Below are 288,358 nucleotides of genomic sequence, written 5' to 3' on the forward strand. Positions count from 1 at the left end.
GTGTGAAATTATGACTACCTCAGCAGACCTCAAAGCCCCCTCTGCTCTTTCTCCCTTTAGGGTCCAAGGCCCCAGCCTTCGACTCCATGCCTTGGCTCTCTCCACCATCAGCCTTCGTCTTGCCTTCCAGTCCTGCACAAAGGGAATGTGTAACTGAATTCGAAATTGAGTGCCCCTCTTTCAAGGACCACGGCTAATGAGACGTTTTGCCTTGAAATCCAGGCTGGATGGAGGAGACCCAGTGGGAAAGGCCTGAGATGATAGCCGCCCCGTACGTCAGGTGTTAGGGTGCTAAGATCCGTGCCTGCTGAAAAGAGAGGAAGGTGGTTTCTAAGCACAATGAAATGAGCTTTCATTGAACCAGCTCTGTTCCGTTGGTCACCTAGGGCTGTCATTGTGAATCCAGGAGTTGTGTGATCTGTATCTATGAGCAGAACAAGGACGACACCAAATAGGCCTCCACTTTTGCATGCGTATATTAGAATCTCTGAAAGGAAAGCCCAAAAGGCCTCACTGAGAATTAGGAAGTGAGGTGACAATTATATTCAGATGGAAAAAAAGCACATTGTAGTGGGTCCGAGGGAGAGAAGCAAGGATGCTGCATTGAGAGAGGGAGAAGTGAGTCAAAGAGACGGGCCCATAGAAACAGGTACACTTGACAGTTTGCATGTCGAGGATCATCCAAGACTCTCTGCATGGGTGCAACGATGAAAGGAATCGTCCAAGGGATTCTCCTTTTAATCAGAGGCCCCGAGGAGAGAGAACCTTGCAGCCGACGGGCCCCCGGCCGCCGCTAGCCACTGTCATGCTAATGAAAGAGACTCAGGGTGTGAATGGAGAGGCTAGCTTGTTTCTTGTGTGCTAATTAATGCATGTGTCAGGTGTGTGTAAGTGTGCGAGTGAGACTCTTTATGCATTTTAATGAAGTGTCTGCTTATGCCCGAGCGTGTATGCATGTCAGTAAGACAGGGATTTTGAAGCATGGAGTGAGACAGATGTGTGACCAAAGAGGGGGTTCAAGAGTGCACAAGACAGTGGACTCATCAACGTGGAATTTGTGCTGATTTCAAGGATATAAAGACTTAATTTAGAATACATTTTTTAAATTGAAGTCCACTAGTTTGGTTCTAAATTATAATTTACAAAATCAAATTATATCATACATAAATGATATAAAGATCCAATATATGTTATTTGAATTCAAAGAAATGATGGCTTTGTAACTCTCCCTTTCACTACCAATCTAATTTATTATATCAAGGAACGCCCTGCATTGACTGCTGTTTATCAGCCATCTTGTATCATTCATGCAGCACATTTTAAGAAAAAAAAATACCTCCATCAGGACACATGAGGGGTGTAATTTCCAGACAGCCCTTTCAGTCTGCCTCTTGTTCCCACGGACACATTCATGGGGGGACTTTTGGAAGGCCTCAGGCACAGCATATGGCCTTAGGCTGCAGTATTGTCTAAGCTGTTTGGGCAAGCTAAAATAATGACATTGTTGCATGTGCCTCTCAGACAAGACATAGGGGAGTGTGTCAGAGTAGAAAGGGAAGTCTGTGACCTTTTAATTTGCTGGTGGCCTCTCCCACAGACGACTGTGTCGGCCATGTACACCCAAGTTTTCGACTCGGCGCGCCATCAATCCCACTGGTACTGACGAGGACAATGTTTCCTGGATTTAGTTTGACTGAACGCCAGGTTTACGATACTTTGTAGTTGATTAAAGTGTTTCTCTCAATCAATAACCTTCATGTGTTCTATTGGAATTACATGTGAGTCAGACCCAACGTAGAGGATAGTTCAAGAGGAGAAAGAAAACAATACATGGTTTTGAAAAGCATGGCATACATTTGTAACCGGCCCTCTTTATACCGATACCCCTTAATGAAACCCTTGGCACTGACTGCAATGGCAGTTAGAGAGCATCCGTAAATAAACAGCATAATGAAGGTCAGGGGACACAGCAGGCAGGTCGTGTCAAGTAAAGCAGGGTGAGATTCCAAAACAATATTATAAGCTTTGAACATCCCATAGAGCATTGTTTGATGTATAATTCAAAAATGGGAGCAGCATGGGACAACTGCAAACCTACCAAGTCTTGACCGTCCACATAAACTTACAAGCCTGCAAGGTAGAGCATATATACGAGTAGCAGCCAAGAGCTGTAAGAAAACTCTGGAGGAGCTGCAGAGAACCACAGCTCTGGTGGGATAATCTGTTGATCACCTCTGCCCTCCACATATGTGTTCCCTATAGAAGAGTGACAAATAGGGAGTCATTGTTGAAAGAAACGCAAAGGTGAAAGAAGGTGCTCTGGGCTATACGTGGTAGAAAATAAACACTGAACATCAGAATCAGAAGTAAAAAAAAAGGTTCATCTGATTTTTTTCAATCCTGTTAGAATAAAATAGGTTTCCAATAAGCACACATTTAATTACAAACGTGTTCACTGTAGAAGTCCTGATATGAAACACGATGCGCTTAATAACACAACTTACCATGAGTCACTATCTCACTTCTAGGCTGGGAGACAACACAAGGTCCTATATTTTGTTCAAAAAGTACTGCCTTGCATATACCGCCCTGCCCCCAACCTTGTCCACCCTGTAAAGTGCCATTATAAAAATGTCAAGGGGTCTCTCTCTCTGTCAAAATCATGTGCCATTATGCAAATCGCTCTGTGAACACACATTCCCAAAGATTTACATAAGCTATATGGGCTATAGCTCAAAGGAGAATACAGAAGTAATTCAAAGAGGGGGGGAGAGGGGGTTATGGAGATTTTGTAAAAAGAGAGAGAAAATAAATTATTTATTATCTATAGTTTGATTTGTTTGTTATATCTTTACTAAGTTAATGGTATTAACAATATTTTTCATGGTATTTTCTATATTTTGAAACCATGAAATGAAACATTTTAATGAAGTATGCACCGATCAGGGTTTTCTAGGCCAATACTGATTTCTGGATGTCTTTGAAGTCTGACCTGCCAATTCTGATTTTCACTGCTTCCATTTTCTCCTTATGTACTGCGACACCTTAAGGTAAATAATGTGTTGAAGTTCTTTTTTTTTTTTTTTTTTTTTTTTTGCAGAGGTAGTGGTTTTAATTCCAACAGAAAATGAAGGAACTAAATACTAATACTACTATCTATGCATCAAAGCATATGTCCCAAGGCTTTATTTGATTTTGTTTTTAATAATAAATAAATAAATAAATAAAGATTTAAGCTTTTCGCTGTGGCATTTATGGTTCAAAAAATGGTGGAAGTTTTTAGTTTTTGATGCATTTAATCAATCGGATAATAAAATCTAATTATTCCATATTTGCTAAAAGCCAGTATTGCGAAAACTGAAGGATGTAGATTTCTGGCTATTTCATTGGTACATCTCTAGTTTTGATCTACAGTTACAAAATAAAAAAATATGTTTTTTTGAACAAATGTTTAAAATGCAAAACTGAAGCGTGATCAAATCTACATCTGCTTCGCTTGCACTGCAATAGAAGCCAGATTTATGCTCAAGTTCCCATAAATTCAAGAGGATTTTCTTTCACTGAAACATTTTATGAAAAGATCACACAAAGACGGGTCCAGTGGCAGCACCCTCTTAAATTGGGTGGAGAGTGATTTTCTCGCCGACTATTAGACAGAGGCGCTCATGTGATTGGATCCATTTTACATTTTCTGACTCTCTTTCTTTCTTTTATCCTGGTATTAAATGTCTGTGTTCGAAATGTAATGTCTGCAAAGGAAATAGAGACAATGAGAGACGGAGGGGGGAAGCACATAAGAGGAAGAAATGTGTCATTCTTTTGGTAGAAAGCATGAAGGTGCCTGAGACGGAGGTGAACCCTGTAATGTACCCATTTGGATGTTGGATCATTAGAGCCATTTACCATGACTTTCAGTGCATCACTTTCTGACAGAGTTCCTCCTATGGAGAAGAAGTGAAAAGGTTCTATGTGTATCCTTCCCCTGACCTGCATGGTAGCGCAATGTGACATTACAGAAAAATCATGAAAAGGACTGCTAACTTCCCCGCTCTGTGACACATTAGGATATCGACAGAGGCGAGCAAAAAGGCACGGGAGAAACAGAAACTGGGGCCTTCTGTTTTGACAGCTATAAACTAGAACATTGTTCCATTGTTTGCTTCCCATAGATGCAGTTTGAGTGGCAGTGAGTGTGGCGTACGCTGACATGTAGAGCTGCTTCACATTTCCTCTAATTGCGCTGCGTTGCCCGCGCCTGGCACACATGTAGAGCATGGTAAGAGGCGCCTCTTTTCAGGTCGGGACAGGAGGTGCTGTGTTTTGGCATATGGAGAAAAAAAAAGCAGAGGCACGAGAGGGTGGGTGGGGGTGGTCGACGAATAACAAGAGGAGTAGGGGGAGAAAGGCGTGAAGGGGAGGTGTTTCTGTAATTTCTGTCCAAGTACTCTGAGGGACGGAGATGGCCTTGATCTGACAACTGTGTTGTAGAATAAGGTCCAGCGTTTAATATTTAAAGCGCAGATGTAGAGTCAGCTTGCTACATAGAGTGGGGAACACATCATATGTTATACATTTCTAATAGGGTCATTCACATGAAATCACCTACAGATGTCAGTAACAACCCAAATAATTTACACATACAAAGAAATCATTAAAACAAAAAAGTTCCTGAATTAACTGATGTGCAATAAAGTGGAATGGCAGTGGAAATAATGAACATCCTTATCTATTAAATATTTAGTAAAGCCTTTTTGGGTAATGGCGTCTTACAAAGGTCTCATGCATGGAGAAAGTAAACGCATGCCTTGCTCAGGTGTGATTTTGACCCATTCCTCAACACAAACTCTCTTCAGATCTTCAACGCTGTTTGATCATGAGTTCTTTCCATTTATGATTAAGTTGGAGTTCACCCGCAGATTCTGAGCATGACTATCATAGTAAATTTCTAATTTCTTGAATATTATATTATGACGTTTGGCAGCTCAATAGACAGCCCCACACCATTAAGGTTCCCATCTCCAAACATCACCGTTGGTAGGGTTGTTGTTTTTTTAAATGATGTGCACGTTCTTCCGGCCAAACCATTTCTTTCCAGCCCTTCACTCACATAATGTTCAAAGGTTCAGCATCAAACTTTAAGCTAGCTTCATTGTGCTTTTTCCTTCAGCAGTGGAGTCTTAGCGCAGTGAGCGCTCACAGATAACATTGTAGTTCAGTGCATTATTTACAGTTTTCATGGAACAACTGTAGCTTATAAATTTCTGTTGCTTTATATAAGTTGTGTGAAGAGGAGCTCACTAAAACATTTAGTTTAGAAATCCACCTGTGACCAACGCAAATCAGTACATTTTTGAACTATAAGGTTGTGAAGGTTCTAAAATATTTTTGCTTTAACCTAAAATGACAAGACTCCTCTGCAATACAGGGTACAGCGGAACCTCTTTACAGGACATCAGATGGGAGTAAACAATCTGACATTAACATACTCTAATAGGAATCTGGAGTTATTTCAAATCAGCTTTTTTTTTTTTTGCCTTTTAATGATTTTCACAATGCTTATTCCCCGCGGCATTCCACTTTACATACAGTTTGCAAACTAATTTGTTTCGGTTTGTATTTATGGGTGAATTGCCTTGATTTTCACTGATGTCTGGTGTAAATTTAATGTCAATAGCTGGGTTAGAAAAAAACACTGATTGAGAGAAACATCGACACGTTCAGTACCTATTTTTGCCGCTGTACATGGCATCCAGATGCATTCTGTCAATCTTCGAAGCAAGTCAGATTTGTGGAAACAACCAAATGCAGAAACAAAGAGGGGAGGGGGGGGGGGGGCAATATAGTGGCAGACACAGCGTCACTTTTGATTCATGGTGCGCTGAGAAGCATTGAGATTGGAGAAAATCCTTGCAAGGGAGGGGGGGGGGGGGGGAAGCCTCTAGCCTTGCTGATGCTATTTTAATTAAATAGTTGCTAGGTTACACATCGCAGAACGACAGAGGTGGGTGGTGTGGCACAGGCGTCTGGGCAAGGGGAACAGTGTGTGTGAGACAGCACATGTCCCTGAACAATGAAAACACATCCCCCTTTCTTTTTTCCGTACCCCAATTTATAATAAGGATTTCAAATGTGAGACATATTGACATGAACAACAGTGAGAGCGATTTTACGCTCCCTAAAACTCTCTCCTCCGCCGTCTCCCCATATCCGTCTGTCTTTTTCATTATTTTCTCACAGATCTGAAGACGGGTTGGTAGTGGTTGGGGTGTGGGGTGGGGGAAGCCCCTTTTCATCTTGGTGACACTGCTTTTCACCTCCGCTGGTGACTGGTGCTCCGGTTGCACGCCGGGATGCCAGACGCCGCAGAATGCCACGGGGCCCTGTGTGCCCTGGCAACTACTTCGCCGTTTTACAGCCTCCTCCCGGAACACACTCGTGAATGTACAGACACGCCTCCTCCAGCTTCTACTCTGAACCTTCATCCGCGGCAGCTCTGACCACACAGAAGCTCAGACAGAGCTGTGATGGATATGGACTGCGAAGAGAGGAGAGAGTTCCTTGATGTCGGAAATAAATCTGACAGGCCCCACCGGATGAGGCCGAGCCTAATCTTCTTCACTGACTTCACGCTGAAGGGTGTGTGCATGTAGAAGAGTTGGTCTTCTTCTTTTTTTTTTTTTTTTTTTTTTTTTTACCCCACATCGTTTCCTTTATTTTCAACACCCCTCTTCATCTCAGCCTTTCTTTTCTGTGGCAGTGCAGATAATGCCATAATTTACAGCCATGCATTGCAGAAGATGAATGATAGTTGCTTTTCTTGCTCAGGATGCATTCACCTTTACCAGATAATAGCCCTTTTGAGGGAATAATGAAAGAAAATGTCTTATTTTTATATTACGTTTTCATTCTAACGCTCCAGAAGTGAAATGTAATTTTCAATCTTTCATTTAAAAACAAAGTTGATGGTGATGAGTGTGCTACTTTTTCTTCAGCTCTTCCGTTTTCATATTCCTGAGTGAAATATTATAAAGGTAAAAAGTTTTCTTTGAACGTTATTCACTCATTTATAGTCTCTGGTGCATATAAGAGCATGCTTAAAGAGGGCAATAGCTCACACACACAAATATACAATGGCTTGCTGAAGAATTAATACCTCGGGAATCTTTACCGCAGTTTGTCACATTACATCTACACACTTTAGTACACATCACATGATTTAGATTTCTCTTGTGACAGATCAACACAAAGAAGCGCATAATTATGAAGTGGAAAGAAGGGAATATATAGTTTTAAAACTATTTTTTTTCTTTAAAACAAAAATTTAAAACCTCTCAGAAGTCGCCTAGTCTGTCCGTATGTTAATCTCAGTTTAAATGCAATCACTCTGTGAAGCCACTGGGGGTTCTTAAGAGAACATTTGTGGACGAACGGCATCAGGAGGACAGAAGAGGACAGAGAACAAGTCTGATTCAAAGCAAAGTAGGGGCTGTCAAACAACATCCCAAGCTTTGAGCGTCTCACTGAGTTAAAGCCATCATGTGAAAATGGAAAGAGCAAACAAATGCATGGCCTTCCACCTAAGCTGACAGGGTGTCCAGGAGAGCATTAAGTACTGAAATTAATGATTGGAATCAAGCTAGAAGATTTCCTTTCTGCAGTTTTCCATAAGCCACGTAAGGAAAAGAGTAAAAATGCGAAAGAAAATGCTCTGGACAAATGAGACCATATTTGAACACCTTGGCCTTGCTAAGATGTCCCTAAAAACATCATGCTCACAGTGAAACATGGTGGCTGCAGGACCATGCATTTTTCAAGCAGGGACCAGAAAGCTGATCAGTTGACTGTAAAATGGATGAAGCTAAATACAGGTACGTCCTGGAATATAAGCTGCTAGAGGCTGCAAAAGACTCTAGGGATGGATGTTCACCTTCTAGCAGGACTACAACCCTAAACACACAGCCAAAGATACAGTATAATAAGATGGTTTAGATGAAAGCAATTCCTTTAGAATGGCTTGGTCGGAAACCTAATAAGCAAGACTTGTAATTTGTATTTTTACAGACACTTTCTGATTCAATCTGAATAAACTTGAGCTATTTTCAAGAGAATGTGCACATACTATAGTAATCTGTAAATCTGCAAAACCGGTACAAACCCTGGATGCTGGACTAACAGGTTCTACATTTCTGTTAAATCCTCAGGCTGAACACATGTATGCATGCCCCTACTTTCTGACTTTTGTGTTTCCTACTCTGCTCTACCTGTGTTATTACATGAAATCCCAGCAAAATATGTTTAAGTTTGTGGTTGTAAGATAAAAAAAAATGTCAAAACATTTAATGGATATGAATATTTTGGTAGGCATTGAATTTGTAGCTTTGAGAATTCCCCCAAAACATCCAAACTTAAGATGTTGAGAGCATCAATATGTCCTTCATGTATAAGTCATAAGGAAATCTTTTTTTTTTTTTTTTTTTTTGTCTTTCCAACAGGAAATGCAGTAGAAGAGAACGGAGTGTCAACACGTTTCTGCAGCACGACGGGCTTGTCTCACAGTGTCCAGGGGTCAGTCTCCCAAGGGAGCACTCCAAAGGACCGCTGCGACCCTCCGGCGCTTCTCCTCTGACATGTGGCAGCGAGAGGTCAAAGAGATTGTCTGAGGCAGCGGCGTATCGATACGTAACCTTCTGACAGACAAACAGGATCCAGTGGCAAATCTTAGGGCAATTGCCTCGTTCGCATTTGTTTTCAGGAGATCTCTTTAAAGAAAATGACATGCCTTGCTTCACAATAACCAAAACCATTTGAAGGCACATTTACTGACAAAAGTCTTTTGTTTCTTCTATCAGAAGAGCAAAAATTTGACCAGAGGAACTCTAAGAATTTATAGCCCAATGTATAAAATAACTTGGACAATTTAAATTAAAAATAAATGTATACATTTTTACAATCTACCGTTGAAAACATGTTAGTTTATATTCAGAGCATTGGTTATAAATTTTCTGTCCTTACTCCAAACAAAGCATAAAGACACGGACATTTATGTTGTCTTAGTCCGAAGCATCCGCTGGCATTAAAGCTTTACCAGGAGGACCTGGGGGTTAAATTTCTACATGAATGCAAGTTGCATTATTTTCCTAATAAAATCAAACGGTGAAAATTGGCCACACTAAAGCCAGAGCACGCAGAATAGAGAAGGAGGGACAAAGCTCAGTTTCCAGTGGTGTGGTTTTTTTTTTGCTTATGAGTGTCTCTACACATGTGAGTAGAACAATATGCAAACATGTTTTTATTTTATCATTCATTTTAGACATAGCTTGAAAAAAAAAGCCATTTAAAGACATTACCATGTACACACTGCAGTACTTTTGTTCTAGCTCAAGTCCCACATTCACTGAAGTGACCCCCCCCCCCAAAAAAAAAAAAAAAACCCTCCTAATGAACGGCCATTCGGCCTGCTGCATGAGGGACAATAACATCACACGGCGTTCAAATATCAAAGATCCTATCTCCACTCATCCTTCCACTGGCTCAATCCCGGGCCTGTTCTCTGGCCACATTATTACGGTCATCATTTTAACATGAAAGGGAAGAAACAAGTGCTGCGACGCTGCCAAGGAGACACCTTGATCCCAGAGCATTTGCATTTGCCACCTTGTTCTGCCTGATGTATGAACGAGTTAGCGCCGGGCTCTGCCATTGGCCGGCGTTGAAAAGAAGGAGCAGGCACTCAGCTAATGTTGCCCCCCCCCCCCCCCACACACACACCTTCTTTCACACCATGTCACACCCAGGCAGTGGCACTAGAGGGCAGTCCACCCTGTTGCTTTTTGTTGTGAAGGAGGCGTCCACTGTTGGACTCACAGTGAGCGAGCATATATATATTTTTTTTAAATAATTAGCAGTTTTTGTCAATTCCTTGCGAATCAATGTGCTGACGATTAAATTTGGACAGGCCCGTTTTTTTTATTTTTTATTTTCCGCCTAGTAAGACTAAAAAGAAAAGCTCATCATTTGTCTGATGCACGTTGTATAAAAGGTGGGTGAGAATGTTGCTTTCTAAAAGATTATGAGGGAAGCCTTTTATTGACAGAGATAGGAGAATGCTCTCACACACACACACACACACACACACACACACACACACACACACACACACACACACACACACACACACACACACACACACAGCTGGACTGTTGTTGTGCCGGCTATCCGGGACACAGTCATACAAGAGGCTGCTAATTAAAGGCACACAGCGCTAAAGAGTGGAAACTCCAAAGCACCAACGTTAATCAGAGATGGAAATAATGTAAGAGCAGCGGTGATTAGTGCAAGGGCAGCCGGCCGTTTCATTTTTTCAGGCACAAGGCGGCAGACCTCCGATTTTAACTAAGTGGATATTTTAATGCAGCTTACAAGGACAGGACCATAATCCTTCTCTTGGCCCTTCTTTCTGCAGCTCTTTGGGGGGGCGGGGGGGGGTTGTTGTTTCAAATTTTATTAAATATTAAATTCAGGGAACTTGTTCTCATAAAAATATTCTTCTGTTAAATACAAAAAATAGACATTCAATACCTGTTTTTTTTTTTATAACACTAGAACACTAGTTATAATTATACGGCTCCTTTATTACACACGGCTTTTTATACGGCTCCTTCCCTGCGCCTCCTTTGGAAATGCTTTATTTTTATTTACATGTTTTTGAAAATACACTTTTTCACCTGATTGCTCCACCTGTGACCGAGCTCTCCCTATATTCCTGCGCAAATGACACAAATCTTCTACATTTTGCCATAAACTGTTCATTATAAAACATGAATCTTCACCAAATAAGATTTCTTTGTTACACAGAGAAAGGGTGAATAATTAAAAAAAAAATTTTTTTGACCTTTTAATGAAAAGTTTACTTGCCATGAAAACTATTTTTCCTATACATATATATTTACTGCTGATGTCTCATAAAGGTGTTGTGGAATTTGAAGGCCGTCCTCCTTATGAAATACAACAATCAAACTGGAATGTTTGTCCCGTTGGGCAAGTTAAAAATTAATTACTTAAAAGAAACATTACCACACATCTGTAAACACACTTCAGCGTCCTGAGTATCTGCTGCGATGGTTAAGTAAAGACTATGATTGGATGTTTTCTATTTAGTGTGATTGCTATGATCTCGCTCCGCCACTCTGTAATTGGCATACTATTAAAAGAAAGAAAAAAAAAAACGCTTTAAAAAAAATCTTTTTCTCTTGCTTTTAATGGAAGGTATCAATGAAGAGGGAAAAAACACCAAAAATAGGTTACAGGAGGTCAAGCAATGTAAAGTGCTCTCCTTTCGGCCATTCACGGGAGGAGGTCAGGTCAATCGCGTAAGTATGGCCGCCGCTTCTCACAATCAACATCGGGATGGGTTCGCCCCTGTGTGCCAGACAGAAAGCCCGCTTTTGTAGCGTCGACCCCTTCAGAAGCTTCTCGGTTCTTCGGGCTGTGTTGTGGCGGTGGAGGGGTGGGGGTCTCTGCTCCGTGCCGCGCTACGAAGAAGGGCCCTCTGTGAAAAGGCCCCACTCAAGAGGAATAAAGGAGCCTCTCCAGTGGTTTGTTTTGGAGGCTGTCTTATTGATCTGTCTACCTATGAATGAATGCATTGGACCCAGTTTTCCCGCTCGCACAGACAATGGCACTCGCCCCTGTATTAACTGCCCTGACGTTATTCCCAGAGAATAGTGCGCATTGAGAGGAGTTTTGGGAGCGTTTGTCGTTTCATCCCTGAATCTACTAACCTTTCCTTGGAGAATGGAGACGGTTAACGAGGAAGAGCAAATCGATGGCCACTGACTGCTTGGATCAATATTATAGACTGAACAAGGACATGGAGCGTTTCATCCATACAAAAGGTGCTTAAACCAAACGACCGCTTCATTTTAATAACTGAACCCTGTCTTGTTTGGGACCTTGAAGTTCGGAACTAAAAAAAAAATGGACTTGTTTAAGCGTGTGCCATGCTTTTTTGGTATCTCAAAAAAAAAAGAAAAAAGGACCATCTTCTACAAATACTTTCCCTGGTCAAGATGCACCTTAAAATAAGTAGTAAACGAGAAGTAATCCAAATATGACATTTGCTGTTCTTTGAAATAGAATATTGGGAGACTTTTCCTACATTTATCCTCCTCCTCTATATAAACGATGATAAACTTGGGTCCTCGTCCATCCTTGCTTGTCTGTTCCAGTGGTTTTAAATCATTCAATTATTGCTTCTATAGATCTGTGCATACTGTGTAGAATAGTAGCCATTTTCCTACTTATGATGTTCAAAATACATCCGTCTCAGTTGAATACCATGTTCTCTTGTCTTTCTCATTTTAGAGAGTGGCTATGAGGAATGGCCCTTTGCGTTTCTATGTTAGACTCTAGCAGCTTGAAGGAAAAGGAAAGTCATTCCAAGACACTCAGATGAGCTAAAATTGCAGGAGATATTTATTGGCACCTATACTAAAGATGTGAAGTCTTACCATAAAGCCATTTTTTTTTTGTTGCAGTAAAGAATCTTTTCCCAGAGAATCTTGCTACCAAGCACACCGAGGAGGACGGTTAAGTGAGGTCAAATTCTTCAACACTCACTGTTGAGAGAGCTGCAGCAAAGAATGGCATTTTGGTCTGCATAACAACCATTACATGCCAGCTACACAAAACCTCCTCTGGAGGTTGTGGATGTGCTCTGATGTGGAAAAAAATAACCTTTTCTCTGTCCTACCATGACAACTAAGTGGAGTTTATATAAACTGGAATTGTGTGCTTTGCTCAGATGGGACTAAGATGCTGTTGCTTTGTTTTGGCAAGCAACACCCCAGACGGGTTTGATGTCAAACCAGGGATGAAAATGTGGGAAAGGAATCGATAGCTGTTGGCGGATCGGTGACCCAGTCGGTTTGTTTCATTCCTAAATGTCTTTCGGAACTGGGAACATCACAAACACCTAAATACTCAAGAGGATTTAAGTATAAGTCTGATGGTCTCTGTGAGAAAATTCAAAATGGTTCTTCATTGGGTCATTCAACAAGATAGTGATAAATAAATAAAATATGGCCATCTCACAACAGAAATGGTCCACCAGACATTCTACTTTGTTCCATCTAGAAAGACTGAGCAAAACAAAAAAACAAAACGGTCAAATATCACTCTATAAGCTTCAACACTGTGAAATGTTATAAAACAGGACTAGTGCTGTCCCTTTGGAGCAGGTTGTACAAAGTATTGAAAGCAGGTGTACCATTAATGGCACCAACAGCGCTTATAAAACAGCTGTTTTAAACATGAAAATGTAATCAAATTAAAAGGTTGGACTTTTCTAGGTTTTCCTGAAATGGAAAATTGTTTTGGTAAAAGCTTGCAATGTTGAATATATGTTTAGGAAAATATATCGTGGAAATACTCTAAAGAGGAAACGTTTTTTTTTTTTTTACTAAGGATTTGATTGGTACACCGCCACACCTTCAGAAGCAATTAAAAATATGATATAGCATAGCTACTATATATTTGTGCACTTATTCTAATCAGAGTTTAAAATGAATTGAAATATCGTGAAATGTTAAAATTTACTTTTGAAAAACCACCTCCTCCGGCTCCTGTCTACCTCGCTGCTAGTGAATGAAGCTGCCGGTGGCTACTGCGCTGCTCTGCTCTCAGTAGGGAAGGAAAACTAGAGACGACAGTCCAGTGTTTCCTACGTAGCGACTTATATTTGGGGACTTTTTACACCCCTTTCTGTCTTTTTGGTGATTTAGCAGATTCACGTGAAAGCAGCAATCTGTCTACTGTTACTGACTCAGGACAACTGCTAGAGCTGTGTGGGGTCTCCTATTCCCTCAGCACTATCTCACAGGCAGCACTGTGTGAGTTTTGTGAAAAGGCAAGTTATTGCACTATTAATCACAATAGAGACACCAGTCTTTGATCAAGCGGAACCTTTTATTTATTTTGACTTATTTTAAGGTTTGCACTTCAAGCCCAATAGGGAAATTCATTTTGGTTTGTTAATTTTTTTGTCAAATAAAAACAAAGTTTTTTTTTTTATGGTTTCCTTGTTGTTTCTATTTTTTTAAGAAAAAAAAAATCAATTAAAATTGTAAATCGTACTTATTGGGGGAAAAAAAAAATCAGAGATTTTATTTTTAGGCCATATTGCCCAGTCCAAGCCTAAGGTAGTATCTGCAGAGGCAAAACAAGACGGTACCAATGCTGTTGCTCAACTGGATTTATAGTGGATGATCTTATTGACAAAATAATTAACAATGCATATTAAATATCCACACATGAATTTCTTTGGTCAATCAGGTACATGGGTTAAAATGGAAAATAACTGATTTCTACCCTCAACAAAGTGACAAAGAATATTTTTAGTTAAAACGGATTTCAGTTCAAAGTCGTATTCAAGCACCTTCTGAAAAACCATCGTCTTTTGTTTATAGTATGGGTGTCTATAAACGTACAAGACTAGAAAGTATGGACAAAGTAAAGAACATAATTTATTTAAGACAAAATCTATAGCAGAAATAAATACATGAAAGAACAATGTGTGTTATTTTAGTTTGGGAACCCAAAAATGAGTAACAAACACTTTCAGTGGTAAAAAAAACTGAAAATATTAGGATCTGTTCCTCTGGACAGTGAACTTTGAAAATATTTTTTCAACTACCCAGACAAGGATATTAAATAAAAGTTAATCTGTCACAGATTTGTCAAACATATTTGAAGAAAAAAAAAATAGCCATTGTGCACTTCAACAACAAAATGAACGGCTTACAATTCAAATTGGAAATGTTTACAGGCCTCAGCAAATACAAAAAAAACCAAAAAAACAAACCCACCCCCCACCCCCCAAACAATAAATCAATGCAAATAAAAAAAGTGATTAGGACAAATACGATCATGATCAGATCGGATTAAACATCTTAGAAAAGGAATGAGTTGGAGAATTGCAGGGATGTGGGTGGAAAGCGGGTTAAATCAACTCAAATCAATGCATTAGAACACAATCTAAAAAACAAATTAGGCAGGATTCATACATTCACTATGTGCATATTCCCCGATCGTTTCAAACAGATACAAACTAAAGCTAAGACTGAAATTCAGGAGCTTAGAAATAATGATATGGCGCTGCTGGAATACGCCGCGACGTAGAAAACTGACAACTGGAGTCCATAAACTTCAACTCAACAACACATTGAGCCCAAAGACGAACCGCTGGAGCAAAGTTAAACTGTAATTTGTAGTCAATATGACACTATGTGCACTACATTCCTAATAACACAAGGCAAGCGTGTTGGTCAGAGTCATCACCACAACGACTGCTTGTGCGCACACGTGCCGGACGCCTGTAGCCTTTGTGTGAACCACAACTGGTAACTCCCAACGTACCAAGTCGGATCTGCAGGGAAACTGAAGGCCGCAGAGTTTGAATGCAGTTTCACACGGTGGCAGAAATAAAACCTACAGCAACTGAGCACAGGGCTGTTGGGTACTAGGACCCTCACTTGGCACCGTTTAAAATGTAAAACAAGTTCTACAAATGCACATTTATATGGTTTAGATAAAAATTAAATAAAAACCGAACTGGGTCGACTTAACAGCAGCTGACTTCTCTTCACCGCAATGCCCTTTGAGAATACGGCTGACGTACAGCAGAGAACACGTGACAGCAGACAGACGGGGACATGAGCGCCTACCCTGACTGAGGCCCACGACGGGCATTTTCACACACCTTCTACCGTGGCTCAAGTAAAACCGTGAAGATAAAAAACTAAACATGACGAAAACATCAGATATCCTTCCATTTCTTTTTATTCAACTTTGTCCTGTATGGCAAGCTCAGTCAGACAACTTTAAACAAATCATCTTCAAACTCTTCTGTGAGTAAAGCTCTTGCTCTCCACCTCTAAAAACCCCGGTAGACTACAGCACTTCCAAGCAGGGACTCAACTGGTCCTATCTATGAAGTTTTAAGACTTTGTAAGACATCATGTTTAAACAAACAAAATACAACAAAAAAAAAAAAAACAGGCCATTTTGTTAATAAATCAAAACCTTTAAACACTTAAGAGGACTGCGAAGAACAACTCTTAACCCTATTCCGTACCCACGTTTTGCCATTTGGTCCCAACCTGCTTCCAGTTCACACCCCCGTACTTAACCATCGAGTATCGGTTCCTCTCTTCAGGTTAGCCATTTGAACTTTTATAAAAGATAAATGGCAAACTAAACACATATATAATTGCATCACACCTTATTTCCCCAGACAGAGAATCAGATCCATGCTTGGGCCAGCTCACTCCTATGAGTTAACACAAAAAACCCCAGGGTGGACACAAACTGAAGCACGGTGGATACAAAACATCCCGCGAGAGAGGACCCCTTTTAATAATATCCAGAAAAGGTCGGGTACAAAGAGACCAAACCTACAAAAACATGACCTGGTGAAGGGGAGAGATGACCGGCACCCAAGCAACCGTGACCACCGTACGGTAGAGATCAGTTACCCAACAAATAGAGGACACACAAAACTGCTGAGAAAAAGAGGATTAGAAGGCTCCAGATATTCTTTGATTTAAATGCAGCTTCTTTACAACCCATTAAATAAAAAAAAAAAAAAAAAAAAAAAAAGGAGTTTGATACATCCTGGTTTACAAATGGCATGTTTGGACGTATCCAGTCATATTCCAGAGAGTCTGGAAATATGCCAGGTAGGCAAAGGTCGGATACTAACACCAAGGTACATGAAGACTTTAAAAAGCTACAGTATTGGTGATAATATTCTGTGGGGTAACCATTTGAAAATGACTAATAACTTTTGTGGGTGTTTATATTATAAATTTGCATTAATGTATAAAACAAAATAGCATTAAAAACAATGACAGGTAACATTTTCATAATCATTTTAAATCAGTATTTTGTAATAGCTTAACAGCAGTAGAAACAACAGTTTTTTAGATTTTAAATAAAAGAGATTATTATTATTTTTTTGTTTTACATTTTCATGTTAACGGTGGAGTTTTTATACTCAAACCAGTCCAGGCCTGATGTACAATAAATAAAAAAGAAGAATGACCTGGCAATCATTAAAATTAGATAATCTAAACAAAATAATGATTTAAAACTGGACTCTAATTGACCTGTAGAAAGTAGTAAAGAAGCTGCATTTATGCCTTTTTTTTAAGATATCATGGATCTGATTACAGACCAACAGCATGTAGCCTGTTGTTGAATAAACTGCATTAATCACCAGTTTCTGATGAAAAAATGCAGAACTACATGAAAGCCTAGATTTTTATTTTTTCCAATAATTATAATCAGCATCTCTCATTACTTTTATCATTTAAAATTCATAAAGATGTCAGTAGCATTTATTGTCAAAATCGCTGTCACTTTAGTGATGACACTGATTTCTTTACCTCTCATTGTTTAATCATGAGCCTTATAGTTATATGTTTGCTGCGCAAATGAATAAAACATCACTTTTATAGAAGTAAAAATCAAATAAAGAGTTCAGAGTCATCTGTGGAGGAAGCACTGGGAGTAAAACCAAGAGCTCTGATGATATGGTCCGTTGTTCTGAGGCGGTCAGAGACATGGAGGAGAAGGAGTAAGAGTTGTGGAGCAGAGCCAGCAGTGGGCCTCTGTAGCCCCCCCCACTAAGTCCTTTTCTGACCATGCCCAAAATACAGTCGCACTGTAGGGGGTTAAATGCCACACCTCATGTTGCTGCTATGCCGCCATGAGATACTGATGGTAGAAGAGGCCAAAAAGGGAGGTGGAGAACAGACAGGCTGCAATCCACCAGGTGAAGAAGGAAAAGAGGCCTCTGAAAAGTAAGGGGCTAAAAACAGTCCGTAAGCCCCCCAGAGCCATCGAAAGTTGGGCCACCGATGCCTGTGCTCCTGTTTCCACCACTGTATCTGGTTTTAGAGGGGCTATTCGTTCTGCCCCGGTAACAGAATCAGAGTTCATCTCATGGAGGCAAGGCAAGTCTTCCTCGGGATAGACCCACCAGGAGTGACCACCTGTAGCAAGCGGGGGGGAAGGAAGGAAAACAATAGCTCGATGTTACAGAAAGCAAAGACTATTCAATAGAAAAATCAAATGCGAAGCGGTGACTCACCTAAAGTTTTTAGCAGCAACGTTGTATGCAGCAGCATCACCAGGGGTGCCACATACTGCAATGCGATCACGCACAAGTAGTAAAAAACACGCGCAATCTAGACAAGGTAGAACGACATTAGTTTAGAATGTTTTCTGCACAAAACCTCTTCCAAGACTAGACTAAATGTTTCCACAAACATTCGTTACCAGGTGAACATAAAACAGTCGTTGGCTTATTGGTCAAAGTAATATTTTTTTTTAAACACAGATGCAATGATCAGAATGTTGTGGCCAATTTCCTATCTCCAGTTTCTGTGAAGCTTTGACTTGACCGTGCGGATTTCAACCAATACTAGAGCAGCGCCGGCCAGACAAATTGTTCTAGCGATCCTGGTGTTAAGCGCCGACACAAAAGGGTTTTAATCACACAGTTGACATCTTTGGATTTAGCCTTTAAATATTGGCTGTTAGCATGGCTAGCATTACAGAAACAACAGCCTCCAGGTGTATAGGTACACTATAGAGAATAGATTCTCATATTGACTTGAAGATTTCCAAAAAGTTGCCAACATTTCCTAATCTAGCACGATCCATTTCAGACAGAGGCTGAGGACTAAAAAAATAAATGAAACAGAGCAACTTTGCTTTGCCTTCCTGTTTTCTGCTGAAAGTCTTGCTCTCTCCTGTTCTTTAGCTGCTTGAAAGAACAACAGACTCCAAACCACACCAAATTCAAAATATTTATTTCTCTAAATGTAATAAATAGCTACTAATCAATCAAAAAAATTTTTTTTATCAATCAACAAGGTGCAAAGTATGGAGTGTGAGTTATAAGGGAACCAGTTGCAGTTTTACAGTTTAAAAGAAGCACAAAATGATGAAAAATGTAGTTACCATCTTCTGCAGGTCAACTGTACTTATCCGTCCCGCTTCCTTCTTCATCTGGTCCACGCCCTTTTGTGCCAGGTTGAGGTAGGCCTGCAGGTGATGTCTCATCATGGCGAGCCGGAGCACACACATCAGTATAATAACCCATAACCGCCACGTATCGTACGCCTGCTCACTCATCCTGGCATTAATGGGAAGGCGGAATAAGGGAGGAGAGATAGAGAAAAAGAAAAAAAAAAAAAGCAGTTTTTTTCTGCTCCACAAACTTAACACATCGGGAAAGCCCCATCTGGGTGGTAAGCAGAGACACTGAGACAGAAAGAAATGACGAGTGGAGGAAAAAGAGCCACAAACAGCTCAGAGGAAAAAGCAAGAGAGGGTGAAATTGAGGTATAAAAAGGTGAAAAGGGGGTAGTGTAACATGAAATTAAACTTAATCAGGTTTGACCTTGATGTGTATAAGAGTCTATGTCAAAGGCGGAAGAAAGTTCGATACGTGACAAACTTCAAACAACAAGTAGAGGATAGCATCTTAGAATTAATGATGAGAGAGATAATAAAGAAAATTTTATGTATTTTTCTTGAGATGTTTGCTCATAGCTTTGATTGAACCCAAAGAAGACAATATATGCATTTCATGTCACTTCAACTATAAACTAAACACGCTTCTCCCAACTAAAAACACATAATCCTGATAAAAGATGTTTATCTGGTTCCCATGAGAATATAGAAATGTACGATATTCAGATGTTGACTTAGAGCTGGCTTAGAAAGGCACAGACTGCCGTGAGACAACACATTGGTGCTACAGAGGTATTACACTGACAGCTCATATGCAAGTTATTGCAATAACATGCAAGTTTTATTTAGCTGAAAACTGACAAAAACACAACATGTGCACAATAGGTTTTGAGTTTGATGTGGCTTATTTTTCACTATTCAAACAGCCACCATTTTCAGCATAACAGCCTATGTTGGTAAAGCTACATAATCTACATGAGCCTCTTTTTAAAAGAAATTAAGACATATTTCCAACTTTTATCATGACCCAGAGTTCAAGAATGCTTTCGAAATTTTCTTTTTTTACTTCTCCCTAAAACATGTATTGATATCAGTCTTAATAAAATATTTGATCAGAATTGCAAACTTTTGGTGTAAGAATAATCATACGTTATAGATTTCACTTTTACTCCTCTGGAAGGTGCACAAGAATTTCACATTTAGCTCCAATATATCAAAAGTGCCAAACACAGCTCATTCTGTATTTATAAGAAAAGAAAAAAATACTAAAGCATTTAGCATTGTAAGGTATGAACATGATACTTTTACTCACAAAGGCACGCTCTCTTTCCCAAGAGTGGGATTCAATATGTAGTCCTTGGTGATAGGCTTCACCCACAGCAGGACCATGATCAGAGGAGAAAGGAAGTTGATATAAAGCAGTGTTCTGTGAAACAATTGAGAAAAGAAGCAAAGACAACTCAGCAAACATTGCTCCAAAATGGTATCATTTTGACTCCGTGTATTGTTGGAAGCTCACCTCAAGTCATACATTCTTAACCCTAATGTGCAGTTAACAAGGACCTACTTTAGAAATGCAACCTTCCCTGAGAGAGAGGTAAAAATAAAGCCAAGGCAAACATTTTGGAAGGCACCGGAGATAATCCCTTCTAGTTACAGGGTTTGAGAAAGTAAGCTTATGGCACTTATGAAGGGAAATTGAAGAGGAAGCCATTTTGGAATGACTACAACACTAAAGTGGATTATGTGAATGCAATGTGCCCTCTGCGCTGCACCTCCTATCATGGCCAGAGACAAAACACCCAGTGAGTCCCCACGGAGAAAAATGACCAAACTGAAGACATTTTCATCTCAGTCAGAGTGATTTCTTGTCTCTCACACACCCAGGACAATAAAATACATTTCTGCTTGACTGTTCAATATATAATGATCCTTGGGCACTGAACTGGTGAGCAGTCTACACAGGATATGATTTAAGGTCCAAGAAAGGGCCATGACTAGCACAAAGAAATTGTACACTAACACTAAGAAAATTCTTTTTGCTTGTTGTTCCTTGACTAATTTACATATGAAAGATAAATTTTCCATTTAAATACAGTAAGAGACTAGCGGATTATTTGTATCCTGTGTTTTTTTTCCTGCTGTGCCAGGCTCATGGAGATCTAAGACTAACCAAAGTGTTGCATGTTTAATTTGCTTCAGATTTGCCTAATTCAAGACAAAACACAGTAAATAAAAGGAAGAAATACTAGAACAGCAAGAGCGCACCGTCTCTAATCTTCTTGCTGTTTGATATCATCCGCCACAGAGTCTATGTGGGTCAATGCGCCACAGAGAACTGTGCCCAGTGTTTGGAGCCTTGTGATATAAAGTGCTACATTTTACAGCAACAGACTTGTACTAGTTCATTACCCCCACTGTGTTTTGCCGTATGGGCTTTGCAGTATAAACAGATGTGTGATTCAGTTAGGGTTCACAAATTAGAGCGGAACCGATCAAAAAAATAAATAAATCTATTTTTTCTTTTTCAATTATAAATTAAAGAAAGACTGATGAAAATTCATTAGGATAAGTAAGATATTAGAATTGTCTATGAATGTTAACTGCAGGTAAAAAAAAAATATTAAGAGTACTGAAAACATGTGTCCTAATGCTGAGAGGAACAAGATCACAACAGAAAACTCACTGTGTAAATTTTGCTGTAGTTAGATTAAGTGCATCTAGGTGCATCTGGGCTAATCGTAGGCCAGGGAAGGTTAGAAATGCTCCAATCAGAGAACAGAGTAGGGCAAGGATCAGCTTGAAGGTGAGTTTAGATATGGGGCCCCTGTGAAAGAGAAAAGACATGAGTGCAAATGAAAGGGAGGCTGCAGTTAAAAGGAGATCTCATCCAAATGCCTTACTTTATCTACTTGTGTACATACATAAACAGTCCATATTTACAACTTACCTCTTTTCACTTTTTGCACATTTTCATTCCTTGTTTACTTTGCGTTTTTTGCACCATTCACCACAGAAATGGTGGTCCTATAAAAGTTTTTTTTTTTTTTTACAGTACCTGGCAACAAAGTGTTTCTGATTCTGATTAATTTCAATACACTGCAACAAAACTGTGAAGAAAACTTGATTATAGAGCAGTTACACACAAGCAGAGCTGCTGAGGGTGTGGGCAGCCTTCTCCACCAGTTAAATACAGCACTGGGCTCAATAATCTGCAGTTAATGTTAACATAGTAAAACAAGCAGGTGAGAAATTAGGTGGATTAACGGTGTGTTTAAAATTCCTTTTACTTCATACGCAGAACATATGAAGACAGGAGAGGTTTCTAAATGTCCTGCATCAGACTGCATGGGGCAATATCACCGGTGTGCCAAGGGACAGAAGTATAGGCATGGAGACGCTGACGTAAAGATAAACCCTGAACACCTGCATACAAATTTATAAAAGTGCAAACACGTGGTTGCTGTCAGCGAGAGGTTATTAATACTCTGAATAAAATACAGCTGTTTGGTTCTATTTTTTGTTGCTAGATTCACTTGGAAAATATATGAACTGGGTTGTTAAAAAGTGCCTACTCTTAATATTAGTCATACGTTGTTTTGGATGTTTCAGTACCATGGACAGAGAATGTGGATATAATAAGTAAAAGAAAAGAGAAATCAAGCAGCTAAAACTTAGCTTTTCAGCACAATTGTTAGGTTTAAGAAATTAAAAGCCTCCAGTATAAATATCAGTTCTCTCCTCATTAACAAACTTAGAGCCAACGTAAATATAATTCTGTGAACTTCCAAGTATGTTCAAAAAGATTCAGAGAAGATAACTATGAATGTAGTGCTATTGGATTAATGCCAGGTTTCAAGAATCGAGTGAAGCCCATGTTTCAATGGGTCTGGGCCGTTTTAGGGGTTAAAAGGTGCATAGCCAGATTATTTGACTTTCCTTTTTTTATTTATATGTCAGTAGCTCACTCTGGTTGCATACGAAGTTTTTATGAAAGATTATCACGTCTTGCTGGCATATTAGTTGTTATTTTGGTATTTTATGCTTTGTTTTTGCTCAATTTACTAGTAAATATAGACTTTCACGTTTATTTACAATGGTTCAAGATCTAGTGGTCTAGTATAATCTAGTATAATCTGATTGAATTTGACTTTAGAAAGTGCCTTGAGATGACATGTTTCATGAATTGGCGCTATATAAATAAAATTGAATTGAAAAATTGAATATTGGGAAAAAAATGCAGAAAATTATTCCAAGAGGGAAAAGACTGGAATGTCGCTTCAGTGAACACGCTGTGAACACGGCAGGTTTAGCAGACGCTAAACCTGCCGATTGCTAGATGTGACCGCAGAGTTGACTGACCTGAGTAAATGTTTTGATATGAGGCTCTTAAAGTTGTTGTAGATCGGTGTATTTAATTAATAACGGTTGTTCTTCGATCACGGCGAGATGCCGCTTTACTGCGAGGCATTTCAGAGAGTCAGGCTCGGTCCAGCATTATTCAATACTGTCTTACTAATTAAGCAAACCAGCGTAATGGCAGTTCTTCGATACTGTTGGTAGATGGCGCTATGTGTGTTTATATCTGCTAATCGCGACCAGTGCTGGGGCTATTTTTATCCACAGACAGGACCATCAAAACACTATCAGGATGGAGGCTTGGTGTATATGACTTTATTTTATCATGATTTATCATGATCAAACGCTTTTTGGTCTTGTTTTTTTTAAGAATATAATGTGGCTATATACCTTTAAAATGAGAGCTGTAATATGTGAGAAGTCAAATAATGGTAAGTTTTTGGTTTTGCTATAAAGCGACACAAATACAAGAAATTCTCCTTTGATGTAACACTTTATTCTTTAGAACACCATTCAATCACAACTGTATGCAAAAAATATTTAAAACTTAATAAATGCACTTACTGTGACTCTAAGCCCTGATGCTCCAGAAACTGTTGAGCACTGTCAGAAAAGTTTGTAAAACCTAAGAGTGAAGGAATGGTAAACATTTATTTATTGTAAAAAGCAATTAAGGGTTATCTACTCATCAAAGTAATTTTTAAAGAGGGATAGTTGAGCACTGACCTGTCTCCAAACCAAACTCCAGGTAGTTTTCAGTGACAATGAGAATCACCATCGCTTTGACAAAAAAAAAGAAAGCAAATGTAATGCAGAGGGAGCGCTCGCCTCCTTCCTCTAGCTTGAAGTAGTGGGTCGTAAGGGAAGAAAGGATTTTACTAGAGGGCAAAAGTTAAGGTAATGCACTGAAATAAAAACTACTAATTTAAATTATTTAACATTTTTACAATTAGAAGTTGAAAATATAACTATATATGCACTTACAGTTTCTTGTAAACGTAGTCACACCACGTAAACTCTTAAATGTTGTCACAAAACAGTGGCGGTTCTAGACCAAATTTATCAGGGGGGCCAAGGTGGAGCCAGTGTTTTTTCATAGGGGCACAGAACAAAAGAATGAAACAATAAAACTGCAATAACAAATGATTTAGTAATATCAAGTGAGCCACTTGCGGATCTGGAGCTGCATGTTTCAGGCCCCTAACCTAGTAGATGGAAACTGTGATCCCAGCTCAATACGGCTGAAACTAAACGTGAAACTCCTTAATTTTTAAATCCTTGTTAGAGTGAAACAGTATTGATAAAAAATAAAATTGGTCAAAGTGACCAATCAGTTATGGTTTCTTCACCAGTGCATATAATCGTAAGAAGTGTATTTAATGTTATATCTTTAGTACAAGGGCCAGGACCATTTCTACAGGGGCACTAGAACCGCCCCTGTCACAAAACCACAAACGTTATTGCATTAGTTTGTGATGGTCTGTGATAGACCAACACAAAGAGGAGTACAATTTGTAAGGCTGCAGAAAAATGCTACAATTATCAGACTTCTTCCGCAAATAAAAACTGAAGAGTGTGATGTGCATTTGTACAACTTTATACCTGACCTTAGGTATGCTGGATTTTATTTAAAGGTACCAGAGGAAAGGGGTCCAACTACAAATGCACACCATGTCATTATAAATCTCAAAATGCTACAATGGCAAACATATTAAAAACAACAGCATAAAAATCTGGTCCTTGGATAATGTATTCAGCAACAGCCCTGTCCAATCTCTTTCTTTCTGGTATTTTGTGCATCTTTTCTTTAGTGATCAACTACAGCAGCAGGGTAGGTAGCTGTGGATTTCCATCCACTTCAGTCTGGGTCTACCATAACCTGTAATTAGCAGCATTAGCCTCCAATGCCTTTACAACTAAACAGAATAGTTTGTTTCTTTGCTTCAGTTGAACATTTTCCTACGATGTCCTGCCACAGCAGAATGGAGTGCTGCCGAACTGTGCACCAGGGAAGCACGTCTCGACAAGGGATCTCAGACCAATAAAACAGTCATTGGGCTTTCTATGTCTTTGAAGCTAATATTTCAAGACATTACCTTAGCATATGTGGTTTGCTACGTCACTGTTGCAAATACAGGAGCTTTCACTTAGTTTTTAAGTAGCTCTCAAACATTACTTTTGTAGGGTCAGCATGTAGTGTCAGGGATGGGCTGAGTGTCTCTTTTATTGCAGCGCTGCTGCCGGAACAATTTGCGCTAATATGAATGGGTCAGTTTATATTGATTTTGATGCAAATAAGTGTCTTTGGATAATTCCTTTGTTTAATATCGATTATGTCAATTTTTTGTGAACACGCCTATCATACGGCGTAGCAAAATAGCAGGAGGAGGATAAGGAGTAAAGGCAGTGATGAGATTGCCTGTTGCAGTTTCATGTGCATATACATAAGCGAGAAGGCTTCAATCTTTCTTACAAAGTAAAGTAAAACATGTTAACCTTTTCTGATAATGGTGTATACTGTTAAAATAAATCGCGGGATTTAGCAGGACATCTAATGGCGCTAGTTCACATGGATTTCCAATTAAAACTGAGGAGAACAGAGAGCATGATGTAAGGATACATGACAAAGGCGAGTACAAGTAGGCACCAGACCACACTGATGTTCATCTCTCCTGAGGGCTGAGCCACGCTGTAGTACAGCTCTGTGATCAAATAAACCGCAGTAGCTGCTACTGTGAAATCCACCAGCCACTGGAACTCAGGGAAGTAGTACAATGCTGAGGGAGGAAAGAACAAATACAAAATAATTAATTATTAATGGAACAGCACATAAAAACATTAAAAGATATTTTTAGGAAGCAGTCAGTCGGAATATCTCCGATCTGGGCATATTTGGAAAAATACCTAACGTGTCCACTTCTGTGATGCATTTTGTCTCCAGCTGCAGGTCTATGTCCTTTGGAACAGTTAGTGGTTTATTGTCTATGTGACCATTGTATTTCCTAGAAAGAGATACAGCAGCAAAGCACCAAGGAATCAGTTCTAACATACAGACACAAAGGACACCATCTTGAAGCTGTGTAACCCCCCCCCCCCCATAAACTGCATTTATGGGGGGTGGGGGGGTGGGGTTAAGGGGTGGAGAAGAAGATGATGATGACGACAACTTGTAGAAACACAAAATTACCAAATAAATAAATTATGATCTGAGTTTTTAAAATTCACAGCTCCTTTACATCGACATGTCCCTACGAATGATGGTTGGTTTTCAGTCTCGATTTTACACCGTGGTCTGCAAAGGGGCTGATTTGAGGGGGTGATGGGGTGCATGGGGCACTTCTTCAATATAATTAGGATATGATTTCCAACAGTTCAAAGGATGCAACATCTGGAAAAGGCATTGGTTAAAAATCTTAACTCTAAATACTAAAAACATATTTTAATTGGTCAGTCTCCATGAAATCTTGGCTGGATGTAAACATTTAATTAGAAGTGTCTTTTAGGAAGACATTTAGAAGCGACGAGCTAGATGCTCAAAATGTGTCGTTGTGGTGGATGGGGTTTAAATCAATGCCGGTGGTACAAGATTTTTTAGTCTAATAAAAACTCTTTATCCAATCCAACTTTATTTATAAAGAATTTGAAACAAACAGGGAAAACACAAATAGAAAATAAAATTCAAAATCAATAAAATATGAAAATACATGGACAAATAACTGACTAAAAACAACATAAGATAAACATAAACCCAAGACCCTACCAAGTCTTAACACCCAGAGAAAAAAGATGTCCAGGGCTGCCTGCCTTATGTGCAGCAGCGGAAGATCAGCTGTCCTAAGAGTACGAGGCAGCATGAAGAGCTGTAGAAGCTCATAGATGTAAAGTGGGGCGAGACTTAAAAGCAAAACATTTTTTTTTGTAAAAATCTGTCCTAAAATGGATGGCCTGCCGGTGAGGTGACTGTAAAACCGGTAAAATGTGCTCATACGAGTGTGTTAGTTAAACAATCTAGGGGGTTATTGTAATACTGCCCATATTTTAGCACAGTTAGTTTGTTCTTGCCATCATGGGAGGCAGAATAACTGTTGCCAAGTCCTTTGAATATAAGCGACTTTGGGCTTGATTTTTTTCTAAAGTCGCTTGTAAATTTTGTGAGTGACGAGTTGCCTTTTTTTGGCCTTGTTTTTGAACATCATTTTGTTTGGGCTTGGCTTATTTTCTCCCAACAGAACCCCTTTTCATGGCTATCACGCCGTGCAACACGAGCTTTGGAGAGCTTGTGATGCTGTTGAGTTACAGGCTAAAATATCCGCCCGCATACAAACACCTCTCCTCAACCGTCTGACTGTGCTGTGTTTTTGAGCCTCAGTGCTGTTTACCCTGCTTCTGTCGCCTCCCTGTGAAGCCCGGGGCTATTGGCAGTGGCCAGCTTTCAGAACTTGTATCCTTGCGTTTAATTGTCTTGCAGAAACAGACATTCTGTCCGCAATTAGGGCCGGGTGTCAATGAAACAGACTGAACACATCTACCTCAACATAGGCTTATGCCAATATATGAATTGACATTTAAAAAAAAAATGGGGAGAGTTGTAATACTTTTGTATGATGCTTTAGATTTGAAGAGCAACTTTTTTTTTTTTTAATGCAAGATTTCAACTTTTCCCCAGACATGTTATTTAAAAATAACAGTCGACATTATACTGGGCCAAAAAAAGACGTTTCAACTTTGAAAGGAAATAAAAAAAATAAACTATTATATTTTCTTATCTTCGAATTCAGCGGGTAACGTCTTATTGTAATCTTGAATGAAGCTATGGCCAAAAAAAAAAACAAAAAAAAAACTTTAGTTGAAAGTTGAACGGTGCTTTGTCTCAAATGCTGGCGGCCTCTCTTATGTTAACAGGGGGAGGGCAGCACGAACAGCTGGAGAATAGAAAACTGTTGTGCATGTGCTGGATTCAGAAATACAATGCCACCGTAAGACTCTAGCGCCAAACATGCCCTGGACAGATTTTGTCTATGAGACACCTGACAGAAAAAAAAGAGGATTAGCTCCACCCCTGACTGAGGGAGTCACTCTGTTAACAAAGAGAATGGAGGTGCACGGAACGAGTTGAAAAGGACACTGGTCCATCTTTTTCTTCAGGGAATTATTGAGCATGTGGTGCTAGAGAGACTTGACCTGCCTCACACAGGGTCAGAGAAAGGACAACAAAAACGTCTCGAGTTCAGATGTACCATGTGGTGTGGTAAGGATTAACTTGAAGATGTACCTTATTTACATTCACACAGTAAGGGGGAAGAACAAAGCAAAAACAGCTAAAATTACATGTTTAAAATGCCAAAATCATTAATAAATTAATCGTCTTCTAGCGCCAAATCATCTTCTGAGCTGCAAAACAATCTTAAGGAAACACTATTTTCCACAATAAAAGTCAGACATCAGACCATTTTAAAGGTATGAACCATTTTAAACTGTCATCTCTCAAAATAGAATAAAATGCAGCAACCCAATGCCCTCCTCGAAAAAAGAGCATCTGCTTTCTTAGCCGCACCAGACAGGACAGACTTTAAGATTAATTGCTCTGAACTGTAATAAAAGGGCCATAAAGAAACAACAGAACAAAAAAAGCCTTCCATCTGACTTCAAACACTCTTTAAATGCAAAAACATTAACATCTTTTTTCTTGATATGCCGCTGGTTTTCATCCAATCTTAAACGTCTGCATCCTAATAAAAGAAACACTTTTTGTTCTTCCTGTGGGGCTTTGCATTTCCAAAACTCCCCAAAAATAATCGTCCTACCTGTCTTTCCTTTTCTGTCCCTTTTGTTTCCCAGCCAAGTTCCTCAACTCATCTTCCGTGGGGTGCTGATACCACCGAAGACTGAAAAGAATAAAAGGAAGGAGATGTTTTATCAAACGTTGAAATACAGTCGTAAAAAGTCAGAAATCTACAAAACAAAGCAGATATTTTTATGGGAGATGTAGAAGAAACAGACAGAAGCTAAATTTAATTCATCTACAGTGGTGTGAAAAGGTGATTCCCCCCTTCCTGATTTCCTTTTTTTCCCTTTTGCATGTTTGTCACACTTAAAGCTATAGTTGGTAATCCTGTTCAGAAACACTTTTTTGTTTGTTTTTTTCACACCACTATATGCGATTACAGAGGCTTAAATAGTTAATTGATATGGTTCTGGAGTCCAGCATTATAAATATTAGTAGTGCAGTATTACTAACCGTGTCACAGAAAGCCTATATAACACATATTAACATGAAAAATGGCTTCCCAAAAGCCTATCTTTAAGCCTATGAATTCTAAACATCTAAAAACACATTTGTGAGGATTTTATACAGTTAGACCAGTTGGCTTTAGTAACTAAGCTTGGATAAACATTGAGTTAGAAATGTCTGTCTGAAGAAAAACTTTAAGTAAGAAAAGTTTACAGCCCCAACAGCGTCACTGATATCTTCTCCTGAAGCAATGAGTGATAGGTGAATATAAAACCAAAGCGTGCAGGGTCGATGCCTGCCGTGTTGTGGAGCAGTGGTCGGTGTACAGAGGCCTTCGCTGGGCATTGTTATGTTTAAACATCACTGCCTTTTTTTCCTGACTTAAGTCAAAGTCCACTTTGTATTATCCTTCAAGTAGAAGTTTCAGTCAGTGAGTTGTGTTCATACATCTTGCAGCATATTTATGCAAGTTTAAATGAGGCCTACTGAATAATGATGGTACAGAAAATACAGTTTCAGTCCTTTTAGCTAATCCATTAGGAGCAGCAGTAAATAACCCTGACATTGCCAACTGATTTAGCACTCAAAGGCCACTTCAATACGATTTAAGAACTTTGGACAACTTTTCACCAGTTCTACGTTAAAATGTAAAATACCTAAAACCCGGACTGATATATTCTACACCAAACAGACAGTCTTTAATGAGTTTATTTGTGAATTTTTAAAGAGAAAAACAAGTGCTTGTTTAGTGTATAGAAACCTAGTGTAGGCTAAAGAAAAAAAGTGTTCTTGTAACTTTCTTGTTTGACCTCTAAGGTAGTCAAAAATACCAAATTAAGAAACGTCATTACCGTTTGTTTGTTTGGTTAAAGATAGATAGCATCTGACCTACTGAGCCCCATGAAAATAACAAGTTGTCAAGCCAACCTGACACACACTGTAGCACCGTCATTACCACCTGACAGCCACGGAGCGTAAAGGAAACTGACAGAAGCGTCCAAGTTTGCCAGTTGGTTATTTGACGGCGTTATCAGGAAAGCTAAAGTGGATAAAACTGTAAAAGCTGCACAAGCACACGTCTCACAGCAACATCTTTGCTCACTGAGGGAGACGCTGGGGTTACAATGTAGCCGGACAAGGAAGAAAGTGGAGCAGAAAAAAAATAAATAAATCGAGGTCTCTTTAGCTGTTAAATGACACTTTGGTGAAAAGTGTAAAGATGAGTAAAGTGTTGGTATTTCTTGTAGCTTAAATAACTGGTCTACAGGATGTAGGGTCATAAGATTAAATTGCTCAAGCCACAATCCGCCCTGCTGCTGACGCCTCAGCGACATGCTGATGAGTTGTTAAGTTATCAACACTAAATATATGCATAATTGAGAAATTTCAGTCTTCGTGTGATATATATCCATAAATATAAAAATGTCAGTAATAACAATAGTTTAGATGACTACTAAGAATTAGTACGCAATTTTAAAATCAGTAGCACAGTGTCCCAAGTAAATAACACAAAATATGCAATACATGTTTCCCAACTTTGACACAAAGGGGAAAATTAGAGGCACGATAGCTGTTTGAGTTGTGGGATTTCGCTGTTGTTCTTGTTAAACATGTTTCAATTTTAAATGTGTAAAGCATTTAACCTAAATTAAGACGAGTTAATCTCCTAAACTGTGCCGGCCTGGGATAAATGATTATATATTACCTGCCACTGCACAGTAGCCATCTTGCGAAGGAATAATGAGGTAAAATTTTCTGAATTACACTGGCCATTACCATGGTAACCACCAGCTGCACACCGAACAAAGCCTGCGAGAAAAATACAGAAAATTAAATTAGTTATTAATTAAAATGGCAACAGCAGACATTAACTGTATTCTAAAAGCTATAACTCTTTCATTGTCATCTTCAGAGTTACTTTTGCCACACTATGGACTTGAAAACAGCAACAAAAAACACCACGATGAATAAAAAAAAAAAAACATTATTTGTTAAGATCATTCATCTGTTTGAAATTTTCACAAAACATTCACACAAAGAATAAAGACAAGTCATTTTTTAAATAAATAAAGTCTTAATGGGATAAAGTGGGAGTGGTCATATCCTCGAGTGATTTCACTTCACACATAAACATGGAGGCATTTTTTGAGATTCAAATCTGTTTTTATGTTGGCAGTTCGCATGAGTATCAGATAGCAGTGTATTCTCTATCTAGACAATACTGAGCACTTGAAATCCTGCACTCTGACATAGTGTCTGGGTTAATTCTACTATGAGAATAGCACATAAGCCTCCTAAGACAAATAAAAGGTTTTGGTTTAATACTCTATTTCCATAGGTGTATTTACAAAACATTTTTTAAAAAGAGACATCGTGCGTTTCAGTTCTTCCCTTTTCATATTGAAATCATTCAGTTGTGGTCTATTTAAAGTAAAACAGCAACGCTTTGGTGTGAAATCCACGTCAATTTATCCCCAGGTTCCTCGGAACAGGTGCGTCTAAAAGCAACTTGTTTTGGTGCTGTCTCTTTAAATCTAAAGGAGGCACCTGAAACCCCGCCCCCCTCCAAGTCTCAGAGCATTCCACTCCACCCCATTCGGCCATTTTTGTAGTATGCTGGGGGACAACATAACGAACAACTTAACATTTGAACTTGCAGCTTTGGCATCTTTGAGCTTGGACAACAAAAATCGCTTCAAGAAGTAAAAATGCCGTATTTGTGAAATTGGTGAGCCAGAAATTCATGACCTTGTTTAGCAGCTCTGCGGCAAATTCTGTGAATTGTTCAACAAATGTAACATTACGCTGAAATACAATATAAAGATATCTAAGAAGCTCCTCGACAGACTAAATAAAAATGTTCTGCATTCCAAAAGACTCCAAGAACATAACAAAATGTATTTTAAAAAAGTGGATTTTACTTGATATGTCTCCTTTAATGTTTTTCCAACCCTGGTCTTCAAAGCCTACTGCCCAGGATGCCTATGGCTACATTCACACAGCAGACAAATGCGACCCAAATCTGATCCGTTTGCCCATATGCAACTCATATACAATTTGTTTATTGCAGTGTGAACAGCCCAATTCCTATCTATTCACAAAAAGGAAAATCCAATTTACACCACTTCCATATGTGGTACTAAATTGGAAACAACTCAAATGGTTTTCAAAGCGTCTCCAAACTAAACTGTCCTGTTGCATTTCATCCGACTTTTACGTCACTGTCCTAGCTGTCACTACACATCTACTACACATGCCCCCATGTTTGAGAAAAACGGAAAACGGTCAGTAAAGTTCACGTCAGGAATAAAACTTCCCAGTCAACTAACCTAATGCGCTAGGTGTTATTAGCTCATTAGCTAAGCATGGGGAACTATTAGCTCCTCACGCACCTCCCGTGAGCCACCAGACCATTGCTGCCAGGATTACCCCATGTTCTGTGGGAAACCCTGGCAAGATGCATAGACAAATTACCGCGCTTATTTTAATTAATCATGTGGTTAAAATTTATCATGAGATTAATTGATTTATTGATTGTTGCGACATGCCTACTTTTGAATCGCAAACAGTTTAGACAGATGACTGGTGGTGGTCGCATTTAATTAGTATTAATGATCACGCAATAAATAATAATAAAAAAATATTTCAGCTAAAAAAAAAACCATAATTGAGCATCAAAACCAGCGGTCTGAACGTAGCCTTGGAAGTTCCCTGCTTTAACAAAACGGATTCAGAGGATTTCAGTTCAGCTACAGCCTGATAATCAGCAAATGGTTGAAATCACGGGTGCTGAAGCAGGGAAACATAACAAACATCTTAGGTAGTGTTTCTTGAGAACCACCGTAGGAAAAATCCTGACTTGTGACAGGAAGACAGAAGAAGAGCCTTCAAACATGGTTTACCACAGCATCGAAGCAGCTGCACATTTTATAATGTATAAGTGCTGTATCTTCTGCAAATGTAACTCTCGCAAATTTTTTTCCATCAAACCATTGTGCGGGACATTTTTCATGATGTCTCTTGGTTCGACAGAGCTTTTATGTCTGTTACCCAAAGATTTAACAACAAAAGGGGCTCAATCTCAACCCAGAAACCTCAGATCAATATTCACTTAGGTTTAAGAGGCCAGAATCATTCCCATCAAGCTGTGCTTTTATCCACTCACTGTAGGCTCAGATCTGTTGGTGGGTTTCTCGTTTGCAGTGGGTAGGAATCCTTTATATCTTTTTCCTGCACACACTTGAGCAAAAAGGGCAATTAATCTGTGATAAAATGTTTTCCTTTTCCAGGGGAGTCCTATGGCTGCAATGTTTGAACTCGAGCCAGTTAAACTACACTTAGAAACCCATTATCTGAAAATCCCTGTTGCCTTGGTGTTTTCTCCACATCATGATTACTTAGTAATTTTAAGCAAACAAATTCCTTTCAACTAATTCGCATTTCTTCAACAGTAATAACCCCATGGCTGGGTTTTAGAAGGAGATATGCGTTTTATCTCTATCTCAGTGGTGACAGTAGCCTTTTCTGATTATATTTTATCTATTGTAATGTTCTAGGTAGACCTTTAGCTGAATATGAATATACAGTAAACAACATGTTAAGTTCTTTGTTTCCAGTGACCTGAAAACCCCAAAACATCATTAGACATTTGCTTCTAACGTAGGATTGAATAACAAAAATAACAGGTACAATGAAAACCGATGCATAGAATAATCCGATAAATAGTTTAGAATAATACCAGTGAAGCAGCACTACAGAGACCAACAGCAATTCATAAAGGATATGAAAGAGTGAGATGTATTAAGTCAACCTATATTTCGGAATGGTCATAAGGAACCCAGTGTCACGCAGCAAGGGGTAAGCTCTAAAAGATGGAGTCAACACATTTCCAAAAGTACTGCAGGAGAGGGTGGGAGCCATTTATGTGCACTTATACTTACTTATACTTGACGCGTGACCAAAACCAACCTGTCTGACTCAAGACATTTCTTCATCAGAGTAATGGACATGCTATATAGGTCAAAAGCACACAGTCTTCCCCAGGCGGGTACTGACCAGTCTCTGTGGGGACCTGCAAGGATCTCTGGCCTGGGGGAAATTGACCCAGCATGTACACTCTTATCTTGCCCAGTCCGCTTGACCCCCTCCACACAACAACCAAATGAAATCTGTAGGGGGGATAACCAGCATCTATAAGTGCTCAAATACATTGGTGCTATTTTACTGATGAAACTAACTTTGTGGCTGCAAAACATGCATTTCAGACTCATTCAGCTCGACTACTCCTGGGTTTATAGATTCTCACCAAATCTCAGGGCACAAATGAAGGAAACTACCAACTGCTGCCACAGAGACTCCAGTCAAATTCTGCAATGCATAGTGTATTTACCCCACATATAATCACATATTTGCAACTTGTGGAACTTTTACAATAGCAAACAAATGTCCTTTCAGGGTATTCAAATTATTTGATTGAATTAACTTTGGAAAGTGCCTGGAGATGACTTGTGTTGGGAAATGGGACTATATAAATAAAATTTAACTGAATTGAATGCTAAGCACAGTGCCTAGTAAACATCTGTAAGTTGTTCAATTTTATTTATAGGTATTTGCATAAAAGGGAGGAAAACAAAGGGAGTGCAAGCCTGAAATATTTATTTATATGGACTTTTGAAAATAACACAAATACACCCAAGAACCAAACAGCTCTTTAGAGATCGACCGATACAAGGTTTTTTAAGGTAGATACCGATACCGATTATTTTGACATCAGAAAAACAGATACCTGATACATGGGACCAATTCTTAAAGCCAATATTGCTTTTTCTTCTTCTATTTACATGATAAAAATGACACAATGATAACAAGTGTTATCATTAACAAGATAACAAGGTGTCAATTTAAATAAAAAAAGGAACCCAGGAGCTGGAATGACACCAGTGTTGTGCATTGGAGAAGAGGAAAAGCATCTAACGCCAGGACTGGACAGCTCCTTTGTTTAGAGGCGTCATATCTTGTGAGGAAAGAAAGTTGGCTCTTTACCTCTGTTTTAAAAGTATGTGTTTAATTTTAAAATAAATGTCACAATTCATTGAATTATTCAAGGACCCCGATTCATAAAATTGAGGCAAAATGATCTGCCTCGAAGCTTCGTTACATTGCTTATTTATTCAGCGCAGTGTTCCGGCCAGGTGGCTAATGCTAATGATAGCCTAGCCTGGCCTTTGCTCTCTAGCTTGAGCTTGTTTTGAAGGTCAACACGGCGGCCAATCATGTAAGGGCCATACCATTATGTGAAAACAGAGAGGGGGGCAGCGATGCATCAAGTGCAGCTGTGAGTAGAGAGTGAGTCTATAATGGCGTACACTGTGCGATGTTTTCAAACGTTGTACTCAGATACAGCTCAAACTGTACGATGAAACTGCAGGATTTAAAAGTTCACAGCTCACCATATCTGTTCTTACACTGTACGGCCTGATGCTCTGATGCGATCAACCGCTCACACTGTACGTCCAAAAACCAGACGTCGGACTCAGCGCCGTAGAGAGATGGTGCTTGTCGGATTCGTCTATCCGGAGGCCAAACGCAAACAGTACAATAATAAAAGCACGGAAGTGTCAATACTCATTGTAAATAAGAGGCTCACTGGAACGAAACGCGCTGCCTTGGCAGTTCTACGAGTTGCTCCTCCGTAGTTTAACTCTATGTCACACGTACCGCCGCCACGCTTCTCTCTCCACTCCAATGTTTGTGCTGAAAAGAAGAAAAATTTGTTTGCACATGCGCAGTGCGCGATGTTGGGGGTAATCGGCTCGTAGACACTTGTAACTCTGCTTCAACAGCAGGACGCGCTCACGATCACCTGACGAGGGCCGACTGAATTTCAAACATGTTTGATTTTCATCCTACCATACAATTCCTGATCGGGAGGTGGTCGTGAGAGGCTAATCGCCCCTCGTTACCCCCTGTATAACGATGCAGCTGAAACACGGCCCGATTTTTCTTCTACACTGCAGAAGAAAAATAGCTTTAAGAGCAGGTCACAGTACAAACTTCCAGAAACATATCAGAAATAAGTACCAGGATATGTAGACAGCACTATAAGTCACCATGTTAACAGTTTATTAGCAAAAAAAAAAAGAGTTGATTTGTGGGAAAGTTAAGCTTTCAAATTCAATTACATTTAATGTAATTAAGGAAGAACTGTTTATACATTTTTAAACAACACTGATGCATTAAAATTTTGGGTCCACGCATTTTCACAATCAACTACTATTAAAGCATTATGCTAAACCTGAATATGAATTTAAGGCAGATATTTCTACAGTGGTAAGTCTTTGCATATGAAACCTTTAAAAGTCAAAGACAGCCAAGAGTAGTCCTGGAAAATGAATCGTATTTGCAATGTAATCACAATTTAAGAAAAACTATTTCCAAATCGCAGAGAACTGCTATTTTTGAATATATGACAATTAATAGATAAGACGCGTCCTTTAGGTATCAGTAATATGTTTAAAGTGGGTTTGCCTCCACATGGAAGGGAAGAGAGTTGCATCAGTAAGATAATAAAATTTTATTATTTGTTTTAGAGTTTCTATAATCATACTTTGTTTTTATCAGAAACTTTCAGGATTTTCACCATAGCATTACATAGCGGTCAAACTGTTTAATGCACAGACTTGTTTCTTGGCTGCACTTTATGTTCAACAAGGATTGATGTCCAACTCAACAAGTTATTCTCATTAATAATAATATTTGATTAATAAAAACAGTTACATTTCTTATTTTAAATAGTCCTTCTTTACAAACATCTTTATCTAGAGGCCATTTTTGTTGCTTGTGGTTAATGCAGAGAAAAGTCATAATTAAATCGCAAATATGGTTGAAATATAGCGTAAATCTGATTTATTGATTTCAGCTCTAGTAAGGAGATGGACGGATGGAATAAAGGATAAACAGAATAAATAATGAATTGATAGGTTGATAGAAAGGATGGATACTACATTTAGACAATGGGATTGGAAGTAAAAGTATGGAAAACTACATATTTTTCAAGTTTCAATAACTTTTCCAAGTTATTGAAACTTGGAAAATACTTAAAATCATTCCATGTGTGATTATAAATAAGGGTTACTGCAGGGTTTCCACTACATGTTTTTGATTGTGGCACACTGACACACCAAAATAAAAGCCGCCACACTTTCATAACCTTGCCTACATGATGAATTCTTGCTGTATTTGTGCGTTCACAAACACATGAAAATCCATCGTGTACCGCTCAGGCTTAAACCGTTTGTGTATTGTGGTTTAAGGCGTTACATACCAGTACAAGGTAAGCAGGAGCAGTTGAGCCCACAGCCAAACCAACAAAAACACGGCAGAGCAGGAGGATACATGCGTAGCTGATGCTATCACATCTGTTTTGTCAGAATCCATATCTTGTTTGATGGTAGGAGAGCAAGAAGGTCGATTAGCTTAACTTGTTGTGGTTTCTCATGATGTGTGCGGCTTACGTTTTAATTCGATACCGTTATTGGCTAAAACCAACCTTTGGTAGGCGGGCACTAAGTGTCGCAAAATTATGTACAATACATTGCCTGAATCCACACTATGTACAGTAGATAGTGGGGATTCAAGCAATGTATACAAATCAATACATTATGCATAAAGTAATCTTCACGTATGTTGCATTTAAATGAGATTTAAACAATAGTGACACCCCCCTGTTTGACCATCATGGTTAAAAAAAGAGACGCTAGAAGCAACCCTGGATTTATTATACATTTGATTAAACATCTTTTTCTACTAATTAAATGCAAAAACACACACAACTCAGTAAGCTTTCTTTTGGATTTGAGATGAAGGGAAAATGTGTAAAAAAAAAACAAAACAAACATACTGTTGATGTTTTTTTCTCCCCAGTGTCTCATTATCACTTGTTGAAATTAATGCCATTAAACAATTTGAAAATGTTTTCAAAAGGAACAGCTGATATCAAAGAACTATCACAAGCACTTTCAAAACATATAAATAATTGTAATATCTATGCTTGTTTTAACGTGTATGTTTCTATACTATCAACTAAACTATCAAATTTAATTAACTGTGACAGGTGTAGAAATACATTCCTCCAAAGTTAGGTGGGTCAAATGATCTTGACAGTCTACCTGGGAGCTTCCTGAGGTCAAACTGTGCAGGTCAGACGAATAAACACACCTTCACCACCCAGCTTTAACCTAAGCGACAGGCTAAATGTTTGCTACCATGTTGATTTTGTCCTTGCTGCTATAATAAATTCCTGATTCTGATCAACACCCAAAGAGACGTCCTTAAATCAACGTAGGTGGACATAAAATCCATCCTAACTGGCAGCTCTTTCCATGTTGGCTAGCTGTAGCTAGCAAGCTATCTAAGAGCTCTGATGACATGCTGCTTTAAGGGGAACACCTGTGCTATCACAATAAAAATGAACTAAAACCGAATTAAAACCAAAATGACACCTAACAATAACAAAGAAACGTCTAAGGCAATGACAGCTGAAACAAACTGAAAAAGCAGCAACAGATACAGACACCTGCTGTGGCTAACAGGCTACGCTGAAAGGACACCATTCCTCAGTCAAACCTGACCGCTACCGTAAACGAAACGGCAAAGCCACCGCAAACATCTCTACATAATGCAAATATTTATTCTTGATAACCCATCAATGACCCACGGAAGATGTGGGGAAGCACTGCGTCCAGGTGCTGGCTGTCACACTCACCATATTGATGCGGCGCTGCTAAAACGGACTCAACCCCAGCAACACACAGCACCCCTGCTCCGAAATCAAGCAGCAAGGAGCACATAAGCCCTTCTTGCGACAGCGGGGGAGGAAAAAAAATGAAGGGGCTCCGGTCAAAACAAAATTAGTGACTCTATCTCCGCAGACAGAGGCTACATCGTCAGAAAAAACTAATGGGTTCAACCTCCGCTCTCGAATATTTTCAACTGCAGTAGAGGTCACACTGAAACTCTGGGTGAGAAGAGGTCCTCGGATTTGCCTGCGTAGAAAAGAGTCACTCGATAGAACAAAAGTATTCACTTCTCATCAACGTAATAAAACATGTAAATATGCCAGCTTTCTATGGGTATGTTTTTACAGATGATTACACATCTGATTTAATATTGGAGATTAATTATGCTATTTAATACCGGCGTAGATGAGATGACTATGAGTGCTCAGAAGGACCGCCCCAACCAGGAAATATTAGCACACGTGACAGATTTGTAGTTGCCGGGTAGACGTCACAAAACAGACTGTACATGCTGCAGTCATGCGGGAAATAATCAAATCTTCAAATGTCTTTGGTTGTTTTAAACTACCAACACACTTAGTGTTATGTTACTGACTGTTACAACTAGTGCAGGGTAGCCCAGACATGTTTACACAGTGACATTTCTTCGGTTTAAAATAAATTTGACTTTTTTCTTTTTGCCTTTGTATGTTTATGTGTATGTTTATGTAAATAACTGTTTCACCACTTAACCCTCAAAATCAGGTCTAATGTTTTTAATGTGGCTTTCTATCCTTTAAAAAATGTAGTGTTTTTAGGGGGAATCAGGCCTCTTTATAAGGTACACCTCACTGGTGCCAGGATAGGTTATAGACTGATCAATTACCATCAGAATAGCCTTAATTTTGGTACATAGCGTTACCGCAGAGTTGTCCGCATATCTATGATGGCAATCTCCTGTTCCAGCACATCCCAAAAGTAAGTATTAATGTGTTCAATGTGAAGACCATTGTAGTGCAGTGTAGTGCAGCAAACTCCTAGGCCTCTGGTAGGGGATCTGAGCTTGACATGAAGAGCCACCCACCCGGCCCCCTTGGGTGATTATATATATATATATATATATATATATATATATATATATATATATATATATATATATATATATATATATATATATTCAATAAATTAGAATATTATCAAAAAGTAGATTTGTTCCAGTAATCCAATTAACTTAGGTAAACACATTATACACAGTGGCTTGCACAACTATTCACACCGCTTGAACTTTACCACATTTTGTCCCCTTACAACCACAAGCACACATATATTTTATTGGAATCTTATGTGGAAGACCAACACAATGTGGTATACAACTGTGAAGTGGAAATAAAATTATACTTGATTTGAAACATTTTTTTTTACAAATAAAAAAACAAAAAGTACGACGTGCAAAAGTATTCTGCCCCCTTTATTGAGTGCAACGAATTGCCTTTAGAAGTTGCCTGATGATTGCTCATCACTGAGTAGAATCCACCTGTGTGTAATCTAACCTCAGTACAAACACAGCTGCTCTCTGATAGCCTCAGAGATTGGTTAAGAGAATATTGGAGAGCAAACACCATCATGAAGTCCAAGGAACACACCAGACAGGCCATGGATAAAGTTGTGGAGAACTCTAAAGCAGACTTAGGCTATAAAAAGATTTCCCAAGCTCTGAACATCTCACGGAGCTCTGTTCTATTCATCTTCTGGAAATGGAAAGAGTACGGCACAACTGTAACCCTACCAAAACCAAGCCATCCACCAAAACTTACCTGCCGAACAAGGAGAGTATTGATCAGAGATGCAGCCAAGACTCTGGACGAACTATATAGATCTACAACTCAGGTGGGGGAATGTGTAGTTTGCCAGAAGCAATGTTGGGGACACAGCCAACATGTGAAAGAAGGTGATTTGGTCAGACGAGACCAAAATGTAACTTTTAGGCCAAAATGCAAATCGCTATGTGTGGTGGAGAACTAACACTGCACATCACCTTGAACACACCATCCCCACTGTCAGATATGGTGGTGGCAGCATCATGCTGAGGAGGTGCTTCTCTTCAGCAAGGACAGGGAAGATGGTCTGAGTTGATGGGAAAATGGATGGAACTAAATACAGGGCAATCTTGGAAGAAAACCTCTTGGAGTCTGCAAAAGACTTGAGACTGAGGCAGAGGTTCAGCTTTCAACAGGACAGCAACCCTAAACACAAAGCCAGGACTGTAGTAGAATGGTTTAAAACATATTCATGTGATAAAATGGCCCAGTCAAAAGTGAGACCTAAACCAAATCAAGAATCTGTGGCAAGATTTCAAAGCTGCTGTTCACAAACACTCTCCATCTAATATGACTGAGCTTGAGCTGTTTTGAAAGAAAAATGGGCAAAAATGTCAGCCATTAGATGTGCAGCTGGTAGAGACATACCCTAAAAGACCTGAAGCTGGAACTGCAGCAAAAGGTGGTTCCACATAGTACTGACTCAGGAGGGCTGAATACTTTTGCACAATGCCATTTTCAGTTTTTTATTTGTAAAAACTTCATAATGGTATACCACTTTGTTTTGGTCTTTCACATTTAATTCCAATAAAATATATTTATGTTTGTAGTTGCAATGTGACAATATGTGAAAAAGTTCAAGGGGTATGAATACTTTTGCAGGCTACTGTAGATTATTCACTCACAGACCGATGTAAAGCCCTTACTCCTAATAATAACAATTATTTATCGTGTACATACAATGCAAACGTGACATTTAACATTAAAATATTACATAAAACTGATAAAATACATATAGATTTTCAATACAGAAATGTGGGCTTTAAACAGCACCTTGTACGTTTTTACCCAAGTGTTAGCTTAATTTGAAATATATTCTGCCATGACATTATCATCAACAACAAATCTTGTAATTAATGCTACTTACAAATGTGTATAAGCTCAAGACGCTCTGTGTTGCTGATGCATCCTTCCTCCAAAAAGCTTTTGAGATCCACAATAACACATAAAGAACATTCTGATGCATGAATACAAACATGGATCTTCTATTGACCCCTGGATATTTTAAGGGCAGTGAGTCAATTGGCAGGTTTAAGTTGTATTGTAATTTATGGGATAGTCTTTATGTCTTGATCATTTTGAGCTATAGGCTTTGGGACTGTTATCTATAACAAGGTTTAACAAAGTTTTGTGAGTAGCTTTTTTAAAACGGTTGGGGTTTTTCCATAATAGAGTTCATAAGTTTTCTGAAAACAATGGCAACATAAAACTGTATTTGTTTATTTTTTACTCAAAGTTATTATACTGAGAGAATCTCTTACTAGCCCATGCTTATGTGCTTCATAGTCACAGGCTGCTCTTCATATAATGGGAATGTGTCTGAATCCCAGACACACTGACCAGTTTTGAATGTGTTTTGCAGTGTCACTACTTACCACTTGTAGGTTTATGTAATAAAAAGATTTTCTGACGTATTCTATACATTTTTTATTTTGTCTTGTACAATCCAGGAGAATATTTCATAAATTGGTGGATTTTGTTGCATTCTTTTCACAGCAGGTTTAGAGTGACATCAAAAGGCAAGCATGAGGACGTTTGCATGCTTTACGTGTCCGTGTTGCACCCATGATCTACATGCAGAGAATAGCATGTTCATTTCTATGTACGTGGGTATATGAGAGCTTTGCTTTATTTGCACATGCGCATATATTGCCTAAGCCCTCCTCTCCCATTGCAGGGATATCTACTCCACCCCCTTGATGCACAGTGCTCCTCTCATGGCACATAGACATACAAACGCATACAGTTCCAGAATATTCTCGCATACAGTATTAGGATTTTATTTTATTTTTTTTTAAATACCTCCTTGCACTTGTACCCTTGCATGATAGTTATTTACTAATGTAGATCTCAATCATAAATCCAGTAAAGTAAACTGATAAAACGATTCACACAGAGGGCAAATATATAAAGAATGAAATACTTCTAATAATGAAAGACAGATGCAATTTTACGAAAGTCTCTCCTGAGTCAATTTTGATAATGACAGTTTTACAAAAAAAAAAAAAAAAATCTGTTCTTTTCCACACATGCCCAAGTGATTTAGCTTTTATTTAAAACTGAAGACAGTCTCAGACTTTCTATTCTCCTCGTCTTCATCCCACTCAGCACTGTGACTGCAGCTGTTTGAACTCTCAGCTCTCTGGAGCCTGTGCTCCTTTTTATTCTTTTCTTAGCCAGGGTTGTCTGTTCTTTTTAGTCAGCCTTGTTATTTTTAGATTAAACATAATAGCCAGGATCTTCGGCGTGCTCTGAAAGTTTCACACTACCCCTATTGTTTAATCCATAGGACATCTCCTCTGTGCTTACGAGCGCTTTTGAGCTTCGGCTTAAAACACAAACCTTCAAATATTAATAAACACAATGGGAATGTTACAGTAGAAATCTCAGCCAAGTCAATCAAATAGACTTATTGTTGAATGTCGCAATTCATTTTTAATGGTGGGGCTTTTTTTGTGCGCGGGGGCATCGCTAAGCATTAAACATCATTTCCTTCTTTTATTAATCAAACAACAGTTTGAAATGTGTGCCACTGATCTCAGTAGCGTACCTCAGTGCAGAAGGGGGGCGATGGAAGAAAAATCTGTGTCATCTCCTCACCAGCAGGACTGAAAATGGTTCAAAATGTAATTCTCTTTGGTGCAGTGCCTCCTTCCTCATTCTCTCTAATCTGCAAGCATGCAAATTACAATGCAAATGCAAATACTGCTGAATAATTTATGTGCAGTCGACATTTCTCCTCCAAAAACCAGCAGCTTCTTGCTTAAGTAGAGTAATGTGGGATTCATAGCACAGATTTGGTTAACCACAGAAATAGACACCATTTGCTTTGGAAGATTTTGTGAAGGATCAACACGAATCGTTGCTATATATCCTAATCATTAAAATCCTATGATGCCGTTCAGGGCTCAATTCAAGTCTGTAAACTTTAATTTACATCCACTATCCCTCTTTAGTGCACATGTACTCACCTGAGAGCAGCAAGAGGAAAAAACATGTTTTTTATTGTATTGTAAAAAAAATTGTTGTTCTTCTTCAAAAAAATATTTACAAAAATATGAAAATAATGTTGTTTCATTTTACACATTTTCTATTTAAGTTAGGAAAGGAAAATAAAACAATTTGAATAAAAGCACACAGTTTCATTCATTTTCTATTTATTTTTTTGCCAACATTCAGTCTTGTCCATGTTCACTGCAAAATCTTTTAAAATAACTGCTACATGTTATACAGCTAAATCTCAACTCAAATGACTGTTGTCATCAGATCCCCATTTTCAGTTATTACTGCACTTTGGCATCCAATATATTAACGGTTCCTTTCATCATGCTGGTACAATACATCAGTATTATTTCTGCAAACCGAACCGACGCACACACAGAATGTGTTTCATCTTAAAGACAGGAAAAACACAGCAATTAAACTGAATATCATACGTACATATATATATATATATATATATATATATATATATATATATATATATATATATATATATATATATATATATATATATATATACACGGCAACTTATAAGCAGTGATGTTCCCTGTATCTAAGTTAATGTATTCAGATTTCTCCCTCAGCAGGCTTTCCATCAGGGATTGTAATTAAGCAAAAGCGTTCATGAGTGGACACGTTCATTTAGCTTGTGTCCGGGTTTAGACGGCTTTAGGAGGATGGAAGAACAAATCCTGGTGGAACAAGGCGACGCATGCGGCTGCCTAAGTGAAAATATTACACAGAATATAAAGTGTGAAAGTTGCCAACAGGCTAACTTTCTTCTGTTGAGCTCACTAAGTAATAAAAAAGAAGCAGTAATACACACATGCGCATAGATGTAGTAGTATCTATTTATATACATATATAATTATGTTTTAAAATATATGTGTGTGCAACAAATTCTTCGTTAATTTATATGCTTAACATCTGTCTGTCTGTATTGAGTTTACTGTTTGTTTCTATGTCTGCCCATTTATTTCTCTCTTATATTCTGTGCTGCTGCATTTGTCTGACATTACAGGGATTTTGGAAGTAAAAAAAAAAATTGGTATTTCAGAGCAAAAGAGAGCTATAGAAGGTGATTGAAAACAGCATAAAACAAAATTCACTATGTGTTAGAAATACTCATAAGTTTATCTGAATAAAATGAACAAGCAGACTTGTAATGAAATTGTGTATCAATTCTCTGGATCTTTGTAAGGTGGCTCCACTTAAGAAAAAAACAACAACAACTAAAAACAGCTATGGCTTTTAAAATATATGTTTCATATTGTATTACACACCTTGTGATTTTGGGGGAGTGCACATTTTTCATGATTTAAACAAACTAAGATTAAGACACCAACATTTGCACTGCATGGCATAGTCAGCATGTTTGCCAGAATGTCCCTATAATGCTGCATTTTCCTTGTTCTTTTATTGTATTTTTATTATCTGCACAAATGCTCTTTTGACTATTGAACCTACAAGGAAAAAAAAACAAAACATCGCGTTGGTACTCACAGCCCACAACAGTAGCAGTGCAAAATAATAATGCAACGTTTCCTCCCATGCTCATATGAAAACCGATTTATAAGAATTAAGGTGCAGTGTGTGTGTGTGTGTGTCTGTCTGTGTGAGTGTGTGTGTGTAAAACAGCAGACACACTGAGAAATTAAGACAGAGCTAGAGGGGGAGAGAGAGAGAGGGAACCTCATTATAATCAGGCAATTATGCTGGCAGAATTAGAGGCGTCCTTATTTTCTCTTGTGGCAGCCTGAGTGTGGATACGGCTTTTTAACTCACTGTAGACTAATCCATGGATACGACTGACTATTTCATGTTAATATGAGGAATCTGTATGTAACAGCAAGATTTGGAAGTAAAAGCTGTTTTTTTATTTTATTATTTTTTTCATTCTTGAGAACTGGCAAGCTAAGAGAAGCTCCTCAGGTTCTGGGTTTTAATTTGCATTGATGAGATGTTTTTTTTTTTTTTTTTCTCTTCTCCCTCTCCTGGTTATGGTTTTGGCACAACAATAGGGAGCTGAGAGAAGAGGGCAGTTGAGCAAGCCCACAACTCAGAACCATCAGGGTCTCCAGAACTGGGGTATATTATTATATTGCATGCTTTTTTTCTGTGTTTGTTGATAAGCTTGTTGAAATTGTTGTTTATGTCTAGGCAAAAAATTTGTTATACATCATGTTTGCTGGTGAAACCCATTTGTGGTATCCTAAAAGCTGTAGTGATTTTTTTTTTATTTCACACATATAAAATCAGAATCTCTAATGTGCAAATATTAAAATGTATGTAATTATCCAGGTAATCTTACAATAAAAGAATATGATTATGCATCTTTTTCTGACTATTCTTGAGCAAATAAATGCACCGGGTCAAGATCGATGAAATTGTCCACTAGTGGCATGCTCCCACTAAATACTTTGACCCTAGGTCAAGGGTGTTTGACCAGAATTTAACTCTTGACCTCTAATAGATGTCTTATCAACTCCCCAACTAATGTGTATTGATTATCACTCCCATGAGACTGAAGGATTTAAAATACATTTTTTTTTCTTAATGACTGATAACATGACTTCCTGTATTTTCTTTATCAAAAATACAGAATTCACGATGACAAAAAAAAAAAAAAAAAAAAATTCTGTTTTTGGAAAACATGTCTTTTTTTGGGCAGATCCAAAAGATAAATATATATACAATTAGGAGGTACAAGACTCAACGCCTCACATCTGCCAACCTTCCCCAATTAACAAAAATATGAAGTTGTGCTTTAAAGTGCCTGGATGTGTGTGTGTGTGTGTGTGTGTGTGTGTGTGTGTGTGTGTGTTTACGTGTGTGTCAGGGTGCAGTGGGTGGAGGGCTTCCGATGAACGGTGGAGTGACGACTTCTCTCAAGTTCTCAGGGAAGTGCTTGTGTCTGGCGATGGAGGAGGCAGCTGATTTGGGATACGGCGTTAGCATAACAAAGGGCCCGAGCCTGTGAACTTGGGGCTCTTTTCGACCCCGGCGCTGTGGGGATGAATAGTCTTTGGGCCTCCCTATGGAGCACCCCCCACGGCTGGCCCGATCGTGGCGAAATTGTTAATCAGGGTAATTTAATATAGTTTTCAATATGCCTCATCTCTCATTGAGAAAGGATTCTGCCTTAATTCTTGTCCTCCTAAAAAAAAAGGGACCCCCTACCCCCCTTCTCTTCTCTGAGCAGACGAGACAGGCAGCTGCAGGTCTTAGAGCCTTCTCAATTGAAATGTTCAAACATCAACAACATGAAGGCCCCTATAGACAGTTTGTATGTGTATGCTGCCCGAGTTCATTGTGAAGGACTATTTGTTCATGTGTTTATCTGGACACATTGAGTCAGAGGACGGACATCTATGTGTGTGGGTAGAGGGGAAGACAGCAACCTCTAATCCGCAAATGTGGCTATGTGTTCATACAGCGTGATGCCACATGCTTACTTTTGTCTCGTGCTCAGGAAATGAGCAAATCAAAAATGGGGGTCTTGACGGATAGTCCCGAGCTCTTCACCTCTCTCACCCGATCTGGAATGAGGTCACTGCAAACAGTGACTCCGTCTCAGGTCAGGTTGACGTCAGTTCACCTGGGGTGCAGAGTCCACCAGCCGGGGTGAGTCATCAAACAACTGGGCCTTGTTTTAGGCAGTGTGAAGACAGCTACCCACCCACCCACTCACACACACGGACACGCGCGCACACACACAAGGCCCAGGTCCTGACTCCACTGTCTGCAACTACATACTGTAATCGAGGATGACTCAGACACTTCACGGCTCTCCGTGGGGAGGCAGAAGATGGAGGGAGGTGGACAAGGAGTCTGCAGGAACACTTGGAGGAGGGGAAAAAAAATATCCTACATTGGTTTCTCAGTGTGGTCATTTTAGATCAAACTGGTATAGAAGCAGAAGAAAAATGCCAATGAAGATATAGGGCACTCTTTTCTCTTCATAGACTGGGAAGTGGATGTGATTTTGCAGGAGATAGCTAGCTGACAATAACAGATACGGTAACAGAAACAATAGCAGGTAATTTCTACATGATCATTTGCCTGGTTTCTCAGTAGCCATGTCTCTACCCGTAACGGTGATTTAATGACAGACTACATATACATGCAAACGCTTGCTAATTACCATAACACTTAGCTACATTCGAGTCAGACACAATGAAGAGTCGCAGGCCTCGTTCGCCCATGGACCCCTAGAAAGAACAATACTGATTGCTTTATAAGGTGCGATTTAATTGCATGATTAGTTAATAATTTAGAGCTATATCTGCAACCTTCCACTGCTTAAAACCAAAATAAACATGTACAAGAATTGATTAGCATAGGCAAAGAATCATAAGGGTCGTCAGACTTATTTTATTGGAGCACAGGCTCAAGGACATATCGTCAGCGCCCCACAATCAAATTTAAGGAAACTGTTGCACCTGTTGAACTGCCAATTGCCTAAAGATCCATTTTCAAGGACTGCAAAAAAGAAGTCAGACTGCGTGAAGTGAAAATAAAAATATCAAGGATTGACGGAAGACTAAAGAATTGTGCACAACACTGTTTGTGCATGCAAGACTGCACGGTGAAGAGAATTATATTGAAAAACACATTGGATAAATTCTGAACATTAGAACAAGAAATGTTACACATTTCCAGACGTGGAAGTCGTACAGTAGCCAGACTGTACACATTAACTCTAAAGGGGAATGTGGTTTGATAAAAACACAATTAGAACAGTCAAACCCTTTATATAACTGCTTGCTAACTCGTTGCATGTACAAACATAATTTTTTCCTCCTGGACTCCTTGCTCTCACCCTAATCCTAATATTTAGTTGCCTCCACAGATTCTCTGGCAGATTCACGTCGGGACTCTGGCAGGGCCAAGCCAAAACTTTGATGTTACTTCCAGTCAGAAGAAACATGTTGGTATAATTAAAAGACAACTTTAAACCTAACCATGCCAGACGTATGAATAATTCAGAACATGTCTGTGCCCTAGTGTGACCTTATGTCTGATAAATCCGCTCCTAAAAATGCTATGGTGTGCCTTATTTTGTTAATTATCACTAAAATCAACTGTGATGTAATGTGATATAAAGCTTCAAGATTTTTTTTAAGCCACAAATTGCTTTAGTTGAATATTAGACTCTAAGTTGCCTAAGACAAATGGCATATCTGTTTAAACACCTTGTGTTGAAAATATTTTTTAAACTTCTTCTGCCTGGCATAATAATTAAATTTTTTTTTAATCTAACTTTTCGCTGCGTGCATACCTGTGGTTAACATTTCCAAGTTTGTATACCATAGTGTTTGCTGTTGTTCTAGCATGACAGGAAACTGAATTAATCAAACATGGAAACAAAGGTGTTATGGGCCCCCAGGGGGACGAGGTCTAACTGGGGTCAGAACTGTGGGGCCTTGTCTAGACTGCTTGCTTTTGTGGTTGCAAGGTTTCAACCTCTCTGTCATCCCCTTTAAAAGGAGAACTTGACCCGTGTCTGCTTGCCGTGGGATTCATATGCTGGGAGGCATGGAGACATGGAGCTGGTGTGTAGCTGGGATTGCTACGGAGGCTTTTACCCATATGTATCTACTTGTGGAAGATCTAGTTTCTTAAAGATCTGTAATACTGCTGGAACCTCAAGTCAAAAAAAAAGTATGCTTGTGCATTTATTTTGCAATGCGGCAGCGCTCATATTGCAAAGAAAATATGTTAACTTTTGAACTGTCAAGTTTCAAGTTTTTTCACAGACTTGAATCTGTCGCTTCAGGTTTCCCCTTCGAGACATAACCTCTACATTTTCCCCACTTCCTCTGTATTAGTGCACTTCTCCAAACAATTTTTAATGTAGGAATCTCTAGTTATAGGGAGTTAAAATCAACCAGTCAGAGTTCAAACACGCACAAAAAAAGGGAAGAAAAAAAATACCATAGGAACACCAAAACACCCATTAGACACCAAATTCAAATCAATTCCTCCCACTCGCTTAGCTCCTGTCTTGGTGTGCGTGGAGGGTGCAGGATGCTGCTACAGGGCATGGTATAATTGAAAGGCTGAAGAAGAATACTGCTTCTTTAAAAACCAACCAGCAGGCAACGGGGGCATGATGGGAAAACAAAGCCGGGGCCCCGGGAGTGGGTAACATGACATCACTAATGGAGGAGCAGAAAGGATCACTGGCTTGGTTTGTTACTCGTGGTCCTGAAGATGCAACAAGATTCAATTCAAGACGTCCAAATCCGAAGTTTATACAACCAACGTGAATGAGCTCGAGGGGTCAGGAATTGTAGAAACTTTGCGGAAGCAACTACCGTTTGAATGAAACGAATTCAGTATTTTCCACTTCCACAAATATACGATCCATTAATAGACGACTGCACGTTTTTCTTCAAGCGCTAACATGCTGTGATGTGTGTGACAGCTACATGTGTGTTGGTAGAGCGTCCAGAACGCACATATCTATATTTTTGACTAAATCGTGTTGGGGTCCGTGATGAAACTCCTTTGTTTCACGTCAACACTGCTTTTCTTTTCTTCTCTTCGTATGGATGAGAGTTTGACAGGGGGCTGCATCTCTGAGGTATAAGTTCGAGCAGCTGTGAATTCAAAGAAAATCAGCAAGCATGTCTGTGTGTTTTTGACCCACATGAGGGATCCCCCACCCCTGCACTTCCAAGGCAGCAGCTTGTTTTATCCAGCCATAAGGGTTGATATTACCTATCAATAAAGCCATCAGTGAGCAGGGGGGGGGGTCCGGGAGGGAAAAAATGGTCATACATTGAACGGGGGTAGAGAGATGTGCTGAAAAACAGAGGGCGGTTGAGGGAGAGAGAAGAAGAAAGTGATGGCTGCTCCTCTGTTTCGGGCTCATGGTCTCACACCTCCTGGGATAGCTGAACACTCTGTCAACATTCTTCACTTCAAAATCAATCACTCTCAACTGGACACAAAGAGAAAGACACACACACACACACACACACACACACACCGCACATGCTGCAGTCATTGCTCTGAGTTCTTGTCCACCTTCAGTGAGGCGTTCTGAGCGTGTTGAGAAGCTGCCTGATAGCAGCCTGTCACAATGTCATGTTGCCATTATTGAGGGACGGGACAGGATGTCAGCAACGTTTCCCGAATGAATGCATAAAGCTCCTCAAAATAAAACTGTTTGCCGAAAGAATTATTGACATAGAGTATTTTTTTTTTGGTTTACTTTGACCTTTAAGACCGTATAGGAATGTTTCAGCATCTTCACCGACTGACTATTAGTCACAAAAAGTTGGGGGAGAGTGATGTTTATACTTTTATAAATGTCATTCTTTATTTTAAAGAACAAATAGATAATTTAGGAACTTAATATTGCAGTTGTTACTGGTTTCCAAGATCAATATGTGTGTTTTTTTTGGGTTTTTTTTTGGGGGGGGGGGGGGGGGGGGGGTTATGCTGTATTGCTAGCTTAAAAGAGTGTACAGCAAGTTTTATTTAGTAAGCATTGTTTAGTTTCCTTTAATCTGATTGTGTTTTTTTTACCCTTAATTAGTCACTTATATATGTACTAATTACAGAATGTTCCTTTTCTGTTTTGCCGTTATTCTTTCTAGCTGATTTTATTTTTTGATGGATTCAAATCTATACTCACGTAGTTTCTTCATATGAACAGTGAAGAATTCTGATTGTGACAACAAGCTTTCCCAAAGTTCACATTTACGGTTTCATTTGTAAAAAAAAAAAAAAAAAAAAAAACCAGAAAAGAAAAGAAAAACAAACACATGCCCAGATAGCCTGGTAGTGTGTGCATGCAGAGGTGATTTAAGGCATCCTGTTAATACGGTAGAAGTAAATAAATGTTGGATTACAGTTTTGGTTGCAGTGATGGGCAGTTCAGCCAGTTGAGTGAAAATGGTTTCACAAAATGCCTCAAAGCTCATGTTTCCATATTTATTATATTGCCTTTCAGGAAGAATGTCACAGGCAACCAACCCTGGTTTTTCAACCTTGACTCTTGTAACTGTAATTTTATTTAGTCCTCTCATATTTTTTTCATTTATTTATTTACTTGCTCCTGTTTTTGATTTTCAAGCTGTTTATTAAAGGGGGATTTGTAAAACATGTAATGTAGTCAAACCTTTGAAGCATGCGTGCCAATTCTGATGCCCTCCTGTTCTGAATAGTGTGTATGTATTGGGATCAAGGGTTTGGAATGCACAGCTGTGTCAGGAAGTGGTACATCTGTTTTGCATTGCTGTCTCATTTTAGTTATTTGCATATTTTCCACATATAAAGATCTATTGAGCACTTGGGAATTAAATTTGAGTTCTTTGTAAATGTCCCTCAAGTGTTCAGAAATGTATTAATGGGGGTAATTAAAAAACTAGGGCAAGTGTTGGCAGCGGTTTCAAGCATCCTCAATGCCAGGGGGATGAAGCTTCTGCATAGAGTAGAGTGAGAAGTAGGATATTTTATTAGTGGGGCATTGCTGTTATATTTGAGTCATAGTTGTGTTAATTTTATGTTGCACATAAAAGCTGTGGCTACAATGTGTCAGAATTTTTTTCCATGTTGAAGAATACATTGATAATCTGACCAAATTATGCTACAGTGTGAAAAGATACAGATTATTTTCCTCTGGCATCTTGTCTTCCTGTGCCACTGAAATAAAAGACGGGTAGGAAAGGCAGATATAATTGTGAGAGCTGTTTTACAAAACACTAAAGCCAAAGGCAGCAACTTGTCCAAATGAACGTACATTTCTAAATATGAAGTTGTTAAGGCGACAAATAACAGTTTAGTATTATGATCTGATGTGGTGTATTAAAGGTCTGATAAGTGTGTTTTGTGGGCTCATAAGGGATTTTGATTTTTGTATAGTCCTATTAAATTCAGCCTTTTACAATATGCTCATAATCAATTAGATATTTATTCACTCAGGGTGCATTAATTGAGCTAAAATAGTTAAAATAAATCCAGTTGATTGTTTTATTCTGGAACTCTAAAATCCTCTAAACTTCATCTGTGGTTTCCTAGATTTTCTGAGAGAATAAGTAGAAACATTGTGCACTTCATTTTTCTTTGTGTAAACTTTGCAGACTCAGACTTCTGTATCTTGTCGTCTGTTGGGATCATGGGGTGGATACAACTACTGAATCTTCCTCCAAACAAAATAAGATAACACAAACTGCTGTTATCGGTAGATAAAAGTGAAATACTATGTGGTCTTGAGGGAAAGAAAAAAATATATTTATAAAGAGGAGGAGGGCAAAGAAGGGTGCAAAAACATTTCTAACACATAATTGAGTTGAGAAGTTCTCCTCACTTTTACCTGCAAACAGCTACCAAGGCCATGTTCATGGACGAAACAGAACATTTTAACAAGGGTGTTCTCTCACGCAATTTCACATTGAACCTTCAGTCTGAATGGAACATGTTTTGTCGGAGGTTAAAATCATGAACTCATATTTCAAATCAGATTGTGTTGGTTCACCTTGATAATATCAGTGTACCTGTTTACCCAGGAAAATAAATCTAAGGAAATGAAATGATACATTCCCCTGCTCTGCTTCAGGAACCCGCAGCAGAAAATAATTAGGACTTTGTCCAGTGTTGGTCTCTTCTTGAGAAAATGATTAGACTGACTTGACTATTTCTGGGAAATGTGTGCATTGTGTGGATAGATAAATGTCACAAAGGGAAATGTTAAGTATTTGCACAATAGTTATTTTACCTACAGAGAATTGAAGGTGTTATTGTCCGTCTGACTCTTTTTTTTTTGTTTTTTTTTATACCTGCTTTATCCTGTTCAGAATTGTGGTGCGCTGGAGTCTATCTTAGCAGTCAAGGTAGGGTTCTTCTTGGGATATAACCAGTCCATGACAGGGGAACACAGTGACAAGTCAATTCACCCCCTTTCATCACTTCATACCCTCTTTTTTGCCAATCCATTTCAGTTTACTTCCATTTTGTCCCTTAAAGGTATATAGCCAGGTTATATACTTATTAAAAAAAATAAAAATTTGGTCATGCTAAAATAAAGTTAAATACACAAGCCTCCATCTTGATAGTCCTTGGTTTGATTATCCTTTTTGAGGCTAAATAGAATTCAGCACCGGTCACAATGAGCAGATATAAACAGACGTGGCGCCATCTACCGACAGTATCGCAAAACTATCATAATACGGGTTTGCATAATTAATAAATCACTTTTAATAATGCTGGATCGAACCAGACCCTCTGCAATATCTCGCAGTAAAGTGGCAGCACGGCGTGATCGAAGACCAATCGTTATTAATTAAATACACCGATCTACAACAACTTTAAGAGCCTCATATCAGAACATTTACTCACGTCAGTCAACTCTGCGGTCACATCTGAGCGATCGCGGCTTTAACGTCTGCTTCAGTGAACACCAACATTCATACTGTATTCCCAGTGACATTCCAGTCTTTTCCATCTTGAAATCATATATTTTTTTTGCATTTTTTTCACAGGATGGCACATTCTTTATTGTTTCGGTGGGAGATGCTTATAGCCGTTAGCCGGTCCTTGTTTTATCCCCTTCAGTAAATGCGCAGTGTCGTATATCCGTTGTTATTAAAAATATACAGGAAAGGCTTTATTTACTAACAAAGCAAAAACAAAGCATGAAACACCAAAATAACAATACGCCAGCAGAATGTGATAATTTTTCATAAAACGTTTGTATGCAATCAATGTGAGCTGCTGACGTATAAATTAAAGAATGTCAAATAACATGGCTATGCACCTTTAAAACAAACCATTTCATATCCATGTAAATGGACAGAACTTATATAGCCCATTTCCAGTCATAAGGACTTCACACTACAGCCACATTCACCCAATCACACTCTCTGATGTGCCCACATTCATGCACCGAAAAGCAGATCGGTAGGCAACTTGGGGTTAAGTGCCTCTCCCAGGGGAACATCAACATATGACAGGGGGAAGTTGGAATCAAACCCACAACCATACGACTGCAAGGCCACAGTCACCTCATGTACTTAAACCGTTTTGTCCAAGTTTACTTTTATTAATTGTCAAATATTTTAACTTTGTAGGTTGGTGTCTGTCTCCAGCAAATCATAGATGAGAGGGGGAGTACAGAACCATTACTGGGAAACAAGGAGACACACAGGACATACTCACTCCTAAAAGCAATTTAGAAACCAATTAACCTAACATGCATATTTTTTAAACAATAAGAGGAAGCGGAAGTACCCTGGTAGAGGGGCAGAAAGGCTTCAGGCCTGAATTCGAACGCAGGACTTTCTTGCTGTGAAGAAATAGAGCAAACAACCGTGCCACAGTGCAACGGATGTTATAAGACAGTTTTATTAGATTTTTTTCAGATGCCATATTGAGTTCAGTTGAATTTGATTGCAGCCATGATCCAGTGTGGGTACAGTGACATGGGTTACGGTCATTTCACCCCTTCATTATTTTGTACCTTTGAAGTTTTGGCCATTTTGCATATTTTGAAAAATAGCTGTGCACTGTTGGATATTTGGTATCAACCATGATTCCTCCATTCCAGGGGAGTGTTTAGTGGCTGCTCGGGCAATTGACAATGTCCAGAGAGTCTCTATAACCTATTGATATCAAGATCCCCAGGACTTTGATTATTCTGTGTTAGGTTCATAGGGGTCCTGCAGTTTTGGTTTATGGTTTCCCACCTTATCTATTATTCTGTTTATTTCAGCTCTTTCACCGTCAGTTTCTACTCCTCATCATTTAGGGTTAGATCCCTGATGTTGCCACAGTTCTGTTAGGTTTTCACCTTTTAGTATTATTATTATTACTGTTATTATTATTGGGGAAGGATGTCCTCCCCCAAGTGGAAGAGTTTATGTATCTTCGGGTCTTGTTCACGAATGAGGGAAATATGTAACCGGAGATCGATGGGCGGATTGGTGCCGCGTCTGCAGTGAAGCAGACACTGTACCGGTCTGTTGTAGTGAAGAGAGAGCTGAGTCAAAAGGCGAAGCTCTCGATTTACCGGTCAATCTAAGTTCCCACCCTCATCTACGGTCATGAGTTATGGGTCGTGACCGAAAGAATGAGATTGCGGATGCAAGCAGCCAAAATGAGTTTTCTCCGCAGGGTGTCTGAGCTCTCCCTTTGAGATAGGATGAAGCTCGGTCATCCGGATGGGACTGAGAGTAGAGCCGCTGCTTCTCCATGTCGAGAGTAGCCAGTTGAGGTGGCCTTCTGCTGCTTCTACTGTTAGGCAAAGATTTAATTACATGTGTAGAAAATGGTTTGTTTACGGGCATAGGTTGGGACGAAAAGGCAATGCCTGCCAAAAGGGAAAATACTGTCATGTACCGGATTCGGACCCAAGATTCAACCACGACAGGTCAGTGACGTTTTCAATGTTTATTAAAAGCAGGGTTGATCAGCGCTGGCTCTAGCGCGTGCCGCTCTCGCTAGCGGGTTGGAGCTTCCTGGAGGCAGAGGGACAGGTTAGAGGCTGCAGTGACGGGTTAGCAATGTGGAGCAGACTGAGAGACTAACCTGATAACGAGAGGAGCCTGGGCGCAGAGAATCAGCCAGAGACAGGGGGGAGAGTTCGGGGACAGGAGCCGTAGAGCGACCCTCCGGCAGTAAGGGACTTTACAGAGGCGTTGTCCAGGGGCAGTCCGGGTCCGGTAACGGGGAGTCCAATAATCCAGCAGAGGTACAGAGGGGAAATCCGAAGAGCAGGTCCAGGTCCGGTCCAGGTCCAAAAACAGGCAGGCAGAAATCCGGTAATCTCAGGCAGGGGTCAGAACAGGGAACAGGCAGGCTCGGAAACGGAGGGCAGAATCGGGTCAGACACAGACAGGCAGAATAAGGAACGCTGGAATGCTCTTACGGGTGGCTTGAGACAATCTGGCACTGGAGGCTAACTTGGACGGAGCTTATATGCAGGTGAAGACAGGTGAAGCCAGTAGAAGTTGATTGCAGAGGGGTGGAGAGTGGACAGGGGTGTGAATTGTGAGCAGAATCAGCTCCAGTGCCAGAATCATTACAAATTCAGCCCCATCCTTCTTTGTCTCCAGTTTTTTAGTATCTCCCTACCATGGACTAGTTAAATGTCCAAGAAATCCCCAGCTTGTTGACTACTGGGATAGACTTCAGTGCCACTACTACTCTGAACACGACAAAGCATTCTCTGATGGGAATGTGCTCTCACAATTTTAAAAATAGGCCAAAAGTAATGATGAATGAATGGTGAAGGGGTGAAGTGTCCACCACTTGTCTTTGAGTGGATTCAGCATCTTCACTTGACTTGAAATGCACTCCTTTGGCTGTGGAAAGAAACTGGAGCATACAAGTACTATAAACTCATGGAGACCATAAAAAGCCAAATGTACTTGGAATAAACACTTCTGAGCTTCTGAATTCTGAATTTCTTCTGAATTTTTTTTCCAGATGTTTCATCAAACCCAACCTTATTTAATTTGTAAAACACCCATCTGTTCGGAAATAAATGCTTTAATGGTAGAAATATGAATATGCTGACACAAATGTATGCTTTCTTTCTTTAACAGTTGGCACATGTGTTTTTGTGTTGTGACACATATTTTCTGTTTTAGGACGTATACACTGTCCATGGCTCACCTGAAGGGTTCTGAAGAACACAAAAATCTGCTGTCAGGGAAAAGAGGCAATCCTGGCCAGATAGAGCATTTGCAAAACTTAACATGAGAGACCTGGGTTGGAACTCAGAGTAGAAACGTTTCACTTTCATAAACTTAGTTTGTTCTGCCTTACGTTTATACGCTCTACCCATGCATGACTGGGTTCCCCCTGGTTACTCGTGTTTCTTCCCACTGTTTAAAGGCATACATCACAGGTTAATTGGGAATTCTATTTCTAGTGTTATTTTTGCGACAGAAAAATGGTGGAAAGTAGCCGGTTATAATGTTTTTAAATGAGACCCCCTAGGTGATCTTTGACAGGAAATAATTATTTTCTTTCTTTAGATTTGCTGTTTTGGTTGGGTTCTATTCTATTCCCTATTACTGTTGCTTTCTCCATCAGGTTTTTTATTCCAATACTTTTCTTTGTACTTCTTTGCTCTTGAATAATCAAGCTCAATTTTGAGATAAAAGCTGGTTGTTCCATATGTTTCCGACAGACCATTTTACTCTCAGACTACAGATTTACAGGTGGTTCTAAAAGTACCAGTTTTCCAAAAGTACCATGGGAGGTAGAGCGTTTAATTATCAGGCTCCTCTTCTGTGGAACAGCTCCCAGTTTTTGTCTGCGGAGAAGACACTCTCTACTTTCATAACCAGGTTTAAAATGTATTTTTTGAAAAATCTAATAATTAGAGTTAGGCTGAGGTTATCTTGAACTCTCCCTCTCTCTGTAGTTATGCTGCCATAGGCTTCGACTGCCGTGGGACATACTGACCACTTTTTATTCACTCTGCTTCTTTGTCCTACTACCTTCCATTTCTGGAATTTTTACAACTATAGCTGCCATTAGCTTTATTGGATATGCTGGATTATGTGTACAGCTTTGTCTGTTTCCTCATTTTTGACAGAGTTACTGCTGCTATTAACATTTTGGAGCCTTCCTTATATGATTTTTTTAACCTTTTGGAATTAAACGATGAACTATATTAGACCGCATTACTGTTATAAGTTAGACTGCAGTGCATTGTAAGTAATTGCATCTGAATTTAACTATATGATTAAGTTGTATTGGAATGAACCGGTTCGATTTAAATTGAATACTAATCGGATTTTAGAAAAGTGTGTTGAGATCACATTTCTTGCAAATTGGAAGCATTTAAATTAACTTGACTCATCTGATGAGAAGTAATTGAATTGAAGTGTGCTGCATTGAACCGGATTGTATCACAGTGACCTGAAATGAAATGAACTGAAGCCCTAAGTGCACTTCCCCACATCACTTGGTTTGGTATGGCAAATTAAATCCCTGCTAACATTTTTTTTTTTTTTTGCCAAAACATACCACACATCTCACAGACCAGTATGACAATTACATGCAGTGGCTCACAAGTGACTCAAAAGTTGTTTTGGTCTCCTAAGGGGTAACATTTCATCATACTTCTCGTTATTATGACGTACAAGAAATATATAATTTTAGTAAACTGGAAACTGGAAAACATGTTTGATCTGATCTATAGGTGTTTTCCAATGTATTTGGTCAGCTTGTACACATCTAAACTTGACATTATATTGTTATAACAAACACTGAAAATTGGAGCTCTCATATCTAATTACTCGTACAATTGCTGTCTGGATTCAGCCTCCCACTGCGTGGCTTCATTCAACGCTTTTGTGGACATGAGAGCCAATGAGACCCCCCCCCCTACAGTTTTACTTTATTTGTACAATTGTGACATTGTAAAAAAAAAAAGTTCTGATGTGAAGGAAACTGAGCTATTTTAACACTCCCCAGACACTTGGTGTTGGTGTTTGCTTTATTTTGATGGTTACCTGCAGATTTGACACTATAGCTCCGAGGCATCCTTTGTCTCCTAACAAAAGCCCCTCGCAGGTAAAACAAACATCACTGGACACCCCTGGAACACACACCATCTCACCTGTCACAGCTATAACAACCCCATCAGCATTTTGCTGCAAACATGAGGGGCAGAAACGTTCACAGAGACAGCCATCAACTTGGATCCATGTCCCATATGCCCGCTGACGTGTGTGAGCACGGTTTTGTGTGTGCCTGTGTGTGTGATTGGTGGGTGGGGGAGGGGGAGGGGGTAGGTGGAGGCCATCTTTCATCTCTAGTTGTGATCAGGTATTCTACATGATATGATATGATGATACAGGTCCTATTAAAGGGATGGGACTGTGTGAAAAAAAAAATGATGACTGGGTAAGTGGAAGACTGGACTGGGAACTGACATATGAGAGGGGGGAGAAATACAAGGAGGGTGGGGCGGGTGAAAGAGTGGGAGAGACAGAAAAAGAATGGGTTTAATGCTGGGGGTAGAGGAGCGGCGATGGATGAGTCTGAAAGACGGCTGTTGGAGGAATGGGAAGAGCTATGCTGGTAAAGGAAATGAAGGCAGGATGAGATACATATGAATGTTAAATCAAGAGGAAACCAGATTTAACATGAAAAAAAACAGAAAAAGAGACAATGGGGAGGCACATAAAGGCGAACAAGTGATAAATGAGTATGTTAAACTCGAGTCAGGAGATCCTTTCAGATGTAACTTTACACTTTATTCTTTCAAAAAAAAAATTAGATAAAAGTCTTGCTCTTACAGTAGCATTAAACTTTGCAGACATCACTACATCAAAATGTTTTAGGTCTTTAAACATCTTTTATATGTTCTCTGAAATACGTTTTCTCATACTCTGCGATTTCTGTCTGGATCAACCACAGCTGTGTCAGGTGTTCGATGTTGATCACGATGCACTGATGCTTTGATCATCCTGCCAGCTTTTATCAGCTTGCATGCTCTTTCCACAGCCGAGAGGGACCCAATTATGTCAGGCATACTGTTCTTTATGCCCAGAATGCCACAGCAATGCACAAAAAGGAGGAAATGACTCACATTGAAAACATTGCCTAAATGAGAGAATTTTTTTTATTTACCTGTCAAGAAATCTACTTGATAAACCCAATAATTTTAACCTGAATCAGGTTTTAACGAAAGAAATGTTTTTTTATCACATTTTAGGAGGCAATTTTATACATAAAATAGACAGATGCATGTTAGAGGATTTTTTTTATTTTCTGTTTTGTCAACACTTAACAAGCATTTGTTACATTCATGTATTTAAAGTGCCATATAAAATAAAGTTTAATTAAACTGTTTAAATAATAGCAGTGTGTATAAAAATAGTGAGCGAAGCTCATAATCTTCATAAAAGTTTTTATTTTCATACAAATGCATTTGAAAAAAAATATCAAATTTGTTATCACTCTATAGAAAGAGAGGAAAATGAATTTTGGGCTATTAAAAATGACAAAGAAAACAAAACAAAAAAAAAAAACAACACAAATTATCTTTGCCCACTCAAATATTCATCATTCCGCTGAAGAACGTTTCAAGGTTTACTGTTCCTATGAAGTTCTGTATTTCTTATTTTCAGTTATAGTTCGAATGTATTTAAGCTGAATATTATCGCTGACATGCAACAAATACGGCCAACACCATAGTGTGGGAAATATCTCCATACTTAATTGCCTAGGCCGCCATCCTTCTCTGTGTACTGTGGCTTGAATTTAGTATTTGGGGTTGACAAAGTGTCCCTGGCCTTTAGACCCAATAATAACTATTTGGCTTTCATCAGTCCACTGAATTTTGTGCCATTTCTCTTTAGATCGACCAATGTGTTCCTCTTTGGTCTATGTCGTTTTTTTCAACAATGGTTTTTCGGGTTAGAAGTTTTCAGCTTTTGTCCTCGAGACCCTCTGTCCTGCATGTTTTAGGTGTTTCCCAGCCTCCACACACCTGACTTCATTGAATTGAGGATGAGGAGGCCTCTGCAGCCCTTGATGGCTGCTGAGGAGGTAATACAGTTATTTGATGTGATTCAGGTGTGCTGGAGTGGAGACACATCTAAAACATGTAGGACAGTGGGTCCTGAGGACCAGCACTGAAAACTACTGTTTTAAGCTTAAGGGAGCTTCTTATTGATAGTTTGGCTTCACATGGCCGTCTTAGTTGTTGTCGTGCTCACGTGTAAATGTAGACCTTCTTTCATCACACTGGAGCTGATCTGTGGCTGAGTCTTTGTCATTTTGGGGATTCCATTCAAATGGCAGGTTTTTTTCCCCCCTCCCTGGTCGTTCTGGGTCTGGTTTCCATTTTACTTGAGCAGCCTATCATTTTCTGCTTTCTTCAACGTTTTCTCCTCCCTAATTATTTTCTTTAACAACCTACCTGACTCAGATTTTCTAAGGGGAATGCTCTGGAACCAGGAGCACAACACTTGCTGATTTTATCCCTATATAAAGGCCGCCCGTTTGATGAATGAGCTCATTGACTGAACCCCACTGCTATCATTTTTAACACGTTAATTTTGAATTCATGATTTAATTACCAAAATTTGGCCACATGCACATCAAGACTATTGGGCCTGTTGGTTTTTTTTTTATATTTCTCTACTACACCTAATGAAAAATAACTTTCCGTTTGGAAATATGACTTCAAGCAAAAACATTGTGTGATCTGCTCGGTGATGTTGGGCTGCTGTTCTTTAAAGCACAAAGCGAGAGTCCAGGGAATCTCAAATCCTCTTCTTGCCAAAAAATTAGCCTCCTCTCTTGTCCATCCGAATAACTCGTCCACCTAAAAGAGATAATCATAGAAAAAATTAGTTGCCTAGATCTCCTTAAATGGTTAATGTATTCAATGTTACTGGAACAATTAGTTTTAAGCTGCTGTGGGGGGAAAAAATAAGGTCATTTATGTTAAAGGAACAGTTGCCCCTGGGTCTTTACTCAAAAAAAATAAAATTAAATAAAATTAAATTTAAAAAAATCCTTTTGCCACAGACTTTACAGTGCTACAGTATAAGGGTCATCACTTGCTGGAGAATTTCACCACACCTGAGATCATGAGCCATGAACGAAAGGAGTGACGTGAGCTTTGAGTTTCCAGTGTACTTGAAGGCAACAAAGGCCTCAGCATTATCCACTGACACCAGTCCCCCTCATATCACACTGCACTTTCTGCTCATTGTTCATGCTGCACTTCTCACATGTATTGTCTTACACAATATCCTTAAAACCTGATAAGAAACCCAGCAAAGGTTTTTTTTGCTGTTGTTGTTTCATAGCTGAGGACACAGGCATGGGAGTGTCTCAGGGTTACAGCTGCTTATTACTTTCTCATTGAGAAAACTGGGAGGCTTTAAGGTCGACAAAACACTTTATCAGATCCTCTGTAAAGGCTAAATCTAAAATGGGTTACCTGCACCTCAAGCTGTTCCTGGTATATTTGACAGTGTTTTGCTCCTGGAGGTTTACAGCATTACATTCTCTTTAATAGATTTCACCATAACTACAGAACTTACAAGGCCTTGCGAAAGCATTCAAACTATCTTGCCACTTTACAACCAAAAAGTGCAATGCGTTTCATTAGACTTTTATGTTAAAGATTAGCAAAAAGTTACTGGGAAGTAAAAGAAAAATAAGTAGATCCATCCATCCATCCATCCATCCATCCATCCATCCATCCATCCATCCATCCATCCATCCATCCATCCATCCATCCATCCATCCATCGTCTAAACCCACTTATCCATGTTGGGCTCGGGGTTTCTGGTGCTCATTTCTAGTGGTAGAAAACGTGGTAAAATAAATAATGTTTTTTTTATTAATATTCTTTATTTTACCAATAAAGGTCTGTGGAAACTGTGGAAAGTATTTTTATTCTGCTGCCTTTCACCCGATAAACCTTAATAAAATCTATTGAAAGCAATCACTTTTCTTCAACTACTTTGTAAAAAGAGTCCAACTCTGTATAATTTAATCCCAGTATAAATATAACTCTTCTGTTAAGGTTTTGTAAAAGGTTTGAGAAACTTAGTGAAGAAACAGCATCATGAACCCGAAAGAACACACCAGAAAAGTCAGGGATAAAGTTATGGAGAGATTTAAAGAATAGTAAGGTTATAAAACAATATCCTGCATATTAAACATCTCAGTGAACACCCTTCAATCCGTTACCTAAAAATGAAAAGAGTACAATTGTAACCTTATCGAATTTATGCTTGTCTATCTAAGCTGACAGCATTGGCAAGGAGCAATTTTTTTCAGAGAAGTAGCCATGAACCATTTCATAAATGGACGCGCTGAAGAGTCCCACAGCTCAGGTTGGAGAATTATTTTAAATGACAAATATTACACCAACCCTTCACAAATATTAATTCCTTGATCTTATAATTGAAATTACTCTATGAACTAAAATAAAAAAAACAACCGCCAACAGCAATAATAATAATAATAATAATAATAATAATAATAATAATAATAATAACCATTATCCTCATCATCATCATCATTATTACAATAAGGATGATGGTGATTGTTTTGAGTCATTTCAGTCGCCTTTTAGATCCAACCACGCTATAGAAACTGATCTTGTTAAAGTGGTAAAGTGCAGTGAGGCACAGGAGTCCCTCAAAGCCCTGTTCTTGGTCCATTGCTAGTTTCTCTTTATCTGTGGTCTCTTGTCTTCTTTTACATTATTTGGATGAAATCTTTTATTGTTATGCTGACACCTTGTATCCTTATGTGCCTTTAACCATTGGTTAAAGGCACATAAGGATATTAGGATTGCTTCTCAATCCTACTAAGACAAATTTGCTGGTCAATGGACCACAAAGATTTCAATACTTGTCCCAAAATGGCTAGTTTTGTTTATCTCCCTGATCTGAAACAGTATTTTTCTAATAATGATATAATAACAATGATAATGATGATCTACTAAAGTTTTTCGGGAAGTAGAGATAGGTCAGCAGTTGGTGAAGAGATGTTTATTCCTGTTTTTGTATTATTTTGCCTATTTCATTCAAATATAACTAAGGAAAAAAAAAGTAATGTAGCACATCACCATGAGCTCACTATCACCTCACAGTTCAGTTTCCAGATACCCAAAGCTGGTGGAGAGTGGAGACCCACTGGGAAAGATTTGTAGCAATACTTGTGAGGAAAGTTATTTTATTATTATTATTATTATTATTATTATTATTATTATTATTATTATTATTATTATTATTTTTACAAAGTATTGAGTCAAACAGTAGCTGAATAAAAGGGTGAGGCACACTATTTAGGTCTTTATTTGCTAAGATATCACACATTACAGTGTGTCATTTCACTTTTACTTCCCTATAATGCACTAAATTGAGTTGGTCTATCACATAAAATCCCAATAAAATATATTAAAGTGTTTCTAATGTAAGAAAATGCTAAAATGTTTGAAAAATAAATGAACAAGTTAAACAAAACAGCCAGTCTCATTCAAGTAAGGGTATTTGAGTAGCTCAGTAGCTAAATGGTCTAAATTTCTTGTTATTGACAACATCAGACAACAATAAAAGAGCACCATACAACGTCCTTTTACTTCAGCAGAGGCATAACCTATGTCTTTTGACTAATTTATCTTGTCAGACACTTGAAATGCTTTGAAATTGATAACTACTTTCAAAGCTGGGATTTCAAACAAGAATGCCCCATAAAATGTGTGTGTGTGTGTGTGTGTGGGGTGGGAGGGGTGGGGGGTGGGACTCAGAAATACAGAAGCATTTTACAGGCTGTTTCCATCAACCAATTTCTCTGCGTTTTTGGCTGGGAGTACTGAACACGGCAGAGCTCGCAGGGGGTCCCCGGGCCACCGACAACTAAATTCAGGCCAACTTATAAAGATAAAGAGAGGTGGATTCAGACATTTCAATAAAAAAAACACCCAGTCTGCTCACAGCATCTGGCCCCAAACTGCCTGTCTGCCTTCACAGTGTGCGATTGCTGATTGCAGGAAAAACTGCATGTACCTTTTCTTTGCAAACCGCTGATCTTTTCTGACTTTGCAGTTGTATATCTTCATTTGTGGTGAACATGAAGAGTAAAAATCTGTTAGTAACCAGGGCAGAAATAAGAGAGAGTCAAAACAGTACCAAAAGTATCTAAAGCAACTGTAAAATTCCATCATATATAGGATATTATTTTGCCAAAATATCAAGAAAGAGGGGTTAAGAAGTGCCAGAAGACCCAGAAGTAAATATAAGTGATTTAGCAGCTTCTAATAATGACCCAAATTACTTTTTGGATAGTTGGGCCATCTTGGCCAATAAACAGCCAGTTTTGTCGGCCATATTTAAATAAAAAGCCATCAGCTTTGCAGAATGGGAAACAAAAAAGTAACATTTTTTAAAAAAATATATATATATATCATTATCAAAATAATAATTATAATGTCTACTTCAGTTTTTTTCCCACAACAGTCAATATACTGTGTTCTTTAGTTGATGATTAAAAATCTTTGTCATTATTTAACCATAATGAAATTCTGGTGAGATCAGTTCAGAATTCACACATAACACACAGACACCAATCAAGACATAATCTTCAACTTGAATGCAATGACAACACTTCCTGAGAAGCTAAAATGTATGCAAACAGTCCTTGGCATCTGATAAGATTTAAATGTTCACGTCAAAAAAGACAGATAGCAGTCACTTTACAGTATGATGTAAATTACTGTGCAATTGCATGAACCCTCCATGATAATTTAAAAAAGGTGCAAATAGCCATTAGGAAAAGATGAGATGTTCAAGTTAATTGATGTTAATATCAAGGAGACAAATAGTAGTCTGTTTATAGGATGATGTGTAATACCATGTCTTACATTTGCTATCAGTATGGGTTGTCTTCCTTAAAGAAACGGTTTATACATTTTGAAATGACATTTTGTAAAATGACTTCTTCCTTTTATATGTAGATTAGGTGATGCTGATGCTGATGCTAATAGCTGGTCAGAAAAGAGTCACGACTAAAGTAGACCTCTAGCATCTTGAAACTACACCCATCTCTAAAAACATGGTGGTTTACGAACCTTTAAAATGTCCTCTTTGCACTGGGTGGTGAGTTAGCGATGATTATTTACGCAGGAAATAACGGTATGAGGCGGTCCACCATCAATTCTTTATTATTTTTCTGTATTAAAGATGCACCCAAAAAAGAACATACTATGCATTTTTTATCAGAGAAACTCTCTAATTGAAAAAAATCTAATAATGAGGCAGTATAAAGATTAGTGAACCAAATTTTCATTTAAAACCGCTGTGATATTCTTGCTTTTTAACACCACTTTAGTTTTAGTTACTCTAACTAGAAATGCTTTACATGTTCTGTTCTCAGTATGCATTTCATGAAGGAAGATCACTGGTGGTGCATCGCCTCTTTTCTCTGTTTCCAATGTAAATAACCAATTTATTTTTTTCCCCACTGTTAGATTGTTTTATAAACTGGAGAAAATGTTAAGACAGCAAAGCTTAGCTTTGGTCTTTGTAAAGAGCTCAACTACCTGCTAACTTTTGCCGCCAGGGCCATCTGACCTGCATAAACACTAGATGAAGACAGCAAGAGACTGCTTTATTGAAGGTAAGATATTAACTGATTTTAACATTTTAACAAAATTATTTCTGTTCAATTCAAATGTATTTATATAGCGCTAATTCACAACACATGTCATCTTAAGGCGCTTTAAAAAGTTAAATTCAATCAAATCATCCAGACAGATTGGTCATAAAGTTTCCTAGCTAAGTAAAACCAGCAGATTGCATCAAGCCCTGAAAAGCTTCAAAGTCTCACTTCAAACATTTGTAACAAATCACATTAACAGGAGTATGACAAGCAACATAAGATTATACATAATACTGGAAATCCAGATAAAGTATGCCATATCTATTTATGTACACAAAAAAAGTGTGAATTAAAGGTTTCAATTTCACAGTATGCTATTTCATTTGCCTTTTGACCTTATATTCAGAGCAAAAGGGCCATCAACAATTGTAGCAGTAGAGATAATACTAGAAAAAACATTCTCAACCCTTGGCACACTGAGCAAAACTTCAGGTTAATAGCAGTGAGCTGAAAATATCAAATCTTTAATTTTGCTTTTCTGTTTTTATTTGCAACAAACAAAATAAGGGTCCCCCAGTAACTTGACTGGGCTAGAAACTTATGTCTCTTGCTGCCCGAGGTCGGACAACAGGTTGGTATAGTTGTATGTCTTAGGTTTTCAATGAAAGGGGAAGTAATGATATAGATGTGCAAAGAATAAGATTTAATTGAATCCCTATAAGAAGATTGGAAGAAGATTTTGCAAGGAATAATATGTGCACACACTGTTTAATGAGATACACAATTATATTTAAGTTATCTACAAAATGTTTTTTTTTTTATTTTGGGACATGTGACAGTCTAACAATTTGGCTTTGACTAGATAGCTGTCCACAAATGCTCAGACATGAACTCCACATCTGTACAAAGCAATGATACACTCAAATATGAACCTCCTCCAAGCCTTGCCTTGATTCACCTTTCTTTTTCCATTTCTGTTCATTCATTTGAACTTGGAGGAGATGTGTTTTTTTTTATTCCATCTGTCGGTACGGATGGAAACAGACAAGCTGAAAAACGCACAACAATGGCTTTAACACTACCAAGAAGGCACTGTTTTGTATGCTTGAAGCACTGCATTATCTCCTAAGTGTCTAGCAACCACAGCATGGTAAATTATGGATAACCCTCTTCCTTCTAAAAAAACCCTGGTTCACTTTAGGGACCAGTCACGGTTTACCTGTGTAAATGCCCTTTCTGCGTCTCCAGAGAAATGGATGGGACAGAAAAATGTGGGTCAGATGAATTCATAAGCACTGGGTTTCTTATGTCTTCTACAATGTGCAGTTTGACAGGAACAATCTGACTCCAACTTTCCTACTGACATTGTAATAAAGTACTGCACGTAACAAAAGATGCAGATACTGCTGGTTCATGGAAGATAACCTCTGTCAATATGAGTAGAAAACCAACAGTGTAGAGCCTTAAAAGAGAAATCTCACCTTGGAGATTACCGACACATCCTTCATGACTTCAGTGTTGGGGGTTGGTCACTCAAGGCTCTTCTTCATCCAACCTAAAAATACAGGACAAGAGTATTGTCAACTATTGTACACGTTTAATAACCTCAGAATGTATAACAAAACCAAGAACCTTCCTTCCACAGCTAAATAAAAATAGTTAGCAGGACTAAATTGAAGTATGGTGTGCCACCGCATGGTCTCTCTGGTCTCTCTCCCCCGTTTATTCTGACATTACACTGAAAGAGTTTCAACTATTGTGAATTATTTACTTGATTCACCATCCAGTCCTTTAACCCTCCAGAAATTAGTTCGGTAGTGAGGGTTAAAAATATACTCCCTCAGGATCTCAGTTTGGTGTGTGAATGCAGGAGGTCGTCTGTGCAGGAGTGCGTCATTTAAAATGTACAGAGAGGAGGCTGCTCATGTCCCATGAAGCAACTTCATCCCTCTGTTGTCTCTCTTTCTTACTCACTCTGCGGTGCAAATAATAACTCACCAGAGCTTCCTTTTGTGGGTTCTTTCTGTGAGAGAAACCATCACATCTTAAATGGGATTGTACTAACACAGCTATGTCTTTGCAGGGAGGGGGAGGGGGGGGGGGGAATGCAAGACTCTGCATGATTGTGTGTCTCACTAAATTCACTTTTTATTTTTATTTTTAACTGCTCTTTACAAACTGCTGGGTCACGTACAGTTTATGTTAAAGTGCGACTTCTTGTGTGCAAACAAGCTTCATTGTTACAATGCTATTTTCTATCTGCTAAGGCTAGTTTGGAGGTCATACAGTAAACACTTATATACTGCCTTGCCAAAAAAAAAGTCACCGCCTGTATTTAACTAAGCAAATAAGTAGGAACCTCCCGTTGGATAATTACTGCATGGGTGCTTATGTTTCAGCTGGCAACAAGTTATTTAACCCCGACTGGTGCAATGAGTTGCTTCTCATTTCTTAAACAACCATGTTGAACGATAGATCCTTTTGTCGTGGAAAATATGTCAGTCTGTTTCAGAAGAGTCAGATCATTGGCATGTATCAAGCAGAGAAAACTGTGGGGGCAGTGCTATGATCTGGGGCTGGTGCACTTGGTCAGGTCTAGGTTCAGTACCAGTATGAGCTCAAACAATGAGGTCAGCTGACTACCTGAATACACTGCATGACCAGGTTATTCCATCTATGGATTTTTTCTTCCCTGATAGCACGGGCATATTCCAAGACGACAGTGCCAGAATTCATCCGGCTCAAATTGTGAAGAAGTTGTTCAGGGAGCATGAGACATAATTTTCACAGATGGTTTGGCCACCACAGAGTCTAGATCTTAACCCCATTGAGAATCTTTGTTATGTGGTGGAGAAGGCTTTGCACAGCGGGCAGACTCTACCATCATCAATGCAAGATCTTGGTGAAAAATGAATGCGACACTGTGTGGAAATAAATCTTGTGACATTGCAGAAGCTTATCGAAACAATACCACAGCGAATGCATGCCGTAATCAAAGCTAAAGGCGGTCCAACAAAATATTAGAGTGTGACCTTTTATTTGACCAGAGAGTGTATTATCACAAGTAGTACTTTGAATTTTTCTACTTGAGTAAAAAAATGTGTAAAATTTTGGCTACCCTAATTTGATGTAGCTAGTTTACATTGGAGAATGAGTTTATTCACTGAAACAATAATAAGCTTCTGTCTCTAAGGGTGAGCTAGTACTAGCTATGTTCAGCATTCACATAAAGAATTGGTCATAAAATCAACATAACGGGCAACATTTTACACATTGTGAAAGGTTATCACTATGTTGCTAAGTATGCTATAAGTATGAATGTTGTTGTCCAATTTCAACTGTTTGTAAATATTGTGAGGCTGTTTATCTTTTTCATCATTATTTTTGTGCTGCACGGTGGCACAGATGTAAGCACTTTTAGTGATGTTGCCTCCCAACAGTAAGGTTGTGGGTTCAAATCCTTGCATAAAGCTGTGCATTGCAGGGTTATCTGTAGGTGCTCCAGCTTCCTTTCAATTTGAAAACATAAGGAAACTATTTTAAAAATAATAAACATGTTTAGATATACACGTGGCAACATACAGAGTTGTTTGTAACATTCCATAGCTATTTGTAACTTATTATTTAGAACTCTGTGTTTAAGATATGAAATGGCCTTTTTAGTCATTTACACTGTGATGTAAGGTGCTTGTCAAATTATTGCTAATTTCTGATATATATGCATTTATTTAATGCAAAAATAAAGCATTTGTCTACATGAAGAAAATAGGTGACTTACGGATTTACTATGATACAACAATTAACAGTCTCACAACACCTTTTATAGTCATTCAGTTTTATGATTCATATTATTTAGTGTCATGTGTTAAACATGTATATTTTGTGGAATATATTAAGAGTTTTTAATATCCACTGGATTGTAGAAAAAAAATGGTCTTTTAGTTTATGTTCAATAAAGCACCTGAAATTTTGCAGATGTTTCGTAATACTTTCATCCCAACAATATTAAACCATTGCTTGTGCGTTTCTTGGCACCAGGTGGCTATCCCAATACGACAACAGACCATACGTTGTCAGGTGTCCTTTGTTTTTTGCTCGAAATGTATCAACCCTAGCTCTAGGTGGGATTGGATGGTTCTCTGTCCTTTGCATCTCTATGTTGCCTTGTTGAGGTTCTACCCTTTCTAATCAACCAATGACTGCTGGAGATTAGCACCAGCCCCCTGCAGCGTTTAGTGGGTACCCAAATATTTGTTTACCAATAATATGTGCAACCATCCCTTTAATTATCTTTGTATTAGACATCAGCCAGTTTACCACATGTTTTGGGTTGAAAGGCTAACACAGCAGTTAGGGTTGTGGTCCATATTTGACACAAGCCTGAATTCTGAAAAGAACCCAGACTAGGCTATTTATTTGTTAACCTAGCAGTCTTAAGAGTGTGATTTGCTAATTACTTTTAACCTCAGTAAATGTTAGGGTATTCTTCTTTGTGTCTTTCACACTATTATATTTAAAATACCATCATTACCAAGATGATGTCTTACAATTATGAAAGCTCTGTGAAAGCAATGAAAGCTCTGACAGCAGACAGGTCAGTAATATAAAAAAATAAGGAAATCTGACATTCATATGTAAACTCAGTGAGAATAAAAGAATATTAATATCACCAAGCTATGTGCCCTACCCAATGCATCTACACACACATACACAGGCAGACCTACATCAACTTTCCTTGGCCATGTTGCCGTGGTCTATCCCTGCATGCAGTGAGGTTGTCATGGATACACTTAGACACATCCGCCATCCCAGAAGCAGGGGGATGCTGAGTGCTTCAGAGGGGCTGGCGCCAAGGCTTTTTCCCCCACCCAGCCCCCATCCCCTTCTTTTTTTTACCCCCTTCCCCCAAAATGAATCCTGGTTCCCTATTCTCCATGAAAACGGGCTCGAGCTTAAAACAGCTCCCATGTCAGCTGGGATGGCTTGAAAAGCATGCAGAGGCTGTCTGCCTTGTGGCCCTCCTTACGCTGAAATCAGATGGGTTGTAAATGTAACAGACACATGATGAAAGACTGAAGCCCCAGCTTTAACCAGAACGAAAACACACCAGCATTGGTAATCATGACGGACATTAATGCTGAGGTGGTTCCCGTCAGTAGCAACTTTCAATAGTTCATCACTTTAGAGGTTTACTATGTATAAAATCCCGGTCTGTACTAATCCATAAGGTGACTCGTGTCCAATGTTGCTAAGGACAGCATGTAATTGCAAACCTGCACATGATATAACGAGTGTTGCCAGAGAATTCAAAGGTAAATATTAATTATAAATTGCTGCACTGTGGTAAATGTTTTTGTTTAAATTATGAAACAAATAATAATTTTTCTCTACAATTGTCTATTTTACTACACATTAATCTATATTTCCAATAAAACATATACCAAAAATGATTGGCTGGGGAAATCAAAGAGTTAATCTTCTATGACATGCCCCCTCCCGTTACTACTCCCTGTTCCCTCGCTTTCATATTCTCCAGCATGGCAGCACTCACTGCCTGAACATATGTTGAAAAAAAATAATCCTCTTTGATTGGAGGGCTAATTTGAAGTGTCAATTATTCTTATGCAAATCAAGGTACAGTTTGTCCTGTCTGAAACGAGTCGAGGGCACAGATGTGCACATACGAATGTGTGCGTGACCAAATATCCCTCCAAAAAAATTGGATACAAAAAAAAAAAAAAACATACCGCCCTCCCCTTCAACTCCTTCGTCTATACCTCTTAGGGAGTAGAGCTGAAATACAAAGAGAGCCTGTATAATGGGACAAGGTTATTTACATGTGCATTGTCCACAATGAATGCAAAATAGATAATAAAATGAGAGGGCAGTATCAAAACGTCAGAAAAAGAAGCATTCGCTATACCCTAAAAGACAAGACCATCGAGAAAATGTTTTTTATGTGCTGTATTTCAAATTGTAAAGTTGCATTTGTTAAACTGGGAAACACCAAGAGCTGTATCATTGGCATTTTGCATGAAGCAATCAGTTTAAATATATTGTTTATTACACACTTCCTGGCAGTTTTCAGTTCTTTTATGTTCTATTCCAGAGGTTTCAGGCATGAAACGAACCCTACTTTATTACCTGACTCAGAAATGCAAGATTAAGTTCGAAAAATAACTCAAGGAATGGAAAAACTGCAGATTAGGAGTGAAGCATTTTATCATGTGATCTTAATGCTTCATTTAGTTCATTTGGCTATACTGTATATTGTTCAATGATAGCCATCCTTCACAGGGGAGAGTCATTATGATTGTGGAACTTGCTTCGGTTTACATTAAAAGGATGATTTGGACTTGTTTTGGTCCCAATTTCGGTAACGTCACCTTTCCAGTGGATTCTTTTTTTTTTTTTTTTTTTTTATTTTACAATTACCAACCATTCAAAAAACACAGGAATATTTTCAAAATGGTTTGACAAATTACTTAAATGTTCACTACTTTCTTGGAAGACTGAAGAGTCGCAGCTAACCAGGCAGGTTGTCGAGTATAAGGCATAATTTCAGGTAGTAACACAGATGCTGTTCAAACCCCCTTTTGGTTTGGAGTAGCCATACATTAGTGGATATCATGTACTAATGTATATGTCAGCAGTTAATATCCACTAATGTATAGGTGTATATTCCACTGATAGAAATATTTTCAGTTTGAGCTGTTTTATATATGTAAATCTGTGGGACCTATCCGACTTAATAGTTAGCCTTCTGCCATTCTGAGGACTTCTTCACTTTTCTACAAATTCACTGTGATATGACTTCTTCCTATCAAAGTCGGGAGGACTATTACTGAAGATAACTTTCCAGAACCTCATTTGAAAAAGTACAAACTTTCCCTTTAGGTCTGATCAAGAAAGTCAAGAGGTTATAAAATGAGAGAAAAAAATTCAAAATGACAGAAGTTAAGAATGGTGTCTAGCAAAAGAGAAGGGCATGTGGAAATGCTTTACAGTAAACGTAGCTTTTTTTGTGTTACTTCCGCACAGTAGAGGGTCAACAATAAAAACATTTCTGATTCTTTTATGACCTATGGAAATAATCAGGCTATACCATCAGGGTAACAAGCAGATCACCCCCTCCAAATTCTCATACAGAAATCAGAGGTCATACATGCTGGGAGAATGAAAGTGTGAGGTGTCAGAGGTGTTACGCCATTATAACATGACGGACTACGGCTCCCAGCATGCAACACAGCTTGAGCTCTGACTCCCAGCATGCCTGCGACTCCACCTACCAGGTGTAAAAGCCGCAGAGACTAGTTCGGCCTCCTCCTCGCAGTGTCTGCTGCCTCGAAGAGACCCCAAAATTTCAGCTGAGTTCCCATGTGCCTGAACATCTGGTGGACCAAGCGACTGACATTTTTTGCTAGACAAAAGCCGCGCATCACCCCTTCACCTTTCAAAGAAAAGCATACAAGACTTTAGCTTAGGGCTTACCAGATGACTCTGCAAGGATTTCTGCGACAATTTCTCCCCTTTCCGTCAATCGAAAAAAGGCGACAACCTGTTTTGTTTTTGCCAAGCAAATCATACGGACCGCTACCGCAACTCCCGCTCCGCACCGACCGGGCCACCAGCCTCCCGCCCCAGCTCGGTTACGTTCTTGCGAGGGCTAGCCATACCGATCTCCCGATTGTGACTGAACTTATGTGATAAGATGTTTATTGTGTTAAACAGAATAATTGCTGTAACAGGGAATTATTGGTTTTGTAACTTCTGACTAGCTTAACTGTGGTCATCTGTGATTATTCTTATATCATTGATCGAATTGTCTTAGAGTTACCGAATTATCCCTTTTGTCTTAACAACACGGATAGGCATGGAGACATTTTCCTTTGCTTGTTGTTAATGATTAGTGATCAATCATTCCAATCGTAGTTATAAATTAAGGGTTTTTAACGATTAATGGTGGCTAGTCTAATTCAGTTTTCAATTGGTTAGACACCAATGTTTTATAGTAAATGGGGTTCATAATTGTTAATTGATAAGCCCAGTTGTTAGTTATAATCCTTAAAGGCTGGTAGCCCTCAATCACAAGCATTTGGAAACATTTTTCGTTGTAGCTTACCTTTGACTAGAATAACACATTATGGATTATAATATCCAATTAAAATGATTAATAATACTCATAATCACATTGGTAAAATTGTATAACAGAGGTACGCCTATTTTAAACTGGAATGACCCAAAGGTATTTAAAAATAATTTTAAAAGAGATTTGATGGTCCTTTTCATCAAGCTCCAGCTGGCATGAACCAATTATGAACCATTCAAATCCACTGGTCCACAAGACTTCCTGGCCAATTAACCAAACACCACATTTTATGGGAAAATATGCACTTCCGATCCACAGCTGCAGTCTGTGGCTTAAATATTGACTTTTCTTTTAACTGGTTTAACGTACAGTTTATTAATTTGTATTCAAGTCCCAGACCATGAGTCTAAGTCAAGTCTGTTGTCTTTAAAGTTAGAGGGGTTGTCTTTAAAATCAAGGATGGACACAAACTAGTTTACAAACAGACACTTCTGCGTGGATGACCCTTACAGCAGATGTGTCAGTTCAAGTAAAAAAAAAAGAAGAAGAAGAAGAAGAAGCCTTTTCAGTCCCAACATGGGATCAAACAACACTCTGTAGAGTCTGGTTGCAACCCAACAATGGCTTGCATTCATTCCCAGCTTCAGCACATACACTTTTACCTCAAAGAGGAAAGAGAGAGAGCGAGGGAGAGTGCAGCTTGGAGGCTGGGCTTGTGCTTACGGAAGAGAGTATTGTGGTATCTTAGATGATAATGATGTTCAACAGATTAGATGGTATCGGCCTATCCTGTGTTCGTTTGTACTCTCGGCTTCTGGAGCTCTTCTGAGATCCACAGTCGACCCTGCAGGCATTCTCATTCTCAAGGAAATCTTGAGACATTGTCAGGGAACGTGAAGAATGCAGCGAAACTGCACTCAAGCGTCAGAAATAGAGCCAGCAAGAGAAACAGGTGTAGTTGTGCGTGTTTTATACATACAAAGATTTAGCAAAACTGGGTATTGTCAGTTGAGCTTAGAATTTACATTCGCAGGACTTTTAATTTACTGGTGAATGAACTCTGGTCCATTATTCTGGAAGAATGTCGGATCTGCGCAGATACCAACGAGCCAACATTAAAAGCTTCCTTTCAGAGAGGATGCTTTGTAGCGTTGCAGTTGATCTGCTGAAGCTCTGCTTCTGAAGCTCTGAAAGGTAGCTCCGGCAGTTTGTGTTTGTTTTGCATTGGCTCAGTGGTTCTGGAAGAAAATTAGCATGCAGTCAGAGATAGGAGGGCTTGTCAAGATCAGGAAGAACTCTCTACCCACCCACTGGGGAGAGTTTTTTCATTTATGAACAAGGTTGACAAGAAAGCTGACTAGTGTAAAGACAAGAAGCAAATAAAATGGTGAAGAACATCCTGAATATTCTTTTTCATATGAGTGCACTGAGAACACCTTCACAGACAGATCTGCTCTTCTTCTGTCTTGAATGTCTGTTCATCTGTCAAGACATTCACCCCCCCCCCCTCATGCCCCCAACACACACACACACCCCCTCCAGCTCCTCTTCACTTCTTCTCAAAAAAACTATATGTCACACACGTCAAAATGCCCAGGCCAGTCCTTTTGAGGGTGTTCCGCTGGACCATGGAGCAAATAAACATCCATGTCAGGCGAAAACGATCTGGGGCCCTACTTTCGCTGAGCCCGGGCTCTCCTGGGAAACACATGGCTCGCACAATGGATAGAGGAGGCCTTTTGTTGAGTCTCTGGGAGCTGCAGGGCTAGCTCTGGATCAAACAGGGGTGGTGTGTATGTGTGTGTGTGTATGTGTGTGTTTGCGCGCGCGCGTGTGTGTGCATTTTCGCAATCCTGTCCACATTAGCACACACATACAGAAACCATAATGACACGTGCACACCTTCGCGCCCTCCAATGCAGAATCACAGGCTTTTCTCATCTCCCCAAATTCACTGTGACTAAGTAAACTCCTTCATCCTTTTGCAATCGTTATAGAGGGCACAAAGATGAATTTGAAACAGCCAGGAGTAAAAAGGAGAATAGACAAAGGGAAGAAAGGTGACACGAATCACAGTTGGACTGATTTAAAATGGTTTAATGTCACTCTAAAGGGGCTTTTTTGCTGTACTGTAAACAGATTTTAGCTCAAAGCTTGTGGCTGTCCCTCCTGGGGTCCGGACGTCTGCATGGGGCACATCTAATGCCGTTTGGTCTGTTTTTGTGCGTGTAGCTTCGAAAAGTCTTAGATATTTCCTACAGTTTTGAGCCTTTTACAGCTCTGTGCGAAAGTGTTCATAACTCCTTTCACACATATATATATATATATATATATATATATATATATATATATATATATTTCTTCATTATTATCACAAATATCATTATTTTATAGATATATTTTTATAGACCAACACAAAGTGGTGAATGAATGTAAAGTGGAGGAAAATAGATTCTCAACTGGAATAAAGCAGCGAGTTTGACTAGGCCACTGTAACACCCAGAGGGGTTTGGATGTAAACCATTCCCTTGTAGTCCTGGTTGGATGTGTAATGCTGTATTACTGCTGGGAAGTGACTGTCTGTCCCAGTCTCAAATTTACAGCCTCTAACGGATGTCCCGCCAGGATTTCCTGGTATCCGCCTCTCCATCAACTCTGACCAGGTTTTCTATTCCTGCTCAAAGTAGCGTCCCCACAGCACTAAGCTGCCGCCACCTTATTTTAAGGTGTGGATGGCGTCTTTAGGTTGATGTGCTGCTTTTCCTCCATGCAGGGCATTTTACACATTGACAAAGAGGTGCAATTCAGATCTTGTCTGACCAGAGTACCTTCCTTCTCATGTCTGAGTTTCCCATTGCATGTCTGACCCATGCTTTTCTGTCCGTAATGGGTTTCTTCTTGCCACTTTTCAATAAATTAAAAAATTTTCGGAGTGCACAACAAATAGTTGTCCAGTCTATTGATTCAAAACACCTGAGCTGTTGATCTCTGCAGCTCCTCCAAAGATACCATGGGCATTTTAACAGATTATCTGATTAATCCTGTTTTGCCCAGCCTGTCAGTTTAGATGGAGAAACATATTTTGGTATGAGCAGAGTTGTGTCATACTGCTTCTTTTTTCAGATGGTAGACTTCCCTGTGAGCTGTTCAAAGATCGATATATTGGTTTAGAACCTGACCATGCTTAAAACCACTCCACAACTTTCTACCTAACCTGTCTGCTGTGTTTCTCTGTCTTCCTAATGCTGTTTGTTCACAGACGTTCTCGAACAGACCACTTCACAGAACAACCGTTTTCATGCTGAGGCTGTAGGCGGTGGGTTGTATTGGATTTTATCTACAGGTATCAGAATAAGGGAGATTGATGGCTTCCATCAATACAGACGTCAAATGCAAGCCCTTACTTCAAAGGTTTATATTTGTAGAAAAATTAAATAAAAAAAGCTCACCAGAATATAATGTATCCTTTTTTTTACTTTATGATTCTGAACTGATTTGTGTTGCTCTATGGTTTATCACAGTTTTAATGTGAAAAAATACAAATTTTACTTTTGAACAACATTGAGTTGAGTAGTGGCTACCTTGCAGCGACCCTAAACACATTTAGTTTGCTTTAAATGTAAATGTTCTGAAAACACAAAATTTCTTTTATGAGTAAACTATTCCTGAATATTGATTTAAATGATGATCATACAGACAATAAAAAAAAAAAAAACTTTTACTGTTAGTTCCTTTACACCAGAATACATTTGAATTCATTTGTATTTCATGCTGCCGCCTTGCTCCTGGCTGTGTGCCTCTAGTGTAGGATCTCTGGGAATTCTCCTCAGTGAAATGAACTCACACCCCCAGACTATTCAATCCCAGCTACTGCATGTTCTCTGGAGCTTCCCCTTTCCCAGTCACCCCTTTTCCTACAGACCACCTTACTTGAATCTCCCTCTCGAGATTTGCATCCTGCTTCTTTCTCCCTAGCTTCACCAAGCACCCCCCCCCCCCCCCCCCCCACCACCCCACCCCACCCCGCCTCTCGCGAAGCCTCTGCTGTGCTTTCAACTGCTTTCAACCCCAATTTCAGGCACAATGAAGTTGTTCTGGCAGACAGTTTGGGCAGCAGAATAAGGGTTGTTTGAGCCTGCTGTGTGGCCTTGTAGTGGGCCCATTCTCCCCCTCGCCAGCTCAGTTACAGAGAGCCTTGTTGGTGGGACTCTGAAGACATCCATCCCCACACTTCCAAACTGACCTCACCGATTCATCCCACAACCAGGCTCACCTCCACCTCCTCTCTCCTTGCTTCCCAGCACAATTATTTGGATGGATACACACAGAACCCAAACACAAAGCTGCTTGTTGTGCCTGCTTCATGAGGAACATAAAAAAAAAACCTTTGCCATAAATTCTGAGGGTGCAGAAGGTGAGTGAAGCTTTTCTCCTTCACATCCCGAATCCGGAATTGTGGTGTCCATCTGCTCTGGTGAGGTCATTGCTAAACCAAAGCCAAGTCGCCCTGATTTACTCAGTTACTCCATGTCTTGTAGGACGTACCAGGACGGATTATGTATTGGGGTCAGCTGTAAAGACAAAGCCCGCAGCCCTCTCTCCTCTGTCGCTTTCAGTAAGCATCAAGCAGCTTCTCTTTCCTCGCACGCCCTGCATCCCCTTCGAAACCCCTCTTTTTCTCCACCAGTTTTTTTCCCCCCTCCTCACTGAATTAACAAAGAAATTCAAACAAACGGGAACTTAATTTTCTTTCTTAGTGTATCCCTTTTGTAGTTTGTATACACATACAGACCTCGCACATGTGAAAGTGGTTTGGAGAGGCCCTGATTGGGGGGAGAGGGGGAACGACCATATGTCCTGGCGTTGTATATCAGTCGACTCACCCCCAGCACTCTGCCAGACCACCATAACTTAGTTTGTCCTCAGCACAAAGTTTGGTCCAAGCTTGGCTGGGCTCATTAGAAACCTATTCTTTGGAACCAATGAAGCTTACCGGACCTCCAACAAAGGGGCTAATCAAACCTGCTGCAGCTCTCGCCCATCTTCTTTCCAGTCTAAAAATCTCTGCCTCCATCACTTCCGCCGCCAAACACAAACACCAAACTGCAAGTAACGTGTTTAACGCCGAAAAGCAGTAACGCTAACAATCGTTTACCCGGCGTTCTCTTCTGTCCAGACAAACTGCGGCACTGAAACAGATACGGATAATTGTGTCTCTGCCTCGTGTTCACACTTGTATTTGTTTTGTATATCTGAGTGGAGCAAAGTAGTGTCATTTTCACACCTGACGGGCGCTTTCCTGTCGGATGTGTGCGCTTTTAAATGCTGTGTTTGGAACAAATGCCTGCCACACAATTTCTTATTTATGAATTTGAGAACATGGGTGAGCTGAAGGATGTGCTGCACTGACAATGGAGCGCCCCAGGGTGCAGAATACTTGAAATGACCTTGAACCTCAGCATTCTCCATTCCCGTGGCTCCAGGGACGCTGAGCATGTCTGTGCATTGGCTTTGAGAAGAGAAACACTGATGTGTTGGATTTTGTTGTTTTGTTTAAACAAATAACTACAATTGTAATATTATGCACTTTCTGTCATGATTATTGTGTCAACATGTCATGGTTTTGTTGAATTTCTTAAAATCATTGTTAATATTGAATAACTGGTGGTGATATAATATCCAGTACAGTTAAAACCAAATACATTTTGTAAAAATAGATATACAATAGTATGTATTTTCTCACTGTCTGACAATATAACACACCAAATGTGTCCTTTGTAAGTCGGTTGGGATTGCCACAATGGTTTATCATTTTTAAATGCCAGATTAATGGAAGCAAGTTGGCTGGACTGTCTTATTGTTTTCATGCTTGCATGTAATTGTTTGACATGAATTAGTTAAATTCAGGTCTTTGGAAAATGGAACCACGGCTGAACAACCCTTGTTAAGTCTTACGATTCTCTTCATTCTTGGCTGATTTATTTTGCTTTGAGTTTGAAGTGACAACAGATAACAGTGTACTTCAGACATTCAACTACACAGTGTGCCTCCTATTAACTCAAAAGTTGTGAGATAACTTATTAGAAGCTCACAATGTCATTGCATACTATTCTATAAAGCAATGAAATCTTATTGTATTAAACTTTTGATTTAGAAAAATGCAATAAAAATATAATTTTTTGACGCTGTATATAAATATCTTTCAACTCAATACTACCACTACTACTTGCAGCATTTTCATTTGATACTGTGATTGGCTAAAACCAACATTTGCAAGGCTGGCACTGGGTGTCGCTTTGCCCAATCAGCTTGGAAAGTTCTGCTGAATGTCCCTCCTTTCCCCGAACGGGTTTGATGGGAGCAGTCCCAGATTGATAATGTGCAGAAGGTAAAGTGCTACGCATTATAAGTCTGGCTTGCCAAGTTATTGGATAATATCACTGAGTAAATTCACTGTGCTGCACACAGCATTCAGACCGCTGTCCCAGAAAGCCGTTAGATTGTTTCTTTTAATGGTCAGAGTACAGCATATTTATGCTCAAGGCTCTTATTGAGAAGGTTTGTGGAAGTTTTGTCTTAATTTATCTGCTGTATTAACGTTTTTAGCGAAATAACTCTCCATTAAACTGCTTCAGGAAAACTACTATTTTGCCCATCTCAGCTACAATGCTGGTAGTCCAGGAAATATGAGATTATGGAGCAAGTTAAACATACAAGCCAGACCATTGTGAACATCATAAACATCTGGTTAAAAGTTTACTTACCTAGCATTAGCTAGGCTGTTGAGGCAGAGGATTGCTTGTGTTATTTCTTTATGTATATTATAAGGACAAAAAAGCAACCTCAAAACTCACTCACGGAGTTTGACGGACAATGCAAAAACTTGGAAGTTTTAATATCAATGTCAAATATTTGATCAGAGTAATCATTAAATCCGGTGATCATAACGGAAAAAATGTGCACAACAAAAATATTTTAACATTTTCAAAACAAGACTTTTGTTTTATATTTCAACTAAGTTATCTCAAACACAACATTATACTGTATTTTAATAATTTCTGAGTGAAGTATGACCATTCACATGAGCTTATGTCTGCCTCTGTGTCCCCAAGCAAGCAGGAGGGTTGTGTTTGCTCACCTTGCATCATCATAAGAAGGAGGCTTTACCTGTAATACATCCCCTACTGTGAACACAGGCCACAGTAAAGCATGGGGATCTATGCATGGCTTAAATACACAAAATGTCCAAATCAGATGTTCCTAAAGCTTGCACATGTTCAGATATAAATGCAACACATGCATATGAAGAAAACCTCATAGTAGGGGGTGCTTTGGATGAGGGGAGAACCAGCAAGGGGTGGTAAAGGCCATGTCACCAGCCTCTGCTTGGACACAAATGTCAGCAGCATGACCACCTGTATGCAGGGACTCAACAGTGATATGGCACCGACAATCAAGGTAGAAGAGATAAAGAGGAAAGAAAGAGCCCTGACCACCTGCAAAGATGAAGTCCGGAGACATTAGGAAAATAAGTGCAGACCTGTTTCAATAAACATCAGCATGAGTGCTACATAATTAAAATGTGATTGAAATAATACATGTGTCTTGTCATGTTTTCTAAGAGGCAAGCAAGCATAATTAGATGTTTAGCGAACTGATGGGTTTTCTACCTGATTCCTCAGGGAACCTTCATGACAAATGCAATTTTGAAGGAAACAGGTGCACTTAATATATAACAGATTGTATTTAATATTTCACTGCATTATTGTATTACTAAGTGGTTTGGTCATTTAAATGTTAACAGTGAAACTAACTCACAAGAAATAACATGCAATTAATCCATCCCCCCATCCATCTATTTATCTGCTCACAGTGCGCCCCCAAAGTTGTGCCGCCCTGGGCAGTGAGCCTTGTTTCCCACATCAAAAGCTGACAGTGCCCATTGCAGAAGTTTTTATTGTGTAACTGCCACTGCTTGTTGTGTTGATATTTTTTTTTTGTTCAGACATAAACAGCAACAGGAGAGCCTCTGAAACCAAATGTGAGACAATGTTTCTCTCAGTAGGCATCGTCTATGCTAGTACACACAAACACACACACACAAACAAACACACACACAAGCACTTAATATTTTTTTTTGTTTCCGCCCAAGCTTCTTCATTTCCTATTGTTTCCCTCATTTCCAGGTTCCGACTGGAATCACAGCCAAGTTCCTCGGCAGAAGGAATTGCAGAAAGTAGTGGTTTGAATCTGTTAAGGCAGAAATACTCCTAGCCTTTTCTCACAATAAAGATTGCTGCTATTATCTGAAGCTATTCCTGCGGATGACAGAAAAATATGGAAGAAAACACGGAGGGGAAGAGGGTGAAGGAATTTCAGCCAGCTCGCGGTATGATATGCTGATAGCACCTGAGTGACAATTTGGTATGCAATTGTCAGTGTCACTCGCAGATACATTGTGATAGCTAAATTCCATCCGGCAGAGCCCACTCCTGATGGGTTCAGTGTGGTATCACTGCATAGTTTTAGGTACATCAGCTGGGGACTAGGTTTTGGGGATTATCTTTCTGTTCCCTTTAACAAAGTTTCAACTATGTATATATAACTCCAAGCCAGGACCCTTTGATTGTGGGGAAGATTTCGCTTAATGAGGAAAGATTTGCTGTGGAAACGCAAATTCAGACCTTTTTCTACACTGAGAAAGCAAATCCTTTGTGGTAAATGGGGATCCACGGTGGGCAAAAGCTTGAGCCGAGGGAGTTCCTTTTGGGCTCTCATTTGGGCCATGAATGACCCCAGCAAAGATGGTGTGCCACGGCGTGCTCTTCACTAACTGATTGCCTTTACTAACAAGAGCATAATGTCTTCCATCGTGAGCCTCCTCTCCCCATGTTTATCAAGCCAAGATGCAGCCTGATCTTTCCTTTTTGTTTAGCCTCGTTCCCCTTCCCTTCTCCTCCCCTTTCTTTTGTTTCTGTGTTCTCTTTTCGGCTTCTTTCTGTCTGGCCCTGGGTAGGAAACGTGATACAAAGGTGGTATGACAGGCAAAACATCCTTGATGCAAGGAAAGCAGGCAACAAAGGGCAAGTGAAAGGGATGAAGTAAATGGGTGGCAGGATAGTAAAGGAAGGGATCGTCTATGTAGGGATGAGAGGAAAAGATTGGGGGGGAAAAAAAACATTAAAGATCGAGGAACTGGAGGGAAGAGGAAGAAGTGGGGGAAAAGGTGGAACTGAAGACTGTCAAAAAAAAGGACCTTTCACTGTTTCCCTATAACACTCGTATCTTCCACTCCTCCGCCTACCATATCTTCTGCACCCACCTGCTCCTACACTCTCCTAAGAACATCTTCCTTTTTCACCCCCCCCTCCCCCTCTTATTTTTTTCTGCCTCCCCACCACCTCCCATTCCCACTTTTACTTGTCACCATGTCTCCGGTTCGTCCCCTAATGAGAGCTGGCAGGACAATGGTTGCGTTGTTGAACGCATTTGAAACCTGGGCAGAAACAGCTGCCGTTTACCCCGGAACTGTGGACCTTCTCATCTTCGTCGCGGCCGGCCTGATTAGCTCTGTCCTGTGAGCGCTGCAATGGCCCATCCAGCTCCCTCTGCCTGTTCAGTCATAACTCTGACTGCTTCCAGTAGCTGGACGTCGGTATCCCTCTGATTTGCATATTCATCCGCAGTAAGCGTATGGATCCCGTTTAGAATGGAAGTTGGATGAAAGATACAGACATTCAGCGAATGCAAGGAGAAACAGAGGAGATGCAATATGAATGTCGAATCATGACAATTTGCTAAATCTGATCTATTTTCAAGAGTGACCTTCATAATATAGAACAAGGCTGACTTATTTATTGAAAATTCCCGCTTGGGTTTAAAATGCTGCAGGCAGTGGAAATCTGACTAACTGTAAGACATAACACAAAGCTTTCTTGCAATAATGATCTCAAATAATAATAAAAAAAGAAAAGATAGTTGCCTTATCGAGCTTTGGGTTGTGGCCGAGACATACTGAATCGGTGGACTGAAAAGCCCTTTCACTCAACACCATCTTTCCGCGCCGCCATCTGTAACAGACATGCGTTACCAGCGCTATATGCAAAGCGGCGGTATGAATATGCGTAATTAGGTGGGACTGGTGTAATTTTTCTGGGTTATGGGATGTGACATTTGTAGGGCAGGCACATGCATCAGTGTAAGCACGACTGGCAGAATGCAAATCCCTTTCTCTGCAAAATCCCGATTCACACGTTGGGAGAACAAAGTAAGACGTTTACCATCCAACATTTTACACACGCACCGGGAAACTACAGGGCCTTGCAAAACTACTCAAGAACTGGATTCTTTTTTTTTTTAGTCTTGTTACATTGAATTCCAAAAGATTTTATTTGGATTTTTGATGATAGACTAACATAAAGCAGTGCATATCTGTGGGGTGGAATGTTTTTCACCATTTTTCATGTGTCATACCTGAAAAGGCTGATGAGCATATGTATCCCGAGCCCTTTTCTCTGACAAGCTCAAATGAAATTCATTACAATCCCTTACCATAAGAAGTGAACAGCTAGTAAAGCGAGTTTGTCTGTAATTTCATCTCAGTAGCAATACATGTGTTCTGTGAAGATCCTCAGAGGTTTGGTAAAGAGCGATAACAAACAAATACCATTATGGAGACTAGGAAGGTCAGTTGTGGAAAAGTTTAAAGCAGGGTCCCCAGAATAACACATGGTGGAGGCAGAATCATGCTGTGGGCATGATTTTCTTCGGATGGCCAGAATTGAAAGATAAATGGATGGATGTAAGCATAGGGCAATCGTCTAAGACAATTTATTACAGCCTCTAAAAGACTGAGACTCAGGACAACGCCCCTAAATACATGGCCCCAGGCCAATCTTAAAGGAGCATAGTGTAAGTTCCAGGATTGTTGAAGATGTTTCCCCCCCTCTGGCGACAAGTTGAAATGACGTGCATGGGAGGAGAGAAAAAGCTGAGGCGGCACAGGCCTTTTGTTTAGAGGCATAATGTGTTCTGAGGTAAGAAATCTATACGTATTGAAGTTAGCCCGTGTTCTCTTGCTAATGCATCGATTACGGCGGAGATTCAACAAAGTAGCCTGGTGAACAAGAGCATGCAACGCGTCGCACCCACGCGCACGCCCGGCGGATTCGGCCTGAAACACTCTCATAAACTGTTTAATGGAGCCCATAGAGTCAACTGCAGTAAATAGAGGAAAACTCATTTTACACGTTGAGCAACTGCAAGGGCATGTGTGGGAAAGAACATCAATAATATTTAACATAAAAACTTGCACTATGCACCTTTAAATGTACTTTTTGACCTAAATTCAAAATGCTATTTCTGATGAAACACTGACAATATCATCTGGAATACACTATTCTCATTGTGAAAGGTGGTGGCAGCATCATAGTGTCTTATACGTCAACCCAGGATAGGTAAGCTGGTCAGACTGGATGGGAAGATAGCTGGAACTAAACAAGTTAGCTGTGGCTCGGTGGGTCGAGTGGGTCAAGACTGTGTCAATGCCAGATTCCTCCTGTCACATGTACATCGACATGTGCCCCTGGGCAAGGCCCTTAACCCCAAATTGCCAACCGATCTGAGTGTATGTGTGTGAATGTGAGTGCATTAATGAGTGAGACTGGGTGAATGTGGCTGCAGTGTAGGGTGCTTGGAGTGGTCAGCATGAGCAGAAAGGAACCATACAAATTCAGTCCATTTGCCATTTAATCCACAACAAAGTCCCGTTAGAGGCCGCAAAAGACTTGAGACCGGGGTACAGATTGATCTTCCAGCAGGACAACTACTCTAAACTCACAGCCAAGGGGATATTATGATGGCTTAGATCAAAGTATATTCGTGTGCTAGAATGGACGGTTCAAAGTTCAGGTGCATGTTCTTACACTGAAGCATAGACCGACACGGTTAAATTCCTAGATACTAAGGATCCAACAACTGAATGCAACAGCATATGTACATTTGAAGACCAGCTGAAGCACCTGAGATTTCCTGGAGCACATTTTCTTAAAAGGCTACACAGCATCAAAAATAATAAAATCAACACTTAATGGGTAAACCTGTTCAAATGTGATGGACATGAACATACATTAAAAGCACAAAATACATGAGCATTATTAATAATAACAGAAAATAAGGATTCAACCAAATATAGCTTTAGAGGGAATGATGCAGAGCGGCTTGGGCCAGGCAGCAGCCTCCACCACCAGCTCGTATGAAGAAACACACATCAGTGCATTCAATTTGTTTGTTTTAAATAAGCTTGGGTCATTTTGTCAGCTTGCACAAAATACTGTTTGTCCAACATCCCCAATCTTGAGTACGTTGTTGGAAATGCCGGACAGCGTGAATCATCTGTTGGAATAAATTGTGTGTTTTGTTTCTTTCACGATATTCAGATGAGATGTACCACCACAAGGCATGCAATAGAATAATAAATAAAAAAAAAAAAAACGGGGTTAGCTACGTAGCTATAGCCACGCCGCCAAATGCATCTATTAGTGACTGAATCATTTTCTTTGCGAGCATAATCAAAACACACATAGGTGCATGTGCATGCCCTTCCAACACTGCCGTGGTCCCTTCATCTTTTCCTCCATTCATCCTTTCATAAACTTAGAGACATACACATGCACACACACACACACACACACACACACACACACACACACACACACACACACACACACACACACACACACGAACACACACACTGAGACACGTAACTAACTGTCTAAATCCAACACTGTGCCACACGTACCGAGGGGGTAGGACACATCCCTCATAGCACCCAGGAAATTAACTTGACATTTGATGGAAACAGAAAATAAATATATTTAGGTGGGGGGAAGGAGAGAGAGAGAAAAAAAAAAACGTATACCACGGCAGACACAGCCGAAACCCATCCCCTCATTCAACCATCTCGACGCCAACGACCCACCCCCCACCCCCCCCACCCCCCCCACATCCCACACCCCCCCACCACCATCACCACAGGGAAGCATTCGAGGGGGATTTCAGCAATCTCCAATGCAGACATCACTGGGTGCCCGCAAACAAAAAAAAAAGAAAAAGAAAAAATGAGCTTCATCTTCTGCCTGCCCTTGTCAGAATATATGCTGTCTGTCCCTCTTTGTTTGCATCCTTTATGGAGACTCCATTTTCATATCCTCTCCCCCTTGTTTGTGCATTTTCTATTCGGAAGGACCTTGGGAAGGAGTGGAGGGTTTGTTAGTGTTGGACGGGTTTAAATTGTCACTTCGCATCAGTTTGAATGTGATTACAACAATTCACGATGAATGTTTTGGCTGTTGCCACTCCATCTGTTTTCTTGAATCTCCTCAAGTCTTCTGAAAAAAATATACGTCTCATTTTAATGTACCAACAGGTTCCGAAGAAGTGTTTCCCGTTTGCCAACGCATCGTGACAATAATTAGAGCCGAATAAGCGTGGGGCTGTTCTAAAACAGCGCCATTGACAGGTCTGCTCAGGTGATGCTGGAGCTCGCACAAAGATTAACAGTCTCATCGAATGCCTCTTAGTAGTCTCAGCAAGCAGCCTTGAACACCCTGACTGAATTCAGGCCACAATTAATACATCATTATGCTCTCCTGCTGTTTAGACCTGCACTAACACACGCGCACACACACACACACACTGAACGAGCAGGAAGCCAGACCAGCGAGTGTCTGTCTAAATATCCCCTGCATTAGACATGCAGGAATGCTAACATTATTATGCACAATTGTGAGCGTCTGTCTGTGTGCGCCTTCCCCCCTTTTCTCCTCTAGCATATTGTGTCTGCAGGTTCTTCTGTGTGTGTGTGTGTGTGTGTGTGTGTGTGTGTGTGTGTGTGTGTGTGTGTGTGTGTGTGTGTGTGTGAGAGAGAGAGAGAGAGAGAGAGAGAGAGAGAGAGAGAGAGGTAGCACCGAAAGAGGTTGGTAGGCGGCGTTTATTTAAATGTGATTTATTTCTTTTTCATATGCAGTTTTCTACAAATTGTAGATTTTTGCAGACCGTGAGACTCCCTGGTTGTTATATTGGTTGCCGACAAGCACATTAACATCGGCTGGTTGTCTTAATGCTGGAATCAACTCTCTGTAAAGAATGTATACTATGCTTTTTTTCTTCTTCTAGGTAATTGGATATTTTATTTTGACAGAGGCGATGAAACACGGCGTGGACATAGATTTGTAAGGAAAAACTGATAATATACTTTTTAGCCCAAACATATATTCTTTAAATCGGCAAACTACCTGGTAATATTCAGCCTAAAACACAATTCATGTACATCAGCCAATCTGAAATAATGTAGTAATCCTTCGAGGGCTTTAAATTTTGATAGCATGAGCTAGAATAAATATGAAGGACTATGAAACAAGCATATTATTCTTTTTTAGAGCGAGAGGAACATGGCCTATGCTGTCATTACCTAAGCGTTGTGGTTACCTCATGAAAATGTCATGCGTGATAAAGTTTTTTTTTTTTTTTTCCACTAAGAAGGCGAAGAGGTGAGGTGCGGCTGTCATTAGCGCATGTCACTAATATCAGCTCTGCGTTCCTCTGGGGCGGCGCCATCAAAATATTGCATCATCCCAGCGCATATGCACACACTCCTCTCTTAACGGAGAGCTGTTTGCAGGCATTGCCTGTCACATTTGCATTTACTGCATTTTAGAGTCCTCTTTGAATGCTGTGCAGTTCATTGCATCATAATAAATAGAGTATGATTCTTAGCAAAAAAATAAATAAAGAAAATAGATTTGCAGAGATCCATGCTCCTCAGGCATTGTGGGTAAACAGGACTAACCAAGATTCGTGTGCAGCCGTTTGCCTCCGGAGGAGATTCAGAATTATATTCAAGTTCAACATGCGTATATTTAAAGTTATGTATATTTTAAAGAAAGCTTCTCCGAGCATGTGCCGTGTACGAGGGCCTTTGCTTTCCCCTTAGCTCGTACAAACTCCTCTCCTACCACACACACCGCTATTTTTCGCCCCCGGCAATTTGCATGTATTTGCATGATTTCCAGCATGTGCATATCCTTTGTTCTGACTGTAGGATGACACAAGGAGAACCCTCCCTCTAGATCTCTGTTACCCACCCAAGCCACAGCTTCTTGGATATTAGATGGGGGGAAAAAAAAAATTCTAATTAAGTACAATTTTCACAAAAATTGATTTATGACATTATGGTTCAAAGAAATAACAGGAAAGAGGTTAGTTAGGGGTGCTACTGTGGACCAAGAAAAACTCATTTTTTTACTACTGCTATGAGGCACGAGTGTCTGCAATGGAAACATGGAAAATCATTGCTTCCACGCATGAAACATGGAATAACCTCACAAACAAAAAACAGGAAAATTGAAGATTGAAACATCACTCAAAAGACCCTTTCACATTTATCGCAATATTTTTGTAAATAGTTCACTTTTTGCTCCTTTAGGTGCTCAGTTTGAAAATTGTTTTACATGTTAAAGTTGTTTGTTCTTGTATCATCTGATAAAACAGAAGCCTTTTAATTTACTCTATTTCTACTTGAAAAAAAATATGCATCTTTTTGTTCTCTGGTGCTGCTTTATCACCGTATATCAGACACCACGCGTGCATCTAGCATGCATTTTAGCTGGCCTTAATCTCGCAAACACGAGCCGATAACTTCATTAATTGCTGTCGGGCAGCACTACTGCCAAAGGAGCCGGACTACGAGTGTTGGAGGGTTTATATTTAGAATGTGGGGGCCTCGTTATAAAGATTTGCTCCCAACGGTACCCCTACAGGAGGCAGCCTTAGCACCAATATGCATGTCTGATAGATGATTACAACTGTAGCGGCGGTAAAGTGAAGAAGTGTATTACGAGCAAGCTATACTTTGAGGTAAACATCCTGTGTTTTTCATGGTTTTATTACTCGACATATGGGACCAGAGAACAATTTACAGTGCAAATATTGTTGTATTCCTTGAGTTGTGAAATTTATTACGTAATATGCTGCATATGCATATGTATACATAATATAAGTAGACACATAAAAAGGATTTAAACAGTTTGAGAGAGGAATAAATCTTTGAGCCGTGTTCAAGCTTTTTCTCCAAAGATGGTTGGATGACCCGGTTTCCTGGTCCAGCCCATGACACAGTTAATGTGTAAGATGTTCTTGTCAAACAAAAAGCCTATCCATAACTAAATAATGCAAATAAGTCATATGACACTAAAAAAGTCATATATTTATCTCCTCTGCGGGTTGGGTTTTTCATGCAATGGTTTTGTAGCTTTAAGACAATTTATTATGTACACTGCTTGCTTTATGTGCATCTTATTGATCCATCTTATTGATTGTAAAATAAAACTGCTATGTTAATAAAGAAATCAATAAAGTTTTTGATATGTGAAGACTGTCCTCCATAAGACACTGTGAACTCATCTGTGATGGTGACAGACAGCATTGGAGGGCCTCAGGTCAACAGGACTATCCTGTCTCATTCTCATCCTCTGTTGAGCACCTGATGTTGCTTGTGAATTAGATACTGGGAATTTTATTATTTTTTTTTTTTTTCAAAATGAGCACTTTTTAATCTCTGCTGCTCACAACACACTCATTATGTTTACAAGTATGCTACAAGTTCCACAGATTCTTCATCTGAACAGCTGATCTCAGATGCTAATATCCATCTGTACACGCTTTAGCTACTAGTGGTGTTGCTTGTACAATCGCTTATATTGCATAGTTTTCTCACATCATTTTGTAAACTGGCTGTTGACTATCCTCTAATTAACTTTAACTGAATATGCTGTATTATCAACCAATAATTGCACAATACACACACACACATATATATTTTTTTTTCTTTTCCTTTCTGATAAGTCTTCTGATTTACAGCTTAACTTTAAATTAGCTTCTTTATTCATTGTACTTAATCTAGAGTGTAGCTTTGGTGTTTTTGGTCTATGTGTTTTTGCGCACTGTCATACCTGAATCCCCCCCCCCCCCTCTTTTGTGGAATAATAAAACCATTATTAAAACAATCTGGGTGATGTGACTGTTAGGCAAAACACAGTTTTTGCACCACTCACTCACTGTGACAAGTTCCATCAAATGCTGATTGCAAAAACCATCAAACGTGTGGATGGCTCATATCCCTGCTCTGGTTTTGCCTTCATCGTTAACAGATTACTCAGGTCAACAGCAACCCCAGGTCAATATGAGCTTTAAAATCAGTCACGCCCAACATACTTGTCCTGAATGTTCTGCAGAATTTTCTCTAAACTGACTAGGTGGCTGCAGACTTCTATTTCTATTGAGTAGCTTTCCCTTCTTTCTAATTGGACCTTTTTCAAAGTTCACCAAAAGTGTGGGAGTATTGGGAGTAATTAAAGGCAGTTAAACTTCAGTACACTAAGGCCCAGGGGGGCTGACATACCACCTCACCTCATCAGCCTCTTACGTTTTCTCTTTTCAGTCCTTTTACATTTTTTTAAACTGATGTAAACTTCTGATTATGAAGATTGTGAACATTGGGGATTTCTCTGTATACATATATACATTCATATATATATATATATATATATATATATATATATATATATATATATATATATATATATATATGTGTGTGTGTGTGTGTGTGTGTGTGTGTGTGTATCTTTCTGCCTGTCGAGTTTTTTTTCAAACACCTCCCTGCACCTGAGTATCTGAAGAGGTCCCTGAGATGTATAAACAGAGGTCCAATTTAAAATAGGAAAAGCTGTATAATATGAAATATTGATGCCAGCTAATATAAAGTTATCAACGTTTCCCTTTGAAATACTTCTCTGCTCATTATAATGTTTGTCTGTCTTCTACTCGTACAATGCCTACCTATAATCTTGGTTGAATGTCTAACTGATTGTTAGGTTGTTGTACATGCAATGTGAGCGCTGCCCAGGAGGAAAGGAACAGCTACTGCATGGATATTAGGAGCTAAAGGAGAGGACTGAAATCACTTCCTGGTTAAAGTTGCTGTCTGTGTAAATTTGTAACGATGACATCTGAACAGTAACAGTTTTTACAGCATGCCCTTTGGCCCTAAAATCATGTTTTTGCTAGCACTAAGGTTAGTGCTAGCAAAAAGGTCCACATGGGCAGAAACTCACAGATCCAATCATGTTGCTGGTCACTTTGCTTCACTTTGGTCATTTTCTACTTGACTTTTTTGGGTATCTTATGACCAGGGGATGTTAAAAGTAATGTTTTGTGGCCTTCCCATGTAGCCTGGTGTATGTAAATGCAGTCACATGACTTAAATTATTAATAGTATAAACCCACGATCATTTATAATTATTTTTGGTTCGATGTAGAGCCACAATATAGTCATAATTAAGCAGCGAATAGGCTTAAATTGTAGGCAACCTGACTTTCACTCAGTATACCTGGATAACTCAGAATTAGCACATCCTTGTCATAACCTGGAGTCATCTGTTTCAAATGGGGATCAGAAACTAAATACAAATAGGGTATAATTATAATAAAATGTTTTCTTTAAATAATATACCATATAATTCATATATGGTGTCATTAAACCTTTTGTATAACTATTTAGCTTCATAATTCCAAAAAAGTACTTAAATACACTGAACACTAAGTTAATTCACAATGGTTCAGTACACGCATGTGAAGCTGCAGCAACAAAGCAGGAAATGATGGAAAATGTTTGTATGAAATGGCAAATGTGCCAACTGACCTGAAGCTACTGAAACAATCAGCACCCCAAATGAACATCAACACATTTTTTTAAACCTTTGTACATTTGCTAATCTTTCAGACACTGTTTTATTAATCCCTTGTTGCATCCCGTAAAGCTTGTTCCTGCTGAAATAGCAAACAATTAGTGAGAGAAGAAAAAGTAAATGTCTCTGTGTGCAAGCAAATTCAGGTCCCAAGGTGGCCGCTAACGGTAAGCACATAAAAGTCAGGGACACACATACACACCCACACAACTTTTGCCCATCAAACAAATTTTACCTTACACAGGTCCAGTAGAAAGCAAAATCCGGGAGCTCCTATGACGACATCTTTTCCCAGCTTCTTGCAGCTGGCTGTTGCTGCCTTTCACCATCGCTGCAGCGACGAAACACACACACAGGGAAACTTGCTAAGTATGTTTACCTTCAGTTGTTGAACAGCTCCTCCACTGTAAATATAATTATACAACTCAGAAATTAACACTTTTTTAAATTTTCTTCCTAAACTATCATCAAATCATGATAAATGTCATGTAGCCCTTTGTAGCTAACTCTGTTGCATTTCTAGTGCACCATGAGTGACTTCCATTTTACCCCCTATCCCGGGGGTCTGCAACCTGCTCTTCCTAAGCCACCTGTGGCTCTTTATGCCCTCTAAAGTGGCTCTTATTAACTTTGTCCACTGAGTGCTGAGCATTTTTTAGTATGAAAGTAGCATAAAGGCAATTTTTTTCTGCAATCTGCATACAGTATCTCTATGACACTAACAAGTACAAGCAATCGTTTTTTCTACTCTTTCACTTGTCATTAGTCAATCAACCATTGAGTCACAAACTATGTTTATTTTTAATCTTTTTCCTCAAGCATGGAATGTTTTATTCAACCAAATTTAACCATTCCCTATTTGCTAAAGTCTGTTATATTTGTTTCATTTCAGATCCTAAATAAAGGAATAACATGGTGTAACCACAAAACAAATATGGTTTGTCATGATTGTAAAAAAATAAAAAATAAGTTGATCAGCTGGATCAGATAGATCACTTGTCAAAGTTTTCAAAGGGTATGTTTTGCCTTTCCACATCAGTTTTATTTTGTGAGTAAATCTCTTTGTAAAGGTTGTTGGCCACTTCCCTGAGCTCACAGAACAACACACGTGACACCCTGGCAATGACCTTTAATGCATCCAAGAACAAATGGAGATTAATGTTTAGCAGATTAAAAGAAATTAGCATTTTATCGTTCATATTTCACTGATTGATTTACTGGTGATTTTATAGTTAGGGTATAATTTTTTTAAAACAGTTGTGTTTAAACCTTTATTTGGCTTTGACTTGACTCGAGACATGACTGTTGACATTCACCCGTGCCATGGCTGGTTGAAGACAGTGCAGTCAAACCCTGGTCACATGCCAATACCAACAAAGACAGATAATCTGTACTCTAACCATGACGTTTGAGATCACTTTGCTTTGCCTTGCCTCACAACACAAAGAGGTCATTTCTATCCTTATGTCTCGTATTTGCAAAAAATACACAGTTATGAAGCATATGCAGGTTGTATCCCTGTCCCTGGTGATCGTGTGAATCCTCTGATATGTCAGTATCAAACTGACAGATGCCACATTTTATTAGAGCTCTCAGCCAACATCCATCCTGACAAACCCATGCAAGCACAAACACATTCATGTGTTTGTGCTTGCATGTAGGTCGGTAGTCGATAACAAAACGACACAGGAGTCATTCAAATTAAGTGATTTATCTTTATGGTTTTATTTCACCACAAACAGGGTTCAAAAATGCATCATCAGCCAAACAGGTTATTCACTGGCCGTTGTTTTACACATCTTAGAGCATCCTTATGGTGCCAAATCAGTGTGCATACGAGTATTTTAAGCCCTACGGCACAGTTTAGGACACCATGCAGCACTCCTCCCCCTTTACCTTCACTTTGTTCCCTTGGCGGCTTGTGTGGCTTGTCTCATCCCATCTCCCTCCAGCACCCACCTCTTCCTACCGCCATGCTGAGGATATGTGTGGAAGGTGGTAGAGTGGGGGGATGGATAGTGGTGATGAGACGAAATATGGAGATAGTGTGGGGAGGGGGGGGGTGGGGTTGGTGGTGGTGCCATGGTTATTGTTTCCCCAGAATTATAAAGTGCCAATGCACATGATGCTGCATGCAATCAAAAATTCATAAAAAAAAAAAAGAGCTGCGTTGATTTAAAGCATTGCACATGTCTCTACTGGAGCGATGCACTTGTGTTTTTTTTTTTTTGTGTATCTCTGAACGTGTCGCTCCTTTATACCTGTATAACAAAAGGATGTAGGCATGGAACAAAAGTGCCTCCTTTCTTTATAGATGAGGTCTGTCTTCTCCACATACCCCAGGTAGCTTTCGGTGTTTCATTATCCAGAGCGGAGGCCCTGTTTTGCCACCCGGCTCACCCCATGCGGCCTGTCTCATTTCCTCTCGGTAATAATCCATTAGTCGACGGCGGGCTAAAACTCACAGCCGTTTAATTATCCTCACTTCTTTGGTAGCACGCCGGGCCGTACCACTCATCACGGGGAACGGGGAGGCGATAGACTACGCTGCATAACACAAGGGCAGCAACAGGATAACCGTACTAGGATGAGCAGAGTTTCACATGCCTGCTCCGATGGTTGTAGGATATAAGTAAAGGAAACACACACTCACTGACACGCTTCTATATCCAGAAGTGCACATGTTAACAAATTCAACGGAAGCTGTCAGTTGCAGCCATGCAGGAATATCGAAATTAATTTACTTCTCTAAATTGGTGAACCTCACGTGTACTCAATATTTTTTGTGAAATATAATGCTACTGTTGTGTCTTTATCGCTCCGAACAATATGGGCTTCGGTCCTGTGTGTCTGTGTGTGTTCGCCAGTTCCTGTGTTCGTGGGCCCAACCTCGCTAAGAACATTTATGATAAAACAACAGATGGAAGAGGTCAGGTGCAGTTTGTGTTTTTGATGTTTTTTTTTAAGGCCGAGTCAAGCAGACAAAGAATGATACGAGGAAACACAAATGATTTGCATCAATGACTTATAAAGTCAACGGCTCCATCGGTCGTCCTCTCTGCTTTTGTAGTGTCATGCTTAGTTTGCTTTAACTGCTTAGTAATGTCCCCATCTACACATCTGGCACTAAGGTTGCAAAAATCACCCTGAAACAGCCCTGCAAATACAAATTGCACCTTAGAAGCTGTTTTCTTATTCATTTTACAGTTTAAAAAACGGAAAAGTAAAGACTATTTAAAATGAGAAGTTAATGAGGTTATTCCGTATATGTTTTTTCTATTATAATTGATCTTTGTATTTTTGTAACATTTTTTTAATTTAAGTTTTAATTTGTAGTGGATATTTAACGTTTTATTTTGATGTAAGTATATGTCAGAAATCCACTGAATCGACCTATTAAAATATGCCTTTTTGTAATCTTTGTTTTAAAAAAAACTGTATCTGAACCTCCTTAAATATTTGAAGCTATTACCATTTGAGCGCAGGACCAGGAGCGGCCGACATTCAGAAGAGCTTGATATGAGGGACAAAAAAATAGAAAATTTTAATGTAAATAAATGTTGCAACTCATCAAAGCATGTCCTTTCCTTTCTGAAACACACTTATAAAAACTATTGTCTAGCCAAGCTACAGCTTGGCCAGCTTCTTTTTTTTGGGGGGGGGGGGCATTGCCCTCTCTTGGTTCCACTTTTGTGGCACCACTGTAAATTACCGTTGGATCTGGTAAAGAATTGCTTGTTTGGATATTTTATCCCAAAATATTAATTAATACCAGCTTAGGCTTGACATCAATAACGTCGGCATCATTGTCCAATTAGCGGTAAGCGTCAGGAAGCTAAACAAAGCTTGGTTTGGTGAAACGTGACAATAATCAAAGGGATTAATAGATGCAAATGAGATTCTCAGCATGCAAAGCTCCGGCATCCATAACTAAAAGAAAATTGCCTTTGGGATCTCTATTCTGCCCAAATACGGCAAAAAAAAAAAAAAAAAATGGAAAAGAAAAAATGCAATCGCTAATGTGTATGCGTGTGCGTGTGTGCCAGCGGACATTTTAGGTCTACCCTCCCCACACTCTCACTACTGCCAAACGCCTTAAGATGGTGGCACCTTGAGGCAGAGAGAGACACTCGTACAGAAAGCCAATCTCCTTCTTCCTTTTACCCTTTCCTCCACCTCAGGTCCTCACAACAACACAGGACTGACTCTGCCTCCCCTCCCCTTCTCTAACCCTTGGTACCCCCCTAATAAATATTTAATTCGCCCCTCTCTAATAAGGATATTAGGCGAGTATACCCCAGCTCCTGCCATATATGCATGAGTCCTCTCTCATCAAATTTACATAAAAGGGCCAGATGCTAATGCGAGCATAGCAACGGCTCTCCTCGCTATTTTAAATATGCACTGCTCTTGGCACCCTGGTCCAAGCGGCCATATAATTTAATTGCAACGCGGCCTATATTTTTCAAACGATTCGCCTTACTCTGATTGTACACAGGCCTCGGTGCCACGCGCTTTACGAAGAGCAGAAATATTCGGCTGTTCTAATTGTGGCTTTATGCTCTCTTGATGTTTCCGAGGCCCCTCCTCCCATGCATAATTGACAGCTTTATGGATAACAAGAAAAAGAAGATTTCTCAGACAATGAATAGAAAAGCATCCTGAATTTATGGCCAAACCCCTCCCCCCCCCAAAAAAAAACATAGTTGACTAAATAACGTTGCACTGTTTGGCCTAATGATGATGGTGAAAATTTTCATTTAGTGGAATCCACCCTGATAATCCTTGAGTATAGATTTACCTACAACCCTCCACGTAATAGAAAGCAGCACCTAAAAGCAGTGTAATTTAGTCAAACGAACGGCATACAAGAAGCGAGTGCCGGGTTGTTGCAATTAATAGCGGATGAATAATGCAGTGACACAAAATACATTATTTACACCCTTTCATCTTCAAGGAGGAGGCACATTTTGCATGCGGCGTACTCGTTCGCTTCTAGTGCTGTGGCGCCGGCACTTGCATAATCGAAAGCCAAGCAGAAGCACAGATATCCTGGAACACAGGCTGCTGACAGCCAGCTTTGTAGTTCTGGAGCAAAAAATAGCATTTGTGCACGCAGCCTTGTTATGCACAGCTGTTGTCACAATGCCACCGTTTAATCATGCAGGTTTAAAGCTAGAAGTATACTGTACAAGTAAGCTGCTCTGATCATTTAATACAGCAAACATTACCTCACATATACATTCACAGTCGCATGACTGTTGTTGATCTTTTATGTAAAATCGTAGTTAAATATCTTGATCCTGCAACTATTTATATATTGATGTAAATGTACCTGCTTGTGGATTTCTGGAGTATTTTAGGAAATCTGTGATATAGATATATAAAAAAAATCAAATCAGATAAAAAATACTGTGTTGTTGAATACTTTTAAGTAATTTTAGATTTAGGAATAGGGAGTGCCAAATTAGGATCCACCACCAAATTAAACATAATGATGATCTGTAAGGCTACAAATTTCAGATATATTTACAAAGAATTATTAGTTTTTCTCCTTCATTTTCCATATAGTGTAAATACACAACTAGAGATGTTTTAAGGTATTTCACCATTCAAGCCGATCAAAGAACAGCAGAAATATATAATCAAATTAAACCAGTACAATCCAGCCGTACAGAGAGATTCATATTCAGCTCCATACAATTTAATATAAATGATAACATGACTTTATAAGCATCTGCAACAGAACACAATACGAGCACTGGAGTCTCGGTGGTATACGACTTTGATCGTGCAACTCTTTTGTTTTACATGGAATTGCCATTAAACCAGTTTTGCAAGAGTGCTGCAATTACTCCACGGAGTCAAAAACCTTCCTAAAATATGAATCGGTAACTGGTTAGCACTGTTTGATGGTTTTACATATAGAACGCGTGCATACCAACACAGTCAGGTACAGAGGAAAACCATACAGTGCAGCAGAACCCAGCGTGTACGCTGCTCCCCACAAGACGCTCAAGTGGCCATGCCTGATGTCATTAAAAGGGGGCCAAGCAGTGACATTCCTCTCTGGATTATTGGCAGGTTATGCCTGACTGTCCGGCTATAGAGCACGGATTAATCCGTACCCTGTCAATTGGCAATGACACCTTCAAGGTGCCCATGCTCGTCTCAACAACATACCCCTTTGATTTGTGGGGAATTAAAAATGGGAAGTTTAAGTGAATCGGCTAACAAGTGCACAAGCTTTATTACTTTACACGAACGACAGCATGTATGCCAGGCTGAGCCACTGTGAAGTGGGGGTGGGCGATATTCCCGGTTTCCATACGCATACACAAACACACACCCAAACACTTGCAGAAAACCAGGAACCTGTCCTGCATCGGCAGGGACCGATCCTGCCATGCGCAAGGTGATCTCACCTACCGTTGCCGTGGCGACACCAACCAGAGGGAAAAGCCTTACAGTGTGTGCGCGCATGTGTCCGTGTGTGCATGCTTGCCAGTGTGTGTGTGTGTAAGAGGGAGACTGTGAATGCGCGTCTGTGATTGTGACAGAAGCTCGAGCTGAAAGAGGAGAGGATAGAAATAGGAGGAGGGCCTGCAGGAATTCACATCGTGCCCGGCTTGTTTAAGGTTTATGCCTCGTACATTTATGACCCTTTATCAGGGGAAATACTGAGCAGGCACTTTCAATTACCAAAGGCCGGCACGGATTTGTTGGCGCGGTAACAAGTCGGTGTTTTATCAGATGCACGGTGTGCAAATGGGTGCTTGTCCAATTATCGCAAGTTAGTTTATGGTGAGACAATGATAACGTGAAAGCAAAGCGGGTTTAACGCACGCAAACTCAGATGGAGAAGCGCTCAAGGATGGCTTTTCGCAGACAAGAAAGCTGCACGTTCGACTGTGGGAAAAAGACAGGCAAAATAAACTCCCTCCACTACCAGCTGGTTGTGCTGAATTCTATTAGTGGTGAAGAGCTAAGTCAGACTATAGGGGTCATCTGCTTATCAATGGGTGGTGGTGGCCTAGGTCTTGCATCGCAGCCATGAATGCACTGAATTCATTACCCCTAGTACACAGATGGTGTCTGGCTGCTCTGTCTCAAGTTCAAGTTCACGTCCTGGAGACGCGCGCACACACACACACAAACACAGAGCGGGGCACAGCCCAACCCAGACGAGCAGACGTAGTTGACTGAGACGCAGCCATTGTTCCCTCTCATCATCGTGATTGCAGAAGCCTCACTAGCTATCCAGGAGGCCCGGGTCAGTTAATCACATGGACAAACACACGGAGGAAGGGTGCACGCATGCAGAGGCATAACATATGTAGATGCACATGGAGCCTTTTGCCCTGACAGGATCTCCATCGGAATAACAAGAAGAATACTATGTCAAAGTGGACACAGCAGTTTTAACCGTGGCTGGAGACAAGCCCTCAGTGGAGCAATATTCCTGCAGCAAAACAATATAACAATACAAAAGAACCCTACAATAAAAAGAGATACTAAACAAATGATGATGATGAATAACACCAGGACTGAATTTAGGGGGGTGGGAGTCAAAAAGCATGATTTTTTTTTTTTGTTAAACAGAGCAGCATTCTATTAATGTCCTTCTCCAAACCAATATAAAATTCATCTCAAATTGACACATTAATCCCACCAGGCCTACATTTGGCGATATGACGCAGTCACAGAAATACCTCAAAAACAAAGGAGGTGTGGAGAATGCGCTTATAGCTTGATCTTGTTCACATGCTTGGGGTTAAATGTTCTGGCAAATAGCTACACATTTCAAAATTCTGACTGCTGACATGACATATAACAGCATCCAGTAATTTATAAAGAAAGAAAAAGAGAAAGAAAGAGAAGGATCCACCACAGACCTCAGGGGCCAAGGCTTCTGCACTGGTAAATTTTTGTTAAAGTCCGGCCCTGACTAGCACTGGTACAACCCTGTCTGGCACAAACATTTTGCAGATATATACGATGACCCTGCAATAACATCTGCCGAAAATACACACACGACCCAGAATACGCCCGAACGAACAGACTATGTCCACTAATCAGACATTATGCCAAGCTTGCATGGCTCTAAGGGTATTGTTTCTCGGCTAATCAGGTGATACTAATATGTACAAGCAGTAAAGAGGAGCACTTGCCGTGCAGACGCAGGAGAAGGACTCTCATTATGTGTTACACAAATATACGGAATTATGATGCATTCATTCATTTACAAATCACACACACACAAAAAAAAAACACCTCCTAGTTATTGCATACAATGAAAAAAAGCTCCATTCAGTCATATTTCTGGTGGCAGGATGTATAACAGAAAGGCCCCCTACCACTGTTTAAAAGATGATTGCAAGTCTGCAGATAATACCTTTTGCTCGGGGCAACACACTTGGTGTGTGTCAGAACTGAAATGTTAAAGCATACAATTGATAAACACTATGCAAAAGTGTGAGACTTCCAGGTCCCCCCGTGCACCTCAGGGTGGCGTGCATGGGTTTTTATGTAAGCAGGACTGGAATTAAGAGATTGTAGGCCTCAGGCTAGAGCCAGCTGTGGTGCCCTACCCACAGAGGTTCCATTTAACTCCTGTCCATTTAAATTAAATCCATAGTTTGTCCACATCAGCTTCAAGGTTTATGTGCCTCGTAGACATATACATAGAATATTTTAAAAGTGAACTTTGCTTTTGTCCTTTCTAAAATGTTTCCTATAAACAGGATTAAACAGGACATTACTTTTAGGAATATCGTAATTTGTACAAGAAGACAGCACCAAAGTGTTACGGTAATGATGCCAGGGCCGCATCGCACTCACTGAAATGCACCGAAAACAAAGAGGGAGCTTCGATTGAACCCTGCTGTCTGGGGTTGAAGGTTTGGTCTGAGGTGGGACAATGACATCATTGTTTTCAAATAGCACAATACTGCTAAAATAAAGCACACTAACCAGATAAGAGGTTAAACAACGGAAAACAAACGTGCTTGTCAAAGAGCCGTTATATTGCCCCCCCCCCCCCCCCCCCCCCCCCCCCCCCTTCCAGAAATCTTGAGACCCCAAGGCTACTGCCTGTGTGAGCCCTTTCTAGAGGCTGTGCCGGTGTACAGCTGCCAGGGACCAATGGGGTTCCTCCGCTTGGCTGAAACAGTGCAATCATTATCTACTAGGGCAGACGCAGCATTGGTTTTGCTTAGACTCAAAATGGAAATAATGTTTACGCCGGTAAGCACACATGCATATGTTACGGAAGAGAGTATTGAATAATGATTAGATGGTAGCAGAGTTATAGAATTCCCCCCTCCCTTTCTTCCTTGACATTTACTGTGCTCCCCTCAACAGCCCTAAAAAAAAACAGTGTTCTCTTTCATAAAGAAAGAAAACAACTTCAGTCGACTTAACCAAGGACAATAAGGCTTGTTTCATTCACCGCTGCCCTGCCTAAATCGCGCTCTCAGATTTCTTTCTGGCAAACGACCCAGTGTTGTATGCCTGCTTTGGCATGGCTCAGAACAAGAGACACCAGTTCTGTCTGATGGTGTGAGAAAGTCTCCGTGCAAAAGATTTTTTTTTTTTTTTTTTTAGTGTGTGTGTGTGTCAGCAAAGCCCTTGGTGAATTCAGCCACTCTGCCTCTGCTTAACACAGCACGCAGGAGGGATGCTTTGTTGGAATATTACAGATTTGTTAACATGCTTCTCTTGCCACATAAAAGCTGAACATTTATTTTTTAATGGAAAAGAAAAGTATGAAAAAAAATACACAAAGTCAGAGCTCACATAAATGATCTATAAGGCTATTTAGCTACTGAGGAAGCATGTTTGAAACACGTGGTCTTAGGCGTGGGCTGGTACAAGATTTTTACAGTGTGAAGAACCCTGGTTAAAAACACCAAAAACGTAAAACGACAACATATAACATGATCTACTGTTTTTATTTCAGACAGCAAGACACGGTCTCCCACAGCTCCTATGGTAACACAGAACATGGACTATCGTAGGTACAGTAATGTTTCTAAGTTTGTAAGATTTGTCAAGAAATATTTCCACCGAGCTGGTTGCGTCTTAGATATAAGCGGGGGCAGTGGCCTTTTTTTTAACTAGCTGACCAGCAGTGCACAGCACTGAGGCGGCAGAGCTGTGTTAGTCTGTGCTCAGGGCTGAATTTAAGAGCACTTGGGCGTCTGGGCCAGAGCCAATCCTTGGTGTGCTGCTCGTACATTTTTTTTTTTTAGTATGTTGGATGGTTTTAGGCCTCATGCACATCCATCTACCCAGGCACAGAGTGATCTAATTCAGTAACTACAATACACAAAAAAACAACAACAAAAAACAACAAAAACAAAGGAGGGGTGAAACATGCATGTAAGATTGCTGTTATTACATCTGCCATGCTTGGGTTTGGTTAAAGGTGGCGCTATAATACCATTTGCTAATGGCAAGAGACAAAATATTAACAGTTTTAAAACCATACACTTGTCACACCTTGATAACAGCCCTTTCCTACATGGCCTCTCAGATGAGTCTCTAGATGTAACCTTTAAACCAAGCACACTCTGAAGATCCCCAATCTAAAAGTCCTGGTCTTTGTTGTAGCAAGCAATGCTACCTTTGTTAGGTAAGGCTAAAGCAGTTTAAATAACTTAATAACAAATGGGAGTACCATCTGGTCCACCCCTGCTTTACCTGTGACATCTAGTGCTCTTCTGCCCAGGCGTTTATTAACTTCATTTACTCGTTCTTAATTAGGAACTAGCTTATGTTGAATTCCAGACACAAACGGTGGCGTAAATTCCCGTGTGCTCAAATGCCCTACATATAACAATGTCTTCTTTGATTCTCAAGTGGGGGCCATGCAGCGTTGCACCACGTCTCATTTACATTCATAAACCCGCATAGTTTTTTTTTTTTTTTTTTTTTAAACTAATGACCCAGAATCCTCATTATCAGCTCAACTGGCGAGACGGGAACGCGGACAAGACCGTTACTGCTCCCATGTTTGGGAGCGCCGCGTCGGCTTGGGGCTGGGAAACCTCGCCTCTTTCTTTGGGGATGCAGATGAGTCTGGTGCACTTGACGTCCTTTCATGACCCCATACACCCCACCCCACCCCGCTCCGCACACCCAGCCCCTCTAGGCCCTCACGGCGCTGTCTGTCATAGTGGGCCCGGGCACGGCATTGCCACTTGCCCCACCGAGCGTGGGAATGGGATCGTCCAGTCGTTCACATCTCCTGCGCTGCAGTTAACGGAATCAATTAAGCAGACCTGACCCAGCACCTCCCCAACCCCCCCACCTCCCCACACACACACCCCAGCCTCTCCCCTCACCCCCCATCACACCCCCGTCCTTTCCCACCTCCCTCCTTTCCCTAACCCTGTCCCCACCGCCTTCTCTCCTTCTCTCCGAAATTTTTTTTGGCAGCTCTGTATACATCCTAATCATCACCACTGCTTGGTATGCCGGCAATGTTTGCAGGCCGGACCCCAGCACGCTGAAACGAGGGCGCACGTGGATTTCTACAGTAGCCCCCAGAATGTGACACTTCCAAGCACCCAGTGGGCCTGTGCAGAAAACTCATGCATATTAAATAACATAAATCATGCAATATTATAAAAATCAAGAAGACTATAAATATTAACATGCAATTTGTGACCTGTGAGGAAACGGGGTGCGTGTGTGTGTGTGAGTGTGTGTGTGTGTGTGTGTGTGTGTGTGTGTGTAAATTCTAACTGTCAAAGCTGAACACTCCTGGTGCAATCAGACCAAATACACATATATTCACAGTCTGGGAGAGAATACCAACACAAATAACAGAACAGCAACAAAATACAGCCAGTTCCCTGTTGACATGAGTGATATTTGCAATCTCTGGTCCACGAGGAAATCAAAGCGTGCGTCCGTCCAAAAGGTCCTCGACGAGTCTGGAAGTAGTTTTTACTTTCGGTTATCTAGCTTTATGACGAGCAGAACACTCATACAGCTAGATAACCAAAGATAACAACCCACTCCACTGTCTTCTACAGTAATCCACAATCCACGTTTCACCTTCTGGGCTCCAAAGTTTTTGATTCTTAAAACTTAAATATTCTTGGCAAAATACAGTCATCTTACATCCCTTATATTCCCTTTTACTGTAGCTGCAGATGGCCAACCAGAACTGTTTAACACTCAGAGTTAAAGGTGACAATTCTTCAGAGGGAAAAAAAAAGGATTATATATTCCCAATGTTAATGTCATATGCACTTGACATTAACCAGTATTAGTGGGTTGAAGTAGGCCTTGGAAATCGGCAGTAAGGTGCAGTCATCCTTGGACACGGGGCCCTAATTTGCAATGCAAATTGCCTCAATCCCACAAAGGCTCTTTCGCCTCTATCAAGTCGTTGTGGCAGCAGCAATAGAAGATCCTGCGAGGCCGGGCGGAGAAGAAAAATCCAGGGTTCCTGTGGAAAGCGCAGTAAGCGACAGGGAATTAGGACGCAAATGGTTCGGATTGGGAAGATTTTGTTTGATTCTTTTTTCTTTTTTTTTTTCTCTGTCCAAACGGTGTCAAGTTGTCCATTCGCATCCTGCGTGTTCAGGGGACGAAAACATGCGACTAGGGTCCATTCCGCTGGCTGGATCGGCAGAACGTGGTGTGTGATGGAATAGGGGGACAATTCTCCTCTAGTGAAAGAAATCGGGGGGGGCAAAGGGCTGGCCAAAATATGGAGCAACCAGGATGAGGTCAAAGGCCTTCGCGGACCGGGAGAATGGAGTTGCGGTGATGTCACGAAAAATTCGCAAATGCGCCCTCCTTTCAGATGCACGATCTCCTCATCCATTTACACAGATCGCGTTGCACGGAGCGAATCCACCGCGCATGCAGCGAGCAGCTCCGCCGCTCCTCCTCTCTCTCTCACATACACACACACACAGGGATGGGAAACGGATAGCAAAGGGAACGCATGTGTTTGTCTTTTTTTCTTTCTTTTTTTTTTTTTTACATATATAAATAACACATCGGGAGCGATTCAGAAGCTTTTTCGTGGAAGATGAGAGCAAGAAAAAAAAAAAAAGCATGAAGCCCGAAATAAGTCAGCGACGAGAGCATCGCGGAGCTGCTTCCTCTGCACGGACCAGGTTCAACATCCCCAGTAGCATGATCTCCGTCTGCTTATTGCTGCTCTCCTGCTCACACGAGCCGCAGCTGTAGGAGTTAGATCGCTCTCGCTTGGCTCGATTTGTGCGTCGAAAATCCTTTAGAGCTTGTAGGGTTTTATTTATTTTTTCCGCGACCGTCGCATCCGATGGATAAGGTAGACCATGGTATGTATTCTGGCTCGCCTCGCACCAAATGAAGCGCCCCCCTCTCTTTCCACCCCCCCCCCCCCCAACCCACTGCCTCCTTGCACTGTCGGATGTTAACCCCCCCCACCCTCACTTTTCCTTAGAGAAAATATAAGTAGTTGACAGCTCAAATATAAGATCCCTGTAAGCGAGTTAGCCATCAATAATACAGCGGGACGCGCGACGGATCATGCGCAGGTGGAGCATAGCTGCACGTTACGCTGCGCTTCTAAGGTGCTGGCTTGTATACAACTTCTGATTCTTTTCGGACGACGAAACGGAAACACCCCCACCACCACCACTACCACACGCACACAAGAGGGGGGGAAAGGTCTCACTCGGGCAGTGATTGAGTCGGTGTGCCTGCACCTGGACGAGAGGAAAGCTAATAGGAGAAGAAGGGGGGAAAGTTCTGATTTATCTAGCCTCCACACTGGCTCTAATTTTAGACCTGATCCCCGGGTTTTTATTCCGATATGTCCCTGCCCCTGCGTTTCAATTAAAGGATTGCTGCGCACACCTTTTCAATCACAACCATTACTTTAACCGATTCTTATACATTGTTTCTGGCATTTGGTGAAAGACACTCTCGACAAATCATTGGCCTTCCTAATTTTACTGTATCCAGCTCAAACAATTTTAAACCAAATGGATGGCAACGCGAGGGGCCAGCTTCGAATCAACCTGAACAACTTTTCAATGATCACCTGATTAGGATGCATTAGGCTCTATGCAGGGCCTCCCCACTCAGAGGCCGTGATTTAATTACAGCACAGTCGATTTTACGCACTACCTGCTGATCCCTCCATCACTGCCCCGTGCACTGCACCGAAAAAGAGAAACCCCCATAATAAAGGCAACCTATCGTATGAATCATTTATATCAGAGCAGTTGAAGAAAGTGCAATAGCAAACGCATGGATACTGTAGTTATGGTGGGAGGGCGTTGTTTTTAAGAGAGCGCATGGCAATTTTGGTGACGTTACATGCATGCAGTGTGGTGCGTGGCTTTTATTGTTTCAGCACAGCACTCAAGCTCTTTTCACAAACAAAAATCTTGCACGATTGTTGTCGCATCTAAATCGGTCCCCTATTTTAGTTCAACATATTGAGTATGCCTCTCAAATAGTATTTACTTTACTAAAGAAATAGAACAGGCAGTGTCTTTGATCTTGGATGGTACACATAATAGCCTGACTTTGTTTTAAATCCAACACAATAATAATAATAATCTTAGTTTAATTTTACTCTTCAAGATAACTGATATCCTAACTTGACTTTATCTGACACATTGAAGAGCACATTCATGCGACAATTACAGCCTATAGCACGTCTTTGGAATCATAAAGCAAGTGTTTCTCGTCTGATCTATTAACTCCAAATTATGTGAGGGAACCATAGCGATCTAAAACATCGGAATTAACATAACACGAATGTCTTCACTGCATTAGGCTGTAACAAAAACAACACGGTGCACCTCTGCGTCCATCTTTGTGCGTTTGAACTTTTTTTGCGCACCGAACAGCGCATCCCTCAAACCAGCCACTAAAAGTTGCACTTACTTCCTCACGGTGCCAGATGACTGCGAGGGGACCAGAAAGTGTCCAAGGCGGCAGAAGCAGAAAGAACAACGAGGTCCGTGTGTGTCATGATATGGTGTGTAGGTAAATGTTCCTCTTGGGGGAAAAAAATAAATAAAACAAAATAAAAAATAAAAAAAAATCCCAGACATATAATTTGCTGGGCTGTTGAGAAGTTGGTCTGTTTGTTGATTGTTTAAGGAGGGTGAGACTTTAAAATTGCCGCTGCCTCTCTGTAACCCGCACGACGGCCGCTCTGTGCCAAAAGCATGAACACATCCAAAGCACATGACAGAGGCAGACGGGCAGGGAAAAAAGAGGGGAGGGATGAAGAGAGGGAGAGACACAACTTTCCCATAAAGCAGCAAATAGAAAAGTGCATGCAGAGTTGAGCTCTCTGAGAGTGTGCAAGTTTTTTTTTTGTCCCCCCACCCCACCCCCCACCCCCCTGTTGATGATGAAGTTCGGATGAGGAGGGAGGAGGGGGGCGGTTGGTGGTGGCGATGATGATGATGATGATGATGGGGAGAAGGAGGGGTGGGTGTAAAGTCCAGCCTTCTGTGTGAGTGGTGGACGTGGTCTGAAATCCCAAACAAGTTCCCTCGGTTCTTTTGTTGCAAGCACGAACTGAGGAAGCATTGTTCGGACCCCCCCCCCCCCCCCCCCCCCCCCCCTCATCGGCCAGGTTGCGAAGTGAGCCTCGCAGTCGGGGTGGTAATAAATTTGCTACGGGCGCTCCTCTAACGCGTTTTGACACACGGAACGCATTTAATGCGGGTTCTGCAGTTATAAAAAGGCAATTCCCAAAACTTAGTCTGTGACTAAAGTCAAAAGTAGAAAAAAAAGGAGAAAGAACTAACTCAACAGTCACAAAAGTCACATTACAGCAAGAATCCTAATAGAAAGGATGATAGCCAGAGAGCGGCGAATTTGGACGCACACGCTCATGCAAACAGCTAGAAGAAAAAAAAGTGGAAATTTCAGAGGCAATTTTCGCTCAAGAAAGGTTCAAATGAGGTCGGTAGAATAGTCTTCCCCTCTGTCAGTGCTTTTCTTCATACAACATCATCTTCACTTTTTTATGTTTGCTTTAATACAACGTATACTTTTTTATGCAAACATAAGATTATTTTATCTGCACGTTTTAATCCTGCAAAAACACTGGTGTGAACAATAATAACAATTAAATACAGAACAAAGAGCAAACATTCTCTCATTTTTTTCACCCTCCCCCCCCCCCTTTTTTTTTTTTTTTTTTTTGCCTAATTGCAGGCGTATCCATTAAGCGTCCGCCGCCCGGATTCACGTTTTAGTTAAACAGCGAGGGCACGTTCGGTGACGTAGACGAGCATATCAGCTGCGTGCAGCCATATTTAAATACATCAAGGCAATTAGCCCATCAAAATATGCAAATCCCCCTCCTTACTACATTGCTAGTCCAGCCCGGCCGCAGTCGGAGGATAATTTGTACACCCACTACAGGCTGCGCCCCTGTGTGTGTTTTTGATGATTGCCGTTTTGAAAGAGCGGCCACTGCGTTTGTTTTATTCCAACAAGAAGCCGTATAACACAAGCGGGACCCTGAGAAGAAGACATGAAGAAGAAGAGGCGAAGAAGTGGAACCGGGAGGCTGCTGCGTGGAGAGAGAAAAAAAAACGCCCATGCGTAATGAGACTATCCGCGCCGACTATACTATCTAAATTCCTCGACGCCGTTGGCTCTGGTGTGCGGTATTGTTTTTCATATTGATGCATATTCAGTGCGTAGATTTGCATACTATACATATGACTGAGCTCTTTTGCATGAATTTGAATATTCAATATTGCATTATTGTGGTGGTTTTATTTTAGCCTTCTTATTATTGTTTATTGTTTAAAACGGTGGTAGGAATGGTGGCATGTGGTCTCCCAATCTGAAAAAAAACCCCCGTCTCAGTGCAAATTGGCGATGCATATGCAGCATGCATGAACAAAGAGCTCCCTGGTGGCTGGATAAACAATAGAAGGGGTGCAGAGACAGCGGCTGCTTTTTTCCCCCAGACAGACCACGAGAACATCACTGTATGCGCAAAAAGAAAAGAAAAAAACAAAACTAAAACAAAACTAATAACCCACAAAAGTCCCGTGGTCAAACTGTTAAAAAAAAAAAAAAAAAAAAAACAGCAGTGACGCAGCGTTGACATTTACGATCCAATTGCTCGGGCTGTCTAAAGCGTTCTCCATGCACGCGCGCACGGACGCCAGGCACGAGCGCGCAAATGCAAGCACGGCTTACCAGTGCAGAAAAGCACCCGAAATTATTATTGTGTTTGAAATTAGCATTTAGCACTTTTATTCTTTCTCTTCCTTCTTTAGTTTGCTTTTCCCTTTATCCGAACTCTATGCCGTTTTGCACGTTTCCAGTTTTGTCTAAATTTACGAAACGCTCCAACTTACCTCCAGGGGACAAAAATCCGACGCTCCCGCTGCTCTGACTTATCTGCTTTTGCCGACAACATAGATCAACTCGATGTAGGCCCCTTGATGTTTTACTGGATGGAGTGCAAACTTTCCCTCTTGCAGCCAAAGGCAGATGCAGTCCCGCATAGGCTACTCCCCTTCGTCACTGAACCTTGCTCCTCAACTGCTCGCAGGTTCAGCACCAGTGGCCAGACGGACTGGCTCATGTAAACACATTCAGAGCCACGGGAATCCGTATAACTCCACCTGTGCGCGTAAAAAAAACAAGTCTTGTTTCCCGTTCTTAAACATTATTGTAGAAGGTGACTCTAAGGTCGCTTGATGCGGATTTGAAAAGACCAAATGTGCTGTTTAAAAAAAACACACACAAGTAACCTCAACCTCGGGATGAGACTCAAGGCGTTGTGTTTTTCTTTTTGCAAAAGTTATCCAGAATTGCATAAATAGGTCGAAGAGAAAAGTGCGAGAAGACCAAGGATGGGGGCAAATAGGCAATTCGGTAAACTGAACAAAAGCAAACATGTCAAATTAGTTGTTGAGCACTGGCTTTAAATTTAAATGGTTGCAGGTAAAATGAAAAATAAATAAAAATGAAAATCCTTGACCGTTTTATGCGGCAGGTCATTATTATCCATCTAAATCACAAAGATAAGCACTAATTAAGGTTAAAGAGAATAAATGCGGGTATTTTCCTCTGTTATTGTCCTGAGCTTCTTAACTCCCGCAGTGGGAGTTGTCAGTCCGACATAAAGAGCTTCTCGTTTGGTTCCCTGTATAGCAGGAGAAACTAAATTCAAGCCCCCGCGTGGGTAACGACCTGTCTGCAAAGAAAGGATCAGACCTATTTCTCCTGCGAAGTTAAATATATTCCAAAAAGATGAGAGGGCGTAGTTGAAAAAAATAAATAAAATAAAACCCCCACAGACGAACAAAAATTATGCGCCTTTTTAACAGATACTAAAAAGTATGAGACAAAGAGAGGAGGTGCAATAAATTCACGTCTATCTGCGAGTCCCTCTTGATGAAGCAACGATAACTGGTGCGCACATTTAACGTTTGATCACATATTTTTGTTTTATTTAAGACAATATAGCCGCCTTCCGTGCGCAGTTTCTCGCTGGGGACACTGTGTGGCTCAGAGTTTTGTTTTTCGTTAAAAGTGGTAAAATGAAGCGGTCTAAGGCAGTCAGCCACTCTATAATTTAGCAGAATATCTGAACTGGCGGTGTGGAGCAATTTTACATAAAAAAACCTTCTTTACCCCCCCCCCCCCCCCCCCCCTCATTTCAGACTGACACACACACACACACACACACACACACACACACACACACACACACACACACACACACACATACACACATGCACATATACATACATACTACATACATATAGTCTCGTTGTCTACACACACACACACACACACACATATATATATATATATATATATATATATATATATATATATATATATATATATATATATATATATATATATATATATATATATATATATAATATACAGTTTGAAAATTCACATTCTCACTGTTATTCTTATTTGTATTATAGACAATTGGAGAGTATAGGCTTATAACTGTTCGTCAAATGTCTCTCATTATGTGAAATTATTGCAGTTTGCTCTGACCTTCTCCTCCAAGAAGCATCTCTTGCTTTCCCGCCTGTCGCTTATGAAGCTCCATGAGATTTTTTAAAGAGTTCTCGTGAACACACAGTGTGTCTCTGGAGGACGAAGATGACGACCGTGAAGATGAAGTGGCCTAGCAGTCGACAAAACGACTAAATGGTGACATCTAGTGGTAAATTCGAAGAATGCGCACAGTGGGGGAGAAAAACAGTGCTCAGCAGCATCCGCGACACTTGTAACTTGAATAACCCTGAATGTTGAATGGGGGAAAAATAATGAAATAAAAAATTATGAAATGCGTGCATGGGTCGTCTTAGTTCCAGTTAGTTGATATGATATTATTTACATTTAAAATGTTCGACCTCGGCTTTACGAATGCGACAAACTGCAGCAAGTGGGTGGAAAGGCTGAGCAAATTTTATCTGATCAACTGGATCGGCGGACTTCGATAGATTTATTTTGTTCTTTTCAACTCTTGGGCTATCATTACTCTATATTCATGTTGTCATTTTTTTCTGTGTTTTTGTTGTTGATTGACCCTTTCTCCAGGAATGACGCAATTTTTATTAATCTGAAAGTATCCGTTAACAGAGAAATTGCATATTCTACAATTTAATAAAACAATAATAATACCCTTTGATGGATGTTGCAGATCGTATGGTACTCTTTATTTTTCTGCTCTAAAGTCAATAGTCCAATAAAAATGCTTCGGATTATTAGGGTTTTAGCGACTTTGATTTTTGCGCACGTTTAGGTTTTTTAAAGAGGGAATGAATGCCGTATTTGTGTTGCTTACATCAGTTTAAAAAAAATATACACAGGCCACCTGCTTAATTTTGGTTTTTGCTTGGACCACATGAATTATTTTGGTCGAAATGAAATCGTCGCAAAGAAGTTCAACTTAGATGCGACTCAAAGTTGAATCACAGAGAAAGAAAACGAAAATGATTCACAAGCGATCAAGAGAGGAATGGGATCTATATGGTTCTGTATCACTATTTGCGCCTTAAAATAAATCTCAGAATCACAAGAGAATATGAACTCTGCGAATTATTCAGCACCCAATGAGACCCCTTTCGACGTGATTTAAATAAACTGCACTTTACCGGGGTGGATGGGGAAGTTCCTCGGACGGCAACACGGAATGAAATAAACAGAAATTGACGCGTTCCGTTCATTGTGTTTGACCTTTCTTCGCCATTAATGACGAACGTTTTGCACAAATGTTCAAGCGTGGCTGAGTCCAGATCGCATCGAACGCACCTTGTGTTTCTTTTTTTTTTGTCTTCATTTATTCGGTGTCCTTCTCCTTGATTAACTGTTTCGTCATAGACGTATTTGAAACGTCATCACATCAATGTTGCAGTTCTCCTGATTATCACGAATGCGCCATCCGGTGAGGTCAACGTTGCATGTTTTTCAGAAGAGGCCTCATTATTTCTTAAGTTACCACATTTGTAAAAAAAAAAAAAAAAAAAGGAAAATCGAATTAAATTTATTTCTCCCTAGATGTAATTGTTTTCTTTTTCTATTTTTTTTATTCCAGCGGTTGAGGGTAGAATGAGCTACAACACGTTGCGACTGTCACCGGAAAATGCTTTATGAGATATAAACAGCTAAATTGTGTAGGGAGGGAACTTTGTGTACCTGCATTCCCTTTATTTATGAGAAATCACGAGAAGACACAGAAAAGTGTAACATTTCCTTGTAGATGAACGGGATTAACGTAACAGTTTCTGAACCCAGCAGACAGGATCAAGCACATCATGTTTTTATTACCTATATTAAAGCAATGCTAGATGCAAAAAGAGCAACTCCGGCTCTCCTGATTAGGCCCAATATATACTAGCTCACCAATGCGCCATCACGATGACGTCAAAACATCCGGTTTTTCAGAACAATGCTGCATGACTTTTGCATCTACTTTTTTTTTTTTTTTTTTTTTTTTGCGAAAGACAAAAAAATAAAAGTAAATAAATAAAAAAGAATGAATAGTCTTTTTTTTAAAACATTTTTTCTACCTTTCCCCTTTTTTCCCCCCTGACTACAATGAGGATCAGATGGGCTACAAGAGCAATTCCTCTGTGTTACTGTGCAGTGGGAAAATAATTACCAAGATAGAGACACAGAGTTCTATAAAAATCAACACTTTTAGCTCTTTGGGATTTCAATGTTGAAAACAAAGGTTCATCCAGAACATGTCAAATTGACGAATTTTAGAAAACGGAGAGAAAAGGGGACATGGGGGCTCAAATGCACCTTGCTTTGTTTTGTTTGCTCCTTTTTATTTTGTCTGTAACGTCATCACAGCTTAATAACGTCATCGTTGTTAAGCAGGTCTCCTGATTAGGCCTATTGTATTGTAATCTCAGAAATACGCCATACAGTGATGTAAAATTGCAGTTGTCATTGATAAGAACCCGAGTCGGCCAGCTCTTTATTTTCTGCTTTATTTTTTCATGTGTTAATGATTTGCATCTGGAAAAACAAAATGGGCCAAATGGTAATTATAAATATTCATTGAGGATCCAGTGAGTCAGCCATTCTTTGAGTAGGCCTAAACACGCTGTGTTCGTCTTTCTCTTTGTACCATTTCTTATAACTGCTGGAGGACACGTGGATTTTCGTTGATTTGCAAGAAACATTTTGAATGTGATTTTTTTTTCTGAATCAACATATCACCACTGTAATTGTGAGTGAGAAAAAAAAAGTCAATGTGTTTAGATTTGAAGGTGCCCATTAAATTGTTAGAATCTATGTGTAAATGTAAAAACGCAGCCTCTATTTCAGTTGTGAATGTTAAGCAGCAGACTGTGTTATACAGAAAAATGCAAAGAGGACTGTCAGGTCGATATGTGTGTATTTTTCCCCCCTAATGGAACAAATGACTGTTTAGATAAGCATGTATAGAAAGAAGTCCAACACAATAAAATCAGACAGAGTCACATCAGGATAACTAAGAAAGCCAATAACTTTACTGAAATCTCTGCAAAATACAAATAGCCTTTCCCCCAGCAGAGGAGACTTGGGACTCCATCCCCGCATGTCCCCCCCCCCCCTCCCACCCCACTACATACAGCTGAAACAAGTCCCTTGAGTTACAGACATGTGATTTAATTTAAAACCACCGTAGTCTCAAGTGGCGACAAAGGCCAGCTTATGCCGCTGAAAGCCGCTCCCTTGAAAAACAGAAACATTACTTCCAAACTTTCTCCCATTATTTTCAGGTTTATACAAGCTACATCAACACTAAAGACTGACTCTGAAGTTGTTTTTTTAACCATATTACACCTTAAAAAAAAATGTTTTTTTTTTCTTTCTTCAGATTTTTGAGCACAACGTAAATAAACCACAAACACAGTGGAGCAACAAAGAGTCCCGCGTGAATGCCAGGACATTTAGCAATTGTATGTTATTACACATGGCTGTACAGGTGTATGGTCTCCCATTTTGCACTGCATGTTACTTTATCAAAGAAAAAAAGAAAAAAACAACAACAATCAGCTGAGGTACTGCTTGGGTCAATTTTGAGGTACCAATATTTACACCAGACGGGTTTAAATAAAAAGGTAGCACTACAATTTTTTTTTTTCTGTGTCTTTGGTTAAAATGATCGAAACTAGAGCAGGGAGTAGTCACAGGCCTGGATGGATTTCTAGATTCGGAGCATTTTTGCTAATACGGAACCTTTTTCAATGCATCGCACAGGAAAAGAGTGACCAAACAGTGCAACTGAAGCTACACCCGATTGAAATGTGAAAAAAACAATTGTACATTTGAGCAAATTCTTTTATTATCTTGTTTCAATGCTTGCAAAGAAAAAAAAAAAGAAACCATGAATGGATGTGAAAATAAAAGTTGATTTTACAACACAAAAATGCCACTGGCTTTGGTTTCTCCACACTTTATGCTGCCTGAAACATCATATTTATTTATTTTCCAAACTGTATATATATTTTTTTTGTTTCGTTTTTTTTTTGTATTGAAGTTTTAAAAAATAAAAGAAGGAACACCATTACAGAGGCTCTGCCCCCATTTGACTACACAGACTGTATACAGTAACAACATTGTGAACCTGCATGAAATATGCACACAGAAATAGTATAACACTTAAGTGACAGCAGATACGGGAGTGGGAGGCAGAGAGAGAGAGAGAGAGAGAGAGAGATATGTGGCTAGTTTCATTGTTTAAAAAAAAGAAGAAAAAATATAATAAATCCTAAAACAACTATTTATCTAAAATTAACAAATTGTGCTTCTCCCATTAGTTTTCTTCCTTTCGGATCTAGAGCTGAACAGTCAGTGGCGTCATGTGGAAATGTGTTTCAAAGACTGGAACATGAGGAGAGACCGTGAGATGCAGAATCAAATTGGCTCTGCAAATGATGGAGGCGATCAGTGGGGGTTCGTCAAGATGCATTTGCAAAATTGCATTAAGTCAATATGATTGGAAAGAAAACTATACAGTTCAGCTGAGCTTGTCAAACATCAAGAACACACACTTAAGATTGGAGAAGTCCTGAGATTTTAATATAATGTCAAAAAAATGGTTTTATGAGATTAACTGGATTCAATTTGATTATTTTTAAATCACGACGATTGATTTAATTCATACAAATGCTTCCAGATTTCGGTCATAGTTCCTCATGAGTGAGATGAGCGGTATACATCAAGATATTGTTTTACTTTTTTCCCCCCTGTGCCATCTCCAAATTCAGTCTTATGACATTTTCCACAAGCACACCTTTTTTTGTGACGATTTTTTTTTTTTTTCTTTTCGGCATTCAGGCCCCGTCTCCCAACACCCCCACCCCCCCCTCCGTGTTGCACAAATCCAGCTGGTTTTTAAAGTTAGACTAAATACAACCCTCTTAATCAGCACTGTTCAGAGTTCAAATGAAACAAAAAACCAGACAACATGTGCAACTGCACATGGAAACTCCACTAAGAAAGCAACAAAAAAAAGAGAAAAATCATTATTATATATATTCATATATTAGAAAGCTATACACAAGCATGTTAATTTCACAGATTTTTTTTTTTTAAAGATTCTTAATATTAGCATTATTATATATAATAATTAGAAATACACGTTTAAAAACAAACCTCTACAAAGATAAAACAGTTCAGCAAAGCATTGGATCTCAATCTGTTTTTCATGGCTTGGGGCGCTAAAGCCCAGTCAACCCCCCCCCCCCCCCCCCCAATCCTTTCTCTTTCTGTGGGTGAACTATCTAGCTTTCATTAGCAAAGCTATCAAAAACACATTCTGGCTTATAGAAACTACAAAAAGCCACAAAATGCTTTGCATTGTATTCCTTTCATATGAAAATAGAAGCAAGTGTATCGTACAATTGTTGCTTTTTTTGTTATTTTTTTGTCTTTTTTTTTTTTTTTTTGCTCATCAATACTGATAGTTAATACTAGAACCCGAGTTTCCTTGATTACACCAATGCAGCTCTCAGATCGAGGGGGTGGTCCTCGCTCCGTTCCTCCAAGTGGAACGCCCAAAAAAAAGAAAAGAAATTGACATACAGCATTGGGTTTCTGTATGTTTACCTGTACAATCCTTCAAATGTTGCATAATAGCTTTTTCATTTATTGAGTTAATAAATCTTGAAATGTCTGGCAACTTTTAAACCCCCCTATCCGCAACACCCAACCCCCCTTCCGCCACCCCCCCCTCCCACCCCCGCCGTCGACCCGCTATTTACATAAATACGTTGAACCTGCAACATGACATCATCTAATGTTAACACACATTTTTTTTGCAAGGGAGGACTGCAGAGAAGGTATACAAGCAATGAAAGTGATACTGTACACACGTACTTTCTGCCCAACTCAAGTGCAAGGTGTTTTTTTTTCTCCCCCCCCCTCCCCTGGACACACTCCCTCTCATGTTGATGTGTTTTTTTTTTTAAATTCATTGTTTTCTTTCTAGCTAATGACACAATCGCTGAGGCAAATGGTAAGTACGTTTCTATGAGACGGAGTACCTGACTACTTCTTTTTATTTGCTGCTATGCATATATGTACACATAAATACGTGTAGAGATATATGCGTGTGATTCTTTTTATCCACACACATTACAATTTCTGCATAGTTCCCCAGCAAAAAAATCCCCCATCCAAACCAACACCCCCTCATCCCCCCCCCCCCCTTCCACCCCCAAAACCCCATTAGAACACCCCTCTGGTTTATATAATGTCAATATGTAAAGCACACACACGCACACACAAAACTCAACAAAAAGAAGAAAAATAATAATAATTAAAAAGAAAAATAAATTGCAAAACAAAATTTTTTTTTGAAAAGGGTTGTCCCTTTTCCTTCCCTCATCATTAAAGAGATTCAAGGAGAGAGGCTGTGGGGTTGGGTGGTGCGTGACAAGGAGATAGGAGCTGACTTTTGGGGCATCGAAATGCTGTATCGTCAGGGGCTCCGGGCAACTTGGGGCACAGCCGGGGGTCGACAGAGCTATCATGTGGCCCAGCCCTCTGACAGGCGCACCCGTTTGATGGAGGGGCTCTCTCGCTCGTCCAGGGCAGGCCGCGCCAGTCCTAGGGGCGAGTGGAACTCGTTCCTGTGCTCGTCGCGGTCGCTGCCCTCGTGGGAGCTGCTACAACTGCTCAGGCTATCGACGGGGGAGCGTCCCGAGTCCTGGCGGGACGGAGGGTTCTGGCTGGGTAGCACCCCGCCGCCGTAGCCCCCTGGTGTGCTGCTGGTGCGATCTCTAGGAGGAGAAACAGGTTCGGACTTGATGTGCAGGCTTTGAGCAGAGGGCAGCGACAGATTTGAACCCTGACATAAGTGAGAGCTAGAGCAATTTCTGTTGGAAGGAAAAAAAAGGAAAGGCAAAGGGGTTAAAGAGTTACAGAGCAAGAGACAAGGTGATCGTAAAAGTCAAGTCTGCAAACACAAGCATGCAAACCCACACGCACGCACGTGAAAACAGTGAGGGGTCGTTTACTATTCGAACTAACACGTGAAGACGTGGAACAGTGAAGGAGTCTGAGCGCGACATCTCAAACAAAAACCTCGGTTAATAACAATTTGTGCGTTATCATGCATTTGGCCCAACAACAAACACCTCAGAGTAGGTTTCCTGCACTCACCCGAGCTGGCTGAGGGCTGAATGCTGCATGTTCTGAAGATGCTGCTGTTGCCAGCCGCTCATGGAGCCGAGGTGCAGGGAGCTGCCGCTGTTGAAGCCAGACAACGAGGACAGGTCCGCACTGTTCAGGGAATACTCTGCACACAAACATGCGAAGGGGAAAGAAAGAGAAGGATAAAGACTACAGAAGTTAAAAGTTGGACATAGTGAGGAGCTTTGGTACCCTGCGTGAAGCCTGCTGCCTGAAGGATAGTGGTACCATAGCACCCTCTGCTGTTAGAGGATTGTGCAACAACTGAACGTTTGGAAACATTTAAAGATTGGAAATAATCAGATAAATATATTTAATGTGTTAATTCAATTCAAAAAGTTTAATTTTTTATATATAGATTAATTACACATATTGGCAAATTTCAATATTGCTGTAGAAACTTCACTGTTGCGATGACCTGTCTAACAGAGAATTTATGCAGGCATATTCATTTTGATGATTATCACTTACAGGTAATGAAACCTTGTTTCTCAGAAAATCTGATTAGTACATATAACCAATAACATTAACCAGCAACTGTCACGGTCCCTGTGTTAATGCACCCTTCAGCAGAGATGTCTGAAGGAACCTACTAAGAAGAAGGACTGGGCGGTTTTCGATAGCTCAAAGTGCTCTTTTTTAGGATTTCTTTTGTTTCATTTAATTTTGATAATTAGGGTCCACATTCTTAAAAAAAGTGTGTAGAGGCACAGATTCCAAAATGTTTTTAGGTCAATGGTGAATTTTTCCACAACCAATAATTGGCTTGAGGAGCCATGTCATTTATTGGTGCTGGTCCAGTGTGTTTAATGAAGTCCAACGTCAATGCAGCAATCATCCAACAAAGTTTAAAGCATTCTATGCTTTGTTCTGCTGAGAACCTTAACGGAGATGAAGATTTTGCTTTCCAGTAGAAATTTGCACCTGCCTAGACTGCCAAAAGTACCAGCACTGTTCTAAACGCCCATTCACGGTGTATTTTTGTGCTTAAGTAATTTAAGTCATATTAGATGACAACATAAATTAAGATTATCAAATAACGTTAACAGAGAAGCAAAGAAAAGAGACAGAACACGCTGTGGTACGTACCGGTACCATAAGAGGTAGAGATGGCAGATGGGTAGCCGCCCATGCCTTGTCCTGGTAGAGTGGGAGTTGCCACTGAAACCACAGGAGTAGCCAGCGACTGAGCAGACTGGGAGTTGTTTATTCTCTGGTTCTGTGACAGGAAGGGAAAAGAGGCAAGACACAAGAGAAGCTTGAGAATATGAACCCAACTTCTGGGCGAAACAAAGACAAAAGAAGTACATTTTATCATGTGTCATTTCTTTTTTTTCCCCCCCTTTCTTTCTTCCTCTCAGCCAGCAGATGCAGAGAGATCGGATGTGTTGCCAACTTCAGAGGAAATTAATCACTAGACAAGAGGCTCGGTTGAACTCTGCCAACCCCATCATTTACCACCCTTTTTTTTATTTTACAAGGGCCTGCTGTCGCTATAGTAACACCATAAGTTTCCATAGCAACCAATGGTACCAAACGCAAGGGAAAGCCTAGCATGGAGGGAGAAGGAGAAAACAATGGAGGTTTGACGAAAAAAGAAAGTGTACACTGCTTTTTGTCCCCCTTTGTATTGCTATCTAGAGGACTGAAATACGTGTGCAGGTTTGTTTTTAGCTGTCTGCGCGCTAGTAAAACAAACACACGAAGAAGAAAGGGAGGAAGAGATCTTAGAAGGCTTGTGGCAGAAAAGAGGCCAGGTTGCTTTCCCTCAGACACGCCACATGGTGGCACTATGCACCCTCACAAAACGTCGTAAGCAAAGTCAGGGGGGGAAAAAGTTACCCAAGTTGCTCTTCTGAAACAAACATATCCGACACAATAAAAGGCTCAGCTTTCGCCTTTCACCTATTGAAGGCACGATGTGCTCACTAGTACTACAGAGGGGGTTCATGAGTATAAAAAAGGTTCTGACTACTTGGACGTCTTGACTTCTACATTTGAGTGGCAGTCTGACTTACCAACAGCAGGTCAACATCCTCAGACTGACGGCATTGAAAGGGGAGGGCAATACATTCAAATTAGTGCACATGATTGAGCACATTGAGGGAGATCTTAGGGATGTAGATAACTGAGGGCTAATCCAATGAAACCAAAACTAACTGGAATAGAAAACAAGGCAAAACAAACCAAAAAAAACCATGGAGCCTGTTCTGACTAAAACTAAAAACAGGTTGTAAAGAGATGAGGCAGAAATGCCGGATCATACAGTGTAAGTGCCGGTGTGGAGACACGCAGCAGGATCTATGGAGTATATCTGACAGAATATCAGCCTTGGGCCAAGAGAACGTTCTGAAGAAATGTATCGTTTTGAACAGGATTTCTGCACATTTCAGGAACTAAAGTCCTTTTCAGACCTTTTTAAAGATCACTGTGACTGCAATTTAAGTACAAAACAATTGGTTTGATTATTTTGTTTGATTTCTAAATCATTTTTTTCAACAGAGAACTTAAAAACTTAAGCTAGTAAAAAATAAATTTGACAAAACAAATAAATAAAATAAACGAATGTCACCAATAAATTTGAGCTAAACAGTCTTCCTCTCAGCATTTCCGACACAGGGGTCGCCACAGCAAGTAATCTGTCACCATCTAACCCTAACTCCTGCATCTTCATGTCCTTGTTGTTCACTCCATCCATAAATCTCCTCTCTGGTCTTCCTTTAGACCTCCTCCTGCCTGGCAGCTCCAGCCTCACCATCCTTCCATCCATGTCCTCACCATCCCTGCTCTGCACAGGTCCAAACCACCTCAGTCTGGCGTCAACGCCAAAACATCTAACATGAGCTGTCCCTCTGATCCGATCCATCCTCGTCAATCCCAGCGAACCTGAACATCTTCATCTCTGCTACCTCCAAATCCGCCTCCCGTCTCTTCCTCAATGCCACTGTCTCTAAACCCGGCAACATCACTGATCTCACCACCTTTCCTTTTGTTTTCTCGCTGATACTCTCTCAGAGAAACATACATGGAAACATAGACCTTCTAAACATTTGTAAAGGTCATTTTAATTATAGTTTAGAGGGTCTATCTAGGGCCATTAAAGCTCTTAAAAGTGGTTTGAGACTTTTTAAAGGACTTTTTTAGTCCTCTGCAAAAACCCTGTTAAAATGAACCCCCTAATAAGCATAAATCAATCAACCCAAGTCTGATACAAAGAGATAAAAGCAGCGGCGAGAGAAAGAAAAAAGGAAATAAACAATAACAGACCCAGATACAGGTCATATCACACACAATGGGGAAAGCAGATGAGGGGAGGGGGAAGAAAAAAAAGGATGTCAAATGAAGGATGCAGAGATTACTCACAATGGAGGGCATGTTGTTCTTGGCCCCGGGGGGGATGAGCACGCGTAGGTCAGGTTTGCGGTTGTTCATGCCCAGGTTCATGGGTGGAGGGGACTTCGCCTGCATGTTCTTGTTCATTCCACCTGAGGAAACTAGCAGGCCCGGAGAGTTGCGGTGGTTCCCGTAGCCATTGCCTGAGAGGGAACAAAAAAAAAGTATGTTGGGAAGACATTAAAGATACTCGTTTTCTTAGCTGATGTGTTAATAAACCTGCTTGAGATTTTTAATATAATTCCCAACCCATGCTGTCTGTAACTGAGCCTAATAAGGGAATACAGGACTTCTCCCTGTGCTCCCTTTTCAGAGTTCCAGTCTGCTTCCCACTTCCTCGTTGTCTGTACGCTCACAGTATATGCGGACTCATGGAAGAGCACGCCGACAGAGCGGGTAGAGTCAGACTGTCATTTGTTAAAGGAAGCCATATGATAAACGCACCCATAACCTCAGTCACTGTCAACAAAGGCCACAACAAATTCATCTTCTAAAATCATCTAATCATGGGCCACAAGACCACAGAATAATGAAGTCAATGTAAAGATCAAAATAAAGCAGAACCAAGACATCGTTTCCCAACAAAACCTTACTTTGGTGCTGCTTAAGACCCACTTTCTCCTACACAAGAGTACATGGTGGGGTGAAAGCCTACCAACATCATTAAAAAAAATCAGAGAGTGGAGAACACTGCCAGGCAACAAAGTCTTTGTTTCTAACTCCGTCCCGTGGGCTGTTTTTCCCCTTACTTCCCCGTTCGATCTTCCGAAGGGGTAGAACACGAGGCGCTGTGTGGACATTCCCACTTGAAAGACAAGCAGGAATTATACGTTAGACATAAATGAATTTCCTAATCATATGCTCCGGGGGAAAAATGAGTCGCAGATGTCTTCCTGGGCAATTTCCCTCGCTGATCTTTGTTTAATTTGAGAGCGAGTTTTTTTTCTCTCTCTCTCTCTCTCTTTTTTTTTTTTTTTTTTTTTTTTTTTGTACGTTGTTTGGAAATGAAAAGTCTCAAAAGCTTAATTTGAACAATTTGAAGAGTAAACGACCGCTGGCGTTGGGTGAAAATGAGGCCGGCAAGAAAACAAGAAAAACAGCATGTCGCTCTCGGTGCGAGTGTCGTTGATGAAAAGGAGGATTTATAAGCGCGTTTAAGCTCCTGTTCACATGGACTTTGTGTGTCATTTTGTGTATGTTTTATAATGATTTTCTGTATGCAGTTCAGCTTGAGTGTGAATTCACAAAAGCACAGTTTTTTTTTCTTTCTTTCTAGCTCATTGATAGCAGATGCAGTGTCTTGCAAAAGTATTCACACCCCGTTGAATTTCTGCATGGTTGAATTAATTTTCTGGTGATTTAACACAAAGTGGTGCAACATAGGATACATGGTTTTTACATCTTTTTTTACCACAGGTTCTCAATTTGATTCAGGTCAAAGCGAACCTCTGCACCGACCTCAGGTTCTCTTTAAGAGTCGCCCTGTATCTCGCGCCCTCCAACTTCCAATAACTTTCACCGGCCCTGTTGAAGCTCTGTCTCCTATTCGCAGAAAAAAACGTTCCCACAACATGATGCTGCCGCTGTCATTTTACTCAGCAGGGATGGCGCGCCAAAGGGGGGGGATGTGCGATGGTAGTTTTCCACCACACATTATTTTTGCACGTAAGCCAGAAAGCACTATTTTTGGCCTTTTCTGAAGAGAGCGCCTTCTTTCACGCGTTGTATGCCATGCACGACCCGTGGAAAGCTACAAATGAGACTTCTTATAACTCTGCTTTCCGCTCTTGCATAAAGGCCAGATTTGTGGACTGCATGAAAAACAGTCACCGTGTTGACAGAGTCGCCCACCTGACGTGTGGATCTCTGCAGCTCCTCGAGAGTTAACCGTGGGTCCTTTGGGGTCCTTCATGAGTAATGCTTCATGTGGCCTGTCACTGAAGGTGGAAGGCCATGTTTTGGCAGGTTTGCAGTAGTGCCATGCTAATTTCAGCTTCAGATTTGGGACACTGGGAAAGCTTGACATTGTTTTATTGTCTACACTTGCTTTAAACCACTCCAGCCCCTCGTCTCTGACCTTTCTGCTGTGTGCCTTGGTTTTCATGATGCTGCTTGTTCACAGAATAGTCGGCCTTCACAGAACAGCTGGATTGGCACCAAGATAAAACCACACACACAGGTAGACTTTACTTCACAGGTGACTACAGAAGTCATTTGGTTGCGGGGCATTTTGTTTAGGGCAATAAAAAAAAAGGGGCCAAAAAGGCATGCCACAATTGTAAGATTATAAAATACATTGACATTTGTGGCTGAAATGTGACAATAAGAGGTTCAAGGGGAATGAATACTTTTGTTTCTGCACGGCGCTGTGAGCACGACGTCGGCCAGCGTGGCATATGGGCGCCTCCGAGCCTAGCGTAGGACTGCACATGTGTTTTTGTGTCGGACCCCTCTTAGTTCCAGTGTCTTCCTCACACTTGTAAAGAAGCAGCTGCCTCTTCACCACTGCCGCTTTCTCATTCTCATGGCGGGCCCTTTATGAGACTGAGTGGGTGCATGTGGAGATGTATGAATGAGACTTCCATCCCACGCAAAACACACTGCGTCGCACATACACATACTTTGGTAAATAACCCAGCAGGAAGTATATTAGTGTTTCTCTACAGATGAGTAAAATAGACACCGGACTATAGAGAGACGCTAATACACACTTTGGTCAAGAAGACACGGATTTCATCACGGAGCCGGTTAATCAGACATCTGTGTGTTCCCGCCCTGTAGAGATGGCGGCAGTCCAGTCAATTATACGCTGGATGACTGTAATCATGAGTGGCAGAGGCCAGTCCTTAAGCACTTCAAAAGTAAAATCACCGACCAATTACACTAATGAAGCGAGAACTGTGACTCAAATCTCTCTATTCTGCAGCTGATTTGAGAGTGGCTGCATTCAACAGAGACTCAATCCCTACATCAGCTCAATACGTGATACCCAGAGTTCATTTCTATCCTCCTCCTCTCGTGCTACTTTGCAAAGCAGAGCTGCAGCACAGGCTGGCGTCACCTATTTAGAGGAAGTACCAAAATTAAATACAGCTTATCGAGTAGCCCTTTTTTTTATTATTTGGCTGCCAAGTTGAAGACCTGGACTGAAAACAACATCTGATCTGAAATTCAGATAAATAGCTTCTCGCTATTTCTGAAGCGTGCATGAGTGGGGGGGTCAACAACGTTAAATTAGTTGTTTGACAAGACCCCTCCAGTGTCTTCATTCACCCTTTTCTTTCCCTCACTCTCACACACAAACAGACACAGACACACACACACACACACACACAAAGAGAGGTGTGGTTAAACTCGTGTACATTTAACTGTTACTGAACAAATTTCTGATGTCCTGTTGTGGTCTAACAGGCACACTCCATTCTATTCCCCATGCTCACACACTCTTCCGTTGCGGTTTAGCCAAGTGCGCATTCAACCCCGAATTCTCCAACTGAACCAAGGTGTCACATTCGAGCTCGCAACTTGCACAGTTGGTGCAAGGTGCTGCTCAGACCCGAGGCAGACATCGTTTAAGCGGTTGAAGGCCGCTTTTTGCCAGTTACCATGTGAGGCGTGCTATTTGTCCAGCGATACCCGGCCAAGGTACTCAGCGTGTAACTGATTTAAGCGTGTGATTTGTGTATGATAAGGCTGAGAGGCGAGAGGAGAGAGTCTTGTTAGAGGCCACTGATCGATAGGTGGATGATGGACAATTTGTTTCACCTACAGCAATGGTTAGGCTCTCACAAGCTGGGGCCCTTACACCAGAGCTCTGCTCACCTGGTCTGTTTCTCTTCTGCTCAGTCTCTTTCACCACCTCTTACTCTCAGCCAGCCGGCTAAGGGAATGACAGATTGAAGATATACTGCATAAATAAGCAAACATGCACATGTGCACACACACCGCCTGGAATATTTCCATAGAAAAGACATGATGACTAAGCCTTTCAATGACATGCCCCATTTACACTAGACTAGAATTACCTGGGGACCTTTAGCGATTTTGAATATACCCCCACATCTGGGTTTCATGTACCGTATTTGCACAAGATGAGAAAAGGGGTGTTTTGGTTAACATTGCAAGTCAATTCTCTAATGAAAGAGCCCCAGATATGATTGAAACAAAGTGTTTTACAGCTAGCCCTGCAAAGAGATAGAACGTGCGTACCTGAAAGGCACACATCCACTGTCACACCCGAATTTCCCCATTGCGGGACAAAAAAGGAATTCTTATTCTAAAAAGATGAACTTACAACACCCCCGTTTATTAGACATGCACAGCACTAAAGATGCACATACAGGTGAGACAGCTAATTGTACAATTAGCTTAATAAATTTAAGAAAAGATCTTTGTGGTGAGATGGTGCTTGAAACACTTTTGCTGCTGTGTAAAAGTATTTACACCCTCTTGACAGTTTTAGCAAATTTTTTTCAACCAAATACTTTGGTGTATTTCTCTGGGAATTTGAGCTATAGAACAACACAGCTGCAATTATTTTAGGATATATCTCTACCAGCTTTGCAAAGCTAGACACTAATGTTTTTTTTTTTTCATTTCTTCTTGGTAAAATAGCTCAAACTCCCTCAGATTGGATAGAGAACATCTGTGAACACATGCTTTCCTGCTGTATTCTCAAATTGATTTAGGTCTGGACTTCAACTGTGCCATCTACCACCTGCTTTCATCTGAAACCCCTGAGCTGTGGATCTCTGTAGCTCTTCCTTATTAAAGATGGGCCTGTTGGCTGCTTCTTTAAATATTGCTCTTATTGCCATCTTGTCAGTTTAAGTGAAAAGCCATATCTTGGTAGTTTCGCAGCAGAGGCACACTCTTTCTATTTTCAAATTATCATATCATCAGAGCTCTATGAGATATTCAACGATTGGGATATTGTTTTATAACACTGCTTTAAACATTTTCACAACTTTATTCCTGGCCCTGCTGCTTTGTTCCTTTATCTTCACAGAACTGTTTTTTTTTTTAGTGATATTTTCTAGAAAAGTTGCATTTATGCTGAGATTAAATTATACAGGAAGTAACTCCGAAGAGCTACTGATTGTACAATTTTCTGTAGAGGTATCCAAGTAAAGGGGACTGGATAATAAAGGACACGCAGTTTGGATTTCGATTTGAAACAATAACTTGTATAATTTTCCTTCCCGTTATCAATCACACACTACGTGGTCTACAAAATAAAATCCCAATAAAATCCATTAAGGTTTCCGGTTGTATGGTGACAAAATGAGACGAAGTTCAAGCGGCATGAACACTTTAGCAAGGCACTGTAACTCTGATGAAGTTCGGAGGAGCATCATTAAAATGGCTGACCAAGTTCGTAGAACACTTCCATCTGTGTTCCCCCACTGTTTTTCATTTGCACACATGCTTCCACCATCAGGGGATATTTATCACCGGGGTCTCCCCCCCCCCTCCAACCCCACCAACACACTCTTTCTACCCCCTTCACCCCCACTCAAATGAGATTTAAGAGAGCACTGAATGGAATCTTTCAGCTTCCACATGACCCTCTCTCTCCACGTTGTGTTTTTCACGGCTGCTGAGCGACACAGAGCCCTTCACAGAGTTCCTCTGTCCCCCCCCCTTCCCCCCAGAGAAAGCGACACAAAGGCCGCGTTTGAGGCACGCACTGCGGAACGCCGTCAATGGAACGCACGTCGCAACAAACGGCCCTGTTGTTGCGCGCGCACATGTTTGTTGTGTGCGACGAGGGACCAGACAGAGAAACCAGGCGCTGACCTCTCGTGTCGGGGCCTTGAGAGGGTGTGGGTGTTAAAGGAGGCTGCCCAGCTGTGCCCGACCAACGCCCCCAATTCTCATTTTTTTTTTTTACACTCGCCACTGTATGCCGTAAAATATACCCATTAAAACGGGAGTCCTGGACATGTCCTCGGGGGCACACTGGTGGACAAACAAAAGCTAACTCATAAGATTTCTTCAGCGTGTTTCTCCACTGGCGCGCTATCAGTAAATAAATCAGAATTTTTATACAAATAACAAACTGGCCTCTTATGAACATGTAAACCGGAACCAGACCTTCAGAGCCCAGCTACTGAATACAGTGCAATTTTTTTTTTTTTTCTTAACTTCGGTCCCCCCCCGACTTGTTTTACCGTTTTATAGCCCAAAGTAGGCAGGATGTGTCACAGCCGAAGCGCTGAGCAAACATTCCCATATGAACTCCACGACCACTAACTTCAACACATCATGGACCAAATCTCCACTTGGGTTTGGGTTAGTGTTAGTCATGCATTTTATGGCCCCAAGTGGGTGAGTGGGTGACATAGATGTGTGTTTGTGTGTCTGCGAGCAGACATGTGTGAGAAAAGGAGGCCATTCTTACCAGCACTGGTGCCTGCGCCAGTGGTGAGGTCAGCGCCCATGAGGCCACCTGTAAGATGAAATAACGAGCAAAGCAGAGGAGAGAAAACCATTAGAGGATAGACACCTACACAGCATCCATTCCGCCTCCCTGTCTCTCCCACTTTAATCACAACGTGTGTCGGTGCGACGCGAGAAGCAAGGCCTCCTCCCACTCAAACCCTTAGCATGCTGAGCAACTGGACGACCGAGCGGATGCACGAAGGTGCTGTCCAAGAAAAATGACACATTATTATTTTTAAAACATGCGAGGTGGAAGAGTGGGAGGGTTGAAAACGTTTTTTTTTTTTTTTTTTTTTTTTTTTTTTGCTCTGGATGTGGTGAGCGCCAAAGCTCATATTTAGTTTGTGCTCAGCGTTTCGGGCATCCAGTCCTAATAACAGGGTTGAGGGTGTGGGCCACAGTCTTTTGGACTAGAGGGACAGAAAAAAAAAAAAAAGGACTTTGGACAACAATAACAAACCAACAGGCTCAGCAGCTTATAAGCAGCGCCGGAGTCTCACAGTAAATAACTGTGGGCTGGGATTTAATATTGTTTTACATCATTTTGCTTTTACCTTTGACAAAACAGGGAAGCAGGGGATATGTGATTATATGTGGGAGGAGAAAAAAAAAAAAAAAAACTCCGGTTTCATTCTCCGCCTTTAGGTGGAACATTGTGGGTAGCTGTCATGAATTAAATTACATGTTTTGATGTGTCTGGATCCATTAGCATGACAGACAGGTTCACACGCACGCTCCAAAAGACAGACAGATGGGATAACCGCATGCACGGTCGGGTGGGGGTGGGGTGGAGGTGGGGGTGGTGGGGTGCATGGGTGCACGTGGGGGCACTACCTGCGTTACCTGCACTGGGGGGTCTGTGTGTCACGCCTGGCGACATGCTGTTTCTCTGTAGACCATGGTGCGCTAGTGGCAACAGATTGTGGTTGCCTAGGGACCCACCGGGATGGCTGTAGATTAAATTGTTCTGGTTGCTTGTGGGGATAGACACGGGCATGTCGTAGTTCGATGGGGGCACAGCCTGCTGGGAAAATGATGAGAAATATATGCAAAAAAAAAAAAAAAAAAGAGACAAAGATTAGGCTAAAGATAACCATTCAGGTGAGTAAATGAAAGATTAGGGCTTTTAGTTAAGAGTGGACAAAAAGGAGACAAAATGATGACTCAAAAACACTCCTGGTGCGCAGAATAAAGACAGAATTGCTAAAAAAGTAGGGAAGAAAAAAAGAAAGACGTATAATTTCAAAAAGGATGAATGGACACTTAAATAAACATGTGCACTGGACAGGTGCAGAAAATGTCAAAAAGCCAAACAACACAGAGGAAGAGAAAGCAGAAGGAGGACTGGAAGAAAGTGTCAAAAAGGAAGAAAAAAACTGTATGATAACCTAAATATATGTCCTCTACACAAAAAAAAATTAACAAATAAGCCCAAACATAGCTAACTGCATTTAGGAAAAATGTAAAAGCTGCAATTATTCCAACTGCTGCCATAATTATAGAATGTATTGATAATTACACTTAAAACAACATTAGGATTTTTTTTCTCCCAGTAGCGGACTGCTAAACAGACAAGCTGGTCAAAGATTATAACTGCAGTTATAACAGTGTTCTCTTAACAACAGTGATTGGTGGCGCTTGTTTCGTTACCTCAGCATCACGGTAAGTGTTTTTTGTGACCTCAAAAATCTCCAAATGACCAGATTTGTTTTTCTTGTGTGCAAGGGAAAAAAACTAGCCCTCTTTCAGACAGCTGACCAGTAACACGTGGGGGAGGGGCAGGGATACATTTATTCTGGAGAAATCTTGTCTCACATCTCTCTAAAAGGACTATAATCCATAGGAATGGCATGATTAACTTTTTTTTTTTAACTGTTGAATACGGTAAGAATCCAATTCATGCCTGGTCTGAGAATATTTCTGGATTATTACATGAACGATAAAAATAACCGGCACTTGGAAAATTATTTGGATGAAAAAGGATAAAAAGCCCCAAATAAAATTGTAATAGGTTTGTTTTTACATTCTAAATCATATTTCCTGAAGAAGTTGCTTCTAGATGAAATAAGGGAGTTATTTATGCCCCTGTGACGGGGAGCCGACGCCAGGTGTTTTAAATGCTCGATGCAGGCCAGTCAGCAGTTTCATCAGGAGCATGAGTCGAGCTAATCCCACAGCCCAGGGGCATCCAGTTTGTCATATTTATTGTGTCATTTGGCAGAGGGGCTTAACCTTGGGAGTGCCCTGGAAGTGGTTGATCCTGTATGTTAGCTTTAGGAAGTAGAAAATAGGGCTCTAAATTACTGCCATGTGTCTTCGAGGCGTGGAGGGAGTGCATCGGGTAAGAGCATCAGGCTGCTGTACATGGAAACGGGCTAGGTTCCTTAGAGCCTCAGCTTCTATGATATTTTTCCTCCTACATTGCTAAGGACAATATTATTTCAACAGACAAAAATGGTCGCCTTTACCATTTTTCATTTTGGGCCTGGGCATGCTTCACTGTAAGTGCCGGGCAAGTTACCTCCACCCAATCTGCAATTCTTCCATTTTAGATTCCTCACTGGACTTCATCTCAAGATGAACTTGCAAAGCCTTCTTTGTAGTGGAAGCTGTCTACGCACCCCCCCCCCCCCCCCTCCTATTACTGGGAGCAAAGGGCCCCGTTTGTGAGCTGTCTTCTAGCTGGTGCCATCCTTCCTGTTTTCACTCATCTTCCTCTCTTGCCTTTCCCCACAGTCCCCACCACCCCCTCGCCTACAGTCCCCTGCAATCCAGAGGCCCGGTGCTTGGCAGCCGCCCTGACCACACGCTGAACTGCCACTTGTGTACAGAGTCCACCCCACGACTCACCAACCCCTGCCTCATTTCTAACCACATCGCCTCCTGCTCCACGTGAGCTAGATACTACTGTTCTCTTCTTTGCTAATACACTGTTGAATTATATCTCTCTATGCACGCGCCAGAGAGCTAACCGTTCCAATATGGCACGTTCCGAGCGAGGAGCGGGGTCAGTTTAAATGGAAAAGAAGTATTTTGTGGTTTGTCTCAGCTTATTTTTCAAAATTAACATCATAAATCTTGCAGACGCTGCCTTGACATGCCTCCACTAAGAAACCTTCAATAATTTCAGCCTTATGAGGAGCATCTGCTGCAGTTTCACTGGCATGGCGCCGTGCAAAGACCCCCCCCCCCCCCCCCCCCCCCACGGATGTGCCAGGTGACTGAGCGCCGTGTTTTGGTGCAGGCGGCAAAAGGACAAACACATGCACACCACACCTCCCCCCTGGGAGAGACAGGCAGCAGCGGCAGCATGGGTGGAATGAATTCAAGGTGGAAAAGTGAGATTAACATTTTTTCTTGTGGTTACACTTCTGCCAGATTAGAGGGCTGTTCCTCAAGCAAGCAAGTTTGAATAACTATAATTTCTTCATCGTAAATAAACACTGTAATCGCACTCTGGACTTACTCTCACTCTCTTTGTGCAATTAGTCCAGTTAAAAACAACTGTGGTTAGGCGGGTTAGCTCAACAGTTGCTATTGCGAAGCAGCTGAAAAAAGGGAGGTGGTGGTGGGGGGGGGGGTTCCCTTGGTACTTACAGGGATTTTATGAGTTTTTATCATGTGATCAAACTCCTCATTAATCTGTTTGTATTTCTCCTCAGTGCGTGGGGTGAGGATGAGAGCAGACTCGAGCTCCGGGCTCTCGCCACCCTTGTTCTCCTTCTTGTTCAAAGCCTGGCCAGGTCCCACAACCCAGTGAAAAAGGAGGTGGGGGGAAACACGGAGACACGAAGGTGCGGAGAGATGGCGAGGACATGGACACGGAGGGACAGAACGAGGCATGGAGGGGAAAAATAAAAAGGGGGTAGGGGGAAAGAGAGGAAAAGAAAGGTGAGAGGAAAGCTCAGGGTTCAATGACAAGTACTTACACACAGTCTCTGTCTGCTGATCATCAGATCAATGTCCTCGTTTATTTTCCTGTACTTGTCCTCGGACTCGGGGCTGTGGCCCACCGAGTCATCTGCGTCTGGGTCTGGGCTGTCACAGCCGTTTAGGCCCTTCTTTCTCAACGTCTGAAAACAGAGCAGTTGCACAACATAGTTGAAGGGGTTTTTTGGGTGGATAACCATGAAATCCCTTGTAACTGTATTTTTTTTTCTCCTTCAAAATAATAGGTTTTAAAAGCACACGTTCTGTTCTTAAGAACTGTTCCATGACATGTGTATTTTTGATCTCCCATTCTGGAATGTTCTCCTCTAACCTGTTAACATGGTGTGATGGAGTGTGGAGGTGTTTTATGAACACGGTGACATTCAGTTCAGCGTTCAGAATGGCACAGATGGCTCAATAACAACCAACATCAAGATGTCACAAATGATCATAGACTTGAAGAAGTAAAAAAAAACAAAATAAAACAAGACTTTTTTTTTTGGGGGGGGGGGGGAAACATGATAGAGACCAGGTGTGGGGCTGTGGTATTCAGCGCATCGCAAAAGTATTCACACCCTGTGAACCTGTTCAAGTGTTAAGCAACAGACCAACAACAGTGCATAGTTATTAAGTGTAAAGAGAAGCATGCCTAATTCAAAACATTTTCAAAGTATAAATTTGTGTGACGCGCATTGGTAATTGAACTTTGTAGAGCTCTTGCATTGCGATTACAGTTGCAACTATTTTATGGTGCATCTCTTACAGTTTTGCGCCTCTAGACGAACATTTTTGCCCTTCTTTACAACATAGCTCACCTCAGTCAGGCCTTCTCATCCATTGTCCACAATTACCCTGTTCTTACCACTATCCATCACCCCTGACAGGATCCTCTTATCAGCTTCCCGCTCACTCCTGAAAACAAGCATCCCCTCAGCATCGTGCTGCCACCACCATGTTTCACTATGGGGATGTTGTTCCTAGGACTGTCTCTCAGCAGTAGCCTTATCTTTGCAACTTTTTCCACACAGGCCAGATTCGTTGACAACTATAATACTTGCACACTCTTGAGTTTAAATTACACACCTCAGTTTACCAATTAACATATGATTCAATTAGTGGATTTCATTTAGAAGTATCAGAGTAAAAGGACCTGAATACAAATCTGAGCCACACTCTTCAGGGGTGGTTGATGTAAACAAAATAAAAAAAAAATCACACTTAAGGACTTCGTTGTGTCGGTCTGTTACGTAAATAGAAATGTCGTTGTAACGTGACAAAAACGCGAAGAGTTCAATTCTGCAAGGCACTTTGCAGGAAGGCAGTTTCTTGTTTTGGCCACCTGATGGCCACCTGCCCCCATTAGAGTGGGCAGCAGAAACAGCAGAAAACCTCTCGCTGGCTCACCACTCCCACTAACTGGAGGAGAGACTAAGACAAAGAAAGCTTCAGGGGGGGTGGAGAGCCACATCTGTCCTTTTTTTTTTCCCCTTTTTAAATAAATTGTTGACGTCCTTAACAACAGGGATGAGTTTCACAGAACATTACTTTGCGTGAGAGCGTGAGCGCACGCCTGCCTTGCGACGATAGGTGCTGTGTTCATTTGCCTCGCAAAGTGGGGAGACAAAGACAGAGCGGGAGAGCAGAAAAGTACAGTAGCTGACAGTTACAGATCTCATGAAAGACACCCCCCCTCCTCCCACTCTTCTCTTCTCCATACGACCCCCCCCCCCCCATTCCCTCTCTCCTCCTGGCTTTAATAAAGGGAGATTAGTCTACAGGAGGAATATCACGGGCCTGCTCCTGTCTGTGCAGTCGTTGCTTCACACCGAGCTCTCCTACTTTCATCTGAAGCTCCATATCAGACAGACGTAATTAAATTTACTTTAGCACACCCTGTATTTGATGCTGATCATGTGTGTGAGTATGTGTGTGTGTGAGTGTGTGTGTGTGTGTGTGTCTGAGCAGGCATGTGGGAGGGGAAAGAATGAAATAAGTCTGTGTTTGCGTGTGCATGTGTAGGTGTGTGAGAGTGGGTGTTCGAGTCAAGCAAAAGGGAAAAAAAAAAAAAGAAAAAGAAAGAAGGAGCGACCGAGCAGGAGAAAGGAAGGAAGATGGATGCTAAGATAAGTTAATCTCTGTGAACTTCTCCCTCTCATTTGTTTGTCTCCGCCAGTTCTCACTCACAGAAGCGATACGAGCGCGAGCAACTCCATCACAAGCAGCTGCAGAAATGACAGGAGCGATCTGCCTGCTTAGAAAACAAATAACAATCCAGTTATCTCTTATGTCAGCACAACAAAGGCCTGTTTAGAGTGTGGTTTTAGTGAACTTAGAGGGCCGCTTTTGTGTGCGCGCGTGAGATAACTGTTTGATTCTCGAAGCGTCTCGTGGCTGAGGCAGCTACTGTAAGTGTGTCAACATTCGCTGGCTCTCCGTTTTTTTTTTTCTTTTTTTCCTTTTCTTCTCCGAATCCTCCCTCGGCCCCAGGAGTGGAAATCTGGAATTCTGAATTTAAAAGCGTCTCATATCTTTTGACAGTCTTCAGGAAATCGCACCAAACAAATCAGCTGAGGCGATGCAGGAGACCTGCAGTGAATCAGGCACTCTTGCTCTATTAGAGCAGGCTATGCAGGAAGAACAAAGGGGTGACACAGGTTCAGCACGCTGCAGTTTCGTTTTTCAGGAAAAAGGCGTCAGATGTAAAAAAAAAAAAGTTTTCGATTTCTTCTGCCGCGCTTCATCCGTGATCTTGGCGATGCATCACATCACTCTGACAAGAGCTGAACCGCTGGCCTTTCCTCGGTTCACATGAGAGCGCTCGCAAGTACCAGCAACTTTCTTTCTTCCCACCAGCACATTATTTCCACCTACTGCCACCAGCGCGGAGAGCACCAGGGATTCAATACCATTCTTGGAAGAACAGCAGCGCAGCAACGCAGGAGGACAAGAGCAAAGGCTGGGCCAAAGGTGTCACCCATATGGGGTAACTGAGCTGCTCGTCCTGCAGGGGGTTGGGCAATGGTCGCGCTGGGCGTTGATGGGGTGCAGGCGGCCAGCACAGGAGTGTTATATGACTATGAAGCATGTGGCCCAGGCTTAGCTCCCCAGCAGGACTCAACGTATTTAGGGTAGAGTTCAAGGATGCTATGTCACCTATCCCAGTTATGCCCACCTGTTCAGTGACATCACGCCACACCACAACCAATAGGACTGGCTGTGGCCCTAAATGGACCCTCACTCTTGTGCCCTACTTTTGCCATCCTATGCTTTTTTTAACCATGTTTTATAACTTGTTGCTCTGCTTAATATTTGAAGGAGACCTAAAATCCTTGCCAAAGGGTTGTCATGAAGTGGACAAGGCAACACAATGTAAAGAAATAACGTATTAGGGGAAGGTGTATGGTGAGATCGCTAAAATAGAGCAGAATGTTAGATTCTATACCACGAGTAAATGGTTTCATGGTATCTGAGTATTTCCCTAGAAATTTAACAGAAATGTAAAAACATTACGTGTTTTCTAATATTCAAAACAGAAATTCGGCGACAGTATCTACTGCTGCTACAACAATACAACAAATGGATCCTTACAGTTGTAATAGTTTAACATGCACCATTCAGTCGGATCGTTTCTCTTCAATTGTCTTTGACTGGTGATGGGCTGATAATGACCAATCTGATTTTCCCGTCCTGTTTGTTAAATGCATAAAAACTAGGAACTAACAACGAGTGGCAAAAACTTAAATTAGCTGTTTAGTGAGCCAAAGATAGGAAGCGAACCAATGAGAGGGGGCAACATGTCGGACAAGCTGCAGCTTTGCCTGCTGCTAATACTGGCCAGCGTCTTGCTAAAGAGCAATTTGGTGTGAACAGCAAGGTGAAAGCTGAAACTCTGAGTCTGCATATATTCTGTGTGGGACCAAAGTGAACAAAGCCGGCTGAAGAGGGGTGTATTTCTTCTTCTTTGTGCTTTTCCCCTCATGGTTAGGGGTAATTTCTGGCAAGTGAACAGCTGTTGTAACTCCATGATGGGGTCCAGGTGTTTGGTCCACTTTCAATAGTGAAGTGAAAGTGAACCAAACTAATGAAAAGTGTGACATTTTTGGCAGGTCCCCTGGACAATCCTGGTGTAAAAGTGCCCTTCAATTGATCAGCGGTCCTTTTATAGTTTCCACTCCATTACAGTTTTCTTCTTCTTCAAACCAGTTTTTTTCCTCCCTTTTAAGAAATGGCAAAGTGTGGTAGCCTTCTCTTAGCCAAGTGAAAGTCCACAGCAGGGTACCGGCAGCAGCGCATTAATCTAACTCCATAGAGGCTGAGAGTAATATAGACACCGGTCACTGTGGTGCTTTCTCTGGCAACTCATTCAGACTTAAACCACAGGAATGGTATAAGAAAATGTGACTTTTTAAAACAATTGGTGGACCTTGACACTTGTAACCAGCCCATGTAGCCCATGCTTATTCCAAATATATGCTGGGATGACAGAGAAAAAAAAAATAATTAGTGCTTTTAAAAGTCTGGTTACTAAATATGTATTAGTTGTAAATAATTTTAACATTTTATAACTCTTTACTGAAAAACAACTTTTGAAATCTTGGTATGGAACAGAACTGGTAACCAGCCAACCCCGAGTAAAATAAGAGGAAAGGTAAAATAAAAAAAAAAAAACAACAAAGAGTAACTTTGCTATGATTAAGCGGTGCCTGCGACTTGTGTCCCAAAAAATAAACCCTAAATTCCTTACTATTATGTTACAATTGTGAAAATGTTCTGAATACAGTCGTACTACCAACTTTTCCTCTTAACCACCCTCTTTTTACACCTTATCTGTTATGTTCCTAAAAGGACAGAGAAATAAGACCAAATTTGACAAATGTGTGAAATGAGGAATAGGTGAGTAAGAAGTGAGTAGGAGAGGATAATGACTTCAGAAGAAAAACAAAAACCACAAATTACTTCTAAGAATACGCTGCAAACTCACTTTGCTTCGCCTTACATGGACAAAGTCCGGTAAACGTCCAGGATAGGGGGCTGGAAATGAGGATGATATGGTAAAAAAAAAGGCAAAAAAGCAGTTTTTTCCTGCTTCGCTCGGTGTCTTTCTCCGTGGCCCCTTTGGGGGCTTGCTCCTAATTAAACTCCTTCTTCATGACGCTCCCTTATGACTCCACTCACAAGGCCTGTGTGAAGCAGGCACAGCATAGACAAGGTGTCCTACATACTTGAGACGCAGCGTCTCAGTGGCATCCCGAAGCTTCAGCTAGAGGAACCACCGGACGGTACTGAGACGACTCAGTGGGCCGACCGGAGCCGGAAAGAATCAGAAGCACGCCTGTTCGACAACTGAACATATTCACAATGTCATATGCTTGGAGTTCTGTTTTATGTTTTAATAACAGGAAAAAGTAGCTAAATTTAATAGTTTGGGTTGTGGGTGCCAACTTAATGTCGCTCTCGAGAAAAAACAGCGGAGGGTATTTGGGTGTGAATTCTGAGTGGCCCCAGGGGGTCTGCTAGGGACAGATGACGCCTGCCCAGAGCTCCCGCCATACCAGGATCCGTCTGCTCGGCAGTCTGCCACCCTGCTCACCCTCTCTGTTCCTCTATCCGTCTTTCTGCCCCCGTGTCTCAGTCTCAGTCTGCTCCTCAGTCTGTCTTGGTCTTGCTGTCGCTGTCCTGCTCCTCACATTTTCTGCACTTCAGCCATGTCTCGAATGGAATCTGAGTCAAAACCCTGATGGCTTGATGGGTTCATCTTTATTTCTGATAGACTCTGGCTAGCTGGTGGGTTGTGTTTGGAAAGAGCTTCAGTACTGACCATTTCCCCTCTGCAGTTATCTTGGCAGTGGCTGAAGGCTCTGACACATTCAATATTGTGTTTATGGCTATTGGTGGCAGCCGGGCCAGTGAATGTTTTTCAATGTCCTCAACCCATTGACTGACAGCGCCAGTGCAAAAACATGCTACAAAAACAACCCATTTATAAGAGCCCTTTTTACATAAATGGTCGAATCCTTCCTGAAGACACTTTTGAGACCAAGACAGGAGATAAAAGCTGATTTCCCATATGATGGAGTTGAAGTTTAAATCTTAAAGTATTATACTCTGGCAAATTTTCACAGAATAGACAGAGAAGGATGGCTTTGCCTTCCTTCTAAAAAAAAAACTTGGAATTGTCCATAAAAATGGACAAAAATGTCCATGTAAAGACATCTACCGATGTCTGAATGTATCTCAAATTTAGTTTTGGCGATATGAGCTCACCCAGAATGAGGCCAAATTTGGATGGTATCTAAAAATTAAAAAAGTAAAAAATTTTAATATATTTTTGGGGCATAAATAAAGGCTGAACTGGATGACCTTAAATAGCCATATAAAAGATCCCCACTGACATCCACTGTCTCTAGGATCACTTCTGTAAAATCATATTTGTTGAGCTGTTAAACCAAGTATTGGGGGAAAAGAGAGTAATTAATTCTTTAAGAAATATGTGAAGACATAGGTGGTATTTCAATAAACTTTTAAACTGTATGAGGAATTTTCTACTGTAAGATAATGTGACCACATTGTTACCCCATAATTCCACATTCTCCACTCCTGTATGTCTACTACATCCGCGGTTACTCCGTCTATCTCTGCTCCGAAGTTCCTTGGAGCACGAGGAGAGCATGTGCGATCATCGTCATTACAAGCAGAGTGCACATCTAATTGGAGAGGATCACCAAGTTTCAAATTAAACGTTGAAATGACAAATCTGCTTCCTTATTTGGTATAGAAAGAGTGGTTTGTATCTGATATTCAAATGAAGCCACTTTAAGCATTCGTCATGCTGTATTAAGTAAGTCTTCATCAGTGCAGATGGAGCGTCTGCAAAGAGCTGCATAGTATTCAGTAATGCTAGTTTTGAATCACTTCAAAAACATTTAAATAACATTAGCTGCAGCATAAGTACTGTTTATATGGCGCCTCATAGTTGCTTTGCTAAAGCGGCAGAGTTTTTCAACATGTCTAAAGAATGCGTAGAAGCCTAGATTAGCAGGAGATCGAATTCAATTTGCTACAATATCAGATGTATTGGAGGGCAATGCTGGAGTTTTATTTATACTTACCTGCAGTGGAGTGGCTTCGTGCACCACTGAAATGCAAGCCAGATATAGAACAGTGTGTATGTATGTGTGTGTGTGTGTGTGTGTGTGTGTGTGTGTGTGTGTGTGTGTATGTGTGTGTGTGTGTGTGTAAGAAAATGTAATGTAAAGCTTCAAAAGGAATTTATACTCCCCTCCCTGTACAACAACAGCAAAGAAAAACCCATAGGAAATATACAGCAAATTTCAGCTGAATTATATTACAAACCCAGGTTTAAACCGTGATTAAAATCAAGGAAAAAAAGTTTTGAAAGACCACAAGTAGCATGCTTTATTTAACCAACTGACAAACTTCATTGAGTCAGAGCACGCTGGTAAGGTGTAATGTGGTTTAATGTTTGTAAGGGTGAAGCAAGTTAAAGAAACACTGTCTCTTCCCATTACAAATAAGATGGAGGTAAGTCTGAAGTGGAAAAGTTGTGGATTAAGAGCTACCAGCACCGGTGCACCATAAGCACAATCAGGGTGGCCTTACCGTCAGCGGGGGAAGAAGTAATAATATGTTCGGGATGTGCTTTTATTCCCTATATTTCGATTTCATTTGGGCCTGTTTGTTCTTATACGTGTTTGCTCTCATTTTTTTTTTTTTTTGTCTCTCTCTCTTGCTGTCTCGCACTCTCTGTCTCTCTGGCTCACTCTTTCGGTTCTGCGCTTTTCAAAGCAAAGGGAACATCAGAAGAATCGGGCTGGCTTAGTTTATTAGAAGCAGATGGCAGACCAAAGGCAAGAGGGCCACAGTTTCATGAAGCGTAGTTTGAACATGCCAGGACCATGTCGAGGGGCATGCCCATGGATGAGGGCGGTGCGGTGTGTGTATCTGTGTGAGCGATTTGGGGTTAGATAGCTGATTTAGTAGGTTACCAGACTGAGAAGAGGGACCCCTAATCACAGTGTGTCCCTGCATGTTTTTTTTTTTTTTCCACTCATCTGTGCATCTAGTATTCACTGGTTTAGATCACCATTGCTTCGATTACTTTCAAGAGATTCATGGCCTTTGAACCACCAAAGGCCATGGTGTGGCCTTCTGTATTTTAGTCCAAAATCCAACATTGTTTTCTGAGTTTTATTGTGCTTGAGCAAAGTTTAGGTATTCTTTATTAATTAAGATGACAACTTGTGTTGTTTCTGACTCTTAGACTATTAGAGAATAAAAAAGGTTAAAAAAAATAAAAGATAGAGAAGAGGAAGGTTAGAAAGAGCGTAACGGGGCTTTGAGTAACAAAGGCTTATCCACATTCCTCAGACTATGTTGCTGTTTTTGGGGCCTGCGTTAAACCGCTACCAAGAAGAGCGCACTTACAGACACACACAGTTTTAGCTAGCCAGTACACAGCAGAATACCAGATGGTGCAGTGTTTCCCATATGGAAGAGACGCACACTTAGCACATGTCAGAATCCAACACTGTTTGCTGCAGCAGCATCCCGGCCCCAGGAACAAAGTGGTCATTCAGACTTGTCACTACACTGTATAATTAGCCAGATAGACATAATGACACACAATGCCAGCTCAGTGGAACTGCATAAAGAGGGCACTTATGTGCTCACCCTTAGCCTGGCCATCTTTCATCCGCGTCTACACGCCGATTGCAAAATACTTCTCTGTTCAAATCAGAACAGATCCATATAAGCTTCTGTTGAGGAGCAGCAAATCAATTAGCCGAGGAGAAACTGTGTGCGTTTTCCTCCCAGGTGTAGATTTACCGGCTTTGTACGCATGGTAATGAGATATGACCAGTTTATGTAGGGGACGCTACTCTAAATGTGATACAATCATATCAATACAGCTTTAAATTACAGCCTCAAAAGTAATATGTAGAGTAGTGTGGCCGAATAACTCCAGCTGTCTTTGGATGAAGATCTCAAGTCCCCTTCTACCCGCTCTTTCTTCCTACTTTGTGGCCACCCCCCACCCCCCCGAACACCACTAATCTTCACTTAGTGTCTTTTGTCTCTCCGTCTCTTATCGCGTGGCACCATAGCAGGAAAAGGGAGCTGGAGGGGGGCCTCGAGTAACAATGACCAGCCCGCTGACCTCTATACCGTGACCTTGAGTTTCCACACTCAAAAGGGGAGGGAAGAGGGGAAGGGGTGGGAGGGTACTCCAGGCAGGGCAGGGAATGCCATCTTTAAAAATAGTTCTTCATTATTCTAAAAAATCTTTCCACAAATAGTTTCAAAGCACAGGGCATCATTTCATCTTAATGACTGGCGTGAATTGTTTTGGGCTGTGCAGTGGAAAAGCCTTGCCTTTTTGGCAGCGTGGCCTCAGAAGTGGCCTGCCTTTTGCGCTGCTGCCTCACCACAGGGACCGCATATTGGCACATTTCAAACAGTCTATTTTTAAAACCTCCCATTTGTTGTTGTGCGAGTACCTCAGACTTCCGCTTTGGTATTGACCCTAAAAAACACCTCTTACAAAGATCCAAGTGGTATAATTTTTTTTTTTTTTTTTTTTTTGTCTGAGGTTCTGCTTTTCTGGTCAGCGGGCATCTGATGTGGAAAAAAAAAAGTGCTGAGTCTGTAGATGACATATATTATCTACCATCTTGTTTAACTTCTCTTAAGTCAGAAAAGGCATCCAGTCTATAAAACAGGAACTCAGTAAATGTCTGACGCCTACGCCTCTGCCTTTGTCACTTTTATCTTAACAAAAGGCTTAAACCTACTGGCAAAGATGATACAACATTCTACAAATGTACTTTCCTCTGTAATAAGAAGACTTTTGAAAACCACTCAGGGACACTCTGGTTGCTGAATTATGGGACATAGAGAGAAAGAGAGAGAGAGAGCAACATAAGAGATAAATAATAGACTTCTTTATTCAAGGGATCAAATGTTTCAAAGCACCGCAAGGTCTCACACCGACGGCCTTCTGGATGCGGTCGCCGAGGGGCAAATCTTCTCAGTCGATGTTCAAAAAGAAGACGAGGGAGTGAGAGTGAGAAAGACACTGAGGCGGCGGGCTGGATGAATACCCTGACACTTTGCTAACTCACTCCTTCAGTTCCTAAAACAACCCCGACCGACCCAGCCTAAAACAAAAGGAGGGGGAAATTAAAGAGAGAGGGAGAGAAAGAAAGCGATCCCAGTCCTATTCTTCTATCCCTTCCTGGCAAAACACAGCCAGCTATATTTAGCCTCACCACACTCTATTTTTAGACCTCCACCACTTTTTTTTTTTTGAGACGTTTATTGGAAGGAGAACACATCAAACGAAGTAGTGCTGTTTTGGGGCTGGTAAGTTTTGTGGTGACATCGATTCGTGTTGTCAGTTACATGACTGTGAAGCAAACATTTAGGGGAACAAACAAATCTGTATGTGAAGCATTGAGTTTAAAAGTTGAAATGGGCTGGAGAAGAGAGCTGTTTGTATAAAATTAAATACGCAATTTTGTTCTTTATAGTAAAATATCAACATTTAGTTTGTGGTTAATTTTAGCTTTAGGGATGACTTTGGGAAATGTCAGTACCTTACAGAGCCTTGAAAAGGCCTTTCTATGCTTTGAACATTTTCACATTGTGTCAGGTTACAGCCACAGACTTTTCTGATTGCATAAATTTAAAGCAAGGTCTGGTTGTAAAACAACATCCTAGGCACTGTTCAATTCTTCATTTGAAAAACTGTAACCTGTAAACCCTTCAAGACACGCCCATCCACCTAAAATTACTGGGAAGCCGACAAGATTGATATTTGGAAAAGCAGCCAAGAGGCCCATGGTAATTGGAGGAGCTGCAGAGATCCATTGCTCAGGTGGGATAATAAGTTAACAGTATTACTATTATTAGAACATTCCACAAATGTGGCATTTATGGTAGAAGAACACCGTTATTGAAAGAAAGCCATAATGAGTCCTGTTTGCAATTTGCTTCAATCAGTCTAGTGGACACAGCAAACATGCTGAAAAGGTGCCCTGGTCTAATGAGACTAAAATGTTACTTTTAGTCTCATTAGACCATTCAAATTGCCTTTGAATGTTCTAGTTAAACTGTTTTACTGTTTTTAATGTTCTTTTTTGTTTCTACATTCTATCCCTTCTTGCTTTTATTCCTATATTTTAATCATGTAAAGCACTTTGCATTGTCTCGGTACTGAATTGTGCTATATAAATAAATTTGCCTTGCCTTGTCTTGCCTTGCCTTGCCTAAAATGTTGCTTTTAGACCTACATGCAACATGTGGAGGAAAACAAATCCTGCACAACATCCTGAACGCATCAAACAAATTGTGACGCATGGAGGTGGCAGCATCATGGCACGGGGATGCTTTTTGTCAGCAGGAATAGGCAGTGGAGTTATATAAAGGTCCATACTGGAACACAACCTGTCAGAGGCTGCAAAATATTTGAGGCCTGGAGGTTCACCTTCCAGAATGTCAGGGACTTCATACATACATCAGCTTTGATCTAATGGGATGGTTTAGCTCAAAGCATATTTACATGCTAGAACGGCCAAGTCAACATGCTCCAATTGAGAATCTGCAGCAGGACTGGATGTCTACTGATGCTCTCCATACATTGTGGTTGACTTTGATGTTTTTTAAAAGTAGAGATTTACCCCATAAATCTTGCATGTATCTACAGAGACAGGGCGTCCAAACAAACTGTTGACTCAGGGCAGTACAAATTCTCAACACACTACAAATTTCTATTTGTGAAAAAAAAAAGTTTGAGATGCGCCATTTCCTTCTTTACAAGCTAGTTAGAAGTTCAATTTCAATGCATTTGACCTTATCCAGTAGTCAGTGACAATCTAGCCCCTCCCTTCTTCTAGCCGGTGTGCTATACCATGTGCAAAATCTGTCATCCGAATCTTTGTTTTAACAAACTGCAATACTCTTAGCTTGCCAATGCCACAAGGTTAATTTACTTAGTCCGTCAAAGCGGCTTCAGCTCTTAATCCTCGTCTCACCGGCAAAAATAAGCCTTGTTGTCGATTGCTAGTAAACACTGAGGCACTGTGGATGCCATTACAACCCCGCCCCTCACCTCCACCCCGTGTTGCGCCACATGTACCCTATTCTGCAAACCGCAGAACGGCTGCACGCAAAATTACAGTGGACAACTGAAAAGCACAGAAGATATGATACGACCCCCTCTATTTCTCTTGGATGCTGACACATTTAAAAGTAATGGAGGATAAATTACATTCAAGTCCAAGTAATTATACAGTCTCTGAGAGCCATGAGAAGAAGCCATTCAGTGAAGCCGATCAACACAGAAAACTCCCCAAGGCTAATGTTCTCCACGCTGTTTAGAAACTAAATAAGCACACAGAATAGCATACATACTGGAAAATATTTTTACAAGAGCGCGGCAGAACATGAGCACACTGGCAGCTCAGATGAGGAGATCACATGTCGTGTTGACTTGAAGGAATTTTATGAGAAAATAGAGCAAAAGGGGACAGAATTGACAGAAAATACATTTTTGAGGTTACCAAACTTATCCAAATAAGACTTTGTGCTATTCTGAAAGCGTAAAAAAAAAAAACACCGAAGAAAAAAAAAAAAAAAACACCGCCTGTTGCAATGTGAACTGAGCTGGTGTAGATGCGCTGTCTCCTAGAAATACCTGGCTTGATGGGCTTTCTCTTTATGTTTCTTCATTTGCACTCCCCCACAGCACCGCCCCCTCCCTCACACTCTTCCCCCTTCTCCGGTGGACTGTCACTGGGATGAAATCACACCTGTGCTTCTCACACGTCTTGGTACACGGGTGAAACATACGCAGGGTGAAACATGGTGAGGGAGCTTTGCTGAATCTCATTAGCCAAGCAGGTAGTCATTAACAGAATGACCTTTGGAAATAATTACCAGCCTTTCTCCCTCCGTCCCTCCCTCCCTCCCTCCCTCTCTTCCAGCACTCATCTATCCCTCTGTCCCTTTCCGTCTCCATCCCTCACTCAGTAGTTCCTTCTGAGAGAAAATGCAGGCAGAAAGAAAAAAAAAGCCCGCTGAGGTTAGGGAGCGGGAGTCCGTGCTGCTGCGGTTTAAGATTACAGGGTGATCTGAACTTTCAGATTAGGTTAATCTGCTGGAAATGGGATAGGCCATTGGCCCTCCTCTGGCAAGCAGGCAGGTCACCGAAGTTCCAAGCTTCATGTGCTGCTCCATGTGAGCCTTCTGCCACGGACACACACAAGAGTGTTTGGTTCTGTCGGAGGTCATCGTGGCTCTCGAAGCAGTTGTCAAGGTACCCACGTAGCACACACTATCTCCAAAAGCACTAGGAGGACAATAGCTCAAACTGTACGACCAAAAACAACCGACACAAGCATTGCCTCCATTGATGTTCCACAACAGGAACTAACCCTTTGGATTCATCACAAACCTGCGTTCTTTGTTTCAGCAGTAGGAAGAACAAGCACATTGTGGTGCAGGGATTTTGGCAAAGCCCATGAGTGTTGTTGGATTTGGGGGCCTTTCAATCACAGCGTGAACCAGCCAGCTCTGCTTAGGTTTGGGCTACAGCTGTAATCATCACGAGAGGAAAAAGAAAGGACTCTTTCATGTGCTACGGCAATTACCAAACCCCCCCCCCCCTCCCCCCCTCTCTCGCACCAGAAAAATAAATCACCAATAACGATGGGAACAATGATTGTTCTTAAGCGTGAATAGAATAAGACAAAAAAAGAGAGAGAAATGGCTCTTTTCTCTCATCTTTTTCAAACACAGCTCTAATGCTTATCACATGTCCAGGAAGCCGGTTCTGGCGAACAGTGAGTATGGGAAATCTATCTGTGTGAATATCTGTTTTATCTGGAGCCAGGCTCACAGTGAGCCATGGTCCTGCCAGCAGGACACACTTGAACCCTCCGTGGATATCCAGAGATGATGGATCAGCGTCTGTGTTTGCTTTCACCAAGCTGCGATAGTCAAGATGAGCTCAGATGTCTCTTTGAACACTTATCATTAATTAAGAGGACCTCCCCTCTTGTTTAGGCAAGGCCTGATAACACTGTACATTGGGATATTTATTACAGTCACTAGAGGAGTATCAGTGAGTTAGGATATCATTGTAGTACAAGAAATATAATCAAATAGAGATAATTAAAATATATATGTTCTCTGTTTGTGTCAAATTGAAGTAAAACATTTGAAACTTTTTTTTTTATTAAATGTGACTTTATTATTAAATTTGTGCTCAGAGGGGGGCCGGTTATGGCAGTGATGGTCTTGCCAAATTTTTAGGACATTAACAATTGCCATTTTGTTTTTGTACATTAAAACTGCTTTTTTTTAACAAATTGTAATCAGTGCATAATAACAGTTTTGCTATTTTATGTATTTTCACAAGTAATAAAGAAAAGGTATAAAACAAATAAATAATTTAGAATATAATAATCCAGTTTATGTCTGACTAATCTCAGTAGTAAAAAAAAAAAAAAAAAATAAAAATATATATATATATATATATATATATATATATATATATATATATATATATATATATATATATTACTATAAATTAGATATTGCATTCCATTGAGGCTTCTTCATCAGATTAAACTATTACCTTTAAACTGGTACTAAACATACACATTTCCTTATTGTTTTTTATTGGTCCAATGTAGCATTGTAATATTAAATGTTGTGTTTTCATCCACTGTAAATGGAAAATTATCATAATTACCTGAAATAAACACCTGAAAACATCTGTCTATGTGTAATTAATCTATGTGTTTCATTTAGTGAATTGAACTACTGAAATAAATAAACTTTTCAATAATATTCTAACTTGTTGAATAAGACACCGCGCTATTTTCTATTTCTTTCAGGAAAATTGAAAATACCTAGATTGAAATTAAGAGATGTACTTTAAAAAAAAATCAGAAACCTTCTCTTTGTTATGTTGCATTAGGCATTTTTTGCTATTGCTTAATGTGTACATCCAATTTACAGGAATGTTTCTAGTTTTGTACGTTGATACCGTTTGGTTATTTTGACCTGTGAAGAGTCTGACGAAAGAAGCAGGCAAGCACAGGTCACACATGCCTAAGTTTACTGACTGATCTGACACTTTGTTTCAGTAAACGTTTGAATTTAACAATCACAAACACCACAAAATATCCTGCTGATGTGTATAAAACTGAATCCCTCTTTTTGAAAAATTAACAGATAAAAAAAATCAGAAATGAAATGTGTCTTAGTCTAAACTAAATGTGGTGAGAGAATATGCATTAGGTTTTAAAGATGTAGCAATGGTTACTGGCATTTTTTTGTGTTCTGTGCAATTTTCTCAGTAAACCTGGTAATCGTTCTTCATTTTAATGCTGATTTGGAAGCTGTGGCTCACCAACTTGTCTTACGGTGGTTACGCAGCGCACAACACAGGGGGCAGCCAGCTACATTTCAACTGGACATGCAAAGAAGCAACAGAAAACCTGTTTTTGGTGCAGCTAACAGATGATACGCTTGTGCCACTCCCAGCGAGATTATGACCCTTTAATGTCGCCCATTTTAAAACTCAGGTCAGTTAGTTTTTTTTTTGCTTTCATAAATTGCTGTAGAAGTGTTGTCCAAGTGAAAATGTTTTCAAAATGAGACATCGGGACAGTTGGTCGTCTTTTTGTCTTCCTGTCTATTCAGACCATTTTTTTCTAATGTACAGAAAATCCATGCAATGACTCTTAGAATAAAGTAATAAAAACAAACTTAGAGAAGATGCATGGTCAATAGAAAACTGAACTCAGAAGACAGAAAAAGAATGAGAGGAGGCAGAGATCAGCCCTCAAGCCTCTTGTAAACATGCTGTTGCTAGAGAGGCAGTGCAACGTTCTTAGTGCCACTCTCTCAACAACGCTAATTATCAACCAAAGACATGCTAATTACATAGAGCTTTATTGCTAATGTAGCAGGTCTCTATGCCAGCCGCCCACACTGTGAGCTCCGCTCCCCTACCTCTGCCTCTCCTCCCACTACAACTTCAGGCGCCGCAGTAACACCGGCAGAATGATGCATACAGGACAAGAGCTTGAACAATTTCACGTAACAAACTGCACATATTGCATGTCATCCATAAGATCATTATTTTCTTCTGCGGTGGGGGGGAACGTTAGTTAATCCACATCCCCAAATCCAGCCCTCGGTTTTGTTCTGGAACTCCTCCTCCTCATTCATCGGACTCAACAGGAAGTCCGCTTTGCTCTTTCCTCCCTGCAAACTCAACAAGCCTCCCACGTTCCCGCATCTGTGACGTCGCTAAGCAGCATAGCACACGGCTTCCAGGGAAAAATCCTGACCCCTGCTCACCACCCCCCCCCCCACCCCCACCCCCTTCTAACCATGATAATCGTTCTAGTCTCTGCCCTGTGGCCAATCCCTTTAGCACACCGCAGCTCAGGCTGGAGGCCTCTTCAGATCGATTCCTCCCGCAGCGAGTTGCTCAAAAAGCGCACAGTCCTCTGGGGATCAAATTGTAGGTAGTGCTCCGTGGCGCTCTCCTCCGCTAGGCTCTTTAGCATCTTTCCCCTGACACGGCTGTTTACACGTTAGCCATCCCGCGCTCCCTAATGGAGACACAGTTGAGGAAAGAGCTACAAAGAACTCTCGTCACAGGCACTTGCTGAAACATGTGACAGCTCTCTCCATGGGTTCAGCAGGGGCAGCTTTAAAGACTGACTACACTGGCAGAGAAGAGCTGGGTGCATTAACAACACCACTGCTCAAATGGAGTCCAGCTTTTTAAATGTATATCCTAAATTGATTAGTGTGATTTATAGAATGCATAAAGCCCTAAGCAGATTAAAATTTCAAAAGAGCTTGCTAGTATGAATCATTGGTTGGTCATAAAGCAGGTCCTGCAAAAGCAAATGAATTGTCGTGCTTTTCTGTACAGTCTGCGATAATGCATCATTTCCATTCCCTTTGTTTTCAGCATTGAGGTTAGTCATATGTTGAGTGCTTAATGCAGGAACTGCATCAACACTCTTCACATTTGACTCCACCAAATGGAGATGGCTGTGAAACTATGCACTACTGAAATCAGTAAACCATATTTAAGGTTTCACACAATGCTTACTTATACTGGTTTTAGTGTCTAAACACAACTAAGCCTTAATAAACAAAGACTGGTAATGGATAAGACAAAAATCTTCATCCCAGTTATTTTGTATGAGTATGTAAAGTGATTTGTTGTTGCACCTGGAAGGACCATCTGAAACAGCAAATGACTAACCCGTCTAATTCATACCAACTGGGCGGCAAGCCCAGCAACAACCATATGAAAAATGAAAAAAATAAATAAAAACATGCTGTTTGATCACGTATCGGTCTGGACTGAGCCACAGGGCCATGGGCGATATCTGTTCATTACAGTTCTCTGATAGCTGTGTTCCCTTTGGTGCGTTCCGTGTTTTTTAAGTGTTTGTTTTCCAACACCAGATTTAAATAAAAAGTATAGATGTGATGTGCATGAATTATGAAGGTAACACCATGTTGCTGTGCATTATTAATAACAACACAACTATATAGTGTCCAACTTTCCTCCACCACAATGATAGTCAAAGGGATAAATCAGGATTTTTGAAATGAGGTTCTGATAAAAGGTTTTAAGCAGTTAATATTGTACGTGCAGTAGATAACTCTCTCAGTGTTTCCCATTCAGTATGAATGCAGATCAGTTGACCACAGAGGCAGAAACTAACGACTAGACCAAGACCAAAGCAGACCATCTTAAACCAACTCCAATGCTAAAAAAATATCACAACTGTTTATGCAAACCCTTTTTTTATAAACTTGTTACATTTGCATCAGGTGGTTATTTTACACAGAAGCTGGTTTACAAAGGAAAGGGAGGTAAGGGGGCAGTGAACTGCCAACGATCTTACTGTTCAAAACATGTACTTAGAGTGGTTTAAGTGATCTCTCTTTGATAGTTGTTTTTTAATCCATCTTTACTTTCAAATAAAAGTATTCTTCTGACCGGGGAAGCTTTAGGTGTTTAGTCATATGTGGCATAACAGCTCAAAACTCCATCTCTCATGTAAATGGGACTTTTAGCTCAGTGGCAATTGTTGAAATTAGTAATTCTGCTCACCATTACATATTATATTACATAATATTACATTAAAGGTGCACACAAAAACAAGAAAATGATGTAATATTTTAGCGGCACTAGTTTTCCACCGCTTATTTGTTGTTTTGAGACCGTACATGTCCACTTTGGTCTTGGCTCCACTTTTACGAGCCATTAGCTTTGGCCTCGGCAACTAACTAATCTGGGTTTATACTAAATGAAGATTTCAAGAGAGTAATCAACAACACATAAGACGTTAACTGCTAATAAGCCTTTAACATAACCCCATTAATAATGCTGAACCATCCCTTTAACCTGTGAATCTTTTAAACAATACTCCCAGAAGGCTGCAATAATGAAGGTTATAAAACTTGGCTTGTGGTGGCACTGGCAAAGGAAGACCTGATAACGTTAAATAATTAAATGGTTTCCATTTAATTTAGTAGTAAAATAAACCACTGGTTTCACACTTTCAATTTTCTATCAGCCATCATACAATAATTTTAACAAAAGTCAAAATTTAGTTCAGATAAAAATATAAAAAAATAAAGAAAATAAAAATGAAGGCCACACCTGTAGTTTATTTTACCTTTGGGGAAATTGAGAACACACACAGGACATTCAGAACAACAAAACAAAAACAGTTTAATCCTAATGAACATTCAAAAATGAAAATAAAACAATTTTAAACCTACTGGAATGTAAATGTTCATATATACAATTTTATGTAGGTGCCGTATCGCTTCAAAGACTGCTTTTCACAGGAGCATTTGACATTTTGGTGTGTATGGAAAGAAATGATTTACTTTAAATAATTTTGTAAGGGCAAATTTGCAGGGAGGGCGGGTGAAGCAGAGAGAGAGAGAGAGAGAGATAAACTATGTCTGAACGCACTCGTGTCTGTTGCCCGGCAGGTGTGCCGGAGCTTCCAACGTTCACCTGTTGTTGCATAACAGGTGATGGTTGGAAGCTTAAAGCTGCAGGAGGCTGAGAGCGTCACTTCCTGCCTCATCTACCTGCATCTGGTGGCCGGGCTGGCAGCGCTGCTTAATGTCGCCTTGAGCCACTTCGGCGACATGTGTCCAAAGCAAGTCAGATCAACATCCTCCTCTCAGAGGCACATCAATGCTGACAAGACACCAAGGGCAGGGCGCAGTGATTATACACCACAGGGGACATGCTGAGAAGACCAGATCGATAACGGGCAACCTCTTGTTTGCAGGGTAGTTTAAGCAGTACGAGGAGGCCACTTAAAGAAAAATCTTTCCTTGAAATTAATGATAAATTGTGGAGCTTAAAATGCTTTTTGTGAAAAAAAAAAAAAAAAAAAAAAAAGATTGATATTGCTCCCAAGCCCCTTAGGGAAGACCGACAAGCTCTGGGAGCAATTATTTCTTGCACTCTTTAAGGTGTGAAGTCTAAAAGAGGGAAGTAAGGGTTGCTGAACGAGTCACAAGCGCAGTTACCATCTGTCTGCTTGTGCGTTTGCGTGAGCTTGCATGTCAGGGTATGTGTTTGTGCGTGTGTGTTTGTGTGCGTATGTGTGTGTGTGTGTTTTCTTGCCACATACCTCCACAATATCAGAGTTGGTTCTGCTCTCGTGGGGCTCGTTGTACTCAGTGTATTTAAGGAGGACCTTGTCCATGTCTGTGCTGGCATACTGGAACAGCTTGTTAGTGCTGTTGAAGATTATCAGGGCAATCTCGCAGTCGCACAGCACGCTCAGCTCGTATGCCTTCTTCATCAGGCCAAACTTTCGCTTTGTAAATGTCACCTGGGTGGGAGAGAGGAGGGAAAACCAAATTAGCAAAATTAAAGGAATGTTGATCCAAGCTGAGAAGATGAAAAGATTTAAAGTTATGTTTGTGGAAAGAATGAAATAGTCTTGCAGTGGAAATATTACAATCAGATGCATTCAGTTGATTTTTCTAGGCGTAGACATTGTAGTAGGAAGAAAATCAGAGATTATGTACCAATCCTGCTGTAAAATAAAAATCAGACAGGATTTGCCGTTATAACGTTTCTCCTCCAAAACATAGTTGGTCTAAGGGAAATGTCATTAAAGTCAAAGTGAAGTCTGCTGATGGTTCAACATACCCTGACTGTAACAGTCCATCCACCATACCAGGAAAAAAAAAAAAAAAAAAAAAAAAAAGGAGGAACTGAAAATACTCAGTCTCAGTCAGATAACGGTAAAGAGGATCAGTTATTGCTTGTACATCAAAGATCACAGAGGTTTACTGTGGAACATATGTCAAGTTAAAGTTTCCCTCGCATACAAGTTGAGTGGTTTTGGCAGAGAGGGGGAAAAAAAAAAAGCAAAGTTAGAACTATTTTTAATCAATGTGTTTGGCTGTTGATGTACCCAGTGAACCAGGTTTCCTAAGTGCCTTGCAAAAGTATTAATTCCATTTTTTTTTTCACATTTCAGTATATTCAATATTTATTCTGTTGTGACAGACCACAAGAAGGAGTAAGAAAAATGAAACATTAATACATTTCTTTCACTAATTTACTAAAACCAGTGTGAAAGATGTGGGGACCACATATATTTAGCCTCCTGAAGTCAATACTTGAAGAATGAGGTTCTGGTGCAATAGCTGCAATGATTTGGGGGTAGGTTTTGACTAGCTTTTCAAATGTACAAACTAAATTTCAATTCCCATTCTTCTCTGGGCTTGGATGAAAGGCGGCCTAAGCCATTCCAACATAAGAAGATGTTGGGATCTGAAGCAGTTACGGTGGTGGATTCACTGAAAGGTGAATCTTCGCCCCAGTCTAAAATCTTTTGCAGCCTCTAATAGGTTTTCTTTCACATTTAGCTCCACCTACCTCGCTATCATCTACAACAAGCTTCTCTGTCCCTGCTGAAGAAATGGATATAATAAAGAGACTAACAATGTGAGCATAAAGACCTTTTCAAGCCCTTTAAAGAAGAGGTCTGTGTTTGTGGTGAATCGTTTTGAAGTTTATCCGTAATGCGCCACCGTTTACAGTTTGCCTTCGTAACTGTAAACGGATACAGTCTTGAAAAGATATTGATAATTTTGAATTTCCTGAAATCATATCTCCCAAGGAGCACAAGGGAAACTCAATATCGAAATCTTCCTCTCCCTCCATCCAGTCTGTCTTTCCACTAAGTCTAGGTAAAACACTGACATTTCCTGGACCCCCCCTTTGCCTCTAAAGTTCTCCCTGAGATGCCAAAGCATCATGCTGAGCTGGCTGTCAGGCAACAGGCTGGGAGCGGAGGCACGGACAGCGTTCCAACTTCTGAAAAACTTGTGTGCGCAGCGTCGGGTCACGTACCTCAGAACACTCGTCTGATTCAGTGACGACACGAGGAGAAAATGCTCCCCTGGGCTCTAAATACCATGCTGACATTTACACAGTCATAGGGAAATGTGAAAAAAAAAAAAAAAGAAAAAACACAAACCTTATTCTCATGGCTTCAGATTAAATCACACCTCTAGACAATGTGATTAATTGTCATATCCAACGCACCCTGACCTGTATCATCCACAACTGAAACATGAGCACCCTCAAAGGGGGCCTGGGAGCCTGGCGAGCGACTGAGCAGCAGTACAAACTGCACATGAGCCAGTCAATAAGACGAAAAGTCGTGCAGAACATAAGGTCACAGCAGACTGTCGGGGAACAGAGTCGGTAGAGCGTTGTCCTCCACTGACGGTTTAATGCAAGGGGCAGATGCTATCGTAGCTCCGTTATCAACAGTTCAGTCAGTCACTTACTCAGCTGGCGCCAGGAAGGTTTCAAAAGCTGTCATGTGGCACAATCTGAAAGACCAGAAGCACCTAGTCGCAAAAGGGAACTCCACATGCTTCCTGACACTTCTCATGTCGTTTCTGACAATTTAGCCATCAGCATAACTCTGGAAACATGGGTTTCTTAAGTAATCAACTGTACAGTATTTTTTTTTGTTGTTGTAAACCTTTCCCTTAGTTGCTGCTGATTACCTGAATCTCCCCACTGTGGGACAATAAACTATATTTCTGTTATTCTTATTATTCTATCCTCCTCTAATTTAAGTCCTCATTTTAATTATGTGACAGCTGAGATTCAACTTTAGTCATTAGTTAGTCATTGAATAAATTTTAAACTTTAAAAAGTTGTAACTTTAAAAAGTTTAAATAAATAATAAAAAAACTGATTTCATACAGCCTGATGTAGCTAACTTAATACAGGGGGAGGGTTTATTCACCGAAGGTTGCTATTGAGGCTGAAGCTGTCGCTTATTTTGCTGATCTATTAATCTATCGATTAACCTATTAATCTAAAAAGAAATACTTTTAAGAATCAAGAATCTTCATTGTCACTATGTGTTTTTTTTTTGTTGTTGTTTTTTTGGGACAGACACCAGCTCAGGATGTACACAGATAGCATACAACATGCAGACACTACAGCAATATTTCCACGCTTGTATATAATATAAGCGTGTAAATATTTATATCTTGCACTGGCTAAAAACATTTCCTGAGAAATTAGAGTGAGCAAATAGTAATTGAAGCAACCTTAATAAACAAGCGTTTTGAAATTAAAAAAACAAACATTTGTTGCACATTTTAAAAGCATTGTAAATGGCAAAAACATTTGACAAAACAGTAGACAGTACAATTATGGCTGCAACTAACAATTATTTTATGAAATTATTGTAATGTAAAATTACGTCACTCGTGGAGTTCTGGATAGACCACAATTACAGGCAAAAAAATTATATCATTTTAAACGCAAAATGTATATATTTTTATAGTTTTGGCTTAATTATTGCTCTGAGTGGGTTCAGAAAATAGCTAGAGTCTGTATACTTCAGTTAATTATTATTCAATTACTAAATTGGTTGACGATTATTTCAATAACTGATAAATTAGGATCAATCCAAGTAATTGTTTCAGCCCTTGTTGCAATATAACTATCTCAAAATTTTGTCATTTACCTTACTTTGAAATCACTCTATCATGTTGCAGTTTAAGATGAGTTAATTTTTTTCTATCCTTCTGTGCAAGAAAAAGTTATTTATTTTGTTCAAGTATCAAACGTAATTTAGTCGATCAAGTGCAGTTTAAAATGTCTCATAAACCTACAGCACTCATTAAGCTTCACTGTAAAAAAAATATGATCGGCTTTTCTTTTGCTTGTAGGTAGGGAGCACCTGGATGGTCTCGTCTCTAGTTGTCCAAAACCTTTGATCTTATCTAGAAATCATCTTTGAACCAGAAGCTCCATTGTCTTTTCACCAGTTAAAAGAAGGGAACAATCAAATAAAAGTTGTCTAAATTCTCAAATCTTGAATGCATAACTGCGTGCATACTTTTCCCTCATATCATAATTCACACATACACTGACTTTAACAGCGCTGCGGGAAGAGAATGAGTGTGATAATGAAAAGCCTCAACTGACCAAACAATAACAGCCACATAGATATCACACCACGCCCACATATCTCAACCTGACACGTACAACCTGCTACCTCCAACACACGTACATAACATAAAAAAAAAAAAAAAAAAAAAAAACATCCGCGCACATCCATAAACACACACGGTGCGTGGCGGCCTGATCGCAAACGCGCACGTTTTAAAAATACAGACAGTTGGCTTGTACGTGGATGCTACCTAGACGACAAACGGTTGGTTAAATACTTCACGTGGGATGTGCTAATTTGTGCTGCATCTCATCCACAGAGTTTTTAGTTATTTTTTAATGTTATGATCTTCGCTGTCGTGGCTTGGGGACACGTTGGGAAACTTGTGGCCTCATGCGACCCTTTGTCTTCCCGGCGCCATGTGTGAAATCTTTCATTTGCAAACTCAAAAAAACACATCGGTTGCCCCAAGCAGCAGCTGTGAACCGATGCTCTGACTGGTTTTTACCCCAAGCTGGCGAGGTAGGTGCACTTGATATTTGTTAATACAGTATTTGATACATTTTAATTGACAGCATTATCAATAAACCAAGATGACAGGTATTAGTAAATGGGATTTTATTTTCTGCTTGGGAATTGGGTGTAAAAGCTATGCAACTACAAGTCATCGGGCTAAAATCAAAGAGCTTGTGAGCTGCCGGCCCAGCAGAAGATAGAGGAGCTGAAAAAAGTCACTGGGCTATCCCTACGCTCTGTTTAGGATCTGTTTCAGAGTGGCTCAAAGGACAGGGCTCTGAACCTCGTCAGTGACTCCTCACGCCCTCTTCATTAACTTTTTGAACTGCTGCTATCAGGCAAGCGGCACCGGAGCATCAGAAACAGAACCCCCAGACTGATGAACAGCTTTCTCCCCTCAAGCTAAACTGCCATTAATGATATGCACTTTATATCCTGGTACTTATTTCACGTTTTTGGATTTATCCTGGTATTTTAATAGATGCTTATTGTGTTATAATAACAAGGATAATATAAATAACTTGTTTCCACGAGTCCGCCGAATTATCCCACTTGTGTTCCCTGCTGCTTTACAATAACAACAAACTAATTTAAAGAGATCAAATTCAAATGGAATGCTTTTTTTTGTATTGGGATAATTAGTATCAATCTTCCTCGCTTTGAGGGTATGGAGGGTTTGAAGAAAACACGCACAAATATAAAGAATAAAAACAAAATCCTCGACCCGTATGTCAATGTCGGCTCAAACCTTTGTTTTTGTTTTTTTTGCTCATTAATCCCAGCAGATATGGCGCTTTGTTAATATCAGGGAGTCTGACATGGCAGCGCTTTGGGTGGTGGGAAAATGGACTAGGGTAAGTGTGAGTGTAAACCCAACTGTTTCTTTTCACAGTATACTGGCAACTGAAGCGTGAAGCTTGTCGTCACACACACCAAACATGAAAGCAAACATAAAGCAAATTCAGTTTTCAGAGCTCCCTTTCACCCCCAATAAGCAACAGATTTGAGCGAATGGGGCATAAAGAAAGATTTTTAATGCAAGATTTTAAAATGTATTTACCAGATGTTGAGTACTATGGAGAAAATATCGTACGCTCAATGTCAAATACTGATTATTGAGTGTATTCTTGCGTGTATCTAATCCCGTCGTGATCCAAATCTGATCTGTATTTTACAGTGGACAATTTTGAGCACAAGCCCAAAGCAGCACACAACTTATTTGTTCACCCATATCCTCCTCCTCAGCTCCTTCCCAGGGGAGAGTCCGACATATGCAGTTTAACACAAGGGCCCACACCAAATTCATTCACACACACTCGCCTTGGCAATCATTACCTTGACCTGCTGCCGCCTCTCTTCTATACGACTGTTTTGCAGTTATTTCTCTTTACGGGTATGATTATTAGCAAGGAAAGAAATGGACCAACTAATCTGATATTATTTTGTGATGAAATATGCTCCGTTTTTTTACCTAACCGACTTGTCAATTTTTCTTTTCCAGGCATGCATAAAAAAAAAGTATATAAGCAGAACAGTGGTACACGGAGAAAAGGAGGGATAGAGTCTGATTCTGCACCGCAAAAGGGCGAGAGAAAGACGGGAGGGACAAGGAGAGAGAGAGAGAGAGAGAGAAAAAGTGGGGGTGGATGCACAGGAAGCACATTTGTATGCATTTCCTCTCATAACAGGAAGAGGCCAGTGGCTTCCCCTTCACAATGGCTTCGCTTCTGCTTCCCACCTCCTGCCTTCTTCCCTGGGGGAGGAGGAGGTGAAGGAGGAGGAGGAGTGGATAGACAGGCACCCAAAAACTGCTGGTTAATAAACCAAACAGGGCAATATGAAGAGCAACCCCCCCCCCTCCCATTCACACACACACGCACACACACACACACAAGGATGTCAGTCACCTATGAAGAATTTGTCTCAAGACAAACACTTATCCTATTGTCACAGTACAGCAGGAAGACAGGGGCTTACGCAAAAGGAATAAGAGGAGTCGGAGACCTTGGCCTGAACTCTGCATCACAGCCAAAGAAGCTGTTAAGAGAGGCATTATGACAAAGGAGGCTTTGTCCCACCTCTAATATATTCTATGCTCCTTCTTCTCTTCAAAACCACTCTTATCATCTTCTTGTACGCTTCCTTTGTATCGTATGAACCCGGGGCTGTAGTCTCCAAATAGTTTTTGATTCAGTATCTGAAATGGAAAACAAGAGCCCACCTTAATGGCTACCTGTTAACCAGAGAAAATGAGAGGAAAAAAAAAATCATTTAGCCAGTTTTTGTTAGAGGTCCTAAATGGCACATTAGTTCAAATTGTTTCAACAAGTAATTAGGTTTCAGTGAAGCTGTGAATTGGCTATGCCCCACTGAATGTTCCTGTTTATGCAGAAAAACTGCAGCTGGAGAAGAATGACAACAACAAAAAAAAAAAAGTGGATGTTGCATCTCAGGGCCCAAGTTGGCGGTCAGAACGACAGAAATAACTTATTTGTCTGAGGTAGATATCAACTTTTGAGAGCACCAATAAAAGCTGACACTTCTCCGTAGCATGATTCATTTGCTTTGTGTATTTCACACATAACATTCTAATAGCTTAATTGCTCCGGCAAAGTTCTGGTTTCATTATCTAAACAAAAAACAAACGAGAAACCTATTGTGCAGACAACAGATGTGGCAATCTTTTCAGTATTGAAATACGTTGGAGGTGCCTTAATGTATTTGGTGAAGGTACGATCTAACGCGACTGATGGGGGATGGACAGCGGTAGTCGTACCATGAAAACCGCCTTGGGCAAGACCCCCCTTAAGGTAAGACAACAGGAGATTTAAAAAAAAAACAGTTTTTTAAAAAAGTACTAATTTGTTTGTTTTTCTCAAATAAATGTGACAAATCCAAACTATCCAATGTTCTTGTAATGTTCTTTTACAATGTTCTTGAAATATGACTGAGGTTTTCTATGATTGTCTCAGTTGAAGGGTGCATTAATCATAAGAAGCACCTTTTTGATGATTTGGAAAGTACAACTAAGGGTTTCTAAATCTTAAATCGATATGACCATCCTAGGCCTTTCAGATTATGAAATAGCGATGAGCAAATGCAGTCGTGATTTAATATAGCACCAAATATGAATCTCATATTAGATATGGTATACGGCCATCTTTTCTTACAGCGCTTACACTGTGTAGAACTCGGGAGGGGTTCCCAACTCCCTGCTAACTGCAGGCAGGCACTGCCGAGGGGGAGATCCATACCGACCAGATCAAAACATCCCTCTAATGACATATAGTGTAATGAAAGTGCAAGCAGGAAACAGATGAAAATAATTTGCAGGCATAAAATAAAATGGAGACGGGGCGATCTTGGTGGGCCCGTCTCAGGTGAGATCTGCCGTGGCGAAAGGCTGACAGCGAAGGAGTGCCATTGGCTGTGGTAGGAGAGGGAGACGACAGTAGATGGGAAACAGGGAATTAGAGGAGGAGGAGTTCAGGGGTGATGAGCTACCCTGTGGGCCTCATTATTTTCCTGCTGTTAATTTTTATCACACGTTTTCTCACCCCGGCGCTGTTGATTGGGTGGGAAGAATGCACTGCCGGCTGAAATAAAAAGACCCTTTCTTTTGGCTTCGCTGCCGCAGTTCACATGGCGAGGAGCAGGAAAGGGGAAAGCAGAGGCAGAAGGGACATAAAAACATGCTTTTTTTTTCTTTTTCTTTTTTTTTTTTCACCCTCAGTAAAGTTGTTTGCATGACTGTAGACGACTCATTTTGTGGGAGCCGGGAGATCCAGTTGTTTCGCTTCCTGTCGCATATGACCTGATCATGTTTAACCTTTGGCCCCTGGGTCCCTTCCCTTTTGGAAACCACATGTCCCACACGAGGACAAACACACACACACACACAGACACACACATTCAAACAAACAAGTCATCCTAAATTAAGCCCACTGAGTGTACAGACTGGAGAGGTAACACTAATTAGAGCCAATTGGAGTGAATTAGTTGATCCCCATGACGAGGTTGACAGAGGAAGATGTGTTTTAAATGTTTGCATGACTGAAAGCGCGTGTTTGTGACTTCAGGGTACACAAAGACCGTTAATGTACCATGTAAAATATGTATGTGATAGTAGAATCAGCTACGTCTGTGCGTATGCGCGCCCACACCTGTACTTGCATCTCCCACCGTAAGAGCGTGGGTCTGCCTGTGTGTGTGCCGACCAAGAGAGTCTGCTCTCTGTGTGCCGCCCATGAGTTTATGACACAGGGGGCTCTTTCATGTGCCCGAGGCTGGGAGAGGGTATGAGTGGTCGGGCGGCTCGGAGCCAGGGTTCACACACTGCTGCCCACTGTCCAGAGCTCAGGGCAGCCAGTCAACGCCAGGGAGGCCTAGCCCTTCTGCCACCGCTCTGGGGAAGTGTTTCAGGGCCCGGGGGTGGCAGTCCAAAGTGGCCGCCCAGAGAGAGCAAGGCGCCGCGCCCAGTGTGATCCTGCCACCGCGAGCAGCGCAGGAGGGGAGGGAAAGGGGAGGCAGCACCGCTCCGTAGGTGGCAAGGTAGCGCTGACAGCTCCACAGAGTGGTGCCACTCCAAAGACGGCGGCGTTGTGGCGCGTGTGTGAGAACCCAGGGAAGACAGCAGTAAATTTTAAAACAAGGCGTGAAGCAGCCTTTTTATGCTTCTTGAAAACTGCATGTATTTTGCCTCTCATAACCGTAGTTGCGTTTTAGTTGTTTGTTTGTTTTTTTTATTTTTAATTAAAATAATTTACGATGTGCTAAAGTCAACGGAGATACCTTCAGGATTTTCTGAGTGAGGTTCTGTTAAAAGGTCACGAGGAGTTGATATTTTACTCGGAGGGAATAACTCTCCTCGTGTAGCATAAATCCAGATGAGTTGGTACAGGAGGCTAAAGGTAATGACAAGGCCAAGACTGGCCCAGAATAAAGTGGACTTCTACTCTCCTAAAACAACTCCGATCTAAAAAAATGTCACAGACAAAATGGTATCCTTTGTGGTGAGACGTATCGGTCATATCAAAATGCACCACTCAGCTGAGGAGATTGTTAATTAATTACACAGGAAATGGAGGTTCGAGGCAGCACAACACTGAACTTCCTGTTTGAAACACATTCTGTAATGTAAAGTGTTTCTGATCAGAGTAACTAAAAAAAAAAGTAAGGCCTACTTAAAACTTGACTAAACAATGTTCACTCAAATATAAAATATATGCATACTACCATCGCTTTTTAACTTGCTTTGGTTTTGAGTCCTCATATGAATATAAACATCTTCGTAAATAATGGCCTAATTTAAATTTGACAGCAATTTAAAGCCTCTTAAAATATTGCTTGCTTTCACAGCTATGATGTTTTTTGTGATCAGAGTTGTTTTAAGATGGTAAAAGACTGCCTTGGTCTTGGCCCCTCCAGAACTAGCCGTTAGCTTCAGCTCCTGAGACCACATAATCTGGATTCATACAAAATGAAGACATTAAGAGAATTACCTACAGAATGTAAAAATAATAATGGCTTGTGACCATTTAAACAGAAGCTCAGTTCTGAACTACCCCTTTAAGTAGATGGTAAATATTTTAGGGATACAAAAAGTGAAATATGTTATGAATGTGAGGTAGAGAGCAGCACTAGACCCAGTCCTCCGGTGTTTATTTGGCTTAGGCATGGGACATTTCCTCAAAAAGGAAGTGAAAATATGCAAAGGCAAAGCTTCTGTTTTTTTTTTTCTTAAAAGAAGAAAATTTAAGTTTCTGTGTCTGTCTTAGTCTTGTGATATCCTCCTCCTACAAACAACATGACATCATTCGTTTAGGCTTCATGTTCAATGAGAGCGGTGCTTTCCACATAACTCGGTGAAGTCATGGAGCAGTTGTTGTTACCATAAAGCAGCAGCTTCTAATGATTATTATTGCTTTAAAGATCAAAACAAGAAAAAAAATACGGCGATTTATTGATTTTCCTTTCCGTGAACCCTTTTCTCTTTGCTCTGTTTCCTTCTCCTTCCTCCTCTCCCTGTAAATAAAGCCAAGATATCTGAGGCATCGATTCCCCTCAGGTGTCCTTCCTGTCTCCCTCTTTGCCTCCTTATCCTTAGGAGTCAGAGAGCTCGGTGCAGCTTGCAGGCACAGGCTAAGGCGGAGGTGAGGGAGAGGGCCTGAGATAACACCGAGGGAGAGTGGGTGCTGCAACACGATAGTTATAGTCCTCGTGTAACATTCCTGTGACCTCCTCCTTGCTCTTGCTTTGTCTCTCGGTCCGCCTGCCTGTCTCTTTCAGTAACAAAAAACTCTGCTATAAGAGCAAATTGCTTTCGCATATCTTTTTTTTTCGTCAAATTTTTTCTTTAACTGTAATTCTTTTGTTACCTCCTAAAGGGACAGTTTGGATTTTCTGAAGCAAGATTTTGTGAAGTTGATATGAGTAATGCAATAGACTCATATATCGTGATGAGTTTTTAGGGAACTGAATCATGGTGTGTTTGATTTGTCGGTGGAGGAAGAACTCTGGATCTGGTATTGATATAAAACCCAAATGAACGTCATTTTGACAAACCAATGGGAATTGTTAATTCTTGGGATGACAGCTACAAGTAAAAGCTGATGACAAAATATTTCTCTTCATGTTATGCCTCCAAATATAGTTCCCAATCAAATGTTGAAAATTCTTCTGTGTGTCACAGGTTTTATATGGTACAAACTGTCACCAGTGTTTATAAAATGTTAATAGCAACCACCTTAACCTTGATTTACCTGCACGTCGGTTGTATTGGACACTTAACCTAAGAAATCTAACTTTGTTCTTGTTGGTTGTTCCAACAGTTCGACCTCCAAATACAAACAAAACACACCGTCTATGGTCGGAGCGGTGGGAAGACCAACAGTTAGTCAGCCCCGGTTTTAGCTGATTTTAGCTATTTTAAACACCTCAAAATGTGAATGTTTGTATCCATAAGATGCAGCTCTGAATTAATGAATATTGCTGTCTACAGGAGACCACTCTTTTTTATTGCTGTTTTCCAAGCAACATCTATGTTACTAGGCTAAAGGTACCCTGTTTGAAGCTGCAGGCTTTATCAGTCTACCTCATAAACTGATTGTGAGTCATTCCAGATCATTTCCAAACAACTCCTAGATCAGGAAAATCCAAACACTGGCAGACTCAGAGCAGAAATCCAACTTGAAGCCGATCAGGTGTACTGACACAGCCAGTTGAACAAACCTATAACCTAACCGTGGTTACAAGGACACTACTTGGCTGACAAAACAGTGACAATCTTAACACAGTTCTCTTATGAAAGTGTAGATGGTTAATACCCACTAATATTGTGTTATACACCACAGATATAGGTATGTTTTTGTTAGATATGTTTTAAATTGCCACAGGACTAATTGCCTAACCTCACTTAGAAAATACAAACAATCCCCTCATGTATTCTCTAAAGTCCTTAAATTATGTCAACAAGATCACTGCTTGAGGAAATCTGGCCTGAAACAACAGGGGAGCATGCCTCTAAGGATGTCTCAAAACGCAACAGAACTATGGCTGTGTGGATGTGTTTGACCTGTGATCCAAAGGCCACCTTAGCAGCGTATGGATCCAATTGGGGCTGCCAGGAAGCTGACAAAGTGTCAGTGGTCAGCCATGCCACAGGAAGTGATCGATTGTGGGCCTCAAGGGCACGAAGAGAGCTCTGTTTCTGTCTATTTCCTGCCACAGACTATAGCGTCTGCTTGTAACTCTCTGTCCACTATTAGCTCTATTTTATGTATCTTTCTCAAGTGATGCCAGCTGTCGTAGAACGTGTTTTCTGTTGTAACTATGTGCTTCTTTGGAGTTGCTGTCAAGCTGAAACTGTCTGATTTCAAAAGCAGCCGGTCTACTCAAGACAGCAATAGTGTTCCAGCATTTGTTTTTCCATTGTGGCACCTAAACTATCCCAACTCTGTTTGGTTTTAGTTCAGCGCGGCTCTCTTGTGCTTCCGCCCTCTTCCTGGTAATATTCCACTAGCAGGGAGCGAAAATGTGTGGCGTGACAGGCTGGGTGTGTAAAAGGAGATTTCAGCTGTGTGATGGGGCAGAAATGCAATAATTAAATTTAAATTTACTAATGAGAGGCCTCCATTAGAAATATGTATGCCAACCCTTCCACCAAAAAAACAAACAAAAAAACAATGCTTTGCACACACTTCATTACCGCACACAGAAATGTGTGCGGTAATGAATTCAATTCAATGTAAAGTATTCAATTCAATGTAAAGTATTTTTTTTTGTTTTTTTGCTACATGTAGCTTTTGCTTGCAGGCCAAAAAGTTTATTTTTTTGTCATTCTCAACAAAGAACCTTCTTCCAAATGCTTGCTTAAGCGCTAACATTACTTTCTACAGTGTCTTTATTTTAAATGCCACATGTTTGGCATTTGTGCAATACAATTTCTTTTTGCAAAATTTCCTTGACCCCCTGTTGTGCTCCTTGGTCTTCGTGACGGTGCGTGCTCTCTAATGTTCTCCCAAAAAAACAACAAACACTTTTCAAATTATTTTTGAAGAAACAAACCGTTAGAATCGCAATTTTCCTACACCTCCTTGATTACAAGTCACTTTGTAGTTGTTTATGATTGTTTTACATATTAAATCCTAATGAAATACACTGAAGTTTGTGGTTGCAATGTAAAGAAAGGTAAAAGTTTAACATACAAGAATACTTTTGCAAGGCACAATAACAGCTAGTTTTCCTGCATGCGCCTTTCCTTTCCCCAGTTCACATAATGCCCAGACTCCCAGAAGACCTTCATTGTTGAGGGCTATTGGGGGTGTAGGGTGTTTCTCCTTCCTCCCTCCCTCCTCCAGCCTTTTTTCTCCCCCATTCTCCTACTCATCCATCCTCCCATCCCCTTGGGACTTACCTGTCTGTTGCGTTCATCCATAATCCGCGTGATCTGAATCTTTTTCCTCCCCATCGTCCCCGTCTCTTCCTTTTTCTTCTCTTTCTGAATAACTCAAAGCTTTCTTCCCTCTCTGTCTCTCTCTCTCTCTGTCTCTCCTCTTTTCTTCTTTTCACTCCTCTTTCTCTTCACTCTTGTACTCCTGCTATCTGTTATCTGTCTTATTTCTTCTTTCTATTTGTTCCAATCACCTCAAAGATTCCAGCATCTGTACCTGCAAGACAGAAAGGGAGGGGTAGGCAGAGAATGAGCATTAAATAAAATGAAATATGGCAAAATAGTGAGAGGGGGAAAAATATATAAAAGTAGCATCACGGCAGCCACAAGGGAGGGTGAAGAAAGACAAAGAATCTGTCAACAATGTTGTGAGAAAAGCGGTGTTTTTCACTGTCGATATCATGCAAATCAGTTTTTACATTTTTTTATTATTTTTTTTTTACCAAGGCACCCACTATGAGAGAAGACAGCGCTGTCAGGATCTTGCCTCGTTCTTTGACAGTGTTTTGGATGTGTCGCTAACTTAAATGCTCTAATCAACAACACTGTTACAGTACCTCCGCTCCAAGAAACACATTTTGTTTCTTTCCCTTGAAACGGCACTGTATATTGACAGTGGAACTTGCCAGCCACATACTTTCACTGCTCTTATCTGCAGCCCAAATCCAAAAAGGCAGATATGAGCTGCGGGGTGAGACGCAGATTTAAAAAACGGAGCCCGGGTCTTGCCACGTTCTGGCAAAACAATGTCACAAGGAGAATAATAATAATAATAATAAAAAAAGGTTTCTGTGAAAGTTGTACCAGGATAAAGGGAACTCCGACTTGCACTTAATCCAGCTGGAGAAACTGCAAGTCAGTGACACCGCCTGATTAATAGTAAAAATACTGTATATATTGTGCGAACAGCTGAAGGTGTAGAAACCCTCTCTCAGGTGGAGCCCTGCAGCTTTGTGTGCAGGACTGCACCCGCGAGGAACAGAGAAGTGCGCTCCAAAAACTTTGAGCGGCTGTCCATGTGCACATGTGTGTGCATGTCTGTGCGTATGAGCACGTGTGTGTGTGTGTGTGTGTGTGTGTGTGTGTGTGTGTGTGTGTGTGTGCACTCTTGTATGAGGCTGGCTAAGCCCGAGCTCCAGTGCATCTCTCTGGAGTGCAAAAGTAGGCCAACCCAATCTATCTCGGGGAGGAGCAGAAGAACTGTTGTTGTGTTTTCTTTTGACAGTAGAGGTGATAACGTCCCTCGTTATGCAAATGAGCATCCCATTATTTAAGCTCAGTGCAATGCAGGGGAGCTGTCAGCGCCGTCACATAAAAAAAAAAAAAAAAAAAAATCTTCCATCTACCCTGCCTTTTTTCTCTACTTTCCCCTTCTTCTCTCTTCTCTCCTTTCTGAACCACATTTCCAGCACCTGGCAGCACAAGCATCAGACATTGATGTGGAAGACGACACCACTTCACCAAAAGACATGTCAGTCTCAGTCTCTCTCTCTATCACTCACTGTCTCTCTTTTCTCAAACACCCTTGCTCTTTTTCCTCACTCTCCCCTTTTGCATACATCCAAACATATATTCCAAATCCATGTATTTAACCCGAATCCATGTGTTTATTGAGTAACATGCCTAAGGAAGGACAGGGAAGATCCAAACCCCTCAGAAGTAATGCAGGACACTGCTATGCACTTGACCTTTTTGTGCTTGAGAGTAGGACATTGATAATGAAAGCCTGTAATGGAGACATCCAGGGATACTTTGGCTCTTAGTGACAGTCTGGGGCCTGTGGCAACAGCACATGACTTTGGTTTGTTCCAGAAAAGGCATGGTGTGAAGGGACACTCCAATGATGTTTAGCTTAGCTTGGGCTAATGAAATTAGGGGGAGTTAGGGCTGGACCCGGTACGAACGTTAAGGCATACAAACATTTTAAAACGTTTCAAAAACACTAACATTTACCGTTAAATTCTTTAATCAGATGCCAGAGAAAGTATTAGAGTGACCAGAGTTTTGTGGTCTGTAAACCAGAGGTGCCCCTCCTGCACATGTTGCTGTGCATATAACCTTGGGTATGCCAAAGTTTTTAAAAGCTTAAATCACAACAACTTTCCATTTAACTGTCCTAATCGTCCATTTAATTAGGTGGTAGGGGATACTGAAGTGACTGGAGAGTTCTTCAGCTATATGGAGCACAGAGAAATGCAGCACTGCCTCTCCCTCAGCTCTTGCTGCACACTACTTTTTGTGTCTCTGCTCTGTCTTTTCTAACCCCCAGTTAGTCGAGGCAGATGACCACACTGAGCCTGTTTCTGCTGGAGGTTTTCTCCCTGTTAAAAGGAAGTTTTCCTCTCCACTGTCGCTTCATGCATGCTCAGTATGAGGGATTGCTGTACAGCCATTGACAATGACTGACGACTGTCCACTGTGGCTCTGTGCTCTTTCATGAGGAGTGAATGCTGCTTGTCAAGACTGCTGGGTTTCCTTAGGTGATATGATTAAATGTGTTATGAATTGGAGCTATATTAATAAAATTTAATTGAACTACAGGCTCACTAAAAGAAGGCTACTTCATTTTTATTTCACTTACAGGAAACAGAGATTCAACTGTTCGAAAAAAAAAATGTCATGAAAAATAAGCAATGTCACTAAAGGAGTGCTACCTATCCCTTCCATCAAGGTAACGCTGCTTAAAAACTATAGCTGGCGAGCTATGAGCAGCATGTTTTTTAGGCAGTCAACTGTAGGCTGGATACTGAAGCCAACTAATTATTCTGCTATTATCAAAAGATTGGCAAATCAGTTGGTCAGAAATTGGAATAGGTCAATTTTCCCTTGATCACCTCTGATTGACGATTGGCAGGTTAAATACCTGATGTTTTCCACCTTTTATTAAGCATAATGACAAAAAAACATATCCCATTTTCAGTCTATGAGCACATCAACCAAAAGCACTACTGTACTGTTCTGCACTTTTTCTTGTTTCATAAAAATCATAGAATGGTTAGGGACATAAGCTTTGATGCATAATTGAGGATAATGACTAAATCTCTTTCACAACCTCTATCAAGGAAAATGCACCACTCTTTCCCACTGTTATGTGTTATAGTTGTTAAACAAAAATCTGGTCAAAATTGGAATTGGTGAGTCAGACATAAAAGGAAATCAACAATTGCTGATGACCAGGAAAATACAAATTTCCACTACTATTAACTTGTTAAACTTGTATAATCTCTAAACAGCATTAAAATAAAAGGGAGCAACAGTTTGTCTAACACTTAAAAACTACTACTATAAATTTTCTGGGTATTCACTTAATATTTATGCTTCCTTTTATAGCCAAACCCAAAATCATGTATACCCCTGGCAGATTTAGATGTACAATTATTTTCTTTCAACCAGGAAACTAGTTTCGATACCAAATGAGACAGGCATCCATCAAAATTCAATAAACAAATCTTTAAATTTGTTTCTTAGATTCACATTTTATTTAAAACTGCGAGTCAAAAAATATATATACTTTTTAATAATCATGGTGGCAAGCAAACTCTTCTTATTTTTGCAGGGCAGCTATTTGCATTTCCCCTGGTATTTCTACCTTTTATCTGTGCTCCTGAGTTTCAAGTCGTTGAGATTGGAAGGCGTCCTTGCTATCACCTGAATCTTTAACCCTCTCCACACGTTATCTGTCAGATTCCAGTCAGGACTCTGGCTGCGCATCACTAAAATGTTCATTTTACTGTCAGTCAAACTAAACATGTTTGTAAAACAAAAAGATTTATTTTCTTTATTTCGCAGGGATATAAATAATTGTTATAGATAACAATATTACCAGTGTAATGATCAATGCTATATTATTTTATTAGTAGTAGTAACAGTAATTACTGCTTTTCTGTTTTAAAGAAGTTAGATCATGTTAGCCATTTTTGTTTCAAATCTTTATTTAAATACTGTGTCACCGTGAAACTGCAGTATTTTCACTCAGTGTTATCAGACAGTAAGGATCTCATGCCAGCCCAAGAGTTGTGGTGGTATGCAAAACCTTTTCTTAAGAGACATCCTCACCATCATTTTTTTTCTATATTTCACAAATCTGTCAACCAAAAACTGCCATTGCATGAAAACTGAATACAATGTGAAACAATGGAGTTTAAAGAATAAAGAAACGATAGACGCACAAAAAAACTAACAAAAAAAAACAAAACAAAAAAAAAACTTTTAGAGATTTGGAATACACCCACCCGTGAAAGTACTGAAATGCTTGGTTTGGCAGCCAGCACGACGATCAGACTGCACCATTATAATAATAAATGTAAGATCCTAAACAACGCTGTGGCAGCTCTAAAGAGGCTATCCAAAACATTTTAGCATTGCTCTGCATAAACACACCCATCCATAGACAGGAAAACAAAGAGCTGCCCTCTGGTACTCAACAAAAAAGGATGTTGTCAGACAAACTAGGATTACAAGCTAACACTAAGGCGCTTGGCACAAGACAGCCAGACAAGGATATCAATCAAGCCGGCGTACCTCAATCACAGGCTGACAGCATCATCCCCTCCCAAGTCTTTGTACTCAACATTACCCAGCCTGGGCATCACTCCAAACAAGGGAGGCATTACCTCTGTGATCCCTGCCTCCTGGCCTCCACCTCCTCCCTCTTGTTCCTCGTGCAACTCGCTAAGCAGAGCTGAACCTCTCAATGTCAACACCCGCTGGGGCAACACCTTAGGCCTTACGTAACGTTAACACTAAGATTAAGCCTGTGTCCTGAACATTTAATCCCTGATTCTGGCTCTTAGCACCAGCCAGCACTCCCCCGAGGTGAGGTTCTGCTGCCACTTAGCCCCGTATTGATGCCTCCTCGCCTCAGCCAGCTTCCCCTATGCCTTTTCATCTGTGCTTCGTCTACCTCCTCCTACGCAACAGGGCAACTTGCCTCCCCCCACCCCCATCTCTCTTGCCACCAAACCCCCCACTTTTCCTCACACCCGCCCCCGTCCCATATGAGAGCCAGACAGCTTCTGGTTAAGAAGTGAGTGCCCACCTCCTCATCGGGCTCCTTTCCCTTTTTCTTCCCTTGTGTTGGATGGAGCATCATTTAACTTAACAGATTACCACTGACTCACTAAATCCAAATTAGCCTCATGACGCCAAAATATATATTAAAAAATAAATAAATATATATATATATATATATATATATATACATATATACACAAACAAAAGGTGCTTATTGAACTTACTCAAGATCAAGAGGTATAGTAATCTAGTCCAGTCGGATTTTTTTTTTGCTGACCCCTGACACTGGTACCTGAACAAAAGCGGGCAAATACGGTGAGAGAAAAATATCTAAAATATAAAGCAAAAAGCTTTAACATTTTAAACCAATTTACTAATCCCAAGGTAGAGAAAATGGGAAATTGAAGGATCCACAAAAGGGACTTAATGTATTCTGTAGAGTTTAGCCTCTTTCCCATCACACTTAAAGCCAGAATTTAGATGCCTTCTTGCCATTTCCGTAGCCTTCTGTCATGAACACACAAAGACGAGCTTCTCTTTGGGCTGCCACTGGCTAGTCCTAAATAACGAATCAAAACGCTGATATCTCTCACATGTGAGCAAAAATCGAGCCGGCATGGCAAAACCAAAGAGGAGTGGAACTCAGCAGGGTAAATCAAAGGTGTTACACATGGGAGCTTTTTTTTTCTACCACCGCCGAAGAAACTTCTCTTGACAAAGTCAAGTGATATGTTCTTTCTCTGCGCACTTCACCGAAATCCCTCCAAAGTGTGTTAGCACCAAGAAAGAACTTGCATGACGCATCAATCAGCTCCGGCTCCAGTGTATTTTCGCCTTAAATCCCCTGGCTAGCTACATCGCTACATCACCTTTTGCAGCCACAAAGCACGTCTACTGTTAAATAGCTCAGCCGGCACGGGACGATGACTACCTTCGCATGGTGTATCAAAGGTGTTAACAGCAACAACATCTTGGTCCATCCAGAAAACACACAAAGGCGGTGAAATGGTGTTTAAATCCCCGGTTTGTGTGTTTGTGAAAAAGACGTTTGTTTTGCTAAGCAAGGTAGCCTCATATCCGCAGCAGACAGTCTGCTGCCGCTGTCATAATCATGACAGCAGACGGTCTGTGCGACCAGTTGGTCAATGGATTTAGAGCAAAAATACAACCAAATCTAGGCAGATCGTTGCATTTCACTCATAATTTCTTACAGTTAACACACATTGTTTTGATCACATTAAATGAAGAACAGATAAATAGACTGCAGGCGAGGGCAGTTTCTTCCGTACCAGTTTTGCTAGAAAATAGAACAATACCAATGAGAATGAGAGATGTCCAACACACATTTTATGTGACACTCTATACCGACCCTGCTGAGATCCACTTCCCTCCCCCTTTTAGGTAAAGGGCAAGAGTTGCTGGCTTGATGTCTAAAAACTTACTTGTGTGCAAGATATCAGCGACTTTATTAGTGATTTATGAACGGCCAGAGGGAGCTTACAGACAGGTTCGGAGGCTTCAGACTAATGGTTTTCCTGTATTAACACAGGCCAAGAGTGGGGAGATTGGAGAGAGGCCGGTGTAGGCAGTTACTGAGGTCGGATAGCGCAGCGGGCATCAATCAGACAGAAGGACAACAGTTGCTCCTCCGCTTGTTTAACATCTTTGTGATGGAGATGATGAGGTGAAAATGAAGAGCAAGAGGAGAGGCGAAGGGAAAGCAGAATAATGGAGTGAAGAAAGGGAAATGAAGAAAAAAAAAAGCATAAAGAGGGATCTTTCGAACAGGCACCCTGCATCTCCAGGGGGAGTGGAAAGAGCTGCGCCCACGACCCTCCCATCTGTTAAGCAGACGGATGGAAAGACAGAGAGAGAGAGAGAGAGAGAGAGAGCAGAGATTCAGCACATAGATCTAATGAGCATTTTCTCTCCGTGTCTCAGAAGTGTAGCTGGGAGGACAATGAGAACATACACACTCAGAGCACCACAAGGCTTGATTCTAGGTCGCCTCTTTCCCAAGTGTTTAGTCACTAAAAACTAATATACAGCACAGGGCGCTTTTTCACTATCTAATAGACGTGTGTGGACTGGCTGTTAATGTGGCTCTGTCACACAGGGCGTGCGTTGAGGACGTCTCCCTTAAATCCGGTGGACAGCTAAAAAGAAAAGAGGAACTTTTACTTTGAGTCATGCGGAAGACTAATTCATCATTTTGAAAGACAGCTGTTTTGTTTGTGAATGAGGAGAGTGGGCATGGCAAGAAATGTTGAAGAGCCCTAATTCCAAGAAAGGAAAAAAAAAACGCACTAAAGAGATAATTTCTGCATTTAGAGAATCATGAGGCAAAATGTTAAGAACGAAACCAGCGCACCATGCTTGAAAATGCACTTCCAATTTGTGCTTACGCTGCTGTTTGTAGACCCTAATTCTAAATGTTAGAGAAAATTGGGGAAGGTCATTTATCACCATAGAACTGGAGATGTTTTTCCAAGAAGCTCCACCTCGATACCAGGTACATCTGCAACACATTTGCTTATGTAGTGCATTTGTATGGAACTGGTTCATACAGACTGGAGGAAAAATGAAGCTCTGGGCTCTACGATGTTGCAATATGTTTGACTGTGTGGTTAGCAGATTACTGCCATAGTTTCAGTCGACTTATACCTCTCCAAATAATTTGTCAGATCAGTACAAATAATATAGTCATGCCTTCTAAATTGTCTTTTTTATTTATAAGGAGAAATAAATAATAAATGTTTTAATGGCAATAAAACACATACTACTGTGTGTGAACTCAATTATATACTGATACTGGCACCCCTGGTAAAGATGTTTACAACAACTGTAAAATAAACTCAAGATGACACTTTGGGCAGCTGTTCTCTAACATGGACAATTGTAGGTTTTTGTTTTACTTCCCTAATTATCTCGCTTAGTGAGCATAAGGGCAAAATAAATGTAGGTCTTTATATTCTTTTGATGCGGTATAAGTGGTGCTGAAATCTTCAACTATTCTCATGACGGAAGATATGAGCAACTTTAAGCATATCATTTGATTCTTGAAGCCATTTCCAGAATTGAAAAGGTTAACATACATCTCCCTGCTTGAGGGATGTAATCTCCTGTCTTTCGTTTTTTGAATAGTGGCAAGTGTGTCACGTCATATGCATACCCCGGGAAAAACATGAAGCCATTTAATTAAAAATTTCTTAGAAGGTATAATCAACTTAAACGAAAGATTAATTACGACACATATATAAAGAATGCACATACATACATACACACATACATACACACACACACATACATACATACATACATACATACATACATACATACATACATACATACACGTTTTATATATATATATATATATATATATATATATATATATATATATATATATATATATATATATATATATATATATATATATATATATGTTTAAGTATGTTTATGTGTGTGTGTGTGTTTGCAAGAATTTTGGATAACATATCCTATCCCTTTTAGAATAAGCAGTTATCTTAAAGAAAAGATCGAAAAGAAATAGAGTTTATTTTCACTTTTACAAATCAACCTGGCTTTCAGTAGATGCACTCACTGTGCTCTATTTTCATAAAAAGCATTTTGTTTGTTGCATTTCAAACATTCTTGTTTGACGTGTTTTGCTCAAGAACCCTTTTTATTTGTGGCATACACATTTGGAAGTTTGTACTTTCTGCTTTTGTTGCAGATATGTGCTTGCTTTCTGTCGTTTTTTTTCGTCTTTTTTTTTTTTACATGTGGATGTGTCTGCAAGTGCATTTACGTGTTTATGCTTTTGATTTGTTACACAGCGCTGCTTTATCACTGGTAAGGGCGGATGGACATATACTGTAACAGGATAAATGAGAGGAAGGGAAGAATCAGGCATAGGAGCGAGTCAATAGTCAGGCCGGATGGAACAGAAAAAAAAAACGTGTGCTAGGTCTCATTGTGACTCTAATGTCATTACAGGCAGTGACTCCTCTATGTGGCACGCCATACTCCCCATCTGTCAGAGCGAGATAGGCAGGGTGACGAATGGCTATCACTGTTACTTCTCTCAACTTGCTCCACCCCCATCCCACTTCAGTGTCTGTATCATTTTTGGAATGAGAAGTGAGGAGGGAGGGGGGCGGGGGGGAAGTGACCTGAACCTGGGCGGTAGCCCACACGTAGGTGGGCACCTATGAATCTGAATCTCAGCAGATATTAAGGCTAATTTAACATGTTAGCAGCAAAAGAGATTAGCTACATGTACATCTGGGGATTAGCGTGTTTGTGGTGGATCATCTTATAATGTGTTCATTCTCTTCCTTTTTTCACCAGTGTGTTTCGAGCTCTGCTTGAATTTCAGATGCTGTGTGCATCTGTGTGTGTGTGTGTGTGTGTGTGTGTGTTTTGGAGGATATGTCTTCACCTGTCTTTCTCTATTAGATCACGGTTTAGTTGGATCATTAGTGAGACAGAGAAGGTTTCACATATATTCTATTTTCAATCTCCATGTGACACAGAACTGAGACACCTGTCTATTGATAAGGAGAAAAGTGAGCCAATAGCCTGTGGTTGGCACACGTTTCAAACATTCTGTCAAGCCCCCATAAACGAGAATGACACTATGGAAGGAAATTTACTGTTATAGGCAGCAGCTCAAGTAACGCTATCTAAGCGCTCAAGTACTTGTTATCGGCTGTTTGTCTTGTTTCTTGAAATCAGCTTTGAATTTAGGTGATTTTTATGCTAATATGATTTTATCAGCATTGTTTCCCTACTAGTCCTACAGTCTAATCACTCTTTTCCATGATCTTGGAGGACAGAAGGACAGGAAACACACACGCATACAGCTCTGTGGAAGGAGGTTCTAAAGGTGTTTCCTTCCTTGAATTAGTCTGATCGCAAAGCAGGGAGTAGAAATTCATCAGCAACTCTCATATTATGTCCAGAATAAAAAGGAAATAAACAAAAGCAATTCACTTCCAAAATGTAATATGCTTTAATCTAAACGTCTTCATGCTTAAAAGTTTTCTGGTAAGGCTGGTAAGGAAATACAACCATTATTTCTTTTTTATTCATTTATATATTTATTTACAAATAATCTAACTTTTGAATACTCAAGAATTGGAGATAAATTGACATTAGGCAGGGCAAACATAAGAAGCAGCCTCCATGTTCCTCGGCTGAAATATGATAACACCCATCTCAAACTGTTGATATGTTTGAATTTTCTTTGAGCAAAAGAGAAAATAAATCTGAAACCTCCATTTTCAGGATATGGCAAAAAAAAAAAAAAAAAAATAATAATAATAGAAAATAATAGAAAATTTAAATTCAAATTCAGGATATTGAAAGATAAAATCTAATTCACAATAAAAATCAAACTAGGACAAATAACGATGAATCAATCTCATGATCCCTGTGGTAACACAGTAAAACAGTTTAGTGTGCAAAATTCTTTAGCAACATACTAGTTTTGTAATGCATTTTAAATTATGCAGCGTAAGTCTGATTTCTATTAATTGTAACTGTATCTAGAATACAAAACAATTCTACAAAGATTTAAGTCTCGGGCTTACGCACTTTTGCATACTTTTAAATACTTTATATTACTAATATATAATTTTTTAATAGAAAGCGTTGGTACGGTCGCACAATGGAGACTAATTTTAGATGTTCGGATATTTTGCAATTCTCTAGGGCACATGTTGGTTGAAATCATGCACCTTTGTAGGAAGTGATATAAACACAGTTTAGTGCAGAGGTGTCTTTTTCGTTTGGCCAGCTGCATGTTTCACTCGGCACCAGGAAACGTAGGCCTTGGGCCGTCACAGCAGCAACACAGACAGGTAGCTATCCGTCAGAGCCAGTACAGAGACAGGTGAAAGCCATCTTTCCATAACCCGGCGCTGACTTCCCCAAGGACAAAATGACTTGACATAATGTGGGCCCCCCCCCCCCCCCCACACACACACACCCCTCCCCATTCAAATGGAGGCCAAGAGCTTTAAAGCTGCAGCTTCCGGACCAAAGGCAAACCAGGCAGGAGGCCGCGCATGAAAGCAAGGAGAAGCCAAACAAATGGGGATATGGAGAAAGAGTAGCCACAGCGGTCCTGAAGTCATCCTCTCTGAACAGTCAGCAGTGGCTCACAAGCAGCAGTGATAAACAAATAAGTGTAGATGACCGCAACTGCGTAAATAACCTTTTGCCAAACAGGAACAAAATGGAAGCAGAAAAAAAAGAAGAAGAGCCGAAAAAGAAGAACCAAATGTAAGCCACAATCTGGAAAGGCCCAGGAAGGCAGGAATGAATCACCCTTTGGTACATTCAGTCTTTCCGTGGCAAGAGCTCTAGAAGGGACAGCTCGACAACATGTAGGTATAGAGCGGAGATAAAAAAGACATACATATATATATATATATATATATATATATATATATATATATATATATATATATAAATTATAACTTTATCTTAAATTAGTTGGTTGAAGCTATTAATATGAGAAGTATGGAAGGGGTTTTGAGTATGGAAGTGGTGCTGATTGTGGTGATACTCACATCTGATCTTTAAACACAAATAACTCCATCAGGTTTCACTTTATCAACACTACCGCAATTTCTGTCGCTTCCTCCTCTCTGGCGCTCCCTTATTTTTACATCACTCGGCAGTCAGTAAAAACCACTGTCTCAGTTCAAATACTGGCCTGAGCGCCAAACACCCAGGTGTAACCTGTCTGCCGAAGGAACAGGAAGAGAAAATGTACACCATCAGCCTTTATCCTAGAGACATGGATGCACTATTCAAAGGTTTTCCACTCACATAGAACAACAAAATAAACTCCAACTAAATGGAAAACCATACGAATGCAGTGGAATTACAGCTAACTCTTGACTAATTTTACCCAGCCCCCACAAGAACAGCCGAGAGTCATGTCTCTAAGAACACAAAGCACTGACATATTCACCCAATTATGTACTCTGCAGAGTATGACAATGTCTCAGGATGTTAGCAATGCTCTACAATGATGTGTGTGTGTGTGTGTAGGGGGGGGGGGGGGGGGGGTGTACGTGCATGTTTGTGTAATCACAACTGTATAGCTGTATCCAGAAAGCAGATTCTTGAAGTAAAGTTTAAATTTTCCATTGTACTGAAGCATTAGGTTAAAGGTATTGTTTCTTAAAGACCTCACTCAAGAAAGACGTGGTGACGACAGCTCTTACTGACGACAACATGATATTCAAGCCACTATCCAGACATCGGTAAACTTAAGTAGATGTATAAGGAGATCCTGTGCATCTCGTGACATGAAAACTTCAGAATATTCCTCTTCAAAGTGAACTCTGTTTTAAATTGCTACCCTGTCGACTTAGTCTGGTAAACTAAGTGTATGTTACTATTGTGAGCTGCAGACATGAAGGTAAAAGCTTTAAGCTTCACACCTGTATCTATGTTTAAGATTCCTATTTTGAAATAAAAAAGGAAGATGTTCTTGAGTTGCCCTGCTGTGTTCATGGAGTTGAGTAATACACATATTCCGGATACAAGCGGCTGAAATGAGTTTTCTCCGTAGTGTGTCTGGGCTCTCCCTTAGAGATAGGGTGAGGAGCTCAGTCATCCGGGGAGGACTCAGAGTAGAGCCGCTGCTCCTCCACGTCGAGAGGAGCCAGTTGAGGTGGCTCGGGCATCTGGTCAGGATGCCTCCTGGACGCCTCCCTGGAGAGGTGTTCCGGGCACGTCCCACCGGGAGGAGACCCAGGGGAAGACCCAGGACACGCTGGAGGGACTATGTCTCCCGGCTGGCCTGGGAACGCCTTGGGATTCCTCCTGAGGAGCTGGCCCAAGTGGCTGGGGAGAGGGACGTCTGGGCCTCCCTACTGAAGCTGCTACCCCCGCGACCCGACCCCGGATAAGCGGAAGACAACGGACGGACGGACGGACGGACGGACGGACATATTCAAGAGACTGGCTGACAGCACTCCCTTACAAAACATAAGCTTGCCTCCTGAATGATTTATAAGGTTTATAAGCAGAGTGGGAATACCACGACTGACTAACCATTAGCCGCTAACGAAAAGGCTAAAGGGCTAATTCACAGTATTTTAATGGGTCTAGACTGCATTTGATCCTCTGTACTTAAAATCTAGAAGCTTGAGACTGTTTAACAAAACTGGTCAAAATAATGAAGCTCTTATTAGATTTAGATTATTCAACACTGATTAAATATTATTTAAACACAATTTCTGAATTCTGAATATAGAGTTTATATATATATATATATATATATATATATATATATATATATATATATATATATATATATATATATATATATATATATATAAATATAAACTCTGTCACTCTACCATTCTACTTGCTACCCCCTGACTGCCAAACCGCTTCTTTTCAATAATTTTTTCAAAAGCTGCCTTTCAAACAGCTGATTACCACCAATTGTGCTGAACACCATCCACATGTAATTGGACAACAGTTTAGCTACCATATGATGTAATTGATGGCTGCTTACTTGAGGCTCAGTACCCCACCTCTTCACCCGTCAACCATATCACCACTAGACATCAGAGTTGGGACAATCTACTGATGATTTCATCACACACCCACCCTTTGCTCTTTTTTTTTTTTCCTTGCCACAGTATTCTAATCACCCTAATTAAAAGCTTTGTTCATTTAGAAATCTCTGATGACAATTTGTTTCACTCTACCCTACAGCAGTGGTAGCAGTGAGGAGAGGAGAATTAAATTTGATCTTGTGACAGCAATTATTAAATGTTCCCTCCTGGCCTCAATTAGGGCCCGCAGGCTAATGCTAACATGGCTCACCCTCATGCAACCACTTGCAGCCTTGTGCACTTTTCTTTCACCACCTTCATTCAGTTTGCATGTATGAGGGAGTCTGTCTGCTTAGTGGTTTTTGGAAGCGTGGCATATCTTATGCGTTTTTTACCTGATGTGCATGCGTGCTAAGGAGGAGGACAGATTTTCCCTTTTCCTGAATTCACTTGCTATATGTCAGTTTGAGTAGATTGTCAGATATATGAGGCAGTTGTGGAATATACTATTTTGCCTTGACAGTTTTCATCAGAAAGTTTGGTTTCTACCCTGAATCTATGATGCAAATTGATTATGTCTGGCGTTATGACCATCTTCAGGTAGCACTGGAATCTAGTGGTACCTCTTCCTGCCTCCGGGACGCCAACAAAGCCTCGCATGGAGCCGATCAGTTGCAGCCTTGCCGAGCTGAAAAGAGTGCTGCCACTCGGCTTTGAGCCTATGCACAAGTGTGTGAGTAATTTGCAGAGAACTAGAAGGTTGCACACTTCAACAAGGATGTCCTTCATAGATTCGACCTTCTGATTTTCCTTTTTTTTCCCCTCTCCTCCTCTGGTCCCTGTGCTCCACTCGGAAACCAAGTAACCTAGATCGCAGAGTAGGCAGAGAGGGGATTGTGAAAGAGAGACGGAGACAGAGGGAGACTAAAAGAACCAGTTGAAGGAGGAGGGTTTGGGGGTTTTGTCATCCGCAAAACGATTGAGCTGATTATTTGTGAGCATTGTTATCATTAAAAGGAGATCAGTCCGCTGATATTGTTTGTTTAAGAAAGGCTGGTTTAATGCTTCAAGGCAATGTCCCCTCACCACACACACACACACACACACACACACAAAAAAAAATCTTGAGATGCAAGTTGCGAGGATTGCATCTAAAAATGATGTTACTCTTGTTGGGTATTTAAGATATATTTGGCTTCAAATGACAATGAAGCAATACAATAATGGCATTAAGAAACCTTTGCTGTTGATCAGTGTCAAACTGAGATTGCTAAAAGAAGGCACAGAGTTTTCAGACCGTTACAGTTCCCAGAGGAGAGCTGGCGGCGGAGTGCATGATGCGAAAGGTTGTGCATGGCGTGCGGAGGGCGTGCGGCGGCATACGGTACCTACAGATCAGCCTCTGTTTAGGGGAGTGGCCCCCACTAAAGCTCGAGCCAGGCCAGACCGAGTCCAAGCCTATCATTACTCATTGGTTGGGTGCCGCGCTCCTTTTTGGAGTGGTTACGGAGGCAGGGCATTGGGGGGTGGGGGGCGACTGGTGAACTGGTGAGGGTCTGGCAGCTCCACTGTACTCCACTCCCAGCGCCATCACAACCCGACCTCATCAAAGTGAGCGCTCGTAATTTGTCACAGAAAGCAGCCAATTAACATATGTTATGGGAGGGAGGGAGGACAAGAAGAAGGGAGGAGAAGGAGGAGAGGGTGAGTGAAAAAAGATAGCGTGTGATTAAAGAGTCTGCACAGCTGCACAACATCAAGATGGTTTAAAAGAGACCTCAGACCCAGTAATCTGATAAAGCGTGCTGTTGCCCCCCCCCCCCCTCCCCCCCTCAACCCCCAACCCCTTAGAAAATCGAGAGTTGGGGAAGGACAAAGGGGAGAATTGAAATAATAGAGACAAACACATATTAAATTACTGCTGTGAATCTACAGGCTCTGGCAGAGTGCCTTTACTCTGAAGATGTGGCTACAGCCAAGACTGCTGTATCACCCCCCCCCCTCCATGCCAAAGCTACTACTGTTTGACCACACTCTATTTTTAGCCCAACACTTACAATTTCTACAGGAATACACCAACAACCCCTACTTTCTTGTTGCTCTAAACTATAGTTTCATCTCACAATGTAAACGTGCGGTCGCACCACTGCATTTTAACTCCCTTTCTCGTGAAACAAAAGGTTTTCTTTTCTTTTTTCGCATTTCTTTTTTTTTTTTTTTTGCTGTCGCAAAGTCACAGACGAGCTCCTTACATTTGTGACTTGTTTGTTTGCTTTCAAATCTTGTTCCCCCATAGTTGGTTTCCAACACGCATGTGTGTGCGCGCGCACGCCTCTGCCGGCGTGCAATCTTTTACGTGTCTGTTGCTGTTGTTGTTGTAGGAACATCTTGTGAAGTGAGCTGTGTGATATTTTGCCTTGTTGTTGGATACGGTGGCAGGCTGAATGCCTTAACATCGCGCACCAATGCCATTCTGTGTTCTGTCGTCTCTCAGCCACCTCTGCCTTCTCTCTCTCTCTCTCTCTCTCTCTCTCTCTCTCTCTGTCTCTACAGCGACTGATCACACGGACTGACAAGCGAGTTTTCGGATTTTTCGTATGCCGCGCCATCCTTCGCTACGTGGTGGATCCGGCTTCTTGGGTGAAGACAACGTTGAGTGGCAGGCAGGGAACCTATAACAAATTTTCCGAGATTTCAGTATCGCTTTCAGAAATGCATGTTGTAGGGAAATCCCCTTTGCCAGAAGACAACAAAATATTAGACTTTATTATTTTTATCATAAAAAAAGCAAAACCTCCCTCTTTGGCAGATGAGCACTGTGTATAAATCATAACTGCTTTTTCCCCTCCTCTTCCTTTCTCTGGCACTTTTATCCTTGCCATCAAGCATCCATCATCATTTATTTATTTTTTTTCCTATTTGGGATAGGAAGGCCGAAAGTGGGGGAGCAGAGGAGTAAACTTCTGAGGGATGGAGTACTGGTGCGCGGAGGGGGCAGCGGCAAGTTACTGCAACGTTGAATTTTTCTTTTCTCATCTGCTTCGCAATCTAGTGGCTCAGTGAAGGACCTGGGTGCCTGGATTCCACCACCGCACCACACCACCCCCAACCCTCCACTCAAATCCCTCTGCTGCAAGCACAGCTGCACCGTTCACATAACCTCGCCTGCCCCCCTCCTGCCCCCCCAATGATAGCGGAGCACGTCCCATCCACTAAGCGACACAGTTTTATTTGGGTTTTTTTTCCCAGTTCATGTACGTAGGAGCAACAGACATAAGCAGAGGCTGGTAGGCACACAACATATCCCCCTTCCCTCATTTTGGTTCTTTCCCCCCCGTCATTTCTTTCTCATATCATTCAATTCCTTCCCCTTCTCCTCACCCTAAGAAAAATTCCCCGGCCTTTTGACCCCTAGTAGGCCTGAGAACATCCATGAGCACTCACACACAGGGATACTTAAACACACACCCCCTTAACTGGGTCCTTTAAATACAAACTGCCCATTTTTCTCTTCAGCAAGTGACCTGCATCACAGCTGTGTGTGGGAATTTGGAAGGGAGGGTGTATTAGTAGGAGTCAGGGGTGTTGCTAGACAGGGCCACAAAATCAAACATAAACAAAGTCTAAACTGAAATGTGATATATATATATATATATATATATATATATATATATATATATATGTATATATGTCACCACCAAGTCTTGATGATCTTGATTTTACTTAAAAATAACCTTTTTAGCTATTTTTTTAATAATTTTTTTGATCTACATTGTAAGCCATGATCTTTCTTTTTGTAAAGCCATATTCCTAATGAGAAAGGAAAACTACTTTTTGGCTTGCTTAAGTCCGTACTAGCCATGCATTTGTACGCAATGTTTCTAGCACTTATTTTCTTAAATGCACAACAACGGCAATTAATTTAGCATTTTACTGATAATTTCCTTTGAAGGAGTCAGGCTTTCGTGTAATCTTTCAACGTGGATCTTTAGGCACTTCGTTGCAGGGGCTGTGCTCCTCAGTTGGAATTTGATCAGGACTATTACTGGGGCACAGAAGATTCAGGAAACGTGGCCCAGTTAAAACGAGTAAGTCGAGGCCGACGGCAGGAGTGTGTGAATGATCACGTACAGTAGGTGCATATCTGCACATGTCACAGCTCACAGCAGGTGCCTTTCATGTACAGTCCTGGTTTACACAATTCACGTATTTCCCCCTTATGTGTGCCTGCATAGGTGTGTGGGAAAAGGAGAGCAGGGAGGTGAGCAGCAGCGGGCTTCTGTTGCACCTACTGTGCATTATCCCAAATAAACAACTCATTACACGTGTACTTAACCGAGGGGGGAACCGACGAGCTGTGCAAGCTAATCCCCATTATCGGTCCCAGCGTTTCTCTTCCGAAGAGGCTACAGGGAAGAGGAGCCCCACAAGGCAGGCCGCTCAGCTCAAGAGGAAGCAAGAAGAAGATGGAAGAAAGAAAAGCACCTGAGTTAACTTCCCACAAGTACCTCCTCTCCCCACCTCTCTTCCTTCTCCCTCTGCTTTTCACATTTCTACTCTTTCTTGTTTTTCGACCACCTCTCAGAATTGGGTCATCGACAGTTTGTGGAGCAGCATTTTGAAGAACATGGAAAAGGGACAAGAAGAAAAAAAAAAACATGTCCTTGCTATGAGAACAATCTAAGGTTTCTTTAATAAGTAGCCTGGTTATCAAATTAAGCTGTCAAAAGCACATTAACAAGAGGAGGCACAATTCCCCGCACAGAGAAAATGGGGGGGAAAAAAGCACTCCTCATTTGCTGTGTAAAGAGACAGTCCACCAAGGGCAGCATAGTGCTTTGCAAAGACTCGCTCTCTCTTTCTGGCCCACTCGTAACATGATTATCGAGCCCCTATTATGAGGGCCAAGATGCAGAGTGTCAGTCATTTAGTTGGAGAATAATATCTTGGGCTAGGATGCAGAAGGGATGACACTCGTTCCTTTTTATTTTTAAAAGAGCTGCAGATGAAAGAGCATCTGAGGGTGATAATGTGGCTTCAACAATTAGATGGTATGGTCGAGGAGTGCTGCCCTTTGAAGAATAACAGGATTAACCAAGAAGACTGCCATTTGCCCACATAATAACGACAGAAAAATCAGTTTGACTGGGGATAATCCATTTGAAAAATAAATGTTGGATAGTAAAAGTATAAGGAGGCTCTGGGGTTTTACCGCAGTCCTACTCCAATGGCATTAAAATTTCATTAAATAGACAGTTTGGATTTATGACGTTTACCTGTTCCCCCACATTTAGGTGAGTTTAGCAATTAAAAAAAACTGAAAGGGTTAAAATTTGCTGGGTATGATGGTATATAAGAGGATCATAACCGTCTGCACTTTTACATAAGAACGTTAAGTTTCTTCACTGTTTTCTAAGCTTAAACACATCCAACTTACTATGTTAAAGGTTTTTTTCATTTAGTTTTTTTTTAACTGGAGGCCACTGGTTATATCAATCCATTCTGGCTGTGTTTCATACCAGTGAGACACCTGAAAAAACACCCATGTGGAAGTGTAGATTGTTAATATCTGCTAGCATAAAGTCGTATTCCGAAGCTTTAGACATTTTTATATTGCAAAAAAAAAAAAAAATCTGTTAAAACAGGGTCCCATCAGGCTAACTGTTAGCCTTCTACTCCTCCGAGGTTTTTCTTCTCTTTTCTACAAGCTCACAAATATGGCCTGTTTCTACGGCAGCTAATACTGATAACTTCAAAGAGCTTCACTTCCAGCGTACAATCTATCCCTTTGACTGATACCTAAGCTAACAGAAATCAGCGAAAAGACAGTAAATCGTCATTTGAGATTACATGCATTAGACTAAAACAAAAATAATTTCAAAAGTCTATGGCTTTCTCATATCTGTAATCTACATGGTTTCAGCGATCTTTTTTAGTCTTATAATGTGCCCAGTATCTCCGCAGATGGCTTTTGCACGCAGTCTTCAGTCAGTATGTAATGTGACAGAGTCAGTTAGGGCTTCTCATGCCTAACTCACAGCCCCTCAGTGTTTTTTAGTATTTTCTCACACCCCCAGTCGGCATGCCATCCTGTTTGCTTGGCCCCTTAGGGGGGGGCGGGTGGAGGGGGCTGCTCGGAGTGGGCCCATGCAGTAGATGGATGTGACGTGGAGGAACTGGGTCTTGGCTGGAAGGGAAGGCCGGAGCCGCGACAGGTATCCCCCCGCACTTCCTTGGCTATTTATAAAACCGTGAGTCCAGCTCCCGGCCAAAAATAAAGACAAGGGCCATTTTTATCAGCAACGATGACGGAGGGGGACAAATAAAGACTCCCTCAATGGTTTCCGAACACAAACACAAACACGCAGGAAACTGAAACATGCCCGTGAACGTAAACCCGACCGTACGTTGAAAAAGTCCTCTGAAGACACCGAAGCCGTCCACGTTATCCACTTGAGCAAACGTACGCACATAAAGACCCTCATACACACAAAAGAGACAAAAGTCAATATCAAGGCCGAGCTATTTCTGTAGGGAGCACTGTTTAGGAAGTGTGGGCCAGGTGCCAGCATTCTCCTCAGGATCGTCTGGCCTGTCACTGCAAATAGCGCTCTTACGCGAACTCGCCCCTTTCCTTGTCCCTCACCCAGTCCTCACCCTTTTCCAGCCAATCCCCGGCTCCATTGTCACTACTCTGTGTGTATCTCTCTCTCCCAAACAAACAAGGTTATTTGTTTTTCCACCGGGTCCAACCGCATTGCCAGGTGAAAGCATCTGCTGGCAGGATAAAGAAGGTGGCTGGTGTAAGACCACTAACACCCCCCCCCCCCCCCCCCCACACCCTACCTACCCTGCTTTGGCCCGGGAAACCTTGAAGCAAAGCACTCGGACTGGAGTTTCAAACAAAGTGCCCCCCTCATTCATTATACATGCAACTGCACTGAAAATCTCCTTCTCCAACGCCATCTCCTCTCCTCTCTCTTTCAGTTCCTCTCCCTCCGTCTCCCTCACTCTCTTCTCGCCTCGTCCCTCTTCGTTTTCTATCTTTTTTTTTTTTTTTTATTCAAGACAGAGCATCCATAAAGTATGAATAAAATTAATGACATCACTAGCTGCACTTTGGAAGAGCCACTGTTAGGAAAAAGCCATACATCAAGGGGCAGAGGGAGTCAGGCAAAAAAAAAAAAAAAAGAAAAAAAAAAAAAGTTTTTAGAAAAAAGAAGGAAAAAGAAACAGGAGTGGGCGGTAGGCGTCGTTTCGCTCTCTCCCTCCCTCTGGGCACTTTCATATTGCTGTATGCTATTGTGCTTATTAAGTTTGAATTCTAATACGCTTTTGTTGAAAAGTTTAAATACCATTCATCTTTTAATCATTTTTTTTTATTTCATCTTTTTCGCTTCTTTTCCTGTGATTCTTTGCCTCTCTTTCTCTGCCAGCTTCGTGACGCGTGTGGTCTCGATGGGTCTGTGCTGCACATCATTACATAGGCTGGCCTTTGGTTTGGGAATGTCACAGATGACAGTGGAAAGGAACAGTTTGTGGACTTTGGCCGTCTGGTTAAGCTGCGTGCGCTGAGCTGTAGTTGAATTTTGTTTTTGTTTTTTTCCGTTTTTTTTTTTTTTGTCTCCCCACCCTCCTGAACGATGCTAAGAGGTTTATAGCAGCAGGAGTTATCTTGGAGCAGAATGGTAAATTTCCTGATACGATTGCCTGGATATCTAAAAAGGAAACAAACATATTTAATATTCTTCCTAGGAGCACAAAGAAACATACGTGCAAACCTGCGCCGATAGCCCCTACAAATTTCCGTGTCGCATTGTTTTATGACAAAAAAACGCAGATTCACACCAAAGAATGACTTAGTAAATTTCCTGTGAATTCAGTGCGAACACAAGAGCCGCTAAAAATACTCTGTATTGCGACTCGAAGCTCGCGAGCAGCATGGGGAGCGGTGGCGGCAGAAGCAGCAGCAGAAGTAGCAGCGGTAGCAGTGCCGTGGATCGTGGCAGCCGACCGAGCGGGGGCTTCAGATGGATGTGAGCCTGTGTGAGGCCACGACACAGAGCTACCTCTGTGCGTCTCGCTGGACTCTCGCAGAATGACTCGGCTATGTTGCAGTTGTGACAAAGATAAATTACAGTCGTTGGAAGACGTCGCTACGTTTTTTTTTTTTTTCCACTCTCCTTACTTTCTCTCTCTCTCTCTCTCTTTCTCTCTGTCTTTCCATCTCTTTTAATTTTGTTGGTACTGGAGCTGTTCCAAACGTGCCCCACACCAAAAGGGGTAAAAATATCTTAGGTGTACAATTTTGGCCCTTTACTATTTACAGGTCAGGCACGGTTCTTTGATATACAGCATTCTTTCTCTCTCTTCTCTCCCACAGCAAGTAACCCACCCTGGAAATCATCTCAAATGATTCTCACAAAATCTGGGTTGGTCAAAGAAAAAATACTGAGGCGTACCGATGAAGTCTTTAATACTGCCTACTTGATTTGAACCAATTAGACAATTTAAGATTGGAATCAGCCTGTTTATCACTTAAGAAAGAGGGGTTTAAAATTGCAAACTTTCTCCATGATACACATTTTACAGACTAAAGTCCTTTCAAATAGTTTAGGCATTTTTTTCCCCAAGGCCTAGCACAGCTCTGCCCCTCCCAAATCTGCTGCTGTGCACTGACAGTCAGCTGGCTGAAAGAAGACTGTTACACTTTTCCCTCTCTTACAAAAAACATTAATTTGTTGGTCTGGAAATATTTTTGGGTATAAAAAATTTCAGACAGCCATTGTATGGGAACTGGTCCAACCCATCACTGTTAATAAGATATTACTAAAAATAAATAGAAATCGCTGTTGCTCTTCTCACTTTTACACAAAATGAGTAAGCCTGATTAGTTTTTTTAAACACGTTTTTTGTTTAAACGAAGGCATTTTTAGACATGTTTTCACAGCACAAGGATCTCATATCGGTCCATACCTAAACGGCTCCGATCAGAAGGACAGATAATGAAAATGTTGTAGTTTTCCATCACATCAGCCAACCGCATTTACTTGGATGCAATATGTTTTAGCTTAACAAAAATGAGATAAAGGTTAGGCACTTGTGCCTAATAGGTCAATTTTGATAACAGAGTCTTTACTTCATTATTTGCTGGACTCAGAGCTACTACAGCTATAAAATAAAATCCAGCAGCGCAATTTTTTTTCTCTCTTTAACACTTTATAATCCTTTTAGAAAACTCAGAATCGGCAAGTCAGACCTCCAAGACAACCATACCGCCATCGCACAGAAAAAGCCTTTCGTCGAAGTTGTTCCCAACAGTAAGCTGTAGGATTTATGTGCTCAAAAACCATACGAACTAATTTCTACATACTTTTGCTCGTATTTACATTTTACTTTATCAACTCTGGGCTGATATCGATGCTTGCAGTTCCACGCGTTTAAACAAAGAAAACCCACCTCTGCTCTACTCTAAATATTTCTCCTTAACTTATCATTCACTCCCTCGGACTTTTCTCCTCCCAAGATTCTCACTGTCCAAATATTTCAGGGAGCTTGCCTCAAGTATGGCGAGGTGTCTCGGGCGTCTCGTTAGGTGGGCTGCAGCTGACGATATGATTGTGTGGTCAGCACTGCCGAGCGCAGACCACCCAGCAGGCAGCTGCTGTAATAATGACCAGCAGTGCAGGCAGGAAACAGGAAACAGGATGAAGAAGGCAGGACATCCTGTTCATCTAGCATCGGGGTGCTAAGGATGACATCATGAAAGCATCACTCTTTCACGAAGTGCACCTGAGCTGAGGCCGAGGTATTTTTTTTGGGGGGGATTTTTTTTTTGTCGCTCAGCTCCTAACTATCTTCAAACGCCTCTGTTTGCGTCTGTTTTCATCAGCATCAGTCTTCTCAGTCTGCCTTATCAGCCCCTCGCATTGACACTGTTTTCCAGACTGCTCCATCATCCCAGACATCAAATCCTTTTCTTTTCAACGTTAGAAGCAAAGGAGAGAAAGAAAAAACAACAACAACAACAACAACACGCATTTTGATTTGAATATACACCAACAACAACCTCACAAAACTAAGACAAAAAAAAAAAAAAAAGCACAAAGATTCTGACGCACAAACACACGGAGACAAGGCGCAAAGTCGGGCATGGGCTTGCGCAGACACACATAAACAGACTGACAGACACACACACACACAAACACACAAAACACAGAACAGTAAACACAAAGCACAGCACAGCCTGGAGTCTGCTTTATGCAGAAATATTCTAAAGTGTGTTTTACAATACAATTAAACATCAAAGGCTGATATATTCCTCTGTGATCTTTAACACCCCAGCGAACACACCCCATACGCCCCCCCCCCCCCTACCCCATCCATCCACTTTACAACATACAGAGAAAGTTGCTGAACGTCACTGCTAATTACTAGATAGAGACAGAGGAAGAATGCTTAGCATTATTATGCAAAAACCAGGACATATTCAAATGTATGCATTCAACACATGCAAAGACTGAGCTGTTTATTTTAGATTACTGACACTTCTTTAGGTTCTTCTTTACAATGTGCAGCGTAATTTTAAACTCCTATGAAGATGGGGTGACTGGGCTCATGTAAGGCAAGGATTCATTTAGAGAAAGACTCCTGACCTGCTCCGCAGTTGGGACGACGGTAGGAAAGTTTGTGGAAAACGTACAAATAAACACAGGCTGAGGTCGAGCCCTGCACTTTTCTGCGCAATTATGAAACAAAAAAAACGAGACACACTTCAGTTATTATGAGACATGAATTTTCACCTGCTAACAAACAGCTAAAGGGGGAAATTGTCTTTAAATTTTCATTATAGGGAGACCGAGAAAAAGAGAGACAGAGAGAGAGAAATAGAGAGAGAGAGTACACAGAGACGATTCTCAGTTGTTTTAAGATATTTTTCTCATGAGCTAGAGTAAATATAATTCTCCACAATTGACTCTCATATTACCTTTTCATTTGAGCCAAAGGGCATGAAGTCCAATTACAGTTCCTCAATATCTCCCTCCAGATCTTGCCAGCCAGCAATCTGCAAATGAATGTTTAACTCTGCAAACTGTGCAAACTCCTTCCAAAATATTTGAAACCATTAGTAAGAAAAAAAAAACCTTTAAAGCATAGCAAAAAAAAAAGGGGGGGGGGGGGGCTATTAAACTATTTGCTTTAGCATTAATACATTTGATGTTTTCGTTAAAGAATGTTTTCATAGATCTGGTTTTCCACGATGCGGGGATCTTGAACTGAACCTTTTGTGCCATATTGAATGTCTCTGCTCAGAGCGGCATAAATAGGGCTACTTCTTCAGCAGATGGCAAACATTTCACAGCATTTAGAAAATTAACTTTCTCTTTATGTTTCACATTTACGGGCAACAAAGTAACCAAATCAACTGAAGACCTGTCTGTTCGCTGCAGACCCAGCCTAAGTTCTTTCAAAACACATGGCAAAACCTTACAAAAACCCTGAGCGTGGAATACAAAGTGTCCTTTCCCCTCACTTAACTAAAGCTCCGCTGAGCCCCTGGTGTACAGGAAAGTGCCCTGACAATCGGCTCAATGCCCCGGCCAATCAGAGGGACACGTGACCTTCTAATCCCTCTCTGTGAGAAGGGTAAGAGTGTGTTGTCACTGTTGGTTTTGTGAATCGGCGTCCAAAATCCCATATGATTTGTCAAGAGGTGGAAGGACTTAAGCAAAACAGGAGAAGCAACTGCGAGGGGGGCCAGATAGTGTGGGCGTCAGTGCATGCTTGGATGCAAAATAGGGTGAGCTTGCTAGTGTGTGTGTGTGTGTGTGTGTGTGTGTAAGGGAAGGACAGAGAGGGAACCTGGTTTCGTCTTTGCACTTGTGTGTGCTTGTTCGCAGCAGATGTATGTGTGTGTTAAGGGTCTCTGAGATTACAGAGCTTGGATGACAGGAGTCCTCTGTGTGTAATCGTAGGTCCACATGCGAGTGCTCACCTTCCCCTGAGCGGATTAACCTAACGCTAAATCCCAAGAGAGCAACAGGCCAGAGAGGCCACACAGAACAGCTTCATTGACAATGGTCAGGGGAGGGAAGGCCACGTGTAAGACCTCTGAGACTTAAGTGCATAAATGTTTAATAAATTAACAAATTCACCAAGAAAGATTGCAAAGTTTGATGGGACTACATGGAAAGCAGCAAATTCTGCTGATCCTTAAAAAAAAACAAAAAAAAACATACCTCTTAAATTCAGGAGATTTTACCTCTTCTGTTTTTGAATTAACGGCTAGACGCATACGACTGAAGGTATGCAGCGCGCATTAGAGAGGACAAACAAGCCACACCGACATGCTGTGAGACTCGGCAACTTAGAATATTCCTTTTATTCACCGGAGACGTTATACATTTGCCTGCCTGAGTAAAAATTTTCCAACCTTCTGCAAAATTATGATTTACAAAAAAAGACTGTAGCAATCTTTTTTTTAACTTTTAGGATTAAATAAATTCTCTTGAGTAAAAAAAAAAAAAAATGTCAGGTATAATAATTCCCACAGTGTTTCGCCGCAAAGTTAAAATACAAGAAAATTCACTTCGATAATAATATCACAATCTAAGGTTGAACCTTAACATGTGATTTTTCTGTCTCGTGCCTGTACATGTCTAAAATGACACAAGCCATCCAGGGGGTTTTAGTTCAACTCCGGGGGCTACGACCTGTGAAAGTTGCCACAAGTTAATTATGTTGTCCTTATTAATCTTCGCACCGCAACAGGTTCAGTTGTGCCACAGGAGACTCGACCGAGCTCACCTTATAAATATATCAGACTCCTTGTAGCGGCTACAGTAAGTCAGTCTCAAACACAAAGTCACAGAGAAGAAATTGTCAGCTCAGACAGAACACCACCAACACTCTACAAAAGGACTGATTAAAAAAAAAACTGTTCTCTGTGGCTCTGCATAAATTATCACCCAAGTTAGTCTATCAAACTGTCTTCTGTTATATTAGGAAAGGCTTTTTACCTCTAATAAAAAATATTTGAGGAACTTTTAGCATGCATTTTACACTTTTAATGCATGATACGGGTTTGTGATGACCTTATAGTTGGTATGCATGCATGTATTTAAAAAAAAATTCAATTCAAAGCCTATGAATAATATGCACAAAGAAAAGTGGTGTTGTTTTCTTTTATGGAATTTCATTTTCCCAGAAGAAAGAAAAAATAAATAACCATGCATGCCAATATTTTTACCCCCCTTGGTTATAAAGTTTATGTAGGATTTTCTACAGCTTATGCGCAAGAGTGCATGCAATTGCGTATAACATGTTTAGGAGGGCACTTCAGTTTCTGCGGCGTTGTGCATGTGGACACCAGAAGGCTGCACAAGGTCACCACAACAGTACCACCAACAAAGACACGGGCCTCATTTTGACTCGTTCTAATAGACCATAACCAGCTATTTGATGTCACCGTGTAATGATAGCACAGAGTTGACACCAGCGGGGGTCACAACAAATCGATACGCGCCGCTAACGCACTTTGTTGACGAGCGGCGCGCGTCAAAACAGAGCCGCTAAGTTTCCCCTTAGAAATAAAAGAGCCTCCGCGTAAATCACGCTGCGCGTCTTCTGTGAGTTGGTGCCAAAAAAGTGTTAACGCGGCGGGTACTTACTTTGGTTTTGGACTGAAATCTTCTCCGGGCTGAAGAGACAAGAAACAACAAGCGGGTCCGCCGGTTGTTTGGCCCGGCTGTTTGACAGGAAGAGTGAAGCCGCTGCCTGATGGGGAGGGGGACGGAGTTCGCTCAGACGCACTTAAAATCCAGGAGCGCAACTTAGCAGAAGACGGCGCCGGGTACGAAAAAAAGTAACGTACAGTACGTGGTAGGAGTCTGAAATATCAGACCAAACTACTCTCTCTCTCTCTCTCGCTCTTTCTCTCGCTCTCTCTCTCTCTATCGCTCTCTCTCTCTCTCTTACTCTGTGTGTGCGTCTCCCCCACCCTCTCTGGTCGGACAGTGTCTTCTCTGGAGGCGTTGAGACGCTTCGCCTGTTCCCTCCAAGAGATGCCGGTAAGCGTTGCGGGACTCGGTGCTGGAGGTGGAGGGTGGCGCCGGTGACGTGCAGGATATCTGGGAGCCTGACACTGATGTTCAGAGCGCTGTTTCAGTGTCTTCCCCACAAATCCCCTCACCGAATGTTTCCCCGAAACCTTTCTACTCGCCCCCCTGTTCGAGGAGCGATAATCATTTTTTCCTCTCTCTTTTTTTTTTTTTTTTTTGACTCCTGAAAGGGGGCGGTCTCACATTTCCCAACTCTTCTTTAATGAAGGAGGCATGGGATCTTAATACGTTGTTATCACGCCAGTCTCGGTAGAGTGGACCCAGAATTAACCGCTCCGAGAGGACCGCTAGAGGAAGATGATGGGCTGATGTCTAGTTTAACTAATGGACCAACGGGGAGCACGTGTGCAGCATAATGGGGGGGAAGACAACAATAAAAAACTCGCCGAAGTTGTGATGTCAATTGGGGAGAAATAACCCCCCCCCCCCCAAAAAAAAATAAAAAAATAAACAAATAAAAATAAAAAACACACACACATCAAATAAGCCATAAGCTGTCAAAAGAGGTATGAGAAAAAAGTTTCAGATATTGTCATTCACATCAATTTATGATAATATCCCGCTATAAAAAGTGCATTTTGTAGGATAATAGTCGTGAAAATATTTAAAATTTAGTTTAATTTATTCATATTAAAATAATTATCTATATATGCTGGAAGCACTTAGTATAGATTTTTTTCAAATCTTTTTATTATTACTTTATTTACCTGCAGAAGTTGGTTTAGTCCAACTCTCATTCATTGTGCACTATAAAAATAAGTTTTGGAGGGTGTTCAATTTGACCTTTGAAAATGACCTCAACTTTAATCAAGCATTTTTGTGAGCGTTCAGTAATGGTCAGCTGGACACAACGTTTGTTATTTTCTTTCTTTTCCATCAAATCTAAAACATTTTTGACCAGAATGAAATGTTGGTTCAATCAAATGCTATTCTCATTTGTCTCATGCGACAGAGAACATTAAAGGTATAGTGGGTGATTTTTCCAGAAATGTAGGTAAGAAACACCCTTGTCATTTTTTTAATAACTGAGCAGGCATGAGACCACCCTAACTGCTCTTCTGCTCCTCAGGGGGATCGCGTGAAAGAATCTCCTAAATACACTCTGCTCTTATTTCTTTCTTTGGAGGTCTTCCTCTTCTTCTCATACACATGTACGACAGTTTGCTTCTTGCGACTCTCAGCCATTTTCAAAGTATAAGAGTGCAGAAGAGCCACAATGAACGGCTGACACCGAAGCTCACTGGATAAATAAACACTAGAAGTGTGCAGCAAGCAAGAGGAAACTAGCAAGGAACAAGTATGCACTTTGACGTTACGTGAATGCGTCACAATGATTGACATGTGGGACAACCAATAGATAAGATAATCCCCCGGGAACTAGAATTGTCTACTGTACCTTTAAGGTCAGTTTGCATGATTTCTCTGAATACATCAACTTAGCAAAAGTTAAGAACGATTTGTAGTTGAGAACACGGTATCCAGAAGTTTGTATCCAGCTTTAACTAGTTTAGCCACAATGCTAATTCAGACGTCAAACTAGCAGCCAAATCAACTCTGATGTTGCCTATAAATAAATGCCATCTGTTGGTTTTTAGTGAGTAGATTTACATTTTTCCTTTTCAGAATAGATTTTTAAACATTACTATTTCAGGAGCATTTAATGCTTTAACTAGTTTAGCGACAGTTTTAATGCTAGAGTTAAACTTGCCGTACTTGCTTTCTAACTTGCTAACAAGCTGAATGTTTTAAACCAGAGGCAGTTGATTCTAATAAAAAGTAAATTTTAGCTGCAGGTTTTCAAGGAAAAGGTTTTCATCTAATTTTGTTAGAATTGTTTATTTTTTTAGTTAAAATATTTGAATAAATCATTTTTTTATTTTACTTTGACAACTTCATCTAATGTCTTTAACAGTTAAACTATCTTATTTTGAACTCAAAAAATGCAGATTAAAATCTACCCAAAGACAATGTTAACCAATTTATTGGTTAAAATCTAACAGTCTGAAGTATCAGTGCAGAAAAAAAACAACATATTTCACAGAAACGTCGGGTGAATGTGAAGCCTTTGCACTAGCTTCACATCACTATTTTTCATTGAAAAAAAAATAATAATTTAACATATGTCCTGTTTAATACAGGCTCTGTATAGTCAGATCCACTGGTATATCTTAAGTAAAATCATTCTCTTTGGATGCTTAAGCATCTACAAATGCTGCCTACATTCTCAGACTCTCTTTCCATCTTTCCCACCCTTAGTTATCTCATGCAGATAAGCCCTGACACAAGACAGTAAGCACTGGAGCAAATACCAACTCTTTATCCATCCAGCTAAATGATTTCCAAAACATCCACTCTATTAGTGTGAATTAGAACAGTAAATTTGCCACTTGAGATAAGACAGACAGTGCAGTGGCTCTGTGCAGAGATATGTATCACAGAAATGACTTGGTAAATTCTTAGTTTTATTATAATAGCTTTATTATTCTCACATGGTGGTTCTAGCATGAATGCTGCCCAAGGCAACCCTCTCCTTTGGGCACACAAGAGTGAAATGAGAGGAGAGTTTGACTTTATTTCTCAGTAAGAATCTCAATTGTCATTTGTTTTCACAAATATGCTACACAAACTCAAACTGCGCTTTAACTAATTTTTATACTGCAAAAACCCTCTTTCTATTCAGCAAACAAACATTGAGTTTAGAGTTGATCAGTCTAGATACTTCAGATTGGTGGTTCTCAACCCTAGCCCTCAGGGCCTATCTTGCTGCCACACACTTTAAAGAATGGCGGATTGACTGGCTTCTGCAGCACTTGATGGCTGGTGAGGAGGTAATGCAATCATTTGAGTCACATATGCTGGAGCATAGACATGTAAGACATGTAGGACAGTAGGCCCTGGGGACAAGGGTTGGGAACCACTGTTTTAGATGTTGAACTACAGCTGAGACAATGAAGTCCAGGCTAAGTTCAGTCTTGAAGAGTAGATCAGATAGTATCATTGTTAGCCAACTGTGGTGTTTAGCCATATTATATTACAGTGCTTACAGTACGCACAAAAATGGGCGTTGCCCACATCTTATCCGCTGGAAATTACATTAAGCTATAGATTTTCATTTTTTTTTTTTTTCTTTACTAGTGCTTATGCCGCCCCTCACACAATGCCACCCTGTGCAATGAGCCAAATTGCTGAAATTAAAATTAGCCTCTGCTCCAGTTTTGTGAAGCTCCGATTCATGGATCGGTGCATACTGTTTCGTTCAAAGTATTGATGTTATACTCAAAGACAAAGTGTGGTCTTACTTAAATTTAGAACTGTATTTGGCTGTATAAGTTTACACTCTGAAATCTAAAAACAACAATGGAGTTCTCCCTCATGAGCATAATGTACATATTGTAAGTCACTACTCTTTGCCTTTCTGCGAAGTGTAAACTGCAATCTTGCCAACTTGTTAGGCAGGTTAGGAAATGGGGGGAACAAGGGTTGATGAATAAATCAAGCTGGCTAATCTGTTTGACGGGCGGACATTACAGCATGTAACCGAAGCCACTGGTGTCTGATGACTGTGCATGCCACCTTCACATCACTTGATCCTTTAATCTTTAAAAGCGTTTCCTCTGGACCCCGGTCCTCTATGATAATCAATACGGTGTAGTCTGTTAGACACCCTGGGTTCATAATGTGAACATGGCAGATATCAATAGCACTACATATGAGCATGTGAAACAATGAGTACACAGTTTTCACAACATCTTATGCATAGACTCGGTATGGCATGCATTGATGTGTATGGGTGTTTTCTGGGTGTTATACCACATTCAGCCTTCCTTCGTCTTCTGTCTTACGTCCCCTCGCTATCTACACTGTCTGCCAGCAGCTCATTGGAAAGGTTCTTTCGGTATTGCAATGCTTGAGGTTGTCATTCAGCGGCACCTGGGAAGAGAAACAAAGTACAGAGACGTGAGGAGAGGAAGTATGAACCCGCTTGTGAATCTGTCTGCATATACTTATATATAGTGAGTACAAATCTTTTTCTCTTTTGCAATATCTAGGTGTGTGTGTGTGTGTGTGCGTGTGTGTGTGTGTGTGTGTGTGTGTGTGTGTTAAATGACCACATGCAGACAACAGAATAAATTGGAAGCTGTGGATTGAATACATTTGAATGGTGAAAAATCATTAAACAATGTGAGCGTTGGCTCATGCTTATTCATATAAGGGCCCCTGACTGTAAAACTATAATAAAGGCATACCTCTAACTTCATTAAGTGTTCTTACACTGTTCAGCGAAAGCAGGGAAGACCTATTGCATATTTTGAACTCAAGAGCACAGTGTGAAGATCCATGACTAAATTAAGATTTTATTGTACTATGTAGCTAAGGAGGTTTCACATGAAGCTATGGAACTGAGATAACTATAAATCCAGATTAGCTGGAAGTTAAAGGCCTATCCAAGAAGGCCCACAACCAAACGGTGATTTTAGCGTCCTAAAGCAACCCGAATGTCAAAGATATCATTGGGGTTCGTCCAAACACTTATTTTCTGAAAATATTTATTTTCAGATATACGGATATATACATTATCACATTTGAATTGGGCGGTTATGTACAGAGAAGCCGATGATTATTTACATTAGAATTGGAGGTTGGAGGCAGTCCGCCAGTATTGATTTCCTGTGTGAAACACATACTAAGAAGGACACATTCCAAGCTTTTCTGGTTAGAGTAACAGTCTGATTAAAAAGTCAAGCAGTGCAAAGTCAAGATAAAATAGAAGTCCAAGCAATATAGATTTTTTTATACTAACGTACCTTTTATTCAGGTAGTACTCTGAGAGGAGTAGTTTACATGTTCGTTTGCCAGTAAGTGTTTCCCAGAGGAAGCTCATTGGCAGCACACAGCCTCCTACCTCCATTTCCCATGTCGATAATCATTGGCTTGAATGTAAATAACCGCCCGATGCAAACATGACAACAGTTTACCGGTTCATAAAAACTACTTTTGCATGGAGCTCTTTGACTTTTTTTAAGTCTGGAGCTGTTTGCAGGTGTTGGACGTTCACTCCAATCCTGGCCCCTCTTAGACTAGCCGTTAGCTTCCACCTCCAGGTCAAGCTAATCAGGATTTATACAAAATTAAGACAATGAGAGACATATCTACTATAGGTAACGCATGAACTGTTTGTACCATCGAAATAAAACATCACTTTAACAATTCTGAACTATCCCTCTGAATTTTGTATATGTCAAGTTATTTTCAATTGATCGAAATGAGCCAAACAAATTTCTTCAGTCTCTTTTCGCCTGAAACTTTCTTGGCCCAGTTCATCCTCCCCTCCCACTCCTATAAGGGCTGAGCTTAACATACAGAGGAGGGTGTTTGAGCGTGTGTTCAAGTGTGGGTTTGACAGTCGCATCAAAGCCCAGTGGGGGAAAATAAAATTTGTTTTACAGTTTGCCAACACAATTATGCAATTACAATATGTCACAGCGTGTACACGCACTCCTCAGGCCGTCGGATAAATGTAGTTTACTGTGAGGTTTGGCATGAAAAGAAAACAGGGGAAGCTGCAACTGGATGTTAAGTCAAACACATAAGTGCGGTTTGCTGATATTGATCTTGCTCGGATTGTTTCTTAAGCCTCTCCTGGCAGTCACTTTACAGCATGTGTCACACACAGATGCTCTGACACACACACACACGCACACACTCAAACGCATGCAGAATGGTTCATCTGAAAATGTGTGTTTTTGGTAACAGGGAGACAGGGAGCGAAAGAGAGAAGGAGAGAGGGAAAAGGAATGCCTCTCTTCAAGCAAAATATAAACACAAACACATTTTCAGGGCAAACAGGACCAGCCCGGGCTCGGTGCAATCTGTTGTCGATCACGCTCACGTGAAAATACAATCTGCCTGTCACAGTCGATGATGTTGTCAAGCACTCTGCCTCACCGCTCCTGAGAATTAGCCGGCGATTACAGAGGCACTGGGAGACGAGCGGAGTATTTGTTGTATGTCGGATATGTCTGAGGATGCTCCCAGCTTCGCTTGGTATTTACAGGTTTCCGTCGCTGCTTCCTGCGTTCGTTTCCCTAATGAATTTCGGAGACGTTTGGTGTTTTGACAGTAGATTGATGCTACATGACGTGACGACCAAAGCCTTCACGGTGCGGACAAAAAGACCCGTAGGCCATTTTAACTCGCAGGCTCAGCTGGGAAGCTATAGATTTCCCTTTTGCACATGGGTTTGTATATTGTTGTTTGCTTCCTTTCTTTCTGTTAAGAGTTCTGGGTGTCTGGGGCGGCATGAGGAGTGTCAATATTTTTAGAGTCAAGCAGCATACTAGGCTTAATATTCAGTATAAAAAACTTATTCAGAAAAATGTATTTTTGTTTCTAAAATATATTCTTGAGTAGATGAAAATGTGAACTGTTTAGTATTATGTTTTCAGTTTAATTGTAAATATCTCTAAATATTCTACCAAGATGAAAACACATTTACCTGAATCGTCTTCAATCCATCCTGTTGAATTTAGCATATTCAGGACTCGCTCGACCCAAACATCTGGAGAGACATCCCTATTTTTGAAGTCACGTCACACTTTGCAGAAGAGAGAGAATCCCCTTTCTCTGCCTTTTTAAATTTTATTAGCCACCCAAAGCCTTGTATTTAATACGATTTCTATCTCCTTGCTAATAAGATTGATAATAAAACTCATAGGGCAATATCACCAGTAATTATGCTGCTAGAATTTCTACCACTGTACATTATAATTAGAGGAGTAAGGGTGATAAAATCTATTCTAATTAATTCAAATTGTGCAAGCGCACCTTGCCATAATTAAATATATGAAACAACAACATTTGTAATCATGTGGTCTTTGTAATTTCTATTAATTAAAGAGATATTTGTTCTGTTGATGTGGCATTTCCATCTAAGTTAACTATGAATGTAATGTTCTTTATCATTTTTTTATTTAAAAAAAGGCAACAATTTTATAAAGCATTTATTGATTTAGGATTGCATTGACTTAGGGTTGTATATTTTCCTACCACGAGGTAACGTTCCTAACCAAAGCTATATTATGAAAGTAATTAATCTTGAACAATCACACTTAGATTACTCCAGGATAAATTACACTACGTGATTTTTATCTATTTTTATACAAAACTCAAGACATGGACTGGTTTAAAGATTTTCCAGCATGAAAAATGTACCTTGGAAAAAAATAAATAAAAACCTGGGTAAAATTAACATCATTTTACAGCATCACAAACAAAGAAATGCATAACATGGTTTAACTGCTTTTATTTAGTGTCTTCTGAAACAATAAAACATATTGATCTTTACACATATCAATCTTGTTTAAAAAAAATATATTGTTTTGATAGCACAAATGCCCCATTAATTTAGTTGCAGTTTTGAAGTGATTATTGCATAGAGTATTACACCATTTTGCTATTCTGCTCTTTATGGAGTAATTTGAGGGGGTGGAGCAAGCTGATATTAGGCGGTAATTTACTTGTGCTATCTGTTTCAGTAGCCAGCTTGCAGTCAGTTGGATTACAGAAATTGCTTGTATATTAGCAAGTTTGATTTTAAAACAATGATAAACTATCTTAATAAGGATGATAGGTTGAGCTCAGGTATACACCATGGCTGTCCATGTATTAGATATTTCCAAAAAGCTGAGTTTTTTTCTGTTATGAGGAATAGAAAAATGTAGCTGTAGCCTTCTTTCAGCCAGCTGACCACCAGTGCACAACAAATGATGGAGACATTACTTTAATGTCGATAAAGTCTCGAAAGAACAGGTCACTCTGGCAATTTCCCTGGCTTCTCATTAGAAGGACTTTGAATCATATGAACGGTATGACAGAAAAATCTAATGGTCTCAAAATAGTAACTACGTTAAAATGAGCCAATCCTATGCAATTAAACAAGATGCAAGTCCAATATATTGGATAATATACTGTTACCTTTAATACCACCCATTCAGAGGGTTTTGAGTGTTTGTCACTTAGATTGTGCGAAAATAAATCCCTGACGATGAGTGTTGTCTACTCAGGAAGTATGTCTATATAAACCGTAGATAGCCAAGTATTTGGCTATCTACGGTTACAGTACCTCCATGTGATGACAGCTTATGTGTAGAGTTCAACTACAAACTTGAACACAAAAACAACAAAGTCAGGAGGACTCCAAAACTGCAATGGCCACAAGGTAGGCTCTCCCCGAGCTGTGACACGTGGGGTTTGCATGTGTTGTATTTAACAAACACTGTTCTGTCTGTACACCTTTTCTGCATTATGGATGAATCACAAGCTCAGCAACAAGCTCTGCTTTTGTTGTGCCCTGGGCTCCAGTTACAACAGAAGAACAGCTCTTTGGTCCTGTGACCATGCAGACAGAGTCAGACGAAGCTCTGGTGGGTAAACTGTCGGTCTGACCTGTTGCTTCCTCGCCTTTTTTCCCCCTCCACTATCATATGAGTGCAAGTTTTTACACTCACACCCTAATACAACGTCTTTACATAACTGAAAGATTAGACAACTCAACTCATTTTCTTTTTATTTCTATAAAATAAACCCTTAACATCTGGATATTTTGAGGGACACATAATATGCTTGGGATTCATATCTGATTAATCACCTGCAGAGTGACTAGATACTGGTTTTGTTTCTAATCAAAGCACTCTGATATTCATATATAGCGTTAATGTGCCTACTGTATGACAGGTGCGATCCGTGTACCATCTGCTATAGAGTAAACACACATTCACGCTGCAGTTAACTGTGCAGCCTGTAGGGGAGGTCTGCACCCTTCTCAACACAGAATGAAATAGTCCAGGTTATGTGTTAACCTGGAGGTATTGCTCATGCACATTCAAATAATTATCTTAAACCAAAATAGCTTCTTTTTTTTTTTTTTTTTTTTTGAACAACGTCATTTCGTGGCATCTTCTAATGTTCAAACAAGGTCATTTTAAACAGAGATTAAATGCCATTATTATGCACACAACATCCTAATTATTTTCATTTTAATTTACTTGCCATTTTTTCTTTCTAATCCCTGACACTGGTGTTTCTCTAACCCCTCTTTCTGTCCCTAATTCTTCTAGATGAGTAGCCGGTCTAACTGTCAAGCTTTCGGTCTGCATATATCAAGGCCTAAATGCTCTTTTTTGTCTCCTCTAGATTGCTTTGAGAGGGTTAAAAAAAAAACCTCACTTTCAGTTAATTGTTTTTCCTCCGCTTTGAATGGTTGGGAAATAATTCCGTATGAGTTGCTCCAGAGCAGGCACAGTGTTTCATTGTTCTTGCTGTCCTTTCTCTAATTGTGCTTAGAAAGGGGAGATGCCAGAAATTCTTTTTTTTTATCTCAGTTTAAGGAGTGCCCACCAGTATTTCCTGAAGTGGTGTAAAACCTGTATAAGACAAAGTGAAGAAATGCTACAGAGTTCATATTTTTGCAGGTAAATGATGACTTAAGATGCTTGCTTTTTTCCCTGAAAAGTTTCAGAGTTGGATTTTCATACACACTTGCCGCTGACAATTTTCATTGTACATGACTTTTATTCATATTTTGCTTTGTGACGTCCACAAAGCGACTTCTCACTCATTGACAAATGACTGTGAGACTTTGGGTTGCATTGCATATGTTCACCAAGCTGTGAGAATTTAGGGTTTGTCCATTTTATGGGTTCACCCTCTGTGGATTGGATTTGCTCCTGCACCCACTGCATAGAGTTCGGGACAGGAGGAGTTTCTGAGTGCTTACTATTCACTCTGTTAAGGCGAGCAGTGAAAATAAAACCCCTACATGAATGCTCAGATCCAGGGTTCCCCAGCTGAACCTTTGCATTGTAAATACTCATATAAAGACACTGTTTGTTGAAAGGATTTAAACGAACCTTTGCAGTCTATGTCTCCGTTTTACTGGTAATAACAGAGCCTGCCCAAAACTCTAATGGGCCCCCAGGTATCATGTCTCCACGAACCACCAACCCTAACCCTAATATCGCTCTTCAGTTAGGCAAACTTGATTGTTTATGTATTGTGAATTTAACTTCCACTTTGTTTAGTAGTCTGCTAGCTAGTCAACAGTTATAATGATTATGTCACCAAATTTGTTTTGCTCGAACCAAACATTTTTAATATTTTTTTTATGAGATAAATATTAGTAAATATACTATGGTAGCAAGGTTAATTGATTTGCTCATTTTGTCTCACATCATTGTCTGGAGAACACACTTTCAACACACACTCAGTAGAGCCAGAACATAGGGGCCAAGTTTAATTGGTTGTGTTCGCATTGACATAAAAAAAGTTAAAGAGGACTTTTTTCATTTTATGTTATGAGGAGACAGAATCTTACATTGTTGTAGGCATAATTTACAAGTTACTCATTTAAAGAAACAAGGAGAGAGGTTGTAGAAATACTTGAAATCCTGCATAGAATACCATTTTTTAATAACAATGGACAATGAACCAATAGTCTTCCATGTAAGTAACAACAAAATAACCATGCATTGTAAATGTGATAGTGGGTTAAAGGTTTATAAAATGGTTGTCATTTTGAGGGTGGGGGAGGATTTCTGTTGTTTGAAAATGGTAAAAATGTGTCTAGCATAGCAAGCCTCTTTGGTGAGAATGGTAAATGGACTAAAGCTTTCTTTTAGCAGCTTTCTTGTCACACTGTCCATTGAAAGCGCTTTACAATAGAGCCACATTCATACACCGATACGCAGATTGGTAAGAAAACTTGGGGTTAAACGGCTTGCCCAGGCACATCGGCATGCAGTGGAAGCCATAACTGAACCCAATCTTCTGATTGCAAGACAACTACTCCACCCACTGAGCCACAGTCGCCACAGAACATTAATGTTTCTACAAACTGGTGCAGGTAACGTCCACAACTCCTCAAATACATGTTAAAAACATTTGATGCATCTCTTTGAGAAATTTTCGGACCAATTGGTCTGGCAAACAGGAAAATAAACATGAAAACAATGTGACATATTTACGTATTCATTTTTTTTAAGATCCATGGTCTATCTTCCTTCTTTTAAATGATTTCTTAGCCTTCACAAAAAGGTTTCCAGTTTTCACTCTTGCAAATTCCTACACTCACCATGACTTAGCAGATGTTCTTCCCACAGCTGTTGACCTCTGCCAATTCTACGGACAATTAAAGATCACTCACCGTGGATATGCAATTTCTCCCACACTCCTAACAAGCAGCCGATAACATCTCGCTGCGAAGGAAAGGGAGCGCAGAGGAATAAATGTGTCTAAATGAGGAATCCCCAGCTCATACGTGCGATCGTGTGGCCTATAGCGGCCACGGGCTTCGGCTTGTGCTACATGGTGGAGCTTGGCAGACGAGCGGCAGCGTCTAAAGCTCTTTGTGCCTTCAGGATCACCCTCGACTCATTCTTATTCATACATGATCAGAGGGGAAGCAGGCAATTGAGATTAGCCGTAGATCAAAAGAGCCGCCTAGCTCCAGCGCTTGTGTTTTGTAGATTCAGGCGGCCCCGACACACAAGCATTGTGGCGGAGCGTCATACTGTTTTCTAGCCTGAGCACCACTCAGAGGGGCTAGGAGGAAAAGGAGTCATCATACAGGAGGCCGTACCGCTGCTGGAAATCTCCCAGAGTTGAATAACAAAAAGAGGAGTAAATAAAAAGGAATAATGAGAGCAAAATTACTCACTGTTTCCGTAAGCCATTAAAGCACCACAATACTTGTGCTTTTCACGGCATTGCTATCAAAACTGCTCTCATATGTGAAATGGGTCATGGTTCAGTTATAATATGTTTAAAATTGAATGGATGAATTAAAGGAAATACACTTTTTCCAATGACACAGATATTATAACCCCGGGGCATCTGGATTACTTTTACCCATAAGATAAGGAACCAAAACAGCAAATGAAATAATTGCCTCAGTTCACTACATCAACCTTCCAGTTCTTTTGGAATCAGATGAACAAATATAAGTAGAAAATACATACACCATCACATTGCTTTAGGAATTGAATCAAATTACATTCGGTGACCAGACCAACTCTAAATAAAATAAAATTTGATATTCACATTCCAGCACTCACACGCCAGCAATAAAGAATATTGACACCACCCACCAGTTCTTATGTTCCCAAATAAAAACTAAAAACAACAATTAAAGCAGTAGCAAAGCTCGAAGGCAAACTGACAGGATGAGGTGACTTTCAAAGGCAGAAAGGCAACTGTGTGAGAGCATTCACCACCCTACAGAGAAAGAAAACAACACGTTTCCTCAACGCTGCTGACCATCAAAGCCAGGGAATTCCGAGCCAGAAAAGCTAATATGTGAGGGCTAAGCTGTTCCCGTAAACTGGGTCAAAGTTTCTAAGGTCCAAAATTGATGGGAGTTAGCGGTTCTCCGAAAGGAAAGCAAATAAGACAGTGATATGCTGTGAGTCCTCCATGTTTAGTTTCAGGCTGACTCTGTTTTTGTTGAGTTGACAAAATTGGTTTCTTATGGTAAAAATGTGATAAACTACCCAAAGAGAATTAATCCATTTTAAAGCTATCAGAACTTTAGGTCAATGTGGTTTTTTTCTCTCACAGAAAATCATATTCACAATATACTTTTTGTAAAGTACTTTGTGTGGCTGTATTGAGAGCTAACTGAATCTAGCTGTACTTTTGTTTTTGCTGTTAGTTTGGTTGGTTACAATCTACTTTTGGTTCATAATAAAATGGCAGAAAAATATTGAAACTAATTTTAAAACTGTTTCCCCTGAGTTGATCACATATCAAAATCATAGCTTAAGCTGGTAAATATGACATGAGCTGGTATAACGTGCATGGCCTAAAATCCTTGAGGGGACAGATTTTTCCACTGACAGAATGACATTCAGACAAGGGGGAGGGGGACATAGGTGTTCTATGAAAACTCACCCGTGCCTTTTCTCTGCTTCCCCAGGAAGTTACACCCTGCAGAACCAGCTGAGGCCCAGTTCAATTAAATGTTTAAAAAAAGGAGAAAAAAGTAAAAAAAAAACATGTCAAAAATATATATTACAAAAAAGAGAGGCAGATTAGTGTAAAATCAATGTCCTGCATGAATTAAAGCCAGACCAGCTGGCTTTGAAAAGAAACCCCTATTTGGGTTGTGTGTTTGCCCTCGATCTCTGCCTGGACTGAAATCAGGTCTGCTTCTTTCCGACCAACCAGTGCCACTTTCCCAGCTCAGAGCACCTGCCCCTGTCAGTCTCGCATAAATTTAGCTTCCGAGGGATCAGTGTCTCTTGTCGGCGCTGGCAAATGTGCCCTCCCAAGAATGCTGCAACCTTCACACTGGCAAAAAAAAGACTACCTCTGTCCCTTCACATATGTAAAACTCATGCCTGCCTGGGCAACTTTGTAAACAAAGCTCCTAAATTTGGAGAGAAGTACGCATACTTCATCTAACTCACAGTAAATGACTTTATTCTGTGAGCAAGCATTTTCAAAAGAGTTTCTGTACTATAATGAACAAAAAAACTCATTAGAATCTGAGTAAATTTTAATTTAAGTGTTTTATTTGTGTCAAATATGATGATCTGGGATGTTCCAGCTCCAGAGCATGATACAATTAAATACATTTGGATGTGACAAATAATCCTAACCCTTTTATAACCGGAGTCAGTGTACTCTACTTAAATCATAAATAAATCAGCCACTGGAAGAAATTACCGAGCACTGATAGCATCTTGACAAATATCAAAATACCAGGTGCAGTGGTATACACCTATAATTTGGTAATTATAAGCTCATTTATCTGAGTATATCCATGACTAAAATCCGCCTACACTCTTGCTTTTTCTAAGAACCATAATGCTCATAAAATGTTGTTTTGTCATTACTGCCAGATAAAAATCGTCTTTCCTTCCAAAGAAAAACTTTGGTTTCCCTAAGCTGCTGGCATCATGACTTTAAGCCATTTTTCCCTCTTAATGACACATTCAGTACAGTGCAAGAATCAGCAAGCTTAAATCATAACATCTTCTGAGCATATTTGTGTGCTAGCTGACATTTTTGTGGGGGTGGCACAGGGGTAATTGTAATTTTATCAAATAATTTCCAGTCACGCTCATATATCTCTTGCCAAAATCTCATGTATATAATGGCACAGTACAACTAAATGAGTGTTTCCTATATCCCTTTTAAATAGGCTGACTGACTTAAGTGGGGATTGATAATATTAAGGAAAGATGAGCAGAATATAGATTAGTATTTTCCCAGAACATGTCCAAAAGTGTTGATCTAGAATCAGAGTGAACAAAGGAGGGGCATCAGTGGCCACTGGATGATTGGTATTTACAGTTCTGACAGTAAAATATTGTTTGTATTGATCCACTTGTATTGCTTACATGTTTCTGGGCAAAGATAATAAACTAATCTGTTTTTTAGGCCAATTTCTATTACCACTACTACCTTTACTCCAGCAGCATTCACTAGCCAATTAATGTTTGCCCCTTCTGGTATTTATGTGACCTCATGCTGGACAGGAATTGAATAATTTTTGGGGGTAGGAATGGGGTGGAGAGTAGATCGATAGTAACTGTGTTTGATTACGTTATGCTTAAAAGAGGGAGGGATTTTGTGTGTTGATCACACAAAGTAACATAAATCTGTATGTAGTGGCTGTGCGTTTCTGTCTTTCTGTCTGTCTGTCTGTCTGGTTAATATGGATGATGTTTAGAGATTTGATTTATGTGGTGGCTTTTGCTTTTTCCGGATACCACAGAAAACTATGGAAACTTCAGCTTTTAACCTTAAATTTTTTTAATTAAATCATACCAGTTTATTTTCAAAGATTATGATGTTCACCAGAAAATTGCTACTGAAGAGGATGTCATGGACAGCTACAAACTATGGACAATTACTAGTTACTGAGTAATACGGATGGTTACATTGCGTTATTGCAGGGCACGAACAGCCATGTGCATTTTAAGTCCCAACCAGAGCCTAAACTAGGCTCAAAAGCATATATCACCAAGCTTAGACATTTGAGACCACAACAGTTGATTGAAGCGCTGTAAATGCCTAACTTTACAATGTACAACAAACAGCGAAGCAATACATCAGTAGAAAACGACACAATCACTTTGATGAATCAAACAATTATGTGTGTTTCTATTATGCAAAAATCAATTTTTGCACATTTATGCACTTCCATTTGGGTCTCTAGTGATCCTAGAAACAAATCAAGCACTACAAAAAAACCAAAAAAAAAAAACAATCCAACCATTTTTGGCAATTAATAAATGTTGCTGGTGAGTGGAAACAAGCCGTTTCAAAAACGTGTTGATTTTGATGGGCACCACCCCCTCACCTAGTCACCAAAGCTCCGCCCACAGAGCTCTTCACCTGGCAGGATTTGCCAAAAAGACTTCGACAGTAGTAAAGTTCTTGTGTGTTTTCTATTGGTGTTCATCATGGACGTGATTTGTCATTTAGCGCAAGCTAATGCTAACAATAGGCTTTCCATTTCTAAACTTGACATTCAAAAACGACTTGCAGCATCTTTACTGGTTGTGCCTGATGTGTTGCTCCACTTCTCCCTCTGGGTCTGACTCAGGGTCAAAGATGTACGGTTGTACCTTTGCAGCCATTTTCACGTGTATAAAGTGCAAGTGTAAACATTAAGTTGGGGAGTGCGGCCAGCTACACCTTATTTGCATAAAAGTGACAGAGAATACCTCCCCTACACCGTTTTTAAAAATAATGCCACACACAAGGGAATATTTTTTTTTTTAGAAAGGTTTTCATGCACACCAACCCGCAGAAATACAATACTGAGCGCTTTCAACTAAAACTGATGTCAGCCAATCAGAATTCTTCAAAATAACCACAACTTCCTGTTAGGAATGAATCATGGCGCCGGGAGGTTTGATCTTGTGGACAGATAACGAAGTTGAGCTTATTTTAAACACCATATTAGAATATAGAGTTAGTAAAACTCAACACAATGTCAATGGACAATGGAATCATTTTTAACTCCACCGTATGGCCAAGTGTATAAACGAGTGTTGCACGTGTGACGCAGTGCAGCAATATCCGTCGCAGACCGTGATGCGCCGGACATTAATATCCATCTTTTAATGTACACACGCAGGCTCTAAGCCAGAGCGTGTATAAATCTCTACTTTGGCCGGAGTGTTTATGGTCATTCGTTTTAAGGGATATAAAACAGTGTTTATGCGTTGCTGAAAGGCATAAAACCACAAAAATGTCTCGTTTTCTCCAGATATCCTGCTAGGTGTGGACTAGGCCTTAAAATAGGCAGAACTAAGGGGAAATCACATTATCTGAAATTGATTTGGGCAAAAAAAAATCTGATGAACACATTTTGCATAGCCATTAAACCTACCCTGGCTTATTTGAAAAGAAGCATATTAAGTCACCTTTAAGTTCACCTTCTGAAGATCAAGTCAGGGATTCTCAAGGTAGTACATCAGTAACTTTCAAAAGCCAGTTTCACTAAATAGTTTAAGAGGGAGCCTAAGTGTCTATTCATTATGATTTAGTGAAAGTACTGAACCTGCAAGTGAGGCAGTCACCCCGTATCCACCGGCCTTTGTAAGATCAACCCAACGTTAGTCCTGGGTGTTATATTATGGTGTCATTACATATTACATAGTTTGGCTAGCTGGACGGGAGATTTGAGGCAAAAATACAGTTTCTTGTCATTAACACACAAACGATGTGCCACACTGAAGCATGTCAAGACAGAACAAAACCGGTGGACTTTAACAAAGGGTAGTTTTTACATGAGTGAAGTTGCTTGAATGTAGAGGAAAACTGAATGGGTATCATTGATATATTTACCTTTTGAAAAGTGAGATATATTAAGTGTAGTGCATTGTGTTGACCACGCTGAATTCTCTTTTAGTTTTATGTTGCAATATTGATTTTTGAATGTTTGCAGGGATGGAGAAGACCATATAACAAATCTGTTAGTGAAAGAGGGTATGGACTCAGGGATGTCTGTCATGCCAACATGCAGATATCTAATCTAATCAATATTTGTTTCCAGACCAACCAACTAACAACCAGCTTATGCACATATGTGCGTATTTGTACTTGTGTCTGTCACTGAGGGTAAGGTTACCTGCTATTGCTCACAACACTGCAGGCTATGCCAGCTGCAAAACGCAAAACGTTCCGTGAGCTGAATAGGTGACAAGCACTCAACCACAAACATGGCATGGCGTGTCTTCTAAAGAGCAACTTGCTCTCCATCCCTTTCCTTTTACCCCCATTGCTTCACTATCACATCGTCAACAGAAAATTAAAACAATTATTGTAATGAACCCAGTGACAGGTTTACGTAATTATGGGAGGATTTAGGGGTGTTAGTTTAACGACTTACAGTAGCCTGGGAGAACCCTACGGACTGCCTCGAAGCTATCCAGTTTATGTGTAATTATCTAAACCTGGATGCATAGTTAGGTTTGTTTAGGATAAATCAAAAGTCTGTAGCACAACTGAAGGTTTTTCTTAAATATTATGGGGTGTTTTAGGGTGTCAACACTGGACTAAATTCCCTTAAGACTAAAGTCTGATCTTAATGAAGTAAAATGGGGTAAATGGGGTCCTCGTCAAGAGCAGAGTTGGTTTAAATTTGATGTGTGCTTAAATTCCAATCTGCATACATATGTAGGTATCGCTTAGAGGTTACTCATCAGTTTATATTGCAATATTGGAAAGTAGCAAGTCCAGCTTTTCTTAAAATCCAGTAATGAAACTAACATCCATGCGTGGTATATTTCTGTGCGGGTGAGCAGATGAAACTTCACTGCCCATACCGGCAACAGGGTTAAGAACCATGAAAAACAAACACGCATAAAAAGACAGCGTATGGACCCAACTTTAGACACAGGGGTAAGGATGATTTGGTGCAGTTCCAGGTTGGATGTAGAAGTCAAAATAATGTCATGATGATAGCTCTGGTTCTCTGCATACTGCATTTTTTTCTGCCACCTTTGCAGCATCCTTTTGGCACCCACCTGTACACTGGCTGACCCAGTTACAGAACAATAACACACCCTGTTGACAGATAACTGTAAACAAATCTATACTAGCTACTTATGATTTGAGGCTGACATAGATCATCGTAGCGTAGCATCTCTTCTTATTAAATACAATGTGAGATGAATAATACTCTTCTGTTCTAGTCATTAAATGTCCAGTCTTAAACACCCACTATGATTATCTTTTGGATGATTACAAGTTGATTGTACAATGATTACAATTTAAGCAATTCTCTGATCCCTGTTGGGCTGTAATTGTAAAAGCAGCTTTTTATCATGTGTTTTTTCTGCTCACTTCAGTGTCACAACTTCTATGTGCATCATAGTTAAATTAGCTCTAGATGTATTTGTGTAATCTATGATTGTGTCTCTGCTTAAAAGTTGCGGACAAATTATTATGACTAGATACTTTAAATTACTACCATTCGCTGCAATAATAGCTGCTTAATCTCAGTCAGACTGGATGGAGAGGAACCGTGAGCATCTCACCAAATATTTATTCGACTGAGCTATTCTAATCTGCGAATAGGCTTTGATCTTAGCCATTTCATTATAGCTTGGGCTGTGTGTTTATAGCTTTGATTTGCTGCAATATGAGGGTCAACTCCATTCTCAAGTCTTTTGTGACCTGTGAGTATTCTTCCAGGATTGCCCTGCATTCGTCTCCATCCATTTTACAGTTAACTTTGACTAGTTTTCACAGATTTTCTGATAAAATGGCACATCCAGAGCATGATGCTACCGCCACCAAGTTTCACTACGTGGGTGGTGGGTTCAAGGAGTGGATGCAATGTTAATTTTCTAGCATTTTGGCATTTGATATTTTGCATGTTGGTCAAACAGTTCAGTTTTGGCCTCATCTGATCTCTCATCTTGTTTGCTTTGTCCCGTACATAGGTAGCAATACGCATGTGGCATTTTGCAAATGGGCTTTCTGCTTGATTTCTTTTAATAATGGCTTCTTTCTTGCAACTTTTTAAAAAGGCTAGATATTAGGGAGCGCTTGTTTTTATAGTCGTTCTGTCAACAGACTTGCCATCCACAGCTGCTCCAGAGTCACCTTGGGCTTCTTGGCTACTTCTTTGAAGAGAGGAAAGGCCACATATTGGTAAATTTACAGTTGTGCCATACTCTTTTCATTTTCTGAAGATTGATCAGTGACCCTTGAGAAATTCTAAGCACACAATGTTGCATTAAAATCTAATCCTGCTTTAACTCTTAACTTTTTCCCTTATCTCTCTCAACATTATTTTGCTTTGGCTCTCATAGGTTCAGTTAGGATCCTTGGTAAAGAGAGTTCTGATGGAAACTTTGTTTTTACCATAAAAAGGGGATAAATGGTCTTGACAAAATATTGCATTGGAAAACCTACTAACGCAACACAAAAACTAGCAAAATGGTTACTTTAAAGGTTACTGTACCGATAAAATACATGAAACAGAAAAAAAAATCAAAATGCTTAAAAGATGTTTGTTAGAAACGTAACCAAGTAGTTTTTTAAATATATGGAAAATCCTCAAAGCTTAAATAAAAGTGCTTGGTTGTTTTATGGAATCAGTTTGAAATTATATATTTTTTTATATTAGAAACAGTTTTTGCATTGTGTCCAAATAGTACAATGCATAGTTTAGCAGACTTGAGTATGTCTGCCCACCTCTCTGCTCCACACAAGGTTGCTCTGTGTGTGTTCAACTACGGAGAATGATGAGAGGCCATGGCACACAATCACCACTAAGCACATACCTCTCTGCCCCACAGCCCAGACCCAGACCTATGGGCTGTATGTTTATCAGACGTCTCGAGGTGAGATTGCTGATTTAGGTCCACCGCTCACAAGGCTACAAACTGAGTTTTCATCACAAGTCAAGTGATGAAAAGGGAGTTAGCCTCAAATCAGAACTGAGATTCCGATGTTTATGGATAAATAGGGAATGTGGCCCCATCATAATAAGGACCTCGGAGAATTAAGAAGGTTTGACCTAAACGGTCCTGCGGTGCTTCATCTTGATGAGCTTGGTTGGTTTTCTGTGACAGGAATGGATGAGGCAGAGCAGAAGGAGGTTTTGAAAGACACTGAAACAAGAACACAGAGAGCAGGAGCGAGCTTGAGACTAGGAGAGCGAGCTATACACCTCCATCCAGAAACAATATTTTTACTGAAACCTTACCCTTTCCATCTGGTTCTTTTGAAGGGTGGATTATGACTAGTGGCACGGCCGGCGTTTTAGCCTACACTGTTCCTTCTGTAAGACCAGAAGGACATTTTTCCAAAAGGACAATTGCAAGGTAATAAATTTGAGTCCTGTCACTACTGCAGAGAATTCCAAATATTTATATTATACAAGCCATGCAAGAGTGAAATATGTAAAAAAGAAATATGTTAAGGACATATGTGTACTTATATTTTGTAAAATGAATAAAATTAAGCTATATTATCTAATATTATCTATAAAAAACATCCTTTGTACCTGGGTTTCTTGCATGTCCGTCTTCTTTGGAGCTGGACAAAGACATAAACAAAGTATTTTCATTTGGCAAAAGGAGCAAATTGAAGCAATTTCCCTACCTCTTTCTTCTCTGTATTTGCCTAAACTTCTACATGAATCTCCTTCACTTTGTCTTCACTTGTTTTTCAGTGGATTGAGTGCAGATTTCGGTATAATAGTATTTTCCCCTCATTTTACCATGGTAAATCTACATTGTATGTGTTGTAAAAGGAGTTACTGAAACAATAAAACCTGTGGTGCTTTCTTTGTGTAATATAATTACAGGCAACAAAGGATATCCTCGCATCTCTTCATTCATGTCCATACAGAAATGTTCTCAGTATGTCGCCAAAGGCATCGTCTTTAATGTGGGCAGTCCAATTGAAATGTCAGTCCCATATCTGCAAATAAGGGGAAACGTCAAAGGCATTAAAAAGCATAAAAGCTGAGGGGGGAGGACATGACTTCTTGATTAACCACATTTCAAAGGCTTTAGCAAGCAGTTTGGACTAAACTCAAAGTATCACAAATGAGCACTTGATTAATATTCACGCTTTAAGTACTATTAATCACTGACATAGTGCAACCACATCATTCAATTAAATCACAGTACTGTCATTTTCCTTCTCATATTGGCCTTTAAATGTTTTCACTCTGTAAATCTCTGTAGCTGGTGTTGTGACATAAAAACCAAAAAACAGAGTGATGAGCTGCTTTGGGTGTTTGAAACCAGCTTAAATCTATTACATTCTGCATCCATTCAATAATAACCATATTAACACAGTTTATTGTTGAGGCTTGTTCTGAAAACGTGCCAAGCAAAAAAGATGTGTCTATTGGTACATTTCTCAAAGTAAGGATATATTTAGTCAGAAGTATTAAACTTCTTTAGAATAGTGCAATACACTATACCATTGTACCATTGCCACATACAGTATTCAGCTACAATAATTATACTTAACTGATACATCAACATAATTACTTACATAAGTAGGAAAAGGATAACCTGACCCTAGCCAAATGAATTTCGCTCCGCCTAGCTTCACTCATCCATCTGGAACTGATCCATAGGAATGGCGTTTCAGAAGGCTGGGCCTTATCAAAACTTCTTGCATATGATTGGATAAGCCACTTGTTTGTCATCTTTATCGACGTGCTATTTCAACCACTCACACCGAAGCCAACCCGTGACGCTGATGAGAGCGATGCAGGAAAAAACAAAACTTGCCAAATCCGGTCGGGAGAAGGGCAAAAACATCGTTTCCACCAACAAAAGCCTTCAGAGCCGTTCTCTGATGTTCTTTTAATGAAACAATATTTAGATAGATTGGACAACACGGAAGAAATAGCAGCATCAATGTTAACGCTTGCTTCCTCGATGCGAGCCACCATTGTTGTCTGAATCAAAACAGTCTCACGGTCGCTTCTCCACTACGTCACATCTATGAAACTCCAGCCCTGCGTCCTGATTGGCTGGACAATAAAACTGGTTGAAGAAATCACTCTCTATGGAAGAGGTCCCAGATGGATGTGAGTGAAGCTAGGCGGAGCGAAATCCATCTGGCTCGTCAGGTTAGGAAATTGATGCATATAGTAAAAAACAAATATCTGCTATCTCTAGCAGATCATTCAGTGATAAACAGAGTACACTGCAACGATTAACAGGTCACAGGGTCACAGTGCATCACAGTTCCGAGTATTAATATGTTTAAGAATCAGAGTTTGTTTTGAGGAATTGTTATTCGTAATTAAAACCTAATTAAGAACAACAATTGATATGAGCTCTAACAACCACTTCACACTGCAAAGGAGTAGGGGAAATAAACTATTATTTCGATAAATTAATATTCTAAACATAATTTGCTGAATTATTGAATTGCTGAATGTCAAATACCCATCCCAGGAAGTGATGGAATACTAAATTTGTGACTTAAAGTGGATATGGACTTACAACTGTGCCACTGGATGACAGGGGTGATGATTTCAAATCAAACTAGTGGTTCCGCTAAAAACAGAAAACTTTAGCTGCAGCATTACTTAGCATGACATCTCCTCGGACTAGGCGCACGCGGGTAATATGTTGGGCTGCAGTTTCAATGCTATCTTTTTAATGGCATTGAAAGGAAAACCATTTTGTGGACGTGATCAGAGACAGTGTCTGTTCTTAGTGAATCTATGATTATTTCTGCAGCAGCTCGGAAAGCCTGCTAGTCTTATTCTTGGTCAGGTGAAATCACCGGTCACACAGACAGAAGACCAAACTTATTTTGGATCCAAGGTTTTTCTGAGGATGCAGTGTTTTACTCGGCCAGCACGATCAAGACTTTCATGAGCATTTCCTCCTATGTAGCCTGTGAGGAGTGCTGTGGGAAAAGAGGAAGAACTCTGCTGTTTTCATGCTTTTGTACCTCTATGATGTCACACGGATTCCTGTGTGACCTCTTCATGTGAGCTGTGCATAAGAAAGTGTTAATACTGTGCATTCTGGGATTGATAGTTTTTCTTTTTGGCCAGTCTCTTTTGTTCTCTGTTGCACTTTAGTAATTTTTGTATCCTTCCATGGCTGGACCCAACATTGTTGTTCAACAAAATGGTGAAAATCACAAAGAAAGCTTTGCAATCCAAATCTCTTGAAAGGTAATAGACCTAAAGTCCAGAATTGGAAGTATACCAGTGATAGAAATGCAAGTTAAAGGTAGGGTTGGCAATTTTTCTGGAAGTGTAAGTCAGAAACACCCAACTTGCATTTTGAATAACTGCACATGCGCAAGACTATCTTACCTGCTCTTCCCCTACTCAGGGGGACCGTGTGAAAAAATTCTTTAAACTTGTAAGACAGTTTGGTTCTTGTGACTCACAGCCATGTTCAAAGTACACGGTGAGAGCAGCGGAACTACACTGAATGGCTAACATCGAAACTAACTGGATACATAAACAATAGCAGTGTGCATTCACAGCCAGCAAGCAGAAACTAGAAAGGAATGTGTATGCACATTGGAGCGTGTCAAAATGGCTGACATGTGGGACAACCAATAGATAAGGTGATATCCCCAGAACTTGATGGACAGAGGGCCATGGGCTGGACCAATCCTCTGACCAATCCCTACCATTCGGTCCAAATGGTAGGGATTGGTCAAAGATTTTACAGGCCTGTAGCTCTCACAGATGTCTATTTTAATTTTTTTTTTCTGAATACATTATGTATTGACTACTCTTTGCAAGGAGGGACCATTTCACCCAGTATAACAAAAAGTGTTTCTGAACAGGATTACCAACTATAGTTCTAAACAACAAAATTACATAAAACTTTGTTTTTTGGGGAAAAAGATGTCTTTTCCAGTTTTGGAAAAGACATGTTTGTGGCAAGCCCTCTATTTACTTATTATTTGGGGATGATTAAACTTTTGGCAGAGGCTTTGTATGCGTCACCATATTTCATGAAATAATATACATTTGTTTGTTATATTTATATTTCCCTATAGGATCTATGCAAGAACATTGAATAATTTCATGTTTCTGGAGCCTTTATTCCCTGCTTTATAACACTTTAAAAGCTTGTCTTAAACTTGCTTTATCTAAGCATCATCTTCAGTGTCTAAGGACTAACAGTCGTTTTTATGTGCCTAAGATATTTCTTTTTTTCCCTGCAAATTATATGCACAGATTGTTTTCAAAGGGTTTTAAGCATGAATGGGAAAATTTTTATTGATCCAAGAATGCTACGTATTGACATGCAGATTAAAATGATGCAAAATCTATTTATTTTAACATTTGTTTAAAGAACTGACCCATGGGAGCAGCTAAGTCAAACGTCTTACAGATAAACTACCTAACATTTGTAAATTAAACTTCAAAAGTCACTTATCCTGGACAAGAAGGCTTATTGTCTCTTTTTCAGTCCAAATTTAGGTAAAAGAAGTAATAACTTCAAAGTTTTAATATGATATTTATTGTAGTTGTCATTGGAATTTTAATACAAACAATGCAAAATAAGATTTGGTCAGAATTTTCAGTTCCTTCCTCTGAAATATTTTTTTTAAATTTAATATCATGTGTGAATTGATTTCAAGACGATACTGTCAGTATTAAACTAATCTAGCTGCGATAGCTCAATCCTTAATGAAAACACTTTTTGGCTCATGTCAAATGTATGGCATGAGAGAGCACAGTTAAACAGCCACAGACTGCCTCTCCTAGACCAATGGCTGAGGGAGTACAGTGCTTTGGTGCCCAGGGAAAACAAAGTCTCCGGCCAGAGGTTTAGGGTGTTGCCCAGCTCCCCTGTCTACTGCACTTACTCTGACAGAACACAACTCACATCCAGACCACAGAGATAGAAAATGTCTCACTGCGTAATGGGAAAAAAGTGATATGTCAGTTGTTTCACTGTGGCCAGTATTCCAGGGTTGCCACGCAAGCTCTACGGCTAAAGTCATTACCTCGCTAGGAACAAAATTTCAAGAAACCCAGTTTTGAAATTTTCTTTTATATGAAATTAAGAAAGGCAAAACAAAAAGTTGAAATACTTTTAGAATGATTTGTGTTGTTGTTATTTTAGGACTGTATACCATAAAGACTTCCCATTTATTTATATGATTATTTGTTTTAATCTGTTTGTTGGTTAACTTATGATACTTATTGACTACTTGAAGATATAACAAACTAAAAAGATGCGTTTGCAAGTACACTTTAACTTCCATATGTATTGAGCAGTATATTGCAACACACATATAATTAGATCAGGGGTAATCAACTGGCTCTTCTGTGGCTCTTCATAACCTTGGTAAAAATTTATAAAGGATCAGAGCTAATGTTTAGATATGATAAAATGCAGGTTTTAGCTGTGTTTTCACAGAAAAATCGTATTTAATTTCCCCAAGAGAAAGACACTAAAGATACCAGTGATATTTTTTAGATCTATTTTACTTTTCATTGGGATGGAAACTATGTGGCTTTTTTAATGTCATGTTTCCAGAAATATCAATATCCCATAGAAGAAAATTTACCATCCAACCTTTTTTTTGAAACGTGTTTGTCTTTCTTAATTTTGAAACGTAAAACAAGAACTAAAGTGGGAGGCTCTTGAAAACAATAACCAATTTACTGTGGTAGATAAGTATACATTTATTTATTTTTTAAAGGTCAAGTAACATTTTTGGCTCTAAACATGTTCTACTTAGATGGCCTGATTTCAAAAACGGCTCTTTGGTTGGTAATGGTTGCAGACCCCTGAGTTAGATAGACGAGCATGAAAGAAATGCAAGTGCAAGCAGCTTGTGAAAAGATACAGCTTTGGGGATCAAATCTACATGAATTGGTTTTCACCTCACATACGATTTGATCTTTTTAACAATGTGATACTCTATACTTTTTTTTTACTAAACATGATCCAACCAATTATTTGATTCAGTGTTTTGTCCCCTCATGTTGACATATACAGTACACTTGGTTATGAAGCAGACCACATACACGAGTAAACTATCAATTAGCACTAATATCCTTATGCGAAAGGAACATACTGTAAATGTGGAGGTCCGCCACTGTCCCTGAATTATCTGCCTCAGATTCAAAATTTCAAAAGCAGTAGGGACAGTATTTCAACATTTTTACAAACCATCCTGTCTAACTGCTCCACTAGTTTAAAGACAGCAACAGACACCATGACCTTTATTTGTAAAGATATCCAGCCTTTCAGTGTTACTGAGAATTGGGCTTCATCTACGTCCTGGGATCCAGTTATAAAGGTTTCAGCACAGCTTAGCAACCACACCACCATTACAGTTAACTTTATAAGTCAAACCAGTCTTGATTTAAAGCTTTGTTGAATATTTAGGAAGTTAGAAAAAAAGTAGGTACAAATGAAAACTATTTTTTAAAGGTAATTGTTGTATTGTCTGTGAGATAGAATATACATAGATTTTTTGCTCACTAATGAGTTACTAAGTGCTGATCACATCTGCAGCCTGTCAGGTTTTTCAGTTTCCCTAAGCCTTATTGTTTTTTTGTCATTTGTAAGTCAGTTTTATTTTAAGTGCATGTGTCTGTCAGACAACAGCTGTTTATTAAAGATTGTGGTGTTATTAATTAGATATACTCAGCTGTTTGGTACCGTTTCATTATTTTTCTTTTCTTTTGAAATAACATTGAATCTTACAGCATTTGCATGGAACCATATTGTGTCATAGTTGCTTTGTACCAAAAATGTATCTAAAATGAATAAATGATTGGCGGTGTGTTGAGACACGCGTTGTATCAGCCACAAACCAGAGATGCACAACTTCCCACTGTGCAGTACATAGAGAAACTTTTCAGTATACTAACATTTCTGTACTCTCTAATTTATCAACAAACATTTATCATATGCCATAATCACCAAAATTAACTGAAATAAACACTTTTAACAACTCATTCTGTAGGAGTCTATGATTTTCAGGTTTTACTGAAATAAATAGTTTTTGATGACAATCTAATCTATTGAGATGCCACTCTATGTCACACATTGGTGGCTCTGATTCACATTTCCTACTTCAGTGTAAATTTCCTTAAATTAGCAACTTTATTAAATGTTGTTCCCTCTACATTTTGAGTCAACTTTTCACTTTGTGGCGACAAACATTGCTGGAACTGCCTGCAAGCTGCTCCATTTGAAAGTTCAAACTTCTTGGTGAGCCCACGCAAGCAAAGGTGTAGACATAGACAGGTAATGCACAAACTCATGTGAACCACACGGCACTGCTCACAGTGTGCACAATTAAACGTGAAGGTACAATCTTTGTGCAAGTTCGGAGAAAGAAACGGTCAGAGCGAGACTTGTCATCCACCTGTCAGGGCCAGTGATAATTTCAAAGTGTTCCCTCTGTGGCCTCTTCCACACGCCCTCCGCGTTGAACACTGTTGAATAATCATTTAAATGTCTCCTAATCAGCCCCTTTGCCATTTTCAATTATACCTTTCTAACCTTACATTTGTGTAATTTTCTAATCTAGATGAGGCGTGGGGCTGTCAAATGTGCCAGAGATTGCAGCAAAGTACCAGCAAAGACGGATAAATGAATCCAGACAGATAGAGGGGCATGCATGCTCTATATAGCCTTGCATTGCTGATAAAATAACATGGCTTCCGGTTCGTTTAAGTATGAGCAGTAAAAAAAAATCTACTGTATATGAATGATTAATAATTTTGCCGTGATATTTAACATTGTGTTGAAAGAGACAGGCTAACTTGCTGTTCTAATCTTCCATGTTATTTGTGCTGCAGCAGCTCTAATTCACTTCAGTATTGATTTTCACAAGTCCAGAACTCTCTGCCTTTGTGTCGAGCCACCAAGGGGGTAAAAGCATTTTCAAAGGGCAGCTTTTGGTTAAGCCATGTTTCTGGTAGTGCTGCTCTGAGCAGATGGATGTGGAGTGCAAGTATAACCTGAGTCGTCACCCATTACAGTGTTTTAGGTTAAAGTGCCCAACTGCCCACCACTCTCCTAACTGAAAAAAAGCACCTAAAAGGATAGTGAATGATGCAAGGCACCCCCTGCTCCTTTTTTCATTTTCCTCTTTTTTGTTCTCATTTATTTATTTATTTGTTTTATTTCTGGTGCAGAAAAGTAACAGGTTCATGCGTTCAAACTTTATGCCCATATTTTCTTTGGTTCTCACATTGTTGCTTAGTTTCATTTGCATGGCATTTTGTGGTAGCTAGATGTTGCAGTAAATGTAACTCATCAGTGAAATGAATGAAACGAGGAACAGTTTTTTTGAGTATTTCCATTCATCTTGGCTTACATCTGTTATTTTTTCGGAAACATTTTCTCAATCATAAACAAACTTTGTTTTTTATTTATTTTTGACATTGCAGACAAATCAGAATTTTGATTCAATTTAGTTTATTTCTACCGAAAACAAGATTTAAAAAAAAAAAATCAGATTATTTACAGAAAAATGTACTCAATTTAGTTCAATCATATAAACAGATTAAAAGTCTACTGCTTGCGTTCCTATTTGATCCTAGTCATGAAACAATTCAGTAACTATTCACTAGTTTAATGTAAATATCTTTATTGTTCCACAGTGGGAAAATTTGGAAGTGTTTATAAACTTGACTGCATTGTTTAAGACACTATCATAAAACACAGTGAAAGTGCTTTTTATGGAATAAATATTAATTGACAAATATCCCTAAAGTTTGGATCAATATAAAAATAATTAAAAAAAAATAGTATTTAAGGTAATTAAAACAGGAAAATAACCCAACAGTTTAAAAATGTTTTTTCAACCATTTTTCACTTTAATTTCTAGAAATTAACTAAATACTGTTGTGTATTTTATTTAACATTTTTGTAGTTTCCCTAATTAAAAGCTACCTGTATAAAATGCATGCAAATATTAATGCAAGAAAAAAAATCAAGGAATGAAGGACTATGTCTTCTAATTCAGGTAATCTTGACAGTACAGAAATATTACAAATAACGTCAAAACAAAACTCTATGCACTCCAATTTCTGTCATGCTTACATCACATGCAGGAAGTGAGAAAAATGTATGTAAATGTGTAAGTGTATGGTGCTGTATCTAGAATTTTTCAACTGATAAATGCTCAAAAAAGAAATGTTTTAAAAGGAAAATGATAAGATTAAATCAATCCCTATAGGTTATTTCTGTTTAAGGTTGCATCTTTTTACTTGGCAAGCCACTTTTTGCCATTCCTCCTCATAAAGTAACATGATCCCAAAACCAAACCCAGAATAAACAGAAAATCTACCCCTAGTAAAATTGTCTTTTTATTTGACTCTGTATCTGTGTATTATTTTAAAAGCGGTTACATCTTTTTCATTTTTTCCCTTATCTGAAGTCCATTTCATCGGAAGTTTGATTAAATTCCAAGGAAGAGGGTTGGTTTCAGCTCAGCAACACAGATGTGACAATTTAATAAGACAAAATACTGAATGCAGCAGTTCTTTTGAAGCCATCTGCTCAGAGTTCTTTAAACAAGTGCTTGATATAATATGTGCCCTCCTTATTTTTTTCTTATCTCTTGAAATTGTCATATTTTGGAGGGAGAATTGTTGCAAATGCAAACAGGAGAGGTAAGGATTTGTTTGTATTTTCCAACTTTTTTAACGTCTTTGCTCATTAGTCCCATTCACAAATGTAAAAACATCAAACATCATGTTTTGGTTAAAACATATCTTCCTTACTCTACCTCTATACATAATCTATACATACAAACATGGGTTTCGAAGAATAATGCTTCCTTTCGTCAGCTCCCCGTATTACACAACTTTCCGCTAGCGGACTTGTATGGCTTTTCCAACTGGACCTCTGACATACACTTAAACAAATAGAAATTCAACACCTCAACATCAGATTCCTCACCACAGTAGAAGGAAACAGTGCATAAGACAGGGAAAGTCACTGAGCGTGCGACATATGGACTCTGTAACAAGCAAATACATTAACTTTTAGCTTGGAATCTATTTTGAATCACTATGAATTTAAATTCCTTGATTTTAAAAGTGTGAAGACACGCCCTTAGATAGACAACAAAAAGTATCATATCACACTCCTGCATAATATTTTTTAGAGCGAATGAAAAATTTGCTAACCCACATGAAGCCATGTTTAGAAACATCAGTATTTTGATTCAGGGTTTTAACCTTTGGTCCTTTCCAACCCTTCTTTTTAAATATGCTTATGTGCCTCTTGCAACATTCTACTTTGTTCTGGGCTGTGCCTTCATCATTACAACAAATTATTTAGTTTTACAGACAATCTGTTGCCGCCTTAGATTTCACAAAGATGGAATCACAATTGACTCTATGATAGGTTGGTGTAGGGTAGTCATATCTTACCAGTTCACAATAAATGTTGAAGGGTTTTTAAGAGGTCCATATTAGATTATAAATAATATTAGATTATCAATCACAGTGCCTAGTTAAAGTATTCACCCTGCTTGTTTTTTACCTATTGGTTTACATTTCAATCTGTAATAAAAAAAAAAAAAAAAAGTAAACTTACTTTATGTGATAGTTCTGCACAGAATATGTTTTGTTTGTGAAGTGAAATGAGAAAGATATATACTAAAAAAAGTCTTTAAAAATACGTTATCTAAAAGGTCCCAGGGGCTGCAACACCAGAGGCATCACACCATGAAGACCAAGCAGCTCTCCAAACAGGTCAGGAACAAAGTTGTTGAGAAGAAAAAGTTAGGGTGGAGTTATAAAATAATATCCAAGTCTTTGATGTTCTCCCGAAGCTCCATCAAATCCATAATCTTCAAATGCAAAGCACATGGTACCACAATACACCTGCAAGGAGAGTGCTGCCCACCAACAAACACAGACCGGGCAAAGAGAGTATTAACCAAAGGTAACCCTGAAGGAGTGGCATGGTTACACAGCAGAGACAGGAGGATCTACCCATAGGACTACAACAAGCTGTGTACCCCATAAAGCTGGGTTGTATGGAAGAGTGGAGAGAACAAAAAAAAAGCCATTGTGTCAGAAATAAAGAGGGCACATTTTAAGTTTGTCAAAATGCATGTGGGTGACTCCCCAAATGTATGGAGGATGGTGCTCTCGTTAGTGTTGTGTTATTCATGACAAACGTTCAAATGAACGAATCATTTGTTAGTAATACTCAGAGCAAGCTGGTCAGGAGTGGAACTTCCATGATCGGTGACAGATGGAAATGGCTCCAAGCTAATGGCTGAAGTTAGCTTGGAGTAACTCAGGATTGGCCATGCCAACCTAGTGGACACAGATAAATGCTGAGGAGTGACTCGCCAAGTAATATTGTACTGAAAATGGAGCTGATTCACTCACTAATTCACTCACTCTCGTACTGCAGAAATAAGTATGTGACTTTCTGTTGCTAGAGCATCAAAAAAGGTAAGAAAAGAGCCTAAAAAGTATGGCTGCTCTTTACCTGTTTTATCTGTAAACTGCCATTTGTCAGATGAAACAAAACAAAAAAAAATAAATAGCTTTCCACCAAGGAAAACGATATGTCTGATGCAAACCTAACACCCTTCATCCCATCTACACCATACTCACAGTAATACCCCCACAGCATGATGGTGTTTTTCAAAATCAGGGACTGGGGAACTGGTCTGAGGCGAGAGAAAAATGGATGGTGCCAAATATCGGGATATCCTGGACCAGAATCTCTATCACTGGGGCGGAGAGTCACCTTCTAGCAGCACAATGACCTGAAGCATACCGCTAAAGCAACGCTTGGGTGGTTCAAGTAGAAACATGTAGGTGTGTTTTGGCATACGCTTGTCAAAGTCAGGACCTCAATCAAATTAAGAATCTGGGGTTGGACGTCATAAGCCCAAAACCATACAACATGAAGGATCTGAAGCAGTTTTGCCTTGTGGAATGGGCAAACTTCCCAGTGGCAAGAAGTGGCAAGCTAGCTCATGGAGACTTTTTCAACGCCACTTGCAGATGGAGTTGCTGTAAGATGTGGCTCCAAGTGATAATAATAATAATAATAATAATAATACCAGTTATTATTATTATTATTATTATTATTAGTAGTAGTAGTAGTAGTAGTAGTAGTAATAGTAATAGCAGTAGTAGCATAGAACAAAATATTCAAGAGAAAATAACAAAATTAAAAATTAAAAAAGGGAGCAGGACGAAGCACTGGGTTATCCCACCGTACCCCTAACTTTGCCTATCTATGTCTCCTTAATCAAAATAGTAACAGAACCACAAACTGTATATACATAAAATATGTATAGTACTCAGAGTTAATAACCGTCAATGGCTTTGTCCAGGAAAGAAACAGCTTAAGAGTCAGTCAGACGTTTTGTTTTCATCTTTCATCTCTTCCTCTCTTTATTTCTGTTTTTCTGAGCAGTTCATAAATAAGAGCCAGACCTGGTACAGAGCTCATTTACCCTATACTATATGCAAACTACATGCAGAAAGACCCCAGGCCAGGTTTTGAACCCAGAACTTGCTTGCTGCAAGGCAACAGTACTTACAACTGCACCACAGTGCAGCAAAAAAAAAATCAAAGCATTACGCAAAATTTAACTGCATGCTACCTATTTGATTATGTGTGTGAGTGTGTGTGTCAAAATCTTAAGCAAGATTTTTCAAGACTCTTCATTGAGTATCAAAACTAAACTGAGCCCTCCTCTTAAACACGAAGAGAGGAAGCCGACAAAAATCAAACAATATAATCTTTATGACTGAAGACAGCTGTACTAAATCCTTAATTGAAAGTGGGATTCAGATGTACCATGAATGATCAGCTTTACAAGTTTACAGGCAGGCAGAAATGGGAGGTAATCCACTGGGGCTGAATTATATGCACAAGCATAGCAGGACACTTTTATGCTTTTCCAGTAATTTAAAATGACACTAAAACAGCAAAACTAATGTTTAACACTGACATGTGGAGGCTGAATATTGTTCCTTACATAAATTTTCCATTGCCGAGTAGTCATAGTGACTCATCAAGCAACTCAGTCTCCTGCTGGTAAACACAAAACCTGTCAAATGGGGAGTTTCATTTTTTATTTTATTTTTTTCAAATCCATATGTTCTTAAGGGTTAAATGCATTTCTATTCACTGCCAACGTAATGTTTAGTATTTCATTCAGGCAGAGCAGAATTTGTGAATTTCTGTGCAAAACCGGCGTGCAAAACCTCTAATGCGTTTCAATTATGGATTTTCACTTTTCTTTTTTTTTGATATGAGCTATGCATGAATTCAATATAGTACATACACCAAACCAACTATTTTGGACTGATTAAGTGCCAAGTTTTTCCGGAGCTGCAATTACAGCCAGAGGTGGCTCGGTAAAAACAGTTTCTTTTTTGTGTTTGCTCTTTTTTGTTTTCGACCAAGTTAACATTTCTGTCATTTCACACATATAGTGAAAATAGGAGTAGAAAAAGAACATTTAAAATGATTATGCAGCTGAGGATTACTTGTTTTGTGTTTATATTTACGTATACGACAAGCAAGTAGACGTGATATTGTACCTTATAGAAGATTGCAGATCCCATTTGGGACAATTGAAATAGAGGCGTTAAAACTTAACTAAGTCTAATCTATCCACAAGAATCACCACTGAAGTATGATTATAGCTGGAGATGTACAGAGAAATTGTCCGGTTGAGTGGAATTGGCCAACTATCACATTGTACATGCTGCTATAACACACTATCAATAACACTCTTCGGTATAGAAGTTATTACTGAATGAAGAAGACTCAAAGTTAGTTTTTATGAGTACCATTTAGTTTTTTCATGCATGATGTCAAAGAGCATTGATATGAGCAAATGTTTTACATGAAACAGTATTTTCTGAGACATCTTGGGCCGTGTCAACACATTTGTTTGTTTATTTAGGCTATAAATGGTAAATTAACTGAATTGATACAGCTCGTATATACTGCCCAAATTGCTTTACACTAGAGCCACATTCACCCATTCACACACTCATAAATAAGCACACATTTGTACTTGATACACTGTTTAATCAGGCAGCTTGGAGTTAAGTGCCTTGCCCAGTGGCGAATCCACATGTAACAGGATGAAATTGGAATTGAACCAACAAGATGACTACTCTCAAGGCAGCGAGATTTAGGTTACATCCACACGGAGCCGAAAACTGTATCCAAACAGAAAGGTTTGAGCATAAAGATAAAACTGTATGAAGCTAGAGGAACCATTATGAGTGATGTAATGCCACGCCAGTGAGTGGAGAAAACAACAAACACAGGAGACAAAAGCATGTGTTTGTGTGGGGACAGACAACAAAGGCGGTCTTCACAAATGCGGTGGAGGAACAAAATGTGTTAATGTAAAATCCACAATAAATGTAATTTTGTCTGAACCACAACCGCAACTCATAAGTCTACCATTGTTGTTGTTTGTGTTAGCATTTGTGTGATAAGGGAGAGGCGGGGTCTGCGTTGGCTCGCATGTGCAAACACTGCAGTTTGTATCCAGTTATGCTGCTAGGTAACCTTGCCTGCAAGCTTAATTCTAGCAGTGAATTACAATTTTCAACACACGAGAATCCATCATGTATCGCTCCGGCTTAAACCGTTTGTTTTGGAACCAAAAACGGTTTGGGCCAATCACACTGGTGTTTTTAGGTTTAAGGTGGGACATACTGCTCCGGTGAAAGCAAGAGAAGCTGAGCACACAGCCAAACCAACATAAACATGGCAGTGCAGGAGGATGCACGCGTAGCTGCTGCCATCATATCTGTTTGGTAAGAATCCACAATTTCTTCTTTGCCTGTAGAAGAGCAAGAAGTGCCTTGGCTATCTTACTGTTTTGTGGTTTCTCATGATGTCTGCTGCTTATGTTTAAATTTGATACCGTGACTGGCTAAAACCAACCTTTGGTAGGTGGGCCCCAGGTATCGCTTCACCCAATCAGCTCAGAGAGTTCTGCTGAAATTCCCTCCTTTTCTCAAATAGATTAAAGTGGAGCAGTCCCAGATTGATAATGTGCAGAACTAGAAGGTAATGCTACACATTTTCAATCTGGGTGGCCAGTTTAGCTGATAGGGGTATCAAGACAGAACCGCCTCGTGGGGCGGCTTCAGGCTTATTCATTCTGAGAGCAGGTTTAAAATCTAGTCGGTTTCGCAGCCGCTTCATCTGTATGTGACCCTCAAAAAGTTGGTCAGATACAACCACACCCAATTTTGTCTAGATGGGACCTTAAAGGAGACAACAAGAAGTTTAAACATAGAACAGAAAAGTTGCTCTGCTTTTGCCATTTCAGCTTTCAGCCTGTTTATTATGAAAGATTTTGGATTTGGAAATGTTGGCCGCCTTTCGGAACTTTCAGAGTTAAGAGTCTACGTTTTCCAGGAATGCAACACAAAGCCAGTGGTTTTAGAATGCTAACTGCACTGTGCACATCACTAATACTGTGTAAGTGGCTAAAGATTAGTGAGCTATCTTATTTATTCATTACTGTGTTCCTTAGGAGAAATTGAAATCAGCAGGTCAAAGTTAGCAAAGTTGATCACTTTGAGACTTTGTTGAAATGTGAAGCGCATCATAAATAAAATGTATTATTACTATTATTATTAAGGTATAATAAAGAAAATGGAAATCTGCCACACATTTCTGATCAGTGAATCTGGAAAAAATATATTTTTACCACTAAGAATTTTTTTTAAACTTAGACAACTTTATTTGTCATCTTGTATGTACAGAGTGCATACGGAACAAAATTTTGTTGCATACAGCTTGTAAATTACAGTATAAAGTGCAGCAGCGAAATGTAAAACAATGCAGGAGAAAGAAACAGTGTGCAATCACAGTGTACAGGAGAATATTTAAACCATTTGTATGTGCAGAAATTATGTTGCAAAAAGGCATTTGTGCCAAAATGCATTTAGAAACTAAAAGATTGGCAGCATTTGTAATGCTAGATAGAGATGCAGTAATGCAAATGTGCAAAAGTGGAGCAGAGTCCAGTTTATTGTTCAGCAGTTCAACAGTCTGATGGCATCAGGGAAAAAGCTGTTGCAGAACCTGGTGGACCTGCAAGCGGATGCTGCAGAACCTCTTCCCAGAGGGCAACAGGGAGAACAGTCCATGGTGGGGGTGTGAGGGGTCTCTTATGATGTTATGAGCTCGGGACACACAGCGCTGGGATGAAATGTTCTTAATGGAGGGGAGAGGAGCCCCGATTATCCCTTCTGCTGTCCTCACCACTCTCTTCACGTTCTTCCAGTCGGAGGCACTGCAGCCTCCACACCAAACAGAGAGACAGAATGTTCTCAGAATGCTCTCTGAATGCTCTCTATGGTGCTTCTGTAAAAGCACCATAGAGAGCATTCTGGAAGCACCATAGAGAGCTTTTGTAATGTATCCTTTTACAAAAGGGGGACATCTTCCAAAAGCCTTCCAGATGTGTACCTTCATACAATTTAAATCTGAAAGTACATAGTGAGTGGTTTGACATTCATAAACTTCCATTCATTTTCAAACCTTTATATGGCCTAAGCTAGAACTAAGGCCTAACCTTAGTCCTAAACCTAACCCTAGCCCAGAAAAACAGTGAGGACCTTTACTTGGACCTACATCAAAGTCCTCACCTTACAAGTAAAATGAGCAAAGAATGTTCTGCTGCAAGAACAAGAACACACACACACACACACACACACACACACACACACACACACACAAAGCTTCAGCAAATAGGGAAAACAAAGACAGGGTTAAACTCATGTGCCTCTAATTGCTTGAGTAAAACTCGGTTGTTGAGCTTAAAGTGGTGGTTTGGAATGCCACTGGTGCTGATAAGGCTTTGTGTTGTATTATTTTTTTAGGGGAGTGGTACAACCCAACTAAGAGACTTTATTGATTCAAATTAATTAATCCACTTACAGAGGAAGGGGATTCTGCAGCTCTAGCGTGACTTAAATAGTCCACACAAATTAAACTGCATATTTGTTGCCTTTAATGATATTCTGCAAGTAATTGAATCGCAGGATTTTTTTTTCTCCAAAATATGTTACATTAGCATGCAAAAACCTTGTGTTTTAGCAGTGGATAACCCAAATAAATTTGATATTAATTAATTTTTGATACGGTACAAGCCTGTTTAGTGCAATTGCAATTACCATTTCTGCGTTGAAGTAATAGCAACTGGATTTTGAGGAGCAAAAGAAGATAAAGGTAATACATATTTATGTGTGAGATCTTAGCGAACAGTACACAGGGAAAAAAAACAAAATGGGGTTCAAGTACATTGATCCTACATCAAACGTACTGAACATTTTGTTGCAGGTCAAGATTAGACGCCTTTTAGATTGGCAGGGAATTTGTTGACTGTAGTAGATCCATAGCACAGCTGTTTCTTTTTTCCCTTTCTTAACACTTTCTGAAAGCCATACCACGATATTCCTGGCTAATCCCAGCAGGAAAAGCGTACTGCGTTTGTAGAGATGCTTTTAAATGCGCGTCATTAAGAATGCCACTACTCATGTCAAAACTAAATATGCTAGACAAGTAGACATGTTTGAAAGGTTAGTATGACATCATAAAACATTTCTAGTTTTCTAAGTAAAGATTGGGGTCTATTTGATGAAGCTTGCTTAACAAAATTTTAGAATTTTATTTTTGTCAGAAAAGAGGTTAATAGAGGGTTCTTTTATATGTCAGTTAGTGTGTACATGCGTTGAACACTTCTAACTACTGAAGGGTGCACATGCTTATACCTAATCCCAGCAGCTGTTTTTGTTCTCTCACAGAAGCGCTTACATTTTGACATCCTCAAAAAGTTGGCAAGAATATACAGTCTTTATTATGAAATGCTTGCATGTTAATTTCTAATCTCACTTCTTTATTACCAGAATAAAAAGTGATTCAATTGCTGTTGAACAACAACAAGATAGGAACAGAACTGCGTCATCAAACTGCCAATCCCAAATAGAGAGTTGCATTCCCTTTGGCTGAAATAACCTCAGTGAGACACTTCTTGTAACCATCTACAGTGCCAGTCTCTGACATTGTTCTCAGGAATGTTTGTCCCACTCCAAATGTTTAGCTGATGTTTGATGGGTTTCTAGCTGCCTTTTTAAAGTCACTGTACAAAATCGAAATTACATCAGGATGAGGGCTTTGACTTGGCCCAAGACTTCCATTTTCCTAATTCGCAGCCAGTCCTTGGTGGGTGTACTGATATGTTTTGAATCACTGTCATTTTGCAGGGTACAGTCCTGCTTTTTTTAACAGATTGTCTAAAGTTTTCTTCATTCACTCAAAACTATGACACTTCCATCTTTATGCTTCACAGGAATACTGTCTTGGTAATTATGCCAACCATGTCCTCTGTTCTAGAGATCACATAATTCAGCGTTAACTCATCTGTCTAAAGATCATTATTCCAGAAGTCTTTGTCTATCTTCTCTATGTCAAACTTAAGTCTGGCCTTTGTGTTTTACTTAGAGAGCAAATGTTTCCCTTTTGCACATCTCCCATGAACACTAAACTTGTGCAGTCTGTTTCTGATTGTACAGGGATGCATTTTCATGTCAACAGCAGCAAGAGCCTGCTGTCGGTCTCTTGATGACATTTTAAGGTTTTTCAAGACTATATTTAGCATCTTACTGTCTTCTCCCTGGGTCAGCTTACTTGGCTGGCCAGACCTGGGCATGTTGGCAGTTGTTGTAAATGCCCTCCACTTGTTGATTTTTTTTTTTATAAACAGTGGACTCACTGGCTTGAAATTCTTTTAGGACTTTTTTAAATTTGTTACCTTACCCATAAGCTGTGACAGTCTTCCTCAGACAGTTATATCAATCTTACCATGGTGTTCACTCATGGTTCAGTTTCGGTTATTTTAATATCCAAGAGCACCCTAACCTACATTTCTGAAGTTCAAAGAGGGCAAAGATCCCCAAAATGCTAAATAAGGATTTGGAAGATAGATGTCACTGGCCTTGATTCTCATCTATTCTTCAATTTCATTTGATCAAGGAAAGATGTTTTTTTTTTGACATCTTTTAACCTTCTTCATGTTATCAAAAAGGTCCTGTTTAACTGTTTTGTTTTGTTTTTATTCTCTGGGTCTGGCAGTAATTGGGCCTAAATGTGGATACTGAAAGTGAAATAACATGCATTGTTATACACAGTTATTTCAGGATTCAGTGAAGGGAAACGTGTTTTCAAAAATGGTTAGACAGATTTGTTTTAATCAATGAGGAGGAAAAACTGTATATTTAATTTACTCAGTGCAATTATTTTACATAGGAAACCAATATTAAAGCCGACACACAGAAGTATTTTCCTAAACATGTATTCATGGGTGTGGATGTGGTGGCAGACCAGATGGTCTGAAGAAGGTAGACAACAGGAACTGACCAGGTGATGATGGCAGAAACAGGCAGGTGACCAGATGATGTTGGCAGAGAGATCAGTCTAAGTCATGACCAGAAAACAAATCTGAAGAGTTCTCAAAAAGGGCAAAGCAAGCACTTATCCTCACAGCAGAGCTATGAAACTGGCAGTGCACACAAGCACTAGATGAAGAACTCGTGAGGGCTTGGCAAGCACAGGAACACATAATGAGCAGGCTGAACTCACAAAATCTGGGAGTCAACACGCAGGCAGAGACGAGAAGCATATATATATATATCTATATATATATATATATATATAGATATATATATATATATATATATATATATATATATGTATGTATATAGGTGGAGTCCCAGGCGGAATGACTTGTTGATAATTAGTCAGTGGCAGGTGCAGCTGATTATGGTGAGAGAGTAGTGACTGGGAGGTGGCTGACAGGAGTGTGGAGCATGAAGAAAAGTCCATCAGCCCATAACACAAACAGGCCCAAAACATGACACTCTGGATGTCTTTATCTAATATTGCCTGTGCAAATTCTCAGTTATCTGGTTCTTCGCAACATCAAAAAGGCTTAAATCAGCGGCAACTGGACTTAAGCCTGTTTGCCGTTTATCTGGTACTCCATTTTCCACTCCAAAACATTAATCTTGGATTACACAGATTTCCATGATATTTTAAAAAAAACCTGTAAAATAGTAATGACATCATAGCAGAAGCAGCAAGATAACCTCCCCAGTCAAAGCTTAACTACCCTTTCCACCTTTTTCACCTTTTAAGGGGAAGCCTAATGAAAGAAAACTTCTTTTCAGCTCCCTGGAGAGTGAAAGAAGATGTTTTAGATTGAAAACTTCCTGGTGATGTCTTGCTTGGCTTGTGAAACGTTATAATTACTGTTGGGGGTCTCCTCCTGCTCTGTTTGCAGGGGGGCTGAGCAGCGTTTGCCTGCGCTCCAGGGTTCTCCCTCAGTTCAGCACACTTGGGCCCATCTAATTAGAGTCTCTGCCACATCTCCTCACTGCTGTCTCCACGCACAGCTGGGGACAACCCCCAAATCAAGCTGCAGTGCACAAACACTCACCAACCCATATTCTGTGAGCAACAACAGGCAAGCGCTGTCTCTGCAATCTGAACATTAGCTCCTCCAATCTCCTTCTCATCCATCCCCTACCATTTTCTGTTCTTTAACACCACCTCCGTTCTCTCTTCACCATCCTTCTTCTTCGCTCCGCTTTGTTCTCCCTGTTCTCCTCACCAAGCTGAGGCACAACAGCTACAAAGAGCCCCACATAGGAAGATGAGAGGGAGCAGAGTGAAGAGGGTTCAGATGTTGCACAGGGCTTGTGTGTTCGCATGTACGCTTGTGTTTCCGTGTTTGTGAAACTCTGAAAAGTGTAAGGCGGCAGGAGATCGCCAGGGTAGTGAGAGTCGGTAGTACACCCGGAGGCGCATGGAAAGAACAGAGAGAACACTTGCCCCCCCATCAAGAGCAGTTGTTCAAACTCCCGAGGCAAGGTGATGCAGGAATGGGGGAAGCAACAAAGGGCAGAGAAGGTGACAGGAAAAGCTGCACTCCCTTGCTTTTCTGTTTCACCTGTTTCACCCTCACAGTCTCTTCAAACTCTCCCCCAACAATTTCTTTATACCCAATGGGGTCATGAAGACTGGTGGTGAAGATTTTTTTCTTTCTTTGCACATCCTTGTCTCAGATAAAGTTTAGAAAAGAGCAGCTCTCTCATCTCTACTGAGATACTTGCAGATGTAAAATGTTAAAGAATCTCTCTGAAAATATTTCACATATCACACACATATATATATATATATATATATATATATATATATATATATATATATATATATATATATATATATATATATGGGAAAATGGGGACCTTGTTATTTTCTCCATATGATCTTGCACCTGGAAAATTGAGGGAAGTGACCATATTTACCCAGTATTCTCTCAGTTATGCTCTGGTTTTCCCTCCATTCCACTGTTGCACATGTGAGGACACACACCTGCAGTCAGCCTCTAACCACACGCCACGCTTCAGTAATCTGCTGACTCCCTCTGATTTACAGCTATATGTCTGGTGAGTAGCCAAAGACCTTTGACAGCCTAGTAACTTTACACTGAACACCATTTATTAAACCTACTCGCCTACACTGTGCAGCAGTTCCAAATGGAGAGAGGCTAACAGCTTGTGTTATGACTTGCTTTTCTAGCTGAAATGCTGTTTTTTGGTAAAGTGTGAATTAGGGACAGGAATGCTGCAAAATACCACACTTAAATACATATGGTATAGAATATCTATGTATACACATTTATACACATCGTCCTGAATTCATTTTCCATACCCACTTCATCCTGTTCAGCACTCCAAGGTGTAGAATATGTCAAGGAGTAGAAGGCTTAGTACCAGCGATGATTCGCTCAATTGGTCAGAGACCCAAAGTGGCAGTTTTCCATTGGATATCTCAGATTGGTGATCAAATGGCCAGAATGAAAACAAAATTAAAATAAAATAATAGATTTTTTTTTCATTCATTCATTAAATCCATAAAGACTTAAGAAGGATATTCAGTCTACAAACATGTATTTTGATGTACTTTTTCCTGTGTAATACAAATTCATTAAAGGGACAGTGTGTAACTAATTTGGCTTTTAATTAGCAAAAATCAAGTATTGATTTTATAAATTCAGATTCTGGCAGGGTCTAATAACATCATATCAAAAATGAAAGTGTTCTTATAACTTAGAAGTAGTAGTTTATTCTAACCACAGGGTATTTCTGATTTTAGTAGCCAAAAGGGGACAAACTTGTCAGCCATACACATTTTCCCTATCTGTCTTCTATATGAGGACGTGCTGTCGGTGGAGGAGGAGTAGAAAACAAGCTTTTTGGGTAAGAGTGTATGCATGTGGGGGCACTAGGGTGGGAATGTGTGAATGTGACTCTGTACCTGGTTTTCTGTTTGTCTTTATGTCAGGTTGGGTTTGGACTGCACCCTCTCATGTGACATCTCAGGAGCCCAACCCCCCTAAACCTTACATATACATGTGCACTCTTGCAAACACCTACAGGAGCTTGGATTCAGGTGCTTACAGACTCACTTTTATACAGAAAACCCCTTTATTAGCTTAGCTGTCACATCTCGTATTAAATAATACCGTGTATTTTTGCTTGATATTATCATGGTGTTGGTTGTTAGTACCTGTAATACTTTATCAGTTTGTTTTGCTTTTCTTTGCAGGTGCAGAAGCAGACTCAGAACATTATCTTGTTCTCTCCTTTTCCATACCACTACTTTTTCACCTTTTCTCCCTTTTAGCATTTTGTCTAATCTTTTTCTCTTCATTTTCTCTCTTCTAGCTTTCTGTGTTTGTGTCCATTGAACATGAAATAGTCCCAAAATAAAATCTAATAAAACTTTATGCACATATAAATCAAGTGGCGCATTATAGCGAAAGCAGTAATGCTCCATTTGTGAAAGTAAATCTGTTGGACACTCTAGAATAATTAAAATAAACACTGCAATCTAAATCACCCCTCTAAAAAGATCTAAATGTCAGTTCCGCTTCTTTTTTCTCTGGGCTTCATGGAGGCATTGGAGGTTATGAGGTGGGACCACCAGCACTGGCAGAGAAATTCCGAAGGCCCCCTTCACCTTAACCACAGTACAGATTCATCTCGAACTCTTCCACCTCCACTCCAGTCCTGAAGGTATTTTCTGCCTTCATACTGGGGACCTTGTGGTGACACATTGCATGATTGCTGAGAATTAACATTTCCTTACAACCCTGTTCTATCTGACGATTTTTAATAACCTTTGATTTCAATTTAACTGAGTTCTCCATTATAGTAGATCTTTATAGTAGATCTTTATCAGATAATGCTGCATCGAACTTTAAAGAGTCTGTACCGCTTTTAATTTCCTCAATATCACAGAAATACCCGGCAGAGGACAGCAATTTTATTTCTTCCCCTTGAAAAATTGACACTTTTGTTGATGGTGTTACTTCATCATTGCATTTTGCATTAGACAGTGTAGCCCCCTTTAAAAGGAAGGTGGTTCCCTGGTTTAACTTAGAGCTGCGTTCTTTGAAGCACATTTTAGGAAATTTGAGAGAAAATGGCACTCTACACATCAACAGGAATCCTACCTCTGTAAATATTTACAAATAAGTTACCCATTTTAAGAATTTCAGTCATGCTTCGGAGCTCATCATAGCAATGAAACAGCTCTGGTGAAGAGCACTAATAATAAAAGATTACAGTTTATTCATGCTAATAATAAATATTCTTCAAACTCTAGGGTAACTTGTGGAGTACCACTGGGCTCAGTCCTTGAGCCAATTTTCTTTACTATATATATATGCTTCCAATTGGTAAATTTATCAGACAGCATGGGATTAATCTCCACTGTTATGCTGATGACACTCATCTGTACTTATCAATAGATCCTGACAAATCCAATCAGTTACTACGACTACATGCATGTCTTGTAGAAAATGCAGAAGTTGTCATTTATGCATCAGAGTCCTTAAAAATAACACCCTTGGTGTTATTTTTGACCAGGATATGTCATTTAAATCCCATATTAAACAGATTTCCTGGATTTCCTTTTTTTCATCTCCAGAGTATTCTCAAAATTAGATATATTCTGTCCAGGGGTGATGCTGAAAAAATAGTCCATGCAATTGTTACTTCAAGGCTGGATTATTGTAATTATTTACTATCATGACGTTCACAAAATGCAGTTTAAAGCCTTCAGCTGATTCATAATGCTGCAGCAAAAGTTATGATGAAAATTAACAAGAAAGATCATATTTCTCCCAATTTTTGATTTCCTTCATTGACTTCCTGTTAAATCAAGAATATAGTTTAATATTCTCCTCCTCATATATCAAACACTCAATAATCTAGCTCTATCACATATCAAGGATCCAATAACCCCATATGTTCCAAACAGAGAATTTTACTCTGAGACTGCAGGTCTACTGGTGGTTCCTAGAGTCTAAAGTAGAAGTAGTAAAAGTAGAATGGGAGGCAGATCCCTTAGTTATCAGGCCTGTGGGGCAGACACCCTGTCTACTTTTGAGACTATGCTTAAAATGTTCCTTTTTGACAAAGGAGTGTCTTAGGTTATCCTGAGCTATCTCTGTAGCTATGCTGCTATAGGCTTAGGCTGCTGGAGGACATCAGGGTCTATTTTTAAGTTCTTCTACTTCTACCTTCTTCTTTGCATTGTTTGATGTTATTTCAACTTTTAACTTTTTGGTCTGTCTGTCTTTTTTTCTCTTCATTGTAAGTACACATGGTCTGGCATTGTGTTAGTTGTGGGAGTGCAGATCATGCCTTGAGATGACGTGTTGTGAATTGGCGCGATATAAATACAACTGAATTGAACTGAATTAAATAGTGAGAGTCCGCATATGCAGCAAGAGGAAACTAGCAAGAAATATACACGCACATTGGCGTTATTCACATCCCTCTGCTCCTGGGTCAGTGACTTCCTCACCAACAGACTCCAGGTGGTGAGGATAGGGAGACCCACATCTGCTCCACTGATCCTCAACGCAGGAATGCCGCAGGGCCCTCTTCACCCTTTTCACTCAGGACTGTTCTGCTGTCCACCCCACAAACACAGTGGTGAAGTTTGCAGATGACACTACTGTGGTGGGACTCATTACCAACAATGATGAGTCCCACTACAGGGATGAGGTCAGCAATCTCACACAGTGGTGCACCAGGAACAGCCTGATCCTGAACACCAGTAAGACCAAGGAGGTAATAATAGACTACAGGAGGTCCTGGAGGACTGAACATGATCCTCTCTACATACAAGGGGAGGTAGTGGAGGGTGGGCATTCACATCTCCTCCAGCCTCTCCTGGACTGCAAACACATGCCATCTGGTGAAGAAGGCCCAACAACAGCTCTTCTTCCTCAGGAATCTGAAAAGGTCTGGACTTCCCAGTAAACTGCTAAAGAACTACTATAGAGCTGCCATAAAGAGTGTGTTATGTATCAACATAACTGTATGGTATGGAAGCTGCACAGTCCAGGAGAGAAAGGACCTAGCACAGGTGGTATGAACAGTGCAGGTGATTGTGGGATGCCGTCTGCAGGATCTAGACTCAATTTATGCAGAACGAGTCCAAAGAAGGGCCAGACGCATCTCCACTGTTCCCACCCACCCAGGCAATGTAACCCTTGTTCATTGCATGTTTGTTTGTCAGTTTTTTGCGTTCATCATGTGTAATGTGAACTGTCATTTTAAACGGAGTAGCCAAAGAGAAATTTCGCTGCGGTAACACAGGGTGACAAATAAAATATTGTGATTCCGATTCTTAGGTGACCACATCACAATGATTGGCTTGTGGGACAACCACTAGATACTATGATTAATCCCCCCCGGAACTTGAAGCCAAAAGAAGACTGTCCACTATACCTTTAATAGTAAAAATAGTTTTTTTTAGTTTTATGTAACCCTAAGTATTTTTAGTACCTGCTTTAATGTGGTTCCAAGCACAGTAAGTCAGCCGGAAGACACTGTCAGAAGACTGTCGGTCACTGGTTCGCAAGGGGGTGGAATCACTGTTCGTGTGACTATAGTCTGTTTTACACCTAGCCCAACTGTAATTCGCCCACCTGGTTCCACTCGGCCAGGCTCTACTCGATTTTACTTGTTTTGGTTTTAACCAGATCTGTTAAAGCCAGAGGGTGTGTGAACATCTCCTGGGAGCGGCTTTTCCCCCACCTTCAGGCTTTATTGTTGGGTGCTCTGCTGCTATTAGGCATTACTGTGTAACATTAACATTTAAGAAAAAATATGTGACACACGGTAAAAAATATAAATAAAATTAATCATTCAAAATACAAACATAAATAAATTCAATATTTGTATTATTGTGTATGGTAAATGGCCTGCACTTGCATATAACTTATCAAGTCCAGAGGACCCCAAAGTGCATTGCACTACATTCAGTCATTCACCCATTTACTTACACACTCACATAATAACAGTGGTGAGGTATGAAAGATCTGCAAATGGAGCTGGTGTATATGCAAGAATGTCTTGAAAACTTTTTAGGGATAAAATAATCCACTGGGATAAATATCTGGATAACAGATTAGCCTGAACTAATAAATACGGCATAGCTTCCTTCTGTCTGCAGAAGTCTGGGGTGTGACAGAAGCGGAGAGGGGAGACTGTCTGATCTTCTCCTAAGTTTGTCTTATGTAATTCACATTTAGGGCTGGCCAGAACGACAATCTGGCCAGATCTAATCTAGATTATTAAATACAACACGTCCATCTGTGTATAAAAAAAGCTGAAGTCTCCTTTCTCTTTTCTTTTGTTTCCTTCAGGGATGTTTTATAGTTTGTAAATGGTACAATTATATATTGCTTTTACCCAATCCGTTCACTGTGGTCCTTAATGTTAATGTTGTCGCTCTTCAGTTTATTTTTTCTATTTCCTTGGAGAAAACCTTCATGTTTCTCCTCGCCCTTGGTCAATCAGTGAACAATAGTCTGTTCACATCACATCTCAGCCCTACTTTGCTCTGACCAGCCCTGTTCTTGAGCAGGGCTGAAAAAGGCCAGCTGGAGCCAGAAAAATTGTATTTGAAATGCTTGCTAAGCGATTGGAGGTGAGTAGAACTGGGCTAAAAGGTGATGGTGTAAAAGGGGCTTAAAGCAACTTCAAAACAAGAATTAGAAGTTAAAAAACACACAAGCACACAGACACAGTCACAGCAGCTACTAAGTATATAATTAGATACTGAATGAACATGAAAGCCCCCAAATTAATTCTGTGGTCCAATGCACAGGTGCATAATTTTTTTTGCTTCGCAGCTGATGAAAAACTTTAGGCCTACATGTTAAACTCTCCACGTAGCCTAGTTATGTCGACCACACCCATACTCACTCAGCTGTAATGGACAAACACCCACGCAAAACTGAATCAAGCAACCCAATCGATGTGTCACAATGGAAAAGGGCCATCAGTGTCCCAGCTCAGTTCTTTCTGTCTCTCTCTCTCTCTCTCTCTCTCTCAACTTCCCTGCTTTCATTCAGCCACATCTGCTTCACAGCTCCTCTGATTGCTCATCTGGTTTGCTTGACATTTGTCCATCCCTGGTTCTGTATCTAAGCTCACTGGTTGTTATTGCTCATTGCTGGATTGTTCTACTATGCCACTGACTTCATGAGACCCGTTGCTCTATTACCTTGTCCGTTCCATGCCCTTTTCTTTACCTGTGCTTCATGACCTGATTCTCTCTCCGCAAGACCTATTTGTATGTTTTCTTTATTCCATTGTTAAAGTACTTAATTTTGCCAGCATGTGAGCTAAAACCCTGAGGTAAAAGTACTGAGTTAATTTGCGAACACAGAAAGCTGTCACTAATAAACCATTGTACACTCCAAAAGAATAAACAGAAACTTGAAATGACATGACTCAGCTATGCATAAACATATCTGAGCTTTTAAAGGAACCACTTGAGAATAATTTTACTTATGTTGGTATCGTCATATATTTGTTAATTACAAATTTTCTTTTTACAGTTTACAGAAATATACATTTTATTGAAGTCAGTGGAATAATTTGACTTGCACTGCATGTGTGCAGATGATTGGGTGTAGTTTTTAGGGTGTCAACAAGCAAGCATTAATGAAGACTTGTTACTTTTTCACACTCATATTTGACCTATTTAATTGTCTACAGCTTGTTACCTCATGTTTTCAATGAAGGACAAACCGATTCTCTGTTTTATGCACATGTATGGCAATTTAAGATGTCAGCCACACACTTCAACATATTAACAATGGATTACACAGACTACTCTATAAAAGGTTGCACCACTAACTGGGGAAAGAGAAAACCTCATGAATTAACAGGTGTTTTAACCATTATACTCATTGGTTTGTGGTCCATTTAAGCTGCAAGAGAACAAGATGTTCAACAGATAACAGCAATGCTGATATGAGTGAAACAAAGGTGGTCTAATTATTCTTTTGGACTTTTAACCTCTGACATGCTGGAATTGATAATGTTGGCAGTCTTTTGGGAATCTCAGAGTTAAGATAAGAATGTCTTCTTCAAGGAATACACAAAGGGTCCACTATTTTATTAATATTAAGAAAAAATGTAATGTCACCTGTCCTGGTTTTTAAACAATTGTGAGACATTTCTTCTCTTAGGCACATGGCCAAAAGTCACCTCTTTCCTACTTACCTCAGAATGGAAGGTGAAAAAAAAATTTAAACTCACTTACCCCATATTTTTATAACATTGCCTTTAAGATGAAAGTGTAATCAGCCATAACTGGTAGTAGCAGGTAAAAGCTTTATTAACCTCATTAACCTGCATAGAAATATAAATATCTGACATCCCTTAGTCACTGACAAGTCATATTCACACCAGGAAAGTCCCCTGCCTGTTTGGTCCATACTAAAAGGGTATTTTATTTAATTATTTATTTTTTTTATGGTGAGGTTTGCTTTCACTTTGTACTTTACTTTTGTAAACAAAGCCCTGCTTGTGTCGATCATTGTTTCCATTGGACAGAAATGGAACTGTAAAACTTAGCAGCCTCATTTAGTCAAATCCACTTACTACAGTTCTTTAACACAACAAGCTATGAAATCTTTTAGACTTTGAACTCAATACTATGAGTTTTAGAAAATAAAACATACGGCCATCCATTGTGTTGATATTTGAGAAATTTGTCAGATTTGTATATGTTGACTGAACTTCAGTCTGTAAGTCAGAAGTTGAAAAACGTAGATGATAAAAGGTCGGAAAATAAAACAAAGTTATTCATTTTAACTATTTGGGGATTTGTAAGATTTGATTGAACTTGGATTTGTAAGCCATCAATTGGAAAAAAAGGAGAGGGTAAAAAAGTGGGAGAATGATATTGGAGCTAACAAAAAAAATATTTGCAGTGACTTTAGAGTTAAACTGTCTTCTTGAAAACCAACTTAACATGGAAGAATTGGAAGAATAACTTATGCATTGCATTTAAGTCCTATATCAAATTCCGTCAAATTCCGTCCAAAATATGTACATTTTGCAGCAAATTTCAAAGGACTACTTCCACCGGTGAAAGAAGACTATTTTGCAAACAACGGCATGTACAGTAGGCAGAGCAATACAACCCTTGATTGTACCTGTAAAGAAGAACGGTGTCATGGAGCAATATGTACATTCATATAAGTTTTTAGTAATATGTAAAGCAATAGAAAAAATAAAATGAGGTTATAATAAAGCAAATAGTCTTATTCAGTTTAGCTTACCCCTTAGGCTATAAGGTGTTCATTGTGTTCATTCAAATGAATGGCTGTTTTTTTGTAAATGGCATTCTGTAGCACCAGTCTGAAGGTAAATGTCTGAACAGTTTTATCCCATAGAATATCAATGTATGTTTTGCTGTCTTTATCGTTTAAAAATCCCTTGTTTTCAATAGCATTGAAAAAAGTTGAAAATATAAATGTGTGCAACTGCATACAGATTTTTCTAATGACCAGCTCATAGTTAAAAGATTATGAACAATACGATAATACATTTTTTAAACAAGTATGTTCTGAAGAATTAATATGTGTTAATAATATGAAACCAGAATGCTTTGAACCTGAAAAAACTGAAACACATGCCATATAGATTATATAATCAATACTATTACTTTGGTTAATTTGAGCTATTTAGAACTAAATTTTGTGGTATCACATTATGACACTAAGGAAAACAAATGTCATGACATGTTTTTCTCAATCCTTCTGAAATTTAAAATAACTATCTTAAAATTAGCAGCAGCTCAATATTCTTTGTCCAAAAACGTGATGCCAATCACCTAAAATTTCAAGTGAAAAGGGAATAAACAGTATATGCACGAGGTATAAATCACACAATTCTGAATGTGCTCTTGAGTATTTAATATATAGACATTTGAGAATTTTGCTATGCTCTCTCTCTCTCTCTCTCTCTCTGTTTTGGCAAGACAGATCAAGAGAGTGTCAGACAAAGCAAGACCTACATGGCCTCCTGTCTCAAAGAAAGCAAGAGAAATAACTGCGAAAGCAGGAGGATGTGGGAGGCAAGCGGGTGGGTGAGGGGTTAAAAGGAGCCCATCTAAACTAATTTTGAAAATCTGAACTTCTTTTCTTAAGTCAGCATTTCAAATCAGAGCGTGTCCTCTCTCATTTAATGCATCATTTTGCAAAGTGATAAATTTGTGAATTAGACATACATCCTTTTTGCTTTTAAGATACTGGGGCCTCATAAGTGAGCAAGCAGCTAAGTGTGGAGGATTTAAGAGCGTTTTGCCGTGTCAAACATTAAAACCCACAGGGAGAGCATCAGCACAATTAGACTACGGTGAAGGCAAGAGAGCGAGAGAAAAAAAGTCACAGACAAAATCGGGATCTTAAGAGCAACGGCGTTATTCGTCTGTACAGTAACGTGGTTATCTGTCGCGGGTGATCCTTTTAAACGCTTCGTTTGCAGGGATAAAAGCAGAGCTGAGGAAATAAACTTAGTTCTGCTTCCAATCTGCAAATCCTTGGTGGTCATGGAAGATGATCCCAATTTGCTTCTGAGCAGCACTGTCAGATCTCACAATAATAAATAATTTAAGACTTTAAGCAGCAATTATGCTTGATAAATGTGGAAAGCCTGTAGACCACTGCTTGCTAAAGCTAAACAATGCTAAGGTTCCTGCAAAAATAAACCAGTCACTGCAAATGTCATAAGCAAAACATCATGCAGAAAGATTGATTATAATTCTGATTTATTAACGGATGCCATCCCTCATTCAAAAGCAGTTGTCTTTAGCGTTAGATACAGTCTAAAGATATATTTATTTGTAATAAATATAACTTCAGCAACATGAAAATCATTTATAAGATTGGTTACAACTTTAGTAAGGTATTTTAATTACTGTTTATAAAGCTCATAATTCACTTAACATCGATTGTTGAAATATGACTTTGAACAGAAATTTTTTTTCTGCTTTGTTTCTGCTTCAGAAAACAGCTGAGCAGTCTGGAAATGGATTTACATAGAATTAATCATCAAATAATAAAATGTATGGTGATGTTTGTGGCACTTTTTAAACTGGTATTCCCATCCAAATATTATGAAAAAAAAAAAAAAAACACTTTGCTTTACTGTGCATAATTCTGTTTAGAGTAGTTTGTTTAAATACATTTTGGCCCTTATCGAATGATGACTAATTACTAATTCCTGTACTACCAACAGTAAGCGTAACCCTAACCTCTGTCTTTCTTTACAGTTTACAATATACACATTTTTTTATATATTGGGTAAAGATGGGTAAACAGCTTTTTTGCTGTAACCTAATCTTGCTCTCTTTTGCAGTTCTCTAAAAGTGAGCTTTGGAAGTTTTCATTTTACTCCCTTACCATCCACCTCAATACGTATGGTGGTTAGATAAACATGGAATCTTTTCAGCCTTGGTTTCCCAGGTTTAGCTGTTTTAAATTTTGTAGATATTATTTTGACTGTAGGTATGAAGACGTTTAGGTGAGAATGTATATATCCCAAAAGCTATATCCTGATGTATGGAAATTAACACATAGTACACATTTAGCAGACATAATTCCCATGATCTCTTGTCTTCTATACTTTTGTAGAATCCATTTCTAGATTTTTCCATCAGTCAGTTCAAGTCATGCAACAACACTGTGGAGAGGGTGTCTTCTGAATCTCCATGAGAAAGGGTTATTTTGCAATTTTTTTTTTTTTGGGGGGGGGGGATTGCTACATGCATGCTCACTGTGAGAGCTTGCTACGAAGTCAACAGCACAATGGAAGCCACTGTCCACTGATGCTGCATGCTCATCCAGGATGAGTGAATGCTGCAGGTCAATGACTTAATGCAATTTTCTAGGTTTCCTTTGAAACAACAACTTTTTAAGCAGTCTGTCTGTATGGTTTTATTAAATTGACTTTGTCCAGAGAATTGGTTTTACAAAAAATAAACTGAATTGAATCTGGGCTAATCTATAATTGCAATCTATATTTCTTAAAAATCTGGACTCGATTATATTAAATTAATCATATATACTTTAATTCAAAGCATGTTGTCATTAATACCTTTGTAAGGTAGTGAGGTCAAGGGTCAGCAAGGTGAACCGAAGAAACAGCCTCAGTCAACAGTTCCAGCTTCTGAAGACTTTTATTTACCACAGGATTCTGAACACTTCTCCCTCTCTGAGCTTCCAAGAGCTCTGTTTTATAATCAAGTGGGAACACACCTGCACTTAAGTGGACCAAACCGCAATTAAACAGGGAAAAGGAAAACACATGAAAACAAAAATACAATTATTAATCTGATTTACAAACTCCTATATAATAAAATGGTCTACAAAATAGAAAGACAAAGCAATACTCCTAAATAAACCCTCTAATTGGTAGCATCCAGCAAGACAATCTGTGACATCACTCAGACATTTAAGCAGAAAGTACTGGGCCGGCCCCTCCCATACTCCTGCCCTGCTGCAGATCTACAAGGAACAAACAATGGTAAGTAAAAAGGAAAACAAATATGAATATACTTTGAAACCACATAAACACGTTCAACCAATAATCCAGTAGTAGCTTTAACCTAAACATAGATGGAAACTGCAACCTAATGCTAACACAAACAAACCCGGGATAGTAAGTGGAGCAGAGCTGCAAACTAATATTTAAATTTAAGCAATATGGCCAGCTACAGAAAGGAAATGAATCAGAAATAAGAATAAGGGACAAATGGTGAACACAAACTGAACCACTTTGTCACAACCTTAACTTATCAAAATAGCAAAACTTTCAACTTTTAATGGTAACGTTGGCAGTCAATAAAATAAATCCAGCTCAAGTACTTCAATTCATTTTAAAACATAGAAACTCTAGTAAACTCTAATAACTCTTGTGGTGTATGGTTCTCGGACTACTGGAATCTAGTTCAGGAATGCTTCCTTATCTTTCCCAGTTTGTAGAGGCTTTTAGAAATTAGTTTCTGTCAAATTCTTTTTGTACGCTAATGAAACACAAACACACACACATTTCACAAGAAAACCTTGGGTTTTCTGATCAGCTTGTAAAAGATAACCACATGATAACACTAACATTTATTTTAAAGAAATTGTTACATGTGCTGAAACTGTGGCACCTGTGATTTTGTAAAACAAAAATGAAACATTCCCCCTCACAGAAAAAATGTTGTTATCAAATATATGACTTTTTTTTTTGTTTTTGTGTAAAAGCATTTACATGTATTTACCAGGAGTCTCAATGTGGAAATGGCTGTATATTAAGGAATGTCCTTGTCATAGGATTCATACATCCATTTTAATAGAACAAAACTGATTAAAAATAATCTGAGCAGAAAATTCTGTGATCTGGTTTGCTCTTTCAGGAGTTGTCAGCCTTTTTTTAAATAGACTATTGCTTAGTTTCTACCAGCAGTATGCCAAATCTCATCCAAAGCAAAGCAGCTACTGAGATGAGGCTGCTGCTGCTGTTGAACAACAATTACATTATTTAGCCAAGAAGAAAAGGAAATTACTTGCTTAAAACGTTTCTTTCTTTTACCACTTCATTTGATCAGAATAATGTTTCTTTGAATGCATGATTTGTAAACCTTCTCCCAGATCATCATTAATGGCCTTATTTTTCGAAATAGAATACTTTTTATTACAGAGTAGTGATATTTAGTTCCAGAACATGTTGAAAAAAGCAGACTATTTATTTTTTATTTTTAGATGGGTGAAATCTGCTCAGGGAAACAATGCCAAAAAGCTCCATACACAGACATAGCTATACTCACAAAGACAAAGAAGCTGACTTGTTGGTGTGTTGGCACAAGTAATTATTTGCCTAGAAGAGTTGCTGTGTCCATTCGGGTTAAATGGTTCTGTGGCCACTGGAATCCAGTTTGTGAATACCTGCATTCAACCAGTGGTGCGGAAGGCAAGGCTATGAGGCCATGGACAAGCAGGAGCCGCTGGTCACCACAGATTAAAAATGGTGGCCTCACGCTGTTTGCTCCTCAGCCGCCGCCTCTCCTATATGACCACCGCTGTGTTTTCTCATGTGGGGATCCAAAACAGAAGCAAATAGGAAGTGATGTGTGCCATCTTGCAGGAACTAAGATGCATGTTTACCTTATTTTATTAATTTTTTTCAGCTTATACATGTTTGCCAAACTCCTGACAAACTCAATTTAAATGATACGTGTTACTATTTTTTAATCAATATGCAAGGCATATTTTGATACAGGAACGGGAACTGTATCTTCACCGTAAGCTCAACGGCATCGCACCTATCTGATATTGTTTTCCCCCCCCCCTTGGATTTAAAAGTGTCTATTTTATTTGGTGACGTAAATACATAAAAAAAACATTCTAAATTAAAATACATGATTAAGGTAACCAATTTTAAATGTTTGCCATCCTTGTCATAAATACCCCAAGAGAATCCATTCACTAATTCCAGCCCTGCAAGTTTTTCATTTTTAAATCTATTTTATAGAGGTGTTGTGTTTCTATTTTTTCTGCCTTGCTTGTACACATGATGGAGCTGAGCATTTTTTTGGACATCGGAGCTGAGCATTCTTTTGGACAACTTTGTTTATGTTTTCTTTTTTTATACAGCATTTGTGTTCAAGGACTACATGAGTGGCCATGTTTAATTTTTTTTATGCCAGAGATCTACTGCTAGCACTGCCTCTCACCGAGTGACCAGATCCCCGCAAAATGATATGAGGGTGGTGCAGGACGTGTGCTGACATGAGGCGTCGCAACCGGAGGAGAAGTTTTAGACCACTTTATCCCATCCATCACCATGGAAAATGTGAGATCCCTTCACAACAAAGTGGAGGAATAGGTGCCACTTGCCCAGTGTCAGAGAGGCTAAGGAGAGAGCAGTTTAATTATCCTTACTGAGACGTGGCTAACCGCGCTAACTGGACACAGTTTTTAGTTACTCCAGGGTGATAGAACAAAGGACAGCCTTTGAGCCAAGAGGAAGGTGTCTGGCTGTGTTGGTGAAGGATAGATGGTGCAACTCTGGGCATTTAACTATCAAAGAGACACAGTAAGGAAATTGAGATGCAAGCTGTCCCTATTTTTAGCTGTATATGGACATGTTAATTACTGCTGGAGTTTACACATATCGCAATAACAGTGTATGTCCCCTCCTCCGCCGATGCTACAACCACCTGTGATGTAGTCCACCCTATGACCAACAGACTCCAAACACAGCACCCCGGACCCTTTTTCCAATCTCCAGGCTTTTTAATGCATGTACCCCTGTCCTCCACATTCCATACCTTCCCCAGTATGTTGCCTGCTGCACTAATAGGCCGTGGGCCAGAATCTGTAGGACGCTTCCTTAAGAAGTTTCGTATGAACTGTCAGGGGGCAACTTTCTTCCACCAGGATAAGTTGCTACACATAGCAGTGATCTCAAAACACCAATGTTCCCACGTTTTCGCTTGCACATTAATAAGTTATAGCCGATAAAAAATCTAAACTGTGGCGCTCCGGTCCAAGAGGTCACGTGATTCGATTTTTGCTGCTCAGCCAATCAGATCGCTGTATTGTCAGCTGTGCGCGTTCATCAGTTCATCATGGCTGCGCTCGTAAGATGTTTGTATGCATTTGTTTCCAGATGAAGAAAGCCCAATAATAGCATTTTCTGGCGCCAGCTGGCAGAGATCTTGATGGCAAGAAAAAAATAAATAGCCCAGACCATCTGTCCATCCATCCATCCATCCATCCATTTTCTAACAGGCTTATCCCCGCTGGGTTTGCGAGGTGCTGGTGCCGAGCTCCAGCTGTCAATGGGTGAGACGCGTTGTATAAACTCGTTGTGCCAAACGAGTTATCCCCTTCGGAATTTGTAGAATTTTGTATTGTATTTTTGAAATCAATAAAAGTTTTAACCTCCAGCTTTGTGAAGTCTAAATATTTTAAACATCACATTCTAGTAAAATGAAATTTATTTTTTTTAAACTCCTAATACGTTGTTCTATTTTTAAAAGAGACATATCTCGTTTTCTTAATACGGTTAATATCTCGATAAGGTTCTTGGTTGAATTAAAATCTTATTAAATCTGATAATTTTGGCTGTGCCTTTATTCAGTGTTCATTTGATCACACGTGAAATCCGCTTTATATAATCTATTCATGCGGGTTTAGCTACCAAAAAAGAAAAAAAGAGAACCAGCAGACAGCTGTGATGGACTTAGGAAGGTGGATTTTGGTTTCAGCAGACAGACATTCGACAATCTAATAACATAAAGCTAATATTTTCGTGACACATCTGGAAATGACCGTTTTCTTTCTCATAACGTATTATACTGGATGGATGGATGAACGATAATGTAACGACACCATTGCTATATTTCGTTAAGAAAAGTAAAACATCCTCATTTCCACGCCTAATAGGTTGGAAATGAGGCGGAGTTGACTAGATTCATTCTTCCAGCTGAATGCGCTCTTGGCGCAGGGAATACAAATTCTGGCGGGGATAAGTCGTTTGGCACAACGACACCTGTGCTATCCTAGCGCAGCAGGTCTTGGTGATATCACAGTAAATTGGGCAAAAGTCTGGACTATTTCTGCCCTGCGATGGACTGGTGACCTGTCCAGTTTATACAACGCCTCTCGCCCATTGACAGCTGGAGATAGGGACCGGCACCTCGCGAACGCAGGGATAAGCGTGTTAGAAAATGAATGGATGGATGGATGGATGAATGGATGGATGGATGGATGAATGGATGGATGGTCTGGGCTATTTATTTTTTTCTTGCCATCAAGATCTCTGCCAGGTGGCGCCACAAAATGCTATTATTGGGCTTTCTTCGTCTGGAAACAGACACAACAGAAACAACCATCTTACGGGCGCAGCCATGATGACGTGGTAAACTCGCTCAGCTGACAATACAGCGATCGGATTGGCTGAGCAGCAAAAATCGAATCACGTGACTTATTGGACTGGAGCGCCACAGTTTAGATTTTTTATCGGCTATAACTTCTTAATGTGCAAGTGAAAACGTGGGAACATTGGTGTTTTGAGATCACTGCTATGTGTAGCAACTTATCCCGGTGCAAGAAAGTTGCCCCCTGACAGTTCATACGAAAAGTCACCGTACAGATTCTGGCCCACGGCCTATAAAGACAATAAGACACTGGACTTGGGTTATTGTATGTTAACACCAAGGGGGCATACTGCTCATCGACTCTCGCTCCCTGGGCGGGTATGGATCACAACCTTGTTCATATCCAGCCCGTGTGTAAACCCCTTGTACACAGAGAACCAGCTGTGAGAGGTGCAGTAAATACATTGTCTGAGGAGAAGAAACTTGGAGGGGCTGTTTTAGCTCCACTGTATGGCAAGAGCTCTGTGCTCCTCATGAAAAAGACATCAGCCCTGTTTCGACCGGAGGTCTTCGGTTTTAAACACCTGGGATTTTTTTATTTATCTGAGTAGAAGGAAGCCCTGGTAATATGTGTGCTCTATGTTTCCACTGCTCTGAAAGGCCGAAGAACATTTATTTTAATCAACCTAATGACATATGGGGAAGTTGTGAACAAGACTGCACTACACCTCCAGTCGAGTGGGTGGTGGTAATGAGAATCCTTAAGCCTTAAATAAGAATCTCTTGACTTCTGTCACCAAGCAACCATGACAGCGTGAAACATAGAGCTGTGAAGCCATAAAAGTAGAGAACCATGTTTTGGTCTGTTTTGTTTTTTTTGTTTATTTAATCATTGAGGAACTCCAGCTGTTGTACTGTTGTCACTAACATGTGCTAAAGATGAGCAAATATTTCATTTCCAGATTTCTGTCCTGCTCTCCAACCAGACATTATAGTGAACTCTACTTTATACTATGAACTCTACTTTATACTCAGCCAAACTGATTCTCTCAGTGACAATATAAAAAACGGGAAATAAACACGAACATGATATCTGAGATGAACTGTCAGATATCATCTGAGTGAATTATATCTGTTTACTTCCACTCACTGGTGAAAGCCAGTGGGAGTTTGAAAACAATCTGGTGGGAATCAAATGTTCTCTCCTAGTATATTGAGGGTCGACCGTCTGGTCAGCTGACAACTGGCAAGGCAAGATTGCTAATAGCAGAGCCTTTTGCTATTAAATGATATCTTATTAAACCAAGCAGATATTTCAGTTTTACACAGTCATGTTCTACATTAAAACTGAAATTACTTGGGTAAAATTAGGTGGAAACACCTAAAGGGCTTTCAAAATGGTGGGTACGGCTGTACTGGGAGTGAGATCTCCGTCGCGTTATCGTGGTCATAGCTGTGCTATCAGCAAGGTGCGGTACAAAAGGTGGAAGTGGTGCTGCCGCAGCGAGCTCCCCACCACACTGCAGTCTATGGGGCTATTTATTCCACTGTGTTGAATTGCGCCACAAGTTTAAAGCCTTTGGTCAGCTTGGCCTTGCCTGTCCAACATCCTGCAACACAAACACTTCCACTGGCTATAAAACCATAATAATGGATTTGAAAAAGAGTGTTGTGTCGAGAACAGAGGGGTGGATAGAGGGGGACAGGGGTGAGGGGTGGCCACATTTGACTGGTTTTCCAAATATTGTTGTAGCCAATCAGAGTGAAGTAAACTTGGTAGAGCTGAATATCATTACCGCAACCGACCCTTTTACTGAGGAAGGGACATTTGGCCTGACAAAACAACAAACTGACATTACTTTTTTAATTAAATTATTTGGAGAATTTACATATGTAGCAATGCCATTTTGACCCAGTGCAGGTGATGAGAGACAGAATGACTCTGGCAAAAATAACATCACTGTTGGACAATGTTTCCCATCCCATCCATGAAGCTGTTGCAGAGCTGGAAAGCTCCTTCAGTCACAGACAGCACCTAAACGCTCAAAGGAGTGTTATCCCTCGCTGCTGCTGTTAGACTTTATAACCATCACTGCTCCCAACAATGTGTTTGCATCCCTGCTGTTTTTGCATAGTTTTTTTCATGGTTATTTCATTTTGAATTATAATAATGACTAAATTCCAAAGGCAAACTATACAATTGTATTCATTACTGTAAAACAGCAACTCGTTCATCCCTAATACATTAAAGTTAGTTGTTAAAGCCAAAGAAAGACAAACAATGTAAAAAAAAAAAAATCTCATAAAACAGTAATACGGAATTTGCTGTATGCATGACCCTTTAATGTCTTTCTTGGGAGCTTGTCTACACATTCATATCCTTCACAAATGATTGTTATTAAATTGGCACCAGTATACCTAGTATATAACATCAAAAGTATTTTTGCCAAAATAATTAGACTTTTATCAAAATAAAACCATACATATTCATGTGTGTCTACCTCCTTACTATGAATAAAAAAAAATCACAGTGTCCATGAGTCGCTGGTTTTCTATAACTGTGGACACAAATGTAGAAATTTCAACAAGAAGGACTTGGTATAGAATTGAAATGGCTTGGTGATGCTTGGTGTCATTCTCACCCCATGAAACTTTGACATAATCTTTGAAACTTAAGACCATATATTGTATTCTCTGATACTACTCTACTTCCAAGAGAGAGTTATTAGAGTTACTCTGAGATGGAATGATTTATTTTTTTGTCGCTGCTGTTGTGGTGTTCTCTCTTTGTGGCTGAAATAAGCTTATTACATTTTTTTTTACTTTGGAAGTGCATGGTCCATTTTTCAGATGCATACAATTTCCAGTTTTCTCTGTTAGAAGGGCTGGTAATGCTGAATGACAGATACTGCAGGACAGGGCCAGAGCCCACTCTGTCACCAAGGAGATGACGTTATGGGTAAGCAGCTGTCAGACCGCTGGATAGCCACCATTGTGGACAAAAAAAAAAAAGAAAAAAAAAGAAAAGTGCTCACCATAACCAGACGGTGCTAGCATTTCCACCAATTAAGAGTTGGGAGCTGGGTGGCTGTCGTAGGAGGACAGCGGTGAACGGAGCAACAGAACCCATCAGTGTCAGACATGGGGCTATGACCACTGTTGAACACCAGAGTGTGGAAAAAAGTAGAGTATGGAGAGGAATAACAACAGGTAAAGAGAAAATGAAAAAAAAAAAAACTTTAACATCCAATGCCAATGGTAAACTAGGAAACTTTATCACCTTGTCTTAGGAAATAAGGGGTAGAAAAGAGAACATTTCAAATAAACTTTTTCTTGCCAGTTTGATGGAATTTATATATAGTATTGTCTTTTTTAATGCAGTATAATCTATTTGATCAACTTGATGTAGCAATTATGGAGAAATTAATTTACACTGTATAATTACAACATTCTTTAGAAAAATCCTTCCAAACATCATGACTTCTGACAAAATACTATACTGATACTTTCTTGCAAGTAGGCTTGTCAGGATACAACAATTCTAAATGCTGAAGCTAAGAAAGATTCTTGGAAAATACTCAATACCATTTTTGGTATTAACAAAAGCTTTTTTTTTGAAGGAGTAGGTTTCTTTGTAAAAATGTTGGTAAAACATAAATTAGCATAATAGATATTTTTTATTATCTTAATTGTTGCAAAACCAATAGGTAGTAGGCAGCAGTAGGCAAGACTGTGATCCATTTAAACAAAAAAATTATTAACAAAAATCTTGCTTTCCTGTATAGTAATAAAGTATACAAAATAACACTTGTAAATGTTAAATTTTGGGATGAAACATTGCATAGTAGGAATGAAACATTTGATGTTTCATTCCTACTACTTAAGAAGAATTGGTGTCTTCTCTTAACCTAACCATGCTGCCACTTGTCTCTCACTTGTGTCTCTGCTGTGTCAATGTAGAGTATAATTTTCTTAACCTAATATCTGTATTAAAACATGTAAACTGTATTTATCAACAGGATCTGTAGAGTTATATCTGTTTTACTGTTTGTTTTTTTTATATTTGTACTGTTGCACGGTAATCTTCTTATTGTTGTTGATTTTTTTTTTTAGGTAGATCATTTTAGGATCTGTCCAGGGATAACAGATGACAAATTGCCTTTTGGCTAATTCTGGTGCATTTGCAGCAATGTTATTTAATGTACATTGTCCCTGTCAAATAAATTAATAAATTAAAATTAATTTCTCATTTAAATATTTCATACAGGCTAGTTGGACAAAGCCATAATGGGGCTATTAGCAAGTTGCTAATATTTAAATTGATAAAATTTTTTTTTTTTTTGTCCAGCACATTTGATACGTTGTGATCCTTGAAATGGAAGAAGTGCGGACTTTTTTGATTTTATTGCGCATACATATCAAAGTATTGGTCTTTAAGAGGCTTTGCCTGCTTTGTAATGTCACTCATGTTTGTAGCCACCACGTTGTAGCAAAGGTAGCGCAATGGCTTACTCTTATAGCTACTTTTTCTGTTTGTGAGCTTCATTGGAATAATACCCACAAAATGCTTTTGCCTTTGCCTTTTTGACCAACAAAGGTCCCTTAGGCCTATCTATATCCATCCAAAAAGTCTGTTTTACATCATTAAAAATGATTAATTCTGAAAACTCAGGCCAAAGTGGAGATTTCTAAAAACTCAGTTTTTGAGCTGCCGTGTATAGCTACATGACAAAACTGAGTTTCAGGGTTCGGCGCATCACAGTGTATGACAAGTAATGCTGTGCTGAATTCACATGTGCGACCACTGTTATAGACTTGGCCATGCAGTAGAGGTGCTGATGTTTATGTTGGAGTTGTGATTGACAATATGTAACTAATCAGTGTTAAACCTGACAAATTCACTGCCATTGTTTATTTCCAACTGACGTTATCCCGACAACCACATGGCGTTTCTGGTCTTTGCCTCTGTATCAAGACTTCAAAGTAAAAGCATACATTGAGCATTATAAACATTACAATTGGTTTAGACACGTTTGCTTGTTTGTTTTTACAAGCCCAGCTTTTCCAATACGTTAAAATGAAGGCCAAAGAGCGTTTGGATGTCAACATTTCTCCCCAACTTCCTCCCAACATTGAAGTGCAATGCTGTACAGTGTTACCATTGGTTTGAATGACTCTGACTGGCTGACATAGGTTTTAGCTTTGCTGTACACTGCCCCCTATTCATTTGGCATGTTTAAAACAACGTTCAGTGGTGTATTTGTGCAGATTTGTGTGGATGAAAAGTTGTCTGAAAACGACCCCGTGTGTAAAGTAAGATTTTAAAAAAAAAGATGTGGGGGAGATATTTCTTTTAATAAAGACCCGACTAGGTGTGTACAAGGCCATGGGCACTGCTGCCATGAGTAAAACTGCCATGTTGCAGTTTCACTCAAAAAAAAAAAAGAAAGAATATCAGCTATGATTGTTCAGGTAAGATAGTTAATGGAAGGGACTGGACTCAAATTGTGTGCTGGCTTTGGAAGAGGAAAGTGTCTACGTTTACATTAATTTACACACATACTATGAGTCTCTTTAAAATGCATATTTTGTATGGTTATATTGAAATATGATTAAGGATGAAGTTTTGAGATCTACTATTCATTTCAGGCTCAATTAGACATTCCAAAAAAGGTTAAAAAAATAAAACAACTGGACTTCTATTCTGAAGCTAAATATGTTTTGCTTCCCATCCAGGAAGATTTCTCAATTCAAAATGGCAATCCTACATTATTTGGATTGATCATGACCTGGATGACTGAGAAGCTTCACCAGCTAAATTAGACATATTTCTCTTGGAAACTTTTGTGAAAGTTTAGACTTGAGGCCATCTACTAGCTAGGTGACAGACAGACAGAAAGACAAGACAAGACACTTAAACCTCAAGAGAAGTGTTGACTCATGAAATGTGCTTCAATGGAAAGTAATGGTGTGCCCTTCTGTAAATGTATACCCTATTGTTTGACAATTAAGCACAGTGTATGGACCTGTAATTAAACCTCCACAATAGCCGGTTTTCAGAAAAGAGCTTGAAATAGCACTGGAGGGATCCGGTCTGAGCTTTCCAACTACAGTGGTACCAACAGCCTAACAGGCTGTAAAATGGCAAAGAGCAGAGAATAGATTCAGAGAGACTGCAATCATTTTACTGCTTGTGGATTGGCGGGGGCCACTACCATTGTCCGGTAACATTGTGATTTGTACTGTGGTGTGTGGTTTATGAATCCAGCATGCCCTGCTATGAAGCCTATTGTTCCAGGCATATCTGTCATAAAGAATAATTTAAAAGCAAGAAGTGAAAAAGAGGGAAACTAAATAAGATAAAAGCAGTCTAAAAATGAGACAAAAAAATACCCAAGCAAAATGAGACTCTATATCTACAGTCTTATTCTATCACAATTTCACAACCTGATATATAACCGTAGTGGTACACTAATTTCCTAAGCGAGCCACTTGGTTAGGTGACTAACTATCCAGGAAATAGAAGGAATAATATCATTATATGATATACAATACGATGAAATCCCAGAGGTAAGCAGGCTGCCCGAGCAGCTGGCTGAGGAGGATGGTACTATGCACACATATCCATGTGCAGGTAAGTATGTGTGAAGATTCTGCGAGAAAAAAAAGGGGGAAAAAAAGCATAAGAGAGGTGTACAATGGTCGTACGTGTTCTTGGGAGCATCATCGTTGACTTTGGCTCTGTAGCAAGCTCCCGGGCAGGGCTTTACCTGGGACCTAATCAGTCAGTGAGCTTCACCACCTCCTGGGACCTCCCAGCTGGAGGGCTGTTATCACGGATAAGTGTGTGTGTGTGTGTGTATTTGAGTTGGACAGAATTGGAGAGAGGAAGAGAAAAGGAACGAAAGAAAGACCGAAGGAGAGAGAGTCCAAAGGGACCCAGAGAATGACTCTGCCGAACAGAATGACCCTCTGGAAGGCAGATGAACCTGCTTTCTCAGTTTCAGTGCCCAGGGCTCTCTCTGACTGGGCATTGTCAAGGTGATCTCCTGTCCCATAGTACACACCTATACAGGTACACACATAATGCATAGAAAAGTTGTTGTCCATGAATGTTTGACTATCATAGAAATAAATATGACATTTATTTTGAGACATCTATATATTTTTAAATGCTGCAGACCTCCTAACAGAGGTCTGTGATTAAATCCAGCAAAATTGTAGTTTGCTTTATTTTCATTGGCAAATCACCTTTCATTGCATACATTAACCAGCATTCGTTGCGTTCCTATTGCTTCTGATAAACTATACAGCACATGCAACTCTTGCTTGAGTGGCCTTTGCAGAGCCAGGCATAAGTCCTTTGGAATAAAAAAGAGGCTGGACTTTTGCCATGTTGAACTTCAACAGCCTACTGGGTTTCTGTCTGCGGGGGTGAGCATGGGTTCAGCGAGAAACCAGCCACAAGAACTGTCTGCCAGTCCACAAATCTCTGAATGACCAACATCCACCAGGGGAATCACTTTACACTGAGAAAGAGGTGATGAGGTGGAGAAAAGGGAGACTATAACAAAAAAAGAATGGTGAGCAGCAGAGAAAAAAGAGTAGGTTGCCATGACAAGGAAAGCACAGGAATAAAACACAAACAAAGTCTGGTGGCACCAGGGTGGTGAGCTGTGAGAGCAGTGACAGTTTTCCTGGCAAACTTGGCACACTTTGCTGAACAGGTCTGCTGGACAGAAAAAGTACTCTGCTTTTCTCGTCTACTTTTTCTGGGATGAGTATGTACTTTAGGCGGTCAGACGGATGAGATGCAAACTGTTTGGATTCGGTGTCTCCTATTTATTGTGCATACCCTGTTTATTATTAATAAAAATAATCCATCCATGATGGATGAATGGATGGATGACAACATGAGTTCCATAATAATAAAATCTATATTTGCCCCACTGCTATGTAAACCCCATTATTAAAGATGTAGATTATTAAAATACCTCAGCCTCTGAAGAGTTATAAAATTTGAAGGATGCTGAGTACTTAAACGGCTTCTTCAATAATTTGTCCTGAAATCTCAACTCTTCTCTTCTGATGTCACTCAAACAAATGTGAACAACTGAACACTAAAAGGGGTTTCCAGACTATCCTGATAGTCCACCTTTTATATCATTGCTAAATAGGCTGAGTACAAATCTTTGTGGGATTCCTTTTACTCAGACAAGTCCAAACGTTTTTGTCATGCTTGCTTATGCAGCCAAATATTTTGAGTTAAGGAGATGATTTAAACTCTTCTGGTTGTCTTAGGCCATTGACAAGTTTTAGAAACAAATTTACAACAATGAGAAGGAAAAGGTTGCAATAGGCTGCTGGTGTACAAATATAAAATGTTTAAGCCATTTTAAAAGATGCCTACTACTCTGGTACCAGCTAAAGCTAGAGCTTATGATAAATGAATCAAGAAATAAAGAAATACATACAACAAATCATGATGGATTTTTTTATTACTCATTTCTGTAATCAGAAAAGCACTTGAAAGGCAAACCTACACATTTTATTCAGGACAAAAAAAGGTTTAGTCCATATCGACATCATGTTTGGGATACTGGAAATGTGAGATGCTTGGACACAACAGACACTCTCTTGTAAATAAAAACTGGCTTCTCTTTGATGGACAAAGATTAAATTTTACAGCCTTTCACTATTCTTCTCCCCATTCCTATAAAGATGATGAGACCTAAAGATTAATAGAAATTATACTTTCTCTCTGAGATTCTAATTTGGAGTCTCTTCTCTGTAACAGTATAACAATCACTGTCTCACCGGCAGACATTTATTTGGATTTCAATAGCATAAATACACTGGGAAAAAATAATTATGTCAGTCCTTTGAAGGCAACACATGTCTGACTTTGAGAAGAACAGTGCATTATGTATATTAATTTTATTAGGCTGGATGCTCATTTATAGCATTGTTGTGTGTTTGCACATATGTACATTAGATTAGCACTGTAGATCCCATGCTTCAATCAAATCTCGTCCTCTAACTCACAGATGGGCCTGCTGAATAATGCTGGGAAGGCAGTGACTGCTCAGGAGGACCAGACAGGCTGTGGAGGTCCTGGCAAAGGAAAGCTGGCTGTTTGTAATGTGGGGGAAACAAAGATGATATAAGATTTATTGAACCAACACAGCAGAGCAAATGAAGAACAAATGAACAGAGCTCAGCGAAGGATAAAATAACACAGTGGAGAGAAGGCATCCTCAAACAGCAGTATAAGCAATCCTTTATCGATCTGAAGCAGTAAGCCTGCCAGCTACTGCTACCTTCCTCTTTCCAGGAAGACTCGGCACATACAGGATTGACCTTAAGGCATCATGCTCTACTTTGTTTGTGTGTGTGTGTATAAAGACAAGTATGTGTGAATAGACAGTATATCATGTAACATATATATATATATATATATATATATATATTTATATATATATATATATATATATATATAGATAGATAGATAGATAGATAGATAGATAGATAGATAGATAGATAGATAGATAGATAGATAGATAGATAGATAGAAAGCTGGAAAAATCATCCTTGTTTAAATTGTGCTTTATGTTTTATATCAACATGATAAATGTCGGCATGACTCTTGATTTTCCAAAATGTGCCGTATTAATGAAATTACCAGTTTACATAATCTTTCATATGAGGTTGTTTTTTAAGTGCAAGAAGACACTCAAAAGCTACTTTTAAGTGCAATGAATAGCCATCACTGGGCAGGCATGCACATGTGTTAATTTGCACTCAGTGCAACCCTGATTGCATGTGAATTAAGTGGAGGAGGTTTGAAATGTCACAGTGCACACTATGACTCAGTTAACCACCTGGAATGTATGACACTATGTCTCCTCGGGTGAAGACAGGACACCCCTAGCACTGGGAACTGGGTTAGGGCTGATATATTCATGCTCCAGATTATGCTTCACACAAACACAAACACAGACTCATATGCACCATCACAATTGGACATAATCACAGAGGAACATCACTGGAAACCGGAAGCTTGATGGAGCAGGTAAGCTTCCATGTTGATATGATATGTTATGTCAAGGTGTGCACACGATAATCTGTTACAAAGAGGCGAGGTGGAAAAAACTGTGTGCAAGACATGGAGATTTGAAGTTTGTGAAAAAAAGTATGATTTATAATTTCACAATGCAATTTTCTAAATTGCCGTGAACAATTTTAATTATGCAAAGTTTTTATTTCTATTAAATATAACATTTACTAGGACAGTCACTATTGTTTTTCAAACAATTGTTTTAGAACATAGAGAGTCAAAAACATGTTTGAGCATATTAAGCACATTTTCTATTGTCTCACTTTTTATGTTAATTAATGTAAATAAAGGAAATGGCAAGAGTAAGATGTACTGACATATTCTATCCTAAAAAAGAAAAAAAGTTTATTAAAGGCAGGCCTCTCAGTACAGAAGGAACCACAAAGGCTAACTCGTTTGTTTTAATGCTGTACAAGCCTGCTTGTGATAATTACATAAAGGTACAAATTGTTGTCATTATGGATTTGTTATAACAACGTTGTTTGACAAAGACAGAAGTTTGACTTATAAATTGAAACCCAATTTTTGTGTGTATTTATAGACTATATAATGTGGAAAATCTTGTCCAAACTTCCAATACAATTACTACAAAAAAGGAAGTATAAGGTAATGACTGTACTTCAAGGGGGATGTGTTAACCGGGGCCCTTTCTGTTCAGAATAAACTTGGAAAAATTCAAGTTCGTTATATTAATATTTTTATTTTATATTGTAAGTATAAGGGTAATCATATGTGTATTAATGTATGAAAATGTCATGTGTAAGTATATTAAGCTATTAACTACAAAAGCCCACAACAAACTAATGCAAGAATAACAGTCAGTGAAACACAGGTTTCTGTTGGCAAGGCAGCACCATACAGGGAGTTGTGTAAATCTAGCAATGGTTGTGTATAGCATTCTTAAAGTAACCTGCGTCTGTGCATTTCTTTCATATTGTTGATATTCATGGCCTGAAAGTCTCACTGTATGATAACTTTGGGCAAACACGGCACTGTTTTACAGCAGTATTTAATCCTAAAATGGAAGATTATATCACTTTTATTTCAAACAGAAAAGTAAAAATTATTCCAAGTAGAAATTTTTCACAACCAAATCTGTTCTTTGAAGAACAAGTTTATATCTTCGAATCAAGTAGTCTTCTTTCAGCAAGCTCACTGGCAGTGCAACAACAAGTTGAGGAAGGGGGGCATTTCATTAGTCTACATGCTCCTTACGGCCATTCACACTGACATCTTATCTGGCTTTCATTGAAATCACTTTAACGTGCAACAATGGTATGATGGAAAATTGTGGTTTGAAATTGTGACCTGGTATGCCTTTCTACAGGTGACTACATTGCATATCAGGAGTCTTTTCTGCTTAATAGTTAAAAACCTTGCTATATACACAGTTTTCAACGACTTAAGATTTAAATGGGTTTTATTTGTGCCCCAATGCATATATAATAGCCAGTAAAGGGCATTAATCCTTTTGACAAGGATCAGTTGTGTTTAAAAAGTGGTACTAAAAGGTGAGTTAAGATTTTATATATTTTAGGCAATACATGTTTTATATTAACATAGGAAGGAATTATTCAGTCTTGCACTGCCCTTTATTCAGCATGAAATGAAGGAAAATTAACTTAAACAAAAATATATGAAATATTATCCAAATAATTTTTTTTTTATTTTCCCAACAGTAGTAATGGGCCTATGCACCAGTTTTGTGTTCACATTTTATTTTTAAAGTGCATTTTCCAGAATGCAAATGCTGTTAATAGCCTGCTATCTTCTAGCTATCTTCTTACAAACAAGTGCGGTTTATTTTTCCATCTTTGTTTTAGTGAGGGCTATTTCCTGCTTAAAATCAGTGAGAATCATTTTTGTAGTTGGCCTTTTAAATTTTTTTGAGACTCAAATACTGAGTAGTTTTGCCTGACCATGACTCCAGTGTACAATTAGGCCTCAGGTTTTTAGAAGCCCATTTTTCTACACAAAATTGTCAGATATGTGACAAAAAAACAGTTAAGCACATTTTACACTTGTTTTTGTTTATCACAAAAGTGTACCTGATTTATATATATATATATATATATATATATATATATATATATATAAAACTATTTTGCAGTGTTGATAATATACATTGATTCTTATTTTTAATCATAATTAGACCATCTTGGTATGAGTGCTGCTAAAATCATCCCATCATCTACGCACGTCAGTCCGCACTTTCACTACTGCCTTCACCTATAATAAGAAAGTGGGTTTACAACAAAGTTTGAATAACACCATCGACTGTACCGCCACATGCTTACATTATGCAGAAAGACTTTTTAAACATCTTGTTGTTTCACCTCGCCAGCCGCTCAGCATGTTCAACACTGTAAACAGATGTTATTGTTGTACAGGAATAAAGTTTTCGGCTTCCCAAACGCCACGGTGGAACAGAAAGAATCAGACTCAGCACTGTTCTAACGTCTGCTTTACACCCACCACACACACATACCACACGCATGCACAGGCGCAGGCACACACACGATGAACTGAGAACACAGCCGCGGCGCAGCGACACAAACAAACACACTAAAAATACAAACTACGCATATCCAAACACTCGCACTCCTTAATGAGCTAGCACTTTTAAGAAAAGACTTCGCCACAACTCTGTACCACACACTGATACCTTGAGGAGAACTTGCGATCGGAAGAGACGAACAGAAGAAAAGAGGCACTCTGGGATATGAAAGGGGGGAGAGAGAAAGAGGAGGTGAGAGGAGAAATCAAAAAACGCCTGGAGAGAGGGAGGAGAGCAGGAAGAGGAAAGTGTTGCACCTCGCTCCACATATCTCTAAGGAAGATGATAGAGGGGATAGGAAGAAGGGGGGAAAAGTTGGGGGAGTTGGAGCAGAGGGTGTCTGGGTTGGCACTGTTGGTGGAGGAGGGGTGGTGTGCTGTCGCTCTTGGCAAACAAACGGGTGAGTAAATAGACTCATGGGCACAAAAGCGGTGAAGGTAGGGGAGGTATGGGGGGCTAAGGGGGTAGGGGGTGGGGGTTACCCAGATGCTGCGGAGACAGGGGGAACTCAGCTGTTAGGGTTCCATGTAGAAACTCGGGCCCTACATGGTGATGAGAATGTAGCTGTCTTGTTTACACGCACATCTCGTACCCTGCCCCCCACCTTCAATCCTTGCTTCACTCTTCCATCAGTGGCACTTCCCCCCGCTGTCTTCAAACATCCATAACAACCGTCTTTTCCATCCTCCTACCCTCGCTCACCCACTCCCAGCTTCCCGAGCCCCGCAGGCCCCTAACCTAGCTCGCATCCCCCTTTTCCTTAAACCCTCCCCCCTCTCCTCCAGCCTTCTTCACCACCCTCAAACCCCATTCCATGTCTATCTGTCTCTCTCTATCTCTCTCTCTCTCTCACTTTCACTCCCATCCGCCGATCATATCCCTTGGGTATATGCGGTGCTGCTTGGCTGATGAGGGGGAGGATATTGCTGCCAGTGCTTTGATCCTATGAAAGCTGATATCCAGAACAGCGCTACAGATTCCGCCACTGGGCACCCTGGCATTTGAACGACATGGCTCTGTGTAAAGGCTCAGCGAGGAGGCCATTTCCCTACAGCCTGCCAGCTGGGAACGTAAAGTCTAGACAGGTGGAGCTGACTGGGATGGAGCTCATCACATGTAGAAGGTTGCACTGAGAACACTACCACAACCTGGGAAACACGGGTAATTGGCATCCGATTGGATGCTCATACCGTGTAAGACTGCAACTTTTTGCCAGCAATAACCTTTGCTGTTAGTTATAACTAAGTCAAGAAATAGATTCAAACATCAAGCTTGATCAAACGATGCTTAAAAAGTTGTTTACTCTGAATGATTAAACGAAATTTCCACTTAAGAGTGGTGGCCCAGTGGTAGGGAGCTGGGCGTTTGCGTCTGAGAGAGGCCGCAAAGGTCGCCAGTTTGAAACTCAGTCTGTCGCTCTGGGTCCCTGACCTGCACCTCTCAGCGTGGCAGCACACTGCTCCCTAAGGGATGGGTTAAACTCGGAGACAAATATCCCCTCTGTGGGACTATAAAGGGAACTATTACTTGATGTTAACATATAGTTTGTTTGCCCGCAGGAAATACAATTTCTCTGTTACAAAAAGGGAAAAAAAAATCGAAATTCTTGTAATCAAGGGAAAAATCAGCCAGCTGACCAGTAGTGTGTGTCAGTTTGTGGGGGAGGGATGGTACAACGTTTCCTAACCTGGGAATACCTTGATATTGGAGACCAGCCTATACATACTACTGTAGCAACGTAACCAAGAAATGTTCAGCCTCCTGGACTACAGGAAACCCCTCCATAACACTCTGTGTCTTTCACTCAGCTCAATCACACATCGGTTTCTTTATCAATTCACTTCTCGGTTTTGTTTTCCAAGGTACAAAAAACACCTGAATGGATAGAATGTGTTCGAATAAATATCATATCCAGACAGTCAATACAATTTTAAATATCGTTGCTGAGAGAGAAAAAAAAAAAAGCAGCATGGTGGCACATTTTAGTGCAGGACTTGGACAGTTTATAGTTTATTTACTAAAACTCACATGTGGGAAACACTGCTCTAAAATAAACTTTAGCGCAATGACACACAATAATTATATATTAAAGGAGTCTAATGGAAAAAATGCATCTTTCGACAGACTTCTATAAGTATCTAGCTGGTTACATCAAAGCAATTGTGAAGAAAATAAACAATTAGCAATGGCCTGGGAATTAGTTCATAAATAATGTATTCCTCTTTTCTCTTAGAAAATAAGTTCTGCAATGAGTAACCTTATATAGATCTAAAAGTTTCATGCTGTGAATTGACACAGAACATATTAGCCTTTCCCCCAAAGGCCATCACAAAGAGAGAATAAAAGAATGCCAATGACACTTGTGCAGAAAAAGAGCCACTGGAAAGTTCGGTTTCAAGTGATGCATCCGTATACTAAGTTGTGTTACAATTACGAAGAGGAAAAATGGATAATTAAAAGAAAATCAAGGAAATTTAAGGAATTACTGTTTGCTCTTCCTGTTTCTCTCTTTCTTCTACTGTTATAAAACTTTCTGTTTATTGATATAAAAAAAAGAAAATATAGGTTTTTGTGGTGTAAAGAGAGAGATGGTAAAAAAAAAAAGATAAAAAAAAAGAAAGAAGTTTCCCGGCTGTCCATCAGTAAGTTATCAGAGTGTTATCTGTGCCAGACGCCCACCATCCTCTGCGGCGATACTGAGACAGCGTCCAGGACCTCAGGATGCCGCGGGAAACTCAGCAGGACACCGGGAGAGGTGTGACAACGTCACTGGATGCAGCAGGCATAGAAAGCTGAGCACACATGTGCACTGGCGCACACAAATACTTAAACACACTGCGCATACGCACATCCACGCACAGAAAAGACACACTCTAATGGCAGACACAAAGACGAGCATTGACACCATCTGATATTGTTTTAAGCTATGCGCCCACACAAAACAGATACTTGAAATACAGTAAGAAAGAAATCTGTGAACTCCTTTACATATGGCCAGGAATTGAAGTTTCTTGAAAAATGTTTGCGAACAAGAGCCTAGCAAAGCTTAAATGTATACATTGCGAAAGTCATATAGCTCTGTGTTTTAACACTAAGGTGATCATTTTGGCATAGCTCCCAGAACAGTATATTTTAACCTGATTACATAGAGGAAATGTGAACAAGTAGAATTTCACAGCATAAGGTAGTATATTAAAACACTGCACATTTGATGTAGTTTTTTTTTTTCTTCAACAGGCAGAGAGCTGGACGGAAAAAGGACAGGGAGAAAGATGGGATGAGGAGAGACTTGTTTCAGCTACCCACGGGCAGTATTACGCCACAAGAAGATGATCAAGAAGCAAACAGAAAGAGCCGGTCCAAAACCCGCTTGGAAAAAAAAAAAAAAATCACATACAGCATGTTGTTCAATATTTGGACGACTTGCTGACTGTCTGCTCAAATATTGCCCCGTGGCTGTTGGGCGTGAGTGAGGAACAGTGTGGCAGTAAGACTGACAGTGAGATCTCTGTCCGGAGCCAACACTCTGTTTATCCGTCTGTCTGTCTGTCTGTCTGTTTATCTGACTGTCAAATTATCCCTCTCAGCAAACACCTCACCATGAGCTGAATGTAAATATCGTCGTCAATGTTGGTCATATGAGCCACCTTCTTGGGCCGCTCCCGGAATACCCGAGCCAAACCACTTTTAAAGGAGGCATGCTTGGCTGTAGCAAGTGTTGGGAGAGTTTGGCGTTTTCTTAGTGATATGTTGAGTGAATTAAAATTTTTGGACTGCGATACAGTGCAGGTACATTGTTTGGAAGCGTCAGGCCGATTCAGCACAATTTCAACCATTCCTATTCCATTTTGTACCTGTAAATGAAAACTTAAGTTGTCATGAAAATGCTCAAATCTCTCATGTAGTTCAATACAATAGCCAACTATTATGTGATTTTGGTTCTGGTCATTATTCTCTCAGCACTTTGAAAATGTCTTGTTACTTAAATGTGCCTTACAAATAAACTTGCCTTGCATTGCTTATTTGAGCCCATGGACCCTAGTAAAATATGACAGTAAAATCAAAATATTTCTGTTACCTCCTTCTGGTAAATATTGTTTATTGGAGTCCTGTAATCACATTTCCTGACGATGGGTAGAATATAAAAAAGCTTTAAATTGTTTGTTTTATAACAAACAATTTAAAGCTTTTTTAAATTGTTTGTTTAAATTGTCTGTAATAAAACAGGGAAGGAATGAAAACAAAAGCACTTCTAACTTGAATTCATGGCATACAAACAACAGAAAATGGCAACATTTTAAAATCTCATGTTGGTGACATTTATGGCTTTTTCTTGTGGGGCACTATTGTAATTACTAAATTGAGGGAGAGCAACACAGTAGGGTATTTGTTAAACTCTACATTAGAGACTATTGTCCACTCAACAGTGCAATCAACTGCCGGCCTTTTCTGTCCTTAAATGTGTTAAAAGGCCAAATGTGTCATATATTCAGCATAGGCCTCCATAATTTTAATTATGCAGACTTGATGTATAAGTAAATAAAGTGCCAAATGGCTCACATAAACTGGCTTGCATCATTCTTAATGTGTTTTCCTCATACCATATCAGCCCATTTGGATCATCCAAATATTTCCACTCATGTCAATACATGGATGCTTTAGATGTAAGGACATTTTTAGTCATTTATTAAATTCTGGCCTTGTTGCAAAGTATACCAATAAAATTGGTTTCATTGGCTTCTAAGAAAAATTAATTGCTGACATTTTTCTTGTTCATGCCTTTTGCTACACACTCTCTATATTCTATTTGAGGACAGTAGTCCTACATGGTGAAAACTGATGGTTTATTTAAATATTATTATTTCTTTTTGTAGTCGGAGACAAAAATAAATTTGTCATCCCATCAAATATTACCGTAAACCTAACTAAATCTGTTATAACGTAGAGATGTTCACAGTTCCTTTGTTCCAAGTTACGTTTCAAGTCTTTGAGAGGAAAGTCCAAGTCAAGCCTCAAGTCTCTATCAACTAAAATGAACATTTTCTCATCAAATCCATGACATCTAGCTAACCTCTAACCCTGCATCGTTGTAAGGTAGGATTGCAAACCTGCTCTGTGTGTCCTTATAGGCCTTAATTATCACATTAATATTTAATAAGTATGTTTCAGTCTTTTAATATTTGTTAACAGTAATTCTTTAATCATTCACCATTTAAATTTGATCCAAAAATTAGCTTGAGGATGATTTCTATTATTTTGAAAATTTATCAAATGTAATATTTACCCCGGCAGAAAAATAAATAGGCTTAATGCTCTAGGAAAAATAAGAGAAAGAGATTAAAACCTTTTCAATTAAACATTTTGAATGAATGGAAGAGTTTTTGTTTTATTTTTGTAATGACTAAGTTAACAACTTTTTATCTCTGTCTTCATATTCTCCACTCCTACATTATATATAGCATTAAAATGTTTGGATGGGATTCTTCTTCTCACTCCAGGCTGCAGAATTCCTAATAACATTAGGAAACCATTTTCTAAATCCACTTTCAAAATCTTTGTTCTCAATTCTGAATAGTAAAGATGTTCAAATTTAAGGCCTAAACTACAACATAATGAATGAGACCAAAGTGTAGAAAATTCTGAATAACTGGAGCAAGTGCTTTTCTTACATATATTTTTAGCCAGAAGTATCCCTGTAGTGTTGCTGGTAGGTGAATGGAGAGAGAATTTGGAAGGTAAATTTATTAGGTTTAAAAATTATTCAAAGTGATTTAATACAGTGTTTATTTCTAGAGACAATCATGTGGTCATCATTATCAAGCTATAGCTAACGTGAACAGATTGTTGTGAGCCATTGACAGCCCATAATCCACAAACATCGCTGGCTAATAATCAAGTGCATCATATTACAGTAAAACATCACCTCTAAGAGCGGCAAGCTACAGCTCACATACCGGTTTCCTTTCAGTTTTCATTACATGACAAATAAACTGGTACTGAGACTGACTTAAATCTAACACCAGGAGTAAAGGTCAAGTCTCAAGTCGAGTCTAAAGTCCTTTATTTTTGCGACTTTATTGCAACTCAATTAGAAGCCTTAAACTTAAAGCACCATCTGTTTTTAACAGATGCAACATATAATGGAAACTAAACACAGGAATTAAAAAAAGTTGATGTTTTCATTATTGTTTTGGCTTGATCTTGAGATTACTGCAATACACATAAAACGTAGCAGACTATAAGTTATTTTTTGCATAAAGGATTATCTAATTCTGATTTTTGTCAGCTATATTTTTATTGCTATCATTTTTAGACAAGGGATGAAAATTACAGACAGTGAAGCCCAAAGACAAAAACAGTGGCCTTTGTTTCGGCTTGACATGGGTTCAACAATGGCCTCAAGTTGCAAAGCCAAAAGACTCTGTGTAGCACCAGTTTGACATAATCCCAATACCATGATTGGTCAATTAAATACTGAAACAAGGTCCTCACAAACACATATGAACAGGCATATACATATTTGTGTATTTGCTTCATGTCAGTCCCCCTAGACATGGTGTATAACATTATAAAAACAGTTCACAGGTTTGTCCTGTGAGTGACAGAAGCTTTTATTAGAATCAGATCATCCTGGCTGAGAATATCCTCTGTTGAAAATCTGATTCCATGCAGATTATACTGCAAATACACACCTTGACAAACAGTCGCACATCAGAGCACTGATTCATGAACACCTTCATCGTTGTCAAAGTGATCTCTAAGTCAAGAATCCTTACCCAGTGCCATTCTCTTTTCAGCTTTAGACATAGGTGTCCTTCATTTACAGCATGCTGCAATCGATGTTCAATGGCTTTAAAAGGAAAACCATATGTTTTCACACATAGTTTCTGTTCAGGGAATGGATTTGACAACATGTGTTTAGTGGATCTATGTTTCCTGCCTAAAGTATTTAGTTACAGTCACTTGTAGAAGTATTTACACCTCTTGGACCTTCTCATTTTAGTTACATTAGAACCACAACCTTTAATGTATTTTATTACTTTAAATGTGATAAACAAACACAAATTAGTGAATGACAGTGATGTGGCAGGAATATATTAAAAAAAAACATTAAAAAAACATAAAATGTATGAGTATTCAAACCCCCCTGTACACCAGTACTCCTCAGTGAAATCCAGTGCAAACAATTGCTGTCAAAAATCACTTAATCAATAAAAATTGTGTAGCTTTTTAAACAATATATTGTTTCAAAAATTCCCCCTGCTTCTGAACATCTCAGAGAGTGCTGGATAGTGGACCAATACTGGCAGCAAGGAGACTATTTATTAGAGAAGCAGCAAAGACCCAAGGTAACTTTACTAGTCTATGTGGCACAAAACTAACAATGCAGCATCATGAAGGGCTTTCCTCAGTAGGGACTTGAAAACTGGCCTGGTAAACCAGATTAATAATATAGAGCACTTTCTGGTTGCACTTTTTCAATCTGGGCCTGCTCCCATTGAATCCATTCAGTCCTGGTCGGCGAGGAGTCTCTTCCCCTTCACCGCCCGCTACGCCGAGACCTTCTGCCCTGCCGTGGTGGAGAAGAGCCACAACGCCGGGGACCGGTACCGGGAAGAGGGGTGGCTAACCATGAGCCCAAACCCGTGGATCGCCGCTCTTCCACAAAATCTGCTGGCCACATGTTCTTCTCCACCTGCCAAAGGAAGTATTCGTAAAGGGTGATGACTTTCACGCCTGTTGCCTGGTCTTTTTAGTGGTTCATTCATTCTGTCATTATTTGCGGAGAACGACCAAAGCGGCAACTGGACAAAGGCAGGTCCATGTTGAAATAATGTTATTTAATTTCAACCAAGGAGTGAGCTGTTCAACAGTGTGCTTCTCGATTAAAGCATGTCAAAATGAAACTACAAGAACGTCGTCATCTTCCAAAATTATTGTTATTGCAGTTTTTGCCATTGTAGTTTTTATTCTGCTAGCTGGGAAACGGGGCTGCCTCCATGCAAATGAGAAGTCGTTTGAGAAAAGTCCTGTTGTGGATTCTGACGAAGCAGATGTGATAGCAGCAGCTACGCTTGCGTCCTCCTGCACTGCCATGTTTATTTTAGTTGGCTGTGAGCTCAGCAGCTCTTGCTTTCATTATGTGTATGACCTGCCTTAAACCATAATACTGCAACGTCATTGGCCCGACCTCTTTTGGTTTGGTCTCGATCGGTTGAGGCGGGAGCAGAAGAAGATGAATTCTTGTGTGTTTGTCAACGCATAATCCTGCAAGAATTCAGCTTGCAGGCAAGGTTACTTAAAAGTTGGTCCTAGTCAATGTAAAAATGGCTGGAGCTATTTACAGGGCAGTCCTGCAAGACTACCTGTTTGCAAACTACAAAATAATTGAGACTGGGGGAGAGGTTCACCTTCCACTAGGACAACTCCAAACATACAGCTGGAGCTACAATAATGGTTGATGATAATGGATTTGATCAAAGCACATGCATATGCTGGAATGGCACAGTGAAAGTCCAGATTTGAATCCAATTGAGAATATGTGGCATGATTATAAAATTGCTGTTCACAAACTAATCTGACCTAGTTTAGGATATGTTGCACAGGATAAAAGTGCAGCAATTCCAGTCTATAGATGTGGGAAAACTTATAGAGGCCTAAACCAAAAGATTTGCATGTATAATTACAGTGAAAGTTTGTTCTACAAAGACTTAACTTTTTATTTGTGAAAGTCTTTGAAAACCATGTTTTCTTTTTCCATAATCCTCACAATTTTGTACTAATTTGTGTTGGTCTCTCACAATAAATCTCAACTGAAGGTTTATGGCTGAAACATGCAAGGATGGAGACATTTTTGTATAGGTGTGAATGCATTTTCAGGGCACTTTTTGCTTTTTTATATTGCAAAAAAAAAAAAAAGGCTTTCATTAAATATATAGTTATTTGTCATCTATCAGATTTACTAGACTACTTACTATGTAGACTCTGTATTTGTTTTAAATAATAAGTTTAACCTTTTATATATCGAAGCAGAGATTTCTGCTGTTTTTTGTTTCAGTCATTATAAAAATAACAACAGATTCCCATGGCTGCTTTAATAAGGTGTATAAACAAAACTGTAGAAATTTTAAACATTCTCCATGTAGCAAGAAGGCAATACTGTGCATAATTCACTCCTTGTCATTTAAGTAATTGATTATCTTCCTTTGTTCTTGGATTGAGCACAGTTTAAATTACGCGGGACAATACAGTTTTTCAGAGGGTGCCAATACCCAACTGAGATGATGATTGAGATATCACTATTGGAAATCTCTTGGAGCTATTGCTGAACAGTAACTACAGCAATTATGATTTCAGCAGTACAAAGCATGCTTTTGTACGTAAAAAAAAAAAAACAACATGGTCCTATAATACACTTGTCATATCGACAAAAGACAAAAGTCAGCATTAATACAGTAGGGGAAGTAGATTTCCATTCAAAATGAGGAAGATGACACATTTACTACATAGCTGTGTTATCAACTCACAGGACCGACTGAAAGAGAACACATTTTTGCCGTCTGCTATCAGTTCAGGACTGACAGCAAGACAGTCACAGAAGGTGAACAGAGGAAAAAGGAAGACTAGCATGAGCCAAAGAGACAGACCTTTGACTCAGACTTGAGGCCCCATGCCACCCAGACTGTATGCCAGTGTGCTGAAAACTGGCAGAGAGAGAGGGACCAGTGTGTGACCACTTCACAGGAATGTGCAGGATGTTTGGATACAGTGCTGTACTTAACAAACACCACTGGAGCCTCAATCCTTCACTGCTACCATGTCTACAGTATTGGTTCAGACAAAATATATGGATGTGTATGTATGTGTGTTCACTGTGCTCCTAGTATAGACATCAACAGACTCTATTTACTAATGAGCCCAACAGCAGGGCTTGTCTGTCAGTATCTGTACATGATCATGTTTGACTATGCGTCTGAATGTGTAAATATAAAAAAAAATTAGATTTCGTAATGCAAATGTATGTCTGCATATGTTTATTTATGTGTGTTTGTGTGTGTGTGTGTGTGTGTGTGTGTGTGTGCACACGCGCGCGTGTGTGTGTGTAGATGATTGAAGAGGAGAAAGATGGCGTGTGGAAAACTGGTTCTGCTCAGAGCTGCTGTAGTCTCGACCTGTGCGGCTGCCAAAGAAAACTGTGGTCGGAAGAGTCTGCTAATAGAGCATGAGCCATGTCACCTGAAACTAGAATCATCTAAAACCCAGAAACCACAGCAGGCAGGCATCTCTGCGGTGTTCTATTGAAGGGCCGCCAGAGGCCCTGGGTGTGTGCCACCCTCCCACCAAAGTTCTCCTATTAGTTAGACCTCTTCCGTTCGCGTGCCTAGCTGCACCACGGGACATCTAGTCATGTTAGATGCACTATTAACACCTTTTCCAGTGTCTGAGCTCACCTCACTGCAATTTCCTTGGGACCAGACCTGCCGATATCCTTGTGAGGTATGCATGTCGACAATCATAATGGCCTATAGAACTTCCATGAACACTAACTCTTTTGTTAGAAGATGTAGTTAAAGTGTAGAAAACAATAACCACCCTATTATTGGGGACACCTGGATAGGTGTTTGCAATAAAAAACAAAAGCAAATCAGTCAATGAGATTTAATGGATTTGAACATTTCACAATGATGTAATGATCTAATGAGACATTCATGGACAACCCTCTTTCAGATTTACAGATATTGGTCGGAAACAAAGAAAGTATCCAAGTAGGAGCAGTTGTGTGGATGGAAATGCCTGATATTAGAAGTCAGCGGAAATAGGGGGAGACCTCGTTGAGATGGTAAACAAAACAGAAAATCAAATAAGCACTTATTTGTTTTGCATACCCCTAAAAGCAGGTTATGCGGTGAACACACACTGCTGTTAGCTAAAAAGAGGAAGATGAGGCTAAAATTCACATAGGCTCACCAAAGTTCGACAATAAGACATTTGAAAGATGTGGCCTAGTCTGATATCCTCTTCAACTGCAATATTCAGATAGTTGGATCAGAATTTGCCATACAGGACATTAAACACTCACTAAACAGCCATACAGGTGGTGGTGCTGGTATAATGATGTGGAGATCTTTTATTACCACACTTTGGATGAATTGCTGACTATAGCAAACACTTTATGAACACTGGACGATTATTGTTCAATGTCACATAACTCAATTCAGCTAAAACATTTTTTTTTTAACATAGCAATGAGTTTCTAGACTGCAATGGCCTCCAGAGTCACCAACCACATATCAATTCACCAGAGCTCTGGTTAGTCATGTGCTGGAATAACAGATTTACATTATAGCTGTGCAGCTGGCAGAAGATGCAATCATCATGGTAACAGTAAGCTTTACCTAATAAAGTGGCCAGTGAGTGCAACTGTATTTCAGCTTTACACCACAGAGTAACTAAAACTTCAGGTACTTCTTCTCTGTTACATTCCAAGTTGATCTGTTGAGGAATGCCCGAGTCGCCTCGGTTTTGACAATAGAAATTGCCACTTTCTTTACCTTCTATCAACGCAGAGAAATCACACCTTTCGTGGCAAACCTTTCTCAGAGGCAGAAATGCACACATCTCATCTTAGCACAGGTGCAATAAAATGTATCCCCGCTGCAACAGTAGCAATTTGGTGACAGGCTGTGGGTGGCGGGGAAGACGAATCGTGTCAATGGCAACCATTAAAAAGGACCACACACTCTCCAGTCACTGGCAAGACATGATGGATGATTATCTCAAGGTGTGACAGGTGCTGCAATGGTGGGGGAGCGCTCGCTATATCCTTCCCGTTCTGGCCCCCTCCCCTGTCTTTCCCCACCTCTCTCAGTGTATCTTGGTCAATGCTTTAACACCTCACTAACATGACTCTATTGACACACTCCAGATAGCGTCTGGTGCCTAATGAGAGTCTGAGTGCCTCTCCTTCTTGCTCTCTCTCTCTCTCTGTTTCTTTTTTCCTCTGTGCTCCTCATCTCCCTGTTATCCTCTTTTCACTGTCAGAGTCATACAGTCAATTCTTTCTCACACACAAAGCCATTAGAGCTTGCTTAGGTTACACACTCCAAAACATGCATACGTATGCAATTCAAAACACGCGATCCATAAATAGAAAAATAATAATATACATAAATTACCCTTTGTTATCAGTTATGCTTTTTTTTACGTGTTCGCACCAGAGTCTGTTGAGCCAAGAACTTCTTTTTTCCAGTTCTCTTTCAAAGCAGGAAGTTTTTATAGTCTTTAACGTCTGACCTCAGACAAAAATAAATCAGTGTGTTCTCCATCTTCCTTAGTCACAGAGAGTCAGGGGCTTTCCCAAATAGAAAATATTAATATTTAGGAAGGAAAAGAAAATAAGTGCCCCTTCCCCCACCCTCAATTTTCTTTTTTTTTTCTTTTTTGTAACGGACAATACTTGGTCATTTCTTGTCTGGCTATTTCTGACTGCTGCATAGTTAGAATTTGGCAATGAGGATTATTATTACCGCTACGCACTCAGGCACACATGTACACAAATCAAGCATAAAAAATGACCACTGACAGGTGCAACGAATAACACTGATTATCTCTTCATCAAGGCCCCAAAGTGAGTGGGATATGACAGAAGGCAACGTTGTCCCCACAGTTGATGGATTAGAAGCAGGAAAAACAGGCAACCATAAATATCTCAGTAGGTTTGACAAGGGTCCAAATTGAGGTGGCAAAAAACCTTCCACTCTCTAAAACTGCAGCTTTTGTGGGGTGTACCATCCCTGCAGTGGTCTGTGTCTATCAAAAGCAGTCCGAGGAAGGAACAGTGGTGAAACAGCGACTGAGTCATGGGCGGCTGATGTTCACTGAATAAGTGAATACTGGCCAGTGTAGTTCTATCCAACAAGAAGAATCAAGAATCAAGAACCTTTGTCTTCATTATGTAACCACAATGAAATTTTGGTGAAACACCAGCTCTGAATACATACATAACACACAGATCAAATCAAGAAACAATGTTCAGGTTCAAAGCACCAACACCTCTGAGAAGCCAAAAGTGTGCAAATGGTATATTTCATCTCATAACATTTAAATGTTCAAGTCAAAAAAGAGAGATAGCGGTCACTTTGCAGAACAATGTTAGTTACTGTGTAATGGGGCATTCCACAAATGACGTCACATTTGCCCAGAGACAGCCGGTTTCCCGGAAGGTCGGACAGCAGAGTAGAAATTACAAAGGCAACAACTGCAATACCAGTTATTTTGGAAGATGACGACATCCCATGAGCTTCATTTCACCATACTTTAATCGAGAAACCCAGTTTAGAACAGCTTAAATGTTGATTGAAATGCAGAGGCCTTGAAATAAGAGCAAAGAAAACAGCATTAGTAGAAATGTATGAGGCTGTCCTCTCTCACAACGGATCAAAGATGAGGAAACAACCCGCTGAATACGCATAGAATTACAGCTAATTCTCAAAAAAAAAAAAAAAATACATATTACAGGCCTATGTTTTAAATTAATATAGGGCTTACTGCAAAAAATAAACTTAAAAACGATTTATTTTCTAAAGTTGCAAAGTCAATCATCAAAGTCAACCACACACACACACACACACACACACACACACACACACACACACACACACACACACACACACACACGCGATCACTAATCCTGGGGGGTGGGAGGGGGGTTGAAATTTACTAATCGCTCTGGTAGCGTGGCGCAATAATCAGAAAAAGGCATTCTGTCGGAAAAAAACCCAAGTCCAAAAAAGCGACTTCATGTTCATAAACAAACCCAAGAAACCACAATTGCTGACTCAATAAAATTGCAAGTGACTTTAGAGAAAAATAAGCCCAAAGTTGCTTATAATAAGTGGACTATGCAACACAGGATCTCACATGAACACCCCTCATGGATTGTATGATGTTTTAATTCCGCTGAGAAAAAGCCTAATAAACATGACCTACCAACACAGATGCTGTAGTCGCTGCTATCACGTCTGGGCATCCAAGTGTTGGCTCCTTACCACCAAGGAAATATAGAGAGCACATAGGTGTCATTGGTCATATTCCACAGTAAACCCCTCTCGCTTAGAAGCTTGTATTCAACACTGACATTTCTCAGCAATCATTTGGGGTTTTGGAAAATCAATTGAAAAATCTTCCTTCATATGGTCTTGATCACCATATTGCGAGTCACTCCAGCAGATACCAACGCAGCAGTTTACAAGTAAACTATTCAAGCTTTACCGCTCTGTTTGTATGACCACTAGATGGCCGCAACACATGCGAGCTGCACTGTTCTAAATTTAGTAATTTGACATCATTTGAGGAATGACAAAACATCCCTTTAGAAGTTAAAAAGTGTGCAAATCGACATTAGCAAAAAATGACTTTGATGTTCAAGTCTCGTTCTAACAGCTGGCTATTAGCACTCCAGTGTATAATAGAGCTCATTGAGTGCAGCTCTCATACCACAAACCACTGGAAGTAAAAATGCTGAATAAATTATTCCAGGTTCTGATAGAAAGGTGTTAGTAAACCATTTGTCAAATCAAAGATGACATAAGCATCTACACTAGCTCCTTAATGGCAGACTAGAGTAGATGCCTATGCCATATTTGATGGCTGTGGATTCTACAAGCAGAACAATGGGCCCTGCCCAGAACGATGCAAATGGTCAAGAAATTCAATTGGGCATTTTAACTATACTCGGTATATCTGCAAAACAGCTTCAGGGGTCTGGTGAAATCGTTGCCCTTGGCAGGGCTGTTGTACAGGTGGACATAATGTGATGCCTGTTATGTATATATTTGAAGTTTTTGTGATGAAATAATATCATATAGAGAAAGACAAGCTTATTATGTCAGTCAGTCTTTGTGATGGTAATAGTGACCAATGCCAGGAACTACTACATTTAAATTGTATCAATTCAAATTTGCAATGGACCTTGGATAACTATGATACGATTTGTTGAACTTTCTCAGACAGTGGATTTTTATGACGTGATATAAAATCAAACTACCATGTCTAGAAATTAGATGCAATATTAAATATCCAATTTTCCAATTTCCATTCCCTAATTCAAACTGCTTTAATGTTTCTTATCCGCTCAGCCCTCGCTGTCGATTGGAAGGCAGCCATCCCCTCCGAAGCTGCCAACAGTGGGCTCACAGTCTTTGGCCATGTGGCAGCGTGCCTCGCCCGATTTCTCTGCCAGTGTTCTAGACACGTTCTCTTCACTTAGTGAAAGGACTGTAAATCTTGTCATACGTGTAAAACTATCCAACATATAATATCACACCTTTAGCTTGAACAGCGGAGGTCTGTCAGGGAAATTTAAACTGGTCATATTTTGCCAGGCCAAAGCTAGCGTCTTGCCTCCATCTCCTGTTTTTGAAATTGATGAAAAGACAAGACAAAATAAGTCTTTGGAATTTTAAACTCACTAATAAAACTTTTCTTAGTTTAGATGGACAGTCAAGGTTTTGAGATGTTGCTGAAAGTTCATGGCTTATTTTTCATGTGCAAATTGAAACAAGGAAGATGAATAGGATATGTTGCAGTTTTTGTTGCTGTTTCTCTTATTTTTTCCTTTTTACCAAGCGGCACATTTGTAATAGTTAGGTATGCTGTTAAAATGATGCTTCCAATTTTTATAGGAAAAAACGCAGCCAATCACAGTGCAGCCTTTTACACGGCCATGGATCAACAAGACATTAATCAACAAGGGGAAAGTGAGTAATTCTAAGGTAACTAGTGCACCCTGTACGTATAATCTTTTAAATTAATTTAACTGAAACCTGATTCTGTCTCTATCTTAAATTATTTACAGTAAATCAGGGTAAAGGCGTTAGGAAAATATGTGAGTTCTATTAAACATATTACATGTAATATGCACATGCAAACAATTATTTACATGCATCTATCTCTTACACTATCTGAAATGTCTAAATATACTCCTGTATGAAAACTGTTGTTTTTTTTTTTTTACAAGGGCATACAATTCAAAATAAGCAATAACTAAACCAGCTATGCATTTTTCTGCAGCTGTTGTCAGTCTCAAGCTTAAAGTTGGACAGAAATAAACAAATGTTTGCAACCTCCAACTCAACGGCAAAAGCTGAAGTAATTGCAACGCCCTAAGAGAAGGAAAACAGAATCTAATAAATAAATAAAAAGCAGAAATATGAGAACAGCCAATTAACATGAAGAGAATACCAAAAATAACACAAATAAATACAATACGTTCATTAGTCAATGTTGAATAATGGCTTTTAAGAAAAAGAAAGTGTTAATCCCCAGACAATAAGATCCTTCTGATACCTTCATTAAAGACTTCTTCCCTGCTACGCATGCTAATGAGATGTCTTAGTCATATTATTATTTGGGAAGAGAATATTTCAAAATCTGAATCTCATGTTTTACAGCAGGAAATGTTTTACAGCACAGACATGGATCAACGGCTGAAGTACAATTGGTAAATGACCCCTTGTTATGAACAGGTTTAAGTCCATTTTTTTAGGTTAGAGAAAATATATCTTTCTTTAACTTGATATAAACCATTTTTGACATAGCAAGAAAATAAAAATTATTTAGTGAAACAGAAACTCTTTCATTGCTACTTTCTGGTTGGATGTGAGCCATAAGGACAGACTGTGAAATAGGCAGCCCCCCCACCTCCCGTCTACCCACTACACATCCGACCCTGCCCTCTAGGCTGATGGTATCTCCTGCACTGTATCAATTTCACTGTTACTGCCCAAATTTCCAGGCTCTGTGAAATGGCCCAAATAGCGTTACAAATGGTGAGAGATAAAAGGGTTAAACTAATTGCAGTTAGATAGTAATAAAAGTGATTCTTTTTATTCTTTGTCTACTATGTGAAGGCGTCTGCACTGTATCCCCGGCAATGCTCAGGCTGATTAAACTTTTCTCTTGTCTGTTTCATTATTAAATAAACTGCATAGCCATGTAAGTCCCAGTGCTGTTTCCTATCTCAGAACGCAGAGCGTTTGACACACAAAATTTCAATTATCACACTTACAGCATGGACTTCAAATCAAAAGATACAATCCTATAACCATCTTTCTTGCTCTCTATTCAATAAATACTGGCGTTTTCTTGTTTTTGATTGAATTCCACTATCAAGACTTTGCCCTATCCAGACAAAAAAGTGACTTGCCAAAGTATTCACACCCCTTGAACTTTTGTACACGTTAAAGAGTTGCAACCACGTGCATTTTATTGGAACTGTGTGTGATAGACCAAAACAAAGCAGTGCATAAATATAAAGTTGAAGGAAATCGATGACTAAAACATTTTTTAGAGCCATGTTTCACTTTAATAAAAATGCAAGCCTTGTTGGTTTGTTTCTACCATTTTTTTTACATCTAGGCACGGAGATTTTAGCCCATTTTGTTTGCAAAATAGTTCATGCCGCACATTTTTTGCTAGACTTTGACTGGACCATTCTAACTCAAGCTTTTCACAGCACCAAACATGTTTTCTTCCAACATTGTTCCACATTTAGACATAGAAGTGCCCCATCAATTCCGACTGAAGCAGGTTTCACAGTGGGGATGACGCTGGGGAAGGGATATGGGCAATGTTAGTGTTTTCCATGTGGGCCAAAATGTTCAATTTTGGTACCATCTGAACACATTATTTCATGTGTTTTCTATAAAAACAAATTGTGGCAAAATTTAAACAGGACTTCTACAATAATTATGGCTCTCTTCTTTGAAATCTCCCCTAAAAACATTTCACAACTATTAGCTGTCCTGTGCACAGATTCTTCCCCCCTGATCTGCAGATCTCTGCAGCACCTCCACAGTTACCATGGGCCTCTTGGCTACTTCTACCATTCTCCTTGCCAGCCCGTCAACTCAAGCCAATGGCCAAGTCTGTGGTTTTGCAGTTGTGACATACACTTTCCATTTATAAATAATGGTTTCAACAGGACTTCTTAAGGCTTTCTTTTATCAACGGGTTTTAATCTTGACACTCCTCCATGAAGGCCTGATTGTAGATTAGTTTTCCTGATTTATGGATCGCTGCAGCTCCTCCAAAGTTACACTGTATTATGTGCTCTTTGCTGACTAGGTGGATGTGTATGTGGGTAAAAAAGGAGTTGCGCCTCTTTAATTTTCAGATGATGGACCGAAAAGAGTTCACAGAGATTTTCAAAGCTTGCAATTTTGTTATAACCTATCCAAGGTTAACACATCTTTATTGGTCTCCCTTAGGATAAAGTTTCCTTGGACAGATCCTATCCCTATTTTAAATGTATTTGCAACTTGTTGGCCATGTACCTTAGGCTCATGATGTTATTTGTTCACTGATATGTTTTTTTTTTATCTCTGACAGCTTCACAGAACAGATTTATTTATACTGAGATTAACATGGCACAATTCTAAGAGTGATTAGCTGACGTCTGAAGGCAATTGGTTTCATAGATTTTTTACTTTGGAGTACCAGATCAAGGGGTTAAACAAATCTGCATGCCACACTTTTTTGTTGTAAAAAATAAATAAACACCCTGTATCATTTTCTTTACCCTTCATAATTTTTGCACTACTTTGTTTGTCTATACTTAATAAAATCATCCCAAAATAATGTTAAAGTTTGTTTTATGAGGTATAATGTCAGAAAGTTTAAGGAGTATGAATACTGTAGGTCAAACTGATCAGTATGTAGTAGGGTTTTTATTTTTATATTGGCTATTAAGACAATAAGACAAATACTATATTTCATCTGAGGTTTCTAGAGCTTAATATTTATTACTAAATATTACTAAAACGACCAAGAAGAAAAACGAGCAATGGCTTTGAGGATGCATTAAATTGTATCTATTCAGTTTCTCCTAGTGTGAGTTTTGATTTATGTTGCAGAAAAAAACGATAGCAGAATTTACATAGCTACTTGTCTGAATCACTGTGTCAAAATCTACCATTTTCAAAAATGTATTTAGGTGCCTGACAAATATTTTGTTTGTTATAAATGAAATGCAGAGTGTACTGTGCCTAAATTGCCTACAACCATTTGTACATGGATGGAAGGCTATTTTTTCTGTGGATTAACAAAGCCAACAAAGCCTTAGCAACCTCTGCCTGGCTGTCAGTGTTTACGTAACGGTGGAGCAAAAAAAAAATCCATTATGTCAAAACTCATTTCCTGAATAAGAAAACTAAACAGGACCTGTATAAATAGGGGGTGGGGGGGGGGGGGAAGCATGGTTAGAAAAATTGGTTCAGCTTCTGTCACTGTGGTGTAATAAGTCTAAGACACAACAAGAGGTTGTTTAGATAAACATTCAGGTATGCAATGTCTGACTTGTACTTAGTACTGTTTGCTGGAGCCAACTCTGGATGGAACAGCATAATTGTTTAGATTGACACAAGAAAGACTAATTCTGGTAACAATTATGGACACAATGGAATGATTTGAAATTTTCTTTTTGACAATGATATGTGGTGAAAATCCTCTTCTGGGGTTTTAGTGGGATACTGGTTTGATACAGAGGAGAAGTAAGCATTATTAGAACTATTGAAACTGAGAATAATGATAGTGGGTGGAGACTTCTTATTGTTAATGATGATGAGGAAAGTCCAGGAGGAGGTGAGCATATCCACATAATCTGAGTTTGGCAGCCCGTGGTGGATGAACGATCTTTCTCTTTGTTTCCTTCCTCCTGGGAATGGTGGTTGGTGGAGCAGAAAGCATTGGAGGGTGGACAGGCAAGTGTCGGTGAGGTAGGTTGGTGAGGAATCAACACAGCTGATATAAGCCAAGCAACTCAATGTGGGTGAGTGTGGTGAGCCTGGTTACCACACTGTGTACAAAAACAATCAGGCATGTGGCTCAGGGGATCTGCGTCTCTTTGACCTCCTCCTGATTAGTCCTGATATGCTACATTTCCATGACCACACCTGTTAGTCACACCCTGCAAGGAAGAGGTAGGAGGGGTGCACATACACACACCAACCTGCACACAGATGTGAGGATTTGATAGCATTCATACCTCAATGGGTGCCCTCGTGGATGGCCAGAGGTGGTAGGAGAATATTCTTTGAATTCTCTGATTAGAGAATGATCCAAAATACATGAACAGAAAACCCAGACAAGTCTTTGTGGCCATAATCCTCCCAATCCACAAGATACTGGAAGCCTTACCCTCAATGCTAGGAATGAACAATCCACAGAACAGTGAAAGCAGGGTGCCGGTCAATCATCACGGGAGAAAACTCCTACCATGCTTGACTGAGGAAGGATGGTTTCTGGTTCATTGGTTGCATCTTTTGGGGAGAACTGTCAAGAAAGAGTATCAGGTTTAATGTCCCTGGTTGGGGGGGAAGTGATGGTGAAGTTATAAATAAAAGAGACCAAAGTGACTAATCAAAATATAGGCCCTTGCATGACTGAAGATATGAGAGGTTCTTGTGGTCTGTCCGGATAATAATAGCTTTCTAAGTTCCTTCCACCCAATGTCTCCATTCTTCTAAGTGACAGTTTGATGGCCAGAAGTATCTGATCTCAAATGTTGTAATTTCCTCTTGTAGGTGAAAACGTTTTGAAAACAATGCACAGGGAGGACACTTAACATCAGGAGATCTTTGCAGGAGGACTGCATCCATCTCTCTAGAGTGAAAAGGGTCCACTTCTATAATGAACTGGGAAGATGAGTTTGGATGAGTCAGGAAAGGAGCTGTGGAGAACATTTCCTCGAGCTCAGAAAGGCTTCCTCAACTTTAATGGACCAGGAGAGACATTTTTGAGGAGGTGGGTGATGTGAGTAGAGCAGTGACTTTGACTGAAGTCTCAATTGGAGTGTCTATATAAACTGGCAAAACTTGGGAAACGCTGGGGTTGTTTTTTTAGTTCTAGGAATGGGCCATTCTTCAACTGCCCACCCTCAAAAAACGTAACCAAGAAAGGTTATGGATTTGGCGTGAAACTTTTTTTTAGGTTCCAAGATGACATTTTATAGGAATCTTTGAATAAACTGCTTTACATGAGTCTGGTATTGTTTTAGCTCTTTGGAGAAGATTAGGATGTCATCCAGGTAGATGAAGATGGAAATGTTAAGAAAATCCCTTAAAACATCATTTAGCAGGGCTTGAAAAGCAGAGGGTCTGTTGGTGAGGCCAAACAGTGTAGCCAAGTATTCAAAATGGCCAAAATGTGCTGTAAAATGTTTTTAACTCACCCCCTTCTTGGGTTTGGATTGACTGACAGGTGTTACGGGGATCTGATATATTAAAAAATGATGGTTCCTTAAATAGGTTTGAAGGTAGATTAAATCACTCGAAGGGAACACCTGTTCTTGCTGATTGTCTGAATATGGCCTACAGGGTCTAAGGGTCTTATTTTTCTTTTCAACAAAGAAGGAGCGTGCTCCCACAGAGGCAGGGCACGGGAGAATTATTCCTACATTTACCTACTCTTTAATATATCAAACTATGGTGAAAGCAGTGATGCTTCACTTGTGAAAGTAAATCTGTCCGGCTCTCTTTGGCATTAAGACATACATTCTTGATGCTACACCGCCAGACAGGACACATACAAAAACAAAAACTCTTTAATATACTTTTCCATAGCCTGCTGTTGTAAGTGAGAAATATTATACAATTGGCTGGATGGAGGAGAGACCCCAGGGAAGAAATCTATTGCACATCATCTGGACAATAGGGGGATAGCAAGCTTTATTGAGAACATATTGTAGATCATAGTATTCAGAGGGAATATTAGTGAGATCTTGAGAAAAAGTTAAATCAAGGGGAATGAGGAGACGTGCGGACTGGAGACAAAAATGAAAGCAATAGTGTTCCATGACTCTATGCTAGATTCAGCCCAGGTTGAAATAAGGATTATGTTTCTTCATCAAGCGGTGACCCAAAACAACAGGGGAGTTTCTGCTGGGGAAAAACAAAGAAGGTCATAAATGCATGATAATTACCAAAAATTATATATCAAAGTCCCTGAGTCTGATGAGTCATGATCTAGACAGTGCTACCGTCCAAGGACATGAATGGGAGGAGGAAGGTTTTGGACCAATAGGTTGTAAGTGTAAAGTGTAAGGTGTTTAGCTCAAAGGCTAAATTAAAGATTAAATTGGACAGACATCTTGATTTGTGCAAATAGGGGAGATTAATTGAAAATGAAAATATTCATGTTGATATATTCTGCCTGTCATGATTTCGGTATTTGTTTGTTTGTTTTGGACTTTTCTGGCCTTTTCTTGAATCAGCCCTGTTACCTCTCAACCACCATCCTGTCAGCTCTGTCCACTCCTCAGCCACCACTCTGCTCACCTGTTCACAAGCCTGCATATACCTGCCTCCTTCATCCACACTCTGCCAGAACGTCTCGTCTTGCTTCATGCCTACTGCCACCATGCCTCTACCAGTGTCTGTGTGCTCAGTCAGCTGGATTCTTCTGCCCTGTGGTGTTCAGCCCACACTGCTGTATGCATGCATGTAGTGACAGTGTAGAGGAAAACTGCCATAACCGACTGGGGGGTTGAGAAGACAGAGCTGAGACACAAAACGAAGCACTGATCTAAGAATACTTCCTGTGTTAGAGAGGGTAAAGGCAGACAATCTGCCCCCCAGGATGGCATCACAGCTAAACAGAACGTCAGGCCAGATGTACCTATTACAAAAATAAAAAAAAAAACAGTGAGAAAAGAAAGTTAAAAGTTTAAATAACAGCAACAAATGCAAAACTGGGGAATAGGAGTGACTACATCCTCCAGAACCTACTAATATGGATTCATACCAATCGGGGTCTTTTAGGAATTCAGATCAGCAAAATTAAATATGTAATAGGATGATAAAATAATTATTAAAAATGAATCAAAATATAGAGAGGTGGTTTACTGTTATCAGTATACAATGAGCTGGATACAGAGTTTTCTGTCCAGAGCAGGACCAGGACTCCTGGCCCTCACACTTCCAGCCTTAAACTATATAAAGTAGCACAAGTTCTGATAAAGATTTTGATCATCCAATTGCTGTTTTGTTTTTTTTTGTTTTTTTTTGCACTCGTGCTCTTGCTGGTCTAGTGAGGTTATATTACAGGATATATAGCACATTCACAGATTCACACATGTTGAGGTAAACTAGAATTGTTCCAGATTATTATTGTTTAACCTTTTCAAGGCAACCAAACCACACAATGATA

General features: G+C 40.0%; 2 protein-coding genes and 1 long non-coding RNA gene across 24 annotated transcripts; all 3 read right to left on the minus strand.

Annotated features, from left to right (window-relative positions):
- Positions 1-14,236: 14,236 nt before the first annotated feature.
- Positions 14,237-39,650, minus strand: tmem161b (transmembrane protein 161B). The gene is made up of 12 exons (XM_012861367.3): positions 39,396-39,650; positions 31,338-31,441; positions 29,205-29,285; positions 26,305-26,402; positions 26,021-26,177; positions 24,127-24,278; positions 23,965-24,025; positions 21,728-21,868; positions 20,354-20,467; positions 19,027-19,201; positions 18,152-18,248; positions 14,237-18,053 (listed from the first exon to the last, which is right to left on the minus strand). Exons 1-12 carry the CDS (start codon positions 39,396-39,398, stop codon positions 17,758-17,760), a joined length of 1,479 nt encoding a protein of 492 aa, XP_012716821.2. The 5' UTR covers positions 39,399-39,650; the 3' UTR covers positions 14,237-17,757.
- A 22,648-nt stretch (positions 39,651-62,298) lies between these two features.
- Positions 62,299-109,838, minus strand: LOC105925497. Its single transcript, XR_001166173.3, has 4 exons — positions 109,413-109,838; positions 94,738-94,833; positions 69,092-69,165; positions 62,299-62,811 (listed from the first exon to the last, which is right to left on the minus strand). It is a non-coding gene; the product is annotated as an uncharacterized LOC105925497 (long non-coding RNA).
- A 6,212-nt stretch (positions 109,839-116,050) lies between these two features.
- Positions 116,051-208,400, minus strand: mef2cb (myocyte enhancer factor 2cb). 22 transcript variants are annotated; one of them, XM_036144407.1, is made up of 13 exons: positions 208,123-208,399; positions 198,988-199,107; positions 167,421-167,673; positions 154,178-154,381; positions 134,447-134,590; positions 134,115-134,252; positions 131,352-131,538; positions 130,477-130,524; positions 124,044-124,216; positions 122,699-122,722; positions 121,770-121,899; positions 120,651-120,786; positions 116,051-120,364 (listed from the first exon to the last, which is right to left on the minus strand). In XM_036144407.1, exons 3-13 carry the CDS (start codon positions 167,472-167,474, stop codon positions 120,016-120,018), a joined length of 1,587 nt encoding a protein of 528 aa, XP_036000300.1. In that variant the 5' UTR covers positions 167,475-167,673; positions 198,988-199,107; positions 208,123-208,399; the 3' UTR covers positions 116,051-120,015. The 22 variants fall into 22 exon arrangements, with proteins under 22 accessions (XP_036000300.1, XP_036000295.1, XP_036000301.1 ...); XM_036144402.1 differs by having other exon boundaries at positions 131,352-131,541; XM_036144408.1 differs by having other exon boundaries at positions 131,361-131,541; positions 208,123-208,398.
- Between the last annotated feature and the right edge of the window lie 79,958 nt (positions 208,401-288,358).

Source organism: Fundulus heteroclitus, chromosome 12, assembly GCF_011125445.2.
Source record: "Fundulus heteroclitus isolate FHET01 chromosome 12, MU-UCD_Fhet_4.1, whole genome shotgun sequence".
NCBI lineage: Eukaryota > Metazoa > Chordata > Actinopteri > Cyprinodontiformes > Fundulidae > Fundulus > Fundulus heteroclitus.

What these genes read in the sequence shown, in the direction of transcription:
- mef2cb (XM_036144405.1), bottom strand. Translation starts at nt 167,474, where the DNA reads ATGGGGAGGAAAAAGATTCAGATCACGCGGATTATGGATGAACGCAAC. An exon ending in TCAGCAGACAGAGACTGTGT is followed by an intron (nt 134,253 to 134,446) that starts GTAAGTACTTGT and finishes GGACCTGGCCAG; the next exon opens with GCTTTGAACAAGAAGGAGAA. An exon ending in TAAAAACTCATAAAATCCCT is followed by an intron (nt 131,542 to 134,114) that starts GTAAGTACCAAG and finishes TCATTTTCCCAG; the next exon opens with CAGGCTGTGCCCCCATCGAA.
- tmem161b (XM_012861367.3), bottom strand. An exon ending in CTTGTACTCGCCTTTGTCAT is followed by an intron (nt 24,279 to 26,020) that starts GTATCCTTACAT and finishes TTTGCCCTCTAG; the next exon opens with TAAAATCCTTTCTTCCCTTA. An exon ending in GGAGTTTGGTTTGGAGACAG is followed by an intron (nt 24,026 to 24,126) that starts GTCAGTGCTCAA and finishes CTTCACTCTTAG; the next exon opens with GTTTTACAAACTTTTCTGAC.